General features: G+C 38.6%; 2 protein-coding genes, 1 non-coding gene and 1 pseudogene across 16 annotated transcripts; 3 read left to right on the top strand and 1 right to left on the bottom strand.

Moving 5' to 3' along the window:
• Nucleotides 1-81,463: 81,463 nt before the first annotated feature.
• Kiaa0586 (KIAA0586 ortholog) lies at nucleotides 81,464-240,347 on the bottom strand. Of its 14 annotated transcripts, XM_023566078.2 has the most exons (33): nucleotides 239,614-240,347; nucleotides 238,228-238,295; nucleotides 230,237-230,306; nucleotides 228,791-228,860; nucleotides 219,977-220,151; nucleotides 218,909-219,130; nucleotides 215,704-215,857; nucleotides 213,016-213,183; nucleotides 194,969-195,092; nucleotides 191,777-191,909; nucleotides 190,694-190,866; nucleotides 189,841-189,913; nucleotides 188,097-188,321; nucleotides 186,320-186,494; nucleotides 185,240-185,434; nucleotides 183,532-183,716; nucleotides 180,415-180,528; nucleotides 179,486-179,566; nucleotides 176,772-176,965; nucleotides 174,963-175,081; nucleotides 169,828-170,027; nucleotides 165,461-165,620; nucleotides 164,181-164,415; nucleotides 162,974-163,227; nucleotides 161,861-161,937; nucleotides 155,648-155,782; nucleotides 152,946-153,123; nucleotides 139,139-139,290; nucleotides 135,830-135,925; nucleotides 134,843-134,945; nucleotides 127,881-127,886; nucleotides 87,743-87,808; nucleotides 81,464-81,762 (listed from the first exon to the last, which is right to left on the bottom strand). In XM_023566078.2, the coding sequence occupies exons 1-33, from the start codon at nucleotides 239,810-239,812 to the stop codon at nucleotides 81,611-81,613; spliced, it is 4,731 nt and encodes a 1,576-aa protein (XP_023421846.1). In that variant the 5' UTR covers nucleotides 239,813-240,347; the 3' UTR covers nucleotides 81,464-81,610. The 14 variants fall into 14 exon arrangements, 10 of the variants coding, with proteins under 10 accessions (XP_023421846.1, XP_063097086.1, XP_063097088.1 ...); XR_010044838.1 differs by lacking the exons at nucleotides 87,743-87,808; nucleotides 127,881-127,886 and adding an exon at nucleotides 112,744-112,860 and having other exon boundaries at nucleotides 81,596-81,762; XR_010044841.1 differs by lacking the exons at nucleotides 87,743-87,808; nucleotides 127,881-127,886 and having other exon boundaries at nucleotides 135,830-135,896; nucleotides 139,148-139,290.
• Nucleotides 240,348-240,398: 51 nt separating this feature from the next.
• Timm9 (translocase of inner mitochondrial membrane 9) lies at nucleotides 240,399-252,385 on the top strand. Its single transcript, XM_003472403.5, has 6 exons — nucleotides 240,399-240,568; nucleotides 240,787-240,958; nucleotides 243,386-243,470; nucleotides 248,133-248,197; nucleotides 248,671-248,766; nucleotides 249,667-252,385. The coding sequence occupies exons 4-6, from the start codon at nucleotides 248,159-248,161 to the stop codon at nucleotides 249,799-249,801; spliced, it is 270 nt and encodes an 89-aa protein (XP_003472451.1). The 5' UTR covers nucleotides 240,399-240,568; nucleotides 240,787-240,958; nucleotides 243,386-243,470; nucleotides 248,133-248,158; the 3' UTR covers nucleotides 249,802-252,385.
• Nucleotides 252,386-258,349: 5,964 nt separating this feature from the next.
• LOC100729550 (RNA 3'-terminal phosphate cyclase-like protein) lies at nucleotides 258,350-269,881 on the top strand (annotated as a pseudogene).
• A 13,604-nt stretch (nucleotides 269,882-283,485) lies between these two features.
• On the top strand, nucleotides 283,486-283,589 carry LOC111757601 (U6 spliceosomal RNA). The gene has a single exon (XR_002791908.1). It is a non-coding gene; the product is annotated as a U6 spliceosomal RNA (small nuclear RNA).
• Nucleotides 283,590-288,358: the final 4,769 nt, after the last annotated feature.

The following is a 288,358-nucleotide window of genomic DNA, read 5'->3' as shown; positions in this document are numbered from 1 at the left end:
ACTCTTTAATGAAATTGAAAGGGAAGAGATTCTCCCTAACTTGAAAGACAAGTATTACTCTACTACCAAAACCAGAGAAAGACCCAATCAAAAAGGAAAACCACAGGCAAATCTCCATAATGAACACAGATGCAAAATTCTTCAATAAAATATGATCAATCAGAATGCAGCAAATCCTCAAGAAGATTATACACCATGACCAAGTGGGATTCATCCCAGGAATGCAGGGATGGCTCAACATATACATATCAATACACATAATACACTACATTAACAGAGCCAAAGACAAAAATCACATAATCATCTTAATTAATGCAGAAACACTTTTCATGAAGTCTAAACTCATTTATGATTAAAAAAAACCTAGAAAAAACTGGAATCTATGGTGGCTAACTCAATCTGATAAAAGCCATCTATAACAACCAACAGTCAACATCTTACTAAACAGACAACTGAAAGCTTTCACTCTAACATTAGGAACAAGACAATGTTGTCCACTATTACTACTCCTATTTAATATAGTTCTGGAAGTATTAGCCAGAGCAGTTAGGCAAGATAGAGAAATAAGTGGAATAAGAATAGGAAAGGAAGAGGTTAAATTATTATTATTTGCAGATGACATGATACTCTACAAAGAAGACCCCAAAGACTCCACCAAAAAACTACTAGAATTAATAAGAAAGTTCAGTAGCATAGCTGGATACAAAGTCAACACTCAAAATCAATAGCCTTCCTGTACACAAATAACGAACTCACTGTGAGACAAATTAGTGAAAACATACCTTTCACAATAACATTCAAAAAATGAAATATTTAGGAATCAATCTAACGAAGGATATAAAAGATCTATATATTGAAAATTACAGTACTCTGAAAAAGGAGATCAAAGAACATATTAGAAAATAGAAAGATATCCTTTGCTCATGGATAGGAAGGGCCAATTTTGTAAAAGTGGCCATACTCCAAAAACTGTTATACAGATTTAATGCAATCCTGATAAAAATACCATTAGCACACCCAAGAAGCTGAGGCAAAAGGATCGTGGCAAGTCCCAGACCAGCTGGGGCTACAAATGTCAGCCCGAACTGCATAGTGAGGAACTGTCTCAAAAAGACAAAAACATTTTTTAAATTATTACCATACTTCACAGATCTAGAGACAACATTCCTAAAATTCATTTGGAACCAGAAGAGACCTAGAATAGCAAAGACAATCCTGGGCAACAAAGGCAAGGCAGGAGGCATCATAATTCCTGACTGGAAGTTATACTACAAAGCTAGTGTGATAAAATCGGCACAGCACTGGCAAAAAAACCCAAATAAACAGACCCCCCCCCCAATAAAACAGTGGAACTGAGTATAAGATGCAGGCACAACTGGAAACACATTCTGCCACATTATCTTTGCCCTTTTTTTTGGCACTGGGGATTGAACTCACCTGCCTGCTTGCAAGGCAGGTGCTTATGCTGCTGCGCTAAATCCCAGCCCTTCTGCCACATTATCTTTGACAAAGGGGCCAACCATGTTCACTGGAAAAAAAGATAGTCTCTTTAATAAATAGTGCTGGGAAAATTGGCTGTCCACATTCCAAGGACTAAAACTAGACCCAGACTATTATCATGCACTAAAATAAAGTCAAAATGGATCAAAGATCTAAATTAAATTTACTGGAAGAAAAGATAAGTAGAAATCTTAAAAACATAGGGCTAGGCAGAGACATCATGAACAAAATCCAAACTGCACAGTAAGTACTTCAAAGAATCAACAATTGAGATTTCGTCTTATTAAAAAGTTTTCACACACCAAAAGAAATCACCAACAGAGTGAAAAGACAACCCACAGAGTGGGAAAAAGTTCTAGGCAACTGTCCCTCAGAAAAAAGACTTATCTAGAACATAAAAAGAATTGAAAAAAATCAGGAACCCCAAATTCAAAGATCCAGTCCAGAAATCGGAAACTGAGATGAACATGCATTTTGCAGATGAAGAAATACAAATGGCAAATAAATATATGAAAAAATGTTCAACATCACTGGCCATTTGAGAAATGCAAATTAAAACAACACTCAGAGTATATCTCACTCCGAAAAGAATGGCTATCATAAAGAAATCAACTAATTTAACAAATGCTGGTGGGGCTGTGGAGAAAAAGGAATCCTTTTCCACTGTTGGTGGGAGTGTAGACTGGTGCAACCACTGTGGAAATCAGTGCAGAAATTCCTCAAAAAAACTAGGTTTGGAGGTTTCATTCAAACCAACTAGTCCCATTCTGGGTATTTTCCTTGAAGAACTGAAAACATTAAATCAGAGTGATATATGTATACCCATATAAACCCATATAGTGTTTATAGCAGCACTATTTGTAATAGCTAAATCTTGGAAACACCCGAAACCCATTAACCACAAAATAGATGAAAAAGATGTGAAATTTTTATATAATAGAGTACTACCAGCTATAAAGAAGGATAAACTTGGGAGGTCCGGAAGAACATGGCAGATAGATAGCAGCAGCCTCTGAGGCTCTCAGAGAAACCACACTTGAAGTCTAGGAATGGTGCCGGACAGGAAGTCCCAGGCAAGGGGTGGATATTCTTTGCTGACCCAGGAACGAACTAAATTAAGAGAAACCATCTGGAAACGCAATCCTGGTGAGACAGCAGGCACACATAAGGTCTCAGCACGGAAGCTGGACCCCATGCCACTGGAAACTTCGATTTGAATTACCTGCAGCCACTGTTGCATCCCAGTGGGCACAGCAGAGAGAGAGGCACGAAAGCTCAGAGAGTGGGAAGCATTGAAAGGAGTTGGGAGCAGGACTGGCCAGATGCCCTGCATCGACCTGTGGTGAGTGAACGAATTGGGACCCTTACATAGAGAAGGAAGATTCAGCAGAGGACATACTTGGACCAGGCAGACTTCCTGGAACGAGAAGCTCACATATCCCCTTTTCAAATGGGATTGGTGGGGAGTGCTTGGCCTGTGAGACACCACTGGCTGAGACCCAATAGGCTAGCACAACTCAGGTCCCGGCACCTGAAGGTGCACCCTAGAGGTGTAGCCTTCAGTAGGTTGACCTAGAGGGGTGGGCCTAGCATAGACTGCCCAGGTCTGTGTCTCCCTAGTACACTGCAGTGGGCGGGAACACCTAGCCGGCGCAATTCAAACAGACTGTGGCTGACAGGGAAGAAAGCTGGGCCTCCTATACATGCTTAAATATAAGGAACAAAGAATATGGGAAGAGGGAGCAACGAGAAAGGGTCCTTGGCCCCCAATCCTGAGAAACACGCAATAGCAGACACGGCACCAATAGACGTAAAGCGCTATCTCCAGAGCCTCATAGATGAGTTCAGGAATGAAGTTATTAATGACCTGAAGCAGGACATAAGCAGAATAGTTAGAGAAATGCTAAGCACTGCCCAAGAAAAAACAGATGGTGGAATGGAAGAACAGAAAAAAAGGGGAGAATTGTTTGATGGAGAAGATAGAGAAAACATAGAATACATGAAGCAGGTTCAAAGAGATTACCAGGAAACTAAAAACTCTATCAAAAACTGGCATAACAGCTTGAAAAAAACTAAGGACAGATTATCTGAACTGGAGGGCAGATTTGTAATATGGGAGCATGAAATGAAAAACTTCTTTAAAATAAAAAAAAACAAACAACAATACAAAAACTAGAAGATGATAAGAGGATCTATAACTTAAGAATTAAGAACATAAGAAAAGAAGTGGGGACACAAACAAATGGACCACAAAAGCTAGTCACAGAAATAATCCAAGAGAATTTCCCTAATTTGACAAATGGTAAAGATACTCAGATATATGAGGCATACAGGACACCAGCCACCTACAACCCAAACAGAGCTACACCCAGGTATATAATAATCAAAATTCCAGAAATCCAATATAAGAACAGAATATTAAAAGCTGTCAGAGACAAGAAACAAATCACTTATAAGGGAACACCCATCCGAATTACAGCAGACTTCTCAACACAAACCATCAAATCACGAAGAGTGTGGGGGGAAATAATTCAAGCTTTGAAAGATAATAATCTCCAGCCAAGATTGATATATCCTGCACAACTGTCCCTAGAAACTGATGGAAAAACAAGGTGCTTCCAGGATAAAGAGAAACTAGGGGAATTTGCAACCACCAATTCAACTCTACAGAGAATACTGCAGGATAGTCTAAAAAAAGAAAATACCAAGATTCCAGAAATAGTGGCAGAGAGGCCACAATGAATGGAGCAGAGAACGAAATGAAGAAGACAAACTGACAACAAACGACAGAAAAAGAGCTCAACAGAAATGAGGCAGAGAAGATCAGAAGGTAGGAACAGCAATTTTGGAGAAAACAAAATGTGTATTCTTCAGTCTCCATTGGTCTGAAAAGGTTGTATCTTATTGGATTTTATTATATATGATAATATAAGCAAAAACTTTTATAGACAAGGAGTTTATATAGAAACCATTGTTCATTTTCTGTCAATTGGTTCTAAATACCCTGTAGTAATGTCATTCTCTTGAATAGTTTTATAGTGTCTTGATATGTTTGGTGCTACAGTATAAGAAGTTATACTCAAAGATTTCAAGGAAAGAGACACTATGGTAACTATTTTTATGTCAAGATATCTTGTGGTGAAACACTGTTTTGCTTAAATGCTTATGTTTTGACCTGCACTGTTCTGTTGTTATGCCCTCTTTTATCTCAATCCCCCTTTTTTAAAAATTATTTACTTTTTTTCTTTTTATTTTTTAATTAAGGGAAAAATAAATTAAAAATAGAAGGATACATTATAGCAACCTACTTTGATTTCCTATTAACTTGATTTGAAATCCCGTATTGCCCTCACCATCTTGTTTTGACTGATTTTCCTCTATTCTGCTTTGCTTGATAGTACCAAGATGGAAAATAGAGGCATAACTGTGAAGACAATAAGAATCATTATGACACCCATTCCAATTGACTATTATTTTCTTTTAAAATCCTGTAATGTCTCCAATGCTTTGGTTTTATTCTTTCCTGTTTTGTTCAATTTTATTATAACTGCTAATTCTTCTTAAAATAGCAAAAGGCAGTATGGTAACCATTGTTGATCACCTTATATTTTGTTTTTACATTATCTATTATGTCCATCCTTTTGATTTGACTGACTCTGTTCTGATATGTTGCATTTGGTTTTACTCTCTTCAAAAAAAGTAATAAGAACTGTGGGAGTAATAAAACCCAAAATGTGTAATTGTCATTGTACAAAAAAAAAAAGAAAAGAAAGTGCTCTAAAGGTTATAACTGCATATATGTTTAAATGTATAAGATAGATAACCATATTACTGAGTGTTTTTTGGATCATTGAACAAAACTGTTTGCATTCTCACTGTTTGAAAGTCCACTTTATGTGCTTCAATTTTGTAACTTGAACAACTATTTCTAAGATGAGAATATGTAATCTATTAACTAGTGATTTCTTTATTTTTTAAATTTTATATTACTTGTAGCCTTTTTCTGTTTTTTTCCTTTTTCTCCTTAAATTAAAAAAAAAGAAATTTAGTAATATGGACATCTATCTTACACACTATACATACCATTATATCCTTTAGAGCACTTTCCTTTCTCCTTTACAATATCTATTATACTTTTTGGATCCCATTACTTTGTCACTTTTTTGTATGTTTTACACCATAGACACAATGTGCTATTTACTACTGTGAGTGTTGCTTATTTCACTAATGAGGATATTCTCAAGTTGCCTCCATTTACCTATAAAGAACTTAAAATCAAAAAAAAAAAGGATAAACTCCAAGGCTTTTTATAGGTAAATGGATGCAACTTGAGCCATACTCATAAGTAAAACTAATCAGACTCACGTGTATAAACACCGTATTGTCTCCCTAGTGTAAAAATCTGGAAGAGTAGCTCCTGTGAGTCAATGCTATGCTGTGCATGGGCTGACTGAGAGAGAACTAGATGCCAGCCCTCTCCTGTGAGTCGACGCCATTCATGGTCTGTGAGGGAGGAGAACAAGAAATTGATGAGAAACTAAGACCTCCTGTGAGTCAGCACCATATGCAGGCCACTCCAGGAGACACCAGCCCCTTCCCTTGTGTGGGCAAGAAGACAAGAAAAGCCAGTGTTCTTCCCACTATCTCACCATAAATGACTGGCTGAACCAGAGAAACACAGGCTGTGATGGTAGCAAATGAGGTAAAATACAACTTAATGCTTGTAGTGTTTAGTGTTTCACTGACTCTATAGGCCTAGGGGCTGGAGGTTTAGCTCAGTGGCATAAGCACCTGCCTTGCAAGCAGGCGGTCGTGAGTTCGATCCCCAGTACCGATAAAAATGAAAAAGACCAAAAAAAAAAAAGACTTTATAGGCCTAAAGCTGTTTGTCTGATCATCTATTCAATAGATAACAATATACAATATAGCACCTATGGGAGATCTCCTTCTGAAAGTGGTAGCCATTGTTAATTCTCTATTGTCTTGTTTTGAAGTTCTGTATCATTTCCATTGTTTTGTTGGGTTGGGTTTATCTTGTTTGATTTTATTGTATCAGGCATGGCATGGGCAGCTATTTCAAAGATAACAAGATATATTATGGTAACACTTTGAATTTACTATTATTTTGTTTTGAAGTCCTATATTGCATTCACTGTTTTGTTTTTATTGGGTCTATTCTGTTCTGTTTTGTTCAATTTTACTATGTCTGAATTCTAGCCCTTGGGAGCCTAAGGCAGGAAGATCATTGCAAGTTCAAGGCCAGCCTGGGCTACAAAGTGAATTCAAGGCCAGCCTGAACTGCACAGGGAGACCCTGTCTCAAAAAGAAAAAAAATTTTTTCATGCCTATGTCTTATAATCTAAGCAACTACTGTGAAGAAAACAATTTGTAATATATTAACCATTGTTAATCTCCTATTATGTTGTTTTGAAATTCTGTATCGTCATTTTTATTATTTTATCATTTTAACATTAAAAAAAAAGTTCTGCAGTCATGGAGCAGAAGCATACTAGGAACTGGTGGGATGACCATATTACTTACAACCATATCCAAAAAACTATGGCTTAGTAAAAAGCTTTAATCGACAAAGTGGACAATGTGACTTAGTACACACAGTGCTGTTGAACTACTAAACTGACGCTGAGCACTCTGACCTACGGCAGTGTTGCATTGCATGCTTTCTCAGCTTCCTGTCTAATATGGGTTTTGTTTTGTTTGTTTTCTTTTTGAGACAGGATCTCACAATGGAGTCCATACCACCCTTGAACTCACAATCTTCCTGTGCCAGCCTCCTGAGTGCTGGGATTACAGGCCTGTGCCACCACATCTGGCTGGCCTGCCTCACATTTACAGGATTTTAGAAATGCTTAAGTGTTTGAAGAATTTATGTATTTTATGTATTAACCAAAGTGCTCAGCAAGGACACTGAACAGTGTTAAAAACACATCTAAATTTTGCTTGCATTTTATTCAAAATTAGTTGGAAATATATAAAGAATTACTGAATGGAATAACAGATACTTCATCGTATGAAGCTTCAGTGAAATTACAATGACTGGTAACAGAGTTTGCAGGTAAAACGATGTTGGAATGTATCACAACAAGAAAGGACATGCATAAATTAGAAAAGAGCTCAAAGGATTTCAGATATGACTTGAAATTGTACAATTCGGGAACATCTCAAGTTGTAAGGAGCCTCTTTTGATATTATTCCTGCTGTAACCATACTATCTCAGTTTATATTCTGTACCACAATGGAACAAAATCTGAGGTCTTCAGTTCGAGGGCATTTATATTTGACATAACATTCCAGACACTCACAGGGATGAGTTTTGCTTATAAAATCACTTGCTAAAGTACCTCAGAGACAAAAAATACAGCCCCAGAGAAAACAATGGACTGAATTTGGATACCAAAGATTTCATTTGTGAAAAAGCAAATAAAAACTAAATTGAAACACAGCATAATTTTAGCGCCTCAGCACCTAGGCAGTTATTTTCTGAGACAAGACTCAACTGGCAGAGGGATTTGTTTTGCAGTAGGAAGGGGACCAAGGAGAAGAGAGGTGAACAAATGAAGATGTGTTTTACACACACACACACACACACACACACACACACACATGTCAGCTCCCCGCAATGAATACAATCACTCTCTGGGCAAACATGGACTTGTAAAAATTAAAAGCTTTTTCCAAAGTCAACCAGCAGTGATATCAATGCAAAAACTTTTATCTTGAAAATGCAATTTTTTTTTTTTGTCTTTTTGACAGTGGAACTTGGAGCTGCGTATAATCAGTAGAATATGACAAAGGCCATCAAACTTCATGATGATGTGACATCAAGATCCCTAATCATTTGATTTTAAATTAAATCTAAGAAACTCTGATCAAATCCTATTGTAAGTCAAGGAACATCTCTTTAATGAAGAATGCTGGGGATACTTTGCCTCTTCCCACAGTCTGGGAGTCTCTCATTGTGGGGCAGAAGGATTTGGTCCCCATGCTAGCAGACACACAGGACTTTTGTCAACCGTGGGCATACAGGCGCCTTCCACCAGTGGTGCAGTGTCAGTCAGGCTGTTCAGGGCAGCTCTGAGAAGCTCCCCATGCAATGCATAGCAGCAAGAATGATGCTCTGATGACACTTTCACTGTCACAGAACAGTGCCAACTCCTGCAAATACTCAGCCTTTTTAAAAGCCTGCAAACTACAATAGCAGGAAGTGTGTCCCTTTAGAGCCCACTGTGGCAGTAAATCCTCTCTTGCAGAGCTGCAAGCCCACAAGCCCGCTCCCTCCTTTGTTAGAAATTCTGGTCACAAAAACCTCCAATAAAATGCTGCAGGCACATCAATAAAGAGTATAATGAAGTCAAATGAGTCTTGTTGCTTACATTTACATGCAAAGTATAGCAAAGGCACATCCAGTTTGTTGCTGAGGCCCACACAATGGATTCTTTTGTGTGAGGGGAGAGAAGATATATGAAGCTGAATTAGGAAGCAATTCCAATTAAAAGGGCTGTGTTTAAGGTTCCAAAGACAAAGCAGCCTTTGCCAGACAGCGAGCTATTGGAGGTGTCTGGCTGCTGAGGTGGTTTTATGGCCGTTGGACTGGAGCTGAGTGGAAGCGAGCACAGCAGCGTCATCCCTGGGTCCCAGGCACTGAAGTTACACTGCCTCTGGGCCAACTTAGTCCCAAGTGACCTTGGGGATAATAATAGTACCTACTGGCAGGCCGTTAAGATGACAAGAAATAAAGAACAGAGAGGCTCTAGGCAGTGCCAGGCACGTGCTAGCACTCTTGTTTGCCATGGTGGCAACTGCCTCCAACTGGCCCCCACCCAGTGCTGGCTCCTGCCCTGCGTGCCTGAGCTAGAAGCACGCAGATGACAAGTGAATGGGCCCGCAAGTGTGTCTGGCACGGGAGCCAGCAGCTTCATCATGAAGAAAAAGTTGTCCTTTGTCACAGAGGCCTCTAAATGTCAAGTCTAACATTCAGTGCTGGGGCAATGGAGTTCCTCTGCAGATATGGGTTAGTCGGGACCCATGTCATTGAACTAGCTCACCCACTTCCTCCTGCACAACCTTCCCATCTTGTAGTCTGAGACTCAGAAAGGCAGTAGACTACACCTCGTGATGCGTTATTCTCTGAAGCAGATACAATTTTCTCCAGCTTGGCTTCCTGATGCTGAGCACAAAGGCCATGTGCTGTCAGCTCAGGTCTTCTGCAGAAATAGCATAGTGCGTTAGTCTATGTGGGACTCAGACTTTTTAGATGAAGAGGAGATGAGGCCTTTGCCTGCCTCTCTCTTGCCTGGGCTTCCAGAGGGCCTGTAGAGCTTCAGTCAGCAAAGAGGTGCTAAGAATTCTTGGGTTTTTACTTTAGGGCTACTCTTTGTGCACCTTATTACAAGTGCAATAATTTGTAACTGGAAACATGGATTGTGGGGAATCTGAAGTACAAGCAGAACAGCTGGAATTATGGAATATGTGAAATACAGAACCAAAAGAAGCCAATGGAGGCTCTGACAGACTTGGGCCTCCAGGGGCTGCTGGGAGCAAAGGGCACCGCACAGGCCCCACTATCATAGAGAACTGGTAGGGAGCTGCAGGCACTGATGGCTCCACAGAGCACAGGCTCATGACCAGATGATTGCTCATTTCAAGTAGGAGCTTTCTTTCGTTGCAAAGCTGTAAATGGGCCTAAACTGTAGTATCTCCGATGTGAGGAAACCCTGAAGAATAACAGCATGAAGTCATGACATTTCAAGACTAGTCATGAGGAAAGAAAGGAGATTAGAAAAGGGAGGCTACAAAAATGACTGTCCCTCTTTGTAACACTGATTTCTTTAAGAAAAAGCACCTGTGAGCCAGGCGTGGTGGCGCTGACTGCAATCCCAGCTAAATTGGAATGCTGAGGCAAGAAGATCACTAGTTCAAGGCCAGCCTGAATGACATAGCAAGACTATCTCAAAAAAGAAGAGAAGAGAAGAGGAGAGAGGAGGGGATTGGGTGGGAGAAAGGGGAGGGGGAGGGAAAGGGAGAGGAGAGGAAAGAGGAGAGAAGAAAAAGGGAAAAGGAAAGTAAGGGAAAAGAAGAGGAGAGGGGAAGGGAGGGGAGAAAAGGAACCCAAAGCAAGAGAAAAGGTGACTGGTAAATATAGGCGATTGGTCACATGTTTGTTATTATTATGATACAGGTGTATGGTGCAAAATATTTTGTAGTATCTTTAAGTGGTTACGCAGAATTTGAAGGAAAAGCAACAGAGTTTTCACAACTAAAAAGGGAAAGTCTTGACTAAAAACAACATTAAAAAAGCAAATAAAATAAATGAAGAGGGCTGGGGGTTTAGCTCAGCGGCACAAGTGCTTGCTTTGCAAGTACGCGATCATGAGTTTGATCCCCAGTACCAAAAATAAATAAATAAATAAAATAAATGGGCTGGGGATTTAGCTCAGCGGCATAAGCACCTGCCTGGCAAGCGTGAGATCGCGAGTTCCGTCCGCAGTACCAAAAAGAAAAGAAAAGAGCGCTTCAAGCTTCCTTTGTGGTAAGTTTCCAGGCAGCCTGGGAACAGACTGTAGAAAGGAGAAACCGCACCCTCTGACGTGGCTCAAGCTATTTTTTTCCTAACTCAACTTGAATGCACTCACACGTATGAATTTCAAGTGCATATTCATTTACTAAGGATTACCGATGACCATAAAGGGCTATAACCTGGGCAGACACTTTCACAAACAAAACTCACACATTATCTTTCTCAGGGGTGTGAATACAGGGACATTCTCTACCCTTCATCCTCTGCGTACTACAGGTCCGTTTTTCACCTGCACAGTTACTGCTAAAAATCGAGTGATTTCTGGCTTTTAATTTGACTTGTACAAATGCATGCAGAATCCCGCTGAAGTCTACTGTCCCTCGGACTAAATAGAGGTGTATAACAGGAATGAAATAATAGCTTGGATACTAGCTTGGTCAGACCATATGGTGGTGAAATGAGAAGTTACTTTTTTTCCTAAAAACAAGCTGATGTCACCAAGAAAGTGCAGCAGAAGCCTGAGGAACCAGATGACGAGGCTTGCGAGGACCATGTGTCGTGTGGGACCATTAGTTCACCTGCTTGCAATGGAAACACCAAGCTAACTGGCGCATAAACACCTGACTTTGGAATCATTTTTGTTTTAAGTCCTTTGCCCAGAGTTTCTTTGACAGTGACAGAGCCATCTGGAAGTAGACTTTCCTGCCTCAGAAAGAGGCGCGTTGGTGACAGTCACCCATGGCTGCTTCAAGGCGCCTCCACTCTGGCCCTGAGGGTCCTCCCCACATGCTCCAAGCAGACTACAGGCAGCAGACAGCAAAGCTGTCACCTCAGAGCTGCAGCTGGATTTTAAGCTGAGACTCAAAGTGCCACCCTTTGAAGAGGAGAGGAGAAATGCAGGGTGCCAAGTCTGACTCCGAGTTTTCAGATTCTGTAGATCAAATATAACTTACTCTTCCTGACCTACTGGAGATATCCAGGAGAAATGCTTTGTGCTTGCTATATTCATTTTTAAGTTTTTACTTTTGCTAGCCCATGCTGGTAGCACATAATAAATACACTCCTGGGGAATTGGCTGTGTGGTTCACACATCTAAATTCTTTTCGCAACCATTCCCCCTCTCCCCTCCCTCAATCCTCTCACCTCCTCCCTCCACCTCTAGATAATTATTTTTCTGATGATAAGAGTAAAACTGTTGAAAACATACACTATTGTGTTCATGGAATACTGAGTTGGAAGCAGCCAAAGTTCCCTTAGTGAAGTTGTTAGTGTCAGTGATAATACATACAAGGGGGTGTATTATTAAGATACAGCATGTCTTACTTACTTTTCATTGCTGGGACCAAATACCTGACACACAGGAGTCAAAGGAGGAAAGGTTTATTCTGGTTCACAATTTGTTGTAGAAGTTTCAGGCCATAGTTAGATGGCTCTAAGGCAGGGCAACATGGCAGGGGAGAAGGGATATATCCAGACCACATCCCAGTGACCCACCCCTTCCTACCAGGCTTCACGTCCCAAAATCACATCCAGCTGTAAACCCATCAGTGGACTAATCCAATGTCACACACCCATGATCCAATGTCACATATCCATGATCCAATGTCACACACTCACGATCCAGGTACCCATGAGGCTTTGAGGGGACATCTAGACACAAATCATAACACGTGAAGTTTCACAGAACCAAAGACCAAGAATACATGGGACTTGGGGAGGGGTGAACACTAGGGAATCTTCTCCCTTTTCTTGTTTTCCTTCTCACTGTCTTAGAAGTGGCTTCATTCCTCTTGGAAGAAGAGCTTTTTTTTGACTACTTGGTCTTGTTGGGGAACTGGAAATGAATGCTAATGGTTCTAGGAGTTCGTTCTTTAGGGGCTAGTCACTCCCGCTGCTGACCGCTCTTGCTGTCTCCCTCTCATGCATGTGCACTTCTGGGAGTCTGTGGCCAGCAGAGCACAGTTACACAGCTGCTATGTCCAGGGAAGAGGGCTGTGGTGGGTGGCACTCGAGACTCATGCATGGATGCTATGAAGCAGGGTACCTTCACTCCAGGCTCAAAGCGGCACTGAGCCTGCCTCGACTCAAACAGCTGCCCTCTGGCTCTAGTGAGACAACAGTGAACAAGAAAGAGGAAGCTCCTTTTCTCAGATTTATATTCTATTGGGGGAGATGATAAACATACAACCAAAACACTTGTCAGGTGTCCACTGGTTCTAAGTGCAGCCGACAGTGACAGTGAAATGCTGGCACCTGATTAACAATCAGCTTTCTGGAAGGCAGGTGATAATTTCAGTGGCGTAACTATTTCTACCTGAGCAATTTCTAACTGCCAATGCAGTATCCCTAGGTGAGCAGCTGGGAAGAAATGTGCAGCAGTGGACTGCTGTGGAGAACCCACCAAACAGGCTCAGTTGATCCGGCCCGCGGATCGGTTCATAGGCCTCACCTGGAAAGGGGATGGGGATGGAGGGCTGGGCAAGAGAAAAGAGAGACAGAGACAGGATGAGATTCCAATCGAGTCTCATTTATTCAGAAAGTGTACATGGCTTATAGAGAGTCAAAGGGGACGTAGCCTTATAGGATGGGCCGGCTTGGATCTTCTCATATGCCGTGGGCCTATCAGACTAGCAGGAAGTCATACGTAGGCACATAGGTAAGCAGATGTGATGTCAACAAGAGGGGATTATGGGAGATGTAGGCTGAAGCGGGAAGTTGCTTACATCATGCGCATTGTAAGCAAGGGGAGGATCATGGGAAATGTAGGCTGACACACAAAATGCCCTCAGGTGGGAGGGGCAGGGCAGCGGCACCCATTCTGAGCTGCTCCCTACATCTCCTCCTTTATTATTATATTTTTTAGGAGTATGGCAGGCCCTGTGAGGACAGCGCCTGTCTTGGGTCAAGGACTCCTCATATGAACCCAATTGAGCCTTACCCGTTGTGGGCCTGCAGGATGGCCACTGATCCTGGGCCTGTCTTAGGTGGCCGATGGTGTAACGTATGTGTCCGTCTCTGGCTGCCTGTCCAGTGCCTCAGGGCATTTGGGCCACAGTATCATGTGGGCAATCAGTGGGTGTTTTTTTCTGATAAGTTTGTTGTTCTGCCATCTCCAACCGATGGTAATATACCTGAATGGGCTTTGCCATAAATGTGTCAATCCTGTTATTAAGCAGTGTCATGATCCTCTGAAAAATACAAGGTCCTACAGTAAAATAATAACAGCAAGGTGGCTAAGGGTCCCAAGAGGGGGGCAATGTAAGGGAAAAGACCCCCCCCCCCACATGGAGGAGAAGGTGGTTTGTCCGAGGCGCTCTTTTTCTCTCTGTTTGAGGTGTTCCCTTAGCTTAGTCATGAACTCTTTGACAACTCCTGAGTGGTCGGCATAAAAACAACACTCTTCCTTGAGGGCAGCACATAGGCCACCCTCCTTCATAAATAGGAGGTCTAGTCCTATTCTGTAGGACTACCTCAGATAGAGACATCAAGGATGCCTGTAGAGCCATCACAGATGTTTCTATTTCTTTTAAATCTTGATCTACTGCTACCTGTAATTGAGCTAGATGCTGATTTCCCAACACTAGGGCTATAGTCCCTGTTCCTATTCTTGTTGTGACTCCTAACCCTAGTAATACAGCTAAGGTGAGTGTCGTGGGTTCTCTCTTATATATATAGCCGGTCTGCGATGCCTGGAGGTAGTAGTCTCCTGGGTGGAATGTTATGCAAGGAAGAACCTGTACAAGAACACAAAAATCTGTAGACTTGTTAAAAACAGTGGTTGCTATACAGACAGAGAGGCCAAAATTGCAGGCCCAAGACATTCCTGGGGGTGGAATGAGGTAGTTATTTGGCTTGAACTCTGAATGAAGCTGGGCACAGAGTCGTGCTGCCAGTGTTGGTGGACGGCTGGAATCCCCAAGACAAGTCCCTCTACCTGAGACGTCAGGGAGAGTCAGCTTGTGGTGACTGCCCCAGTCACAGGCAGATGAGCTAGAAGAACTGTTAAAGGTTAAATTGAGGGCCTTTCCTTCATAATATGGGGGAGGAGCAGCCAAGCATAACCAACAGGATTGGGTGAGATCAGCTTGGGTTTGATTTAAAGCTGTGTATGCCCCTTTAATCAAACTGAATAGGTTAGAATGTGAATATTGAGGGGCAGGTAGGTGATCTGCCTGGTTGGGGGGGCTTGAGAAATGCTTATGGTTGGGTGACTTACTGTGGTTTTTTGAACAACAGTAACAGGATCTGTATTGGACTGATTGTATTTTGGATTTGGATTGTATTTTGGCTTTAGAGCAGGATTTGGGCCTATGGGCGTGGATGAAATCTATAGGGGAACCTTTTTTTTTTTTTGTCTTTTTCCTTTTTTATCAGTACCGGGGATCAAACTCATGACCGCCTGCTTGCAAGGCAGGCACTTATGCCACTGAGCTAAATCCCCAGCCCCAGGGGAAACTTCTTTATGAGAATAAGATTTCCCCTGTCTTTGCCTGGCCATAGACTCGAAGTCCTCAGGTGCATCCTGTCAGCCAGCCAGGGTCTTCAGGAGTGGTGACAGTGACGTTTAGAACCTGACAGGGTCTTTGATTAGCCGGTGGGTAGTCATCTAGACTGCACCCCGGTGGCCCCAATGTCAGTTTAAGGTGTTTATCGGGGAAGGCGGGTTGCCATCCTGTTGCAACTGTTTTGCAGCCCCAACGAGCACAAAAATATTCTCCTGGGGAATTACAATATGATCTGCACCCTGTTGCTGCGGGACAAAGGTAGAATTGACTTTGTCTGGGACATTGGAGCCCTGGAAAGAACCAACAGGGTGTGGGTGCAAACCATGGACTTCCTGATCCTACCCAAGTCCAAACCACCTCTTGGTCGTTCCAGCGACTAAGCTTCCATTTCCAGGGTAGATAGGGCGGTACGGAGGAGGGAGCGTGGCAGTGCCATTTTGAGTACTGGGGCAGTGCACGCCATTTTGAGTACCCTCGTGGCCTCCAGAAAAAGGAAGTGGTAGCAAGTCACTATCTTGAAAAAGCTCAGGGATATCAAGAACCACAGAGCCGGGAGGGCTGGGTGTTTTAGATAAGTCCAGTGGTTGCAGAGTACAATTGCGGGAGGCAGATAATGCAGCCTCACCCTGAGCAAGCATCTCCGCGATCTGGGGATCTGCGTGACATTGTGTCAGCAGCTCAGAGATTAAAGTCCAATATGAAAAGGTGGTTACCGGGACCTTTTCTGGGCCAAAAACCCCATAATAGTCTTTGAGAGCATCTCCTACTCTTTTCCACCTATTTGAATCAATGGTGCCCTCTAGAGGGAACCATGGACACACTGAATGTATAAACTGAAAGTACTATAGCAAGTCTTTTGTTTTAACCTTAATCCCTCTAATCTTGAGTGCCTCCCTGAGGCCATTCACGAACAATTCGTGTTCACTAAGTGCTTGCCCCATGCTAATCCCGTTCACCTACCATGATTCAGGCGAGATGTAAGGTGGCCGTCCACACAGATCACAGGAACGAAGTCCCAAAACAGTCACACTGGCCGGCGATTTACTCCTGTGAACGGTCCTGTGTCGATATCTCTCATGCCAGGTCGAGCCTCCACATTGGGCGCCACTTGATTCGGCCTGTGGATCGGTCCATAGGCCTTGCCTGGAGAGGGGATGGGGATGGAGGGCTGGGCAAGAGAAAAGAGAGACAGAGACAGGATGAGATTCCAATCAAGTCTCGTTTATTCAGGAAGTGTACATGGCTTATATAGAGTCAAAGGGGACGTGGCCTTACATGATGGGCCGGCTTGGATCTTCTCATATGCTATGGGCCTATCAGACTAGCAGGAAGTCATACGTAGGCACATAGGTAAGCAGATGTGATGTCAACAAGAGGGGATTATGGGAGATGTAGGCTGAAGCGGGAAGTTGCTTACATCATGCGCATTGTAGGCAAGGGGAGGATCATGGGAAATGTAGGCTGACACACAAAATGCCCTCAGGTGGGAGGGGCAGGGCAGCGGCACCCATTCTGAGCTGCTCCCTACACTCAGTGGGCATCAATACCCTTAAGGGCCCAGGCAGAGCACAATTAAAGTCCAATAGCAAGAATTAGCAAGATTAGCAAGATTTCTAGGAAGGGATATAATTAGTATATCCCTTATTAATATATATGTAATTAATTTAAAGTTAAATGATTTAGTTTTATTTATTTGTTTATTTATTTTTGGTCTTTTTCATTTTTATCGGTACCAGGGATCGAACTCATGACTGCCTGCTTGCAAGGCAGGTGCTTATGCTGCTGAGCTAAATCCCCAGCCCTAATGATTTAGTTTTTAATGATGGATTTGTTTCATAACTGGCTAAGTGTTCTGAAATTCTGACATCCTCTCTCATGAGCCAGTATGAGAACTTATCTGGTGATAAAGAAAAATAGAGCAGGTCAAGGATTAGTTTCCAGTTTACTACTGCTGTATAACAAACCACCTCAATATATATGAGGTGTGATCACAAAAAAATAAATGTATAATCACAAAATACAGTGATTTAAATTTTTAAAAGTATATTGCAATCACAAACACATTGCCATTAATCCCTCTCAGAATATTCCCCATGTGTTCAAACACATTTATCTTATCATTCTTGTCACTTTCGGATACAGTTCTGGAAGTTCTTTTTCATGAGTGTCTTTAGTTGCATTGTTGTGGGTACCTTGATGTGCTAAGTGAATTCAAAATGTTTACTTCTCATGGTCATTTTAACTGGGGAAAACCAGAAGTTACATGATGCCAGACCCAGTGAATAAGATGAAAATCCCCATAAAATGTTTGATTAGTAAGGGATGACCTAAAAATATGGTGAATGTTTAAATAAAAACTGTATTACAGTAAAAGACACACTCTCAAAATATTTCCCTTGCTTCAAACAATCTTATACTAGCATTCTTGGTAATCTAATAAGTTTTTTTGAAATGTAAATATTCGCTGTATTTTTAGATCACCATTTGTGGTTGAAAACAGGAATGTTATCACCACATTGTGGACCCAGCTTCCAGCAGGGCACAACAAGGTGGTTCTACTGTTCCATAACGTCCAGTGGCAGATGGACTCATTCTAAGAATCCAAGCTGATGCTGCTCATGTCTGGTGTGCTGCCGGGAATGATTAGAAGGCTGGGCTCGGCTGAACTGATGCCTGCAGAACTGACATGGCCATTTGGGAATGATGACCTCAAGTAATCAAGTAAAGGGCTCCTTGGGAACCTGTTCTGGGCAGGAGGTATCATCCCCTCACCATCTGGGACTGCACAGTGGCCCAGTACCACTTTCCTATATCCTGCTGCTTAAAGCGGCACTGAGCCTGCCTCGACTCAAATGGACATAGACCACCTCAGGCTGGGAGTCATGGCAAAGTATGTGGGGCCACCTTTAATCCACACCAATGGGGAATAGGGTGGGGTGGGGGCCCTATCATCCAGCAGTCTCTCTATCAAGGCAGTGAGAAATGAATCGCAGAAGCAAAGGAAATACTCATACGGCTTAAAGGCAGTTTCAACAAGCCCTGCAGGCTGAACATCAGATGCCCTGTGTTCTACCATAAGGCTGTCACAATGGAAAAGTGTGAAAAGTGCGGCTTGGACCAACCGTTCTCCCCAGCAGAAGGGCACCAGGCTTGAGACTTCAACCCCTGCACCAGGCAGGGCCATCCCAGCTGGCAGCAGAATATGTCCTCAACTCAGAAGCGGGTCCCAGTCTACTTCAGAGATCAGTGCTGTTTTCACAGCTCCATGTTTTCTCTCATTTTTATATAACTCTTCCTAATGGCATTGGCAACATTTCTATCTGAAACACACCTCATATCAGTGAAACTGTAGATTCCCTGGAGACAGAGGCTCTACTGTCCCATGTCTCCTGGCAGCTGTATGGACCATGCATGTGCACCCTATGTTGAGACAGGATCTTACTAAGTTGCTAAGTTGCCCAGGCTGGGCTGGAATTTGCAATCTTCCTGCCTCAGCCTTCCAGAGTGCTAGGATTACAAGTGCGTGCCTGTGTAACAATGCTAAACACACAGAAAAAGACCCTGGTTTGGGCAGGGGAATTAGGGAAAATGGGTCATTCTCATTAACAGTTAGCTTTTGGAGTCCTCCAGAAGTCCCTGCCGTGGATATGCGTTGCCTGTCTGCTGCCATATAACAGCTTCAAACTTCCACAGTACAACTGCCATTTACTGTGCTCACTCAACTTGCAGGTCAGGCTTTTGTTCAGGAGGTTGCAGAGATGAGTTCTCTCTACTGTATGATGTCTGAGACTCCTGGTGGAAAGGACTGAAATCATCTGGAGACTTTTTGCACACACATCTACTATCTAACATGAATGAGTTGAAGGCAAGTCCACTGGTGTGGACAGGAACCCCCACGTGCAGCCTTTCCAGGTGACCTCAGCTTCCCAACAGAGGTTCTGGCTGGTTCAGAGAGAGCATGGTCAGAATAGTGTGTGAATCCAAGTACTCCAGTGAGCCAGGAAAATGCCATGTGGTTTTCTGGGTCCAAACCTTTGTGTCACTTCTGCATTTTATGAGCTACAAGTAGGTCACTGGGCCAGCTTAGATTCAAAGCCATATTGTAGATAAACAAATGGGATCAGAGTTACTGTGGTGAGCATCTTTAAACATGTAACCTGCCATCTCTTTAATATCCTGCACCTAAAGAGAGAGCAAGCAGGAGCTGAAGGATTGAGGCCCCAGATGGCCCCCTGTGCTCAGAGCCAAGAGCCATCAGAGCCAGATTTTGCCACTGTCTTCTGAGGCCAGCACCTGAGAGAGGAGTGCCCCTGGGCCTCAAATCTGCAGTCAGGGAGGGAACTTGGGTGGTCAGTACAGCAGCTGCTGACTGCATCACATCCTTGGTCTCGCCATCAGGAAACGCCACACACAAGCCTGACCACACGCTGTCTCCTTCTCAATTTGTGGGCTACTAACTGGGTACCAAAATTATCAGGGCTCAGGCCAGCGTTAGACGTTCTCAACAGATGTGCAAAGACAAAAAAGGCAGTCTTTTATTGCATATTTTAAAGCTGTCCAATTCTTTAGGTGCCTTTTTTAGCCTGATGAGGGAAGAAAGTTGAACACCTCAACAATGCAAATGCGGCCATCTTCTGTATTTTTAGCATGCTTGAAATAACCAATCACAGTGTCAAAACACTTTTTCTTCTTAACTAATTGGGTGGCCTTCCACAGCTGGGATATGGAAGCCAAAGGAAGTCTCTCCAGTTAAAGACATCTATGTTATTTAAAGTTTTGAAATGTATACTTCTGTCCAACTATTTCTCTCTATATGATTTATTGAATAAGAAATCGAGTAAGAGAGAAGTACCATGTTTTATATTAATCTCATATTTTAATTTCTTTATATTCTTACCCCATCCACATGAGCCTCATCCTAACCCACTCTCCCTTCTTTCCTCCACACTGGTTTGTCCAGTTGTGCTTCCTGTGAAATGAGCTATATTCTGTCAGACCCAAGAGAGGTCAAAAGGAGCTGCACACTCCTAGTGAGAATATGGTTCTTTCCTCTGTAAACGGTGCTTTTGGCGTACCTATAAACAGATTGTCCTTGTTACTCAACTTACAATGCAGTTCCTCTATTTCAAGATATATTCAGCTACATTGCCCACTGGTGTCTGTTAAATTGAGAGTGCTCAAACATGTTCCCTTTTCTCCCCCTGCTACCCAAACCTCACCAAGTAACCACAGCCATTCAAGGTTACAAGGAGCTGAGAAGGAAAGTGGAGATGTTTAGCAGGAGAAAAATTTACAAAAGGACATGAGAGCTATGACCAATAGTTCTGAGGAACTGAACCTTCCCAAGTAGCCTTTTTGAGTGCCTGGCCTCTGCCATGCACATTACTGAGGGAATTCACCAAATCCACATCACTCTGCAGCAGGCCTCGAGAGTCTTGTGGCATTAAAACTATGTATAATCCTGAGAAATAGTCATTTCCTAAAGGTTCTAATTACTAGCTATAAAGCTACTCACCACAGGCAATTTAAAAGGATCAACCTAGGAATTAAAGGAAGAAAGAGAGAGGGGGGGAGAAAGAAAGAAAGAAAGAAAGAAAGAAAGAAAGAAAGAAAGAAAGAAAGAAAGAAAGAAAGAAAGAAAGAAAGAAAATGAGAAAACACTTAAACAAGATGCAACCCCAGACTTTCAGCTCACCAAAGCCAAACTCAGGGAGCAATGAAGTAGAACAATCCAAAAGACACCAACCCGGGTTCTCTGAAGTGGTAACAGTGGGAATAATAAAGCAGACAAATGAGTTTCTGGAAAAAAAATCAAATCAAAAACAATTACTCAGATAACTATGGAAATTGTTACCAAAATTAAAGATAAGTTTAATAAATGCAGAGCAGATACAGATAAAAAAAAAAAGAAAAAAAAGAGCTTAGGAAAATGATGGAAACTACAAATGCCCAAAATAATAAAGGAGTGGAATCCATGAAACAGATTCAAACAGATATCCTGCAGATTAAGAATTCCATTGGGAGTAACAGAAGAATGAGCCAAAGTGAGGACAGAATTTCAGATATAGAGGACAGGATTCCGATTAGGCATCATGACAAGAGAGATCTCAAGGGATTATGAGAAATCAGTCCAGTAACCTCTACATGATGTGAAAAAGAGTAACGTGAGACTGATCGGAATCAATGAAAAAGTAGCAGTACAAATGATAGAAAAACAGGTTCACAGACATCATAGCAGAAATTTTCCCTGGCAGGAAAAATGAATTTGACACACAGAAAAGTGAGACTAGAACTCCAAGTAGTCATGATTAAAACAAACAAAAAACTACAGCAAGGAATATAATAGCAAGATTCCAGAAAATTCAACACAAGATCAGAACCTTAAAAGCTGTTAAACAAAAGAAATATGATCTTATTTGAATTTGGTATGTTAGATTGCTATTTTGTCTTGACTGACTTTATTCAAATTTGGTATGCTTGATAGTATCAAGTCTAACAGTTGAGGCAACTACTCTGAAGATGACAAGATGCAATAGGATACCCATTCTGGTTTGATTATTAACTGCTTTTGAAGTTCTAAAATGTCTCCAATGTTGTGTTTTTATTAATATTGCTAAGTAGTGCTATATTCAATTATATTATGCCTGATTATGTAGACAATTCTATTGAAAATAACGAAACATCATAGTACTATGGTTTTACACTTTTTTTTTTTTTTTTTCTTTTTTCTTTTTATCGGTACCGGGGATCGAACTCACGACCGCCTGCTTGCAAGGCAGGTGCTTATGCCGCTGAGCTAAATCCCCAGCCCCTAGTACTATGGTTTTACATGTCTTTTTTGTTTCATGTTTTTCTAGGAATTTGTTTTATTTTTTTTTATCTGTTTTTCCCTATAATACAGAATGGACAGGCATAGATTTAGAGATTCACATGTGTAGAATTTCTAAACAGTTTACAAGAATAGATTATATAATGCACAACGTAATGAACAGATACTCTGAAGAAAAAGAAACACTAAGATACCCAGTGCTAATTCTGTAGCATTATGATATAAAATCTAGCAATACTATTATTCTCTGTCCAGAGTGACATTAATCTATTTTCTTTTGTTTAAATTTCAACATATGTAAAGATATGGACAGCTATTTCGAAAACGAGAGACATTATGACAGCCATTGTTGACTTCCCTATTGTCTGGTCTTGAAGACCTAAAATGCTTTTATCATCCTATTCTGATTAGCTTAGTACTCTTTTGTTCAGTATGAATTCATTGTGTGTGAAGATATGGACAACTACTTGGAAGAAAACAAGAGACACAATGATAGACAGTGAAGATCTCCAGAGGTCTTGTTTTGAAATCTGTGTTTCTTAAATTATTTTCTTATGATCCGTTTTGTTCTGTTTTCTATGTTTAATTTTACCCTCTTTAAAATAAAAAAAGAAACAAATCACCTATAAAGTAAAACCCATCTGAATCACAGATGGTTTCTTATAACAAACCCTCAATTCAAGGAGAGCTTGGAGTGAAGCATTTTAAATTCTAAAGGAAAGCAACTCCCAATCCAGACTGATGAACCCTTCAAAATTATCTTTCAAAATTCATGGAGAAATAAGATACTTCCATGACAAAGAACATCTGAGGAAATTCATGACCACCAAACCAGCACTCCAAAATGTTCTGAAAGACATTCTAGAAAGAGATAACAAGGACTACAACTCCATAAACCTCAAGAGAATTAACCTATTAGGCAAACAACTAAAGAGAGACAGAGACAGAGAGAGCCAATCAAAATTAATGGTCTCAATTTACCAGTTAAAAGACACAGATTGGCAGACTGGATCAAGAAGCAAGATCCAACAATATGCTGCATACGAGAAGTACATTTAATTAAAAAATAAATTCATAGGCTGAAAATCAAAGGATGGAAAACAATACTCCATGCAATAGGAACCAAGGAAAAAGCAGGGGTAGCTATTTGGAGACAAAGTGAATTTCAAGCCACAACTAATTAAGAGAGATAAAGAATGTCATTACATCCTCATAAAGGGAAACATTCATGAGAAAGAGATAATAATCATAAATGTATATGCAACAAATACCAGTACACACAACTACATAAAACAATTACTAACAGACATGAAAAATCAAATAAGCCCTAATACAATTGTATTGGGAGATATCAACACACTGCTGTAACAAAAAGATCAACTACACAAAAAAAATCAATAATGAAATATTAGAACTAAATCAAACTTTTTACCAAATGGACCTCGTAGATGTTTCTAGAGTTCCACCCCACAACATCAGAATACACATTCTTCTCAGCTGCACACAGGATGTTCTCCAAAATAGACCATATACCGGCTCACAGAACATGCATAAGTAAATGCAAAGGGGTTGAAATTATCCCATGCATACTATCAGACCACAGTGCAATGAAATTGGAAGTCCATGGCAAAAGAAACCATAAAAACTTCATAACACATGGAAATTAAATAGCACCCTACTGAACAACCAGTGGGTCACAGATGAAATTAAACAAGAAATTAGACAGTTTTTACAGTTTGACAATAATGACAATACAATGTAACAGAACTTGTGGGACACAGTGAAAGTAATCTTAAGAGAGAAATTATAGCAGTGAGTACCCATATCAGGAAAACAGCAAGTGCATGTAAAAAACTTAAGGTTGAACCTCAAACTTCTAGAAAAAAAGAGCGGGCTAAGCCAAAAGCTGGTACAAGGAAGTAAATTATAAAGACTGGAACAGAAGGGGGCTGGGGATCTAGCTCAGTGTTATAAGTACCTATCTGGCAAACATGAAGTCATGAGTTCAATCCCCAGTACAAGAAAAAAAAATTGGAACAGAAATTAATACACTGGAGACTACAAAAACAATACAAAGAATCAATGAATCAAAATGAATCTTTGAAAAATTAAATAGAATTGACAAGCCCTTAGCCAACCTTATTTAAAACAGGAAAAAAAAGACTCAAATCCAAGCAATTAGGAATGAAAAATGTGAAACCAGAAATCCAGAAAATCATCTACACCCACTTTGAAAACTTGTATTCCAACGAGATGGAAAATACAGAAGAAATGACAGATTCTTAGAGACATATGAACTACTGAAGCTGTATCAAGAAGATATAAAAATCCTAAATAATCCAATACTAATGAAATTGAAGATGTAATTAAAAACCTATCAACAAAGAAAAGCCCAGGGCCTAATGGATTCAGTGCTCAATTCTACAAGAAATTTAGAGAGGTGCTGGGGATTTAGCTCAGAGGCTCAAGTGTTTGCCTGGTAAGCAAAAGATCATGAGTTTTACCTCCAGTTCCAGGAAAAAAAAAATGGAAATTTAGAGAGAGCCTAACACCACTACTTCTCAAACTCTTTAATGAAATTGAATAGGAAGCAGTACTTCCCAGTTCATTCCTGGAAGCAATGATTATCATGATACCAAAACTAGAGAAGGGTCCAACTAAGAAAGAGAATCACAGGCCAATCTCCCTAACAAACTTAGATGCAAACATCCTCAATAAGATACTGGCAAACAGACCACAGTACATGGTTGGACATTAAAGAGGATTGTACACCATGATCAAGTGGGAATCATTCCAGGGATGCAGGGATGGTTCAACATATGTAAATCCATAAATATAATACACCATATTAATAGATCCAAGGACAAAAATCATATGATCATCTCAAAAGATGCAGAAAAATCTTTTGACAAAGTCTAGCACCCATTCATGATAAAACCCTACAGAAAACTGGAATAGATGATCTTTATCTCAATCTAATATAAGTCATCTATGACAAACCAACAGCCAACATCATACTAAATGGACAAAACTGCTAGCTTTCTCTATAAAATCAGGAACAAGACAAAGATGTCCACTGTCTCCACTCTTATTCAACATAGTCCTGGGAAATTTAGTTGGAGCAATTAGACAAGAGAAAGAAATAAAAGGAATAAAGACAGGAGAGAAAAAAGTCAAACTATCATTATTTGCAGATGACATGATACTCTACTTAGAAGGCCCCAAAAACTCCACCAAAAGACTATTAGACCTAATAAGCAATTCAGTATCATAGCTGGTTACAAAGTCAACACTCGAAAATCAATAGTCTTCCTGTACATAAATAACAAACTCACTGAGAGAGAAATCAGGAAAACAGTACCTTTTACAACACCATCCAAAAAATGAAATACCTAGGAATCAGTCTAACAAAGGATATAAAAGACCTCTACATTAAAAACTACAATACTCTGAAAAAGGAGATTGAAGAGGATATTAGAGAATGGAGAGATATTCTGTGCTCTTGGGTAGGAAGAACCAATATAGTGAAAATGGCCATATTTCCAAAACTGTTATATAGATTCAGTGCAATCCCAATCAAAATTCTAATAGCATATCTCACAGAATTAGAGAAAATAATCCTAAAATTCATCTGGACCCAAAGTAAACTAGACTAGCAAAGGCAGTCCTGGGCAACAAAGATAAGACAGGGGGCATCATGACCCCTGACTTGAAATTACACTATAAAGCTATTGTGATTTAAAAAAACAAACAGCGTGGTACTGGGAAAAAACAGATCCAAAGATCAATGGAATAAACTAGAAGATGCAGAAAGTAATCCTAGAGGCTGGGGATTTAGCTCAGCGGCATAAGCGCCTGCCTTGCAAGCAGGCAGTCGTGAGTTTGATCCCTGGTACCGATAAAAAGGAAAAAGACAAAAAAAAAAAAAAAAAAAAACCGTAAGAGTAAGTAAAACTCTTGAAGACACTGGTGTAGGCCAACAGTTTATGAACTAAACCCCTATAGCCCAGGAACTACCACAAAGGATCAACAACTGGGATCTCAGCCTACTGAAAAGCTTTTGCACAGCAAGAAAAACCACTAACAGAGTGAAGAGACAGCCCACAATGTGGGAGAAAATGTTTGCCATCTGTTCCTCAGATAAAAGATTTCTATTGAGAACATAAAAAGAACTAAAAAAAAAAAAATTAGTCCTCTAAAAATCCAAACCGAAAAAATGGGCATCTGAGATGAATACAGCAAATAAATATGTGAAAAAAGGTTCAGCATCACTGGCCATTCAAGGGATTTAAATTAAAACAACACTGAGATTCCATCTTACCCCAGAAAGCATGGCTATTATCAAGAATGCAAGCAGTAAGAAATGCTGCAAGGGCTGTGGGGAAAAGGAACCCTTCTCCACTTTTGGTGGGAATACAGACTGGTGCAACCACTGTGGAAATCAGTGTGGAGATTCCTGAAAAAACTAGGACTAGAGGTTCCATTTGACCCAGCTATTCTCTTTCTGGGTATCTTCCCAGAAGAATTAAACACATCACACCACAGTGACACATGTGCACCCATATTTATAGCAGCACAGTTTGTAATAGTCAGATCTTGGAAACAACTTAAATGCCCATTGACTGAGGAATAAATAAAATAAAAAAGATGTGGTATTTTTATACAATGGAGTACTGCTCAGCTATAAAGAAAGATTAACTGGAGACTTTTACAGGTAAATGGATCCAACTTGAGAACATACTCATTAGTGAAATACATAAGACACACATGTGTAATTATTGTATTTCATAAGTGTGAGAAGCTGAAAGAAAAACATGTACATGTGTGTGTATATATATATATAGTTAAGATAGTTATACTACTGATTTCTTTAAGTTCACGGAGGAGAATGATTTGCACTGGTATCGTTCCCACAATCGAATGCAGATGTCTTGTGCTCCAGGGCAATGCCTTGGGGATGACAATGGGCAATGTATGTACCAGTGTTGCCCCCACTGACGTGTTTTAAAGTTTTGTTGTAGTTTTGTTCTTCCTCCTCTTTTTCTTGTTTTTCTCTTCTTCTTTCCTTTGTTCTTCTTCATCTTTATCTTCTTTTTCTTTTTATCCTTGACATAAAATGGATTAAAAAAATAAACAAGGTGGTATACTCAGTAAAATCATGGGGGTTTTTTTTGGTTTGGTTTATTTATTGAGTTGTTATTTTTGAGGCTAGGTCTCACTATGCAGTCCAGCTCTGCCTTGACCGCAGTGTGTTGCCTGCTAGCCTCGGACTCACAGCAATCCTTGTGTGTCAGCTTCCGGAGTGCTGGCACTATGGTGTGCGCTACCAGGCCTACTTTACTACACAGTAAGATCTTGCAAGAATTAGATGCGCTGCGGTTAGAAAGCCTGCGAATGAATGAGTGCACTTAAAAGTGCATTCCTGTTTAATGTCATTTTAGAAAATTTTATTCACTGAGATACAAATGACACTCACTTTAAGAAAAGCAAGCTTCAGAGTAATGTGTGATCACATATTTTTACTGTGCACTTGTTAGTATATACGTGAAAAGATATCTGAAATGTTGTATGACTAGTAACTGCTATGTCCTAAGGATTTTGTACTGTTTGGAATATATGTTATTCTTGAAATAACGATCTTTTTAAAGAAGACTAAAACTTAGTTCTTTCACAAATACAGGATAATGAAAGGAATTTAAACATCATGAATTCTGCAGTCCTGAGTAGGATATACATATAAACAAGTAAAACTTTAAAAAGTGTCACTATTGACTCGTCTCCTAACAGAAATTACTGCAAAACTGTCTTTTCAGTCCTCAGCATTGGGAAATACGGTTTTCAACAACAAAAAATACAAAAACAGTCTTTGAGCCTAACATAATTTGCTTCCAGAAACTCATTGGTTTAGAATTGAAGAGACAGAAGCAATTTTCTCCAAATCAAGAAGTGATTGCTTTTCTGCAGGTTTCCAAAGGTTCATAGACAATCAAGGGAAAAGTGAACCAACTGGGACACATTCACATACATACACACATACCACTCAGAAGGAGGGCTTTCCAGATTGACACTGAACTAGCTAGAAATTCCAGGCCAGAAGGCGGTCCGCTACGCTCTGGACCAGCTGAAGCAGGACGCGCTCCGGTGGTGTCCGCTTTGCGAGCCACGCGGAGGCGGGCGGCTGGGCGCGCGGGAGTCCGGGTGTGCGAGTGAGCTGGACCGCGAGTGCGAGACTGGGCCGGCAGTGGAGGGCACCAGGGCAGACGTGGTAAGGCGGGAGTCGCGGGCACAGCAGTCGCGGCTGCGGGTGCGGGGCCCTCCGCGCACCGTCCTGCCGCCGCTTTCCGCGGTTTTGCCGCACACGCGGGAGGGCCGTGCGCCGGCGAGGTCGGGCGCGGGAACCGCAGAACTGGCACCCAGCCCCGCGCCGGGCTGCAGGAGCGGGAAGCACGCGCCGGCAAGGCGGGAGGCTGAGGTCGGGGGACGGCGCTCGGCTCTCGGGCGCCTCCCGGGGCGGGCGGTGGGCGGAGCGCGGGCGGTGGGCGGGGCGGGCGGTGGGCGGGGTGGGCGGGGCGGGCGGTGGGCGGAGCGCGGGCCTGCAGGCTGCGCCACCTCGGCGCGCGGGCTGACCCGGAGCAGATGCGGAGCGCGGGGCGGCGGGAGGCCAGGCCGGGGTCGAAGAAGTCCTAAGCGCGGGGAGGGCTCGGGCGGGCCCTGAGCCCTGTACACGGAGGGCGAGAAAGGAAAGAGGGGCGCGGCGGGCCAGCAGAGGGGGCCCGGGAGGCCAACGGGCGCGGGCCTGTCTCAGCGTGAAGGAGGAGCTGCGCTCACCGGCGGCAAAGCCCGCGCGGCGGCAGGCCGGGCGCACTGCGCCCCACTCCGCACCCCGGCCCCACTGCCTCTGTGACCTAGGGCAAAATTTCCAGGTTCCCTCTGCGCAGATGAAAATGATACTGTGTGTGCCCTCCGAGGCTGCCCCACCAGCTCTCGCGAGCCAAAGGTAAAAAGACGGAGAAACTCACATGGACAGTTTGGCCAAGGCGGAGCGTTTCCCCCGCAGGAACACGCAGAATTTACGGCGGGGTCTCCTCCCTCTTCCTGCTGCTCGCCACACTACTGCCTGCCCTCCCACAGCACTGTGGGCTGAGATGAGAGCGCTTGTGCAAATCTTTGTGAACAATGAAACCATAAATGCATAAACGTTAGGGGTGTTCTGGTTAAAAAGGATGTAAGATGAACCTTCTACATCCTGTATGTATTAAAGGTTGAACCCAGGGCCTCCAGCGTGTTAAGTAAGTTGTGCAGCCCTAAGCTATACCCCAAGCATTTTGTATTTTATTTTGGGACAGGGCCTTGCCTTGTTGCCCAGGTTAGACTCAAACTTGCAGTGTTCCTGTGTCAGCATCCCACGTAGCTGGGTTCAGAGGAGACCACTGTGCCCAGCAACGTCGGCTTACCTTAGAGCTTTACTTTTTGTTCCCATAGGTGATTTCAGTGTTTCCTCATGTTGACCGTGTCTACAGGGCAGGAAACAAAGATGTCAGAAAACAATGGTTTCTTTTGTTCTATAAAAAAAAAAATTCCATTGACCAAAACGATCTCCAGCACAGGAAAAAATTGAGGACATGACAAAGGCTTTAAGAAGGGGTTCCCTTCAGACTCAAGGGGAAGGCTTGTGGGTCCCCAGGAGGCAGAACTGGCTCCCTGACCACCACCTGCGGCTATCTCTTAGGAAGTGGCCACAGAGTAGACTGCAGAGCCCACCTGAGGGGTTTCTTGGACTCAGCAAAATATCCAGACACAAGATTACTACTCACCAAATGGGTTACATGGTAACCCAGGAAATAGAGTGTAACCCAGGGTGTAACCTAGGAAACAGAGTGTAACCCAGGAAATGGGGGTAATCCAGGGTGTAACAGGTAACCCGGTAATCAGGGTGTGACAGATAACAGGGTGTAACCCAGGGTCTAACGGGTAAAAGAGTGTAACCTAGGAAACAATGTAACTCGGGCTATTAACTAGGAAATGGGATAACGGGTTCCGGGGGAAAGCCAGGAAACAGTGTATGTAACCCAGGAAATAAGGGGTAACCCAAGGAGCAACAGGTAATAGGGTAACCCAGGAAATAGGGTGTAACTCAGGAAAGTAGGTAATCCAGGGCATAACAGCTAACAGGGTAACCCAGGGTGTGACAGGTAGCAGGGTAACCAGGAAACAGGATGCAACCCAGGGTGTAACAGGTACAACCCAAGTAACAGGCCATAACCCAGAGTGTAACAAGTAACAGGTGTGATCCAGGAAATCACATCTCATCTTGGCGAGGAAGCCTCTCCCATGGGACAGTCCATGCAGCAGGCCACAGAGCCACCCAGGCCTCTTCTCTTGGTATTCCCAGGGCTCTGGGGAAGAGGAGACTGTGAGGTGTCTTCTCTGGCCTGAGAGCCCCACCAGGTCCCCTCCGGATGGTAATCATATGAAGTCGCTCTTTTGTAGCCCAGTAGTGCCTTGGCTTCTTCTACAGCATTGCATTCTCCTAGTCCATTTGCAACAGATCAGCTCTGCTTATTTTGAAGTATGTGACTATACCCAGTAAGACAGTACACAGACTACTTTTGTCAGGTTGCCAAGGGAAACTAACTTTCAGGGAAAGTGACTGAAGGGACCATTCTCATGTAGGAAAGAAAGGGATTCTGTAAGTCATAAACACTCAGTGGGCATCAGTATACACACACGTGCACACGCACACACACTCAACCTCACACAAAGATATCTGCCCACCAAGCAAAGCCTACAAATGGCACTGGTTGTAAGTCAGAAAGGAATCCCATTGGCAGTTTCTAAAATTCTTCTCCTTCAGCCTCTCACTATTCCATTAACTGCTAAATCAACTCCCACAAAAATTACAGTGAAGAAAGACTCCCTTTAACTCAGGTGCCACCTGTGGCAAGAACACATTCATATATTCTGGAGGCAGAGTGCAAGCAGAAGAAAAAAGAAGTTAGGACAGTACCAGGCAGCGCTAGCTGCTGTCCTCACGGGCTGAGCAGTCACAAGCAGGCAGCCACTGTTTGCAGTGTTTCCTGTCCGTTACCTGTGCAAACAACCTCTACATTAGAAGGAGATTCTAATCCCAAACTATCTTGTCATTAAAATTTTTTTCAACATGTGACATTATGCTAGGTTGTTCTTCAATTTTAATTAGATTAGATTAGTTTAGATTGCTAGGTTGTTCTAATTTTAATTAGATTAGATTAATGAGAAACCTAATTAATTTGAAATAACCAAGTTCAAGAACCACTTTTAATGGTTATGTAAAGTTTTCTCTCTCCTTTTGGAAAACAAAAATTTAACGTAGAACTAAAAACCTAGCATGGACTCATTGTAAAGAAAAATGCTAGCAACACATTTAATGTAAAAATCTCCTCTGTCCTGCTTCCCTCCCTGGAGGGGATAAGAATATCAGTTTGTGGTCCTTCTTCCTCTTTTATTTATAATTAATATTTTAAAGTACTCTATTTGGCTTCCAGTAAAATCACTGTAGTACTGAGTGTATATTTCTTTAGAAATAGGTACACAGAGAACCCTGCAGAAAGCATGTCACTGGGAAATGTTCATCATTTCAATTGCAGGCATACACATGTTAAGGTTTGGTCTTCTGCAAATGAAGTGAAAACACTTGCATGCATGTTGGTTCCTTAGATCACTTCAGATTTGAGTAAGTCTAGGCTAACTGAGGTGTTTATAAGAATCAATTTGAGGGGGCTGGGGATTTAGCTCAGCGGCATAAGCACCTGCCTTGCAAGCAGGTGGTCGTGAGTTTGATCCCCAGTACCGATAAAAAGACAAAAAAAAAAAAAAAAAAAAGAATCAATTTGAACCTTGAGAGTTGACATCAATAAACATAGTCCTTAAGCTTTGGATGTGGTCCTTATTCTTAAGCTATGGCCCGTCTAGGGTTTCAGTGAAATGCTCAAATTTTTTATGAACCCTTTCTAAATTGGAGGGACAGTGCTCTGAGACTCTGTCTTTCTGCAGTATTAAGCAGCTGTTGACATCTTCCCTTGGCTCGTTCAGGCTTCCAGCTGTTGCTTTCCACTGAGTTTGTTGGAATTTTGCCCTACATGTGTGTAGGAGTCAACTAAAGATTTGAGAGTTTGTATATAGATATTAGAGTTTCCCATCTGTGATCCTTTCTGGAAGCCCCAGTCATTTATTCTAACTTTCAGGTCCAGCAAGTTGCTTTTGCTTGTGTGCATCCTTCATATCATGGACTTTGAGAAGTGGACTCTCTCCCTCTCAGAGTATGAATATTCTGCTTCTGCCCAACTGTGGTCATTCTTCAGTGCCTTCAAATTACCAGCTTTTAGATGTTATCCAAAGTTTATGATTGTTACTAGCACAAGTGCTACTGTGGCATAGAGTATAGTACTTCTTAATTAACATGGGTTCTGTGCAATAAACTCACTGTAAACTGGAAAACGCCATTAACCTGAATGCCTTTAACACACTTAACCTACTGAACATCATCGCTCAGCCTGCCCTGATCATGCCCAGAGCGTTCCACTGGCCTACCGCTGAGCAAAGTCATCTACAAGAAACTCTACCTTATACAGTGTTTAAAAATGCATGTCTTGATTGTATACGTGTTGAAAGTGGAAGGTGGAATGGTTACATGTGTCCACTTTCACAACTTCATGAAGTCAAAAAATACTAAGTGAAACCTTCATGAGTGTGTCTCACCACTACTGGAAGCTGGAGTGGAAGCAGCAGCAAATGGTGAGGGGAGGGCACACTTTCTTTTAACTTTTCTCTTATGCTTTCTCTTCTCTCATCTTCTCTTCCGTCTTTCTACCACTGACCCAGACTAAAAATGCAGAAACTTAGTAAGAAGAAAGGGACAGAGGATGCTGGGATAAAGAAGTAGCACAAGAATCTGGAGAAGAAATACGGTCTCCTACTGCATGCCAGCCTCCTCTCAACAATGAATTCATGTAACACTAGATAAATTCCAATCCCACTGTAGTCCATGTAAAACCCAACATGCAGACACCCACTCATGCTCACCAATGGGCAGCTGGGGGAGCTCAGTGATTCTGCGGGTGGTGTGATGAGACCAGAAGCCTCAGATGCGTCCTGTGAACACAAGAGTGAATGCCTCCGCCCTCTGAGCACCATGAGAGTCCGCACACAAGTTAAAGGCGGCCTTGTCACAGGCAGGTTCTCCCGTGACTGCAGCGCTGCAAGCCTGACAGAGCACGATGGAAAGTACCAGTGAGAGTGCACTTGACAGTGATATATGATGCTCCGCTTCGTGGGACGTAGTTCAGTAACAGCCAGGAAGTCTGAAGTTCATTGAGGATCTGCTAAATGCAAGGTGTCCTGTTAGCTTTCTCGACAGACTTGAAACTTGTTTGCCATGGTTCCAGTTTATATACTCCTGAAAAGAACCTTTTATTGTCCTGTGTCTGTCACTTAGAGATACTCTATACACAGGAAACAAGCTTCACTTGTCTTTAGAAATGTTTAACTTGGATTGAAAAGCAGCTGAATTCAAATGCTTCATGATGCTAAAAAATAACACCCGGAGGTGCAGTTCCAAAGTGACTTTGAAATTTCCCCCCTTTAATAAGAATCTTTCCACTTTGGAAGGATGACTTTTAAGATCTAATAATCTAGTTCTTGGCATTAATTTGAGACTTGTAAACAAAACTCTTGCCTGTAAGATGAGTATATGTCAAGTTTCAGGGCATATTTTATATTTTCAAATAAGAGAGGAACATGAGCTTCATGATGAACGAACGGTCTCCCCGGTGACCACATGGAGGGCCTTGGTTTCGGGGAGAGTGAGCTCCCACCGAAGGGCACACTGGGGGTAACAGGACAGAGTTCTCAGTCTCCACGTGCTAATGATGACAAGCTGTCCCCGGAGAGATTTCTGGAGAGCACGTCACTATGTCTTTGCTTCCACCACTTACCTGTCGTAGTCACTCTGCTCGACAATGAGAAAATGCGTGTGTGTGAGAGCTGCGATTTCCTCTTCTGAAGTGCAACCAATAAACTGTACTTTTTTTTGAACTGATTCTCCTTTCTTGCTACATATGCACATTTGAATTTTCTTTTTTAGAATACAACTTCCTGTGGTGGTTTTAAGAAAAAAATGAATAAAACACAGCATAAACTATAGTTCTTTAATACATAATAGTGTTTTGGTTCATATTCATGATAATTATATGCACCATAATGTAAGTGGGGCTACAACTTGCACGTTTGTGTAACCTATTTTTCCAACAGAAGAACAATTAGGTAAGAGAGAATATCTATTTGGAAAACTTTGTTAATAATATTTTCTTTTCCATGTTAGAATTTTCTAAAGTTTTTGCTCAACACTGTTGTTTTATTTAATCATCTACCTAACAGAATTAATTAAGAAATGGAGAGGCAAAGTGAGGTTGAAATGTGTTTAGGGCAACTGAAGAATTTAAAGTATGAACTTTCAGCTCACATTGCACAGTTCCATTTTACATCTATATGAACATAAAATGTCATGAAGCAGCCCATCAACTCCCTGTTTTTATGAGATTCTTCCTTAATATTTATTTTTTCCTTCTCCTTTGGAATGCTAAATATCCTCCATCTCTGCAGACTAAATTAGGTGCATCTTGAATTTATTTCTTAGAACATAAGAAATTTTCTCTCCCCTAGAAGATGTCAGTATCATTTATATTTTAAATGAAAGTCGACCTCTTCCTGAAGGAGGGACCCAACTTTCTTTGGTGATTATCTAAACAATGTCATGTGTCCCCTTTGGTCTGTTCCATCTTTACATGAGAAAGTATAAATCATGTAACCCAATAAATAAACACAACTGAGAAGTTTTTTCTCTTTCTACAGAGAGTCAGTTCTGTAATCTCCCATTTCTTGTAAGAAGGCCTGCTTTAGAGGACTGAAACCCTAGTGTCTACACACAGGGATATTCTATATGTAGAAAGAACTCCAGGGGAACTTTACATTAGAGACACATAATGCGACTTGACTACATGAGTACCTCCTGCTGTTCTTACCCCATTTGGCTGTAAAAGCCAGAAAGCGTTTCTACTGAGAGGAAAAAACGAGCTAAGAGGAAAAACCTGACTGTGAAGTGCTGGCTGCGCTCAGTGCCAAGAGCTGAGACCTCTTTCAGGCATGATGTTTTATTGTGAAGGTTTTATAAGAAGTTAGCTTCAACTATTAAGAAAAGAGCAATTTAGAAATACAAGAAAAGGGGCAATTTTGGCCCATGCATTCTTCTCTAGTATAAACACAGTATGAGACTAATGCTTTCTTGGCATGACATGAAGTTCTGAACTAACAAGAGAGGTGCCATGAAAGCTCCCCTGGCTTCAGGGGCCTCCTTTCTATGAAAGTTAAGTGGTCCTGGCTGGAGCTTCAAGGCCAAGATTGACCTGGGATTTGGTAGGAACTTCTAATTGGTGCAGAGCAGCTCGACATAAGTACAAGTCATAAGCCAGCTGGAGAAAGCCTGAGAGGGGCGGCGGGAGCCTCTCTGCGTGTCTGATCAGGAGGAGCCCTGAGGATGGGCCTGCGTGTTTGATTTGTGAGCCTCTCCGGGGGACATGCGGGTACGTTTTGGAACCTATTTGAGAAAGACAAGAAAGTGAATTTGTCCCCAAAGAAAATGGTTTTGTCATGATTTTACTTGTTTCCTTTGGCCCAAGTAAATTCCCAGCATTTGGCCCACAGGGTACAAGAGACAGAGCAGCAAGGCATCCTGGGACTCAAATTTGGTACTCAGCTGCGCTGATAGGATCTAATGGGCAGGTGCTCCCTGGGAATAGTGGAGGCTTTCTGCTCCGGGTAGATGCAATGAATTCTCTTCTCCTAGTTGGAGGCCCAGGCAATAAGTGTTAAGTACACTCACATTTATTTGTTGGTTATGTGTTACTGGGAATGGATAACAGGGCCTCCACACTGAGCTACAGCCCCAACTCTTCTTTTTATTTTGAGGTAAAGTCTCACTAAGTGGCTTAAACTGACTGGGCTGTGCTAAAACTTGTGCTACTTCTGCCTCAACCTCCAGCCTCAGCCTCCCGAAGTGTCGGGGTAACAGGCGTGCAGCATTGTGCTGGTCTGTGTACCTGCATTTCAAAGTGAGGGGGCAGACCACTGAAGAAGGCGGCCAAAGGGTGGTGGAGACCCGCAGCCCAGCACCACTGCAGACAGTACGAACAGTGTGGGGAGCACCAAAAGTCTCTCAGGAGAGGGACACAGCTTGGGGCAAAGAGCTAAGGGACTCCCACTTGGAGAGCTGAGTCCTGCAGCCCGGGTATTCATGGCACATAGCCTCAGTAATCTAAAAGACAGAAATGGAGGCCATTTCCTGGGGCCCAGCATAGAGCGTGAGAACAAGGAGGTGTGAATGTTCTTTGCCAAACTGGCAGTGGCAGCTGGGAATGAGCCCTGTGGCGATGTTTACCTTTGCCATGAGGACTGCCTGGAGGAGTGAGGCGACCCTGAGCAGAAGCCTACCATGCAGTTCCTGGAGCAGAGGGAAGAAGAAATAAAAATAGCCAGCCACAGTAAGAAATTATGGTCTAATGTTCACACGGTGATTTCCATAGGACCCAAAATGCACCCCAAGAAAAATGAGGAGCCTTATGCATTCACCCCATTTAGGGAGCATCAGCTTAAAGCACCTCTCTGGTCAGAAGGAATCAATTCCAGAGGTTCCAGAGGTACCGGGGTTCATGAAGGTTTTTCTGGCCTTTTCCTACCACTTTACAGAGAATCCCACGAGCTGTCAGGGCAGAAACAGGGAGCAGGAGAGAGAGAGAGAGAGAGAGAGAGAGAGAGAGAGAGAGAGAGAGAGAGAGAGAGAGAGACAGAGACAGAGAGAGACAGAGAGAGACAGAGAGAGAGTTCACTGCTTCAGGGCATCTTGCTGCAAAGTCTGAGTCTCTCAGGGGAAGGGACCCTTTCTTTTTTATCGGTACCAGGGATCGAACTCACAACTGCCTGCTTGCAAGGCAGGCGCTTATGCTGCTGAGCTAAATCCCCAGCCCCGGAAGGGACCCTTTCTAAATGCCATTCAGAACTTTCCCTTTTATGCGAGACTAGACATTTAATTGTGTGATGTTTCTGTGATTGTAACTGATTAGAAGACTTTTTGTTAAATGATTGCTTACTTTGATTTACTTATCTGAAAGTTAATAGTATGATCATATTGCATTGAAGAGTATGTAGATAGACTACCACTTGACATTTCACCCCAGAGCCACAGAGCAGTCACCGTGGACAGTGTGGACTGAGCATGAGTAAGGTGTTTTCTAATTGCCCAGCCCATGGGTCAGTCCTGCTCAGTCCATGTCCCAGGGAAAATTGAAATTTACATTGTAAAAGACAATATTTAACATCTCTCCTCCCATATCTGATATATTTTCTGCTTCTGAAATACATTTGGGTAGCTGACCAAATAAATGATTTCTAAAGTAAACATGAAAGCGAAGGAACCTACACAGTGTCTTCAAGATTTACAGGCTGCACATTAAATGTTGGTTTGGGCAGGGTGGAGGTATGCTTCCTAGTGATCATCCTAACCCTGGGTAGGACTCTGGGAGTAAAAATTACAATGAATCTTCTTTTTATGCAGTAGAAGAGATATTATATGTAAAGCTATTGATGGCAGGCATGTTGCTTTCTTTCTTTCTTTTTTTCTTGGTGCTACTTTAGTAGAGTCTCATTTTAAACAATCCCCAACACTCCATGAGATCATTTGTAATTTTTTAAATGGTGTGTGTTAGGGCTGGGGATATAGCTCAGCAACATAAGCATCTGCCTGGCAAGTGCAAGGTCTTGAGTTCAACTTCTGGTACAAAAAAAATGGTGTGTTAAGTTCTTAAGAATATCTGTGTAGTGACCTGCTCCTGAAGTAGGTTTCCTTAGAACAGGACAATGTAGTAACTCTGCCAAGCAAGCTCCCTGGGGTCAGATGGAACATCTGTTCTCCAGTATAAACTAAAACATACTGTAAACAATGATAAAGTTCTTTCTGCAGGAGGGGGAGAGAGACTAGCAAAACCCTGCTAAATTCTTGAAAAGCATTGTTTCCTAGCATAGCCTAGGGAGTCCCCAAAATATGTGGCACCAGTGGCTAGTTTTTGTGGAAGATACTTTTTGTGGAAAACATTTTTCCACTAACCAGAGCGTAGAGGGGATTTTTAAAAGTTTCTTTTTATGTGTATACATTTGTGTGGGATGCACAATAATTACACTCCCAGGTGCTAACATCAGTGCCTGTGTGCCCCACAGACCCGTTAGATTCTCAGGGTGCTCACGGCTGGGCTCCTGCAGTGCACAGTGGTGTTCATGCTCCTATGAAAAGCTGATGCAGATCCGCTGGGAGGTGGAGCTGAGGTGGTGACACAGCGACGGGGAGCTGCTGCAAATGCAGGCAAAGCGTTGCTTACTTAGCTACTGATCAGCTCCTGTTGGGCATCTGGGTGTCACAGGCCAGACCTTAGCAGTGTGCAGCCCCTGGGCTGGGAGCCTTTGCCCTTAAGGAAATAGTGATTAGTATAAAAGCTCTGTGTGTCTGATAATTTACACATTTTACTTGTATTTTTATTAACATCTGCTCATCCATTCTGCTTCATGAAAGCAGGGAGTCCTTGCCTAGCTTTTAAAATGCTGCTCAAGCCTAGAATCATTTCATCACTTTTTGTTTTCTTTCCTTATCAAAGGTATTTCCCTGAAAAAAAAAACACTGTCTGCTTGTCTCCCTTTCTGCCTCTGATCATATCTCATTTGGCCACCATCCTTGTGGCATCACCACCTCTGCCTCTGGCTGCAGAGTGTGGTGGTGACTGGCTGAGGCCACACAGGCATGACACAAAGTAGCTAAAGCTGTGTAGTGCTGGTACTTTTAAGGTTTGGGGGACCTGCATTTTCTCCAGCATGGGAAACCTCTAGACCTTCTGAGCATATCTAGAAGTGGTGACCAAGCGCTAGTGAACAGCTCTTTGATTTTAGTTGACACATTTTTATTGGTAAGAGCATACTTCAAGTATGCAAACAAATGTAAGTGTTCTTACAATATGCAAGGGCTGACTGGTAATTTGAGAAAATAGAAACAAGCGCTGATATTTGATTTTTTATCAGGAAGACTTCTCTCCTGGTAACACAGATCATTCTACTAGTCTTCCCTCCATTTCAAAAAAAAGTAAACAGGGCCAAGGGTGTAGTTCAGCAGCAGAGCACTTTTCTTACTTGAGTCAAACCCTGTGTTTGATCCCCAGAACCACAAAAAATTCACAGAATTTGGTGGTTTTTATTGGTTGGTTATTTTGTTTGAAAGCAAGAAATAATCAACAAAGAGACAGTATTCACAGAGAAGAAACAGCACACACTCCTTCATCCTGTTTGTTAGTTTGGTGGTTGGACCCCAGTTCTACAACTTAACAAAATTTACTTATCTCTCCAGTAAGTAAAATTAAAACTATTTCCCAAAGGGAGTAACTTCTGGCTATATATTTTGGCTTTTGTGGTTGAGAAACAGAACCAGTGGAGTGTTGCAGGATTCTGAAAGCGTCTTTATTAGATCGGCCTACACAGTCAGAGGTTGGACAGCCCTGCAGTGGCCTGGGGTGGACTGGGGAGCTGAGATCAGAAGGTGTGTAGTTCCAAAAGCCAGGAGCCAATGATGGAGGCCTCGTCTGAGGCTGAGGACCTGTAAGCTCCCTGCAAAGTTGCTCTCTGAGTCCATATCTGAAGGCAGAAGAAGCTGGAGTTTGATTTTTGTGGGTGATGGCAGCTCACCACAAATGCACTTGTTGCAGAAGGGTGAAGCCTTCATGGGCAAGACAGCATCTCCCTTTTCCCACTTTTGGTCCTATCGGGGCCCTAAAGGATGCATCTTTTCCCTGCAGTTCACTGACTGATGCACCAGTCTTCTCTGGAAACGCCCTCTCAGGCACACCAAAATTGTGCCTCATCAATCCCATCAAGTTGACATCTCTCCATCCAGTCAAGTTAACAACCAGGATTAACCATCACCACAAATGAATCATAAAACTAGGACAGACGTCCCTTCTTGGAATGCACGCTAAGGGACTGGCTCTTCTTTCATAAACACCCAGTGAAGAGGCCAGCATACACTTTTACATTTCAAGTAATTTGTGAGTACACACACACACACACACACACACACACACACACACACACAAACACACACAGAGAGAGAGACAGAGAGAGAGAGAGAGAGAGAGAGAGAGAGTTTTCACTAATAGGAAGCCTGCTTTAAAGCAAAAGCAATGAGCTCTTTTCATTCCTTCCAGACAGCTGACCAATGTGCATACATGTAGTTAGAGCTTGGCATTACCTAATGGTTTTCAGAAGCCAAATCCATAGTGACGACTGATGCTGCCTCCTAATGCCAATGAAGTATGTCCAGTAAATCAGGAGAACATTTTCCCCATGGTAATGTATTAAAGCCATACATTAAAGCTACTGTGGCTCTGGTGATATATTGCTTGGGGGAAAAACACACCAACTTCCCAAGGCTGTGCTGTTCACACTTGTAGACATAAGTTGGCCTCCTTTTCTGCAGAATCTTTTTGCAACATTGAGAGTATTCTGAGAATTTGTGTTTCCCCACCAAACATCAGTAAAATATTTCTCAGATTTGTATGATTTCTTTGTTCTAAAGGACCAAAATTCTGTTCAAGTACAAATTCTTGTGAAAATTTTTAAAGACAGGTTTGAAGAACAGATTTTAGAGTCACTTTGGGGTGAGCATCCAGCCATTTCACTTGATAGACAATGTGTTCCTCTACAAGGAAGTCATTCAGACTTTCAGTCAAAGGGGCAGTGGGGAATCCCCATTTCAGGGTCCCAGAAAAGATGGACTGAGATTGCACCTGTCAATGGATAGCCTAGAAACTGGCACCTCAATCAAGAGGTTGGTAGCTCAGATTTCCAGCAGGAATCCTCTGACCACCCATTCTGTGCTCAACTTGGAATCATCTCATGATGACCACTTTATCTGAGCTGCTTGAGTGACTAGACTTCCAGAGGGTCAAGGCTGATAAGCCAGATAATGTCCTTCCACTTGGAAATCAGGGTCCACGGCAGCTTGGTCCTCCCCAACCAGCTCCCTTCCCTGTCAGAAACAACAGCCCTGCATCGGTTCCAAGCATAGAACTCCTTGTGGGGCAGGGTACACAGGGAGCAAGGAAGCTCCAGTCTTCCTAGGTTGGGATCCTGTGTTGTTTTTTTTCCAAATAGAACAAAATGTCATAACAAAATAACAAGAGTAACACCAGTTAATACATTGTGTACCATAATCTTAAAAGCGTGGCCAGAATGTTACTCAGAATACAACCCATAAAAAAAAGACCCTCTCTTACAAAAAGGAAATGGACAGATAAAAACACAAAATTTTCTTTTCAATGAATTACAGGAAACTAGTAGTATAAATGAAACAACAGAGACATTGAAGTATTTTAGAAACAACACAATAGAGAATTTGAGTATTTCAACTTCTCCCTACTTCCTAATTATTTACCTTCTGTTTCGCTCTTTATTTATATCTGTATGTATTTTGACTTTCTTACATAAGCAAAACCATGTAACATAAGCTCGTGTGACTGCCTTATTTAACATTATGTTCTCAGGTTGCATCAATTTGTCTACAGATGCCTCGAGTTTATCTTTATGGCAGAGTAGTACTCCATTGTGTAAAAGTACCACATTTTCTTTATCTGTTGAACATGTAGGCTGTTTCGAAGAGTTACATATTATGAATTGTGCTTCTATAATCATAAGTATGTGTGTATCACTGTAATATGATATCTCTGACTCTTTTGGGAAGTACTGGGAAGGGGAGACCTGGGTCAAGTGAAATTTCTACTTTGTTTTTTGTTTTTTTTTTTTTTTTTTTTTTTGTCTTTTCCCTTTTTACCGGTACCGGGGATCGAACTCACAACTACCTGCTTGCAAGGCAGGCGCTTATCCGCTGAGCTAAATCCCCAGCCCCTCTATTTTCAGTTTTTTGAGGAATCTCCATGCTGATTTAAACAGTGCTTGTATCGGTTTACTGCCCCGTCAGTGTGGAAGAGTTCCTCTTTTCCCTACATCTTTGCAAGCTTTTCACCCTATGATTTTGGCTTTCAGTGCTGGAAGTGAAAACAAACAAACAAACAAACAAACAAAAAATCATGAGGTTGAAGAGACAGCCTTTCCACAAAGTGTAACTGAAATAACTTTGTTTTATGCATTGCAGATGATCTCTGTTAACTCAAGTCTCTGTGGAGGTGCCAGCAGTCAGCAAACCAGTGGCTACTGTCTTAGTCCAGTTCAGGCAGCTATGCTCTGTCATCTTGGGGGCCAAGCGGGGAGAGGGGAGTACAGTGTTAGAATGCTCTAGAGGAGCAACATCGTGATGACATGTACATGTCATGATACAGTGGGATTGTCAGACAGGCTTGCAGGAGCAGGGACATCCCAGGAGACTCTGATGGGCCAGCAGCAGGAGAGTCTGGAATGGCTGTTTGTGCTCCAGGAAGCCCAGGGTCCACGCACAGCTGCAGCCTGACAGCTGGAAGCTCTCTCTGGTGCCAGTCTGCTGGAAGACTGAGTCTGTACTGGAGGTGGAAGAGACTGCAGCCCAATCTCCACAGGCTCAGCCAAGACCCCACCCTCCTCCAGGTGAGGGGACTACTGCCTCCTTCTTCCCCAGTTTCTTCTGTCCTAGCCACAAGCCCATCCCCTGGAGCCACCAGCCTTTGGTACGGATCTTCCCTCCTTGGCTTTCAGGTCCAGGCCACGTCCACAGACACACTGAAACTTACCAGTCTGCTAAGTGGTTTTTACTCAAGTCAAGATGAGATATCGATCACACAGAGGCCAAATTAATACTTAGTTTTGTACATCCCACTCCTGTGATAACAAAGCCACTCCCATAGTCATACTGGAATCCATTCATGAAGGTAGGTTGAATTCTTTTTTTATTTTGAAGAGAATAAAAGCAAATGAGACAAAACAAATTAGAGTCAGTCAAAACAAAAGGATGGATGTAGTACATGACTTAAAAACAAAATAATGCCTCTTGTTATCTTCAAAAAAATTGCCCCTCATCAGGCATAATAAAATTTAACAAAGCAGTTCAGAACAAAACCAATAAAAACAAAACATTGCCAACAATATAGGACTTCAAAAGAGGGTAACAGTCAAATCAGAATGAGTATCGGAGTGTATCTTACTGTCTTCAAAGTAGTTGCCTATACCCTCAGACTTGATACTATCAAACAAAACAGAATAGAATAAAACGGAATAGAATAAAAGACAGTGTGAGCAATACAGGCTTCAAATAAAGCTAATAGGAAATAAAAAATGGTTACTATAGTATGTTATGCTATCTTTGGAATAGCTGTCCATGCCCTCAACTCTAGTAAAGTAGACAAACTGGAACAGAATATAACCAAACTAAACGGAGCAATAAAAACAATATGGGTTTCAAATCATACAAGATTAACAATGTCTACTGCCTTCCCTTTTTAGACAATTCCTCCCCTTTCACTTTCACAGGGTGCATTGTACATTTTGTATCCCATTAACTCCTTTAGTTTTTAAATTAGGGAGGCAACCCACTATTCACCTAAGTGATTCTGAAGCTTTTTACCCCTGAGCATGATGTCAAGTTACATCTATTTACCTACAAGAGGCTCAAGGTTTTCTTTCTTTATAGCTGAGTAGTTTTCCATTGTATAGAAGTGTCATGGCTTTCTAACCAATCTGCAGCTGATCAGCAAGATACCACCACTTTTTTCTGGTTCCCCATTACATAGAGTATTGTTTTCTCATCTTTGATGTTCAGTTTATAATCCCTCTCTCAGGTTAGTTATATTTCTTATATAGAGCATCTTTATGGACCCTATCTCCTGATCTGCTCTGCCTGTGCCTCTATTTATTAGTGTATCGAGGACATCCATGTTAGTGATTATGGCCAACTTTCTCTGTCTCATCTCTGCCATGGTATTTTTCTGCCACTGATTGTCTACTTTTCCCCTTCATTCCACTGTCTTCCCCATTCATTGAGGCCTCTCTGCCACTGTTCCCGAAACCATGGTCTTTTTTCTCTCTCTCGAGAATGTCCTTCAGTAATTTTTGTAGGGTTGGTTTGGTGGTCATGAACTCCCCCAGTTCCTCTTTATCATGGAAGCATCATGTTTCTCCATAAATTTTCAGAGATAGTTTTGCGGGGTACATCAATCTGGGTTGGAGGTTATTTTCTTTTAGGACTTGGAATACTTCACTCCTTGATTTGATGGTTTGTCAAGAAGTCTGTCGTGATTCTGATGGGTTTCTTTTATAGGTGATCTGTTTCTTTGACAGCTTCTAATATTCTGTTCTTGTGTTGAATTTCTTGGATCTTGATTATTGTATGTCTGGGTGTAGACTTATTTTGGTTATAGCTGACTGGAGTTCTGTATGCCTCATTTATCTGAATATCACTTCCTTTTCCTATGCTTGTGAAGTTTTCTTTATTTCTGTAAATAGCCTTTGTATTTTATTTGTGTTTACACCTGCTTCTTCACTCACATTTTTTATTCTTAAGATATAGATCCTCTTGTCATATTTTAGTCTTTGTATTGTTACCTCCTGGTTCCTTGTTTTTTTGTTTGTTTGTTTGTTTGTTTTTGTTTTTTTGTCTTTTTGAGACAGGGTCTCGCTATGTGGTTCAGGCTGGCCTTGCACTCAGTTTGTAGCCCAGGCTGTTCTCAAACTTGCCACAATCCACTTGCCTCAGCCTCCCAAGTGCTGGGATTACAGGAGTGCACCATCACAACCAGTGGTTCCTTGTTATTTTTAAGAGATCTTTCCTTTCTCGATTACACACTGAAAACCTGTCTTCAAGGTTTGATAGTCTATCTTTAGTTTCTTTCAAGCAGTTTTGCCAGCTTTCAATGGAGTTTTTAATTTCCTGGTAATCTTTTTGAATCTGTTTCATGTATTCTAAATTTTTTTATATTCTTCACACTCACTGCCAGCCAGTGCAGATCTCTGGTCTGCCGCTCCCCTCTACACTGCGTCTCCTCGCCGAGGCCTTCAGGCTTGCCAGTCACCAGCTTCACTGTGGCAGTGCACAGCACTTCTGGTACAGTGGGACTGGCTCCAGTGAAAGCGCCTTTGGCTACTGCCTTCTGTTAAAGTTTTTCTTTTTTAAAATTCTCTCTGTGGGCTTCAGTTCTCACTTTAGTTTCTTCCTGGGTCAAGGGTACCCACTTCCTTCTTGTCTCCTCCAGATGCTATATTCCAGCATCTGAGTGGTTTCTCTCAGAGAGGCTGTTTATTGCCTAATGTTCTCCATCTTCCCAGACTCCCCTCGTAGGTTGAATCTCTTAAAGGTCCCACTTTTTTTTTCCACCCAGGGCCTTCAGATTGAGGTATAGCCCAAATTCTTTTTACCATTTTTTTAAAATTTTAAGACTGGGTCTTATGAAGTCACTAAGTTGCCCAACATGGGCATGAACATTTGATTCTCCTGCCTCAGCCTCCCCGAGTTGCTGGGAGTATAGACATGTAGCTGTGTTTTACTTCTTAACTCAGTTACACTGAGAGCTAAGTTTCCAATACTTTGGGGGACACATTTATACCATAGTAGATACATTTTTAAAATTAGTCCACTTGGGTTGATTTAGAAACCTACCTGAGTCTGCAGTGAACAACTTGACAGAAAATTTATGACAAAAACACAAATTACAAAATTTTCTATAATTTACTAGCCTGATGCAGCCATTGTTTCAGTTTTCTAGACTTTTCTAGAATTCTCTCCAAACTTTATCTTTTGCATAAAAATGTAATTATTATTTAAGTATTAGTTATTATGCAATTTATACCTAATTGCATAGGTATATTAACTTAGATTGATTTTATTTACAAAGTGATATATGAGTATGTACCCATTATAAAATTCAAAGCAATACAGATCTACAAAGCTAAAAGTGAAAGTCTCCCATTATCTCATCCAAATACTTTTTTTACTTTTCTCAAAAATGAAACCCGCTGCAAGTGTTGTCTATGACTTCTTTTCACTTAAAATATCTAAGGACTTTGTCAGTCGCTAAACTGAATGCTACAATCTGCCTTTTTTCACCTAGTCATTTTATGATCATTTCTTCTAATTGCCAGTTATTTTTGTGATTGTCATTTAATGGGTCTGAGGAGCAGAATTAAGACCCAGTTGGCCTACTCCAACCACACAAGGTTCATTGTGATGCACAATGCTCACAGAGGCCAGTCTGGCGGATACACAAGAGGATTCTGGTTCTGGTTCTGAGGCCAAATGTGGGTACAAGCCCCTCCTACTTCTTTTTTTAAAAAAATTTTTTTAAAGAGGATAAAACAGAATAAAACCAATCAAAACAAGCCAGTGTAAGAGATACAGGACTTCGGTCTATGGCCATACCACCCTGAATGCACCCCCCGCCATCTCGTCTGATCTTGGAAGCTAAGCAGGGTCAGGTCTGGTTAGTACTTGGATGGGAGAGATACAGGACTTCAAAACATTGCAAAATCAACAATAGTTACCATAATGCCTTTTGATGTCTTCAAAGTAACTGCAGATAACTTCAGACATAGTAAAAATCTAACAGAACAGAAACAATAAAAATGAAACAAAAATCCAAAATGGCTACAATAATATATCTTGCTGTTTTTGAAATAGTTGCTCCTGCAGTTGGATTTAACATAAACAAACAAAATAAAATAATGGAAATAATATAGGATGTCAAAACAAGATCATAAAGAGTCAATAATGGGTACAATCCTCAGAAGGAAATCCCCCCTAGATGCCATATTGCATACTGCTATCCTCTGAACCTGTTATCAGACCACTGGCCCTAGACCTGTAATGTCAGTGAAACAGCACAGAGCCACATTTCACCTCCAAAGCTACCAGCACAGCCTGTGTTTCTCCAGACAAGCTGGCTGCTCACAGCGGGGTGGATGGGGATTGGTACCTCCTGTTGGCCAGCCTGTGCACTGGAAGGGGTAGGGGTCTGGCTGTTCTAGTCTAACAGCAGCCTGTGCTTGGCACTGGTTCCCAGACTGGGCTTGCTTCCTGGTGTGGCCTTGTCCTCTCTGCCCCAACTCCGAGGGGCATCCCTCCTGCTTCTTTCTGGGTGGCGGGAGGACCACAGCACCTTGCAGACCTGAGGCTGAGGACCACGTGTTCAGAGGCAGTTGCACCTGCTCTGGGTTGCCGGCCCCTGCACTTCTTCTTCTTCTTCTTCTTTTTTTTTTTTTTTTTTGTAGTAAAAATACAACAGGACAAGATAAAACAAAGCCAATCAAGACAATGTAGTGACATTGGTACAGGACTTCAAAGCAGGATACCGGGATAGTAGTAACAGGTACTACAATATATCTCATTATCTTCATAATAGTTGTCCAGTCAATTAGGTATAGTGAAATCAAACCAATAACAGACCATTGTAAAGCCACTTGAAGGAAAATACAGAATAGAGCATAACAATCATTACAAAACATAGCAGTGAAAATAACTTTTGCCTTTAAACAGAATAGAGAAGGGGCTGGGGATTTAGCTCAGCGGCACAAGCACCTGCCTTGCAAGTGTGTGGTTGTGAGTTCGATCCCTGGTACAAATAAAAAAGAAAAAGACAAAAGAACAAAACAAAACAAACAGAACGTAGAAGGAAATCTCCAGTATTTGCTATATTGCATATGATCACCCACATGAGAGATGCTCAGAACTCTGTCCCCAGTTGCTGATGGGGATGGGGAGATGTTTGATTCTCAGCCCACATGCCCACAGGCTCACAAGAGCAGCTGACTGGCTCTCCTCCTGGCCAACGCCGGGAGCACTTACCAAGAGGGCGGGCAGATTGCCTTCTTGTGCAGCTGCCTAATTCCCAACATGGCCGGATCTCCGGTCACTCCTGGTTCTCCTGGTGGCCGCAGGGCGCTTACCAAGAGGGCAGGCAAGTTGCTTTCTTGTGCGGCCACCTAAGTCCCACCATGACCAGGTCTTGGGTTGCCGTTTCTGGTTCTCCTGCTGGCCAGCGCCTCCTGCATGGGAGAAAAGTCACCTTGCCAGTCACCATTGGAGGGCCTCCTTGATGCAGTCTAACTACTCCCAGCTGCTGTGGTTTCTGCACTCCTCGGCTTACTCCCTCACCTGGCTGATTTAGCGCCAGTCCTCGGCTGCAATGTGCAGGCCAAATACTTTAGGTAGTGTTTATGGAACACTTACTACACACGTGCACGTGCCCTGAGCTTCCCACACCTTGTCATGGAGTATTCACAGCTTCCAGAGTAGATATTCTCCTCGTGTTATAGATGAAGACACTGAATGCAGGATGATGTGACCTGCCCAAGAGCAGCCACGCAGTGAATCCCAAAGCCTCTCTGCCACTCGCGCTGCTAAGGAAAGGGGGACTCAAGATGCTTTTCTTGGAGAAGCCAGAAAATGTGATCAAATAACACTCAGCCACACTGTATGTGTGTGGATGCATGCATGCAAGTGTTTGCACTTCATTTGCAGAAGACCAAACCTTAACATGTGTATGCCTGCAATTGAAATGATGAACATTTCCCAGTGACATGCTTTCTGCAGGGTTCTCTGTGTACCTATTTCTAAAGAAATATACACTCAGTACTACAGTGATTTTACTGGAAGCCAAATAGAGTACTTTAAAATATTAATTATAAATATAAAGAGGAAGAAGGACCACAAACTGATATTCTTATGTTCAGATTGAATAAACCCAAGCAGGTTACTATCACTCTGAACAAAGAATAATACTATTGCTGGGTTTCACATTATGACACTCCAGGATCAGCACTGGGTATTTTAGTGTCTCTTTTTCTTCAAAGTATCTGTTCATTTCATCATGTGTCATAAGATCAGTTCTTATAAACTGTGCATAGATTCTACACATGCATGAGTCTTAACATGTATTTCTATCCTTTCTATATTAGAGGGAGAAACAAAACAAAGCAAGGCAAAACAAAACATATTCCAATAAACACATGAAATGAAATAAACATAAGACCGTTGTACGAATCGTTCTACCAGTTCCTGTGTTGTCTCTTGTTATCGCCAATAGAATTGGCTATATCATCAGACATAGTATAATTGAATATATCAGTACATAACAGTATTAATAAAAACACAACTTTGTATATAGTATAAAACTTCAAAAGCAGGCAGTTATCAAACCAGAATGTGTATCATAGTCTTGTCATCTTCAGTGTAGTTGCCTAAACTCTCAGACTTGATACTATCAATCATATCCGTTTTGAATAAAATCTGTTGATACCAAACAGCAATCAAACAAACCAGATTTAACTAAGATCAGTCATGATAAAACAGTATAAGTCATACAGGGCTTCAGATTAAGATAATAGGAAATTAAAGATGACTATTGTCCTGATGTTTTTGCGATAGCTGTCTGTGTCCTCAGATCTAATGCAAGTAGACAAACTGGGACAGAAGAAAAATCTATCAAAAAAAGAATAAAATATAGGGACTGGGGATTTATCTCAGTGGTGTAAGTGCCTGTCTTGCAAACCTGTGGTCGTGAGTTCGATCCCTGGTACCGGTAAAAATACAAAAATTAAAAAATTGAAAAAAAAAGAATAGAATCTATCTAAGCAGAGTGGTGTGCGTAATGTGGATTTTAAATCTTGACATACTATTAACAATATCTTCTGCTATCTTTTTTAAGACTCACCCTCCCCTTTCACTTCCCTAGCGTACACTGTGCATTTTTGGGTCTGACCAAGGCCCTTGGCTTTAAATTGGGGCGGGGTGGGGGGGAACCTGCTAAGTGATTCTGAACCTTCTCTCTATTGAACTTGATCTCTAATTATATTCTTTTACCTATTAAAGCCTGCCTTTCCAACCTATCCATAAATACTGGTCTAGTTGCCCCTATTACTTTCTGGTTCTCTGTCACATAGAGCATTGTTTTCTCATATTTGATTTTCAGTCCATGTACTCTTTTTCATGTTAATTATTTTTCCAATAAATAGCATCTCAGTGGACCCTGCCTCCTGATCAATAGAATAGAATAGAACCAGGTGTGTTTTTTTTAATTTAGTGTCTCAAGGCAATCTATATTAGAGATTATAACCAACCATCTCAGCCATTTCTGTTATGCTCTTTTTTTCCCATCAGTTGTCTGCTTATCTTCTTCATTCTGTTTTCTGCTCCATTCATTGAGGCCTCTCTTCCACTGTTCCTGGAATACTAGTACTTTTCTCTCTCTCTAGAATGCCCCGCAGTATTCTCTGTAAAGTTGGATTGGTGGTTGCAAATTTCCCAAGTTCCTCTTTGTCTTGGAAGCATCTTGTTTCTCCATTAATTTCTAGAGACAGTTTAGCAGGGTATATCAATCTGGGTTGGAGGTTATTTTCTTTCAAGGCTTGGAATATTTAGCTCCAGGCTCTTCTTGACTTGATGGTTTGTGTCGAGAAGTCTGCCATTATTCTGATGGGCCTTCCTCTGTTGGTTATCTGTTTCTTGTCTCTAACAGCTTTTAATATTCTGTTCTTATATTGAATTTCTGGGCTCTTGATTATTATATGCCTGGGTGTAGCTCTGTTTTGGTTGTAGATGGCTGGAGTTCTGTATGCCTCATACATCAGAATATCATTTCCTTTTCCTATGTTTGGGAAGTTTTCCTTAATTATTTCTGTGAATAGCCTTCGTAGTTCCTTTGTTTGTACCCCTGCTTCTTCATTCACATTCTTTATTCTCAAGTTGTAGATCCTCTTGTTGTCTTCTAGCCTTTGTATTGTTACTGCTTGTTTCCTTGTTATTTTTAAAGTTTTTCCTTTCATACTCCCACATTGCAAAATTGTCCTCCAGTTTGGATAATCTATCCTTAGTCTCTTTTAAGCAGATTTGCCATCTTTCCATAGAGTTTTTAATTTCCTGGTAATTTCTTTGAATCTGCTTCATGTATTCTATATTTTCTTTATATTTTTCATCAAATGGTTCTCTCCTTTGAGTTCCTCCCTTCTTCTGTCTGTGTCTGCTTGAGGGGCTTTTAGCATCTCTTTTATTAATCTTATTATATCATGCTTTACTTGGCTAAATATTTCACCTTTGAACTCATCTATGAGGTCCTGAATATATCTCTTTATGTCCACTCGTGCTATGTCTGATATTGCATGTTTGTTGTTTTCATTCTCCTTTGTATTTACCTGTCCTGGGTCAGTGTTCTCAGGGTTGGGACCTGGGGACTTCTTGTTGTTGCTTCCTCTTCCCATCTTTTTTATTTCTTCCAGGATGCCCCAGTTTCTTTCTTTGTTGGTTACAATTCTTATGAAGCATGTTGGCTAGATGACCCTTCCCACTGCAGTGTGCTAGTGAGTTGCAGACAGAGGCAGCGTATGGTGGCCCCTCCCCTCTGGATCACTCAAGCTGCTGAGATCTGCACTGTATTACTATGGGCCACCTCTCCTCTGGGTCAGTCAAACTTCTGAGGCTTCACTGCATTAGTGTGCACTGCCGCCATAGGGAATTGATTTCAGATAACCTATTGGGTCTCAGCCTGGTCATGTGACCCAGGCCTAGCTCACTCTACCAATCCCATTCAGGAAGGGAACAACTGACTCATGTCACTGCTGGCCCTTGTACTTGCCAGTCCTGTCCAGTGCCAGAATGTCATCCATTGGAGCCCCCCTTTCTGTGGAATGGCTCCACTCCCATCACTCACCACAGGTCGATGCAGGTTCCCCACCAGCTCAGCTGTCCATTCAGCTGGCCAGCCCCCAACCTTAGTGTGACTGCACTTCTAGTGAGTCAAAGTGATATGACCACAGACAGCTCAGCAAGTTGCCTGCTGCGGTGGGAGCACCAAACTTTTAGCTGTTCCAATAATAGCACCAGGACTGTAGGTTTGATTTGTTCTTCTCACCTTAGTTTTTCTTGGGAGAAGGGAATTCCTCTCCCTCTGTTTTGGGCTCCCCACACTGTGTTATGTTGAATTCTAAGCTGTTATCTATCCACCATGTTTTCAAATTTATCCTTTTTTATAGCCAAGAAGTATTCCATTACACAAAGATAGCACATTTTCTTTGTCTATTCATCTATTAATAGACATATACACTGCTTCCAAGATTTAGCTATTAGGAATTATGCTACTATGAACATTGGTATGCATATATTATTCTAACATGATGAATAATCTTTATGGAAAGATGCATAGAAGGGGAATAACTGGGTCAAATGGAATTTTTATTTTTAGTTTTTTGAGGAATATTCATACTGATTTCCCTAGTGATTGTACAACTTTACATTCCCACCAGCAATGTAGAAGGGTTCCTTTTTCACTGCACCTTTGCCAGAATTTGTTGCTATTTGATTTTTTTAAAGATTGCCATTCTATTTGGAATAAGATGGAACCTCAGCATTGTTTTAACTTGCATTTGTGTAAAGGCAGCAATATCTAACATTTTTCCATATATTTATTGGCCATTTGTGTTTCTGCATCTGACACGTGTATTTATTTCAGGTACCAATATTTTTATGAGGTCTTTTATTATGAGGGGGTATAGAATTTTACTTCTTTATATAGTCTAGATATTAATCCTCTGAGATATGACTGGTAAAAATTGTTCCCAGTCTGCCAGTTGTCTCTTTATTCTTTGTTTATTATTACCATTGTTGTGTAGAAGGTTTTAAATTTAATATAGTCTCATTTATTGATTTTTGCTGCTATTTCTTGTCCAAGTAGAGTTCTCTTCAGAAAGCCCTTCCTACATTTTAAGGTTAAGCATTTATATTTTAATATTGGAATCTTCGATCTATTTTGATTTTAGTTTAGTACAGCATGAGAGACCTGGGTCTAGCTTCAAGCTTCTGCATGTGTATTGCCAGCTTTCTCAGCACCATACTAAAGAGGCTGTCTTTCCTCCAGTGTATGTTTTCAGTACCTTTGCCAAGCATCACATGGCTATGTTTATAGTTGTTTCTGCATCCTCTGTTTTATTTTTTGTCAGTACCATGTTATTTTTATCACTGTGAGTTTATAGTATAACTCCAGGATTGTGATGCCACTGTGAGTTTATAGTATAAGTCCAGGATTGTGATGCCTACTGCTTTGCTCTTGTTACCAAGAACTGCTTTTGCTATTCTGGTTCCATATGAATGTTAGGATTGCTTTCTTCAGTTCTGTGAGTAGTGTTATTGGTATTTCAAATGGATTACATTAAATCTGTAGAACAGTTTTGGAAGTGTTGTAGTCAGGGATTGTGCTGAGAACAATTAGAATCAGGACATGGAGTTTATAATATTATTTTGATGATGGTCACTGGGAGTTAACCCAAGAAAATGCAGGAAATCTATCGACCACACTAAAGATATAGAATATTTAGCCAAGGGCCTAAATCCCACAACAAAGTCCCATATGAGTCCAGATGAAGACCCAGAGCGCATGACAATGCCTTCCATTAGTCCAACTGGAGTCTAGAGCCCACAAAAAGGACTCATCCAGTCTCTTTTACAGATCTACACTGGGAAGGCCCAAAGGTCAGCAGTGGAAGCCAGAAAAGTCTATGCCAGCAGGGTGAAGGTAGATTGAGTCTATGCCAGCTGTGCTGGTAGATTGAGGATTCTACACTGGAGCCGAGAAGTCACACTCACAACAAAGACAAGGGCTGTCCTGAAAAGCACAACCGCCATCCTCAGCGACACAGAGGCCCCAGCTCCTCCAACAACAAGCACAGTTGAGTACATGCCAGGCAGCCAGCATGATGAGTTCATCCTGGAGACCAAGTGGCACACATCTTCCTCTCCAGAGCCAGGAAGCAATGCTTGATGTGAGGACCAGAGCTTCTCCAGGAGAACCAATGGCTCAAACAGCAACTCGCAGGAGAATCCACAATGTCTCAACACCTCAATGCAATAGCTTCTCCGTCTCCACATCTCTATGCTAGCAACTTTCCTCAGATGGAACATCCATACCACACTGATGTAATCAGCTGACATTAAGTTGGCCACCAGTTCTTAATCCGTAACAGGAAGCATGGTTATTTTGACAATATTGCTTTGCCTATCCAGGAACAAAGAATGGCTTCCCATTTTCTGATAATTTCTTTGACCTCCTTTTTTGAGGTTCTATAGTTTTTGCTGAAGAGTTCTTTCACTTCCTTAGGTTAATTCCTAAGTATTTTTTTCTTGATGCTATTGTAAATTATATTTTTTTCAACTCTCAAGTAGCACTGAATGTAAATTATATTTTCTAATTTCTTTCTCACTGACTTCGTTATTAGTCTACAGAATTGCTGTTGATTTTTGTGTGTAGATTTTGTATCCTGCTACATTGCAGAATTTATTATTTTAGAATTATTTTGGTGCAGTTTTTGAGTCTTCTATGCAAATCATTATGTCACTTACAAATAATGATTTGATTTTCCTCTCCTATAGTCATCCTTTTTAGCTCTTTCTCTTGCCTGATTTCCCTGGCTAATGTTTCAAGTACTACACTGACCAAGAGTGGTGATAGTGAACATCATTGTCTTGTTCCTGGTTTTAGAGAGCATGTTTTCAGGTTCTCTCCATTAGCAGTATGTTGGCCCTTGGTTTGTCATAAATAGTTTTTATCAGATTGAGGAATAGACCTTATACATCTATTTTTTTCATGTATTTTAACATGAATGGATGTTGGACTTTGTCAAATGCTTTTTTGCATCTATTAATATGTTCATGTGGTTTTTGTCCTTGCTTCTGTTTATGAAGAGAATTACATTTATTAATTTACATATGCTGAACCATCTTTGCACCCTTGAGATAAAATCTTAAGTGTAATGCTGAGGTATTTTCATCTACATTCATTAAGAAGACTGGGTTGGTTTTTTCTTAGTTGGGTCTTGATCTGGTTTGGGGATCAGATTGATGCTGGCCTCTAGGAATGAGTCTGGAAGTGTTCCATCCCTGTGCATTTCATTATAGTTTGAGGAGTATTTGTTCTTTGTTTGGTTTGTTATTTTAAAGAGAAAAAATATAAATAAAAATAAAAGAGTTTCAAAACAAACTAATAGTAGAGTAACAATTATTAATACACTGCACATTGTTATCTTCATAGTAGTTACTCAGAGTATAAGATATAGGCATGAAATAATGTTCAAACAATATCAGCACAAACCTTTCTTTTCAATGAACTAAGAGAAACTATAAGTATCTTTATTATTTATATGTCTAATATATATATATTCCCCCGCTCCCCGCCTTTCCTCTTTCTCTCATCACAGTTTGCCTTTCCTTATGAACAGTTTCTTCCCAATTCAGAATATCTATTGTAAATTTTGGATCTTATTTTCTCATTCAGCTTCTCTCAGTAGGGAGACAGTACAACATTTACACATATGGGTCTGATTTATTTCATTTATAAGTATGGTCTCAAGTTGCATCCATTTACCTATGAAAGTCTCCAGTTTATCCTTCTTTGTGGCTGAGTATGTTGCAGTGTATTTGTGTCATAACTTCCTTGAAGGTCTCGTAGTATTCAGGAATGAATAAGGTCCTGGGCTTTTGTTAGCTGTGTATTATTATTATTGCCTCAGTTTCACTGCTTGTTACTGGATTGTTCAAAACTTTTATGTATCCTTGGTTTAGTTTTGGCAATTGGTATATGTCTATGAATTTGTATGTGTCTTCAAAATTGGAGTACAGTTATTCATAGTAGTTACTAATGATTTCTGGAGTTTAGCAGTGTCTGTTATGATTTTATAATTTCATTCCTAATTGCATTAATGTGAGTCTCTTTCATCTTTCTTTTGGTAAGTTTGGCTAAGGGTTTATGTATTTTGTTTATTCTTTCAAAGACCCAGCTCACTGATTCATTGATACTTTTGGTCTCAATTTCATTAATGTCTACTCTTACCTTTATGATTTCCCTTCTTAAAGTAGGTTTGGGTTCGGGCTGCTGATGTATTTTGAGAATCTTGAGGTTCATTATTAGGATATTTATTTGAACTTGGTCTATTTTTCTAATGTGAATACTGAGTGGAATAAACTTCCCTGCTTTCACTGTGTTCCTAGGTTCTGGTGTGTTATATTGGCATTATTGTTTGATTTCAGAAATTGTTTAATTTCTTCCTTGATTTCCTCTGTAACACATTGAACGTTCAGAAGCATGTTATTAAGTTTTGAGGTGTTTATAAATTTTCTGTGGTTTCTTTTGTGATTGATTTCTAGTTTCAATATATAAGGAGTATACATGGGATGATTTTTCAATTCTCTTGTATTTATCAAGCAGACTGTGGACTCGTGTGTGATTTATTTTGGAGAAAGTATCATGGTTGGCTGAGAAGAATGTGTATTCTGTTGCAGTCAGATAGAACACCCTGTAGATACCTGTTAAGGCCATTTATTTGAGGGTGTGGTTCAGCTCTGATATTCCTTTGATTTATTGTTTAGTTGATCACTTTCTTTGTAAAAGCAGAGTGTTGCACTCACCCACCATGATCATGTTGGTCTTTATTTGACCTTTTATGTCCAGCAATATTAGCATTATCAAGTTAGGTGCACAAATACTCAGTTCATATACATTTACAATTGTTATATTTTTCCTGTTGGATGTTTCTTTAATCAATAGGCAGTGCCCTTCTTTGCCTCTTCTGATCAGTCTTGAAGTTAATCGGAGAATAAGACTGTTACTCCTGGGGCTGGGGATTTAGCTCAGCGGCATAAGCTTCTGCCTTGAAGCAGGCGGTCGTGAGTTCGATGATCCCTGGTACCGATAAAAACTGAAAAAGACAAAAAAACAAAAACAACAACAACAAAAAAACACTGTTACTCCTTGCTTTGGGGCCCTAATGGATGCAATATTGTTTTCTGGTTTTTAAAAGATTATTATTATTATTATTTTGACTATCAGTTTCTTCTTGGATTAGATGAGTTTTTTTTTTAATACAGAAGAGTGTTGGATTCTGATTTTTGCTCCAGCCTGCCATTCTGTGTCTTCTAGTTGGAGAGCTGAGTCCATTTACCTTGAGAATTATGACTGAAAGGTATTAATTTACTCCTGTCACTGCTTTCTGCTTGTATTGAAGACTCTTATTTTTCCTTTTTCATTTAACCACTTCCCTTACTTGATGTATTCATTCCATCTGAATTTTTGTCTTTGTTGGCTTGGTTGTCTCTGTCTAGGATATTCTTGAGTCTCTTTTGGAGTGTTACATTGGTGTTTATATATCTCTTATGATGTTCTTTATTGTGAAATTTCTCCACTGATTTTGAAAGGTAGTTTTGCAGGATATATTAGTCTGGGTAGGACGTTGTTTGCTTTTAGAACTTGAAACACCACGCTCCAAGCTCTCTTGGCCTTTAAAGTTTGTGTCTAGTGTAATTCCAATGGGTTTACATTTTTATGTAATTTTTGCTTTTTTCTGCCAGTTTTTAAGTTTTTGTTTTCTGACAGTTTTGTTGGACCTCTGGACAGATGTATCATGGGAAGCTTTTCTCATAGTAGTTAGCTGGTGCTCTGTAAGCCTCGCTTACCTGCATATTGAAGTCTTTCCTCATACTTGGGAAATTTTCTCTTATAATTTCTGTAAACATATATTTTATTCCACATGTGCTGTCTTCTAATTTCTAAGCCCATTTATCCATTATCTTCTTAGAGTCTTGTAAGTTTTTTTGTAAAATTTTTCTTATTTTCTCATCATTTTTAAGGCTTCTCTGAGTAATTTATCAAATTTTTCCTTTTGTATGTGTGGGATTAGAGCCTGGAGCAAAAAGGCAAAAAAACTGAGACCAAGGATCAGGAGGTTGGACCAGGAGAACCCTTTTAGAAATGGGAGATGATCAAGGAGAAATAAATATCAAGAAGCCCTGGGACAAGAATCAAGAAACCAGACAGAGCAAAGAAGAGTATGTCAGAATGTCAGAAAACTAACAGATCCCCGATCACCACAGTAACTAGCAGGTTCGCACCAGTGATGCCACTGATGATGATAAAGACAGCAAAGTAGATGGCTCCCCCAGTCTCCAGCTCCTCTCCATTTGGAGCACACTTACCCTTCATTCATCATTCTGGTCACCTTCTGAAGCAGCGCTGGAACTTTGCTTTTATGTCTTTACCAGGAATTGAACTCAGGACTTTATGCTTTCCAGGCAGGCACTGTGCTGCTGAGATATATCCACAGCCCAAGATAAGCATTTTTAAAAGATTCAGGACATTGAGGCAGCTATGATAGCACAACTAACGACCCTCATGAAAGAAGATTCTGAGGACTGCTTTAGAAAGTGTTATGGTGGTGCCCACCTGTAATCTCAACAGTCTGAGAGTCTAAGGCAGGAAAATTAGAAGTTTCAGCCAAGAGGAAAACCAGAAGCCAACAAGATGCCAAGCCCTCCCTGTGAGTCAGCACCATGTGTGGGCCACAGGGGGAAGAACCAGACACCATCCCTTCCTGGTGCATGGGCTGGGAGACAAGAAGAGCCAAACCCCCAACCCCCACCCTGTAAGAGACCAGATGCTCTGGAGAAACATAGGCTGAAATGATGGCTATTGAGGTAAAACACACCTTAATGCTTATAGTGTTTAGTGTTTTACTGACTTTACAGGCCTAAAGCCAGTTGTCTGGTCATCTATTCAGAGGATAACAATATGCAATATAGCATCTATGGGGAACTCCTTCTGAAGATGGTAGTCATTGTTAATTCCCTATTATCTTGTACTGAAGTCCTGTATCATTTTCATTGTTTTGTTTGCTTGGATTTTATTCTGTTTTGTCTCATTTGATTTTATTATATCCAATGGCATGGGCAGCTATTTCAAAGATAACAAGATATGTTATGGTAGCCATTTTGGATTTACTAGTATCTTGTTTTGAAGTCCGATATTGCATCCATTGTTTTGTTTTTATTGGTTCTACTCTGTATTCTGTTTTGTTTGATTTTTACTATGTCTGAAGGTATTGGAAGCTATTTTGAAGATAACAAGTGGTAAGCACTGTTTGTTTTGTTTGTTTGTTTTTGTTTTTGTTTTTTGGATTTTTTTTTGTACCAGTGATTGAACTCACGACCTCACGCTACCAGGCAAGTGCTTGAATCACTGAGCTAAATCTCTGGCTATGGTTACCATTGTTGATTTCCTATTATTTTGTTTTGAAGTCCTGTGTCACTTACACTGGTTTGTTTTGATTGGCTTTATTTTGCTTGGTTTTATTCTCTTTAAAATAAAAATTACAAAACAATTTGTTTCCTCTTTGTCCTTGATTTCAGAAACCTCATTTTCACATTGGTCAGTTTTACAGTTTACTAATTCTGCATTTTAGCTTTGGTATTTCTTTTTGACACCTTTTTGTGAATCTGTATTTTTTTTAATTTTTGTTTTAAAGAGACACCAAAATTAAAACTGTGCTAGTCCAAGGTTGACAAACTATGGACCTTGGGCCAAATCTGGGCTGTGGTACATTTTCATATGGACTAAAAAATGTTTCTCACATATTTTCATGGACTGTAGAAAAAATCAAGAATATGGATGACAGAGGCCACGTGTGACCTTTGAGCCAAGAATATTTTATTGAGAAAATTTGCTGGCTCCTGGTCTAAACTATAAAAAAAAATCCTTAACATGCCTTAATCTACTCCTTTGTCACCATCACCTCCTCAGAGCTCATATAGATTTTCTCCCTAGGACATCATTATCATTTGCAGAATGTGATTAGGAATTCTATGCAGCCAGGAACAACTACACCAACTCTATTTTATCATGTGCATATCCAGCTAACTACTGTCAGAAGCCAGTCTAGCACAGAGCTTTGACCCAACCTGTACAAGCCACCTTTTCAAAGGATACATCATCCAAGTTTCACATGACACTCCATGACAGGTCCATCATAAATCAGTATGTATTAAATTGCCAAAAGGGTCAGATACTCCTTATCATTTTTGCATGTTCCTACGCATGTGTCTTTACAGAACTTCTAGTTTAGATATGGTGTCTACTCTTTGAATGCAGTCTGGGGACATGTGACTTGTTTTGATCAGCAAAGGGTTAATAATATGCCACAGCAGAGGCTTGAAAACTGCTGTAGGCTGCAGCTTGCCTTCTCTTGCTGTTTAGGAGCTTCAGTGCAGTTGAGGTGAATAAACTTGGGGCAGCCTGTTGAATAATGGGACAAACATGGCTCAGTAACCTCCCTTGCCCTGCCAACATCCAGTAACCACCAAACCTGCAAGTGAGGCTGTCACTGTCAATCAACTGTAAACGCAGGCAGTTGCCAGGCAACAACACGTAGAGCAAAGCAAAAAGGTCCCAGCTTAGCTCAGCCCAAACTCAAAGACTGAGTAAATCAATGGTGGTTTTAAGCTACATAGTTTTGGGGTGGGCTCGGCTACTGAAAATGTTAATTTACTGAGATCCAAAATGCTTCAGATGTTTTTAGAAATCATTTCATGACCTCTTGACAACAGGAAAGATTAACCCACAAGTTTATGTGTCCTCAGGAAAATAAATTTGTAACTCAGACCAAAGCAGTTCCACTCTCAGGAATGACTGCAAGTTGATACTGACAAAAAGCCTCCATGAAGTTGAAAGTTTCAAGCTACAAACAGCTGACTGAGACCTTCTCATCAAACAACTCCAGAAGTACAAATTTAGAACTCCCAGGAAGATAGCAGAGGGGTAAGCAACAACAAAGCAGCCTCTCCAAGATTAGGAATCCAGGTACTGGAAAATAACAGTTTGGGGAAGAAAAAGCGGAAGGAGGTGGACTCCTAGAACCCAGGAAGGATCAGAACAAAAAATTGAAGCCCACAGAGAAAAGTGCAGAAAAAAGAACAAGCAACCTGTACTTTCTCCTTAGCTCCTGGTTTTGGACAAGAAAGGAAGATCAAATATACAGAGACACAGTGAAAGTGGTGATTCCAGATGACTCCAGAGAGAAACACAAAAGTGGAACAGAGCAGTGGATGCTGTGTTCTACAATGGCTGGTGAGAGATTCCTCCAATCACTGTAGGGTCCCTTGGTTGGACACCATTTTAGGTTGGGGCCAACTGAACACCAGACTCAGAGCACTGTCGATTGGCTCCATCCTAGGGCTCCCAGTACTGAAACCCCACAATGAGTGAGTGAAGGACAACCATGAGAGGCGTCCAGAGCTAGGGAGCCACTATCTGGCTGGCAACAGACAACCAGCATGTTAGAAGCTACATTCAGGCCCAAACCCCATTGTCAGAGAACAGGATCAGCCTAAACTTCTGTGGATGTGGCAGTACTAGAACCAGCACTCTACTCAAATTGTACTGCAGGTTTACTGAGATGATCCACACCTCACCCTACTCCTACTGCAGGCTTGCTGGGATTACCCAGCAAAGATCTGGACTCTGATCCTACTATCGCTGTCTACCAGTGAAAGTAGCATCACACCCTAATTGGACACTACCACAAAACCATAGTCCCCAGGATATCACCACTTATTTAAATCACAGAGGTTTTTTTGTTTTTTGGTTTTTGGCCATCACATGTGGGCTTTTTGTTGTTGGTGGTGGTGGTTTGGTATTTTTTCTCTTCATTTTCATTATTTCATGACTATGAACATTGTTTTCACCTTTTTAAAAAAATTTTATTTAAGGAGAAAAAGAAAAGAAAAAAAAGCAGAGAAAGGGTACAAGTTATACAGATTTACAGAAAAAAATAAACAGTAGGAAATCACTAGTTAATGGATTACATTTTGTCATCTCAGAAACAATTGTTCAAGTTACAAAATTAAAGCTTATAAAGTGGACATTCCAACAGTGAGACTGCAAACAGTTCTGTTCAATGATCCAACAAAACTCAGTAATATCATTATGTATCTTATACACTTAAATATACATGCAGTTATATCGTTTAGAGCACTTTCTTTTCCTCTCTTTTGTACAATGACAATTATACATTTTGGGTTTTGTTGCTCCCACAGTTCTTATTACTTTTTTGGAAGAGAGTAGAACCAAATGTGACATAACAGAACAGTCAGTCAAATCAAAAGGGTGGACGTAATAGATAATGTAAAAGCATAATACTAGGTGATCAACAATGGTTACCATAATGCCTCCTGCTATCTCTAATAGAATTGCCTATATCATTGAAAGGATATAGTATAATAATAAAACTGAACAAAACAGTAAAGAACAAAACCAACAAAACCAAAACATTGGAGACATTATAGGTCTTCAAAAGTAGATAAAAGTGACTTCCGGGAGAACATGGCGGACAGATAACAGCAACTACCGGAGGCTCTCTGAAAACTAGGCTCAGAAGCCAGGTATGGTGCGGACTAAAGAGACATAAGCAGGTGGAGTTATGCTCTGCTGACTCAGGAACGAACTCGGCTGAGAGAAACCAACTTGGAATGCAGTCCTGGTGCTAAAACAGGAACAGAAAAGCCTCGCTGCTGAGGCTGGACCCCACGCCATTTGGGTTTCCCGCCGTGCGGTGGCTGGCTGCCTCTACGTCGGCTCAGCAAGGAGAGAGACGCACGGAAACTCTGAGAACGGGAGTCTGTGAACGGAGTCGAAAACAGGACAGGCAGGGAGGCATGTTCTGACTTGTGGCGAGGTGAGTGAGAGAAACTGACACTCCACCACAGTTTGACTCCAGCGGACTTTCTGGGCCCGGGCAGTCCTGCGGGAGCAGGGCGCGCTGGCGACTCCAGCCACACATTCCCCTGTCGGGCGGGATTGGTGAAAAGTGCCTGGCCTGCGTGACGCTGCCGGCGGACCCCGTAGGCTGGCCCAACCCAGATCCCAGAGCCTGACGGAGGCCGGGAGGGGCGGGCCCCCGCGTAGGCTGCCTGGTGTGCAGCAGTGAGTGGAAACACCTAACCGGCGCAATTCGATCAGGCTGTGGCTGACAGAGAGAGAAGCTAGGCCTCTCATATAAGCTTGCATATATAAGGAACAGAGAATATGGGAAGAGGCAGCAACAAGAAAGGCTCCTCGGCCCCCAATTCTGAGAAACAGGCAATACCAGACACCGCACCATTACACATAAGGCGCCATATAGAGAGCCTCATAGACCAATTCAGGAATGAAGTTATCAACGACCTGAAGCTAGAAGTATGCAAAATAGTTAGAGAAATACTAAGCACCACCCAAGAAAAAACAGATGGTGGAATGGAAGAACAGAAAAAGAGGGGAGAAGTGTTTGATGGAGAAAACAGGGAAAGCATAGAATACGTGAAGCAGGTTCAAAGGGACTACCAAGAAACTAAGAAGTCTATAGAAGACTGGCATAACAGCTTGAAAGAAACTAAGGACAGACTATCTGAACTGGAGGGCAGAATTGTAATATGGGAGAATGAAATGAAAAACTTCTTAAAAATAACAAAGAAACAAACAGCAATAATACAAAGACTAGAAGATGATAAGAGGAGCCATAACTTAAGGATTAAGAACATAAAAGAAGAAGTAGGGACACAAACAAATGAACTACAAAAGCTACTCACAGAAATAATCCAGGAGAATTTTCCTAATTTAGCAAAAGGTAAAGATACTCAGATGTATGAGGCATACAGGACCCCAGCCACCTACAACCCTAACAGAGCAACACCCAGGCATATAATAATAAAAATTCCAGAAATTCAATACAAGAACAGAATATTAAAAGCTGTCAGAGACAAGAAGCAGACCACTTACAAGGGAGCACCCATCAGAATTACAGCAGCTTGGGGGGAAATAATTCAAAAGTAGATAAAAGTCAACCAGAATGGGCGTCATAATAAATCCTACTATCTTCACAGCTGTTGCCTAAACTTTCGAACCTGGTACTATCAAGCAAAACAGAATAGAGGAACTTCAGTCAAAACAAGATGGTGAGAGCAATACAGGGCTTTAAATCAAGATAATGGAAAGTCAAAGTGGGTTACTATAATATATCCTGCTATTTTTAAATTTATTTTTCCCTTAATTAAAAGGATAAAAAAAAGTAAATAATAAAATGGAGATTGAGATAAAGAGGGCATAACAGCAAATCAGCGCAGATCAAAACATAATCATTTAAGCAGAATAGTGTTTCACCGCAAGATTATCCTGACATAAAAGTAGTTACCATGTTGTCTCTTTCCTTGAAATCTTTGAGCATAACTTCGTATACTGTAGCATCAAATATATCAAAACAATGTAAAACCATTCAAGAGAATGACAGTATTACAGGGTATTTAGAATCAATTAACAGAAAATAAACAATGGTTTCTGTATAATCTCCTTCTCTATAAAAGGCTTTGCTTATAGTATCATATATAAGAAAATCCAATAAGATACCACCTGTTTAGACCAATGGAGACAGAAGAACAAAAGCTTGATGAGACTTCAAAACAAGATGATACTAAATCAGTATTACCTCGTAAGACATCATTTTCTCCAAAATGGCTGTTCCTATCATCCAATCTTCTCTGCCTCATTTCTGTTGAGATCTTTTTCTGTCATTAGTTGTCAGTTTGTCTTCTTCATTTTGTTTTCTGCTCCATTAATTGTGGCCTCTCTGCCGCTACTCTGGATTCTTTGTATTTTTCTTTTTTAGAATATCTTGCAGTATTCTCTGTAGAGTTGAATTAGTGGTGGCAAATTCCCCTAGTTCCTCTTTATCCTGGAAGCACCTTGTTTTTCCATCAATTTCCAGGGATAGTTGTGCAGGATATATTAATCTTGGCTGGATATTATTATCTTTCAAAGCTTGAATTATTTCCCCCCAAGCTCTTCGTGATTTGATGGTTTGTGCCGAGAAGTCTGCTGTAATTCTGATGGATGTTCCCTTGTAAGTGATCTGTTTCTTGTCTCTGACGGCTTTTAGTATTCTGTTCTTGTACTGGATTTCTGGAATTTTAATTATTATATGCCTGGGTGTTGCTCTGTTTGGGTTGTAGGTGGCTGGTGTCCTGTATGCTTCATACAACTGAGTATCTTTACCTTTTGCTAAATTAGGAAAATTCTCCTGGATTATTTCTGTGAGTAGCTTTTGTAGTTCATTTGTTTGTGTCCCTACTTCTTCTTTTATGTTCTTAATTCTTCAGTTATAGACCGTCTTATCATCTTCTAGTCTTTGTATTATTGCTGTTTGTTTCTTTGTTATTTTTAAGAAGTTTTTCATTTCATGCTCCCATATTACAAATCTGCCCTCCAGTTCAGATAGTCTGTCCTTAGTTTCTTTCAAGCTGTTATGCCAGTTTTCAATAGACTTTTTAGTTTCCTGGTATTCTCTTTGAACCTGCTTCACGTATTCTATGCTTTCTCTATTTTCTCCATCAAACAATTCTCCCCTCTTTTTCTGTTCTTCCATTCCACCATCTGTTTTTTCTTGGGTGGTGCTTAGCATTTCTCTAACTATTCTGCTTATGTCTAGCTTCAGGTCATTAATAACTTCATTCCTGAACTTGTCTATGAGGCTCTCGAGATAGCGCTTTATGTCTATTGGTGCTGGGTCTGCTGTTGCCTCTTTCTCAGGATTAGGGGCCGAGGACCCTTTCTTGTTGCTACCTCTTCCCATATTCTTTGTTCCTTATATATGCCAGCGTATATAGGAGGCCCAGCTTCCTTCCCTGTCAGCCACAGTCTGATTGAATTGCGCTGGCTAGGTGTTCCTGCCCACTGCAGCGCACCAGGGAGTTACAGACCAGACAGCCTATGCGGGGCCCACCCCTCCAGGTCACCTTCAGGAGCTGGGACCTGGGCTGTGCTAGCCTACTGGGTCTCAGCCAGCAGCGTCACATGGGCTAGGCACTGCTCACCAATCCCGCTTGAGAGGCGGATTGGTGACTGAAGTCACTGCAGCGCCCTGTTCCCGCAAGTCTGCCCGGTCCCAGAACGTTCTCTGTTGGAGTCTCCTAGACCATGGGGAAGAGATCCAGTTTTCCCTCACTCACCGGAGGTGGATGCATGGCTCCCCGCCCGTCCCCCTCTCAACTCCGTTCACCGATTCCCGTTCTCAGAGCTTTTGCTCGTCTTTCTCCCTGCCAAGCCGATGCAGACGCAGACGCAGCAGCGGGAAACCCAAATCGTGGCTTCCAATGGCGCGGGCTCCAGCTTCCACACGAAGGCTTTATCTGTTCCTGTTATAGCACCAGGATTGCATTCCCAGTTGGTTTCTCTCAGCCCAGTTCGTTCTTGGATCACCGGGGCATATCTCCTCTTGCTTATGATTCCTTACTCAGCACCATTCCTGAATTCTAAGCTGGGTGTTTCAGAGAGCCTCCATAGCTGCTGCTATCTGTCCACCATGTTCTCCTGGAAGTCTTTTTTCACCTTTTTTGTTCTCCTTTTTTTCCCTTTTGGCTTCTTCACCAATTTCCCAAGGCTTGGATCATCTTCCTTTGTCCTTCAACCTTGCTTTTAGTTTCTTTCTCTTATCTCTCTATTTTTTCCTCTTGTCAATTTTAGATTTTCTTGCCTTAAGTAAAACCATCCTATTGAAAGGATATTTACTGTGTATAATTTTTTCATGCATCTTAGATCTTATCTAACTATAAATGTTGTGAAAGGCAACAAACTAAGTATGATCAACTTAGTCATTCTCCACTCTGTACTTAATGCTATTTGTTATTTCTGATTGTGTTACTTTAGCCCAGGTAACATAGCTGTTGTGATCAATTTATCTTCTTTGTATACTAATACTGAGACTGTTTGGAGGTCATAAACCTCCATAGTCCAGGACCAAAGAACTAGGTGCCAGGGCAAATAGGTTGCAACATTTTACTCCTAATAAATTTAAAAAAGGAGGACCCTGGGACAGATTCAAAAGCCAAAAAGCAGCTATGTGTAGAAGACGTTTCCTACAGATATTATCATATTAATAACAAAGCTACCTACCATAGGCAGTTTACAAACATCAACACATAAAACAAATTTTAAAAATTAAAAATGAGAATGTGGAAGTAAGACAGAACTCAAGACTTTCATCTCGGGTTACAGTGGGCACTGAGAAGAAAGAAATCAAAAGCTGCCCAGCAGGACTTTCTGAAATGGCAGCAGCAGAAATAGCAAAGCAGATGAATGAAGGTCTAGAAAAAAAAATCAGAAATAATCACAGTTTACTAAAAGATGATGACCATAATGCAGGCCATGATTAGTGAATCTATAGTAGATACAGATAAAAACATAGAGCAACTTAGAAAAAAATAGAAACTATAAATGCCCAACATATTTATGAACTGAAGTCCATAAAACAGATTCAAGCAGATATTTAGGAGCTTAAAAACTTTATTGAAAGTATATACAACAGAACCAACCAATGTGAAGACACAGTGTCAGATACAAAAGGTGAGTTTGCAGTTAGCAACTACCAAATGAAATACTTAAAAATAGCAAATCATGAAAAATCAATCCAACAGCAACTAGATGAAAAGAATAACACAAGATTAATCAGAATCAATGAAAAATCAGAAGCACAAAAGGCATTTAAAAGGGTTCACAGAAGTAATGGCAGAAAATTTCCTTTAAGAAGGAGAAAAGAATTTGACTTATATAGTTCTGCAGAATGGAAAAAAAAGATATGGTATTTTCATGCAGTGGAAATCTACCCAGCTATAAAACAAAATAATCTTGAAGTTCTTATAGCTAAATGGATGCAACTGGAGATCATGTTTATGGGTGAAACAGTTTGAACTCACATGCATGAACCCTAGCATAAGAAACAAAAGGAATTAATGGAAACCAAAAGGTAATAGTTACTGTTAAAGTGATAGAGGAGGTCTTTGACTCACGTATTGTTTTCATAATTTTGTTAGGTTTGGCTTTTTTCCGTCTTGTTTTGTTAGATTTTACTTTGTCTAATGGTATGGGCAGCTATTTTGAACATAATGGGATGTATTATGGTAATCATGATTGATTTCCTATTGTTATATTGATATATTGTTTTGAAGTCTTATAATGCTTTCATCCATTTAATTGGTTTTATTCTGTTTTGTTTAATTATGTGTGATGGTATGAACAGCTATTTGAAAATAACAAGACATTATGGCAGCCATTGCTGATTTCTGATTATCTTGTTATGAAGTCCTATCATGGTTTTGTTCTTTTGTTTTGATTGGCTCAATTCTGTTGTGTTTTATTTGATTTTATTATGTGTTATGGTATGGACAACTTTATTAAGGAAAATGAGATATAGTAGCTATTGATCATTTCCTGTTATTTGGTTTTGAAGTTGTGTAATGCTTTCTTTTGATACTATACTATAGTATAGTTTTATACTATTTTATTATGTTTGACATTACTATGTTGGAAGTTGTGGTCAACTATTTTGAACAAAACAAGAGGCATTCTGGTTGCCACTGTTAATGTCCTGTTGTTCTTGTTGTGAAGTCCTGTGTTGCTTGCATTATTCTGTTTTGATTTGCTTTATTCTGTTTTGTTTTGTTTTCTTCTCTTTAATATAAAAAATTAAAAATGGGGAAAATAGCATGATACTAGTGTTAAAAAAACTCAGAGGGGGCTGGGGATTTAGCTCAGTGGCATAAGCGCCTGCCTTGCAAGCAGGCAGTCATGAGTTCGATCCCCAGTACTGATAAAAAGGAAAAGGACAAAAAAAAAAAAAAAAAAAAAAAAAAACTCAGACCTGAGGATTGATGGAACAGAACAGAAGATGCAGAAACAACTCCAAGTACATTCATCTACTGTATCTTTGACAAATGGGCCAAACTCATTCACTGGAAGAAAGCCTCTTTAATAAATGGTGCTAGAAAACTGGTGATCCCTCTGCTGAAAATAGACTCTTGAACTATCTCTCTCACCATGCATTAAACTAAAATCAAAACTGAGCAAAGATCTAAATATAAAAACAGAAAAAATGAATCTACTGGTAGATAAAATAGATAAAACCCTGGAAGACATAGGTGTAGACAAAGACAAATGAACAAAATGCTGATCCTACAAGAAATACTACAAAGAATCAACAACTGGAATCATATCAGATTGAAAAGCTTTCCCACAGGAAAACAAACTAACAAACACCACCAACAGAGTAAAGAGACAACTAACAGAATGCGAAAAAGTTTTTTCTACCAGCTAGTCCTCACAGGACTAGCATCTAAACTACATAAAGAACTAAAAACAAAAAAAGACCCCTGCCCCCATTTAAAGACCCAATCCAAAAATGGGCATCTAAAATAGACACTTCTCAGGTGGAAAAGTACAAGTAGAAAAATGCGGGAAAAAAAATGCTTAACATCACTGGTCACCGGAGAAATTTAACTTAACGCTGAGATTTCATCTCACTCCAGAAAGAATGATTATCATCAAGAATTAACCAATAAAAAATGCTGGCAGGGCTGAGGAGAAACAGGAATTCTTGTCTACTGTTGGTGGGAGTGTAGACTAGTACAACCACTGTGGAAATCAGTGTAGAGATTCCTCAAAAAATTAAAACTGGAGCTTCTAGTTGACCCATCTATTCCCCTTCTAGGTATCTTTCAGGAAGGTAAAAAGCATCACTACACTGTGTTTATAGCAGCATAGTTTATAATAGGTAAATGTGGGAAACAGCCCAGATGACCATCAACAGATGACTGGATAAAGAAAATGTGTTATTTATTAACAATGGAATACTACTATGATAAAAAGGATAAACTTGAGTGATTTGTATGAAAGTGGATAAACCTTGAAACCATAATTGAAGTGAAAAAAAAACAAGACACACATTTATGTATCACATTGTTTGAATGAGAAACCTACAGACTAAACAAGATGCATAATGGTGGATAGATACTCGTAGTTAGGAAGAACATGTTCAGATAGGAAGGGGAAGAAGGGAGGGAGAAGGGGGAAAGGAAGAAAGGGAAAAGCAAAAGAAGTAAATAGAAGAAAAATGGAAACAATCTTTTGTAAGTGGGGAGAGGAAGAATAGTTAAAAGGGGAGGAGAATGTGGAAAAAAAGAATTAAGATATAATATAAATTTATAGGCACAAATTCCCTATGATAAATGTAATCAAAATGTATGACAAGTATGTACTAATAAAGAATATAAAATTTTTTAAAAGGACAAATTTAGCCTGGCACGATGGCACCTGCCTATATTCCCTACACTCTGGGGTGCTGAGATAGGAGGATCTAAAGTTCAAGCCCAGCCTGGGTAACTGGCAATTTAGCCTCTGTCAAAATTTAAAAGGTGGGGAGCAGTGGGTTTAACTCTCCACACTGAAAGAAAAAAGAAAGGCATAAATTCCACACAAGCCATGAACAGAATCAGAACATTTTGTATTTTATTACATCCAAACTGACTTCCTTAAGAGACTATCAATGCATGCCTATGGATCATTGATTTCTTCTTTATACAGCTTTTTTCTTTATACAACTTATTCAGTCCTTTCCTTTATTGAAACAAAGTACATAAGACACATTTCCTCTACCTTGTTGTTTGTTTTTTCTGAAAGAGTCTTACTACATAGGCCAGGCTGGCTTTGAATTTGCCATTCTATTGCCTCAGTCTCTCCACTGCTGGGATTACAGGTACACACTGCCACAAACAGCTTTATATCTTGTTTTCACTGTTGCTATTTGTTTTTTTTTTTTTTTTGAGTATTGTTTTTAAGAATGAGTGAGACCACAGCTTCAAATATTATCTGGCCTCTTGCTGCATGTGTTAGCCATTTTCATTCCAGGTACCATTTAGATTGTGGAAGTGGGGAGGCAAGGGTGGGGGTATAATTTGGCAGTAGAGCACTTGTTTACCATGTGACAGGCCCTCGGTTCAATGTCCAGCACTAAAACTAAAATCATGAGACTACCTCTGCTTAATACTAGCAAACAACCCCAAGAATATGAGATCTCCTTTATACTTCTGGAGATCTCCTTTATACTTCTGAGCACACAACAAGGCTCTAGGCTCAGACATTCAGCCTGGCTGTCAAAACTACAGTGGGGCTGGGGATATAGCTCAGTGACACAGTGCCTGCCTGGCAAACAAGAGGTTGTATGTTTGATTCCTGGTACCAAAATGAATAAACAAACCCAAAAAACAAATGAAAAAAACTATACAGATATATACTATATCAATATCATACCCAAAGAGAAAAGTCAAGTCAGTCACCTCTGAAAATTATCCTGGGTGTCTTGGTGCTTTCATAACCCATCTAGTGCTGGGAAATGGGAAGTATACTCTCCAACTTATCAAGAAACCCTATATGAGCATCCTGGTAGTAGAAATACCTCTTAGATTACAGTTCCTATGCTTATCTTGCCACATCTTGTAAATAGAAAAAATGTCCATGTTCAGATAAAGCAGTACCCATCAACTGAAACAGCACTAATTTAGAGAAAAAAAATAAGCTTTCAAATCTTTACATATAAACACATCAGTTGAACACTATGCCCTGTTCCTTACCTGTGATCTCTGTGTATATATCAGGAACTATTCCTAAGAGTCCTTACTAATAATTCTGAAAAGCTGAAGTTCTATTCAGTTTCTTCTATGTGGATACCAGAGGAACCCAGATGGTGAGACTGGAAACCTATTGATCTGTTTGGGTTTTGGTTCTGAGTTTTGCAGTACTGGGGAATCGAATCTGAGGTTTTATGTATGCTACGTAAGTGGTCTACTCATGAGCTATGTTTCAGCCCCTGCCTCAGAGTTCTTAACCTTGGCTAGGGAACCCGAAAGAGAGACAGAGAGACAGAGAGAGAGAGAGACAGAGACAAAGAGAGAGAGAGAGAGACAGAGAGAGAGAGACAAAGAGAGAGGTAAATTATCATTCAGTATGGCTGAAATTATAAATGTAAACATTCACGCTTCTTAGAAAAAGCCAGAAAGCTTTGATTCACTTGCTATCTTCATAACTAAACAATTAGCACATAACTATACAATATGTATTGGCTTCAAAAGGAGGCACCAAATATTTCCTATTATTTCTAGGTAAGATGAAAAGAAAAATATCTTTAAAAAATACAAACATAGGGTAGGGGATTTAGCTCAGTGGTGTAAGTGCCTGTCTGGAAGTGCAAGATCATGAGTTTGATCCCTGGTACCAAAAATAAATAAATAATACAAACATAGAGCCCGGCCCCCATCACAGGAGCTGCCATTGGAATGTCTCCTGCCGGTAACCAGCTGCATGCACACCAGTTGCCATCAAGGAGACTTTCCAGCATGAGCTGGGAAAAGCAGCTGCCAGCTCTATACCAGCATACCCTATGGCCACTGGATACCAGTAGCTAGTGTTGGCCAGGAGAACCAGCCAGTCACACTTTGGAGAAATTGTAGCCAATGAAGGAAGTACCTGGGACCCCACTTGTCTAGAAGAACCAAGGAAAATGTCAAGACAAAGAAGCTAAGGGCAGGGCTGGAGATTTAGCTCAGCAGCATAAGCATCTGCCTGGGAAATGCGAGTTCAATCCCCGGTACCAAAAAAAAAAAAAAAAGAAGAAGAAGAAGCTAAAGGCAGTCTCTGGCCTCCAACTCATGTAGAGCAAGTCCAGGAGATGTAAACATGGAAGAGATCAGGAGTCATGCATCTGAAGCTTCTGAACTGATGGCAACTGAAGTAAAGAAATAACTTCATGAGGCTATAAAAGAAATTAGAGTGCCAGGGATTTAACTCAGCAGCATAAGCGCCTGACTGGCAAGGCGCAAAGTCATGAGTTCTATCTCTGATACAAAAAAAAAAAAAAGAACAGAAATACTATCTCAAGTAAAACAAGAAATGAAAAATATAACAAAAAATTGCTGAGCATATCTAAAGAAGACACATTTAAAAAATAGAGGAGCACAGGAAAATAAGGGAAACCTTGAATGAACACTGTAAGAAAGATTTAAAATGCATGAAACAGATTCAAATACATAACCAGGAAATTAAAAACTCCATTGAAAGCTGGAAAAACTACTTGAAAGAAACTGAAGATAAACTTTCAGACCTTGAAGACAGGTTTGCAGCTAGTGATCGTGAAAGGAAAGATCTCTTAAAAATAACAAAGAATTGGGAAATAACAATTCAATTGCTATAAGATGACACAAAAAAAATTTAAGAGTGATAGGTGTCAGCAAAAAAGCAGGGGTCAACACAAATGATATAAAACGTCTATTTACAGAAGTAATACCAGCAAACTTCCCAAGCATGGAAAAAGGATCTGGCATGCAGATAAGTGAAGCATACAGAACTCAAGCTAGCCATAACCAAAATAAATCTACACTCCAACATATAATAATCAAGATCCCAGAAATTCAGCACAAGAACAAAATACTAAAAGCTGTTAGAGAAAAGAAAAAGATCACCTATAAAGGAAAACCCATCAGAATCACAGCAGACTTCTCAACACAAACCATCAAATCAAGAAGAGGTTGAAGTATTTTAAGTCCTGAAAGAAAACAACTTCCTGCAAAACTATCTTTCAGAGTTAATGGAGAAACAAGATACTTTCATGACAAAGAACACCTGAAGGAATTCATGACTATCAAACCAACCCTACAAAGAATACTGAATGACACTCTAGATAGCAAGGCAGAGACAAGCCAGTGCATGTTGGCATAACCATTAAAGTAGATGGCCTCAATTCACCAATAAAAAGAAACACAGGTAGAGTGCATCAGGAGATAAGATCCATCAATATTCTTTATAACAAAAAACACATTTAACTTGAAATTCATAGACTGAAAGTCAAAGGAGAGAAAACAATGCTGTGACAGGGAACGAGAAAAAAGTCGGGGTAACTTGCCCATCAACTACAGAATGAATAAGACAGACATGGCATTTTTATACAATGGAAAGCTACTCAGCTATAAAGATAGATAACTTCAGGGCTCTTGTAGGTAAACGGATACAACTTGCGATCATGCTCATTAGTGAAATGGTTCAGTCACCAGGTGAATATCATGTAGTCTCCCTAGTGTAAAAATCTGAAGGAGTTAGTGGGATCCAAAATGCACAATAGGTATTGTGAAAGGAAATGTCTAAAAAGGGAAGGCAGTGGCCATTGTTAATCTCTTACTTGTTTAGAACCCTTGCCTGTATTGCTTTCATTGTTCTGTTTAGTTTGGTTTTATTGTTTTTTGTTTGATTCTATTACATTTTATGGCATGGGCAGCTATTTCAGAATAACAAAATATATTTTGGTAGCCATTACTGACTTCCTATTATCTTGTTTTGAGGTCCTGTATTGCTTTCATTGTTTTGTTTTGATTGGTTTTATTCTGTTCTGTTTTGTTTGATTTTATTATGTCTGATGGTATGGGAAGCTATTTTGAAGATAACAAGAGGCATTATATACCCATTGTTGATTTCTTTTATCTTGTTTTGAAGTCATGTATCATGGTCATTGTTTTGTTTTGATTGATTCTATTGTTTTACTTTGGATTTATTCTCTTCAAAATAAAAAAATTTAAAAATACAAATATAGGCTGATTACATTCAAGATTTGACAATCTGAGACTTGGAATCTATGGTCCTAGTGTCTTGGCTAAGTCAAATAAAAAACTAGCTTCCTGAAGTTTTCTAAACCATAATGAGGGTTTTTTATAATAAGTCTGTTTGCTTTTCTCTACTGCATTTTACACATGGTCTTAGTACTCCTTTTGTCATTGATGTTTAATGATCAAACGATGATTCTCTATTTAGGAAAGCACAGAATTCCAGTGACCAACCCATCCTGCACAGAGGCAGGTGACAAAATGTGGAGAATGTCAAATCCTGATACACAGAGCCTGGCTTCTGAGGATCCACACTGCACTGTACATCCAAGGTCTTCCACACTCAATCTGTATTAAACACACACACACACAGAGAGGGGGGGGATATATGGTAGAAAAGAACACTTGTGAGTTTCTTCTTACTAAAATCAGAGAACTACTGAGGGCTATACTCATTATTACCATTCTAGATGCTCTAGAAGGAAATGCCATTATGTCACAGCATATTTTAAAAGATAAAAATGTTTCAACTATAGAATATTTTTGGATTTGAGTAACAATCTATCATGAGATCAGAAATGCTTTTTAAGAAACATGTTTTGAGTTTTTAAATAGAAAAAATAACAAAAGATATGTTTATCATTTAAAAAGAAATATAAGATACCAGTAATATGCAAATGATAAGATAATCAAGATACTATGAAGTATACAAAGGACAAGGAAGTAAAAGAAACAAGTATGCATAATTACCAGTACTGCAATGATGAAAGTATTTATTATGTATTGTAAACATATACAAACAAAAAAATTAAAAATATGGTATAGAAAGAGCAAATTTATCTTGAAATTAAGCCAAAGAAACATTTAAAGAACATGTTACTCTGGGGTTGATGCATGTTAGTTCAGCACTATCAGCCTTGATATTGATAGAACTTACCTCAATAGCATTTCTCATAGTTTATTCTAGAAGTTAAAAATTATAATAATTAAAGTTTAAAACTCATAAAATCAAAAGTATATATATATATTTTAAATTTTTATTTAAAAAAGACTAAGCAAAACAGAAAATAGGTAAAAATAATACATACTTTCAGAGAAAAAAATAAACAGTAAGAAATCACTAGTTGATGTTTACATAATGTCACTTTACAAATAGTTGTTCAAAGTACAAGAGTGGAATATGTAAAGTGGGAATTCAAACAGTGAGACTGCAATCAGTTCTGTTCAACTATCCAACAAAAACTTAGTAATGTGGTTGTCAATCCTATACACTTAAACATACATGCAGTTATCCATATCTTCATTTATGTTTAGATTAAACAAACTAAAGCAGGTTAAAATCATTTTGAACAAAGAATAACAGTATTGCTGGATTTCACATCATGACATTCTGTGATCAGCACTGGGTACTGTAGTGTTTTTTTAAAAAATGTAATTTAAAGACTAAACAAAACAGAAAATGGGTAGAAATAATACATAATTTCAAAAAAAATAAACAGTAAGAAATCACTAGTTGATGATTACAGATTGTTTTCTTACAAACAGGTATTCAAGATAGTAAAGTGGAGTATATAAAGTAGGGATTCAAACAGTGAGAGTGCAACCAGTTCTGTTCAACTATCCAACAAAAACTTAGAAATATGGTTATCAATCCTATACACTTAAACATACATGTGGTTATTCATACGTTCAATTATGTTGACGTTGAACAAACCCACGCATGCTAATATCACTCTGAACAAAGAATAATACTGTTGCTGGGTATCACATTGTGACACTCCAGGATCAGCACTGGATATTTTAGTGTCTCTTTTTCTTCAAAATATCTGTTCATTTCATTATGTGTGTCATAAGATCTGTTCTCATAAACTGTTTACAGATTCTCACATGCATGAGTTGTAACATGTATTTCTATCCTTTCTATATTAGAGGGAGAAACAAAACAAAGCATGGCAAAACAAAACATATTCCTATAAACACATGAAACAAAAAAAACATGTAAGACCATTGCACAAAGAGTTCTACCATGGTTCCTGTGTTGTCTCTTGTTATCGTCAATAGAACTGGCTATATCATCAGATATAGTATAATAGAATATGTCAGTACATAAGAGTATTAATAAAAACACAACTTTGTATATAGTATAGAACTTCAAAAGCAGGCAGTTATCAAACCAGAATATGTATTGTTAGGTCTTGTCATCTTCAATATAGGTGCCTATACTCTGAGACTTGATACTATCAATAATCAGTTTTGAATAAAATCTTCTCTGCCTCATTTCTATTAGGCTCTTTTTTTTGCCATCAGTTGTCTGCTTATCTTCTTCATTTTGTTTTCTGCTCCATTCATTGAGGCCTCTTTGCAACTGTTCATGGAATCCTAGTACTTTTCTCTCTCTCTAGAATGCCCTGCAGTATGCTCTGTAGAGTTGGATTGGTGGTTGCAAATTTCCCAAGTTCTTCTTTGTCTTGGAAGCATCTTGTTTCTCCATTAATTTCTAGAAACAGCTTAGCATTAATTTCTAGAGACAGTAGCAGTTTAGTTATAGATCCTTTTGTCATATCAATCTGGGGTAGAGGTTATTTTCTTTCAGGGCTTGGAATATTTCACTCCAGCTCTTCTTGACTTGATGGTTTGTGTCGAGAAGTCTGCCATTATTCTGATGGGCCTTCCTCTGTTGGTTATCTGTTTCTTGTCTCTAACAGCTTTTAATATTGTTCTTATATTGAATTTCTGGGATCTTGATTATTATATGCCTGGGTGTAGCTCTGTTTTTGTTGTAGGTGGCTGGAGTTCTGTATGCCTCATATATCAGAATATCATTTCCTTTTCTTATGCTTTGGAAGTTTTCCTTAATTATTTCTGTGAATATCCTTTGTAGTTCCTTTGTTTGTACCCCTGCTTCTTCATTCACATTCTTTATTCTCAAGTTATAGATCCTTTTGTCATCTAGCCTTTGTATTGTTACTCCTTGTTTCCTTGTTATTTTAAAAAAGTTTTCCCTTTCATACTCCCACATTGCAAAATTGTCCTCCAGTTTGGATAATCTATCCTTAGTCTCTTTCAAGCTGATTTGCCATCTTTCCATAGAGTTTTTAATTTCCTGGTGACTCTTTGAATCTTCTTCATGTATTCTATTTTTTATATTCTTCATCAATCCTTGTTTGAGTTTCTCCCTTTTCCCATCTGTGTCTGCTTGAGGGGTGCTTAGTATCTCTTTAATTTTCTTATATCTTGCTTTATTTGGCTAAATATTTCACTTTTGAACTTGTCTATGAGGTCCTGAATATATCTCTTTATGTCCACTGGCGCTGTGTCTGATATTGCATGTTTGCTGTTCTCATTCTCCTTTGTATTTACCTGTCCTGAGTCAATGTTCTCAGGGTTGGACCTGGGGACTTTTTGTTGTTGCTTCCTCTTCCCATCTTTTTTGCTTCTTCCAGGAGGCCCCAGTTTCTTTCTTTGTTGGTTACAATTCTTCTGAAGCATGCTGGCTAGATGGCCCTTCCCACTGCAGTATGCTAGTTTGTTGCAGACAGGGGCAGCGTATGGTGGCCCCTCCCCTCTGGATCAGTCAAGTGCTGTGGCCTGCACTGCATTATTTTGCATTACCTCCCCTCTGGATGGCAGTGGCTGGAGCACAGTGGTGGTGGGCTTTGTGCCACCTTCCCACAGGGTAGGTGGCAATGGCGGGGTCAGGGGAGGTGGCAGCAGGTGGCACCCAGTCACTCCTGGTCCCATGGCGACAGGTCTCACTGGCGGCCTAGAGGCACTGCAGGCGGTGGCTGGAGTGCAGTGGTGTGGGGATCAGTCAAGTTGCTGTGACGTGCACAACATTTCTGTGCGCCACCTCCCCTCTGTGTCAGTCAAGCTGCTGTGGTTTGCACTGTCAGCCAAACTTCTGAGATTTCACTGGGTTAGCGTGCACTACCAATGTAGGGACTTGATTTCAGATAACCTATTGGGTCTCAGCCAGGTCTCGTGACCCAGGCCTAGCTCACTTCACTAATCCCATTCAGGAAGGGAGCAACTGACTGAAGTTGCTGCTGCCCCTTGCCAGTCCTGCCTGGTCCCAGAATGTCATCCACTGGAGCCCCCCAATTTATGAAATGGCTCCACTCCCATCACTCACCACAGGTTGATGTAGGCACCCTGCCAACTCAGCTCCCCCTTTGGCTCAATGGCCCCCGATTCAATGTCAAAGCAGTGGGACCTCAGATGGTTGGCAAGTTGCCTTAATTGCATCTTGGGACGAGAGAATTCATCTCCCTCTGTTTGGGGCTCCCCACTCTATATTATGTTGAATTCTAAGTTGCCTATCTCAGAGGGCCTCTGTAGCCAGTTGTTATCTATCTGCCATCTTGATCCTCCCCCAAGTATATGTATTTTTAAAAGTTGACTTATGTTCTTAGTTTAAAGGATCTGAGGTGGTTGGTAGAGAAGTACAGGTATAGCAGTAACTTTGAACAGGAATAATCCTGCAAAATACAATACTGGTGAACAGACACTGATTTTTTTTTTTTTAAAGAAGTGCTCCAATGCACAAGAAGATAAACCAAATACTATACTTTCATTCTAAGATTACAAAAGGCATCCTTTTCTACCAATAGGAAAGAAAAAACTACCAACAATTTTAAATAAAAGATGCCTTTGGGTAAAATAATATTTTACTAAAATGCTTCCTAATGAAAGCTTTGAAAACCAGACTGCTGGGGGATAATGTTTAAAATAAACCAGCATTTAGGCAGGATTCCCTAGCTTTCGCTCACCAGAGACTCCTCAGTGATCATCCAAAACCACTGGGATGCACAGAGCTGCATTTTTCTTCCACTTGCTAAAAAGAAATTGTTATAAACTGAAACTCTCTTAAGTATCATCCGAACAAAACACATTCTAAAATGAAATGGGTAGCATTTCAGTAACCGAAGAGCTACGTGAGACAAGCATGAGATACTATGACGGCAGAGATAAGGCAGGAGGCTGGTGTGTTTCTGAGTTCCCATAGGTTCCTAACAGTAGGTCATGGGCTCCATAAGTGTAAGGAACTCTACGGAGCTATTCAGTAATTCTTTTTTGTTTTTTAATGGTAGGAATCTGATTTTCTTAAAAATTAAATTTATTGGTACATTTTAGACACACAGAAACCTCATATTCATCATAGGGAATTTGTACCTGTACGTATTTTGATTCTCTTTTTTCCCAATCTACTCTCCATATTTACAAAGCTTTATTTGCATTTTATTTTTTTAATCATTTTTTCCTTTTCCCTTTCTTTTCCCCTTTCTTCCACTCTAGTTCTTTCAAGAATTTCTTCCAATTTCACGATATCTACTGTATATTTTGATCCTTATTTACTCTTTCAGAATCTTGTATTCACAGGGAAATCACCTGCAAAGGTATTTAATACCCTACCTGGACCTCAGGAAATCAGAGGTTGTTATGGATGATACACTGTGTTAACTTAAGAAGTTTAACTGACTCAGCAGAGAGACATATACCTTATCCCTGTGCAAGAGAAGGGCACAGAGATTTTGTGAGTGGTACACCCTTCCTGAGGCAGGGGAGTGGCCTATGATAATATACGGAGGAAAAGAGGCTTGCTCTACCTCTTCTGGCTCTGGCTGCTGCCTTGAGGTGCTGTCGCAGTGCCATGCCCCCCTGCCTGCCAGCCAGCTGATTATGGACTCAAATCTCCAAAAACTGTAAGCTAAATAAACCTTTCTTTCCTTAATTTTGGGTGTTGGGTATCTTGTCCCAGCAATGAGAGAAAAGTAACCAAGACAAAATCCATGGTATGTAGCACATGTATTAGGACTTGTCAAAGCTCCCAGCGGTTCCAATGTGCAGCGAAGACTGAGCCCCACTGAGTAACAGTCACAAGGCTAAGAAAAGTCAGGGATGACTGTAATTGCTGTGTGTCTGAACTTCTGCAGTGATAGAAAACAGTGTTTCAGGACGACACTTCTTCTTTTGCTAGTGCTAGCTGCCCTTCTGTACCGCACTGACCATTTCCCTTGGTTAGCACCGGGGTGCACAGCCTACACCTCACCTTCACCTCACTCCCTGCACGCCCTGTACACACTTTACCACTAGCTTCTGTCCCTCTGCAAGGACAAGCATTCCTCTCAACCTGCCCACCACAGAGCAAAGCAGTGTAGAAACCATTAGAATGGAGTTTCCATGCACCTGGCTTTGTTTGTTTTCTTTAAGGTATGCCTTTTATTTTCCCTTCACTTTACGTATTTGTTGTTTCACAGGTTTATAAAGAAAACAGAGGTTTATAAAGTAGAAAAGCATGTAAAAAGCATGCAAGAATTAACCTCATTCATGTTTTTCTGTCATGAATAAAGTTCAAATCCAGGAAGCTCAGGTATCTGTGGCTCCTGTCCCTTCACTATCCGCTCCTCTTCATGGAGACACAGCCAGCCTGCTTGCTTATCTTCCCACAGTTATTTAATGCAAATACAAGCAATGCACACATCTCAGTTTGAACAATACTAGCCGAGCTCACAGTTCTGCAAACAGATTTTTCAACTAGCAGCATACCTTGTTTTTAAGTCCTGTGTTGGTAGGCATTACTTTTGCTTATTTGCTACTGCTACAAATATTGGAAGGAATAACTTTGAACTGAGTAATTTCATGGGTGTAATCAGACAACTTTACCTGTACAATAATTCTTAGATGACAAACGCCATGCTTTTTCCACTGTGCTGTGCAACTTCGGACTCCTGAAAAACAACTCATAGCCAGTCTCATGACGGTTCATATTTATTTTATTCAAAAACTTTGCCTTCACACCCAAATCATGTTTTTCACTTTCAATAAAAAATTAGAAATGTTGTCCAGAATGTGCTCACAGCCATGGTTCCGAACACAGGGAAGTCCTGCTGGCTTACACCGGCTCAGAAGCTGTCTGTTCCTGAGGAGCCTGCGTCCCCCTGGATGGTGCTGGCACTCAGGGACGGGGAGCACGCCTCCAGGTTCACTGCAGGCAGCGTCACACACATTCTGGCAGGGGATGGCTGTGACGTGAAGCAGGGCACTGTCTCGCCACCTGTCCAAAGAAGAAACCTGTCAGCTCAGCCAGTGTCCCTGGCTGCTTTGGGACACAACTTTTCTCTCTCTGTCATACGAGACATCAAAAGCAAGGACTGCAGATGAAGAATTTCTTTTCTCAAGGTGTTCAGAATTTGTCAGACTTCCAACACACTTTCCTCCCTCCCCTTCCTCCCCCTTACCCTTAATCAGTTAAAGACAACATGTAAAAACATAAAAAAGTACTAAAAATTGTGGAACAGACTGATGATAAAATATGCTAGGTGAGATCTCATGGCGTTAAGAACCTAGTCTCTGAAATCCAGACTTAACCTTGTACTGGCTGTGTGACTTGGGGCAAGTTATTTCACCATTCAGAAGTCCAGCCTCCTCAGCTGAGAAGACGGCTAATAGTACCTGTCTTGCAGAATACATGACAAAACAGGGTTGGTGAGGAGCTCAACAGAGCTTAATCCGGGCCTCAAAACAAAGAGCTGTGATTATCACTAAAAGATTACCAGTTACCCTTTAATAAGTAGCCCAAAGTCCAATCCAAAACAACACAAAACAAAAAAACAGTAACAACACTGCAATGGCTCTAAAATAAGAGTTTGCTGTTATTTATAGAAAGAACATTATTTTTTTAAGGGGGTGAGATATGAGTCCCGTTAAAAGCACATGAAGTTACAGCACTTTGTTCTTCTACCTATTTCTTATAACATGGACTCTCAACTCAGGGCCATACCATCAATAAACATTCATTAAGTGCCCAAGCTACTAGTACCACACTGTAGGCAAGCAATGTCAAAGGGAAAAATATTAAACTGGTCATTCAAATACTGACATTTGACTTGGGAAGCAGTTTCTTCTGTAAAACAGATTTTTCTTCATTAGCTTTAAATTTAATCAAACATGGAAAAAATGTACTCTGGATTGAGAGCAATATTATATTGCTTAATATAGGAGTTGGCCAGTAGATCCAGAAGAAGTAGTTCCAGATGAATATGCTTACACTAAAAAAATGCAGAGTAGACTGCATATGTATAGCTCCTCTAAGTTTGTAGCATATTACCACCAAAGGATATAAAAATATCAATTTGGTATTATTTTAAATTACCAAAATGCTGATTTTTAAAAATTTTTCATATAAGCATACAACATATTTTGGTCACATCTATATCCATAATGCCCTTCCTCATACCTCCTCCCCCACTTATTTCATTTCTCTGGTCTAATAGTGGCATCTTTTCCACTAGTATGTCTTTTTGTTCTTGTTTTTAGGTTTCGTGTACTAAAGAAAACATGCAATATCTGTCTTTGTAAGTCTGGCATATTTTGTTTAACATAATGATCCCTAGTACTATCCATTTTCGTACAAATGACATAATTTTGTTCCCCTTTATACACCACCTTTTCATTATCAGTTCATCTGTTGACGGACATCGAGGCTGTTTTCATAGCTTGACTATTGTGAACTATGCCACAATAAACACGAGTGTGCAGATACCTGTGCAGCTTGCTCACGCTGGTTTGGGGATACACCAAAGAACTGTATACCTGGATCACATAGTAGTTCTATTTTTAGTGTTCTGAGGAACCTCTCTACTGATTTCCATAATGCCTATTCTAGTTTATATTTCCACTGACAGTATAGAAGGGCTTTGTTTTCTTGTATCCTCACCAATATTCACATGTATTGATTTGTATTCCTGAAGACAGTCATTATGACTGAAGTGAGGTGGAATCTCACTACAGTTTTTATTTGCACAAAAATCCTTATTTAAAATTTTATGGATTTACCATAGATGTAAAACAAGACATAACTTTAAAAGAAATGGTCTTTATCTTACAGACACTTCTGAGTCGAGAGTCATAGCAATTTTCTTAAAACTCCTTTATGTTTTTGGATAGTTTCCACAGTAATAAAGTGGAATTTTGTGTTAGGATTTTTATAGGGGTACAGCAAAAGTAGACAATCTTGTAGATTTCAATGATCACTCAATCACAGCTGTCTAAGATGACCAGAATATTTGGAAATGGCAAATTCCTTTAGTATTAGGAAGTCTATCAAGGATTATACTATACCATTGCTTTTTTTTTTAACCTGTAGAAATTTATGGTTTTATAAAAATAAGGAAAGGAGATAGGTTTGGCATATTTACAGTAACATCACAAACTATAGTACCATCAAATTTAAGAAGAAATCAATTTAAATAAATTAAATATTTTTAAAGGAAAAGACTTGAATTTAGCTATCAGGGTTTGATAAAAACTAAAGTTATGAAATTCTAAAGACATTAAAATACTTATAGTTCATAAATATTATTAAAATAGTCTTACAAAGTCATGATGCAGAGCACACAAAATAACTAAGGGAAGCATCCAAGAGCCCACCTCATTAATAAGAGAAATTAAGACAGGAGATAATTAAGGGCTACAGCAAATTAATATTCTGCCTATAGAATCAATTTACCCTGATTACACATTCCTTTTTTTTTTAATACCAGGAACTGGACTCAGGATCTTGCACTTGGCAGGCAGGCTCTTGTGCCACTGAGCTATATCTCCAGCTCCCAGTTAAATATTGTTAAAAAAAATTCCTTGAGTTACTTATCTGACAAAACTACATTGATGTCTAATATCTCATGCCTAATTTCATTAAATTACTTTATATGAACCATTTATGGATTTAATTTTAGAATTAATTTTATTGGTATATTTCAGATATACATAAAAATAACATCATATGGAATTTGTATTTGTACATGGAATATTGTGATTCTTCTTTCCCATTTCCTTCCCCTTCCTTCAACCCCAAATCCTTTTTTTTTTTTTTTTTTTTTTTTGAGACAGGGTCTCATTTTGTAACCCAGGCTAGTCTTGAACTTGCAGCAATCCACCTGCCTCAGCCTGCCAAGTACTGAGATTACAGGCGTGTGCCACCAGGCCCAGCTTCTTTCCCTCATTATTTACAAAAAACTTTGTTTCTATTTCTGCTCAATCATGTAACTTTTTTTGGATTTTGAAGAAATTTCCAAGTTGCAAGAAATATAATCATGAAAAGTTATTGCTTTATATCAACACATAAATGCCAACTAAAGCACAGAGCTGTTAAAGTACACTTTTAAAGGTACACACAGACTGGCTACACACCCACAAAAACATACTCATGGATGAAGCTAAGACTAGCCCAGGGGATACAAACATGAAAAAGGCAGCCCATCCTCAAGATGCTCCTGATTTCTTAGCAGAGCTAAGCAGGTACAGTATCCTTTACTTAAATCAGGTAGAAGCGGTTGAGCTAGAACCTGTAAGATGTTAGGAAGACAAGGAAGGAAAGAGCAAACTATAGTCCAGGTTCAGGTTAGTGTGGAATCCCTGAGGAGTCTGACATCACAGTACAGACCTGACAGAAGGGAAGGAAAGATGAAGCTCTGCAGAAGGCCAGGGCCACACCACACAAACAGTGGGGAATCACAGGTTCTGAACAGGTTTTGAATGTGCAAATGTATTTTAGAAAAGATAATTCTAATAGCTGTGGGAAAAATGAAGAGGAGAGGGATCAATGGCAAGAATCCATGGGTGAACTAATGATCCTTCATAATGGGCCTAGAGTCAAGGTCCTTTGGAGAAAGAGTCCTTACTAAGAATTGAGTTTGGCACAGAAATGACTGATATGGGTGGCTGAGCAGGCCATAATAACATAAGAACACAAGGAAATGTGAGGGCAACAGGTGCATAGAGATGACAAAAAATTTTTAGTGTCCATTTAAGATGTTATTCATTTATTTTACATATATTTAAAAACACAAATAACATAGCCTTCTAAAAACTTTTCAAGTTTAAATACTCCATTTCATCAATAGTTTTCAGATTCCAACTCTTAGCCTTTAAATACTGAGTAACCCATTATTATATCTCTATTATTTGCAAACTGAGAGCAATCAAACAAAGCATTATCTACTAAAACAACTCAAGACAAGCAGACAAAAGAAGGAAAAGAGTCATCAGCAGCTCTACAGAGAAGTATAGCTTCTCAAATAGTTTATCTGGACTGAACACACACACTACTACCCATACCCATATATGTGAATTTATCTTGTTCTATGAGCTACAGAGTGGGATGAATTTTAATTGTCTAGATTTCTGTTTTTCTACCTGCAGTTAAAGGCTGGTTTATTATAAATGGTGCATTTAAAAATAAAAGTGAAAAAGAAATAAATGTAGTAATTTTAGTCCAAGTACATGAAGGATGTTAACCCAGGGTACATGGATAGATAACAAGAGTTCTGTAAACACCCTGACTTTTGAGATAAATGAAATTTTTTTTTTTTGGTACAAAATGATTTTTTTTTTTTTTTATCAAACTCATGACCTCGTGCTTGCCAGGCAGACGCTTATGCTGATGAGCTAAATCCCTGGCCCTGACAAATGATTTTTTTATACAGGTAGAATTTATCCTAATCTCTTTAAAAAAAATTTTTTTTTAAACGAATTTGGGAAACAGACAATTGATGGAGGCTTTCGGTGAATTAAATAAGACCATGGTTCTCAAAATTTTAAGCATCATTAACTTAAAGGATACCACAGCCCCAGGGCATGTGAATCATTCTGAATTGTTTTTCCAGTAGCAGTAGCAGTGGTGAAATATTAGGAGCTCCTGTGTTGCTAATTATGGATGCCTTATTCTCCAAGGGCAACTTGATTTCAGCACTTAGCAAGGAAAACTGTAATTATTTTTTCAATGTCTGTTGATTTCCCTGGACAATGTATTCCTTAAAAGGAAGGACAGTGCATGTCTTCAAGTGAAGAGCCAGTAGTTATGCTAGTTTGAGTCTGCTAAGCCTGTGAGACACATTTCCCTAGGCCAATGACTATCCCATTTTCCTCTGTATTTTACAAAGGCATAGCATGATAGTACGCACATAGCTGGGTCTTGAAATGACTGTGGAACCAAACAGACTTTTTCCATCTAGAGAGTCTGTTCTTTTTGCTAAAGCTTGCTTAGATTCATGCTGATCACATCTTATCTTTCAAATTAGCTCTTTTGAGTTCCAGCAAAGGAGTTGCCTCTCAGCGGTCCACAGAAATGTTATAGTATTTCAGCTGTTTTATCAGGTTTTGAAGTATTTTCCTGTCCACCTTGGTTTCATCCAGTCTTACTTCAATTTCTTGTGTAAGTAACTTCTAAACTATTTTTCTGTGTTCAATTCTCCTAACATACTTAAACCAGCCCTACAGATTATGCAGCATCATGGCTTTGACACTAAACAATGATGAAGATGGCACCCAGTCATATAAGGGTAATATTTCATTTGCTTCCATTTTCCAGAATTATTCACTATTAAACATTTCTTTATTTACTTTTACATTTAAAAAATGTCTTAAAATGTTACAATAGGTTTATCCTAAAATATGTTTCACATATAAATCTGATTATACTTCCTTGAGTTTACTATCACTTCTGTTTTTCAAACAATTTGACAAATTCTTCCTTTAAAATGTACAATTTAAGAAAAAATAAAGTACTTACTATAGAAAGAATAAATGTACCAGCACCTGTAAAAACAACTCCAGTTCTTTTTCCTCTAAAAAAGCAAAAGTTAATGTGAAAGATTTGTTTCATCCTATGCCAGGTTCCAGCTGCTTCATTTTGTTTAAAACTGACTTCAAAGTTTAAACACTATCCTGTCCCAACAAATAACCGCCCCCAGATGGAAGGATCTGGGGTACCATCCCCAGCACTGTGGATACAATACCTGCAGCCTTTTATAAACTTTCCAAAGGGGAAACAGATTTTTTTTTTTTGTTTCCTAACTTACGTCTTTTGGAGAGTTGACTTTAGAGCATGAAGGAATTTCTATATCTCACGTACATTTATAAATATTTAGAGGAATTAAAAATTGTTATTTTCTACTATGCTGACTTATGAGGGAGAGACAGGGAAATGAAAAAATCCAAATGGCTCCAGGTTCACAATTTTGAAGTAAAAATCTTACCTGTAAATGCAGGGGCAAGATACAGACTGGGTTCAATTTTTATCTGATTTATATCACCTGGTGAAGCTACAATTTAAAAAATGGTGTTTGGGTTTTTTTTTTTCCCTCAAAAGGAAATCAGTTAAGCATAGAAATAATCATGATTTGTTCCTGTTCACTAAAAAGAACACACACCAAATACATTCCCACAGTTACTCTCATAAAACCAGGTAAACAGAAGCCTGATCTAGTGACCTGAATGTAAAGAAGGATGTTAAACAGCTCAATTTTAACGACTTTCAATAGGAAATACTTTAGCTAATGGACTGTTATCTTACATGACAAATGAGGGCAGGAGGAAACACTCAGGAGTAATTTTGCATCTAAAAATAAATTTTAAAAAATAAATATACTCATAAGCTATTTCATTCAAAGTTAAAATTTTTCAGATTTTCTTACCCAAAGTTTTACAAAAAGAAGTTTAAAATGTCCCTTCTGCCTATTCTCATGTGGGGATTACTGCTCAACACAATGCAAACAAAACAACCAGTAAAGCTGTCAGGAAGCAGAGAAGACCAATATCCTGTTAAAACCAAGGCAACATCTTAAGAGTAAATGAAATAGAGTGAGGAGGAAAAACTCATTTCATGCCTAAGGATTGGGAAGCAAAAATTAAATAATTGAAAAGAAAAAGCTATAGCACAGTTACAGGCTAAGTATCAATAATCCAAAAATCTAAAAGCTAAAATGCTCTAAAATCTGAAACTTTCTGATTGCCAAAAAGAAATTATATTGAAAAATTTCACACTTCACCTCATGGGATGAATCACAGTCAAAACACAAAATACTAAAAATACAGTATAATGTAACTTTCAGATTGTGTGAATAAGACATATAGGAAATAGAAATGAATTTTGTGTTTAGACTTAGGTTCTGTACCAAGACATCTCATTATGTATGTAAAAATACTCCAAAATTCAAAAAATTGAAAATCAAAAACACATCTGGTTCCAAGCATTTTGGAAAAGGAATATTCAACCTGTAGTTGTCAAGCCAACAAAATACTTGATACCGGCCTAGCCATCGGTGTGCAGAGGAGGGGCAGGGCGGATCTGAGGTGCCTGCATCGGCCTCCCTGTGTGTCTGGAGGACTGTGGATAGCTCGGCCCGGACTGTTTGGGTCCCTCCAGGCTTCCAGGTGCAGTGAAGTGGAGAGGTGGGCTTGAGGCACCTACATCTGCCTCCACATCCCGGCTGCAATTGGAGAGCTATGGAGCTTCCAAGGGGCAGGTGGGCGCCCAGTGTCCCTGAGGCCCAGCTTGTCTGGAACTGCAGAGTTCTGAGCAGGCAGAGGAGGGCCATTGGTTCTGCAGGCCCAGTGGCTTGGGGTAGCGTGGTGCCAGAGTCTCAGTAGCTGCAAACATAGAAGGGGATTTTCAATAGATCCTGAGGAAGCTTTCAAATAACACTTGAAACACAGAAATATGGGAAAATGACAAAACAAAAGACCAAATTACAACCTCAAACCTCCAGCCCATCTCAAGAAACTCTAGGAGCACTGTATATAGAAGAAAATATATGCCATTGAGCTCAAATATCGGACACAATAGCTACTGAAATTGACAAGCAACTCCAGGAAGCTTTAAAGAAATTCAAACTCGAAATAATCTCCCAGATAAAAGATGAAATGATAAAAGAAATGAAAGAGATTCTGAATATATCTAAAGAAAACACAGATAAAAAATTGGAGGAACTAAACAAAAAGATTGTTGGGCGCAGGCGCTCAACATACCATACCCCAGCCGGGACTAAGGACCACGCCAGCTTCCGCAATGCTCTACGTCCCTCTTTAAATTAGCCAACCTGTGCGCACCCCGCGCTCTACTCTGTACTCTGTGGCAACTCCTGATTGGCCACAGCTGGATATAATAGCCAGAGCCTACATCCCATTCCCGCCCTGCTTCCTTGTGGCAGCCTGTGATTGGTCACGGCCAAATATATAAACCAGAGCCCACGTAAATAAACTAGCAGTTAACTGTCGTCCACAAAAGCGTCTCCTGTCTCCTGTTTCATTGGAGCTGCGCCGGTCAACTGGTGGCCCGTACGGGGAGCCCGGAACGCTGAGACCCTCTCTTTGACAGTAAGGGGAACGAACCTCTCTCTCCCCCCGACGGAACAGAGACGTCAACAGGTAAAATCGTCAAGCGCCAATAGCGGGGGCTACTTGGCGGGCGAGGGCTGACAGGTTAAACTGCTCAACGTTGGTAGCGGGTGCTACGCAACAGGGCCGGATAACGGGGGCTATCGGGCAACCTTGGGCGGACGCGTCCCAAGGGTCAGGAACTCGTAAAGAGAGTTCCGGGGGCCGTAAAGAGGCCGGTTTTGGGGGCGCCGTAAAGGGGCGCGGGGACTAAGCTGTCCCTGTAAAAAAAAAAAAAAAAAAAAAAAAGGAAAAAAGAAAAGAAAAAAAAATAAAAAGAAACTCTTGAAATTCCGGTTAACATGGGTAACACCGCTACTCAGCCACTGTCAGTCGCCTTAAGCGACTTACTGAGAGAAAAGGGATTACAAATGAAACGAGAACAAATTCAAAACTTCCTTGATCAGGTCAATAAGGTAGCACCTTGGTTTGGTCCCACGGGGTCCGTTACCATCCCCAGCTGGGATAAATTAGGGAGAGATCTTGACTTTACAGCAGAAAATGGCCTCCTGGAGCCAGGAGTCAGACCCCTTTGGGCCATAGTGAGAAGCTGCCTCACAGACACCTCTTGTGACCATATAAGGGCTGGCGCCATGGCGCTTGATTACCATCAGGCAGAATCCTCCCGCGAGCAATCTCGCGAGTCCAGTGCCGAAGGCGAGGTGACCCCACCCAACCCAGACTCGTCAGATAATGAGGGGGAGGAAGGAGAAGTATACAAAATGGCGGATGCAGACACCACCGAAAGAGGGGAAGTCACACACACGCAGTCGAGAGGGCCCTACTCTGAGGCCATAAATGAGCTGCAACGCAGGATTTCTCAGAGTAAATGGGTCAATGAAAGCGAGTACGGGATCCCAGGGCCGCCCCGTATAAGACCTACGGCTCTACCTTCCGACCCGCATCTTGCAGGAGGCCCAAGTCGAGCCTGCTGTGATTAAGGGCGCGCCAGCTCGGAGGCCCCGGGGATCCTTCTACACCCCTATCTGGGCAAGGGTCCTCCAGTTTACCGCTTGTGACCCCCTGGATGGATACTCCCAGGAGATATTATGGAGATTCTCCCTGGTCACCATAAACACCACAAATATGACTTTTCTAAATTGCTCCACCGCAACCTGTTATGTGTTACAATGTTGGGATAACAGTGCACTTTCAGCTGTTGTTATGCAGGTACTCCAGTTCGCACCGATTCCAGTTATGGCGGTCTCAGACGAGTTTCCTGTGATCCAGCTCGGGCCAACTCTCCAATTGGCTTTCATAAAGGAATGGGCAGGAACAGGGGCTCTGGCTACCATAACTACACTTGCCGCATTCGGCAGTCTACTTCTGCTCTGTCGGATTCGCAGACAAAGGAATAGGGACAAAGTATCAAACAAGCATTGCTGATCATGGAATCTGGTCAAAGCCCGGCAGCATGGCTCGCCATGCTGTGACGCAGGTGTGCAGCAAAGCATCGCAGGGGGCGTCGTCCTTGGCCAGGAGACACGCCGGTCCCCATGTTGGTGAGCATGTGCGTTGGGCTCATAAAACAATACTCCCGCCCTCTCCAAAAGAGCACCAACGAGTAGTGAGGCACTGTCATGACTGCGCAGCATGACGCCTCACGAGGGGCACCGACCTCTGGAGACCCTGCGTCAGTTATAAAGAAAGGGGGAGATGTTGGGCGAAGGAGCTCAACATACCATACCCCAGCCGGGACTAAGGACCACGCCAGCTTCCGCAATGCTCTACGTCCCTCTTTAAATTAGCCAACCCGTGCGCACCCCGCGCTCTACTCTGTACTCTGTGGCAACTCCTGATTGGCCACAGCTGGATATAATAGCCAGAGCCTACATCCCATTCCCGCCCTGCTTCCTTGTGGCAGCCTGTGATTGGTCACGGCCAAATATATAAACCAGAGCCCACGTAAATAAACTAGCAGTTAACTGTCGTCCACAAAAGCGTCTCCTGTCTCCTGTTTCATTGGAGCTGCGCCGGTCAAAGATAGAATCCCTAGACGAGCAATGTAAGAAACAAACAGAATACATAATGCAGATGCACAGAGATATACAGGAAATAAAAAATTTCACTGAAAGTTGTAAAAACCGCCTTAATGAAAGTGAAGATAGAATTTCAGACCTTGAAGACAGGATTGCAGCTAGTGAACAGGAAAGGAAAGATCTTTTAAAAATAACAAGGAATCAAGAAACAACAATTCAACAACTGCAAGATGATGCAAAGAATAACAACATAAGAATGATAGGGATTAATGAAAAAGAAGGAGACAACATAAAGGATGTCAAGAGGATATTTAGAGAAGTAATAGCTGAAAATTTCCCAAGCATGAGATCAGAAACTGACATCAGGATCAGTGAAGCATATAGAACTCCAAATAGTCATAACCAAAATAAAACTACACCCAGACATATAATAATCACCATTCCAGAAATCCAACACAAGAATAGATTATTAAAAGCTGTCAGAGAGAAAAGACAGATCACTTATAAAGGAAAACCTATCAGAATCACAGCAGACTTCTCAGCACAAACAATAAAGTCAAGAAGAGCATGGAGTGAAGTATTCCAGATCCTAAAGCAAAATGATTTCCAACCTAGACTGATGTATCCAGCAAAACTATCATTCAAAATTGATGGTGAAATACGATACTTCCATGACAAAGAACAGCTGAAGAACTTCATGAACACCAAACCAACCCTGCAAAAAATATTGAAACACAGTTTAGATACACAAAGGAAAAAAGAATTAAACAAAGCAAATAATTAAACAGAACAGAAAAATAAAGATGCAACAGCAGAGAGATAACATTCCTACAATAAACCAGCATTTAACAGTAATAACCATTAATGTAAATGGTCTCAATGCACCAATCAAAAGAAACAGACTAGCAGAATGGATCAAGAAACAAAATCCAACCATATGCTGTTTACAGGAAACCCATCTAACCCAGAAGGATACTCACAGACTGAAAGTCAAAGGATGGAAAACAATACTTCATGCAGCAGGAATCCAAAAAAAGGCAAGCGTAGCCATTCTGTTTGCAGACAACGTGAACTTTAAACCAACAATGACCATAAAGGACAAAGAAGGTCACTACATACTCGTAAGGGGAAAACTCCAAGAGGAAGAGATAACTATCTTAAATATATACGCACCAAACTCCAGAGCACCCAGTTATATAAAACAACTATTAACAGAAATGAAAACTCAAATTATCAGTAACACAATTGTAACAGGAGACCTTAATACGCCATTGACACCAAGGGACAGATCAACCAAACAGAAAATGAGCAAAGAAATAACAGAACTGAATCACACCTGCGAACAAATGGATTTGATAGACATATACAGAATGTTCCACCCAACAACATCAGAATACACATTCTTCTCAGCAGTACATGGATCATTCTCTAAAACAGACCATATATTAGCTCACAGAACATATTTAAACAAATGCAAAAGAGTTGAAATCATCCCTTGCATGTTATCGGATCATAGCGCTCTGAAATTAGAAATTAATGATAAAAGATACTGCAAAAATCCCGCAAACACATGGAAACTGAATAACACACTCTTGAGTAATCAGTGGGTCACAGAAGAAATTAAAGAAGAAATTAAACAATACCTAAAAGAAAATGAAAATGCAGACACAACTTAACGGAATCTGTGGGATGCAATGAAAGCCGTCCTGAGAGGAAAACTTATTGCACTGAGTTCCCACATCAGGAAAACAGAACGAATACAAATAAATAACTTGATGCTACACCTCAAACAGCTAGAAAAAGAAGAGCAAGTCAAGCCCAAAGCAAAAAGAAGAGAGGAAATTATAAAAATCAGAGCAGAAATCAATGCAAAAGAGACTAAGAAAACCATCCAAAGAATCAATGAATCAAAGAGTTGGTTCTTTGAGAGAATAAATAAAATCGATAAGCCCCTAGCCAACCTGAATTAAAAAAGGAAAGAAAAAGCTCAAATTCATACAATAAGAAATGAAAAAGGTGAAATCACTACAGACCCAATAGAAATACAGAAGATCATCAACACCTATTTCGAAAACCTCTACTCTCAAAAGTTTGATAACACAGAAGAAATAGACAGATTCTTAGAAACATATGAAGTACCAAAGTTAGATCAAGAGGATGTAAAACTGTTGAATAACCCAATCTCTGTTAATGAAATTGAAAATGTAATTAAGTCCTTACCCACCAAGAAGAGCCCAGGCCCAGATGGATTCACTGCAGAATTCTACAAGAAATACAAACAAGACCTAATGCCGACACTCCTCAAACTATTCAATGAAATTGAAAGGGAAGCAATCCTTCCTAAGTCATTCCTGGAAGCAAATATTACTCTAGTACCAAAACCTGAGAAAGACCCAACTAAAAAAGAGAACTATAGACCGATATCCCTAATGAACACAGATGCAAAAATCCTCAATAAAATATTGGCAAATAGGATGCAGCAAATCATCAAGAAGATTATACACCATGACCAAGTGGGATTCATCCCAGGAATGCAAGGATGGTTCAACATACGCAAATCAATAAATGTAATCCACCATATCAATAAAGCCAAAAATAAGAATCACATGATCATTTCTATAGATGCAGAAAAAGCCTTCGATAAGGTCCAACATTTATTCATGATAAGAACTTTACAGAAAATTGGAATAGATGGTCTTTACCTCAATATAATAAAGGCCATTAATGACAAACCAACAGCCAGCATCACACTAAATGGCCAAAAATTGAAAGCCTTTACTTTAAAATCAGGCACAAGACAAGGATGCCTTTATCACCACTCCTATTTAATATAGTACTGGAAGTACTAGCCAGAGCAATTAGGCAAGAAAGAGAAATAAAAGGGGTAAAGATAGGAAAAGAAGAAGTTAAATTATCATTGTTTGCAGATGACATGATACTCTACATAGAAGACCCCCTAAACTCCATTGAAAGACTCTTAGATACAATAAATAAATTCAGTAATGTGGCTGGATACAAAATCAATACTCAGAAATCAATAGCATTCCTATACACGAACAACAAAATCACAGGGAAATAAGAGAAACTGCACTCTTCACATTAGCAAGCAAAAAAAATGAAATATTTAGGAATTACTCTTACAAAAGAAGTGAAAGACTTATACAGTGAAAATTATAATACAATAAAAAAGGAAATTGAGTATGATCTCAGAAAATGGAAAGACATCCCTTGCTCATGGATAGGAAGAACAAACATTGTGAAAATGGCCATTCTCCCAAAACTCTTATACAGATTCAATGCAATCCCAATAGAAATACCGTCAACATATCTTATAGATCTAGAGAAATCACTCCTAAATTTCATGTGGAACCAGAAGAGACCTAGAATAGCAAAGGCAATTCTAAGCAGCAAAGACAAAGCAGGAGGCTTCACAATACCTGACTTGAAGTTATACTACAAAGCAACAGTAGTAAAATCAACATGGTATTGGAATCAACACAGAGCTGAAGATCAATCGAATAGATTAGAAGATACAACCACAACTACAAACACACTCAACCACCTTATCTTTGATAAAGGAGCCAAGCAGGTTCACTGGAAGAACGACAGTCTCTTTAATAAATGGTGCTGGAAAAACTGGCTCTCCATATGCCGAAAACTAAAGCTAGACCCATGTCTATCACCATGTACTAAATTAAAATCTAAATGGGTCAAAGATCTGAATATTAAAATAGAAACACTAAATCTATTGGAAGACAAATTGGGTAGAAACCTTGAATACATAGGAGTAGGTAGAGAATTCATGAACAGGACTCAAACCGCATAGGAAATACTTCCCAGAATCAATAACTGGGACCACTTCTTATTTAAAAGTTTCTGCATGTCAAAAGAAATCTCCAGCATAGTGAAAAGAAAACCCACAAACTGGGAAAAGATTTTAGTGAACTCTCTCTCAGACAAGGGCCTCTTGTCTAAAACATATAAAGAATTAAAAAAACTCAGACCCCCAAAATTCAAAGATCCAATCCAAAAATGGGCATCTGAGATGAATATGCAATTCTCAGATGAAGAAATACAAATGGCAAATAAATACATGAAAAAATGTTCATCATCTTTGGTCATTAGAGAAATGCAAATTAAAACCACACTGAGATACCATCTCACTCCTGAAAGAATGGCCAGGATCAAGAAAACCAACAACAACAAATGCTGGAGAGGATGTGGGGAAAAAGGAACTCTCCTGCACTGTTGGTGGGAGTGTAGACTGGTACAGCCTTTGTGGAGGTCTGTCTGGAGATTTCTCAAAAAGTTGGGATTGCAAATCCCGTTTATTCCAGCTATTCCACTTCTAGGCATATTCCCAGAAGAAATGAAAGCATCATACCACGGTGATATATGTGCACCTATGTTTATAGCAGCACAATTTGTAATCGCCAGATCTTGGAAACAACCCAAGTGTCCATCAACTAAGGAATGGATAAAAACGTTGTGGTATTTCTATACAACGGAGTATTATTCAGCTACAAAGAAGGATCACGTTGAGATATTTATCAATAAATGGGTGCAGCTTGAGACCATACTCATAAGTGAAATAAATCAATCTCGCATGTATGAATACCGAATAGTTTCCCTAATGTAAGTAAATGATTCAAATATATAAAAATATGTGGTAATCATGATTCCCCATTATGTGGCCTCGAAGCCTTATAAAGTTTTCACTTATTAATTGGAAAGTCTTTATTCTGGGCTTCTTGATATGGAAATATTTGAAGCTATAGTATATGAAGTTTTATTCAAATATTTCAAGGAAAAAAGACAGACACTATGGTAACTACTATTAAGTTGCTGAAATAACACAGCATGGGGAGTCCTGGACAGAAGGAGATGGATACTTTCGACCCAGGAAGAAACTAAAGCAAAAAGAACCAGTCAAATATGCAGTCTTGGGGCTACTATTGAGCAGCTAAGATTCCGTACTATCATGTACTATCATGTACCCGAATTCCTGCCGCTTTAATTTGCTGGAACCGCAGTTGCACTAAAGTGCAGTTGCACTGAAGCTGGAAGTTGGCAAGCCCAACAGAGAATGGAGCCAGCAAGGGACCTGCATCGACCTGCAGTGAGTGCCAGGAATAAAACCCTTCTATGGGCAAGGGGCACCAACAGGACAACATTTTGGAATTGGTCAGGACTTGCAGGAACAAGGAACAGCAGTGACTTCACTGAGTTGTTCTCTTCCCAGAGTAGATTGGTAGGATATGCTTGGCCTGAGTCACGCCCCTGGCTGAGACCCAGTAAGTTGTCCCAAACCAATTCCCTATGCGCGGCGCACACTAACACAGTGAAGGCCTCAGCAGGTTGACTGACCCGGAGGACAGGAGCCAGCATACGCCACCCCTGTTTGAACTTCAATAACACACTGGAGTGGGCAGGATCACCTAGCCAGTGTGCTTCAGAAGAATCGTAACCAACAAGGAAAGGGACTGTGACCTCCTATATATGCCTGTATGGAAGAAACAAAAAATATGAGAAGAGGATGTAACAAGAGGAAGGTCCCCAGCCCCCAATCTCTGACAACAATGATCTAGGAGAGGTAAATACAAAAGAAATTGAGGAGAGCAAACATGCAATATCAAACACGGCATCAGTGGACATGAAAAGATATCTTTGGGACCTCATAGATGAGTTCAAAAGTGAAATATTTAAGCAAGTAAAGCAAGATATAAGTAGACTAATAAAAGAAATGCTAAGCACCTCTCAAGAAGACATGGATAGAGAGGAGGAGCTGGGCAGATCTGGGGTGCCCTCACCAGCCTCTCTGCGTGTCTGGAGGACTCTGGATATCTGCGCCCAGACTGCTGGAGTTCCATCAGGCTTCCAGGTGCAGTGAAGGAGAGAGGTGGGTTTGAGGCTTCCACATCAGCCTCCCCATTCCCGGCTTCACTTGGAGACCTGCTGAGCTCCCCATAGGTGGGCTGGCCCACACTACCAGCCTAGCCCAGCCTGTTTAGCTGCAGCGCCTGGCCATAGGCCTGCAGAGGAGGAGCTGGGCAGATCTGGGGTGCCCTCACCGGCCTCTCTGCGTGTCTGGAGGACTCTGGATATCTGCACCCAGACTGCTGGAGTTCCCTCAGGCTTCCAGGTGCAGTGAAGGGGAGAGGTGGGTTTGAGGCTTCCACATCAGCCTCCCCATTCCCGGCTTCACTTGGAGACCTGCTGAGCTCCCCATAGGTGGGCTGGCCCACACTACCAGCCTAGCCCAGCCTGTTTAGCTGCAGCGCCTGGCCATAGGCCTGCAGAGGAGGAGCTGGGCAGATCTGGGGTGCCCTCACCGGCCTCTCTGCGTGTCTGGAGGACTCTGGATATCTGCACCCAGACTGCTGGAGTTCCCTCAGGCTTCCAGGTGCAGTGAAGGGGAGAGGTGGGTTTGAGGCTTCCACATCAGCCTCCCCATTCCCGGCTTCACTTGGAGACCTGCTGAGCTCCCCATAGGTGGGCTGGCCCACACTACCAGCCTAGCCCAGCCTGTTTAGCTGCCGCGCCTGGCCATAGGCCTGCAGAGGAGGAGCTGGGCAGATCTGGGGTGCCCTCACCGGCCTCTCTGCGTGTCTGGAGGACTCTGGATATCTGCACCCAGACTGCTGGAGTTTCCTCAGGCTTCCAGGTGCAGTGAAGGGGAGAGGTGGGTTTGAGGCTTCCACATCAGCCTCCCCATTCCCGGCTTCACTTGGAGACCTGCTGAGCTCCCCATAGGTGGGCTGGCCCACACTACCAGCCTAGCCCAGCCTGTTTAGCTGCCGCGCCTGGCCATAGGTCTGCAGAGGAGGAGCTGGGCAGATCTGGGGTGCCCTCACCGGCCTCTCTGCGTGTCTGGAGGACTCTGGATATCTGCGCCCAGACTGCTGGAGTTCCCTCAGGCTTCCAGGTGCAGTGAAGGGGAGAGGTGGGTTTGAGGCTTCCACATCAGCCTCCCCATTCACTTGGAGACCTGCTCAGCTCCCGATAGGTGGGCTGGCCCACACTACCAGCCTAGCCCAGCCTGTTTAGCTGCCGCGCCTGGCCATTGGTCAGGAGAGGAGGAGCTGGGCAGATTTGGGGTGCCTGCATCGGCCTCTCCATGTGTCTGGAGGACTGTGGATATCTCTGCAACCAGGGAGGGTCCACAGGTTCCTGAAGCACTGCGGCCTGTGGTGAGTACCCTAACCCGGCTGCGATTGAAGAACTGTGGAGCTTCCAAGGGGCAGGTGGGCGCACAGTGTCCCTGAGGCCCAGCTTGTCTGGAACTGCGGAGTTCTGAGCAGGCAGAGGAGGGCCACTGGTTCTGTAGGCCTAATGGCTTGGGGTAGCGCGGCGCCAGAGTCTCAGTAGCTCCAAACATAGAAGGGGATTTTCAACAGATCCTGAGGAAGCTTTCAAATAACACTTGAAACACAGAAATATAGGAAAATGACAAAACGAAAGACCAAATTACAACCTCAAACCTCCAGCCCATCTCAAGAAACCCTAGGAGCGATGTATATAGAAGAAAATATATCCCATCCACCTCATATATCGGACACAATAGCCACTGAAATTGACAAGCAACTCCAGGAAGCTTTAAAGAAATTCAAACTCGAAATAATCTCCCAGATAAAAGAAGAAATGATAAAAGAAATGAAAGAGATTCTAAATATATCTAAAGAAAACACAGATAAAAAATTGGAGGAACTAAACAAAAAGATAGAATCCCTAGACGAGCAATATAAGAAACAAACAGAATACATAATGCAGATGCACAGAGATATACAGGAAATAAAAAACTCCACTGAAAGTTGTAAAAACTGCCTTAATGAAAGTGAAGATAGAATTTCAGACCTTGAAGACCGGATTGCAGCTAGTGAACAGGAAAGGAAAGATCTTTTGAAAATAACAAGGAACCAGGAAACAACAATTCAACAACTGCAAGATGATGCAAAGAAGAATAACATAAGAATGATAGGGATTAATGAAAGAGAGGGAGACAACATGAAGGATGTCAGGAGGATATTTAGAGAAGTAATAGCTGAAAATTTCCCAAGCATGAGATCAGAAACTGACATCAGGATCAGTGAAGCCTATAGAACTCCAAACAGTCATAACCAAAATAAAACTACACCCAGACATATAATAATCACCATCCCAGAAATCCAACACAAGAATAGATTATTAAAAGCTGTCAGAGAGAAAAGACAGATCACTTATAAAGGAAAACCTATCAGAATCACAGCAGACTTCTCAGCACAAACGATAAAGTCAAGAAGAGCATGGAGTGAAGTATTCCAATCCTAAAGCAAAATGATTTCCAACCAAGATTGATATATCCTGCAAAACTATCATTCAAAATAGATGGTGCAATACGATACTTCCATGACAAAGAACAGCTGAAGAACTTCATGAACACCAAACCAACCCTGCAAAAAATATTGAAAGACAGTTTAGATACACAAAGCAAAAAAGCACTAAGCAAAGCAAATAATTAAACAGAACAGAAAGATAAAGATGCAACAGCAGAGAGATAACATTCCTACAATTAACCAGCATTTAACAGTAATAACCATTAATGTAAATGGTCTCAATGCACCAATCAAAAGAAACAGACTAGCAGAATGGATCAAGAAACAAAATCCAACCATATGCTGTTTACAGGAAACCCATCTAACCCAGAAAGATACTCACAGACTGAAAGTCAAAGGATGGAAAACAATTCTTCATGCAGTAGGAATCCAAAAAAAGGCAGGAGTAGCCATTCTGTTTGCAGACAACGTGAACTTTAAACCAACAATGACCATAAAGGACAAAGAAGGTCACTACATACTCGTAAGGGGAAAACTCCAAGAGGAAGAGATAACTATCTTAAATATATACGCACCAAACTCCAGAGCACCCAGTTATATAAAACAACTATTAACAGAAATGAAAACTCAAATTATCAGTAACACAATTGTAACAGGAGACCTTAATACACCACTGACACCAAGGGACAGATCAACCAGACAGAAAATGAGCAAAGAAATATCAGAACTGAATCACACCTGTGAACAAATGGGTTTGATAGACATATACAGAATGTTCCACCCAACAACATCAGAATACACATTCTTCTCTGCAGTACATGGATCATTTTCTAAAATAGACCATATATTAGCTCACAGAACATATTTAAGCAAATGCAAAAGAGTTGAAATCATCCCTTGCATATTATCGGATCATAGCGCTCTGAAATTAGAAATTAATGACAAAGGATACTGCAAAAATTCCGCAAACACATGGAAACTAAATAACACACTCTTGAGTAATCAGTGGGTCACAGAAGAAATTAAAGAAGAAATTAAACAATACCTAAAAGAAAATGAAAATGCAGATACAACTTACCGGAATCTGTGGGATGCAATGAAAGCCGTTCTGAGAGGAAAATTTATTGCACTGAGTTCCCACATCAGGAAAGCAGAATGAATACAAATAAATAACTTGATGCTACACCTCAAACAGCTAGAAAAAGAAGAGCAAGTCAAGCCCAAAGCAAAAAGAAGAGAGGAAATTATAAAAAGCAGAGCAGAAATCAATGCAATAGAGACTAAGAAAACAATCCAAAGAATCAATGAATCAAAGAGTTGGTTCTTTGAAAGAATAAATAAAATCAATAAGCCCCTAGCCAACCTTATTAAAAAAAGGAAAGAAAAAGCTCAAATTCATGCAATAAGAAATGAAAAAGGAGAAATCACTACAGACCCAATAGAAATACAGAGGATCATCAACACCTATTTCGAAAACCTCTACTCTCAAAAGTTTGATAACACAGAAGAAATAGACAGATTCTTAGAAGCATATGAAGTACCAAAGCTAGATCAAGAGGATATAAAACTGTTGAATAACCCAATCTCTGCTAATGAAATTGAAAATGTAATTGGGTCCTTGCCCACCAAGAAGAGCCCAGGCCCAGATGGATTCACTGCAGAATTCTACAAGAAATATAAAGAAGACCTAATGCCGACACTCCTCAAACTATTCAATGAAATTGAAAGGGAAGCAATCCTTCCTAAGTCATTCCTGGAAGCAAATATTACTCTAGTACCAAAACCTGAGAAAGACCCAACTATAAAAGAGAACTATAGACCGATCTCCCTAATGAACACAGATGCAAAAATCCTCAATAAAATATTGGCAAATAGGATGCAGCAAATCATCAAGAAGATTATACACCATGACCAAGTGGGATTCATCCCAGGAATGCAAGGATGGTTCAACATACGCAAATCAATAAATGTAATCCACCATATCAATAAAGCCAAAAATAAGAATCACATGATCATCTCTATAGATGTAGAAAAAGCCTTCGATAAGGTCCAACACTTATTCATGATAAGAACTTTACAGAAAATTGGAATAAATGGTCTTTACCTCAATATAATAAAGGCCATTTATGACAAACCAACAGCCAGCATCATACTAAATGGCCAAAAATTGAAAGCCTTTACTTTAAAATCGGGTACAAGACAAGGATGTCCTTTATCACCACTCCTATTTAATATAGTACTGGAAGTACTAGCCAGAGCAATTAGGCAAGAAAGAGAAATAAAAGGGGTAAAGATAGGAAAAGAAGAAGTTAAATTATCATTGTTTGCAGATTACATGATACTCTACATAGAAGACCCCCTAAACTCCATTGAAATACTCTTATTTTTTTTTTTTTATTTAAGAGGAAAAAGAGAAAAACACAAAACAAACCAAAGCGGCGTAAGGGTACACGCAATACAGAACTACAAACAAAACAAAACAAAAGAAAAGAAAACAAAAAAACATAACAGTAAGAAATCACCTGCTAGTAGATTACACACTATCTTCTTGAAAATAGTTCCTCAAATCACAGTATCAAAGAACACAAGGTGGACATTCAAACAGGGAGACTGCAAACAGCTGTGTTCAATGTTACAAAAACATTGATAAAGTCAGCTATTTAACACCCCCAAACACACTTGCTGTTATATCCGTTAGAGCTCTTTTTTTTTTTTCCCTCTCTTTTTTACAACAAAATTTACACATCTTGGATTTTATTACTCCTTAGTGCTTATTACTTTCTTTGGGGGTGAAATACTCTTAGATACAATAAATAAATTTAGTAATGTGGCTGAATACAAAATCAATACTCAGAAATCAATAGCATTCCTATACACGAACAACAAAATTACAGAGAGGGAAATAAGAGAAACTGGACTATTCACATTAGCAAGCAAAAAAATGAAATATTTAGGAATTACTCTTACGAAAGAAGTGAAAGACTTATACAGTGAAAATTATAATACACTGAAAAAGGAAATTGAAGATGATCTCAGAAAATGGAAAGACATCCCTTGCTCATGGATAGGAAGAATAAACATTGTGAAAATGGCCATTCTCCCAAAACTGTTATACAGATTCAATGCAATCCCAATAGAAATACCATCAACATACCTTATAGATCTAGAGAAATCACTCCTAAATTTCATGTGGAACCAGAAGAGACCTAGAATCGCAAAGGCAATTCTAAGCAGCAAAGACAAAGCAGGAGGCATCACAATCCCTGACTTGAAGTTATACTACAAAGCAACAGTAGTAAAATCAACATGGTATTGGAATCAAAACAGAGCTGAAGATCAGTGGAATAGATTAGAAGATACAACCACAACTACGAACACACTCAACCACCTTATTTTTGATAAAGGAGCCAAGCAGGTTCACTGGAAGAACGACAGTCTCTTTAATAAATGGTGCTGGAAAAACTGGCTCTCCATTTGCCGAAAACTAAAGCTAGACCCATGTCTATCACCATGTACTAAATTAAAATCTAAATGGGTCAAAGATCTGAATATTAAAACAGAAACACTAAATCTATTGGAAGACAAAATAGGTAGAAACCTTGGAGACATAGGAGTAGGTAAAGAATTCATGAACAGGACTCAAACCGCACAGGAAATACTTCCCAGAATCAATAACTGGGACCACTTCTTATTAAAACGTTTCTGCATGTCAAAAGAAATCTCCAGCATAGTGAAAAGAAAACCCACAAACTGGGAAAAGATTTTAGTGAACTCTCTCTCAGACAAGGGCCTCTTGTCTAAAACATATAAAGAATTAAAAAAACTCAGACCTCCGAAATTCAAAGATCCAATCCAAAAATGGGCATCTGAGATGAATATGCAATTCTCAGATGAAGAAATGCAAATGGCAAATAAATACATGAAAAAATGCTCATCATCATTGGTCATTAGAGAAATGCAAATTAAAACCACACTGAGATACCATCTCACTCCTGAAAGAATGGCCAGGATCAAGAAAACCGACAACAAATGCTGGAGAGGCTGTGGGGAAAAAGGAACTCTCCTGCATTGCTAGTGGGAGTGTAGACTGGTACAGCCTTTGTGGAGGTCTGTCTGGAGATTTCTCAAAAAGTTGGGACTGGAAATCCCATTTATTCCAGCTATTCCACTTCTAGGCATATTCCCAGAAGAAATGAAAGCATCATACCACAGTGATATATGTGCACCTATGTTTATAGCAGCACAATTTGTAATCGCCAGATCTTGGAAACAACCCAAGTGTCCATCAACTGAGGAATGGATAAAAAAGTTGTGGTATTTCTATACAATGGAGTATTATTCAGCTATAAAGAAGGATCACATTGAGATATTTATCAATAAATGGGCGCAGCTTGAGACCATACTCATAAGTGAAATAAATCAATCTCGCATGTGTGAATACCGAATAGTTTCCCTAATGTAAATAATGATTCAAATATATAAAAATATGTGGTAATCATGATTCCCCATTAGGTGCCCTTGAAGCCTTATAAAGTTTTCACTCATTAATTAGAAAGGCTTTATTCTGGGCTTCTTGATATGAAAATATTTGAAGCTAGAGTATATGAAGTTTTATCCAAATATTTCAAGGAAAAAGACACTATGGTAACTACTATTAAGTCAGGTTATAAGGTGGTGAAGTACTAGGTTGTTGAAACAGTCATGCTGTGACCTCTATTGTTATATTGTTATGTCCTGTTTTATCTCAATCTCTCCCTTATTGTTTCAAAAAAAATTATTTAGTCATTTCTTATGTTTGTCTTAATTAAAGAAAAAATTCAAAAAAATTAGGATATATAAATAGTAACTCTTTTTGATTTCCTATTAACTTGTTTTGAAGTCCTGTAGTACTCCCACGATCTTGTTTTGACTGATTAGACTCTGTTCCATTCTATATGATAGTATCAAGTTTGAAGACATAGGCAACTACTTTGAAGACAATAAGATTCACTAAGATACCCATTCTGGTTTGACTATTGTCTTCTTTGGAAGTCCTGTAATGTTTACAATGCCTAAGTTTTATTGGTCTTGTTCTCTACTGTTTTGTCCAACTTTATAATATCTAATGAGATAGACAATTCTTTTTAAGGAAACAAGGGACAACGTTGATAACCATTGTTGATAAACTTGTACTCTGTTCTACACCATGTGCTATGTCTATCCTTGGTATTGACTGACAGCTTTGTTTTGCCATATTTGACTCTATTCTTCCCCCCCCCCCAAAGAAAGTAATAAGCACTAAGGAGTAATAAAATCCAAGATGTGTAAATTTTGTTGTAAAAAAGAGAGGGAAAAAAAAAAAAGAAAAAGAGCTCTAACGGATATAACAGCAAGTGTGTTTGGGGGTGTTAAATAGCTGACTTTATCAATGTTTTTGTAACATTGAACACAGCTGTTTGCAGTCTCCCTGTTTGAATGTCCACCTTGTGTTCTTTGATACTGTGATTTGAGGAACTATTTTCAAGAAGATAGTGTGTAATCTACTAGCAGGTGATTTCTTACTGTTATGTTTTTTTGTTTTCTTTTCTTTTGTTTTGTTTTGTTTGTAGTTCTGTATTGCGTGTACCCTTACGCCGCTTTGGTTTGTTTTGTGTTTTTCTCTTTTTCCTCTTAAATAAAAAAAAAAAAAAAAAAGAAGACATGGATAGAAGAATGGAGGAGCACAAAAAAAGCAGAGAAACGTTTGATGAAGAATACAAAGAAAACACAGAATACATGAAGCAGGTTCAAAGAGATTACCAGGAAATAAAAAACTCCATTGAAAGCTGGCAAAACTGCTTGAAAGAAACTAAGGATAGATTATCCAAACTGGAAGGCAGGTTTGCAATGTGGCATCATTAAAGGAAAAATTTCTTAAAAATAACAAGGAAACAGGCAGTAACAATACAAAGGCTAGAAGACAACAAGAGAATCTAAAACTTAAGAATAAAGAATGTGAATGAAGAAGCAGGGGTACAAGCAAAGGAACGACAAAGGCTATTCACAGAAATAATTAAGGAAAATTTCCCAAGCATAGGAAAAGGAAATGATAATCAGATTTATGAGGCACACAGAACCCCAGCCACCTACAACCAAAACAGAGCTACACCCAGGCATATAATAATCAAGATCCCAGAAATTCAATATAAGAACAGAATATTAAATGCTGTTAGAGATAAGAAACAGATAACCTACAGAGGAAGGCCCATCTGAGTAATGGCAGAATTCTTGACAAAAACCATCAAGTCAAGAAGAGCCTGGAGCTAAATATTCCAAGCCCTGAAAGAAAATAACCTCCAACCCAGATTGTTATACTCTGCTAAACCATCTCTAGAAATTAATGGAGAAACAAGATGCTTCCAAGAAAAGGGGAACCTGGGAAATTTGCAATCACCAATCCAACTCTACAGAGAATACTGCAGGGCATTCTAAAGAGAGAGAAAAGTACTAGAATTCCAGGAAGAGTGGCAGAGAGACCTCAATGAATGGAGCAGAAAGTGGAATGAAGAAGAAAAGCAGACAGAAATGGCACAAAAAGAGCAAAACAGAAATGAAGCAGAGAAGGTTAACTACAATCTCTGACATAAATGGCCTTGATACACTAAAAAAAAAAAAAAAGAAAGAAAAAAAAGAGAAAAAGAGAAACACAGAGATCAGGAGGTAGGGTCCACCGAGATGCTCTTTATAGGAAATATGAGAAAACAATGCTCTATGTGACAGGGAACCAGAGAGAAATAGGGCAGCTAGAACAGTATTTGTGCATAGGTTGGAAAGATAGGCTTTAATAGGTAAAGGAATACAACTAGAGATCAAGTCCAGGAGGGAGAAGGTTTGGAATCACTTAGGTAAATAGCAGGTTGCCCTCACAATCTAAAAACTGAGGGTGTTGGTGAGATCCAAAAATGCACAGTGCACCCTGGGGGAGTAAAAGGTGAAGAATAGTTTTTTAAAAAGACAGCGGAAGATACTGTTGATAGTGTATCAGGATTTAAAAATATTACTCGCACTGCTCTGCTTTAATAGACTTTATTCTGTCCCAGTTTGTCTACTTGCACTAGATCTGAGGGCACAGTTATCACAAAAATAATAGGATATAGTACAGTAATCATCTTTAATTTGCTACTAACAATCTGGAGCCCTGTATAACTTATACTGTTTTATCATGACTGATCTTAATTAAATCTGATTTGTTTGATGTTTGGTATCAACAGATTTTATTCAAAACTGTTATGACTGATACTATCAAGTCTGAGAGTATAGGCAACTACACTGAAGATGACAAGATGAATTACGATACACATTCTGGTTTGATTACTACCTGTTTTTGAAGTTTTACACTATCTATAAAGTTGTGTTTTTGTTAATATTGTTATGTACCACTATATTCAATTTTACTATGTCTGATGATATAGACAATTCTATTGAAGACAACAAGAGACAACACAGTAACCATGGTAGAACTCCTTGTACAGTGGTTTTATATGTCTTTTCATTTCATGTGTTTATCGGCATATGTTTTGTTTTGTCTTGCTTTGTTTTGTTTCTCCCTCTAATATAGAAAGGATAGAAATACATAGTAAGACTCATGCATGTGTATAACCTATAAACATTTACCAGAACTGATCTTATAATGCATGATGAAATGAACAAACACTTTGAAGAAAAAGACACTCTACAGTACCTAGTGCTGATCCTGTAGTGTCATGATGAGGAATCTAGCAATATTACTATTCTTTGTTCAGAGTGATTTTAGCCTGCTTTGGTTTGCTTAATCTCAACATAAATGAAGATATGGATAACTGCATGTATGTTTAAGAGTATAGGATTGATAACCATATTACTAAGTTTTTGTTGGATAGTTGAACAGAACTTTTTGAAGTCTCACTGTTTAAATCCCCACTTTGTATCTTTTTTTAATTAAAAAAAAGGTTAAGATAAAAGAGGACATAACAAAACAGATTAGAACAGAACAGTTTAAGCAACATAGTGTTTCACCACAAGATAATCCGACATAACAGTAGCTATCATAGTCTCTCTTTCCTTGAAATATTTGAGTATACCTTCATATACTATAGTATCCAACATAAAAAGACAGTGTAAAACCATTCAAGAGAATGAAAATAATACAGGGTATTGAGAATCAATGAACAGAAAATGAACAAAGGTTACTATGTTATCTCATCTATAAAATATTTTGTTTATACTATCACATATAATAAAATCCAATAAGATACATGATAGAACCAATGGAGACAGAAGAACAAAAGCTTGGTGGGACTTCAAAACAAGATGATATTAAATCATCACTAGCTATTATACTGTCTTGTTTTTTTCAAGATAGGTTTTCATATCTGTAGGGAGCAGTGTGACAGCCCCATTGCTGCTTCCTCGCCTCTCTCCCCTATGGGTACATAATGCGTCTGCCTACATTAACCATAATCCTCTCCTGCTTACGTCACATACCGGAGGTGATGATGACCCATCAGAAACCACCCCGTAGCCTCTTCCTGTCTCACCAGCCCGCCCTTGGCCTATAAAGGATGTGATCACTTCCTGAATAAACAAGGCTTGATCGGATTCTCTCAACTTGCTTCAATCTCTCTTTGTCTCTCCCGTTTTATTCATCCCCGTTCCTCCTGCAGGTATACCCCACGGATTTATCCGCGGGCTGGATCACATATCAACACAGACAATAAAATCAAACACCCCAGAATAAAACCATTCCAATTAATGAATGAAAACATTATAAGGCTTCAAAGCAATATAATGGGAATCGTGGTTACCTTATACTTTTATGTATTCTTACCATTTCTTACACTAGGGAAACTATTTGGTATTTATACATGTGATTTTGATTTATTTCACTTATGAGTATTTATTTATAAATATCTCAATGTGATAATTCTTTATAGCTGAGTAGTACTCCTTTGTATAAAAATACCACAACTTTTTTATCCATTCCTCAGTTGATGGACACTTAGGTTGTTTCCAATATCTGGTTATTACAAATTGTGCTGCTATAAACATGGGTGCACATATATCACTGTGGTATGATGTTTTCAGTTCTTCTGGGAATATGACTAGAAGTGGAATAGCTGGAACAAATGGGGACCTCCAATCCCAGCTTTCTGAGAAATTTCCAGACTGACCTCCACAATGGTTGCACCAGTCAACACTCCCACCAACAGAGCAGGAGAGTTCCTTTTTCCCCACAGCCTCTCCAGCATTTGTTGTTGGTAGATTTTTGTTAATATTGTTACATACTGCTATATTCAATTTTACTATGTCGGATGATATAGACAATTCTATTGAAGACAACAAGAGACAACACAGTAACCATGGTAGAACTCCTTGTACAGTGGTTTCTAATAACCAACAATGATGAACATTTTTTCATGTATTTATTTGCCATTTGTATTTCTTCATCTGAGAATTGTGTATTCATCTCAGATGCCCATTTTTGGATTGGATCCTTGAATTTTGGGGGTCTGATTTTTAAAAATTCTTTACATGTTTTAGACAGAAAACCTTGTCTGAGGGACAGTTCGTAAGATTGCTTCCCAGTTTGTAGGTTTTCTTTTCACTATGCTAGAGACTTCTTTTCACATGCAAAAACTTTTTAATAAGACATTGTCCCAGTCATTGATCTGGGAAGTATTTCCCATGCAGTTTGATTCCTGTTCATGAACTCTCCACCTATTCCTATATCCCCAAGGGTTTTACCCAACTTGTCTTACAATAGATTTAGTGTTTCTGTTTTAATATTCAGATCTTTGATCCATTTAGATTTTAATTTAGTATATGGTGATAGGTATGGGTCTAGTCTTAGTTTTTGGCATATGGAGATCCAGTTTTTCCAATATCATTTATTAAAGAGACTGTCATTCTTCTAGTGAACATGTTTGGCCCCTTTATCAAAGATAAGGTCGTTAAGTGTGTTTGTAGTTGTGGTTGTATCTTCTAATCTATTCGATTGATCTTTGGCTCTGTTTTTATTCCAGTACCATGTTGATTTTACTACAGCTGCTTTGTAGTATAACTTCAAGTCAGGGACTGTGATACCTCCTGCCTTGCCTTTGCTGCTTAGAATTGCCTTTGCTATTCTAGGTCCCTTCTGGTTCCAGATGAATTTTAGGAGTGATTTCTCTAGATCTATAAGGTATGTTGATGGTATTTTTTATTGAGATTGCATTGAATCTGTATAACAGTTTTGGGAGAATGGTCATTTTCACAATATTTATTCTTCCTATCCATGAGCAAGGGATGTCTTTCCACCTTCTGAGATCCTCTTCAATTTCTTTTTTCAGTGTATCATAATTTTCCCTATATAGATCTTTCACTTGTTTCATGAGGCTAATTCCTAAATATTTCAGTTTTTTGGTTGCTAGTGTGAAGGGTATGGTTTCTCTTATTTCTCTGTGATCTTGTTGTTAATGTATAGAAATGCTATTGATTTTCGAGTATTGATTTTGTATCCAGCTACATTGCTGAATTTATTTATTATATCTTGGAGTCTTTCAATGGAGTTTTGGGGGTCTTCTATGTAGAGTATTATGTCATCCGCAAATGATAATTTAACTTTTTCTTTTGCTATCTTTACCCCTTTTATTTCTCTCTCTTGTCTAACTGCTCTGGCTAGTATTTCCAGTACTATATTAAACAGGAGTCACTTTTGTATCTTGGACAACTATTTGTAAGAGGACAATATGTAATCATCAACTAGTGATTCTTACTGTTTATTTTTCTTTGAAAGTATGTATTATTTTACCCATTTCCTGTTTTGTTTAGTCTTTAAATAAAATTTTTTAAAAATCTAAAAAAAAAAAGAAGACATACTTAAAAAATTAGAGAAACACTGCAAAAAGATGGAAACCTTGAATGAACAATGTAAGAAACAAACAATGCACGAAACAGATTCAAAGAGATATCTAGGAAATAAGAAATTCCATCAAGTGTTCGCAAAACTGCCTCAGTGAAAGTGAAGATAGAATTTTGGACTCAAAGACAGTTGCAGGTAGTGAACAGGGAAGGAATATTCTCTTAAAATAACAAGGAATCATGAAATAACAGTTCATCAGCTGCAAGATGATATAAAGAAAAACATAAGATTGACAGGTATAAATGAAAAAGAACGTGACAACACAAATGATGTCAAGAGACTATTTACAGACATAATACCCGAGAATTTCCCAAACATGAGAATGGAAACTGACATACAGATGAGTGAAGCATACAGAACTCCAAATAATCATAACCAAAATAAAACTACACCAAGGCAGATAATACAACGTCCCAGAAATCTAACATGAGAACAGAATATTAAACACTGCTAGAGAGAAGAGACACATCACATATAAAGGAAAGTCCATAAGAATCACAGCAGAGTCCTCAACACAAACAATGAGTCCAGAAGAGCATGGAGTGAAGTACTTCAAATTCTAAAGGAAAATGACTCCCAACCCAGACTGATGTACCCTGAAAGACTGTCCTTTAAAACTGAAGGAGAAACAAGATACTTCCATGATAAAGAACAGCTCAAGAACTTCATGACCACCAAACCAACACTGAAAAGAATACTGAAAGATGTTCTAGACAGACATAGGAAAGAACCACTAAGCAAGGCAAATAATTAAAGAAAGGGTAAAGGTAAAAAACCAACAGCAGAAAGATAACATGACAAAAATAAACCAATATATATCAGCTATAACCATTAATATAAATGGTCTCAATTCACCCATTAAAAGAAACAGACTGGCAGAATGGATCAAGAAACAACATTCAACCATATGCTCTATACAAGAAACCCATCGAACCCAAAAGCAAACTCAGACTGAAAGTCAAAGGATGGAAAACCATACTTCATGCGATAGGAACCTCCAATAAAAGCAGGGGTAGCTATTCTGTTTGCATACAATGTGAACTTCAAACCAAGAATGATCAGAAAAGACAAAGAAGGTCACTACATACTAGTTAAGGGAAAATTCAAGAGAAAGAGATAACAATCATATATGCATCAAATTTGGGAGCACCTAGCTATACAAAGCAAATATTAACAGAAATGAAAAATCAAATAAACAATAACACAATTATAATGGCAGACATTAACACCCCATTAACCCAAAGAGAGCTCGACTAGACAGAAAATCAGCAAAGAAATAACAGAACTGAATCACACCTGTGAACAAATAGACTTAGTGGATGTGTACAGTGTTCTACCCAACATCAGAATATACATTCTTCTCAGCTGCACATGGGACATTCTCTAAAATAGACCATATACTAGTCACAGAACATGCTTAAGGAAATGCAAAAGAATTGAAATTAACACAAGAGTGTTATCGGATCAGAGTGCCATGAAACTAGAAATTAATGACAAAAGAAGCTGCAAAAACTCCACAAACACATGCAAATTGAATAATACACTCCTGAGCAATCAGTGGGTCACAGAGGAAATTAAAGAAGAAATTAAGCAATATCTACAACTAAATGAAAATACAAATATATACAACTTACCGGAACCTGTGGGACACAATGAAGGCATTCCTCAGAGGGAAATTTATTGCAGTGAATTCTCACATCAGGAAAACAGAACAAGCACAAATAAACAACCCGATGCTACATGTCAAACATCTAGAAAAAGAAGAGCAAGTCAAGCCCAAAGCCAAATGAAGGGAGAAAATTATAAAGATCAGATTGGAAATCAACACAATAGTGACTAAGAAAACAATACAAAGAATCAATGAAGAAAAAATTCAAATTCATGCAATAAGGAAAAAAAGGGCTGAAATCATTACAGACCCTGTGGAAATACAGAAAACCATCAATACCTATTTCGAAAACCCCTAGTCTCATAGACTTGATAACACAGAAGAAATGGACGCATTCCTAGAAATATATGAACTGCCAAAGCTGGATCAAGATGTAAAACTGCTGAATAAACCAATTTCAATTCATGAAATTGAAAATGTAATTAAAGAAAAGAAACAGGTCCTGAAGGATTACCAACAAAGAAAAGCCCAGGTCCTGAAGGATTCACTGCAGAATTATACAACAAATTCAAAGAAGATTTAATGCTGGCACTCCTCAAACTCTTCAATGAAATTGAAAGGCAAGCAATTGTCCCTATCTCATTCCTGGAAGCAAGTAATACTCTGATACCAAAACCAGAGAAAGACCCAACCAAAAAAGAAAACTACAGGCCAATCTCCCAAATGAACATAGATGCAAAAATTCTCAATAAAATACTGGCAAACAGAATGCAGCAAATCATCCAGAGGATTGTACAACAAAATCAAGTGGGATTCATCCCAGAAATACAGGGATGGTTCAATATACACAAATCAATAACTGTAATCATATCATCATATCACCACATCAACAGAGCCAAAAATAAGAATCAAAGAATCACATGATCATTTCTATAGATGTAGAAAAAGCTTTTGATAAGGCCCAACACTCATTCATGATAAAATCCTACAGAAAATTGGAATAGATGGTCGATCTGATAAAAGCCATCTATGACAAACCAATAGCCAGCATCATTTTTATTTTTTGTACCAGGGATCAAACTCACTACTTCGCACTTGCCAGACAGGTGCCTATGCTGCTGAGCTAAATCCCCGGCCCCACATTGAGATTTTTTCTAAGTAAATGGATGCAACTTGAGACCATACTCACAAGTGAAATAAATCAAACGTGTAATTATCATATTGTCTCCCTAGTATAAGAAATGGTAAGAGTACATAAGGTACAAAATCCTTAAATACTGCAAAAGGGCAAGAATCTGCTCAAAGGAGAAAAAAATAATATCTCAGGGAAAAGGAGAAAAAAAGGAAGGGAAAAGAAAAAATATCTAAATCTGTATAAACACACTTAAGATAGCTAAGATGATTGCACTACAAATTCTATTAGTTCTTGGGACAAAATAGTTAACATTCATAGGATTGGAACAATTTTACATGTTTGTGTATGGTGATCTGAGGAACTCTTTTGAAAATCACTATGTAAAATAACAACCTTAGTTATGTTCCTACCACCTTGTTTGGAAGGCCTATATCATCATTGTTTTGGGCCCTTTGTTATTGTTATTTGCCTTTTTTGTTTCTTGTTTTTCTAGTAATGTGTCTTTTTCCCCTCTAATGCAGAAATGATAGGTATACATATATAGGCTTATACATGCCTAGAACTTCTAAACAGTTTGCAAGATTCGACTATATTATGCATGAGGAAATGAACAGCTACTTTAAAGAAAAAGAGACATGGGGCTGGGGATTTAGCTCAGCAGCATAAGCGCCTGCCTTGCAAGCAGACAGTTGTAAGTTTGATTCCCGGTACCGATAAAAAAGAAAAAGACAAAAAAAAAAAAAAAAAAAGAGAGAGACATTATGTTATCCATTGCTGATTTCCTATCGTCAAGCTGTGAAATCCTGTAATGCATTTTCATTCTTTGTTCAGAGTTTTAGTCTGTTTTGTATTATTTAATTTCAACATACATGAAGGTATGGACAGCTATTTTGAAGAGAACAAGAGACATTACAATAGCTATTGTTGCTTTTCCTATTGTCTGGTTTTGAAGGCCTGTAATGCCTTCATTATTCTGTTTTGAGAAGTTTTATACTATTTTGTGTTGTATGAATTCATTGTGTGTGAAGATATAGACAACTATTTAGAAGAAAACAAGAGATGTTATGGTAGCCACTGTTGATCTCCTGTTGTCTTGCTTTCAAATCTATGTCATTTACATTGTTTTCTTCTGATATGCTTTGTTCTGTTTTATTGTTTTGTTTTACCCTCTTTAAAATAAAAAAGAAATTAAAAATAAGACAGAATAAAACCAAAAATGAATAAAAGAAAATAATAAAGATCAGAAAACACAACCTCTTATCAAAATACCAACATCATTTTTCATAAAGATTAACATTTTGATTCTTACATTTCTGTAGTAATACAGTAGACTCCGAATAGTCTAAATAACTTTAATAAAGGAACAAAATTAATAGTTTCAACTCTCAATCCTACAACTTATCACAAAGTTACACCAATCATGACAAAATGGCATTGATATCAAGATAGACAAACCACCAAAGTACCAATAACAAAGTCCCAAAATAGATATACCCATATAACAGACATTTGATTTCTGGTAAAGATGCAAAAGCAATTAAATGGAAAAGGATTGTACCTTCAATAAACATACTGGAACAACTGGATATCCATATGCAAAAAACCCAAACCTTATAGCACATTAAAAATTTCTTAAGACATTCAAAAGTCAACTGAAAATGGTTCATAGTGAGTTAGTTAAAATAAAGGCAGGTGTGGCCTGAGTTGTTGCTTTGACTGAAGTCATTCTCTCTGGGACAAAACACAGGTTTTCTTTTTTTTTTCCCAGCTTGTCACACTAATGAAACAATACGATATTTATACTTGCATGACATATTTATTTCACTGATAAGTATGTTCTCAAGTTGCATCCATTTATCTATAAAAATGTCCAGTTTATCACTCAAGAAGGCAAGATATTTAAATGAACAAGATAATAAACATTACGTGTTTCTTTACAGTTGGGCAATATATTCTTAGTGGGGACATTGATGTTAAGCAGGTTATACTGTAGAAAGCTTTTAAAATTAAGTGCATTCAATTATAAACCATACAATATAAATCAATTAAAAGTTTAAAAAAACAGTTTTAGGCTACACGTGGTGGTGCACACCTATAATCTCAGCACTCAGGAGACTGAGGCAGGAGATGAGTCACAAGTTCAAGGCCAGCCTGGGCTACACAATTTTCTAAAGATAAGAATGTGGCAAATATAACTGACTCAAATATATGTAAAATCTGAAAACAGACCAAAATTCAGCATCTAACTTTGATAAGTTTTTAAAAAATCTTTAAATACATTAACAATGGTTACTGTAATATGTAGTGTGATTAAAAAACTACAGTGACTATTTAAACATATTTATTACAGTAAAAGATACACTGCAATTAACTCCCCTCAGAGTACTCCCCATCACTTCAAACACACTTATTTCCACCATTCTTGCCACTTTCTGAAGTAGTTCTGCAAGTCTTCTTTTGTGTCTTTCTGTAGCTGCCTAGATATCTTGAATTGCCTCAAAATATTTACAGTAATTTCTGTCAAATAAAATTCTATATGTCCTCATCTATCTCATTTACTGGATCAGGCATCATGCAATTTCTAGCTCTTCCTAAAGCCAAAATAACCACAAAAGCCAAACATTTTTAATGGATTCAGGATAGTGAGGCAGTCACCATGGAGCAACTAAAGACATTCATAGAAGATTTCCAGAAGTGCTTCAGAAAGTACAATTGGATAAATGTACTCAAAGTGAGATTGAGTACTGTATTTTGAGATGGCTGGATGGCAGTATGTTTTTTAGTGTAATAAAGTAAAAAGGTTGGTTTGATGTTCATTGTATTTTTGATCAGGTCTCATATCAACTATTATATTCTATATCTGTTTACCTTTCATATCAACTATTAGATTCTATATTTGTTTACCTGGCATTCTGGCTCTGAGATTCCAGAAGTCAGAGAGGGAGGGAAGTTACTGCTTGGTCCCTTTGGCCTAGAAAAGCAAGCTTTCAGACTGTGCACAGCACATGCAGTACAAATACAGGCATAAAAGTACTTTGGTACATTGAGGTCTCATCCTTTAAAGAACCATTTGTTTGTAGAAAATAAAGTGTCAGTCTTTTCTGAGTCTCATCGGATTCCTCAGATATAAAATAAGAATACCACCTACCTACCTAAGTTGATTTAGCATCTTAGTAGAGAATATCACATATATGAAGTGTATACAAATGGTAACTACTACAACTGTTATTATCCTTATAAATAAAACCTCTTCATCCACTATGGGGAGAGATTTCTACTTTATGGGATAAATACTAACAGTGAAAAAAACTCCCTACCTCAATATCTGAATTGACTTTTTGTAACTTCCTAATGCTCACGTGCAATAGGGTGGGTGTACTGGAAGAGTGAATATTGAGATCTGCAGTTCAGGGTTAAAGCAAGAAACAACCAATAACCACGTCAACACAATTCGAAAACTGCCTTTCAGGTCTGGATTTTTATACTTCCTCAATTGCTGTTAAAAACTAAAAAAATAGTATTCACTGAGATTTAAGTCAAAGGACGAGAAAAGAATTACTCAATCTATAAATTTCTATTAGTTTTCTATAAAAATTTTGCATAGGTACACTGAATAGAAATTGAGTCTTAAATTATGTACATAACCTATCCTTTTTACCTTACCACAAGAGCAGACTTGTTAACCTTTACTTAACGGTTTGAAGATACCATAAAATAAAGAACCAGTGATCTCACCTTTGAAAATGAAATCTCAGGCTGGGAAAACAAGGACACTACTGAAAAAGCTTTAAATGAAGGCATATGGTGGGCACTGGGGTTGGAGCAGTTGAACACATTGTGCTTTTTCCAAAGGTTCATCTTATCTCAATACTTTAGCAATTCACTTCGAATAATCACCCAACATCTCATAGCTCTGGGTGCAAATTAAAAGTAATCTACGGCCTGTGCATGTAACTCAGTGGCAGAGTTCTTGCCTAGCTCTCCAATACAAAGAGAGAGGAAAGGAGAGGAGGAGGGAGGGAAGGAGGAGACAGACAGAGAAGGAGGGAGGAAGAGGGAACAAAGGAGAGGGGAGGGGAAAGAAGAAAGTAAGCTACGCACAAGTCAGTGCACAAGCTTTTAAACTACTGGTATTTAAAATGATAGGCATCTGAGCTTTATAGTATCTGTACTAGTATTTCTAACTTAAATGTTTGATCTCTTTTAAATATATATTTAGTAGGATTCACTGATAGCAATACTTAAATCCGTAATTCTTTAGACTGTTTTAAGCAAACTTTATAGACTATCATCTATTAACATAAAGCAAGGATATAAAAATGAAGTCCCTCAAAACAGATTTTTAACCTATAAACAAAAATTAATTTTTGAAATGGACTTCCAGAATCTGAAACAAAATGTAATAAAGCGACATCTAAAATTAGCAACATTCAAGATACCTGCATTTTTAAATTGTAGTTTGAGTTCACTGAAAAAATACTAGGAATATTCAGATATTTAAAAATATACATAGCACCAGCACCTGCCTGGTAAGTGCAAGGTCCTGAGTTCAAGTCCCAACACCAAAAAGTAAAATAAAAATATACAAAGTTGGCTATCTACTTTTGAAACAATCTCCAAAATTAAGTTACTCACTGGCTGTATATCTAGTACATCAATTCTCTCAAATGATAATATTTTCAGAAAAAAGCTCTCACTGCATAAAAGCTTATATCCAGTTCCCAAGAAGTCAACTGCTGACTCATAGATGACCTGCCCCTCATGCAAACATGACTTATCTGAATAATGCACATTTAATTATTAAAACTCACTGAACAGCATGTAAGGACTTGAGTGTACTGTATACATTGCTGTAACACAAAGTGCCTGCCTTTTAGGGGCAAGAATGTCTAGCAGGACATTCCAACATTAAAATTTGATTGAGAACAGAGAGACCATGTTTTAGTAGACAGCTTTATCTACAACACACTTCCTGTTAATTCAATGGCCTGTGAAATAGCTACTAAAACAAGTTCCTCTTAGATAACTCTTTATAAAAGCATATAATGGTCAAAAACTAAATGAATCTTAAAAATTACAATAGGTTTGCCTTGAGAAAGGAGCCATACTAACAGTATGAGTTCATGTACATAAAGCACAAAAAACAAGAGCACTAATTTTTGCCCCCAGAAGTCAGAATAATGGTGTCATCCCGGTGGGATGGAGCCTATCACTGAGGGGATCACAGGAGGCGAAAGTGACACTGGTTCTGTTGCTTTTGCTCTGGTCCTGCTTGTATGAGGGTGTCTTACTGTGACAGTTCGTTGAGCTGTGGGTCTATGCTATGTGTATTATTCCTCCACAAAAGAGTAAAATTGAAAAATAAAAACCCAAAAGATTAGTTTTAGTAATTAAAGGTAATCTTTGGTAATTTTGATTTCTAATGATGAAATTGCCAAGTTACTGACCTTACTAAGTAATATTTCACAGCAAGTAAACAATTTCAGCTAAGCTACCATGACTGCTACTGACTACAAACATGAGTTCCCTTAAATCCTGAAATACAGTGAGCTGCACCAATTGAGAAGCAACGTGAGTTTCTGATTGCTGTCGCTCTAGACTGACTCATAGCTGACCACCTAGGGTAGATGATGCTCTATGGCAGTTACCTACTGGGTTTACCTGACAACACAAACGATCATCTAATTTTATCACCTAATTCAGAAAGAATTTCTGAAATACTCAAATGTTCTGAAAATTTACATTAATTCCTTTTTAGGCATGAAAAAATTTATAAAGCAACAACATTAACTTACTTAAATGCAACTATAACTCTTATTCAACAGTGATTTTAATTTTACTATGTTATACCATGCCAGAGTATGAATGTCACTATTATAATGTTCTTATAAATGATACTTGAAAGCTTCAAAGGACGAAGGCACAGTACCTCCCTAGCATTTACTAAGGCTAAGTTCCTCTATAATGTATACACAGAAAATTTATTTTCTTAGAGAGCCTTCCTAAATATAAAAATCACTTTCAAATTACAGCTTGTGATTATCACTAAAAATACTCTGCATTACCTGTGCAATCTTTACAATGGGTTTTACCATATATAGACATTCCTAACTAAATTTGGAAACAATAATTAAATCTGACATTGTGACCTGTTCACTTCCTCAAGGCCAGACCTGCTAACTTTTTAAAAAGTGAAAGAATGAAAAATGAGCTTTCAAATACAGGAAGTCACTAGAAAACAAGAGCACTATTCCATATCCTAAAACAAGAACTTGAGAGACTCTGTGTTGAATAGTTAAGTTTCAGGGTGAGGGAAGGGAAAGGGAGGGTGAGCGCCTGCTCACTGTACACATGACACCAATGGGACTCAGGGCCAGAGCGAGTTCTGTGTTACTACTGCTCTGGGGAATAGCTCCAAGCTACGAGGCACAGCTGTACTGGCCCAGCTAGCAAGGCCATCACAGCAATGCTTTGATAGCACGAGGCCCTGAAGTGTGAGGATATCGAGAAGGCAGCAGTTGCTGGCTGTGAAAACAATCTGATACAAACCAGATGGGAACTCACTGGATGGGTAACACAAAGGAAAACAACTGGCTCATTGAACAAAGTCTGGAGCCTGCCAGAGAATTTGCAAAGGACAATAACAGTCCCCCAGAGCTGATGCAAGCAAGAAGCATCCTTGTTGTTACAGTCTGAGAAACTATTTTTCATCAGACTAAACAAAGTTTTGATTTCTAATTCTTATATTCATTAATTGTAGTTTGGTATACTGGCTTTTTTGCTGAAGACAGATATTTCATTTATATAATACACTATGTAAGTGACACTGAGAGAAATAGATGGGTAACAGAAACTAATTCTGTGCTGCTTCTTATAAAGTGCTATGAACATAACTACCTCATGAAACTGCTAAATTTAGAAAATGATGGAGCATGGTGACATAGTAATTAGAAAATCCAACATAATATTTCTAGAACATCCTAATTCTGAGTGTTGTTGATGTAGGCAGAATGACACAAAAAGCAATAATCACAAGGCTCTCAGGACATTTCTATCTAATGATTTTTCTGACTTCATTAGCTGGCATAATATTGCAATTACTTATATTCGCAGGCAAAAGTGCCCAAGTTCTCTGTCTGACTTGACAAATATAATACTAACAAGTAGGTTTCAATATACGTTTTGGCAACTGCATTTCACTGAAAGACTTTTGTAGGTACATACTATATATACAAGAGTGTATGAATATATTTATGTAAACATATATGTGTACAAATTACTTGTTTTTACTATTTTAACAGAGCATAAAACAATTCACAAGTAATTATATTTCTTCTACTGGAAATGCCAACACAACCTAGGCCTCTACATTACTGCCAATCAGAAAATGCATCTAGGGCTGGGGATGAAGCTCAGTGGTAAAGTGTATATTTAGCATGTGCAAGGACTTAGGCTCAATGCCCAGCATTACCAAAAACTTAAAGATGAAAACCAATACTACAAGTAAGATCACCTTAAATTTATAATTACCATTCTTAGGTGATGGCTAAGGAGCCCATAAAAGAAACTGTTAAAATAATGACAGGTATCACACAGCATTTCTCGTGCACATATTTTAATATATTTTATAATTAAGTTACACTGCTTTGTTTTGTGCTTTTGTGATAATAGAAATGATTATGTTTCTTAGCATTTATCTGTGGAAACAGGAATACTGATTGCTTCAGTACATAAAACATATCATGTTTCCCAATTTAGAGACAATCCACTGACCAGATTATTGCACTGACTCTTTGCACCCTAAAACCTGAAGCTGAACCCTTAAAAACACCTTTCCTTTTCCACTGGACCTTTCATCTTGTATTAGTAAGCATTTTCATTGCTGGGTCAAAATTCCTGAGATGCAGAACTTAACAGACAAGGTTAACTTGGCTCAGTGTTTCAGAGTCTGGTCCGTGGTTGGCTGGCTCCAAGACAGAAACATCATGACAAGAGGGTATGATGAAGAAAAGTTGCTTAATGCATAGTGGCTGGGATGCAAAGCAAGGAACCAGTGCCAGAGGGGAAGGAACTAGGGACCAGGGACTAGATACAATACCTAAGTCACACTTCCACGACCCACCAGACACATTCAGAAGTATGCTTCACTAATTCCCTAGGCAGCTGGCTCATAAGCCTTGCTAACTGTCGTATATCTCATGCTAGGTAATTCTGAGGGAAACCGAAGTACAGCAACATTTCGGGGTACAGATGGATACTATCTTTAGTATTTCCTGCCAAAAGTATTTTCCCCTCAGGTGTGTGTGTATGATCCTGAAGACTGCCATGGTACATTCCTCAGCCCTTTTTTATTTTTTTATTTTGAGACAAAGTACCAGTAAGTTACCAGCGCTGGCCTTGAACTTCTGATCTTCCTGCTTCAGTCTTCCAAGAAGCTGCAGTTACAGGCCTGTGCCATCAGGCCTGGTAAATAGAGATGACATGTTTTTAAAGTCAAAATTGGTTTGTGCAACCCTTTAGTCAAAATGGACCATTTTGACTAAATTTAGTGATTGAATCCAAGAAAATGTTAGTATTTAGATAACCATAAACTGAATTTCCATGTAAAAAGTGGGAAAAAGAAAAACTAAGACAAGATGTTGAGTCTTATATAGAAGTCATCAAGAATCAATACATCACTCATCAATGAACCAATTAATTCTGGTAACTGTGTTCAAAGCTTTTCTTAATGTATGAAATAACACTCTTGCCTTGGATTATTAAATTTACTTCTTAGACCTTGGGTTAAGTTATAAAAAGAATTGGTTTCACTTCTGTTCATAGGCACATTGATAATTTTCTACATACTTCTTTAGAAATTGTCCATTTCTACTTTTATGAGGTACTTATACTATAAAAATACAAACCCGATGGAATTGCATAAGCTTAACAGAAAAAGTTCTATCAAATGACTTTTTAATATCTCAAATACATATTAATGGTGAGAAGGAGAAGGGAATATAAAAATGTAAGATGTATTATGTACCAACTTCTCACAATGAATGTAACCATTATGCACTGCAAATGTACTAATAAAAATCAAAATTTAAATAAATAAATACATCTAAATTATTTCAGGGAAGACAAAAGGCAGATCATATGGGCCTTTTAAGTTATATGAGTTTATATTTTATTTGGTGTGGAAACAAGTCCTAAAAGGTTTTTGAACAGGAAGTTATATGATCTAATATATATTTTTAAAAAACAATTCTGAGTTAGGTAGATAATCTACAACAGGGGAGCACAAAGAAAAGTAGAGACCAGTACGTGTATTATGTACATGTACCAAATCCCCATGATGAATGTAATTGTTATATACTACCCCAGAAACATGTACTAATAAAAGTAAAAAATGTTTTGAATAAATAAATAGAAACTAGGAAAGACCAACTGAGAAACTTATCAATATAATATTAGTAATGAAAAATTTATGCTTAAAACATCAACTGCAAATCTGTGGAAGGTAACTAGAAGTATTCATGGACATAGAAGAGAATGTAAGCCATACTCCTGAAATTTCTGAAGTGATAGCAACTAAAGTAAAGAAGCAATTCCAGGAAGCTATAAAGGATCTTAGATCAGAAATAATCTCCCAGGCCAGAGGTTTAGCTCAATGACACAGCATCTGCCTGGCAAGTGTGAGGTACTGAATTCGATTTCCTGTACCCACAAAAAAATTTAAAAAAAGAAATAATCTCCCAGGTAAAAGAAGAAATGATAAACGTAATAAAAGAAATGCTGAACACATCTAAAGACCTAGTTTAAAAAATCAAGGAGCACTACAAAAAGATGGAAGGCTTGCATGAACAACATAAGCAAACAATAGAATACATAAAACAGATTCAAGGAGACATCCAGGAAATCAAACAAACCATATGAATGAATGTGAAGACAGACTTTCAGACCTAGAAGACAAGACTGCAGCCAGGGAACATGAAAGGAAAGATCTGTTAAAAATAATGAGGAACTAGGAAATAGCAATTCAACAGTTGCAAGATGATGCAAAGAAAAATAATGTAAGATAGGTGTAAATGAAAGAGAAGGTGACAACAAAAATATCAAAAGACTATTTACAGAAATAATAGCTGAAAATTTCCAAAACATGGGAAAAGAAACTGACATATAGGTAAGTAAAATATATAGAACTTCAATTAGCCATAACCAAAAAAATATACACCCAGACATACAATAATCACCACCTTAGAAATTCTACATAAGAACAGAATATTAAAAGCTATTAGAGGGGCTGGGGATTTAGCTCAGCGGCATCAGCGCCTGCCTTGAAAGCAGGCAGTCGTGAGTTCGATCCCTGGTACCGATAAAAACAAAAAAAAAAAAGACCAAAAAAAAAAAAAAAGCTATTAGAGAAAAGAGACAGATCACCTATAAAGGAAAGTCCATTAGAATCATAGCGGATTTCCCAACACAAACAATGAACTCAAGAGAAGCATGGAGTGAAGTATTTCAAATCCTGAAGGAAAATGATTTCCAACTCAGATTTATGTCCCCAGAAAAACTGTCCTTTAAAGTTTAAGGAGAAACAAGATACTTCCATGATAAAGAACAGCTCAAGAACTTCATGACCACCAAACTAACCATGAAAAGAATACTAAAAGATATTCTAGATAGACATCGGAAAGAACCACTAAGCAAGGCAAATAATTAAACAGAGGGGAAAGGGAACCAACAGCAAAAAGATAACATGACAAAAATAAACCAATATATATCAGTTATAACCATTAATGTAAATGGCCTCAATTCACCCATTAAAAGAAACAGACTGGCAAAATGGAACAAGAAACAACATCCAACAATATGCTACATACAAGAAACCTATCGAACCCAAAAGGAAACTCATACACTGAAAGTCAAAGGATGGAAAACAATACTTCACACAACAGGAACCCCCTAAGAAGCATGGGTAGCTATTCTGTTTGCAGACAATGTGAATTTCAAATCAAAAATAATCAGAAGAGATAAAGAAGGTCACTACATAACCAGGTAGGAAAAAACTTCAAGAGGAAGAGATAACAATTCTAAATATACATGTACCACATAAGGGAGCATCTAGCTATATAAAATAAATATTAATAGAAATGAAAAATCAAATAAGCAATAACACAATTATAATGGGAGACATTAACACCCCATTAATGCAAAAGAGAAGTCAACTAGACAGAAAATCAGAAAAGAAATAACAGAACTGAATCACACCTGTGAACAAATGGACTCAGTGGATGTGTACAAAGGGTTCCACCCAACAACATCAGAATACATATTCTTCTAAGCTGCACATGGGACAGTCTGTAAAACAGACCATATACTAGCCACAGAACATGCTTAAGGAGATGCAAAACAATCGAAATTATCTCATGCCTTAAGGAAATGCACAACAATCAAAATTATCTCATGCATTATTATCTGGCCATAGTGCTATAAAACTGGAACTTAATGACAAAAGCAATTGCAAAAACTCCATAGACACACGGAAATTAAATAACACTCCTGAACAATCAATGGGCCATAGAAGAAACTACAAGAAATTAAACAGTATCTACAACTAAATGAAAATACAAATACATATTACTGGAACCTGCGGGATGCAACGAAAGCAGTTCTCAGAGGAAAATTTATTGCGGTGAACTCTCACATCAAGAAAACTGAACAAACACAAACAGCCAGATGCTATACCTCAAGCATCTACAAAAAGAAGACCAAGTCAAGCCCAAAGCCAAAAGAAGGGAGGAAATTATAAAGATCAGTGTGGAAGTCAATGCAATAGAGACTAAGAAAACAATACAAAGAATTAATGAATCAGAGTCGGTTCTTTGAAATAATAAATAACATCAAAAAGCCCCTGCCAACCTTATTTTTAAAAGGAAAGAAAAAACTCAAAGTCATGCAATAAGGAATGAAAAGGTGAAATCACTACAGATCCTGTGGAAATACAGAAGATCAGAAGATCATCAATACCTATTTTGAAAACCTCTCATGGGTTTGATAACACAGAAGAAATGGACAGATTCCTAGAAACATATGAATTACCAAAGCTGAATCAAGAAGATGGTAAAACTGTTGAATAGTTATTAGAACCTTACCAATGAAGAAAAGCACAGGTCCTTATGGATTCACTGTGGAATTTTACAAGAAATTCAAGGAAGACTTAATGCCAACAATCCTCAAACTCTTCAATAAAATTGAAAGGGAAGCAATTGTCCCTAACTCATTCCTGGAAGCACGTATGACCCTAATACCAAAACCAGAGAAAGACCCAACCAAAAAGAGAACTCCAGGCCAATCTCCCTAATGAACACAGATGTAAGAATCTTCAATAAAATACTGGTAAACAGCATGCAGCAAGTCATCATGAAGATCATATATTACAATCAAGTGGGATTCGTCCCAGGAATACAGGGATGGCTTAACATATGCAAATCAATAAATGTAATTCATCGTATCAATAGAACCAAAAATAACTACATAATCATCTCAATAGATGCAGAAAAAGCTTTTGATAAAGTCCAACAGTCATTCATTATAAAAACCCTACGGAAAATTGGAATAGATGATCTTTTCCTCAATCTGATAAAAGCCATCTATGACAAACTAATAGCCAGCATCATATTAAATGGTCAAAAACTGAAAGCTTTCATTCTAAATTCAGGACAAGACAAGACTGTCCACTATTACCAATCCTACTCAGTATAGTGCTAGAAATATTAGCCAGAGCAATTGGAGGAGAGAGAAATAAAACAAAGATAGAAAGGAAGAAGTTAAACTATCATTATTTGCAGATGACCTGATACTTTATATAGAAGACCCCCAAAACTCCATTGAAAGACTTCTAGGTAAAATAATCAAATTCAGTAATGTAACTGTATACAAAGTCAGCACTCAAAAATCAACACATGTTTATAGCAGCACAATTTGTAATAGCTAAATCTTGAAAACAACCCAAATGCCCATAAACTGAGGAATGGATAAAAAAAAGATGTGGTATTTTTATACAATGGAATAGTAATCAGCTATAAAGAAAGACCACATTGAGTATTTTATAAGTAAACAGATGTGACTTGAGACCATACTTGTAAGTGAAATAAATCAAATTCACATGTGTAAATACCATATTGTCTCCCTAGTGTAAGAAACTGAAAGAGTAAATAAGATACAAAATCTTCAATAAATATTGTGAAAGAGTAAGAAACTGCTCAAAGAGGAAAAAAACCACAGGGAAAAAGAAAAGAAGCAAGAGAAATGAGTAAGATATAAATTCATATATATACACTTAAGATTACTAAGATGTTTGTACTACTATTAGTTCTTGGAACAAAACAAATAACATCCCTAGGAGCAGATCAATTTTGCATGACTATATCTGGTAATTCAAATAAGATTTATAGAGATAACTATGCAAAACAACAAAAATTGTTTTTTGTTTCTACCACCTTGTTTTGAAAGCCTACATTGTTATTGTTTCGGCTCTTAGATAGTTATTTATTTGTTGTTTTGGTTTTTCCTCTAATACACATAGATGTACATGTATATACTTACATATGCCTAGAACTTCACCTAAAGAGTTTACAAGAATTGATTTTAGTATTGTGACAGTATGGACTAAATTGAAGAAAAGAAGACATCATGGTAGCCATTGATAATTTCCTATCATTTTGATTCAAAAGCCAATAATGCTTTTATTCTTGGTTTGGGTCTGTTTTCAATTATTTGATATGTATGAAGATATGGACAGCTATTTTGAAAAAAATAAGAGAAATTATGGTAGCCATTATTGATTTCCTAATGTCTAGTCTTGACAGCACTTAAAGCTTTCATTCTTGTGTTTTGATTGCTTTTATACTATGTGTATTAACTTACTAGGTATAAAGGTATGGACAACTATTTTGAAGACGAGACATTATATTATGGTAGCCAATGTTGATTTCCTGCTTTTTCTGAAATCCTGCGTTAATTGCTGTTTTACTTTGCACTACTTTGTTCTGCTTTGTTTTGTTTTGTTTTATTCTTTTTAAAATAAAAAAGTGGGCATCTGAAACGAATAGACACTTCTCAGATGAAGAAGTACAAACAGCAAATAAATATATGACAGAATGTCCAACATCACTGGTCATTCAAGAAAAGCAAATTAAAACAACACTGAGATTCCATCTCACCCCAGAAAGAATGGCTGTTATCAAGAAATCAATGAATAACAAATACTGGACAGGCTGTGGGGGAAAAGGAACTCTTTTCTGCTCTTGGTGGGGGTGTAGACTGGTGCAGCCACTGTGAAAATCAGGGTAGAGATTCTTCAAGAGACCATACTCTTAGGTGAAATACATTGGACATACATATTTAAATATCTCATTGTTTCTCTGATGTGAGAAACCCAAAGAGAAAAAAAGAAGCAAAATAGAAAACAGATATTAGGAAGCAGGAAAAAAATGTTCAAATGTGAAGAACAAGGGAGGGGGAAGGGGGAAGGGAAGGGAGGGAAAAGAAAAAAATAGAAACAAAGCTTTTGTAAATAAGGAGTGCAAGAGGGGTGTTAGAGGGAAGGGAAATGGGGAAAAAAGAAGACACAGACTTATTTTGTATAGGTACAAATTCCCTATAATAATATGATCATTATGTATACCAAAAGTATACTAATAAAATTAATTTGAAAAAAACAGTCTACTGCAGCATGGGCTAGTGGGTCAATGGGTCTGTGGCATGGGTTTACGGCCTTTAGCAACCCACTGTAAGTTTAGACAAATGTTTCTTTTTTATTATAATCATTGAAACATTAGGTGTGCAAATAAATAGGCTTCACGGTGACACTCACATACATGTGTATATCTTGTCTCCTTCCTTCATCTTTTTCCCCTTTATTAAAAGTCCCTCCTTTACTTTTCTATTTTCCACATATTAGAGAAAATGTGTGATATCTATCTTTCTGTGTCTGGTTTAACACGATTTTCTCTAGTTTCATCCACTTTCCTGCAAATGACATAGTTTCACTCTACTACGTGGCTGAGTAGTACTATGTTGTCTATATGTATCATCATACCTCAGCAATGCTAATAGTGCCACAATAAATACGGGCATGCAAGTGACTTCAACTCCTTTGGAATAGCGGGGTCATAAGGTAGATCTAGTTTTAGTTTTGAGGAACCACCATACCATTTCTTACTGTGGCTGTACTAATTTGCTCTCCCATCAATACTGCCTATGAGTTCTTTTCCTTCCACATCTTCCTTTGGAGAAGTATCTTTTCAGGTCACTCTTCCATTCTGATAGGATTACTTATTCTTCAATTGTTGTAGTTTTGAATTCATTATGGACACTGAGTATGAACCTTTGACATGGTCTTCCTGGCCAGTGCTTGGCTTCTCCTCTAGTGACTGTGTTCTGCCCATGGGAGACAGGGCCTGTGTCTGTCTCTTTTTGGAGGCATCTGACCTTCCGGAGACTTAGGCTACTTAGTTGTTTTCTACCATACACTGTCTGATGAGTGAAAGAAATGTTATCATTTTGTAGTTTGTCTAACATTTTATTATAGTTCGGGTGGAAATAAATAATGTTCTTTTTCCTTTCTTCATTCAGAAACAAAACTCCAAAATTTAGCAACATTTCAAAGTAAATTTCTCTTTTTACTAACCAATAAAGTCTTCTTTGTGGAAGACTTCTCCAGACAATGCTTTTTACACATTTAAATCTATGGACTCTGAGCAAACTTGTTGGTCTGTGTCCTGGTCACTATCACAGATTTACACATTTTGTTTTTGCATTGTTCTTTGTGCTGGAAACTGAACCCAGGGCCTCACTCATGCTAGGCAAGCATTCCACCACTGAATTACACCCTCAACCCCTGTCCCCACACATATGTTTTTGAAATCACTAGCATACTCTAAGATGACAAAAAATAATAACTTATAAAACTATTACCTATGGCTTAAAATTACTAAGATCAACTATAGTTCTAACAGCTATAGTAATTTAGTTATACGCAAACGCAAACAAAATTTAAAACCAAAAACATCACTATACTAAGGTACAAAAATGATTTTACTTGCACAAGTGGCCAAAAATAGCTTCTAAATATATGCAAGTTTTGAATTTCCTAATTCCTATGTGTCATAAAGCGTGTGAGACAAGAAAGGCACTGAGGTGGCTAGGTGCTATCCTCAGGACATGAAGCCAAGAGGCAGGCCATGAGATCCTGTGAGAACACTTCCCACAAAAATGTAAACTGACTCTGGCAAATTACTGCAATTACATCTATTAATTTAAGCAATTTGATATATATTTTCTGAGCAACATGAAAAAATCTACAAAACTGAAGAATGCTGTGACTTCCAAGCAACTCTGACAACTCAATCTGCCTTACCATTTAATCATAACGCATAACAACTAATTTTTCTCCATTGATTGTAGTATATAATTAGTATGTTTGACTCTCCAATTTTTTGTTTATTTGTTCTGAGACAGGGTCTTGTTATGTAGTGCAGGCTGGCCCTGAACTCACTATGTAGTCTGGGCTGGCATGGAACTCATAGTCAACCTCCTGCCTCAGTCTCCCAAGTGTAGTACTATGCCCAGCTATCCTTAGTATTTTCTTTAAAAAAACACTAAACAAGAAAAACAGTTTTAAAAAGTAAACTATTTTAGCACATTACTTTTTAGAACTTGTTTCTGGGTCCAGAGCTGAGTTTAACATTAATTTCTTATTTGTATAAAGAAATTTAACTTCTATAGCAAAAGATGTCATGAAAGTTAACTTGCACAGTAGATTTTCATAAAAATGAAAATAACTTTTCAGTTACTTTTTTGTTTGTTTGTTTTTTAGTACCAGGAATTGAACTCAGGACCTTGCGCTTGTCAGGTAGGCACATATGCCATATCCAGCCCCAAAAATCACTTTTTAAAGTAACTTTCACTATAAAATTGCTAGACACATTAATCAGGACATACAGTCAGACAAGTGGTATCATGTGGTCAAACATATGCCCAATGAATTAATTACCAAGGGTATTGTAGGGTATCATTTAACCATCTTTCAGAACAATCAAATTAATTTCCCTCTTTTACATTAAAATTTAAAAGTAATCATAAAGGAAGAAAGGAAAATGTAAGAATTTTATAGATTTCTCAGCATCACAGTGCTGGAACCCATGTCCTGCCATATCTGCAGTTTGGGCAGAGTTGGTATTGCTAATAAACTGCTTGATGTCTTTATATGTACATATTAAACCACAGAACACTATAAAATGAAATATATGGTACTTCCTCCTGAAATAGCCATTAGTTGAAGTTCAAGTATTTTTAGAACCATTTAGCTCCCAGGAAAGATATGAGTTTGAGTCCCCTGTGGAAAGTGAATTTCCTTATCTTCAAGGCCTCTGTGTAAGACACAGATTGAATTGCTTCAGGGTCACTCAAAGTCTCGAGTGCCCTAGAGATTATTTTGGCACTTTGACTCTCATGTTGTCTGAAATGTTTGGCAATGCCTCAGAATTTCATAAAAGAAGAAGAAGAAAAAAAACTGAAACCCACAAAATTTATGGGAAAAAAGTCATAATTAGGTGCATTTGCCAAGGCAATCATATTCATTCAGGAAATACTCATGAAGATGTGTCTCAGTTATGGCTTCAGTTTAAACAGCTTTTAACAACTCACTGGGTAGTTACAATTCAATATGTCTTACTCAAGGCAGAAACAGGTCAGCTCTACTTTTTGTGATAGATGTAAAATTAAATGCACAAAATTTCAAACATGTTCTAAACCTTTCCTAAGTAAAACTTTCTCCCACTGGCTAACACCTTCGATTTCTTACAATTTTTACTGACTTACTAAATGTCAACTGGACATTACTTAACAGCATTGTCATATGTGAATGAAAATGCATCTATTGCCATCCTGTGGCCATTTCTGTGTATATAAAAATGAAAACAATGTGACTTCTAAAGAGATTTTAGTCTCAAAATCTAACCACAGATATTTTCATATGAATTAATGCACTTCTAATTTTAAGAAAAAAATTTTAAAAACCAAACTAAATGAACTATAACTGACCAACAGTGGTAACAGTGAGTATCAAGAGATGTTTTCTTAGGAACATTTATTTTCTCATACTACACAACTATCATGATTAATTTTTAAATCACCAAGAGAACACTTTAATAGGCAACTTTGCAAAGGATTCTAAAATATAATTCAACATTAATGTACTGTGCTTAGGTTTTTAAAAAGCCAGAGCCAAGGTTCTGAAAAGTCAGAGTAAAAGAAGAGGTGAAAAAAATGGAAAAGCTAAACCACATGGCATAATCTTGGTATGTATGAGATGCACAGGCTCAAAGGCCCATGCTAAGCAACGCTCCTCCACTTAGCCCTGTTTCAGCCCTGGCGTAATCTAAGTAAACCGCCATAAGCACTTTTCCTTCATTTATGTCCATAGTAATATTTGCAATTACAATAGCATTTAACAACATGTACTCAACTATTACTTGAAAGTTAAATAAAAATCAGCTCTTATTTTTTCAAATCCATTTATTTCAAGAGAAAAAAATCAGCTCTTAAAGCAAAAAATAACCAAAAACAAAAAAAACTCTACTACTCAAAATATTCTTAATATTTCTTTCTGGTTTGTATAAAGTTTTTAAACAAAAGAGATCTTAATTTCCACTGCCAAATTTTCAAAACTTGGGTTATATGAGATGTAAAGAACTGAAAAGCAAGAAGGCAAACAAAGCACAAAGCCAACAGCCTTGCAGAAGTATAAAGACAGCATCAAAATAACTTAATGCTGACTGTGAGATTCTACAACTTTGATAACACAGAAGTATAGAAAATTTCATGCCTATAATAATATGTAATATGAGAATTATTTGTTTTTATATTATAATTGTTGGTCGGTGTCACTCCACACCACTAAACAGTTGTTACAAAATTGTTAACAGTCATAAATCTTGCCTGAAGCATAGTATAACTTAAGACAGATAGCAATGACATACAGATAGATCTAGGTACAGAAAAAAGGACTGATATTTAATTTATACAAGAATCAAAAAAGTAGCCAGGCTTGGTGGTACATGCCTATAATCCTAACACTCAGAAGGCTGAGGCAGGAGAATCATTGCAAGTTTGAGACCAGCCTGCACTACAAAGTGAGCTCAAGGCTAGCCTGAACTGCATAGACTCAAAGAGACCCCTCCCAAAGAATCAAAAGGTAACGTTAAGAAAAAACACTAAAGATTTAAAAAATCAATTATGAATAATGCTTATTGGTAAAATACAAGATTCTTCATCCAAATCAACAAAAATGTGAGAGAAAAAGAAACTAGAGACAAGACAACAACGTACATAAAAGCAAAGAATTATCATTATAGAGAGGTGCAAGGGGCAGGTTAACAAGGGCATCTCTTATCATGTACTAAACTAAAATCAAAATGGTTCAAGGATCTAAATGTTAAAGCAGAAACAATCAGCTGGAAGATAAAATAGTTCTCTGGAAGACATAGGCATAGTAGCCAAGGACTTTCTGAACAGATCCCCAATTGCACAAGAAATAATATCAAGAATCAACAAATGGGATTATATTAAATTAAAAAGCTTCTACACAGCAAATGAAACAACCAGCATAGTGAAAAGACAACCTACCAATTTGCCAGCTGTTTCTGAGACAGAGGACTAGAATATCTAGGATATACAAAGAACTCAAAAAAATCAAAGCCACCAAAATAAAAAACACTCAAAAAATGGGTAACTGGAATGAACAGACACTTCCCCAAGAAATATAAATAGCCAACAATACATGAAAAAATGTTCAACATCTTTGGTCTCACAGAAGTATACATACAAAACTGAGATTCCATTTTGCTCCAGAAAAAATAGCTCTCATCAAGAAATCAAACAATAATAAATGCTGGAGAGGCTGCAGGGGGAAAAAAAAAAAGAATCCTTCTGCCTTGTTGGTACGAATGTAAACTAGTATAACCACTATGGAAATCAGTATAAATATTACTCAAAACTTAAAACTAGAAATTCCATTCAATCTAGCTATTTTTCTCCTACGTATCTTTCTGAAAGAATTAAAGACATCATTTATAGTGATACATGCCTACCCATATTTACAGCACCACAACTCATGATAGCTAAGTCTTGGAAGCAGCCTATATGTTCATCAATACATGAAAAAAGAAAATATGGTATTTATACCTCGTAGAGTATAACTATGCCATAAAGAAGGATAAACTTGAGTTATTTGTAGAAAATGAGAGCATAATATTAAAATAAGTCAGACGTACAAGCTTAAATAAAATGATTTCTCTTGTATAGAACCCAAAATATAAACCAGGTATAATGGCAAACACCTGTAATCCCAGTGCTCTGCAGTCTGAAGCAGGAGGATTGCTGTGAGCTCAAGGCCAGCCTGAACTACATAGTGAGACCCTGTCTCAAAAAAGACCCCCCCAAAAAAGAAACCCAAAATATAAACAAATTAAAGAGCAAAATAAAAGACAGATCATAGAAAACAGGGAGATAGATCTTTTGCAAAAAGAAAAATCAACCAAAAGATGAAGGGGCCATGGAGGGGAAGGGGATATAAAAAGAGAATTATAATGTATTATGTACATATACCAACTCCACACAAGAAATGTAGTCATTATGTACTGCAAACACAATACCAGCAGAAAATTTTTAAATGGTGGGATACAGGTAAAAGGGGAGATGGATATGACTGGAATACATTATAAGCACTGATCCCCAAACACGAAACTAGGGGAAAAAGTGAGTGAAGGAGGGGTGATGGAGGGTAAAATGATTCAAGTTTATTACGTACATGCAGATGTCTTTCAAAATAAAACCTATTAATTAAGCAATATGCACTAAAAAATGTGAAAAAAATTTCTCATCATATTTGTTTAATACTAGGACAAGTATCAAACTATTGTATTATTATGAAAAGCCTTACCTTGCAAAAGAGAAATATCAGATATATTTTGTACACACATTAAACGACTTTGTACTGGCATGTGTTCAACCTGCTTAACATCCTGATCTTGCTTTTGTTGATTCTGAAGAACATAAGACATGAAGTCATATTACATTTTTTAACCTTAAAAATTAAATAAAATTATTCAAGTATTTATTATTATATAAAACTTTAACAATATAGTTGTTTTCAAATTACCTTGTCATTTGATTATTTATTAGCAGTTCTATGGTAGTAGAATATAAGTTTTAAAAAATGACTGCAAGACAATTTTTAAAATGATTTAAAATTTTTTTAAATGATTACAAGGAAATTTAAAATATTTTTATAATGTACACAAGTTTCAAATACTTCAGTCATTTCTTATTTTGTTAGAGAATTCAGAACTACTTATAAAACTATTCTAGATTTATATACACATCGTAGACTTAGACAACAAACAATTCTGCTGTAAGTTCCTCTATATAACATTTTTGTATAAAATGAAAATTTACATAATACAGTGGAATTTTCAGAGTTTATATATATAGTAACATAATTTAATTTTCCCACATGTGAGAAGGTATTGTTATCCTCCATTTGCTATTCAAGAAATGCATGTTCCCCATGTATGGTGGTGCACGCCTATCACTTCAGCCCTTGGGAAGCTGAGGAAGGAGGATCACTATGAGTTCGAGACCAGTCTAGGCTACAAGACGAGTTCATGGCCAGCCTGCACTACACGAGAATCTTGTCTCAAAAAAAAAAAAAAAGAAAGAAACACATGCTCCACCATAAGCCCTATCATCTTTCTTCCTTGCCTATAACTAACTGTATCCAAAATTTACAAGTCAACAATTTCTTAACAACCAAATCACAAACTGCAATGACCATAGCCATTTTCTTTTTTTATTTGATGTACTTTGTTATGAATGACTTCTAAAAACAGCGAGCAGGTACACATTCACAGGAACTTTTAGTCCTCACCAGTGAGCGTAGGCAGGACACCTGAGGCTTCTGTCCATGTGCTCCAGCTCTCAAAAGTGCAGCACCTCTTGGAGAGGCAGATGTGAGTGGCTTTAGCTACAGTGGTAACAAACAACAAGCCTCAACTCTGACTTTTCAAATGCAGTTATCAGTTACAGTAAGTTTCTCTCTCGAAGGGAATACAATTTCAGTGTATATTCGAAGACAGGAGTTACAGGTTGAACATCTCTACTTCAAAACTGCAAACTCTGAAATGCTCCAAAATCCCAAACTCTTTGTGTACTGGTATATTAATGCCTCAAGTAGAAAATTTTCCACTTGACCTCAAGTGATAAGTGGCAACTAAGAATACAAACACACTAAATATATAAAATTATCTTTAGACTATGTGTCTAAGGTGTACAGGAAACAAATTTTGTGTTTGGACTTGGGCCCTAGCGCCAAGGCATCTCATTAAGTGTATGTAAATCACTTTTTAAAGGCCTGAAATCCAAGCATTTCAGAGATGGGCCATTCAGCTCAAACTGCTTGCCATCCCTGGCTCTGACTGCTGACTCAGAGCCTCTGTACTGCTTCTATCCTTGCTCCAGAGAACAGGAGCCCTGGATAGTCGAGGCCTGAGTCCAAGTTGGCCAGGCTGCTCTCTGGCTTTGACCATGAGCAAGTTACTGAACACTGATTTCGTCATTCATAAAATGAGGATAATAAGAACAAATACTTCATTAGCTTGTCATAAAGATTAAATGAGTTAAAACATAAGGAATTTAGGATCTAGCAAAGTAAGCTCTGTAAGTAAGTGTGTTATCATTACTAAAGAAATTAACAGCCAGGCATGATGGTGCATGCCTGTAATCCCAGTACTCTGAAGGCTGAGACAGGAAAACTGTTGAGAGTTCAAGACCAGCCTGTGGGGGCTGGGGATTTAGCTCAATGGCATAACTGCCTGCCTGGCAAGCATGAGGTCGTGAGTTCAATGCCTGGTACCAAAAGAAAAGACCAGCCTGTGCTACTAAATGAGTTCACAGCCAGCCTGAACGGTATAATGAGATCCTGTCTCAAAAAGCCAAAAAAAAAAAAAAAAAAAAAAAAAAAAAAGGGAGGAGCAGAAAAAAAGAAATTAACAAGAAATTTTAAAGAAATCTAACAAAATTTATTTCTTGAGGTTCACTCTTCTGCAAACACTTTGTAATTTTATTTAACAACAGGCCAACAATTAAAAGCCAGCAATCTTTTAAATTTTAACAGCTTTACTGAGGTGTGACAAGGTAATGAACTATGTATATTTAAAATGTACGGCTGCTAAGTTCTGACATACGTACATGGAACAATCATCATCCTCGGGGTAATACAATGTACGCATTCATCCATCTCGAGTTTTCTCATGCCACTCTGGATTTGCTTCCTATTCCCCTCTCCACTTCATCTCTCACCATCCCCAATAAAGATAGAAAATGCTTTTTGTCAATGCATTTTCTAGAAATTTATATAAATGGAATCATAAAGTATGTATTTTGGGAAAGGGGAGCCAATTTCTTTGATTCGACCTTTTTGCAAGAAAAATCATGTTCTATGTATCAGTAGTTCATGCATTTTTATCATTGATCAGTATTCCATTGTATAGGATATAAAATGATCTGTCCATTCAGTTGAACATTTGTGCTGTTCATTTTTGGCTAGTACAAATACAAAGTTGTGATGAATATTTATATACATGACTGTATAGACAGGTTTTTGGTTTCTCTTGGGAAATTAGGAGTAAAATGCAGGAATAAATGTATCAGGTGTGTGTTTTATTTTTAAGAAATAGCCAGGCTGTTTCCAAAGTAGCTGGATCACTTTACATTTCCAATGGCACCCTCTCAGATTTAATTGTTCTACATCCTTGCTAACACAGGTACTTGCTATGAGTCTTTTGAATTTTACGAATGCACAGTGGCATCTGACTGTGATTTCATTTTCATTTTCCTAGTGACTAACAATGCTGAGAACCTTCTTTCGGTGTTTCATTTTGTTTTTTAAGATAAGGTCTTGAACTCATAGCAACCCTCCTGTCTCAGTCTCTGAGCACTGAGATTACTTAGCCTGACCAGCTAAGAATCCTATGCTTATTTGGCACTCACCTATCTTCCTTGAAATGTTTGTTCAAATCTTTTGCTTCTCTTCCAATTGGACTGTCTTCCCAGTATACAGTTCTGAGAGGTTTTCTTCCCCCTCATTTTTCTTTTTTTGAGACACAGTCTTGAGGTGCAGTTCAGACTAGCCTCAAACTTGCGGCAATCCCCTTGCCTTAGGTCTGCCAGCGCTGGGATTACAGGCATGTGCCACAGGCCTGGCACTGAGAGTCCTTTACACAGTATATTCAGGATGCAAGTCTTCACTGTACTGTAGATAATTTGCAGATACTTTCTCCCAGTGTGTATCCTGTCTTTTTATTCTTTTAATGTTATGTGTTTTGAGGAGTTACTTTTGATAACCAGTTGTTAAATTCTTTTTCATAGATAATGCAATTGGCATGACATCCAGAAACTTTTGCCTAACTCATGGTCACAAAAATGTTTCTTTTACGTACAAGTTATTAACAGATACTTATTCATTATTAAATAGCTTTTCCTAATTTCTGCTTGGTCACGTATTAGTAATAGTGAGTTCTCCTAATGATATGCACCAGAAGTAATTTTTATCTTATACATTTTTTGTTTTCCTCAACACTACAAAGTATTACGTGATACCATCCAATGCTTATTTACTGAATTAGTCCACAATAAGTGATTTGCCAATACATGAACATAAAACTGTTCTTAATAACATAAGCATTTTTAAAATTAATGTCTTAGAAAATAATTATCCTACTTTTTCAGTATACAAGATTTCATGGGCCATGATCTTCACTCATTATGATATTTGTAATGTTTTCAGTGAACACATTATATAAATTTTAATATGATAAATATTTATCTAATATCTACTATATACAAATCATCCAGCTAAGTACAGATATAAATGACAATAGCTACCAAACTAGATGTCAGACATCTTATATATTCTAATTTTAATCTTTAACTTGAAGATTTTCATCTTCAAATCTTTTTATCATCTTTAAATTCAGGCTTAGAAGAGTTTATTAAAGAATGTGTTCAAGGGTGTGGCTAGATACTGGCTAAGCTTTGTATTCAGGATTGAGTCAGTAAACAAAGGAGGCATGATTTGAGGCTGACTCCAAAGACTATGTTTTAAGATAGTGTATCAGTGAAAAGACAATACTGTTAAAATTCTTATTTTAGTAAAGTGAAGATGCTCTGAATTTGGTACCTGACAGACCTCAGCTGCTTCCGGTAAATGTACAACACTTCCTTGTGCTCTCAGCGGTGCTATGGAAAGACCAGCACTGGAATCTGGCTGCAACTCCAACTCTCCCAAACTCATTGGGCCACGACTAGCACAGGAATCTTCACAAATACCACCTGTTAGCAAATATGTGAGCAAAAACTAAAATAAACTGGTTACCTTAGAGAAGAACAAGTAATTAACTAAAGCTACCAATACTTCTTTGCCATACTACAAACAGCAGTGTACTTTAACCAAAAACATCTGGTATCAAGCCTTTGATGAAATTAAAATCAAAGCTCATAGAGAATGCCCTGGAGATTCTACGTCAAGCTCCATCAAGTTCCCCCTGCATCCCTCCCAAGCCTTTCCTACATGCCAAACCATGTTCTCCTGCTTATCTTTTTTTTTTTTTATTTAAAGAAAGATAAAAACAGAATAGAAAACGGGCAGAAATAGTACATACTTTCAAAGAAAAGAAATAAACAATAATAAATCACTAGTTGATGTATACATATTGTCCCCCCACAAATAATTGTTCAAGATACAAAAGTGGAACATATAAATGGGAATTCAACCAGGGAGACTGCAAACCATTCTGTTCCACTATCCAACAACAACTAAGTAGTATGAGTATCAATCCTATACACTTAGACATGTACACATTTACCCATATCTTCATTTATGTTGAGACCTAACAAAATTCTTCTGAACAAAGATTAATAATATTGCTGGATTTCACATCATAACACTCCGGAATCAACACTGGGTACTGCAGTGCCCCTTTCTTTCCTTCAGAGTATTTGTTCGTTTCATCATGTGTCATAAGATCAGTTCTCATAAACTGTTTATAGGTTTTACACAAGCATGAGTCTTAACATGTATTTCTATCCTTTCTATATTAGACGGAGAAACAGAACAAAGCAGGACAGAACTAAACATATTCCTATAGACTAAAAGACATATAAAACTGCTGTATAAGGAATTCTACCATGGTTACTGTGCTGTTTTGTTATCAGCAACCAAATTGGCTGATAAGGTATAACTGAACATATCAGTACATAACAGAATTAACAGAAATACAACTTTGTAAATAGTGTAGAGCTACAAAAACAGGTAGTAATCAAATCAGAATGGATATCATGGTGAATCATTGTCATTTTCAGTATAGTTGTCTATACTCCTCAACTTGATACCAGTAACCTAACGTCTTGAATAAAATCTGTCAATAATAAGCAGTATTCAAACAAGTCAGATTTAACTAAGATCAGTCATGATACAACAGTGTAAGTCATACAGGGATCCTGATTGAGTTAATAGGAAATTAAAGATGACCACTGTGCTATGTCCTGATATTTTTGGGACAACTCTCTGTGCCCTCAGATCCAGTGCTTGTATACAAACTAGGATGGAACAAGTTCCAACCAACCAGAGTGGTGCGAGTAATAAGGGTTTTAATTCCTGATACACTATTAGGTATATCTTCTGCTGTTTTTTTTTTGAAGACTATTCCCCTCCCCACTTTGATCCCCCAGAATGAACTGTGTATTTTCGGGTCTCCCCTTCACTCACGCTATTTACCTAAGTATTTCTGAACTTTCTCACTCCTGGGTTGAATTTCTAGTTATATTTCTTCATTTATTAAAGCCTGTCTGTTCAACCTATCCATAAATACTGGCCCGGTTACCCCTATTACTCTCTGGTTCCCTATCACATTGAATTCCATTTTCTCATATTTGATTTTGGTCTATAAAACCTTCTTCAGGCTAATTATATTTCCTATAAAGAGTCTCTTAGTGGACCCTACGTCTTGATCCACTCTGCCTGCGATTCTCTCTTTTTTCCCTTAAGTTAGTGTATTTAGGCCATCTATATTAGAAATTATATTCAATCTTCTTTGCCTCATTTCTGTTATGCTCTTTTTCTGCCATTAGTTGTCTGTCTGTCTTCTTCATTTCACTTTCTGTTCCATTCATTGTGGCCTCTCTGCCATTGTTTCTGGAATTTTGGTAATTTTCCCTCTCTTCAGAATGTCCTGCAGTATTCTCTGTAGAGTTGGATTGGTGGTTGTGAATTCCCCCAGTTCCTCTTTATCTTGGAAGCACCTTGTTTCTCCATTAATTTCTAGGGACAACTGTGCAGGATATATCAATCTTGGCTGGAGATTATTGTCTTTCAAGGCTTGGATTATTTTGCCCCACAATCTTTGAGATTTGATGGTTTGTGCCGAGAAGTCTGCTGTAATTCTGATTGGTGTTCCCTTGTAAGTGATCTATTTCTTGTCTCTGACAGCTTTTAATATTCTGTTCGTATATTGGATTTCTGGAATCTTGATTATTAATTATAGGCCTGGGTGTAGTTCTGTTTTGATTGTAGGTGGCTGGAGTTATGTATGCCTCATACATCTGAGCATCTTTCCCTATTCCTATGTTTGGGAAGTTTTCCTTTATTATTTCTGTGAATACCCTTTGCAGTTCCTTTGTTTGTACCCCTGCTTCTCTCACATTCTTTACTCTTAAAGAGTAAATTCTCTTGTCATCTTCAAGCCTTTGTATTGTTACTGCTTATTTCCTTGTTATTTTTAAGACGTTTTTTCCTTTCATGTTCCCACATTACAAATCTGTCCTCCAGTTCAGATAATCTATCCTTAGTTTCTTTCTAGCTGTTATGCCAGCTTTCAATAGTTTTTAGTTTCCTGGTAATTTCTTTGAACCTGCTTCATGTATTCTATGTTTTCTCTATTTTCTCCATCATAAATTTGCCCCCTTTTTTTTTGTTCTTCCATTCTACCATCTGTTTTTTCTTGGGAGTGCCTAGCATTTCTTTAACTATTCTACTTATATCTTGCTTTACTTGGTTAAATACTTCACTTTTGAACTCGTCTATGAGATCCCGAAGATATCACTTTATGTCTATTGGTGCCATGCCTGATATTGCATGTTTTCTGTCCTCATTCTCCTTTGCATTTACCTTTCCTGGATCAGGTTCTCAGGATTGGGGACCGAGGACCCTTTCCTGTTGCCTCTGCTTCTCATATTTTTTGTTCCTTCCATACAAGCATATATTGGAGGCCCAGTTTCTTTCTTTGTTGGTTTCAGTTTGTCTGAAGCATGCTGATGAGGTGGTCCCACCCACTGCAGTGTACTAGGAGGTACAGATCCGGGTAGCCTATGATGGGCCCGCCCCTCCAGGTCAACCTACTGAAGGCTTCACTGTGAGGGTGCACTGCCAGGCGCAGGGACCTGGTTTGGACTAGCCTACTGGGCCTCAGTCATGGCATCACCCAGGTCAAGTGCTCCCCACCAATCCCACTTGAAAGGGAAACGTGACTGAAGTCACTGCAGCACCCTGTTCCAGTCAGTCTGCCCAGTCCCAGAACGTCCTCTGTTGGAGCCTCCTTGTCTATGGAAGGGTCCCTGTTCCTCTCACTCACCACAGGTCGATGTAGGGTTCCCCGCCAGTTCTGCTCTCATTTTGGTTCGACAATTCCCGCTCTCAGAGCGTTCGTGTCTCTATCCAGGCTGTGCCGATTCAGGCGCAGCAGCAGCAGGGTATTCAAGCTGCGGGTTTCAGCGGCAGCACTGAGACTTTAGCTGTTCCAATTGTAGCACTGGGATTGCATTTCCAATTGTTTTCTCTCAGCTTAGTTCATTCCTGGGTCGGTAGGGTATATCTCCCTCTGCTTAGGAGTCCCCCCACTGCACCATTCCTGGAATCTAAGCTGGCTATTCAGAGAGCTTCTATAGCTGCTGTTATCTATCTGCCATCTTCTCTGCACCCCTTCGTGCTTGTCTTTCTCTCACAAGAGTTAAGAAAATATATTCTGTTGGAAATGCAGTCTTAGGAAAAAAAAAAACATCTCCTGCCTAAAAAGTGTTTGCTATTACTTAGCTCTGTTCTGTGGGTATTTTTCTTCAGGTTCTTCCTTTCCTCAACTAAATGACATCACAGTCAATTTCATAAGAAAAGAAGTAGAGATTTCTACTTCTAAAAATAATACTGTGTCTAAAAATAATACTGCTATATATGTTTATTGTATTTTACACTTTGAGTATTTTCATATACATATATTATCTCATTTAGTTTGAACTTCACAATTGCTCTTTAAGATAGGTCAGGCAGTGTTATAAAGTGCCCTCCACTGAAAAAACTTAACCTCAATGAAGTTAAGTGACTACTACATTTAAAAATCAGAAAGTGTGCTACAGAGTTCTATATTTCCCAATTATATGGCCACCTTTTAAACACAATAGAATAGAATATATCTCATTTTAACTAACAGAAATAGAATTGAGGAGTTGCTTGTAAACTGAACTGTTTTAATAAAATATTTTAGAGACACCACAGATATTTTACATTTAAAGGCAAACACCTTAACTGAAATCGCACAATTGACAATTTATAGATATAGCAAATAATCACACTCCTACCTTTTATATTAATCTAGCTTTACAGGATGGTTGTATGGAGTTTCAAAAATGGCAGCTTGCTAGGGGATTGGGTGGAGAGTCTCTCCAGAGAAATCATATTAGATGCTAGAATATGACAACATGGAGAGGGCCAGACGAATGGATAATGATTCTTATTAACCAAGACAGCACAGCTGGAGGATTTAAGGTCATGCTGAGACTGCGATGGCTGAAAACAGGAGTCTGCAAATCCCACATCTTTAACGCGGCACACTGACCAGTGGATCCAAGAGGAAAAGCTGTATTGGCTTTTGGTGACTGCTGGAAATTGAGACCCAGGACCCCGCAAAGCAGCCAGGGCAGCCCGCTGCACTAGAGGAGACTGTGAGAAGCTCCAGAGTTCCGAAGCCGGCACTGTGCAGTTTTCTGACTGTTCCGCGCTAAGTCGGGAACACAGTGAAGACAAGTGGCGTAGTGTGCAGTAGACTGAAGAGGAAGACCTGCACTGAGTCATGGGGATTGGGTCCCGCGGCTGCTGTGGCTAGCTGGAAGACAGCTTGGAATTGGGCAGAGCCCACCACTACGGCGACATCAATAACACGGGAGAGTCTGGTGAAAGACATCTTTGAGTTTGGCAGAGCCCGCGGCTCAATGAAATCAGACAGTCACCCCTGGCATAGAGAGGTCTGGTGGAGGACATCTTGAAAGTGGGCAGAACCCAGCGCCGTATCGGCGTCAGCGACATAGAGAGAACTAGTGGAGGACATCTTGGAATTGGGCAGACCCGCAGCCGCGGTGACGATAGATAGTCGCTCCTGACACAAGAGAGGTCTGGAAGAGGACAGCTGGGATTTGGGCAGAGCCCTATGCCACAGTGACATTAGCCAGCTGCTTCTGGCACAGAGAGAACTGGCAGGATCTGCTGAGGCTGAACCAAGCCTCTGGTTGGACCCAATAAGCAGATACAAAATAGTCACAACTCTGTAATATTCACAAAGTACAGCCTAATTTGCAGATTGACTGGCACAGAGGCTGGAGGCTAGCCTGCACTGTCCCTGCATCCCTGCCTACCCCAGATAACAGCAAATTTGGGAGGACGGCAAAAACTCAAGTCAACACACTTCGGAAAGGCCCTAAGCAATACGGAGAGGGTCAGAGACCCCCCAGAACACTCCAGTCTGAAGGAAACCAGAAACATGAGAAGAGATAGAAATTTAAAAAAATCTCCAGCTGCCAAACCTGGGAAAATAAGCCCAGAAGAAGTAAATACAGAAGAGAACCAGCACAGTAACCATCCAATACTAGACACAGCATCAGCGGATATAAAGAAATACCTTCATGACCTCATAGACAAATTTAAAACTATACTTCTGATCCAAGTGAGGCAAGATATAAAGAGATTAAAGAAATGATAAGCCCCTCCCAAGAGAACACAGATGGAAGAATGGAGGAACTCAGAAAAGGAAGAGAAACCTTTGATGAAGAATATAAACAAAATCTAGAACACATGAAACAGATCCAAAGAGATTACCAGGAAACTAAAAACTCCATTGAAAACTGGCAAAATGCCTTGACAGAAACTAACCTTAGCCTTTTGAAACATGAAGCGAGATTTATGATATATGATCGTGAAAGAAAAGACCTCTTAAAAATAACAAGGAACCAGAAAAAAACAATTCAAAGGCTAGAAGAGGACAAAAGGATACATAACTTAAGAATAGAGCACATGAGCGAGGAAGCAGGTGTAACCAAAAACTACAAAGAATATTCACAGATATATTAAAGGAAAACTTACCAAGCATAGGAAAAAGAAATGATGTCCAGATAAATGAGGCATACAGAACTCCAGCTACCTACACCCAAAACAGATCTACACCCAGACATATAATAATCAAGATTCCAGAAATCCACCAAAAGAACAGAATACTAAAAGCAGCCAGGGAAAAGAAGCAAATTACCTACAACAGGAAAATAATCAAAATAACAACAGACTTATCAACACAAACAAATTGAGAAGCACCTGGGGGAAATTATCCAAGCCCTGAAAGAAAATAATTTGCAACCAAGACTGATATACCCAGAAAAACTCTCTCGAATTTAATGGAGAAATAAGATGTTTCCAAGACAAGGAGGAACTGTGGCAGTTCATGGCCACCAACCCAACCCTACAGAGAGTGCTGAAGGATATTCCAGAGAGAGAGAGAGACGAAGGGATACCAGGATTCCAGCAACAATGGCAGAGAGGTCTCAATAAACAGGGCAGACAGTGGAATCAGGGAGTAAGGTGGACAAATTATAGCAGTTAAGTGGAGTAACAGACATGAGGCAGAGACGGTAAGCTATTATCTTTAATATAGATAGCCTTGATACACTAAAATTAAAATAAAACAGGCATAGTAGATTTAGGAGACAGGCTCCATCGAGATGCTCTGAATGGGAAATATACTCAACCTGAAGGAGGGTTAATAAACTGAAGGTCAAAGATGAGAAAGCAAAGCTATATGTGACAGGAAACCAGAGAGAAATAGGGACAACTCATCCAGCAGCCGCAGATAGATTGGAAAGCTATGACACTTTTGGGCAGTGTAGAACCACACAGCTGGAAGGAAGGAAAACCCTATGACTTTAGTGAGTAAAGGAGTACAGCTCAAGATCAAGCTCAGGGGTAGAAAAGTTCAGCAACACTCAGATAGACAACGGGCTGGCCCCCTAATCTAAAAACTAAAGGGGCTAGTGAGACCCAAAACATGCAAAGCATCCTGAAAAAGGGAAAGGTGAAAAATAGCCTAAAAAGGGAAGGCAGAGGTCATTGTGAACAGTATATCAGGATTTAAAAGTCACAGTAGTCTTATTGCTCGTTAAGTTTGAGTTTATTTTGTTCCGGTCTGTCCACTCATATCAGATTTAAGGGCACAGACATCTATTCCAACAATAGCAGGTTATACCATGGTAAATATCCTTAATTTCCTATTAACTTATATTGTCTTCCCCAATGTCAGATCTTGAAGACCTAAAAAGCCTTTATCATCCTGTAATGATTTGATTAGTTCTATAATATGCAGTATGTATTCAATGTGTGTGTAAATGGGGACAACTATTTGGAAGAAAACTATAGACAATATGATAAAGAGTGAAGATCTTCTCCGTGTTTTTTTGTTGTTGTTGTTGTTGTTGTTTCTTTCTCTCTCTCTTTTTTTTTTAAAGCCAGTCAAATTTAGCAGTGGGGGGATGGTATACCAACTTTAGTGACACGTTTCTCTTTAAATAAAAAAAAAAGAAATATAAACCACAACAATATATTAGGTATATGTGCAGATACTTACTTGTTTATTCTAGCAGCTTTAATGGTGAGGAGTAAAGGTAACAAAGTAAATATTCATCATTAAAGAAGCAAATAGATAAATTAGTGGAACTCCACACCATATATATAAATCATTTTTGTTGTTGCTGTAGTCATTTTGTTTTGTTTTGTCTTTTTGAGACAGAGTCTCACTATACAGTTAAGGCTGGCCTTGAGCTCACTTTGTAGTCCAGGCTGCTCTCAAACTTGCAACAATCCTCCTGCCTCAGCCTCTTCAGTGTGTTTTGTTTTGTTTTAGATAGGGTTTTGTTATGCAGTTCAGGCTGTCCTTGCAACCCAGGCTAGTCTCAAACTCACAACAATCCTCCTGCACTGGGCTCCTGAATGCTGAGATTACAAGCATGTATCACCATACCCCACTATAAAATAATTTCAAAAGAATGAATTTAAATAATACTAATTGGCCTGGAGTAATCTATAATGTTTACTGGGTAAAAACAAAATATAGCCAAGTGAAACAATCCCAAGTTATAAAATAATGGCAATCATATGCACCACACATATTGTGTGTATGTGTCCACATAAATAATTATAGATGTTAGGAAAAATAACAGTAAAGTCACATGAGATTTTTAACCTGGGTTACTTGGGATAAAGGAAGATATGCAACAGGCATGATGGGGAGGGATGTGCATAGCAGCTTTCCAATCATATAACGCCTTATCATTTATCAGGTAGCTACTGTGTGCTGCACACTACACACCTTGCTAGATGACAGGGGTACAACTGTAAACAAGATTAAAGCCTTGCAAAACACTAAGAGCAACTTACACAGGTGAGAAGAGAAAATGGCAGAGTGCGCATGAGAAGTATTAGGGGTCAGTAAAAGATCCTAGGGACTGGGGATTTAGCTCAGCAGCATAAGCACCTGCCTTGCAAGCAGGCAGTCGTGAGTTCGATCCCTGGTACCGATAAAAACGAAAAAGACCAAAAAAGAAAAAAAAGATCCTATGACAGCAATCACCTCAATGCTGGATTTGTTGTATCACTGCTAAAGGTGTGCTAAGTGTGGGTATCTTGTCTATATAATGCAAGCTACTACTACCTTGCCATTCAGTCATTCTACTCAGAAACCTGACCATTTCTTTCCCTTTCGTTGGCACGTCTCATATCCAACCATCTCCCGTCATTTTTCCCTGTCTCTCAAATCTCACCTTTCATACATCGTCATTGCTGAATAATGACGATGGCCTACTGACCAGGCCTACTGGAATAGTTGCCTAATCAGGCAGTCTTAAACTCTCCAATGCATCCTTCAAATGATCTTGTAAATAAAAAGTTGTATGATTGTGCTACTCATTTATTCATAATCCTTACTGGATTCACAAATGTCGTATAACATTCAGAAATGAAAGAAACTCCACACTGAATTTTTCAAGGGAATAAAAATAAAGTAAGATTGGTGTTATGTCCTATTTTTGCACAGACAGAGCCTATCATCTTAGAATAAATCAAAGACTGACTCTTTCCTTGAAGATCATGCAGGGTTTTTCAATACCTGGTATCCACCTTCTCCTGCAACCAGTGCTTAAGAACACTGTGTTAGGAGCACTAAATGACAAGTACTTACACCTTGCTATTTCTTGGCTTTCTCACTTGTTATTTTTTGGGTCTAGATGTGTCTCCAAAGCCTCATGCAGTGATGGGATGTGTAGGCTTTTCAGAGGGGGCTGAATCTAGAGTGTGCGGTGCTGGAATCAAGGGTGTGTGATTAGTAAATCAATCCACTGATTGCACAGGCACAGTTCTGGGTAAGATTAAAGATGTGAGTACTACACCTACTGCAGGGTGAGTAGCCTGCATAAACTATAAGGGATAGAAAGAGGCTTGTTCCTTTCACCCTTGTTGCTTCTGCTATCTTGTGGGTACCATGAACTGTTCTGTGATGCCCTCTGCCATGCCACCTTGCCTTGGAGCCAGCCAACTGTGGACCAAACACTCCACAAACTGTGGGCCAAAAGAATCTTTTCCTATTTAACTTTGGGTGGATCTTTTATCTCAGCAATGAGAAAGGTAACTAAGACATCTGTCTCACTGTATATTCTGCATATTTTCCTCAATTTCCACACATCAGACATTAACTGGTCTTTCAGGACTGACCCCAAGTAAGAGTCCTCTCATCTATGAAGCACTTCCTGAATGTAAGGAAGGACTAGCTACACTGACCTGTAACCCCTCTCTATATGGACTTCTTTACAAGGACACTGTTAATTATTTGCATATTTTCACCTTTTCTTCTACTACCTTTACTCACTGTGGACAGGGTCTCACTGTGTTTTACATTCCTAGCACTGAACACATACTGACAACATAGGAGGCACTCAAAAAAAAAAAAAAATCTTCTAAATGAATAAGCAAATAAAAAAACTAGAATGTTCTCATAATTCACATCTGGTTAATTCCTTTAAGATTCAGGTTTTTACAGCTTGCATAGGGAATCCATTCTGAGCTCCACGCCCTCACGTTGGCTGAATTCTTCCTCGGCACAATCTTGGCAGTGTGTATTGTACTACTCACATTTTACTGTAACTTCCATCCATCTTCCAGCTCACCCACAGTCATCTCCTTTGAGAGCAGATGTCTATTCACTCTGAATCTCCAGTAGCTAACTTAGTATTAATGCCACCATACACAGTAGACCTTCAATGTAGTCTTCTAAGTAAATGAAGAGCTATTTTGGGTAGTAGGTCTAGGGTCCCCACAATTCAAAATACCACCTTACATTTTTTGGAGTCTCCAAAATACCTGCTCAAAGTTGATTTTTGCATCTTTTTGTTATTCAACCAAACCTGAAAGCCTCAGGAATAGAGAGAGGCTATTGCTGTGTAACAAATTACCTTCAAATTTAGCAGATAAGGTGACAAACCTTTCTTATCTCACGTGACTCTAAGAGTGATGTATCCCTCATTGCTGGCCTGGCTGGGTATTTCCCAGGACTCCTGGCTGTTGAGGCAGAGGTAAGGAGCAGAGAATGTAAATAGGACATAGCCCTGAAAACAGTCAGGGCTGGGGTGGCAAAGTGGAAATGGTTGAAAAGATCCTTGTGCTGTAGGGGTGAGGCCGCCACCCACAGCCCATGTCTCAGATCAAAAAGAGAATCAGTGACGCATTCAGAGGACCTCTGCCTCAACAACCAGGAGTCCTGGGAAATACCCAGCCAGGCCAGCAATGAGGGATACATCACTCTTAGAGTCACGTGAGATAAGGAAGGTTTGTCACCTTATCTGCTAAATTTGAAGGTAATTTGTTACACAGCAATAGACAACCAATAACTAACATCCCTAAAAAGTTTCTTATCAAAGATACAAGAATTAGGATTCAAGGGCTGAGGATTTAGCTCAGCGGCATAAGCTTCTGCCTTGCAAGCAGGCAGTCTTGAGTTCGATCCCTGGTACCAATAAAAATGAAAAAGACAAAAAAAAAAAAAGAATTAGGATTCAAATCCATTTGTGAAATTCTGCAAACCCAAATTTTAGCCACTCTGCCATACTGTCTTTTTTTTTTTCTTTAATGCAAGATCTCAATTGGTAGTGCAAGCTGCCCTTAAACTCACTATGGAGCCCAGGCTGACCTAGAACTGTGGAGATCTCCCTACATCAATCTCCCAGGTGCTGGGATTACAGGTATGTACCACCACACCTTGCTGCTACATTGTTTTATTTGTTCAATCTTATGTTAAGCTATGTTACTTATTACTTATTTTCACCAATTAAATTAAATATAATGTACCTACTATTAAAAATGCACTCCTCTTGAGGATGAGGAGATCTAGACATGGTGGGAGAAGTTAGGAGAGTAAAAGAGGAAATAAGGACTAAGATACTGTACGTATATGTAATGACTCCCCACAATGTATGTATTCACTGTTTACTGCAAATATGCATGGTACTAACAACAACAACAAAAAGATTTAAAAGAGAAAAATGTAAAATCCAAAATTAGACTGTACAACCAGACATGGTGGCTCATACCTATAATCCCAGCACTCAGGAGGCTGAGGCGAGAGGATTGCTGCCAAGTTCGAGACCAGCCTGGGCTACAAAGTGAGCTCAGAGCCAGCCTAAACTGCACAGCAAGACTCTGCCTCAAAAAGATTCCCCTAAAAAACCAAAAAACAAAAAATTTCACTGTACTATAAGTAATATGCTAGGTGCTACAGGATATAAGAAAGGATTGGATAGGCTACATCCAGATTTTATTCTGTAATAATTTAATAAGTATACACCTAGCTCTTCCCACATATCAAGTGAGCTGTGAGAGCCACCTAGTGTAAATTCTGTTTAACTGCAATGTACACAGTTAGCTGGATATAAATCACGATTTATGCCATTAATATCTATTAATTTGAATTTGAAATATTTAATACTCTTTCCATATGCATAAAACAAGAAGTAATTTATTCCCATGGAAACTAAGCCTTGAATCTCTCTAGATTCTGAATGATATAAAGTATTCACTCAATCTAAAAACCTTTTAAATCCTCCAGTGTTTTCTAACCCCAGGTAATTCCTTTGCTAATTTCTAGCAAAACAACGCATATCCCTGGAAGCTTCTTTTCACTCAAGAGAATGCAGCAACACAGAAAAACTAGTAATAAGAACATAGTCAAAATGCCAGGCATGGTGGTATATGCCTATAATCCCAGCACTCCGGAGATTAAGGCAAGAGGTTGGCGGTGAACTTAAGGCCAGCCTGATTACACAGCACGTTCAGGGCCAGGGCCAGCATGAATTAAAAAGCAAGACTCTATCTAAAATATATATATATCCATATATATGCCATTAATATCTACTATATATATATGCCTGATTAATTTGCAAAATGTTTGCAGGTACAAATTTATCTACTCACTAAAATGTATTTGTAGGCCCAAGACTAACATGCACAGAACCTTTGTGGCCATGTGTAGACGTGAACGTGGCAGAAAAGAACTGGAACTGCCTGCCGTGCACTTCTCCAGCTGTGACAGATGCTCTGCTTTCTTATTGCAGTTCTCACACCATAAACAAGGAACCTGCACAGATTATCAAAGGCCAGATTTCTGTGGAGGTTCGTGTGTGTGTGTGTGTTAAAAGCACTGAGTACCCTGTACCACTCCTAAGTATAAGAAGGAAAAGACAGGTGTGTTAGAGAAACTGTATTTAGTCATGGGTTATAGCGCTGATGACTGCACGTTCAAAAGTGAATCAACAATCAACACTTTATCAAATAAGACATCTTTAAACAGAAACATAAATGAAAACAGGTCATTTACTGACAAACTAATGACAGTGCTATGCCAGAAACTGGAAGAACCAAACTCACTAGCTCTCTTAGGAGCAATGGTTCAGTATTTGCTAATATGTTGGTGATAACTTTACCAACTGTACCTAACACAAACAGTAAGAATTAAGTATATATATTAGGGACACGTGTTTTATTATCACTTTGTCCAAAGTGTTACAGAAGAAAGTTAAGTTCTACAACCATCCTGAGTGCACTGAACATAGCAATCTGAAAACCACACAATATAAAGTGTTTTTCTACAGTATTATCTAAGTGAACCTTGTTCTTAACAAAATATTAGCTCAGTTTTGAGGGGCTAATTATATTTTCTACTATATACTAAGATAAATGCTTCTATATACTATGTACATGCCTGCAGTCTCAGCACTTGGGAGGCTGAGACAGGAGGATTATCAAATCAAGACCAGCCTGAGACTCTGTCTCAAAAAACAAAAAAGCATCTGCATTAAAATTTTTCAATGTATGTACATATATTACCAAAATTATCTCATGTATCACAACAAGGCAAGTAGCCTCACAGATGCATGAATCACACTTGGGAAAATACAGTTATGTGACCATTGAAAAATGCATTACTATATAACAAAGAAATTTTTCACAATTCCATCTAAAAATAGTTACACTTTTCTCAAGTCAGATCAGGAACCCTACACAGATTATAATACAAAATACATAGCTGTCAGCACGGGAAGAGTTCCAAGACAGGGTGATGGGATACAAAGAGGCTGGTACATACCTGAAACAGCATCAAACTGCTGCAACAATGGTTTATGAGTGCACTGCTGACTCACAGACTCTGCACTGGTGATGCGCTGCTGCATACAGAGAGCCTGTCCCAGAAATACATGCTTTGCTGCTGCTGTCAGCCTGGGCCTCTGTCCTTCACTAAGTTCACCAACACTATTTTCCAAGTCCTTCAAAAAGTTGAAACAATGATTAAAACCATTATATTAAAATCAAGTCAAGTCAGTGTAATGCTTGGGATGCTGAGGCAGGAGGACTGCAAGTTGAAGGCCAGTTTGGACAACTAAGCAACACTTTGTCTCAAAAATGTGAAAAGGTGCTAGGGATTTAACTCAGTGGCGTAAGCACCTGTGTGGCAAGCGTGAGGTCATGAGTTCAATCCCCGGTACAAAAAAAAAAAAAATTTGAAAAGGGAGCCAGATATGGTGGTACATATCTGTAATCCCTGAACTTGGGAGACTGATGCAGAAGGATCATCATGAGCTTGAGCTACATAGTGAGTTCAAAGCCAGCCTGCACTCATAGTGAGAACCTGTCTAAAAAACTGGAAAAACAAAACAAAATTTTTTTAAAGGGAAAGTGGGTTGGTATGTAGCTCAATGGGAGAGTGACTGCCTACTATGTGCAGGCTCTGGGGTTCAAATGCCAGTACCACAGGAAAAAAAGAAAAAAAGAATCAAATCAAAACAGGACATACTTATTTAATATCATGGTCCAAACTGCTCCACTGCAGTTGCTTAGAGCAGTAAAATTAGTTGAAAAATATTTTAGAAAGCGCTATATGCCACATATACCATCATAAAAGGTAAGTTTAAAAAACTAGTTAGTAAGGCATCTAGTGCTAGGCTTTATTTTTAATATTGTATTTTTATGATGTTAATATAACCTCCAACTAATCAACAATATATAAGAAAAATTCCAGGGGATGGGGATACAGCTCAGTGGCATAGTGCCAGCCTGGCAAGCAAAAGGTCCGGAATTCAATTTCTGAGACAAAAAAAAAAGAGAAAAATTCTAAAAAAGGAAAATATTTAAATTTAAAGTAACTTAAAATGCTGGTATGCATTACATATTGTTCATATAGCTTAAAATCAGAAAAACAGAAAATAGATTTTTCATGAATTCAAATTGCCTAAAGTTATCAGTGTGAGTTTTATAACCAATGAGAATATACTTCAAATAGTATAAAAATTACCCCATGTGAATAATTATTTTTTTCTAAGTACACAGATTGAAGACTATTTTAGTCATATTTCATAGTTCTTTTTCATAAAAAAGTACAAAGTACAAAAATGTTTATCATATATATTAAACTAAAAACTAAAAAAAATTAAGAGCTATTTTCTTAATATATTAAAAATTGTAAAAAAAATTGTATGCCATAATCATTAGTATACTTTGTGATTTGGAAATATTATAATTAATGTTTCCTAATCAAGAACTGAATTAAAATTCTGATATCTGAAAGGTCCTTGTGTACTATTCCCCTCTTTTTCTCCAGTGCTAGAGACTGAAGCAGAGCCTTACGCTACATGAGCACTCTACCACCAAACTAATCCCCAGGCCCTATGCTTCTCATTTAAAGGGAGGTTTGGTTTCAACCAATATGAGTTTATCAAATATAAAACAGAATCAAAACATCTTGGTTCAACATTCAAAATTTTCCCTAATTCTCATCTATGCATCTCTATTTTACCCTGGCTCCCCCAACCCACCTCTTCTTTTAGAATACCAACCCCTTCAACATGCTTTAAGCTGACAATTTAATACCTTCCTTGCAGACTCTAGGGAGTATAGAATGATGGCAAATGTGTTTCCACCAGATATGAGAAATATTTTAGTGCCTATAATACTGCTTAAAGGTAGGGGCTGTGTCTCATTCATATTTGTGTATTTTTGAAGACTGTGTGTATCATATAATAGATACTCAATAATAAAAGGTTGTGGATGAATGAATGAATGAATAAAGACCCTCACAAATTATTTGAATGTTTCAGTGTCTTCAACTGTAGAACAAGATGTCTGGAATGGACGGTCTAATTTATTTTTAATTATACAACTCAATAGGGTAGGAAAGGGAGGGAAAGGAGTTGAAAAAAGAAATTAAGATATATTAGGTACATATACCAATTCCCAAAAAGGAATCTAAATGTTGTACACTACAAATATGTACTAATAAAAACAAATGAATAAATGGACACTTGGTCCAAAAAAAGAAGAAAGAAAACTATAGCTCTACGATTCCAGGATAAAACTGTTTGCTGTAACATTGACTTTTGAATAATTGAAGTATCACCATGCCTTAATTAAAAGTAGGATATTGTGCCAGGCATGGTGGCATATGGCTGGCTATAAACTCAGCACTTGGGAAGACGAGCAGGAGGATTACTGCAAGTTTGAGGCCAGCCTGGGCTACAAAGTGAATTCAAGGCCAGCCTGAACTGTATAGTGAAACCCCATCTCAAAGCACCAAAACAACAACAAAAATAGGATATTGGATATACAAAGAATTAAAATATGTCACATACATGTACCATTTACCCACAACGAATGTAAAAATAAAATTTTTAAAAATTTAAGAGTAAGACTTTTTGTCCTCTTATTACACACACACACACACACACACACACATATATACACAGATATATATATATATATATATATATATATATAATTATTAAGGTTAAAAAGTACCTCTGAATGATAGACTGCTTGCTGTGAACCTTGTAATTCCTGGTTCTGTTTAGCAAGAAGAGGAAGAATTTCATTTGTATGAAAATTTTTATGGGGTATCCTAATCACCTGTCCTTCACTTGGAGAATCATCTTCCTAAAAGAATCATAAAGATAATTAATGCACAAAAATGTTTATTAAATGATACTTTTCTCAATTATGATTAATAAAAATCTAGTATAAAAACCTAGTAGTAAGTGATATTATCAGTAGTTTATGGAAGGAAGAGGAACATGTGTGAGTTGTGTGTGTGTGATACTAGAGACTGAAACCAACGCTCTTGCACTAAGCTACAACCCCTGCCCTTTTTTATTTATTTATTTATTTTGAGACATAATGTTTAAAAACTAGAAACAATAATTCTGGCATTGCTTAGAGTTCAAGACACTAAATGGCCCAGGCTGAGCTTCACTTTACAATCCTCCTGCATCACCCTCCCAGAAGGCTGGGATTATAGGCACACGCCATATAACCAGTTAAAAGTGAAGTCTCCATTTTCGATTAGTTCTTACAAACATTTGACTATAATAAAAACTTTAAATTTGCTCATATATAAACAACACTTGCGAGTAACTTGGTAAAATTAAAACTGGAGATTCAAGCTGGGAATGGAAGTGAACGCCTGTAATTCTAGCACTGCAATTCACGACAGCTTGGAATACAAGGGTGAGCTCAAGGCCAGCCTGAACTGCATACTGCAACCTTGTATCAAAACAAAAAACAAAACAAACACAACCTGGAGCTTCACTGCTTTTGTCTCATGCAACTGAGTGACTCATAAGTGTTTTATACATGGCATTGGTTTGGGCTCACATGGTCTCCTGTTTCATGTTTAAGCAGTGCACAAGGTAATACGTCAGCATGTCAATGACGTGAATCCATAAATAACAGTGCCTGGGTCATAAGTAAAACTGAAAACTACAGAAGTAAATAACAGCAAGCACAGCCCTCCATGTCCCTTTGCCTTTGCTAACACCTGCCTTGGCTGGGAGCAGGGGAGAGCCTTTCCCGGCACAGCTTCGTTGTGCCTCCAAAGAGAACTATCCCAAACAACAGGGACCATGTGGCCTTCACAGTCAGAGATTGAATTCCCTTGTGAAAGCAAGTATGAGTGTGACCTTAAATTCATTAACAGTATTTACTTTGTTTTTAATAAAGTTACTAGCTAGATTACATATCTCTGGCTATATTCATAAATAAATAATGGTACATTTCTTCAAATTATTCTGGATTTTTTTCTGGATTATACCTTTCTATTTGTTTCTATTATAAACTGTAGCATATCTGAAATAAGACAATAAAAAATCAAAATTATAAAGCTTCACATCTAAACAAGGAAATGTTATAGCTTAGTCCTTATTCAGTTTAGCTATTTCAAGAAATTTAAATATGTACTACCACCACATGAAGTTCTAAGAATAGATAAAAAATACTATAATAGCACACTAAGCCAAGTGTTGATATAATGCTCCAGCTCCACTGAAAAGAAAAACATCACATTTCTACTTTCCCCCATATTATTTCACACAAATGAATGCACTCTCTTCATAATGAACTCAATAAATTATTACTGTTTTTGGCCATTTGGGGGCCACAGGAAGAACAACAGGCCAGGCCCTTCCTATGAGTTAGCTGCTAGTCACAGGTCATAGGGAGAATCAGACACCAACCCCTTCCTGTGAGTCAGCACCATTCATAGGCCATGGAGAGAAAAAGAAGTAAGCCCCTTCCAGTGAGTGGGTGACAATCACAGGCTGTGGGAAGGAGTACCAGATGCCAGCCCCTTCTGGCACATGGGCAGGGAGACAAGAAATATCAAGGTCATCCCACCTCTACCCTGTAAGCAATCAGCTGACCCAGAGCAACACAGGCTGAGATGATATCTACTGAAGTAAAATACAAGTTAATGCTTGTAGTGTTTACTGTTTCGTTGATTTTGCAGGCCTAAAGCTGGTAGTCTGAGCACCTACTTAGAGAATAACAATATGCAATATAGCATATGGGGGATCTTCTGAAAGTGGCAGCCATTGTTAATTCCCTATTGTCTTGTTTTAAATCCTGCACCATTTTTGTTGTTTTGTTTGGTTTGGTTCTATTCTATATCTGATGGGACAGGTATCTATTTCAAAGGTAGTCATTTTGGATTTACTATCTTGAAGTCCTGTATTGCATTCATTGTTTTGTTTTTATTGGTTCTATACTTTTCTGTCTTGTTTGAGTTTTACTACCTCTGAAGGTAGGAGAAGGTATTTTTTATTTTTTGAAGAGAATAAAACCAAATGAGACAAAAAAAAAAAAAAAACAGAGTCAATCAAAACAAAAGGATGAACACAGTACATGACTTAAGAACAAAATACAAGGAGATCAACGATGGCTACCATAATGCCTCGTTATCTTCAAAAGAATTGCCCCTCATCAGGCATAATAAAATTGAACAAAACACTACAGAACAAAACTAATAAAAACAAAACATTGGAGACATTATAGGATTTCAAAAGAAGATAATAGTCAAACCAGAATGGGTATCGGAGCATATCTTATTATCTTCAAAGTAGTTGCCTATACCATCAGACTTGATACTATCAAACAAAACAGAATAGAATAAAATCAGTCAAAACAACAGTCAAAGCAATACAGGGCTTCAAATCAAGTTAATAGGAAATCAAAAATGGTTACCATAATATATTCTGCTATATTTGGAATAGTTTTCCATGCCATAACATCTAACACAAATACATAAACTGAAACAGAATAAAACCAAACAGGATGAAAACAGAATGGTTTTCAAATCATGATAATAAATTAACAATGGCCCCTGCCTTTCCTTTTTAGACAATTTCTCCTCTTTCACTTTCACAGGATATATTGTACATTTTAGATCCCACTAACTCTTTTAGTTTTTATATTAAGGAGGCAACCCACTGTTCACCTAAGTGATTCTGAAGCTTTTCACCGCTGAGCATGATCTGAAGTTATATCCATTTACCTACAAGAGGCTCAAAGTTTTCTTTCTTTATAGCTGAATAATTTTCCATTGTATAAAAGGGTCATGGCTTTCTAACCAATCTGCAGCTGATCAGCAGATACCCCCATTTTTTTCTGGTTCCCTGTCACATACAGCATTGTTTTCTAATCTTTGACTTTCCATCTATAAACCCCCTTTTGGGTTAAATGTATTTCTTATATAAAGCATATTGATGATCCACTCTGCCTGTGTTTTATTGGTGAATCGATATTAGTTATTATGGCCAACCTTCTCTGCCTCATCTCTGCCATGCTATTTTTCTGCCATTGGTTCTCTACTTTCCCCCTTCATTCCAATGTCTGCCCATTCTCTGCCTCCTCTGTCGCTGTTCTTGAAATCATGGTCTTTTTTCTCTCTCTAGAATGTCCTTCAGTATGTTTTGTAGGGTTGGTTTGGTGGTCATGAACTCCCCAAATCCCTCTTTGTTGTGGAAGCATCTTGTTTCTCCATTAATTTTGAGATATAATTTTGCAGGGTACATTTGGGTTGGAGGTTATTTTCTTTCAGGACTTAGAATACTTCACTCCAAGTTCTTCTTGATTTGATAGTTTGTGTCAAGTTATTTCTGGTGATTTTAATGGGTTTTCTTTTATAGGTGATCTGTTTCTTTCCTCTGACAGCTTCTAATATTTTGTTCTTGTGTTGAATTTCTGAAATCTTATTATATGTCTGAGTGTAGATCTATTTTGGTTATAGCTGGCTGGAGTTCTGTATGCCTCACTTATCTGAGTATCACTTCCTTTTCCTATGCTTGGGAAGTTTTCTTTTTAACTATTTCTGTAAATAGCTTTTGTATTTTTTGTTGACCCGATTCTTCATTCACATTTTTTATTCTTAAGTTATAGATCCTCTTGTCGTCTTGCAGCCTTTGTATTGTTACTTCTTGGTTCCTTGTTATTTTAAAGAGATCTTTCCTTTCACAATCGCCAGCTGCAAACCTGTCTCCAAGGTTTGATAGTCTATCTTTGGTTTCTTTCAAGTGGTTTTGCCAGCTTTCAATAGAGTGTTTTTTTAATTTCCCAGTAATGTATTTCAATCTGTTTCATATATCCTAAATTTTTTCTGTATTCTTCATTGAAGGTTTCCCTCATTATTCTATGCTCCTCTATTCTTCTATCTGTGTCTTCTTTAGAGGTGCTTAGCAATTCTTTTATTATGTTTCTCATTTCTTGTTTTACTTGGAGAAGTATTTCTCTTCTAAGTTCTTTAATAGCCTCTTGTTTATTTCAGTTGCTGTTGCTTCAGAAACTGCAGGTGTGCATCTCCCATCTCTTCTGTGTTTACATCTCCTGGCCCAGTACTGCTTGGGATGGAGGCCAGAGACTGCCTTTAGCCTCTTTCTTTCACACTACTGGTTCCTTCTGGCATTTCCCATGTTGGCTACAATTTCTCTGAAGCAAGATGTTTGCTTTTTCTAGCCCATGCTGGCTAGGGCTATCTGATGGTGACCTTCTTCTGTTTAATTTTTTCTTTTTTTAATTCTCTCTGTGGGCTTCAATTCTCACTTTAGTTTCTTCCTGGGTTGAGGGGACCTGCTTCCTTCCTTCTTGCCTTCTCCAGAATGCTATATTCCAGCATCTGAACTGTTTGTCTCAGAGAGGCTGTTTACTCTGCTGCTTACTGTTCTGCCATCTTCCTAGAGGTCTCCAATCTGGGCAGCTATTTGAAGACAAAGGCATTATGGTAGCCATTGTTGATATCCTATTATCTTGTTTTGAAATCCTGTATTATTTACATTGTTTTGTTTTGACTGGCTTTCTTCTGTTTTATTCTGCTTGGTTTTATTCCCCTTAAAATAAAAAAAAATTACTATTTTTTAAAAAATTGATTCTGCAGTCAAGGTATGGTGGTGCACACTTGTTAACTCCAGTGCTCTGTAAGGCTGAGGGGCAAGTGGGGGGATTGCAAGTCAAGCAAACCTGGTAAGTGATGTAACAAGACCTGGCTCAAAATAAAAAAGAGCTGGAGAACAGCTCAATGCAAAGGCTCTGTGCTTAATACCTAGAGCTGCAAAGAGAAAAGAAAAAAAAAGAGAAAGAATCCTTCTCAAATAATATCTTAACTAAAAACTTCATGAAATATCTTCTTAACCCTTTGTGAAATAACATTTTTAAAAACAGCAATGATAACTAAGCACTTGTTGACAATAATTAAACATAACTGCCTTTCTTCACTTAGGCTTTTGAGAGCACATAAAAAGTAAAGATTTGTATTTCCACCAGGTGTAGTGGCACATGCCTGTAATCCCAGCACTTGGGAAGCTGAGGCAGGAGGCTTGCTGTGTGTTCGAGACCAGCTTGAGCTACAACATGAGCTCAAAGCCAGTCTGAACTCCATAGTGAGTCAAAAAAAAAAAAAAATCTATTTCCCTATCTTTCAAAATATAACCCTAGTGTTATTTCTATAGGATATTTACATTATATATGCCTATATAAAAATATGACATTTTAAAATGTCTTTTTCTTCTATGGTGTTAGATAATAACTAGGAAAAAGAATTAGCATCTCTGTATCCTATTTGAATTTTTCTTTTTAAAGCTATTAAATTTACATGTCTATTAGCACAAAGAATTATAATCATAGTTAGAAAAAAACCAAAGAAATTATAAAAGTTAAAACTGCTAAGATTCTGTACCAAATAGTACAGAAACAGGACTGGGGATGTGATCTCATATGTGCAAGACCTCAGTTCAATCTGAAAACAGAAAAAAAACGCAAAAATTAACAAAAATGAAAATAACTAAGTACAACTTATAAAGACAGCCTACCAAGGCAGCAATTTACACTTAGATGAAGTTCAAATAATTACATTAAGTATTTTTAATAACTAGATTTTAAGAGATTAATAACAATTTCATTTTCACTACCATGATGAGACTACATAAGAAAACGTGCAAAAAACTCTAAATTTTTAATTATTTATTTATTTTTGGTACCAGGAATTTAACTCATGACCTCACACTTGCCTGGCAGACACTTATGCCACTGAGCTAAATCCCCAGCCCAAAAAACTATAAATTCTTTCATTAATATTTCAGTAAATTTTTTGCCTATAACTCAGATAAGTAAGAAAGAACATGGACAGTAGCTATAAATTCATGAAGACACCCTTCCTGTGAGAATTCAATGCTGGAATCAATCATTCCTTACCATTTCAAGGGCATCATGCAGAGTGCTGGAGAAGCTATCATTTAGGTTTGTCAGATAAAGCTCTCCACCTTCTAAAACTAGAAATGAAAAAGTAAAAATTTAGATAAAAATAAAAGCAAACCTAGTAAGCAACCTGACCAGAAAGCCACATTTAATATTCTGCAATAGAAATATAGGCATAGTTCATACACAATTTACAAACTACCCATTCTTATGTTTTTTTTAAATTCAGTTTAAAACAGATAAGATTTTTCTTTCATCTAGTAATCTATCAAAAAAAATGTTTTTTGAGACAAGATCTCACTATTGTAATTCAGGCTGACCTTGGACTATGTAGCCCAGGCTAGCCTCAAATTTATGGCAATCCTCCTGCCTCAGTCTCCCATGTTCTGGGATTATAAAACATGCGCCACCATGTGTGGCACTGTCAGAAACACCTAAAAACTATACAAATAGCAATGCAGCTATTCAATTGAGAAGTTGGCATTCTTATATATTGTTAATGTAATTAAAACTGATTGAAAGCTGATTAGTATTTCTAAAAGCATGTTGGCAGAGTAATGGTATTTTACAGGAGCGTAGTCTGACTCAGCAATCTCACATGTAGGCAGGTATTCTACAGATGAGTCAGGCAAGTGCCCAAAGATACACACATGTGCAAGAATGGTCACTGATGTTGTGTGTAGTCTGGAAACCCTAAAAACTATCTAAATGCTTCCTTCCAGTAAGGCACTGCTTATAGAGATTATACAGCCACTTTTAAAATGACAATAGACCACATGTGGTGATAAGCTTCCTAACAGTATGGGCAGTAAGGTCCTGTTTTTAAAGCTGAACATGCCTCCTTGTATTTAGATATCCAAACACACACACTTTAAGAAGACAGAAGAGTGCACCTCAAACTATGAATAATATCAACCCTTAAGGGTAGGGCTACGAGGTGCAATCTCCTTCCTAAACTAAGCCCAGCAAAGCTAACTAGTGTGCACAGAGTCCCTATTTTTTTTACTATACCATATTAGACCTTGGAAAGTAAGTGAAAACACTTTAAATAGGAAAATATCACCATGGGAATGATCATAATCTGAAACCAAGTCACACTGGGTAACTCACTCCCGGGAGCCAATCTTTGACCACAGCTGAATACAATCTCCCCTTCCGAGATGGGCCTGTCCAGAGTCTCCATGCCAGTAATGGTAAGGCTCAGAGTGCTTTCCAGGGTGGATGAGCTGGAGCTCAGCACCTGCAAGGAGGCAGGGACCTCGGCACACACAGGTAACTGCGTGAGGGGAGGTGGTTCTGCAGGAGTAAGTGGAGCCGGCGAGTCCATACTCCTAGGTTCTTCATCCTTAGCCACAGACATGACGCTGAGGAGAACAAGAAGCTAATTTGAATTTACTAGTTTACTGAAGGACTCTACGTTTAGATAAAAAACAGACCCAAAGGTACTATATCTCCTTTAGCAAAATATTTCTTTGATCTACGTTATTGTAATTACCAAGATTCACTTTTCTAGAATTTTTTTTGCATTAACCACAAACCACCTTGAAAGCTCTTCTAGTCAAAAACTAAATCTACATAGGATATACAGTAATTTAAAAGTTAACTGAGCATAGTAAATGATGATCCACCTAGGAAAAATCATCTTCTATTTTATTAACAATCTGATAAATGCCTTTGTTATATATTTCAATCCTTTTTAAAAAGGGGAAGATATAAATAAATTTGATTAAATATTTTTAAATCTTAAAATTTATAAAACTTCTTTCTAAAGTATAGTTACAGCTTACAAAACATTGTTTGTCATTTCTTTTTGTTTTGTCTTTGTCTTTTTGAGACAGGATGTATGTAGTCCAGGTTGGCCTTGAACTCCTTTATAGCAACAATCCTGCTGCCTTAGCTTCCCAAGTGCTGGGATTACAGATGTAGCCACCACACCCAACTTTGTTTGTCATTTCTACTTTAATGCGTCACACAAATTGGAATGTACAGTTACTAAAAGTTAATGCAGCTGGCCCTCCATATTCATAGGTTCCATGTCCAGAATTCAGCCAACTAGAGATAGAAAATATTTGGAGGAAAAAAATCCTGTCATTATCAATACAATACAACCACTCTTTACAGAGCATTTATATTAAATTAGGTATTGGAAGTAATTGAGAAGTGACCTAAAATATATGGGAGGATTACGCAGATTACACATAAACATTATATCCCTGTATCCGCACTTCAGTAAGTGTGGATTTTGGTGGTGGTAGAGGTGGGAGGAATCCCAGATCTAAAGCCCCCAGATGCAGAGGACAACTGTGTTTTCACTTACAGTGCTCCTGGGTGAAGAAGTTCTTCTTGAAAAGAGTTAGGGTTCTCTTCATCCAGTGGTAGGTCTCTATCCCCCCATGGCTTGGGAAGCTCTGGGCTTGATATCTTCAATTTATCAATGGAAGTCTCTGACAAAGTTGGGGTAAGAGCTGCTGCTAGAGGAGGCGTAGCAGTTGGAGTAACTGAAGGAGTATTAACAAGTGTGACGGCAGGTATATCCTGTCCTACAGATCTCTCTTTTTTAAAAGAAAGAAAGAAAAAGACAAAAGTCAGTAACCAACTCTACAGAAAGGCAAAATATAGTGCTTCAGAAACTACTTGATATTTTGACATAAAGTAGTGGCAATAATAGTAATAATCATGATGATGACAGTGATGGCCATTAATGAGAGAATTCTTAATTCAGTAAAGTATAAAAAAATAACCTTGAAAAGTCAGGACTATTGGCACTACCACATATGTAAAGTGACTTACACATCCATTAAATTATATACTTTAAGAAGGGGCATTGGTTTGACTATGTCCTCTAAAAGTTCACACACTGCACACTTAGTACCCCCCAATATGGTGACACTATTTGGAGGAAGACCCTTGCAAGCTAATGGGGATCAGATGAAGACATGAGTCTAAGGCCCCAGGAAAGAATCAGCGGCTCTATAAGATCCTCCAGCTTGTCTTCCTGTCACTGATGACAGACCAAGACTTTCCCCAGATGCAGGCTCTCAATCCTGGACTTCCAGACTCTAGAGCTATAATATACAAATTCTTTTCTATATATAAATTACCCACTCAGTGGTATTTTGTTATAGCAGTACAAAATAGACAGTGGAAACAAATTTCTTACTTTCCTTGCAAGAAAAATGATTTCTTTGAACCAGCGATGGCAAACCTTTAGAGTTCCCAGTGATAAAAAACAGATGTGGCACACATATTGTAAGTTTGCTACTACTAACTTATACCTAGTAAGCAACAAGTATGTAGAATATATAAAGCATCCTCCTGGCATAGTGAAGTAATCCCAGCATTCTGGAGGCTGAGGCAAGAGGATTGCAAGTAGAGAGTTCCAGACCTGCCAGGAATCTACAAAGTGAGTTCAAGATCAGCCTGAACTGCATAGCGAGACCCAGTCTCAAAAAACCAAAGCAAACAAACAAACAAACACACCCTATATATATATATATATATATATATATATATATATAGAGAGAGAGAGAGAGAGAGAGAGAGAGAACATCTTACAAAACAAATCATGAAATTTTATTTAATAAATAAGGTCTCTACCTTTTTCAGCAGAGATTTCTTTCACTGGAAAAGTGACATCATGATATGAACCACAGGGAGAAGAATCAGGAGTCTTTAGTAACACACACTCCTTAGGAGGTGATGAAGGTGAGCAAGGAGGAGTAGGCCGTGGGGTAGCCACTGGAGTACATATTCTTGTCTAAAACAAGTTAGCAAAACAAGACAAGTGGTATTTATGATCACTCAAGTAAAGATAATTTGAAACAAACATGAGCTCATTCACATGCTATATAGAAATTAACAGCATGGGCAAAATAACAACAAAAAAGGAGTCTTAAGGACCCTGGTTCTAAAGTATCCAGCTGCTGGGATAAGACTGGCAGGAAGCACTGGGCCTCAGAAGGCCCCAAAGAGTAAGGCATACTTGTCCAATGCAGATTCAGCAGACACAGCTGAAAGGGCAGAGCCAGCCACAAACCTGGCTGGATCAGCCAGCCATGTAACAGAAAGAAGCCGCTTCAACTGTCATCAAAAACTAGCCCTTGAGCACTAAGCAGCAGCTTATAGAGAGCAAGAGAAGGATGAAAAAGTCAGGGTGGGGAACACCACAATGGGACAGAAAATTCTAGGACAGGAAAATGGGAACATTTTAATGGTAATTGGTTGAATTGGTAACCATGGGATGGTTCAAAATTTACAAGGTAAAAAATGATAATAGTAAAAATTAAGTCCTCTGCTTTGTTTTTTCTACCTACTTAGTTACCAAATTCTTTTAAGTCATTGCACCTGCATATATATTTATCAATGGAATAAATTCCTGTGAAAATTCTTATTATCAGTATTAAAAGTTGTCATTCTCGGGCCAGGGATTTAGCTCAGCGGCATAAGTGCCTGCCTGGCAAGCCTGAGATTGTGAGTTTGATCCCTGGTACCACACACACACACAAAAAAGTAGTCATTCTCACTAATAATAAAAATTTTCACTAAAGTTCTATTTTATTTTCTATATATTCTATATATAAATATAAATATGTATATATGAACAATTTGTATTTTGTGTATGTGTGTCCTTTGTCGATTTATAGAATACATCATTGGACTTTTTCTTCTCATTCTAAAAAATCTTTAGGATGATTAGCCTTTTTCTGTATTATGAGTTGCAAATTAATATATAATTTAAGACACGAAACATTAAAATTCTTTAACATTGCCTGATATTTAGAAAATTTTTCATTTTAAAATTAAATACAATACATTTTTTTCCCCATTTATAAACATTTGACTATTCATCATAAGACAATCTGAAGCTATTCCAGTATTGGGAATAGGTGATGATGATAAGCTGTAAGTTTCAGAGTATTCTCTGAATTCCAGACACTAGATTAAGCTTTTACATCTCTCATCAATCTTTCACAAAACTTCACGTGATCACCTCAAGAAGACGCAATATTATAAAGATATCAATTGTTTCCAAACTAAGCCAACCAAAATTAGATCAGCTTCCATTAAATATAATTACAAAATGATGTTTAATGGAATTTAAAATCAATTTTCAAAGATTTGGGAATGGTGGCACATGTCTTAATCTCAGCTACTTAAGAGGCTGACACCGGGCATAGTGACCCACACTTGTAATTCTAGCACTCAAGAGGCTGAGGCAAAAGATCATTGTGAGTTCAAGACTAGCCTGGGCTCAAAGCCAGCCTGAACTGCACAGCAAGACTTTCTCAAAAAGACAAAAAGACAAAAAAAAAAAAAAAAAAAACAGGCTGACAAAGAAGGATCACTTGAGTCTAGAACTTACGAGTTCCAGGCAAGCCTAGGAAATACAGCAAAGCTCTATTTTAAAAGTCAAAAGCCCATAAATTAATTTTAAGATATATTCGGCCAAATACATTAAGTATTACCAAAAAGAAAAAAAATCAAGAAAAGTCATGACAATTTTGAAGATAAAAAATAAGAAATCAATGGAGGAAGTCTTGCCCTACAAGATATTCAGTAAGCAGACTTTAGCAAAGCCAAGTCTTATAAACTGTTACATATTCTATCTCTAAATATACAGATAAAATTAGACAGCTAAGGAAGCAAATTCAGGTCTTAACAATTCCAGAGCCTATACTCTTAACAAATATATTAATGGTTTACTTATACTGATTTTCCAAATTTTATCACTCAGTCATCCTCATGAAAGTATAATCAACCACCCATGTTTATAGTGGCACAGTTTGCAATAGCCAAATCTTAGAAACAGCTTAAATGCCCATCAACTGGTAAATGGATAAAGATGTGATTTTTTTAATACTACTCAGTCATAAAGAAGAATCAACTTGAAACATTTCTAGCTAAATGGATGTACTGAGACCATACTCTTAAGTGAAATAAATCAGACACACATGTAAATACTGCATTGTTTCTCTGATGTGAGAAACTGAAAGTATAAATGGGGACCAAAATGTATACTATCGGGAAATGGGAAGAAAGTGTTCAAATAAAGGAAAGAGGAGGGTGAAAGGAAAGGAACAGAGAAAAAAGAATAGAAAGAAAAAATGGAAACAAAGGTTTGTAAATAGGTGATGAAGCGAGGGAAAAGGAATGGGAAAAAAGGAGAATCAATATATATCATGTACAGTCAAAAAAAAGTGTATGTAGCATATGGGCCAAAAACAGACTCAGTGAACTGGCATTAAGCCATGACCTGACACTGTTGCGCACGTCACCAAGAAGCTGAAAAGGCACAGGGATGGCACATTCACCATGCCAACCTCTATGAAGGTCAAAGATGCAGCTCTATGTTTAAACAACAAGCAGATTAGTTCACATGTTTCACCCAAATAAAATGAGGTTTTCATGATCTGTAAAATCTATAGTAACTACAGAATTTAAACAGCTGGCAATAGAGTAAAGTTTAGATTTCTATAATTTCATCTTGCTATAACTGGTTAGAAATATTTAACATAGTAAGGATGGTCGAACAATAATGCACTTAAAATATAGTTTTGTTTTGTTTTGTTTTTTTCACATATGTCACTGTGGTGTGATGTTTTTCAATCCTTCTGGGAAGATACACAGAAGGGGAATACCTGGGTTGAACGAGACCTCTAATCCCAATTTTTTGAGGAATCTCCACACTGATTTCCACAGTGTTTGTACTAGTCTATATTTCTTTAAAAGAAATATAGTTTCTTTTAAAGATTAAAAGTTATCGTTTTATATAATAATCTAAAGCAACATAAAGCCCTTGGCTATATCTTGAACTTTAAAAATACTTTGGGACAACTGACAAAATTTGAATACAGTTTCCAATTCTACTTTAGTAACACATCAACATTAAATTTAGGAAGTATTAAAATGAGATTTTTGGGGCTAGGGATTTAGCTCAGCGGTGTAGTGTCTGCCAGCCAAGCACTTGGTTGTGAGTTTAATCCCTGGTTTAAAAAAAAAAAATGAGATTCTGAGTGAGTCAGCTGGAGAATGGACTGGAGAGAACCAGGAAGGAAGCTAAGCCCCTGCCTGTGAGCCAGCTAGAACAAGGAATGGGGAGAACCAGGAAGGAGGCAGCTAAGGCCCTGCATGTGAGCCAGCCTGAGTGCAGACTGGGGAGAACCAGGAAGGAAGCTAAGCCCCTGCCTGTGAGCCAGCTGGCATGTAGGCTGCAGAGAGAATAGATCTCTCCCAAGGAACTATACTGTTTCATTGACTTTGTAAAACTAAAGCCAGTAGTCTGAGCAACTATTTAGAGAAAACAACATGTAATATAGTAGTTATTGTAGATTTCTTACCGTCTTATCACTGTTTTGATTCATTTTATTGCTGTTTTATTTCCTTTAAATTAAAAATAAATAAATAAATAAAATGAGATTTATATAAGAAAGTACCTCATTCTTAGTTGGTACCACCAATGATTGTGAAGTAAACTATCACAAGATTTGAAACTCCCAAATGTTTTAAAAGGGTATATAACTTATAACAGATAAAATGACAGGGCTTATTTTGTTTTGAGACAGGGTCTCACTACATAATTCAGGTTGGCCTTAAACTCACTATATGGCCCAGGCTGGCCTTGAACTCACACAATCCTGCCTCAGCCTCCCAAGTGCTGGAATTACATGCATGCATCAACATGCCCAGCCAAAAGGGGTTTTTAAATGTGTCAAAATGCTACCAATTGTGAAATACAGGTAAAGGATATGCAGATGTTCATTGTATCATACTTTTGTTACTTTTAATTTTTTTTATACTTTTCTGTAGACTTGAATATTTTAGGGAAAATGTTACTTTAATTATAGTCACAAAGAATACAATTATACCATAAACTATGACCCAATGACATGCAGTATACAATGTATTTATTTTATTATTCTTTAATAACTATGTCAACAATTCCCAGAAGTGTAAGTCACTCCTACCAGTAAGAGGGTTTCACTTGTCGAGACATCACCAGGAACACCTGCAGCGACAGGACTTTCCTTCTTTGATTCCCTGTCGCCTAGCATGCCAGCAATGGTCTCAGCAAGAGCATCATTCACCAAACGTCTGATAGTGCCTGAACTCACAGGAACCCCCGCATCAACAAAAAGTTGGAGGGCACCACCACAGGTTCCTTCCACTACAAACAAAAGATTTTCAGAATAAGTCGGAGAGAAACACACTTGTCGTCTAAACCTTAGTGTTCACATTTTTACAGATGGCAACGTAAGTGTATATGGAAACTAAAAACAGAGTCAAAATAAAAATACAAATATACCTACTTACAATCAGACACTAAAATAATACAAATAATGAATATCTTCTCTTAACAAACCAAAGGGGGGGGCACATAGACGGAAATTTATTTATATGGCCTCTTCCCCAGCACTGCAGCATTTAATAATACAATGGATTTGCACCCATATTCAATATTATATCTGAAAACAGTTCACATTTCCAGTCTTGATCAAAAATACAAGCAAGCCACAATAAGTATGAGACAAACTGTCCTTTCCTCTAGTCGCAGATATACCACTTATCAATATTAAAGGCTAAACCTCTCCAAACATCTGCTGCAATTTTGATGCCTGTTACTAGTATGTACTTCCTAAGGATATTAATCTGCCACAGGGTTGCAATTTTTATTTACATGAATTATACAACATTAAGTAAAAATTCCTTTAGAGATTTTACTGAATTTAAATATTTCTGAAGCTGAGTGGAAATGTGTGAGCAACAATCTGTATAAGCCAATAGATACTTCTAGCAGCACAAGGATGGCAGCAACATGGAGAATTCTCTAACGGATGTATGGATTGCTGGGATTGATCATTCAGATGATATCAATTTACTCTGCAGTCACCATAGCCGAGAGTTCCAAAACTCCAAATTTAATAATAGAAAAATATGCCTATATATCCCTTTTTTAGTTTCCATAATAAACTGTTTTGGCATGTCCAAAAAACTCAGTCCTAAAGCCCAAAACTCCTCCCAAGACACTGTCAAGACAAAATCAGACAAAAATAAAACAGGATCTAAATAATCAATCTGAAAACTTTTTAAGATTTTAATCCAGAAAAACATCAACTTTCTTGTAACTTTGTTCATCAATCTTTTCTTTTCTTGAAAAGATAAGATGACAAAAGAAAACCTGAGGTAGTAGCAGCGGGAGGACAGATGAGCACTATATTATATAGGAGTACTTAACCAAATGCAAGAGTAAAATATATGAAGCTGAGATGCAATTTGTGAAGAATAGGGACTGAAGAGAAGCATAACAGTAGTAATATAGTTGTTGTTGTTGCTGTTGTTATTATTGTGATTTATTTAAATGTCCCCCCCAAAGCCTCAATCAGTCATGAAGGTGACTGAATCTAGCATTTGTGATTGGTTCACGGTCTATGGCTCAGATTGGTGGCTGAGTGTTTCACCTGTCCAGGGGTGGAGCCAGTGTAATGGCGGGCCAAGCAGGCGGGTCTTTCGCTTTTGCTTTTGCTGTGTTGCAGCGAATGGCTGCCCCACCACCTCACACTGCCCTGGAGCCCACTGAGCAGGGACTGAAACCTCCAAGAACTACAAGAAATAAACTTTTCCTTCCCTAACTTGGGTATCAGGTATTCTGTCTCAACAAGTAAAAAGTAAGTAACACAATTATAAAAACAGTAACTCCACAGCTTTACAGATTGAGTGCTGGGGAAATTGTGCTATCATTAACAGAAATAGCAGAGGAAGAGCAGGCATGGGTAGATAAGTGAAACACTTTTTGGACATGTCAAATGTGGTGTGCCAGGAGACTATCACATAGAATATTTGTCAACAGGGAGAACTATAAGTTTGTAACTCAGGATTGGCCTAGCAGTCATCAACTGACACAAGATAACTAATAGGAAGAAACTGGAAAAACAAAAAAGAAAGCAGAACACAGAAACTTGGGAAATAATTCTCTTTAGCTACCAGAAAATAAAATGAAAAACTGAAAGCCTTTGAACTAAAAAAAGATAGCAAGTAGAACAGAATGAAGCATAACAGAAGTCAATGACCTATAGGACCGTAAGATTTAGAGATGCTCAATGACAGATTCTGCCATCCTGAGGTTTAACTGTCTCTAACATGATACTTGCCCAACTTGGTTCTGGGCCCAGAGAATCAACTTATCTCTCCAAAAGTAACTTCTATGTTCTCCTAGTTCCACAAAGAAACCTCCTGCTCACTTTTTGCACATGCACCGAGCCCTTTCCAATCCCAAGACTCCACAGCCACCCAAGTGCTCCCCCCCAACCCCCAGTAAGTCTGTGTTCTGTTTTGCACATGCAGATGCTCCTTTAAATCAGCTGTTAATGGCATTTTGCCCACGTCCCACACTCCTCTCCCAGCCAGACCTGATAAAAGTACTTCTACTCCTTTGTTCTTACCAGAGAGTGCTTGCCTCTCTTCTGAGCCCTCCCATGCAGCAATAATGGCCTCTTTTGTCCTTTGTCTCTCTTATTGCACAAAATCTTATCACTCAACAGTACCCATCCTAGTAGAGTAAGGGTTTGAAAAATGCTACAAGGAAGAAGTTTCTTGAAGCAGAGTAAAAAACTAATATGCACAGAACAAAGAGAAAATGGGCAATACAAAAGTAAAAGCAGTGGATATAAATTCCAAAGGAAAGGAGGAAGAGGAAGTTATTCTTAGACTAGTAAGAAGGAAAAAGTAGAGATAATGATTTATACAAATGTTACCCCCAAAAATGGAGAACTTATACTAGTCAATTTCCTTATTATTAAATTATATAATTAAGAAGCATGCCATCAGCATAAAGAAAAACTCATAGATAAACAGGGAAGAACAGAAAGTCCAGAAACACGCCTTTACCAACTGACTTTCTTTCTTTCTTTCTTTTTTTGCTATCAACACTCGAACTCAGGACCTTACACTTGCTAGACAGGCGCTTGTGCCAATGAGCTATGTCCCCAGCCTGACAATTGATTTTCAACAAAGAAGTCAAAGTAGTTCAACAGAGAAAAAATAATTTTTTTCAAAAAATAATATAATTAGTAATTTATATCCAAAAAAAAGAAAGAAAAGGAATCTTATAAGGAAACGAAGAGGAGAAAATCTTAATGATTTAAAGTTAGGCAAGGGGCCGGGGAGATAGCCTCAATGGCACAGTACCTGCCTGGCAAACATGAGGTCCTGCGTTCAATTCCTGGTACCCACAAAAAATAAAAATAAAGTTATGTAAAGATTTAACTACTATGCTCCAAAAGACTCACAGTCTATAAGAAAAAATTGGTAAGTCAGATTTCATCAAAATCAATCTTTTGGGAGACAGACATGAGAGTGAGTGCCAGTCTGGGCTACAGTGAGCTCCAGCCCACCCTGACCTACACAGTGAGAGCCTGTCTCAGAAAAATAATCTTTTGCCCTTCAAAAGGTAATAGTGAGAAAGCAACAAGGCAAGACACAAACCAGAACATATTTCTGAGATACATATCCAATAAAGGACTTGCATCAATAATAAAGAACATATCTCAAGTTAAAAAGTGAACTCAAGATTTAAAATATTTCTGCAAAGTAAATATACAGATGGTAGATAAATCCACAGAAATTTCTACAGTGCCCCCAGTCATCATTAATTATTACTCTCACTACTATACCTAAGAAAATGCAAAGGAAAACCACAATGAGCTGTCTCCATCCACGGCAGAGTGGCTAGAATAAAACCACTAACACCACTAGTGTTGGTGGAGACAGAAAATTTGGCATTCTTACACAGTGCATCTTAGAATATAAAACTGTATACTCCCTTTGAAAAATTTACTATTTCCTTTAGATATCTCACATAACTAAAAGAAACTGTTTCTATACAAAAATTTGTTGACAAATATTCCTAGCAAATTTATAATAGACAACAACTAGATTACTACAAATGTCCATCAACTTGCAAATTATGGTAACGTACATCCATAGAATGTGCAATACAATGACTGTCAAAACACTATGTTAAATAAAATAAGTCAGAACAAAAAACTATACACTGTAGAATTACACATATTTAAAACATAGGGAAGGCCAAACACAGTGACAGAAAGCAGAGCAGTAGTTGTGAAGGGCCAGCAATATATCACAACTATGCAACTAATACATGGCTATGTGTATTTGTCAAAATTTCCCACACTACAGAGATAGTGAATTTTAAGGCAAGTAAACTATAATCTCAAAAAGCTAATAGAGCCTCAGGAGGCTGAGGCAAGAGGATTGCTGTGAGTATGAGTCCAGCGTGGGCTACCCAGTGAGTTCAAGGTCAGCCTGGACTGCATAGCAAGAACCTGTCTCAAAAAAAAAAAAAAGCTAAAGGAGGGTGAAAAGATAATTGGAGAAAAAGAATGCAAAGGAGGCAATGGCAAGAAGCACGAGAAGGACAAGAAAAAGGCCATGGCCTCTTTAAAAAGAAGTCTCACTTTTATTCGTTTATTTATTTTATTTATTTACTTATTTATTGGTACCGGGGATTGGAGAAGTCTCGCTTAACCACTCACTGGATATTGAAGAATCTTAAATGGTGTCAATTAAAGACTAGAGAGGAAAGGAAAAATAGTGTCAATTCTGAGAACTGTGGGGCTAGTGAAAGACTGAGGAGGTAGGGAGACCGAGCTCCTGCTACAGGGAAGTAATGGGCAGCCAGAGACGTGGCTTCCACACAGGGCAACACCAAACTGCCAGACTGGATGGCAGCAATGCAGGCCTTATCCTGTGTCAGCCAAGAATCTACTGGACCTCTGAGCTATAGAACTCTCCAATAAACTAAAAATATTTTTTTTGTTTTGGTGTTTTGTTTTCCGGTTTTGGTTTGTTCTTGCCCTACTGAGGATGGAACTCAGGTCCTCACACAGGCTAGACACTGAGCTACACCTCTAGTCCTTTCTAAATATTTTCACTGAAGCAGGGTCTCACTCAAGTTGCCCAGGCTAGCCTCAAACCTGAGAACCTCTTATCTCCTGAGTAGCTGGGTTTATAGACATACTTAAGGGCAGGCTAAAATGTTACCCTTTAACAACACCAACAACAACAGACACTCCATTCCACTTACCAATGTCCGGAGTAGATGGCTCACTGGCCTCACTGACTGAGATGCTGGCAGGAAGTTTAGTCTGCGAGGGGACTGGAAAGTGTCCAGAGATAATTCTTGACATTATTTCTTGTTCTACCCTGCAGGGATACAAATTAAAGATCTTAAATTTTGCTGAAATTTATAAAATGCTAGACATATCACCCTTAAGAAGAAAAGGACAAATATTGTAAGAGGATAAGCCCCAAACAATAATCTCCTTGTAGGAAATACTTCATGAAGTCAAATTAAAATCTTTTCTATTAGTCTAATGAGAAGCTTAACATGATCTTTAAATTCAAGGAGTTAGGCCAAAAACTTACTGGCACATTATGCCTAAAAGGTATGAATCCAACTCTATGAATCCAACTCCTCACATACATAAGGGACAATAAAAAATACAGTGAACGTTTAAATTTAAGTATTTATTATAATAGAAGACATATTGCCATTAATCCCCACTTAAAAGCTCACACTTGCTTAGATCATGCCCCATTATTCTTACCACCTTCTGAAGCAGCTCTGAAAGTCTTCTTTCATGAGTGTCCTTACAAGGTGTGATCAAAAATTCAAGGAATGCTGCTGCCAGTGTCACCCATAAGAAGGGCAGGATCATAAAAACATTACAGTGTGTCTTCATCCACCTCATTCACCAGATCTGGCACTGTGAGCCTTTTGACTGTTCTCCAAAATCAAAATGACCATGGAAGGTAAATACCTGGAATTAACACTTGGATGTAAAGGCAGGCATGCATCCCAGAGCAACTAAAGACACTCACAAAAAAGAACTTCCAGAACTGCTTCAAGAGTGGCAAGAACAACGGGACATGCCAAGTGAGAGAAAGTATTTGAGAGGGCTTAATGGCAAGTTATCTTTTACTGTAATAATGTTTTTTATTTAAAAATGCTGTACTTTCCATCACACCTCATATTAAACCCTAAATGACAGATATCATTGTAGAAAATTCACAAAATATATGCCAGGCATGGTGATGTACTATAATCCCAGCACTTGAGAGCTGAGGTAGGAGGACTGCCATGGCTACATAGTGAGTTCAAGTCAAACCTGAATTATATAGTGAGACATTGTCTCCTTGCTGTCCCCAAAAAAGAAAAAAAAAAAAATTAGAAATTATATAAAAGTCTCTTTATATTGTTAAGGTTAACCCATAATCTTAGATTCAGGGATATATGCAGTTGACAATTTAGTGTACATGTTTCCAAATTTTCACTCTGTGCACAGTTATTTTTGAGTAAGGCCTTAGAAACCAGATTGTTAGATACAGTGTTAGCACCCTACTTCACTTGTCCATAAGTGAATTATCTTTCAGCATCATTAAATATTCTTCTAGATCTAAATTTAATAGCAATTTATATTTAGTTGTTTGATTTCTTCCACAGCTTCTTTAAGATTTCTCAATAGAAAAAGCAAGTATAAAGAGATTTGTCTCCTACTCACATGCATATAAATAAAAGACTAAACACTTCCAGATGTAGACGTGTAACAAACTTAGATCAGTGTCTTATTTTTATGGCAGAATCGTAAGCATTCCCATAGGATAAATTTCTGAAAGTGAACCTAGACTAATGAATACCACACTGCTGAGACTCAATAGTAGCCTCTGCCACAGCAGCGAGCCTAAGTACAAATATTCAAGGACAAAAAACAATACTTCCGACAGTTTCTAATGACTACAGCAAAGCTTATATTAAAATTTTCACCTCACATCAAGCTTTCCATTCATGTTTGTTACTATGATTCTATTCATACCTACACTGCTGTAAACTCACCACTGAATTAAGTTATTTTCTAATGTGTTTTTTCTCTCAATCACTTTATCCAGAATATCAGTAGTGGGCTGAGCAGTAGAAAGAACTGGTGGAAAGGGAGGACCGTTATATTTTGTAGAAACAACTTTAACACTTCTGTTAAACTCCAGTATTGGTTCAGAGTACTCTGGAATTTCATCGCATTTCTCCTCGTCCTGGTAATAACAAAAAAAATCAAACTATTACATTCATGTATCTATTCAACATTTACCAAGCACCACATTTAACAGGAAACTTAGCTAGGTGAGTGAACTAACCAACACTTCTAAGTTACTCAAAAACATCTCTAATTAGATGGCATCACATTAATTACAATATACAATACACATCAATTTTATATATATATATTTCGGTCCCCGGTACCGATAAAAAGGAAAAAGACAAAAAAAATTTATATATATATATGTATATATATAATCACATCTAAGAAATCTTAATTACACAGTCAGTTTATCCTTTAAAAACCCAATCCTGGGGCAGTGGAACAGCTCAGTGGTAGAGCACTTGATTAGTACACAGAAGGACCTGGGTTTAATCCTCAGCACTTATGCACACTCTCACACACAGAAAGTAAACAAACAAAAAACCCAATATCCATTGTATAAAGTCATAAAACAAATTAGAAAACTTGATTATTCCTCTATAATACATTATTAACATAAAACATTAAATTTAACAGATGCTTCCAAATATCACTGTTTGCTCTTGCAAAACACTCAACTTCAATTAAAAATGCAGTTAGGACACTTTATTCATTCTTTGCATCATGACAAAAAAGTTATATTTGGAATTTTTAAAACATTACAGGGCCAAGGATGTAGCTCAGTGGCATAGCACTTGCCTGGCAAGTCCTGAGGTCCTGAATTCAATTCCTGATACCCACTCCCCTAAAAATTACAAAAAGTGACACAGTCTTTAAAAGTAAACAAAACAGTTTCCATGTACTATATGTTGGACATAAATAACATGAATTGCTTTTGTCTGCTCTTTAATTTCAACAGTTACGAACTTATGGGCAGCTCACTGTCACCTAGACTAAACAAATCACAGAGACATCATCCTGCCTATTATTCAATACCCATTGTTAAAAAAAGTTCAGTCTCTTTAAATATAAGTCATGAATGTTGTCCCATCAACACTATGAAGCGCACAGCTATCTCGTGTAGAGTTTGAGTCAGAGTCCTTGTCCTTGAACTCCAAATCCACTGTGAGTTCTACAAACAATTCTGTCACTTGCACATGAAATACACAGGTTCACAAGGAGCTTCGTGAGGCTTTAGCGATGTAACAATAAATAAACCTCCAGCTTTGAAACACTCACGTGGCTGGGGTTATAGCTCAACGACTTAAGTGCCTTCCTGGCAATGCTAGGTCGTGAGTTCAATCCCCGGCACCACACCCACATACATTCAAAAAACCACTCACATGGCACCCATGTGGTGCTCACATAACAAGACATACAGGTGAACAAACAGCATTAATATACTGCATACTTCTGCAAATTCTTTTTTTTTTTTCCATTGTCATGGGCTCTAAGTACTTCTGCAAATTCTAAAAGCAGATTTAATTTCTAATGAAGAAAACTAGTCTTAACTTTGAAACTCAAACAATATGAAAATATATCTTCCTTGAAGACTACTGACATATTAAAATAGTCGTTTCTATGTTGTACTTTTTTTTTTTTTTTTTTTTTTTTTTTTTTTGGTCTTTTTGAGTCAGGATCTCACTATGCAATTCAGGTTGGCCTTGAGCTCACTTTGTAGCCCAGGCTGGTCTTGAACTTGCAACAATCCTCAGCCTCCTGAGTGCTAGGATGACAGATGTGTGCCCCCCACCCTGGCTTTACAATCATTTCTTACAGTTTTTGTATTTTATTTCCTCCTCCTTTCCTTCCATTTTATTTTTATTTCTATTATTTCCATAACTCTAACTTCCATATGAGATCTTGGATTTTAGCCCATCACAACTTTTTTCTCAATTATAAACTGCCACCACTGCAGAAATCAAAAGATAAATGTTATCAGAGTGAAAAAATGACTGATGAGATAGAAAACAAAAGAAAGAAGAAAGCAGGGAAAATGAAAGACAAGATCTAGGTGGGAAAGATTAATTATTTGAAGAATGATATAGATGAAGACAACAATGTACTACAGACTAACAATGTCATGTTTTAACATAAAAGTACACTTTAACTTAAAAGCAACTTTCTCAAAGTGCTGTAACAGGATATGGACAATCAAAAGATAATCACAGAGAAAAGTCCTGGAAGAAAATTGTTATGGTTGATACACTGTGTCAACTTGACAAGTTTAGAAGTTTAACTGAGAGACTCAGCAGGGAGACAGGGTTCTTACTTTGTCAATATCCTCATCCTGTGCAAAGGAGGGCAGGGAGGTTTTGTGCTACACCTGCCCTGAATGGTGGGGGGTGGGGAACCTGGATACAATATAAGGAAGGAAAAGAGGCTTGAGCTTTCCCCTCTTTTGCTCTGGCTGCTGCCTTCAAGTGCTACCCCAGTGCCATGCCTTAGAGCCAGCTGATTATGGACCGAAACCTCCAAAAACTGAGCTAAATAAACCTTCCCTTTCTTCATTTTGGGTGTCGAGTGTTTTGTCCTAGCAACCAGAGAAAAGAAACCAAGACAAAAATTTTTCATGGATTCAAAGCTTTGTTACCTGAATGACATCGATGACTTCATCAAAGTTAGATCCTGGAAACTTCACCTCTTCTTCATTTGCCTTCATAAATTCTGGAGACTAAGAAAACATTTTATACACCATAAACTTGTAATTATATGTGCCTTTGTATTTTAATATCCTATTCAGAATTGATTTAATCAGTAAATGAAATAAAAGTTAGTACTTAAGCCATTAGTTTATCATTTCAATAGCTATAAGAAATTAAGTATCAGTCTTCATATTTAAAAGACTCCTTCAACAAATGCAATATAAACCAATGAGTCAACAGATTGATATAATTATGACTTCTCTTATATATTTAAAATAAAGAATAGCCAGATATGACAGCACATGCCTGCAATCCCAACACTTGAGAGACTGATATTTTTCCTCTCTTTAAAACTATTCTCCATGATCAAATTTGCTTACAATAACTAAAATTTGGAATGTACTAAATTTTACTAAATTTGTACTAAAACCATACCTTTATTATTCAGAAGGGTATAAGTATCAGAGGATAAGTATCATAGTTTTGCATCATGGTAATAGTCTGATGATCACAGAGTAACAAAGCAAGTATGAACTCTAATTGTCACTAAAAAACTCACATTCAGGAGAGTTGTAATTCCCATGTAAATCGAACACTCCTTACAAAAGAAAATTTCTTTCTTCACATATTATAATCTCACAATTTACCTTACCAAAAAGTTACACTAAGGATTATCACTTTCTGAACACTTATGCATTGCAGGATCTGAAACAGACTTTCTTTTTCAAGTTCATAAACAATCTGAGCTTGACTGTGAACCTTCTCCTCAAAACCTAAATCACACGTTTCCATTACAGTGGAAAGCTTTACACAGATTAACATTAAATTCTGCAGTCAGCCTTTCCTGAAAGCAAGGTGACAGAACTCTATACCGGACCTGTGTGCACATCCGCATCAGAGGGAAAGGTGCTCCTTCTGGACTGGACAGAAAAGGCAAGCTGCTGGGGGCGCTGCTATTTGAAACACTGTCGATGTCCACACTGGGTAATACCTGCAAAGAACACAGCATCCAGCCTTTTCTTTATTATTCCTTCTCAAGTATCTGTCAAAATACAGACACAGCACGCCTTTTGACTTTTTACTGTGAAGCCAATGACTAACAAATTCTCTAAATTATCAAAGTATGTTTTACAACATATGAAAATCAATGGGCAAACACACAACCCTCTCTTAAGGAGCCAGGTGTAGTACTGCACTTCTGTAATCTCAGTGCTCGGAAGGCTGAGACAGGAGGATCACTGTGAGTTCGAGGCCAGTCTAGGCTATATGATGAGTTCAAGGGCAGCCTCTGCTACACAGAGAGAACTTGTCCACAGAATCAAAACAAAAAACAAAGAAATTTTTAAAATTCTATCTTAACATAACTTCTTTTTCACTACTATAGTCTTAATCTTTTTACTATCCACTTAGGCATAAATAAATCTAAAGTAGTTTTCATTTTCAATTTTTGACTATTTTTAGAACAGAAACACCTTATGAAGGTCTGTACAGACGTCATATCTTTAAACAATTATATAATATTTCAACAGCCTGGGCAATTTAAAAATTAGTGACAATCTGTCTTAAACTTTTACTAAAAGGGGAGGGAGATCGGGGATATAGCTCAGTGATACTGTACTCCTGGATCAATCCCCAGTACCATTAAAAAAACACAAAAATATTCATATCTTAATTAATTATGCTTCTCTTGCTAAACAGGGTATATTTTTATGCAAAGATCACCCAAAAAAATTCTCCATACTTTTCTTCTTAAACTTTGAACTATTTCATTATGTTAGTAATTTCTTTAGCCATGAAGCATGTATATTTACGATCCCTGTCATTACTAGCAAAATGCAATCCAAACAATCTCTATTTCCATCATCAAAATATAACTAATTCTACACTTTATTAAATTAGATAATTAAGATAATTTCTGCAATAACTGCTATTTTGGGTCAGAATTATTAAAATGGCTTTTAAAATGGAGGTATATTACTGTTATTTTAATTTACATTATCTTGGCTACTAGCAAAATTTAATTTGCTTGATGGTAATCTGCATTCTACTTTGGTGATTCTTATTTATGTCCTTTGACTATTTCGGGAGTTAGATCTATGTTTTTTTCAGTATGTTGTTTCCCTTTTATTTAGGAATTTTTAGCACATGAAGCTTCAGATTTTACAGGTTCAAGTCTGTCTGCTTTCTTATCATATCTGAATTTTTTTCTTTCATTTCCAGACTAAATTTCAATTTAAAAATTTCATATAATTTTCCATTTTTATATTGTATAGTTACATCAACTATTTGTAACTTATTTGCTATTCAATAGGAATTTAAGAGTTTAAAACTCTTATTTATTTTATATTGTCTAATTATGACATACAGTACTTCATTTACAAAAACTCTATTTCCCATTGATTAACAAAGATTTTATATACATTCTTTTTAAATTACAAGACTAATTCTGAAATTCTGTTATATTAGGTCAGTAGGCAAACCCTTAAATTTCCCAAGCTCTTTATTTTTTCAAACATCAAAATGATCCTAAAGTTCTAGTATTGTATTAAGCCAAAGATTTTTTTCTTCAAAAACTTCTGGTCATGAAAGATAGTCTCTTTAATAAATGGTGCTGGGAAAATTGGTTATCCCCATGCAGAAGATTAAGTTTAGATTCATACCTCTAAATGACAAAATGGAAACAATATACTAGAAGATAAAATATGTAAAATTCTTAAAGATACAGGGGTAACAGATAAGGTCTTTCTGAGGAGAACCTTAATTACACAAACAATAACGTCAAGAATCAAAAAATGGGTGAGAATGGTGGCACCTGCCCGTAATGCCAGCACTCAGGAGGCTGAGACAGGAAGATCATCATGAGTTTAAGGTGAGCCTGGGGTACGGAGCTTAAGGTAAGCCTGAAGTGCATAGTAACACCCTGTCTCAAACACAGACACACACACACACACACACACACACACACACACACACACCTTCTATATAGCAAAGGAAACAATCAAAAGAGTGAAGAGACAACTTACAGAATGAGAAAAAAAAAACTGTCGCTATTCCTGGGACAGACGATCAGTATCTAGAATATACAAAAAACTCAAAAGCACCAGACCCTCCCCTGCCACAAGAATAAATAATCCAATCAAAAACTGGTAAAAACATGAAAAAATAACATCTATAGCCTTAGAGAAATACAAATTAAAACACTTGAGATTCCTTACTCCAGAAAAAATGTCTATCATCAAGAAAGCAAATAATAACAAATGCTGGAGAGCGACACAGAATAAAGAATGCTTCTACATTGTTGACGTGAATGTAAAGTAATATAGCCAATACAGAAATCAATGGTGGAGATTACTCAAAAAACTAAAAATAGAAATTTAAAAAAAAAAAAAGAAATTCCATTTGAGCCAGCTATTCTTTCTAGAAATCTTCCCAAAAGTTAAAAACATCCTATCTATTACAATGATAAACACACACCCAAGTTTTTAGCAGCAGAATTCATGATAGCTACATCTTCAGAATAGCCTGTATATCTAGCAAAAGCTAGATGGGTAAAGGGAATGTGGTATTTATACACAACAGAACATTACTCTGCCATAAAGAAGGATAAACATGAGTCACTTATATGAAAATGGATGCATCTTGAGACCATGTTAATGGCAATAAACCAGATACTCTAGTTCAAATATCACTTTGTATCTATAATGTAAGAAACTTAAACAACAGAAGAGCAACATAAAAGACAGATAATAAGAAATGCAGAGATGGATCTTTCGTCAAACGGAAGGGGACCAAGAGAGTGAAGGGAGGGAGAGGAGGAGATGGAAAAAGATTGAAGATGTGTTGGGTACATGTACCAACACCCCATGTGGTACAGAATCATTATGTACTGCAAACGGTACTACTAATAAAAAAAAGTTGAAAAAAGAGTATATTGAAAAAATAAAGCTGTTCAAATTTTAAAAACCTGTTTTTCTGCTCATGCAACCCGGCTTACCTGTACAGTGAGCTGAGGAGGATCCTTTTTTTCCGACTTCATTTCTACAACGGCTATGTTTGGTTTCTTGACTCCAGTTTCTACTTTTCGAGATGATGGAGGAATAGAAGTGGTCACAGTGACGGGGTGTAGCTTGTGTACCACTCCAGCAGGGGGTAAGGAATCACTATTACTCTGGGTTTGTCCTAAGAAGTTTAGGGCAGAAAAATGAGTCCAGTATTTCCACTAGTTCAGAAATAGAGCAAAAAGTCCAGCCTCGGTCTGGAGCTCTGGGGCTGCTTCCCAGTATGAAAGGAGAGCAGCTTCTACAGTCACCTCTGCTCCATCACACTGCCAACGCACTCCCACCTCACCATCTCCGTCCTCTTGGTGGCACTAGGACTTATTGGACCTGGTCATTTCACACAGACCATCGAACTTACCCTCAGGATAAAGGCTCTGAAGCACTAATATTCTCCACATTATTCTATTCTATTCTATTCTATTCCATTCGTGTGTGTGTGTGTGTGTGTGTGTGTGTGCCAGGTGTCCAATATAGCTTCACACTTGCCAGGTAACTGCTTGTGCTGCGGAGCTAAATCCCAAGCCCCTAGTCTATTGTATGCTATGCCATGCTATGCTATTTTTGATAGAGGGTCTTGCTATGTAGCCCAAGATCACCTTGAACTCAGCAATCCTCCTGCCTCAGTCTCCCAAGTGCTGGGATTATAAGCGTGCACCACCATGCCCAGCTTCCATATTTTTGAAAGCCCCAAAACCTTGTTGGCTTTTTCCAAGTCCCCACTTGTTTTCTACATTTCAGAGAGAGACAATATAATATACTTTTTTTTTTTTTTTTTGGTACCGGGATTGAACTCACGACCACATACTTGCAAGGTGGGTGCTTATGCTGCTGAGCTAAATCCCCGGCCCTAATATAATATACTTTTAAAACCACAATCTCTAAAGTGAGACTGTTTAGGTTTAAATCCCAGCTTCACTCTAGCTAGGCAGTTCTCCAACAAATTTCTACTTAGTTTCTTTGCAACTAAGGTTTTTTAAAATATAAAATTGATATATTACCAAATGCTTTATATATAGGTTAAATCAGAGAACTTATACATAAAGTGTTTACTAGAATGTCTGAACACACATGAGCCATCTAGTTGGCATGTCATTAACCCACAATATCCAACCTAAAAAATACTTTGCTTAAAAATTCATATTTAAATCATGTATCAAAAGTAAAAGAAAATAGCAATGACAGTGAAAAAGTTAATTAGATCTGAACTGCTGGTGTGAGGGCAAAAATGATTTATTCAGTTTTCAACACTGTGAGTCAGACAAATCTCAAGTAAAAATAAATATTGACTTGAAATATAACTAAAATTTACCTATCATAGGACAGCTCAAAAGTACATAAACGTGACTTAAGGTACTTCCTCTAAGACAGGACAATCTTAACAGGTCAATAAAACTTCTTAAACTGTTATAAACATTGATGATACGTCTTTAGTTTCATTTAATCTATAGCAATGCTCTATCAAATACCAAAGAACATTTCCTGTGGGTAAAACTATAGCAAAAACCCATCATTTCAGAGAAGGAGTCAGCAGAGGCTCTCCCTGCACAACTAAAGTAGGTGACTGGTGTGTCAGTAATGTTCTGTAAGTTTTACTACTGCTGGTAAGAAATTAAAATTCACACAACGTATTTTACTAGTTCTTACCTAGAAGAATTGCCATAGGAATTAGATGACCTTCCAGAGTACCTGAAAATGTCGGCATTTCTCTGCTAGGGCTAAACACATACTGCTGCTCACCATGAGGTAAGGCAGGAATGCTATGTTGCATTTTAGAGTCTGTCTTCATAGGTTTTGTTGCATGCAAGTCAGTTTGTGTTCGTATTGACTTGACTTTAGTACCTATGATAATCACAGAAATACTGGGATCAATATTATCCACAAGGGCAAATATCACCAATAAACTACTTGTTTTATTAAATAATAATAACATTTATAGATAACCTGATACCCTAACTTTATTACCTTCTATGATCACCTAAGTCTTAGAAAAGAAAAAAACAAAAACAACTGCCATAGCTCCAAGCTCCGGAAAGGATGAGAGGAAACTGGGTAGTAGTAGCTAATATACTGTCAGAGCAGCTTACTGACTGCTAATGTATAAGCTGAGAAATGTTAAAATGTAACCAAAATAAAGGGGCTCAATATTCAACTAAATTATAGTAAATATACCATTGAAATGGCAGATGTGAGCCAAAACATGAGGTGATACATGAGGACCTCTTAAACTGGCTACAAAAGTAACAACAACAAAAAAAGTTCACCTTTGCTACCTAAAGCTCACTGGGAAAACAAAAATACACAAGTGCCCATAAACCCTTCAGTAATAAACAGCATGGGGCTGACCTTCGTGTTTGAAGGGACATAATGGACTAAGGTCTTCAAGAAAATGCCTAGTTTCCCTCGATTCTAATTTAGATCATGCAAGACTCATCACCTAAATAAAAATTTATCATGCTTTATCTCAAGATATCATCTAATCCTGAAATTCTTCCTACTTATTTTTACCCTGTGCCTTAGTTTTAAGTTTTAGTCTATTTTTTGTTAGTTCTCCTGGAAAAAAATTATTTTTCCGACCTTAAGCATTATAGTCTCAATTGTATTTATACATTGTAAGTAAATACAGACATACATCACCAAATAAAAGGAAACTACTTAGTTTTACTTAATGCATTAAACTGATAGTATTTTAAAATGAGGCAAAACACAAAAAGTTACGTTCCTCACCTTTAACTTGCTCTATTACTTTTGGTCTCTGTGGTTTGGACTTAAGAGATGTAGAATTAAACCTGAGGTACGGGCCTCTTTTAAGAGTGCTGCGATGGCCCTGATACACTGCTTTTCCATAGACTTGGGACATGTAATCCTCATCTCGTATCATCGTGGGAGACTTCAAAGGCCCCTAGATATATAGCATTATTAAACACACAATAAAAAGAATCAACCCCTTATCTCATTTTTCAAAAGCCTCCTTTGCTAGTTTAAGTAGTAGAGTACTTAACTTAAATGATCAAGTCAGAAAAATCCTCTGTCTTAAAGAGTCCTTAAATTTTGGATACAGCTTTCAAACATCAGTTTTATTCTTCTATTTATTTATTGACTTTGGTTTTCTGAGATAGGGTCTCACTATGTAGTTCAGGCTGGCCACGAACTCCCTTTGTAGCCCAGGCTGGCCTCAAACTAGTGGTGATCCTTCTGCCTCAGCCTCCCAAACACTAAGATTATAGGCATGCAACACCACGTCTGGCTCCCAAACATAGGTTTTTAAAATACAGAAAATGTAAATATAAAAGTCATTCACGTATAAAACATGAAAATTTTCACACTACTAATTATATATTTAATAACAAAAAAGTAATGTTTAAACATATTTCATATTTAGCATGTATTATATTCAAGAACAATAAAAAACACAATAAGCCTAGTCCTTAAATGACTTTATACTGTACTTTCCTGACCCTACTTTCAATCCTAACCTACATGCCTCACAAAGCAGATTAGGATGTGTTACTAATCTGTTCAACAATCTATGTTTAGCATTAAAAATACTACAGCCTAATTGAACAGTCGAAAAATTCCCTGTGTGGCAGGTGTGGTGGCACACGCCTGTAATCCCAGCACTCAGGAGGCTGAGGTAGGAGGATAGCTGTGGGTTCAAGACCAGCCTAGGCTACAAAGTGAGCTCAAGACCAGCCTGAACTGCACAGGGAGGCTTTGTCTCAAAAGACAAAAAACAAAACAACAACAACAACAAAACAATTCCCTGCACAGTATCTAGAACTGTATTGTACTCAACTAGACACCAAACATAGATTTGTTAAACTTAAAAATTAGCCCAAAATACACACACACACACACAGACACACACACATACACACACAAACACAGAGATGTAACATGTTTTTGAGTACCACAAAATAGACACTCTAGTTTTGGGGTTAGATAATCCCAAATTATACCTGCAATAACTGGAGTATTATGCTTCTAAGTATGTGATTTAAATCTGGTCATGGTGGCATGCACCTGCAATTCCAGCTATTTGAAGGGCAGGAGGATAACTTGAACCCAGAAGTTTGGAGCCAGCCTTGGCAATCCTGTCTTTTTGTTTTTGTTTTTGCTTTTTAAGACAGATTTCACTATATAGCCCAGGCTGGCCTTGAACTTGAGCAACTGTGTTGCTTCAGTCCCCTCTATGCTGGGATTACAGGCATGCTCCACCACGTGTGCCTTTTTGTTGTTGTTGTTATTAACACCCTGTCTCTTAAAAAACAAAAAATAAAACAACACAAAAAACAAAGTATGAGATCTCAGGAAGGAACAACAGGCTTCATGCAATGGTTTCCACAGTATGGATCCAAAACCTTAAGTATCAATAATGTAAAGATAGTTTTCATTTGTATACAGCTTTAAAAATATCTTCATATTAATTTCATTATGTTTAAATTACAGGAAATGATCAATTATAATGCAACATTTATGTCATAAAACCAGAGTAGGATCTTACTGCTTTTCTTTCTTTCTGTAAACTGGAAACAGCCATGCTCCTTGCAGGTGGACTTCTAAAATAATCCTCTACTTGTTTTTGAGGTTTTTTTAGAATTACAGATTTATTTACAGTTTTGTCTTGTGTGTTGGCTTTAATATCTTTACTCATAATCTGTGCTTTCTGGGTCCTTTGATTCTTCTGAGCAAATCTCCTTTGTTCAAAATCTTTTCTTGCCAGTTCATCCTTAAGTTAATAAAAATTAAAATTATTTCAAACCTATTCAAACAGTAATGCTTTCACTCCAGAAAAATAGTTGAATACATTTTTTCTGGTATAAAAATGCCTTAAATGCTTTAAAATATATTGTTTTAAATGCTTTAAAATAAAAGATATTGGCTCATATATGAATAAAATCTCCTTGAAAATAAAAAACTAAAGGCATTAGTATTTTATGCAGTAGGGTAAATAGGAAATACCAGATGAAACACAGGGGTAGGAAAACAACTTTTCATTACAAGTTTTTTAAAACACTTTTTGATATTTGAACTACATGAGTTTAATAACATTAAAATTAAATTTAAAAATAAATTTTGTAAAAAGGAAACAGCCAAGAGTACTGGTGCACACCTGTACTACCAGCTACTTTAGAGACTAAGGCATATTCTTACTTTAAAGTGAGCCTGGGTAACTTAATGAGACACTGTCTAAAAATAAAATTTAAAAAGTATTTGGCACACAGTGCCTGCATGACAAATTCTATTTCCAGTACTAAAAAGTATCTGGGATATAGCTCAGTGGGAGAGTATTGTCTAGCATGTACAAGGCCCAGAGATCAAATCAAGTCCCAAATAAATAATAACAGTAACCACAATAGTGGTAATGTTTTAATATGCTGAAATAAATATTTAGAAATTAAAATTACTTGAAGGTTTAAAAAAACATACTTTATGTTGAATTCATAGTAATAAAGAGACCCACCTGGGTAACTGGCTACAAGGTTAGAATTAGACTCCCATCTTTAGACTGTTAGCTTTTTTTCTGATTCATCTTATAGTAACTAGTATAAATGCTTTACAACTGAATTATAGATTCAGATTCCTAAGAGACAAAATTTTAAAGATATTTCCATATGTATTGTACCTCACCTTACTGCCGTAGTGGTAAGCACATAAGCACCTCTCACAGTCAACAAAATACTTTCCTGCTTTTTAGAACAAAACAGCAGGCTACCCCTGACTAAGTTCCATTCCTTCAAATGAGGCAACTTTGAAGGATTTCCTGTAAATTATGAACTTCTAATAAAAACTCCAGAGATCTGCAATGCTGATGTCCAAAGATGTAGTACTATGTCCTTCACAGATATGAAAAAAGGAATCCTGACATCCAGAATGGATATCTATACCTTCAACAACCTTGGAAGTGAACTTTTTTTCCTTTTAACTAACGTCGGTGTTTTTACTTTAGCAAACCAGTGCTTCTAAATGTGTTGTACTGAAACATCTTTTCAAGTATAAATCTTTTCAAAACAGTCAAATTAACCACATTATCATTACTGTCCAATAATTTGCCATGTAAGAACCACAATATGAAACAAAGTGCTTGTTCAATAAAACTATACTTACAATTTTGTAAAAAGACAGAATGAAATTAAAAATATTAAGTGTACTTATATGTAACAAGTATTTTGAGAACAAATATAAATTGAAACCAAAATTATATTCCCAGAATGCATTTAACTTTTTAGTTTTTTCCTATGACATACCTGAATTTCTGCAGAAATAGCTTTAATCCACTCATCTACTGTCTTTCTGATCCTAATTTTCTCTGTTATCTCTCTACAAAAGAGAAAAAAGAATTTTCTTTTCCGTTTTTCTTATGACAAGGTCTCACTACGCAGTGCAAGCTGGCCACAAACTCATGGCAACTCTCCTACCTTAGCCTCCAGAGAGGTGGGATTATAGACATGTGCAATGCAGTAACTTTAATTTCCATTTCATGTCCTTAGAATAGAACCTGGATCAGATATCATTCTTATCTAGTTTTAAACCTATTCTTTAGTTCAATATCCTTCTGAACAGGAAAAAACCAACAGTATTAATTTTCATCAAATGTTTAAAAGATAAATGTTTGGAAAAAATCACAGACATATACAAGATCTCCAAAAGGCATGTAATCATTATGTAATACAAACATAATTCAAATAAGTAAAAACTGAAAAAAAATCTCTTGCTTGTTTTTGCTGCCTCCTGCCATGCCAGGCACATTTTTCTCTGCCATGCCTCTCTGCCATCCACCCTGCCTTGGAGCTATCCAATTACAGACTGAAAGCTCTACAAACTGTGAGCTACATAAACTTTTTCTTCTTTAGAAAACCTGAGAGAGAGTGTGTGAGTTCCAGTAAGGACAAAAAAAAAAAATTTTAAAGCAAATGTCCACAGGGAAAAGCATTACCATATAATTGCAACTTTATATCAAGTGCTATAGTTTCAAAGCCAATGAAAAACCTTTTCTGAATATTAACATATACTAATGAAAGAGAAGTGGTTCACAACGTGACAAAAGTAGAACTGGCAGCTTTATATAAATAACCTCGGGAAACCAGCATCATCTCTTACCTATTAGTAGACAAAGCATTGATAAATGAATACATAGCAGCTCCATCCTTTGCTCGAATAATAGCTTCCAGGTTTTCCTCAAGCATTTTTTTGTTGTTTTGTACTGCTCTCAAAATTTTCTCAGCATCTTTCAGTACAGATCTCGTATTGGTTGTTTGAAGTTTACAAGAACTCTGGGGAAGATCAGCAAGTTCAACATTATCAGAGATTCTTTTGGCTTAAAATGCAAAACAGGCCAAGGATTTAGCTCAGCGGCATAAGCACCTGTCTTGCATGTGCGCAGTCGTGAGTTCGATCCCCAGTACCAAAACAAAAGAAAAAAACCGTAAAAAGCAAAACAGTTACCATGTTAAACCTATATTGATTATGTTAACCCAAACGAGACCTATTATTCTTGTTGGACCCATACCTTTTAATTTTAAGTACTCGCTTTGTCAAACTGACAAATTGTAAACAAATATTTGGTAATTAATGTTTTGCCATTTAGAAGTAACAAGAACCAGGTGTGGTGGCACATACCTGTCTATAACCCCAGCACCCTGGGAGGCTAAGGTAGGAAGACTCCAAGTTCAAGCACAACACAGGCAATGTGGTAACGGACTAAGATTGTCTCAAGATTTAAAAAAAAAAAAAAAAAAAGGGATGCAACTGAGTGCCACTGGGCAGGGGGTGCACATACTACCTTGGATGTTGAGTAAACAGAAATAGGGAATTCACAGTAGTGTTCCGTAGCCCAGTGCTAATGAGTACGCTACTGCTGGAGAAAGAAGTTAAACAAAGTGCCAGTTAGTTCTGAAAGAGTATGGCACACTGGGCCGTGAGGCCCTTATTACCTCTCTTTCTCCCTTTCTTTCACCCCAGCAGAAGCTGGAAAGCCAGAGGTGACTGCATGACTCAGTACTGGCCAGTGAGGAATAAGGAGAAATTAGTTGAAGGTTTTTGACGAACTTTAATAAAATGAACAGACTTAGTCCTTTTTGTGTTTGATTTCCATGTTCCCCCTGATTTCTGTCCCAGTAAGTTTACACTGCCTCTTCATTTTTACTGTACTAATTATCAATGTTGGCACTACTCTTGCTTTACCTGGAGCACACTGTTGGTTTCTTTCCTCTTTTGGCCAAGATCTTGGAGAACATCATTAGGTTTCTGCACAGTCACTATAGCTGTTCCTGGTTCTCCAGAAGAAGGAAATCTTTGAGAAGACAGGGCTTCAAAGCTGCAGATTAGAAAAAAGCTTCCAAAATTTTTATGAATTCAGTAGGGTTTTGGGGGCTGTTTATTGTTTTGAAACTGTCTCACTATGTATTAAGGCTGTCTTTGAACTCATTACGTAGCCGAATTGGGCTGCAACTTGCAATAATGTTTCTGCCTTAACCTCTGAGTGATGGGATTACAGGCATGCAAAATTCAGTAACCACGTTATTATTTACCTCTTCAATTCATTCTTAGGTATATCTTACTAAATGTTATTTCTATTATAATTATACCATGGAATTAGTTATGTGATAAATACATGACATAGAAATGACAAAGAGACAAAACTAGTTTGGTCAGACATGTTACATATAGCAGGAAAGGAGCAAAAAAGCTGTTGCTTTCAAGAAGTAGCATTCAACTAGGCATGGTGTTGCATGTACAGGAGGCTGAGGCAGGAGAATCACTGCAAGTTTGAAACCAGCATGACTTCAAGGCCAGTCTGAACTGCAACTGAGACCCTATCACCAAATACATAAATAACTAACTCAGATAATAGACTTACTAGACAAAGACTATAAAACGGTTAATTAAGAAAACAGTTCAGGCAAAGTAAAAAAAATTAAAGGAAAGTGTAAGAATACAGTCTTTAGCTGGATGTGGTAGCAAATGCCTATGATCATAGCACTTAAGAGGCTGAGGTAGAAGGAGTCCAGAAATTCAAGGCCAGCCTGGGCTACACAGTGAGTTCAAGACCACCCTGAACTACACAGCAGACTCTGTTCTAAAAAACAAAAACAAACAAAAAGAATAGCCTTGTCAAGTAAGAAAAAAATAGAAATGTAAAACGGAGCTGACCATGATAGTTAACACCTGCATTCTAGAGGCTTGGGAGGCTAAGGCAGGAAGACTACAAATTTGAGCCAAGCCTAGGCAATTTAACAAGATTCTGTCTGACAATAAAAAAGGGTTGGTAATGTAGCTCACTGGGAAGGCCCTGGGTTCAATCTCCAGTATCACAAAAACACAAAAATTACTATAAGGCCTCAACAGAATACTTGAGTTGGCAGAAGAATCAGTAAACTTGAAGACAGATTAAATGCTATTATCCAGTCTGAGGAATAGAAAGAGAGCAATGAAATGAAGACAATCGCAAGAAAACTACGGAACATCATTGAGCACTCCAACATAAAATATAGTCCTAGACAGAGAGAAGGAAAGGTTATCCACAGTATCTCATACAAAGAAATAAATGAAGTAAGATGATTCATAACTATAATTTCAGCTACTAGGGAGACTGAGGTAGAAGAAACATAATGTCAAAGCCAGGCTTGGCAACATGGATAGCTCCCCTCCATCCCAAAAATGAAAAACAAATCACCCAAAATTTCCCAAGTTTAGTAAAAATCAATCTATTCATGTAAGCAGTTCAACAAACTACAAGCAAGATAATTTAAAGATATCCACACTTAAACACATCATCATCAAACAGTCAAAAACCCAAGACAAAGAGAGAATCTTAAAAGCAGTAAAGAAAAATGACTCATACATAAAAGGTCCTAAACAAGATTAATGTTTGGCTTCTCATTGGTAACTATATAGAGTTCAGGGCTGGGGATTTAGCTCAGTGGTGTAAGCGCCTGCCTGGCAAGCGCAAGGTCCTGAGTTTCATCCCCAGTACCACAAAAATTTAAAAAAAAAAAAAAAAACTGGCAACCTATATAGTCCAAAAAGTAGTGACATGACACAAAGTGTTGAAAAAAAAAAACAATCAAATTCTTTGTCTGGGGCTGAAGATTTACATGAGTGGTTCAAGCACTTACCCTGGTAAGTGTAAGGCCATGAGTTTGATCCCTGGTACCAAAAAAAAGAAAGAATAAAGAAATTGTAGATCTAACAAAACTGTCCTTCAAAAGTGAAGGATTTTTTTTCCTCTTTATTTAGAGGAAGAGAGGGGTTGAAGGGAAAGTAGGTGAATAGGGAAAAAAAAGAATCAAGTTATATCATGTACAAATTCCCTATGATGAATGTGATCATTATGCATACCTAACATGTACCAATAAACTTTATTAATTTTTTAAAAATTTTTTAATTAAATTTTACAAAAAGGTGAAGGAGAGGACCCTAGAGGTATGTATGCCCAGAGATAATCACGAGATGAGACCAAAGAGGGAATCCAATTGAAGGCAAAGAGAGAGGCTTTAGAAGAAATCACACTTGTTAACTCCTTAACCTTGGACTTCAGAAAATAAATTTCTGTTTAAAGGAAACAAAAGCAGAAATTAAACACAATCCCATATAAACAAAAGCTTGAGAAAATTTGCTGCTAGCAGACTGATCCATAAGAAATTCAAAAGACGGAGATTGTCTGGACCTAAGGCTCAGAGTACTAGGTCCCAAATAACCACCAGAAATGTACACTACTTGGTGAAGAAAAGCTACAATTAAATGGATGACAGGCAATGGAAAATGAACATAAGCAGTATATAGGGGGAGATGCAAGGGGTCTCCAAACATCTGCCCAGGCCTTTTCACATCAGGAAGAATGCAAATTAAACTTTCACTGAGATGTTTTGCCAATATCTCTGATCCACCCGATTGGCAAAGTACAGAAGCTTGACAAGAACTCAAGTAAAGATGGTACAGAAACTGGTTCTCAGATAAACAGGGAGAGACCACAGATTTATCTTTGACCTCACTAGTACTTCTAGGAATCTGCTCTGCAAATGTACTTCCACAAATATGAAACAATATATACACAAAGCTTTATAGTGATACTATTTAAATTACCAAAAGACTGAAAATAATGAAGATGTCCCTGGCTATTCTTCATTCTTCTAAACTCTCACCCTCCTTTTCTTCCCCATCATTGGACAGCAAATCCCAGATATCATTTCATGAGAATCTACATTTATTAAAAATCAATAATTGACAATTTGAGAAAATAGAATATTAATTTCATTATTATACTACTGAAAAAAGATCACAAGAGTAATAATTTATTTAAATCACTAAAGAAATTTCACAAGTGTGAACAAAGCTCTTGGCAGTCTTGCTTTTATTCTATTCTCCTGTTCTTACCTGTGTCTTCTCTCAGGATTCCATCCCAGTTTTGACCTACTTAGTGAGGTTATGTCTGATGATTCACTTTTTCTTGTGGAAGAATCATTATTATTCAAAATTTGTCCTAATAGTCTTGTATTTCCTACAACAGAAGAAATACAGTATCACTTTCCAATATTAACTCACTTTTCTTTTATATAACTTCTCAGCTATACTTGTATTGAGACCTAAATCATCATCTTTTGATAAATATCTACTCTATTCACTCTAAAATTGTTATGGCATACATGTGTTTACCGAATTTCATGTGTTGAAAACATGATCCCCAAAGTCATATGTTGATGATACTTGAGTGGCTGGACCTCCAAGAGGCAATTGGCCCCCAAGGATTAATGCACTCACAAATCACTTTCCCATTACTGCATGAAGAAATACCCAGCACACACAATCTAAAGGAGAAGAGGTTTACTGTGCTCATGGTTTCAGTCCATGGTCCCCTACTCCAAGATAGACACAAAATGGCTAAGGGGCCTAGCAGAGGAAAAGGTGCTATGCTGGGGCAGCAAGGAAGCAAAGAAAGTAAAGGTAAGAGCCAGGAACAAGTCACTTTCCAGCCCCCAGTAATCTGAGTCAGCCGGGCCCCAAGCTCCTAAGAGTCAGTCAGCTAGAGCCCTTCCCTGAAACAGTCACCTCCCTGTAGGGAGCCGAGTGACAGGCATTGTTGCCTAGATGTCTCTCTCTCTCTCCTATGGGCACTGCGTCTGCCTACATTAACCATAATCCTCTTCTGCTTACGTCACTTATCCAGATGTGATGGTAACCCTGTTGTATTCATCTGTTTAACCTCTTCCTGTCCCAGCTCCCGCCCTTAGCCTATAAAAGGTGTGATTATTTTCTCAATAAACCGGAGGCTTGATTGGGTTACATCAACTTGCCTTCGTCTCTTTTTGTCTCCCCCATATCTTTTATTTAATCCCCGTTTCCCCTCCAGGAGTTCTAAACTTGTTGATCTGCAGGCCAGATCAAGTGGCGCCCAACGTGGGGCTCCTGGCACGGAGAAGTTAACGAGGGAGCCGTTCGAGAGACAGCCGGCTTAAACCGAAAGTGAAAGCAAATTGAACCAGAGACCTCGGCCGAGGAATGAGTAAACTAAATCAAGGATTAAAGCTTAAAGCAACAGGACATTAAATCAAGTGCCGAGACCTGCGCAGACGACTACCCGACGTCCTGCCCGAGTCACGGTGAGTGAACAGCAACCCCATTTCCCTTCCCCGACATGGGTCAAGTATTGAGCGAACACGAAATGTTCGTCGGAGGCCTTATAAAGGCATGAAAGACAAGAGAGATAAGGGTTGGAAAAAAATTATTACAGTATTTTCAATTTATTCATAAGGTTTGCCCTTGGTTCCCCCTAGAGGGTTCTATAGATACCAAGAGGTGGAATACAGTAAGAGATGCTTTAAAAGATTATTATAGAGTTTTCGGTCCAAAAAAGGTTCCTGTGACCACCTTTACATATTAGAATTTAATTTCTGAGCTGCTTGCCCAGAGGCATGCAGACCCTCAGGTTGAGGAGACAGTTACACTAGGTGAGGCTGCCTTGCGCGACTCCATTAAATCTACCTCAAAACCGTCCTCAAAAAAATCTGAAGCCTCTGATTTCTCAGATGCAGAGAATGATGGCCTGTTAGAGGTCCTCATACATGGTGATCTGCCACCACTTCCACCTGTTGACATGATCAGCAGGTCCCAAGATGGCAGCCCGCTACTCCCTGTGCCTCCATGGCAAATTGGGGATTCATATAAGCCTTTAAAAACAACCTTAACTCTGAAAAGCTTGCAGCCGCACAGCAGCTGATACAAGACCAGTTAGATGCAGGCCACATTGTTCCTAATAATTCCCCTTAGAACACACCTATCTTTGTTATCCAGAAAAGGTCAGGGAAGTAGAGGCTGCTACAAGACCTTAGGGCAATAAATAAGACAATGGTCTTGATGGGGCCTCTACAGCCTGGCCTCCCCTCACCCAGTGCCATTCCTTTGGGATTTTTTTAAATTGTCATAGATCTTAAAGATTGCTTATTCTCTATTCCTTTACACTTCATGACTTCCAAAAACTATTGGGAGACATTAATTGGCTCATACCATTTTTAAAATTAACTAAACATGATTTACAGCCCCTTTATGCGCTGCTTCGGGGAGACATAGATCCAACTTCCCCCCGAGAGCTTACACCTGATGCCAGGAGAGCGCTCAGTAAAGTAGAAGAGGCTATTGCTCAACAAACCAACAAACCGTTTCCTTTATGGACTACAATGAGCCTTTACAGTTTCTCATTTTTAATACAAAGCTTTGCCCTACAGCAATGTTCTGACAACAAGCTCCCCTCATGTGGGTCCATTTACCAGTCTCTCCAAAAAAAACACTTTTGCCTTATTTCCAAGCTGTCTCAGACCTAATAATCCAGGGTAGAAAGCAGGGAAAATGTTACTTTGGCAAAAAACCAGATATTATCATTCAACCTTTTACAAAAGACCAAATAGATTGGCTACTTCAGAGTACTGAAGTGTGGCCTATTGCCTTAGCTTCCTATTCAGGGACTATTGACAATCATTACCCTCCAAATAAGCTAGTTGACTTTGCTAATCGTCACTCATTTATATTCCCTAAAGTCACAGCTTCACAACCCCTTCCAGGTGCCCTGGTTTTATTCACTGATGGCTCACCCTCCGGAAGGGCTGCTTATGTATCTCAAGACAATGTTTCTACCCTCCAGGCAGATACTTCCTCTGCACAATTAGCAGAGTTCGAAGCTATTCTTGCAGCTTTTGCTGCTTACTCTGACCAACCATTTAATTTGTATACTGACAGTGCTTATCTTGCCCAGTCTGTTCCATTATTAGAGACTGTTGCTACTATATGTCATGCTTCCCCAGCTGCAAATCTGTTCAAACAATTACAATGCTTCATACGGCTTCGCCGTCATAAGTTCTTTATTGGTCATCTGCGAGCTCATTCCAACCTCCCAGGGCCTCTTGCCCAAGGAAATCATTTGGCTGATGTTGCTGTACGAGCACAGGTTTTTATGGCTCAGGACTCCAAGGTGTCTGAGGCCCAACAAGCCCACCAGTTACACCACCTTAATGCTCACACCCTCCGCCTTCTCTACAAAATTACCCGTGAGCAAGCCAGACAAATTATAAAAAATTGCCCATCTTGTGCTATCCACTTACCTGTTCAACACCTAGGAGTCAACCCTAGAGGTTTAATTCCTAACACCTTATGGCAAATGGATGTTACCCATTTCAATGAGTTTGGCAATCTAAAATATGTACATGTCATTATTGACTCTTATAGTGGCTTCATTTTTGCCACTCTCCAGACTGGAGAAGCTGCTAAACACATTATAGCCCATATGCTGTCAGCCTTCTCAGTTCTGGGATGTCCTCAACAGCTCAAGACCGATAATGGCCCTGGCTATACCAGTACCTCCTTTGCTCAATTTTGTAAAAGCCTTAATATCCTCCACACTACAGGTATACCTTATAATCCTCAGGGACAAGGCATTGTTAAACGTGCGCATCGTTCTCTTAAACTCACCATAGATAAAATAAAAAGGGAGACATGGTACCCCACCCAGGGGTCCCCTAAAAATGTCCTTTCACATGCTCTTTTTATTTTAAATTTTCTGACCCTGGATGCTTCAGGCTGCTCTGCAGCATCTCGGTTTTGACATACTCAGACTCAAACACGGTTTGCATCTGTTTTATGGAGAGACCCACTAACCAATGTGTAGAATGGCCCTGATCCAGTCCTTATCTGGGGACGAGGTTCAGTGTGTGTTTACTCTCAACAAGATAGAAAAGCTAGATGGCTACCTAAACGCCTCATAAAACAAGTAGACAGTTCTTCAAAGACCCCATATAACGCCCAAAAATAATGTTATTTCCTGAGGCACAATCCCCTGTGTTCTCTTACAGGTGACACATCTCCCTAGAGCCTTATGCTGCTTAACCAGCCTTCTTGAGCCACACCACACCCATGGTGGATTTTGACCCCTGCCAAACAGACTACAACTGCTAACAGCCATACACAAAACCCCATGACTGCAAAAGAGGCTCTTCTTGGTCTAGAAAAACATACACCAGCCAAATAAACTACATCCAGTGTTATACAAGACATGCTCCAAGACACAAAAAAATAACTTCATACAGAGACACCAACAAATGGCTGTCAACCCCTTCTCCTTGATTTTGGGGGGGGGGGGAGTTTTTCCCTTACCTAGTCCCCCTTTTGGGTCCCCTAGCTGACCTATTGTTTCTCATTTCTGTGAGTCTTGTATTTTTCAGAGGATTATGATGTTCATTAATAACCGGATAGACACATTTATGGCAAAGCCCATTCAGGTACACCATCATCAGCTGGAGATGGCAGATCAACAAACCTACAGGGAAAGAATTCCCACGAGTGGCCCATATGATGATGCGGCCTAACTGCCCTGGGGCAATGGACAGGCAGTCAGAGACGGGCAACTAGGACATGCATGTTAAGCTCTCTCTGGCTTACTTTTTCTCCATGCAATGCCCTCCATCAAGTGATGAAGCAGGTAAGAAGATGCACTTCCAAAATCAGAAGCTAAATGAATGTTTTTCTTTTTAACTACCCAACCTATGATATTCCATTACAGCAACAGAAAAAAGATCAAGACAACAAAGTAAGCCATTCGCAGACTAGGGGTAGAGAGAACAAGGCCACACCAGGAAACAAGCCCAGTTCCCAGTCTGGGGACCAGCGTCATGCGCAGGCCATCTCTAGACTGGGAACAGACAGACCCCACCCTCTCCCTGTGAGTCAGGGACATTCATGGACCAGGGGTAGAGAGAACAAGACCACATTAGAAAACAAGCCCAGTCCCAGAACCAGCACCATGAGCAGGCCACCACCAGAATGGGAACAAACAGACCCCAGGCTCTTCCAGTGAATGGACTGTCAAACAAGCAGTATAAATTCCCCATCTCACCCCACCTCATAAGCAACCGGCTTATCCAGAGGAACACAGGGCGTGATGATAGCCATGGAGATGAAATGCAATTGGATGCCTCTGTTGCTTTGGTGTTTCACTAACACTGCAGGTGTAAGGTCAGCTGTCTGATCATAGATTCAAAGGATAGCAGTACACAGTGTGACATCTGGCGGGTAATCTCCTGAAGGTTGTAGCCATTGCTGATTCCTTATGGTCTTGTTTTGAAGTCCGATATCATTTCCATTATTTTGTTGGCTTTGGTTTTATTTTATTTTGTTTATGTTAAATCCACTGGTAAGAACAGCTATTTTAAAGACTGCAAGATATTTTATGGTAGCAATTTGGATTTACTACGTTTGTTTTGAAGTCCTTTACTGCATGCATTGTTTTGTTTTTCCCAGTGCACAGGCTGAGAATCAAACACTATCCATATACCACCACTCCCACCAGCAACTTGATAATTCTGAGGTCAGCCTGAGTCAATAGCAACTAAGGTATATAAAGCAACTAAATGCTTGTATTGTTCGGTTGGTTATGCAGGCTTGGGACGAGCAGTGTGAGCATCTCTTGGGAAGATGACAGTATACAATATAGAAAATATGGAGGATTTCCTTCTATCTTGTCTTTGAAGTCCAATATTGATTTCACTGTTTTGCTTTGTTCTAATTTTTTTTTTTGCTTTATTCAATATTTTCTGTTTTGATTTGTTTTATGGTGTTTAATCTTTGGTTGGATTTTGCTATACCTGATGGAATGGACAACTATTGTGAAGATAACAAGACATAGGATAGTAGTTATTATTATTTTCCCAGTATCCTGCTCTGAAATTCTGTACTAATTCTGCTACATTGATTTAATTGGCTTTGTTCTGTCTTGTTTTGTTGGATTTTACTATCTTTAAAATAAAGAAAAAAAGAGAGCACTTAAAGTACTCAAAATTTAAAGAAAAACAACTTTCAACCCAGATTATAGAACTCCACAAAACTATCTTTCAAAAGATGGAGAAATAAGATATTTCCATGGAATTCAAGCAAAGATGGCAGACACATAACAGCTGGCTACAGAGGCTCCCTAAGATAGTCAACTTAGAATTCAACATAATACAGCACGTGGAGTCCCGAAAAGAGGGAGATGAATTCTCTCATCCCAAGAAGAAACTAAGGTGAGAAGAACCAGCAAACATACAGTCCCGGAAGTATTATTAGAACAGCTAAAGGTTCAGTGCCCCCACAGCACCAGGCGAATTGCTGAGCCGTCCGAGGTCCCGCCACTTCAATTCACTGGAGGCATAGTCACACTGAAGTTGGGGGTCAGACAGCCAAATGGACAGCTGAGATGGCGAGGAGCCTGCATAGTCCTGTGGTGAGTGATGGGAGTGGAGCCATTCCACAAAAAGTGGGGCTCCAACGGATGACATTCTAGGACCAGGCAGGAATGGCAAGCACAAGGGCTAGCAGTGACATGAGTCAGTTGTTCCTTCCTGAATGGGACTGGTAGAGTGAGCTAGGCCTGGGTCACGCGACCTGGCTGAGACCCAATAGGTTATCTGAAATCAATTCCCTGTGGCAGCAGCACACAATAACACAGTGAAGCCTCAGAAGTTTGACTGACCCAGAGGGGAGGCGGCCCATAGTAATACAGTGCAGGCCTCAGCAGCTTGAGTGATCCAGAGGGGAGGGGCCACCATACGCTGCCCCTGTCTGCAACTCACTAACACACTTCAGTGGGAAGGGTCACCTAGTCAGTGTACTTCAGAAGAATTGTAACCAACAAGAAAGAAATTGGGGCCTCCTGGAAGAAACAAAAAGATGGAAAGAAGAAGCAACAACAAAAGTCCTGAGGTCCCAACCCTGAGAACACTGACCCAGGACAGGTAAATACAAAGGAGAATGAGAACAGCAAACATGCAATATCAGACACAGTGACAGTGGACATAAAGAGAGATCTTCGGGACTTCATAGACAAGTTCAAAAGTGAAATATTTGATGTTGGAACTTAGGACACTGGGAAGCCAAAAAATCACCTCCCCTCCCTGGTAAGCGGAGGCAGTGTGGCCGACTGCAGCCCTTCCAGGGGGAGAACCAGCAGTGTCTCCTGAGATCCACGCCATGTTGGAACTTAGGACTCTGGGAAGCCAAGCTAGCACCTCCCCTCCCTGGTAAGTGGAGGCAGTGTGGCCGACTGCAGCCCTTCCAGGGGGAGAACCAGCAGTGTCTCCTGAGATCCACGCCATGTTGGAACTGAGGATGCTGTGAAAAAAATGACCATCCTGCCTCCCTGCTAAGCAATAGTGTACCTACTGTTACATAGCCTAGAGTCAAATATCCCACCTCCCCTATCCTCCTTCTCTCCCCCCCCCCACCTCTGCCCATTAGCAAATGGGAACCAGAAATCTGAGCATCTCCTGGGAGGTTGACTATAGCAAGTAAGGGGGACTTCCTTCTACATTTCTTTGAAGGCAAATATTTTTATCACTGTTTTGCTCTTTTCTGATTAATGCTACTGCTCCATTCAATATTCTGTTTTGATAAGTTCTATAGTGTTCTATATTTCATCTCAATTTGATATAGGTGATTGAAAGAACAAATATTATAAAGATAACAAAATATACTGTGATACCTATTACTGTTATCCCAGTAATCTGCTGTGAAGTTCTGTACCAATATCACTGTACGATCTTAGTTGGCTTTATTCTGACTTGTTCTGTTGTATACTTTCAAAATAAAATTTTAAAAAAAGTGAAATATTTAGCCAAGTAAAGCAAGATATATAAGAAGATTAATAAAAGAGATGTTAAAAGCCCCTCAAGCAGACACAGACAGAAGAAGGGAGGAACTCAAACAAAGGAGAGGACCATTTGATGAAAAATATAAAGAAAATATAGAATACATGAAGCAAATTCAAAGAAATAACCAGGAAATTAAAAACTCTATGGAAAGATGGCAAATCTGCTTGAAAGAAACTAAGGATAGATTATCCAAACTGGACAACAGTTTTGCAATGTGGGATTATGAAAGGAAAAACTTTATAAAGAACAAGGAAACAAGCACTAACAATACAAAGGTAGAAGAGGATCTACAACTTGAAAATAAAGAATGTAAATGAAGAAGCAGGGGTACAAACAAAGGAAGTACGAAGGGTATTCACAGAAATAATTAAGGAAAACTTCTCAAACATAGGAAAAGGAAATGATATTCAGATGTATGAGGCACACAGAACCCCAGCCACCTACAACCAAAACAGAGCTACACCCAGGCATATAATAATCAAGATCCCAGAAATTCAATATAAGAACAGAATATTAAAAGCTGTTAGAGACAAGAAACAGATAACCTATAAAGGAAGGCCCATCAGAATAATGGCAGACTTCTCGACACAAACCATCAAGTCAAGAAGAGCCTGGAGCTAAATATTCCAAGCCTTAAAAGAAAATAACCTCCAACCCAGATTGATATACCCTGCTAAACTGTCTCTAGAAATTAATGGAGAAACAAGATACTTCCAAGACAAAGAGGAACTTGGGAAATTCATAACCACCAATCCAACTCTACAGAGAATACTGCAGGCATTCAAGAGAGAGAGAAAAGTACTAGGATTCCAAGAACAGTGACATATAAGCTTCAATAAATGGAGCAGAAAACAGAATGAAGAAGATAAACAGACAACTGATGGTAAAAAAAAAAAGAGCATAACAGAAATGGCAGAGAAGGTTGGTTATAATCTCTAATATAGACTGCCTTGGTACACTAAATTAAAAAAAAAGAACCATACGTGGAATAGATCAGAAGGCAGGGTCCACTGAGATGCTATTTATTGGAAATATAATTAGCATGAAAAAGAGTACATGGACTGAAAATCAAATATGAGAAAACAATGCTCTATGTGACAGGGAACCAGAGAGTAATAGGGGCAACTAGACCAGTATTTGTGGATAGGTTGGAAAGACAGGCTTTAATAGGTAAAAGAATACAATTAGAAATCAAGTCCAGGAGAGAGAAGGTTCAGAACCACTTAGGTAAATAGCAGGTTGCCCCCCAATTTAAAATCAAGGGTCTTGGTGAGACCCAAAAATGCACAAAAATGAAAGGAGAGGGAGAGTCTTTAAAAAGATGGCAGAAGATATTGTTAATAGTGTATCAGGATTTAAAACCCACATTACTCGCACCACTCCGCTTAAATTTTATTCTCTTTTTTTTTGATAGATTTTATTCTGTCCCAGTTTGTCTACTTGCTTTAGATCTGAGGACACAGACAGCTATCCCAAAAACATCAGGATATAGCACAGTAAGCATCTTTAATTTCCTATTATCTTAATCAGGAGGCCTGTATGACTTATACTATTTTGTCGTGACTGATCTTAGTTAAATCTGGTTTGTTTGATTGTTTGGTATCAACAAATTTTATTCAAAACTGATATGATTGATAGTATCAAGTCTGAGAGTATAGGCAACTACACTGAAGATGACAAGACTATGATATACATTCTGGTTTGATAACTGCCTGCTTTTGAAGTTTTATACTATATACAAAGTTGTGTTTTTATTAATACTGTTATGTACTGACATATTCAATTATATTATGTCTCACGATATAGCCAATTCTATGGAAGATAACAAGAGACAACACAGGAACTATGGTAGAACTCCTTGTAAAAAGGTCTTATATGTCTTTTTCATTTCATGTGTTTATAGGAATATGTTTTGTTTTGTCTTGCTTTGTTTTGTTTCTCCCTCATATAGAAAGCTTAGAAATACATGTTAAGACTCATGTATGTGTAGAATCTATAAACAGTTTATGAGAACTGATCTTATGACACATGATGAAATGAACAGACACTTAAAGAAAAATGCAAACTAAAATACCCAGTGCTGATCCTGGAGTGTCATAATGTGACACCCAGCAACAGTATTACTCTTTGTTCAGAGTGATATTAGCCTGCTTGGGTTTGTTCAATCTCAACATAATTGAAGATATGGATAACTGCATGTATGTTTAAGTGTATAGGAGTAATAACCATATTTCTAAGTTTTTGTTGGATAGTTGAACAGAACTGTTTGAATCCCTACTTTATATGCTCCATTTTAGTATCTATTTGTAAGAGGACAATCTGTAATCATCAACTAGTGATTTCTTACTGTTTATTTTTTTCTTTCAAAGTATGTATTATTTCTACCCGTTTTCTGTTGTTTAGTCTTTCTTTAAATAAAATTTTTTAAAAAATGTTTTAAAAAGATACTTCCATGACAAAAAAAAAAAAAAAAAAATCTGAAGAAATTTATAACCGCAAACCAGCACTCCAAAATGTTCTTTCTGAAGAACAGAACAGAGATAATAAGGACTACAGTTCCAGGAACCCCAACAAAAGGAATCCTTCAGGGAAGGCAAACAGTTACAGGGAGCAGGAAGAAAGGGGGATCCAATTAACAGGAAAATAATATCACAAGGGTAAGTCAATACTTAACAGTTATAACCTTCAATGTTCATGATCTCAGTTCACCAATCAGAAGACACAGACTGAAAGAATGGATCAAGAAGATCCAATGATATGATGCATACCAAACACACATACAATTCAAAAAGAAATTCACAGAAGTCAAAGGATAGAAAAACAATACTCCATGAGATACAACCCAGAAAAAAGCAAGGGTGGCTGTTTTAGTTTATAAAGTGAATTTCAAGCCAAGGCTTGAGAAATACAGAAGCTCAGTACATTCTCATAAAGGGAACAATCCAAGAGGAAGAGATAATAGTCATGAATCTATGTCCAACAAATACCAGTGCAACCAACTATATAAAACAATTACTAATGGACATAAAAATTCAAATAAGCCCTAATACACTTGTACTGGGAGACCTCAATACCCTATTGTCACAAAAACACACAGCAACTAGACTGAAAATCAATAATAAGGAAATATTGGAGCTAAATCAAATTTTTGAACAAATGGGCCAAGTAGATATCTATATCTATATCTGTGGGGTGTTCTACCCCACAACATCAGAATATACATCCTTCTCAGCTGCACACAGCATGTTCTCAAAAATAGACCATGTACTGGCTTATAGAACATGCTTAAGTAGACTTCCGGGAGAACATGGCGGACAGATAACAGCAACTACCGGAGGCTCTCTGAAAGACTCGGCTCAGAAGCCAGGAATGGTGCGGACTAAGGAGACATAAGTCGGTGGAGATATGCTCTGCTGACTCAGGAACGAACTGGGCTGAGAGAAGCCAACTTGGAATGCAGTCCTGGTGCTAAAACAGGAACAGAAAAGACTCGGTGTGGAGGCTGGAACCGCGCCACTGTAAGCCGCGATTTGGGTTTCCCGCCGCGCGGCGGCTGGCTGCCTCTACAGCAGCTCGGCAAGGAGAGAGACACGCGGAAGCTCTGAGAACAGCAATCTGCGAACGGCAGGGAGGCGTGCACTGACTTGTGGTGAGGTGAGTGAGAGAAACTGACACTCTACCACAGTTTGACTCCAGCAGAGGACTTTCTGGGCCCGAGCAGTCCTGCGGGAGCAGGGCGCGGTGGCGACTCCAGTCACACATCCCCCTCTCGGGCGGGATTGGTGAAAAGTCCCTGGCCTGCGTGAAGCTGCCGGCGGACCTGGTAGGATGTCCCAACCCAGATCCCAGAGCCTGACGGTGGCCGGGAGGGGAGACGCGTAGGCTGCCTGGTCCGTAACTCCCTGGTGCGCAGCGGTGAGTGGGAACAACTAACTGGCGCAATTCGATCAGGCTGTGGCTGACTGGGAGAGAAGCTGGGCCTCTTATATAAGCTTGCATATATAAGGAACAGAGAAGAAGAGGCAGCATGGGAAGAGGCAGCAACAAGAAAGGCTCCTCGGCCCCCAATTCTGAGAAACAGGCAATAGCAGACACCGCACCAATACACATAAGGCACCATATAGAGAGCCTCATAGACCAATTCAGGAATGAAGTTATCAATGACCTGAAGCTAGAAGTATGCAGAATAGTTAGAGAAATGCTAAGTACCACCCAAGAAAAAACAGGCGGTGGAATGGAAGAACAGAAAAAAAGGGGAGAATTGTTTGATGGAGAAAACAGAGAAAGCATAGAATACGTGAAGCAGGTTCAAAGGGACTACCAAGATACTAAGAAGTCTATAGAAGACTGGCATAACAGCTTGAAAGAAACTAAGGACAGACTATCTGAACTGGAGGGCAGACTTGTAATATGGGAGAATGAAATGAAAAACTTCTTAAAAATAACAAAGAAACAAACAGCAATAATACAAAGACAAGAAGATGATAAGAGGATCCATAACTTAAGGATTAAGAACATAAAAGAAGAAGTAGGGACACAAACAAGTGAACTACAAAAGCTACTCACAGAAATAATCCAGGAGAATTTTCCTAATTTAGCAAAAGGTAAAGATACTCAGATGTATGAGGCATACAGGACCCCAGCTACCTACAACCCAAACAGAGCAACACCCAGGCATATAATAATAAAAATTCCAGAAATTCAATACAAGAACAGAATATTAAAAGCTGTAAGAGACAAGAAACAGACCACTTACAAGGGAACACCCATCAGAATTACAGCAGATTTCTCTGCACAAACCATCAAATCACGAAGAGCGTGGGGGGAAATAATTCAAGCATTGAAAGATAATAATCTCCAGCCAAGATTGAGATATCCTGCACAACTGTCCCTGGAAATTGATGGAAAAACAAGGTGCTTCCAGGATAAAGAAGAACTGGGGGAATTTGCAACCACCAATTCAACTCTACAGAGAGTATTGCAGGATATTCTAAAAAAAGAAAAATACAAAGAATGCAGAAATAATGGCAGAGAGGCCACAACGAATGGAGCAGAGAACAAAATGAAGAAGACAAACTGACAGCTACGGACAGAAAAAGAGCTTAACAGAAATGAGGCAGAGAAGATTGGATGATAGGAACAGCTATTTTGGAGAAAATGACATCTTAATAGGTAATACAGATTTAGTACCATCTTGTTTTGAAGTCTCATCTAGCTTTTGTCCTTCTGTCTCCAATGGTCTAAATAGGCTGTATCTTATTGGATTTTATTATGTACGATAGTATAAGCAAAAACCTTTTAAAGACAAGGAGATTATACCGAAACCATTGTTCATTTTGTTAGTTGATTCTAAATACTCTGTAATACTGTCATTCTCTTGAATGGTTTTACATTGTTTTGATATACTTAATGCTACAGTATACGAAGTTGTACTCAAGGATTTCAAAGAAAGAAACAACATGGTAACTACTTTTAGGTTAGGATTATCTGGTGGTGAAACCCTATTCTGCTTAAATGGTTATGTTTTGATCTGCGCTGTTTCGTTGTTATGCCCTCTTTTATCTCAATCTCCACTCCATTATTTACTTTTTTATCTTTATCCTTTTAATTAAAGGAAAAAAAATAGCAGGATATATTATAGTAACCCACTTTGACTTTTCATTACCTTGATTTAAAGCCCTGTATTACTCTCACCATCTGGTTTTTAACTGATGTTCCCCTATTCTGTTTTGCTGGATAGTATCAGGTTCGAAAGTTTAGGCATCAGCTGTGAAGATAATGAGATTCATTATGACGCCCATTCTTGTTGACTTTTATCTACTTTTGAAGACCTACAATGTCTCCAATGTTTTGGTTTTGTCGGTTTTATTCTTTACTGTTTTGTTCAATTGTATTATAACTAATGATATAGGCAATTCTATTAGAGATAGCGGGAGGCATTATGGTAACCATTGTTGATCACCTTGTATTATGTTTTTACATTATCTATTATGTCCACCCTTTTGACTTGACCGATTCTGTTCTGTTATGTCACATTTGGTTTTACTCTCTTCCAAAAAAGTAATAAGAACCGTGGGAGCAATGAAACCCAAAATGTGTAATAGTCATGGTACAAAAGAGAGGAAAAGAAAGTGCTCCAAACTATATAACTGCATGTATATTTAAGTGTATAAGATAGAAAATGATATCACAGAGTTTTATTGGATCAATGAACAGAACTGTTAGCAGTATCATTGATGGAATGTCCACTTTACAAGCTTTAATTTTGTGACTTGAACAATTATTTCTAAGATGACAATATGTAATCCAAAAAAAAAATAAATAAAAAAAAAAAAATAAAATAAAAAAAATAAAAAAAAGAACATGCTTAAGTAAATGTAAAGGAGCTGAAATTATCCTATGCATATCAGACCACAGTGCAATGCAACTGGAAATCCATGCCAAAGGAAACCACGAGAACTTCATAAACACACGAAAATTAAATACCACCCTACTCAACAACTGATGGGTCATAGATGACATTAAAGAAGAAATTAGACAGTTTTTATATTTGAATAATAACACCACACAAAGCAGAACTTGTGGGACACAATGAAAGCAGTGTTAAGAGGGAAACTTATAGCAGTAAATACCCATCTCAGGAAAACAGAGCAAATGCACATAAACAACTTAATGCTGAACCTCAAACTTCTAGAGAAAGAAGAGTAGGCTAAGCCAAAAGCTTGTACGAGGGAAAAAATTATAAAGGTCAGACCACAAATTAACACACTGCACACTAAAAAAAAAAAAAAATACAAAGAATCAAAGCCTTGGCTCTTTGAAAGATTAAATAAAATTGCCAAACCCTTAGCCAACCTTATCAAAAAAAAAAAAAAAAAGACTCAAATCCATGCAATTAGGAACAAAAAGAGTGAAATCACAACAGTCCCAGCAGAAATCCAAAAAATCACCTATACCTACTTTGAAAACTTGTATTCTAACAAGATGGAAAATACAGAAGAAATGGACAGATTCCTCAATACATATAAATTACCAAAGCTGAATAAAAATGATATAAAAATCCTAAATAATCCAATATCAATAAATGAAATTAAACATGTAATTAAAAACCTACAAACAAAGAAAAGCCCAGACCCTGACAGATCCACCGCTGAATTCTCAAGAAATTTAGAGAGGGGGGCTGGGGATTTAGCTCAGCGGCATAAGCGCCTGCCTTGCAAGCAGGCAGTCGTGAGTTCGATCCCTGGTACCGATAAAAACGAAAAAGACAAAAAAAAAAAAAAAAAAAAGAAAAGAAATTTAGAGAAGACTTAACACTATGGCTTCTGAAACTCCTTAATGAAACTGAACAGGAAGCAGTACTTCCAAATTCATTCCTGGAAGTATTACCCTGATACCAAAACCAGTGAAGGATGCAAATAAGAAAGAGAATTACAGTCCAGTCCCCCTAATGAACTTTGGCAAAAATCCTCAGTAAGATTCTGGCAAACAGACTGCGGCAAACCATCAAGAAGATTATACACCATGATCAAGTGGGATTCATTCCAGGGATGCAGCGATGGTTCAACATACATGACTCCATAAATATAATATGCCATATTAACAGACCCAAGAACAAAAATCATATGATCATCTCACTAGATGCAGAAAAAGCTTCTGACAAAGTCCAGCATCCATTCATGATAAAAAAAAAAAAAACTTACAGAAAATTGGAATAGATGGTCTTTAGCTCAACCTGATAAAAGCCATCTATGACAAACAACAGCTAATATATTAAATGGACAAAAACTGAAAGCTTTCTCTATAAAATCAGGAACAAGACAAGGATGTCCTCTGTCTCCTCTCTTACTCAACATAGTCCTGGGTACTTTAGCTGGAAGAATTAGTTAAGAAAAAGAAATAAAGATAGGAAACAAAGAAGTTAAACTCTCATTATTTGAAGATGACATGATACTCTACTTAGACGACTCCAAAAGCTCTACCAAAAGACTAAGAGATTTAATAAGCAAATTCATAACATAGCAAGTTACAAAGTCAACACTCAACAACCAATAGCCTTCCTGTACACGAATAACAAATTCAGTGAGAGAGAATCAGGGATATAACACCTTTTACAATAGCATTCAAAAAAATAAAATACCTAGGAATCAATCTAACAGAGGAGGTAAAAGACCTCTACATTGAAAACTATAGTACTTGGAGAACTACCCCAGTGCTCTTGGGAAGGAAGAACCAATATAGTAAAAATTGCCATACTTACAAAATTGTTATACAGATTCAATGCAATCCCAATCAAAATTCTAATAGCATATCTCACAGAATTAGAGAAAACAATCCTAAAATTCATCTGGAACCACAAGAGACCTCAAATAATCAAGGCAATTCTGGGCAACGAAGACAAGACAGGAGGTATCACAATCCCTGATTTGAAATTGTACTATAAAACTACTGTGATAAAAAGTACGATGCTGGGGAAAAAAACAGACCCAAAGATCAATGGAACAGATTAGAAGATGCAAAAACAACTCCAGACACACTAAGCCATCTTATCTTTGATCAATGTGCCAAACACATTCACTGGTAGAAAGATACCCTCTTTAATGAAAATTTTAAAAGTAGCTTTCCACATGCTGAACATCAAAACTGGACCCATGTATTCTACCATGTACTAAGCTAAAATCAGGATGGATCAAAGATCTTAATATTAAAATAGAAACATTAAATCTATATTTTTAATATTTTTCTTTTTTATTTTATTTTGTTTTAAAGAGAATGAAACAAAACAAAACAGAATAAAGCCAATCAGAACAAACCATTGAAAGTGAGACAGTATTTCAAAACAGGATAATAGGTAATCAACAATGGTTACCATAAAGCCTCTTATCTTCAAATTTGCTGTCCATGCCATCAGAAAATAAAATGAAACAATACAGAACAGAACAAAACTAATGAAAGTAGAACATTGAAGAAAACAAAGCAATACAATGGAACAAAACAAAACAGTAAGGACAATAATGGATTTCAAAGAAAGACAGATGGAAACCCCATAGTTGCTATATTACCTATTGTTATCTTCTAAATAGATGCTCAGACTACCAGCTTTAGACCTGCAAAGTCAATCAAACAGTACAAGAATTGTTTTCATACATCAGTTGCTATCAACTCAGCCCCTATGCCTCTGAATCAGCTGGTTTCTTACAGAGGAGTGAAGGGGACCCTCTCCTTGTCTTGTAGCCTGCATGCCAGCTGATTCACAGGAAGGGCAAACTGTGTTTCTTGTTTTTCTTCCTGGCCCCAACTGGGCCACTTCGTGCTCATGGGAAAGGTGAATTGGCTTCTTGTTTCTCTCAATATTTTTCTTTAAACTATACTTAACTAGGCAAAGCAAGGTTCTTTAGAGACTCTGTAGGAGTTAAGAGTATACAGCTTTAATTGATCTATCCCCTTAAGTTATTCTAAACCTTTAATGAACAAGTTTTGTTGTTAATAAATAGCCATTTCTTTGCTAAAAGTAAGGCTGAACATTTTTAGAGCAGATTTCCTTACATTGTTTTTAGGTGTGAATTTCAAAGGTTAATTTCCCTGAGAGGGAAATTTAATCTTTATTACTGTGTTCAGCTGGAGAAAACACTGATATATAAACTTTTTTTAAAAAATACATTTTATTTCAAGGAAAAAAAGTCTAAAACAAAATTTCAAAGCACATCAACTAGGGGCAAAATTGGTGCATACATACATTGCACATTGTTACCCCAAGGTCATTCCCATGGAGCACGAGACATCTGCTTACAATTTATGAACAGTACCAGCACAAATCTTTCTCTTTATTGAACTCAGAGAAATCAGTAGTATAACTATCTGAACTACTTTTTTGTATACATATATATATACATATGTTGTTGTTTTCAGCTTCTCACGCTAGTGAGACAATGATTACAAATGTGTGTCTTATTTATTTCACTCATGAGTATGGTCTCATATTGTATCCATTTAGCTATACAGGTCTCTAGTTTAGCCTCCTTTGTGGCTGAGTAGTACTCCATTGCATAAAAACACAAGATCTTTTTTATCCATTCCTTAGTTGATGGGCCTTTAGGTTGTTTTCAAGATCTGAAAATTGTGCTGCTATAAACATGAGTGCACATATATCATTGTGGTATGATTTTTATAAATTGTGAATGAGAAAAATCTCAGGACAATTTTCTAACTTGAAATAGTACTAAAAAATGGGTATAGATACAATTACTTTCTTACCTTTATAATCTGATTTTTCCATATTTTCTTTTTCTTCCATAGGATTTTCCCTCTTTGGCATTTCACCATCCCTAGAAACAGGTACAGGAGCAAACCTGCGAGGTGCTGGTGTCTCCAAAGGAGATTCCTGCTCATCAAAATAAGTATCTTCAACTTTTCTTAAAGTTGCTTTAGTAGAGAATAATAAATGTAAATTACTTAAAATGCTTAAATCATAGAGTATTATTCTTCCCTCTACTTTAAAAATAAAACAAAAACTCACAGGATACACAAATTATTAACAAATGTATGGAAATAGCATCATCTTTACTAAAAACCAAAAGAAATGAACATTATAACCATTCTACACATAAACCTGGTAAACAAGAATCAATACAATATGTAGCCAGGCATGGTGGCACATGCCTGTCATCCCAGCACTGGGAAGGCTGAGACAGGAGAATCATCGCAAGTTTGAGATCAGACTGGGACATCTAGCCTGAACTACATAGCGAGATCCTGCCTCAAAAAGATAAAAAAGAGAAGAAAAAAAAATCACTATACTAATATTCAGTATTTTACACTGTGGTGAAAATGCACAGCAACACATTTCTACAACAATGGAAACTGATAAACCATCTGGTAGTATACTTTGATCTATTAATCTTGCTCTTGAGAATTTATCTTAAGGAAATAAAATAAAAAAAGAAAATGTTTAATGTATGACATATTTAGCAGAGTATCACTTATAAAAAGCAAAACTTAAAAACTGCCTACCTGTCCCATAAGAAAACGATCAAATATATTGTGGAATAGTTATTCAATAGACTATCCTTTAATTACTAAATCATAGTTATTAAAGTTTTAAATTGAGAGGCATAGCTCAGTGGCAAAGAACTTGCCTAGCATGCAAGAGGCCCTAGGTGTAATTCTCAGGACCACAAAAATACAAGTTAAAATTGTGAAGATGAATTGTATTTAAGTAGAAAATGATTTAATAAAAAGTACAAAATGTATCTATGTTACAACTACAACTACATAAAAAAATGATGTTATGTCCAAGAAGCAGAGAAAAATAAGTTTGTTGGATTTTTAATTTACTCATTTTTATTTCTTATTATAATGCACATACACACAGAAACTAACTGAGTAAACATAGACCATCAATAAAAGACATTTTTCCTTTAAACTCAAGTCAAAAAATCAAAATCATGAACAAATAATTTTCTGGACTTGAGTAAGCAGACTAGAAACAAAGCGTCCACTTCTATAGACAGTGATCTAGGACTAGGTCAGCAGACACCTCGAGTCCTAGCCTGGCTATGGTATCTTCTTTCAATGTTGGGAACCTGCAGCAGACAGGTCACGTGCTTCCTGCTTCACATTCCTCTCACCTCAATTTGAAAATTCACTGAGTACTTCACAACTGTTTCATAAGGACTATTCATTTTTACTAAGTATATACCACCTTATAAGGATTCTTTAATAATTGTAATTCAATGACTTCCTAACAAGTCATCAAATTATAATACATGGATCTATATATCATGAAAAGGCCAGTTCTTTGATTTTCCTTAATTCATTAATCATATGTCAACAATTTGGAAATGTATTTATTAATTTACTCTGAATTCTAAAGTTTTAACAAATAAGATACATATTCCTGTTATATTATATTCCATTAAAAAAAACAGATTTGCATCAGTAACTCCAGAACTACTTAGAAATAGGGTAGCCCCTGACCTCTCCATTATCCATGGGAGATATGTTCCAAGACTCCAAGGGCATGCTACAGCTTCTGACAGTGCTAAGCCATATATATACATACATATATACCTATATGCTATATCACTGGATATATATGTGTGTGTGTGTGTGTGTGTGTGTGTGTGTGTATACTCAGTTTGTCCTGTTCACACATAAGGAACACTGCGGATACCTGGAAAAAGAGACACTTCTTATCCTGGACAGGACCAAATACAACAAGAGGGAATTTCATGTTACTTGGAACAACATCCAACTTACAATAGTTTATTTCTGGACTTTCCATTTAATATTCAGAGACTAAAAGGGCTAGATAACTGAAACACTAGCAAGGAAAACTGCAGATAATGGGGGACAGTAGTAGTTTATAATTGTAGTTAGGTGGGGTTTTCACTGGCAAAATCAAGAAAAAGGTAAATATGAACTTCATCACAAAATTAAAGAAATATTACAAGTATTTCTAATACCATACAAATAAATGTTTCTTAGATGTGTCAATGTTCTGACCACTTAATGAAAGTTATTAATTAAAACCATAAATTAGGACATGATCCATAATTTTAACAAGTTGCATAATAACCTAAGATGCACTTGACCCAAGAAAAGGACTAATTTTATAAAATGAAGACTGCTACAAATGAAATATGATGGTGCATACTCATAGTCCCACCAGGTTGGGCAGCTTAGGCAGAAAAATCACAAATTTGAATCCTGCTTAAGTAGCATAATGATTTAGGGAGTTCCTGTGCCAAAAAAGGGCCGGGGAGGTGGCTCAGTGCAAGGTCCCTGGGTTCAAATTCAAGCACCACCAAAATAAAGGAAAAAAGACTTCAAATAAATTTTATAAAGAACTCCTACCACTACTTAAATATGATCTTAGCTTGTACGGAATGAGGGAAACACATGGCTGACATTTTTTATTCATAAGGAACTAACTATGTTCACCTTGTTTGGAAGCAAATGGCTCATGTGAGGACAGCATGCTGCCGCCGACAAAAGGACATCCTGGTTCTCTGGAATGCTTCTCCATGGCTCTGGGGGCAAGCGTGCTAGCAGGTGGAAAAGTATTGGTCTTCAGTGCAGCACTAATAAAATGGGTCTACAGGAAATAAGATCATGTTGTTAATCTGAAATATCATCTGAAAGGGTCAGATGACAAAATGTACTGAGAAGTATTAGCAGATTTGAAGCCAATTCTTGACGTTTAATCAACCATGACAAAGCAGACAAAGCAGACCTTTCTGCAGCAACTCTGGAGTCCTGCAGAGATGCCCTGGGGAATGAAGGACACAAGATGCCTAGCCTGTCACCTGTGACACCAGTCACACTCTAACTGTTTCAGACTTCAGTAACTCCCTGCCCATCTCACCAACCAAGTTTAGAGGCCACTCAACAGGCCAAGAGAAGGCCAAGAAGGAAAGGCTCAATCCTCAATTTCCACTTCAACCAAAAATTCAGAAAGAAAACATCCCACCTTTAAGTTCTGAATGGTAAATGTTATTTTATTCCATTTTTGTTATATTGTATTTTTGAGACAGGGTCTTGATATGTAGTGCAGGCTGACCTCAAACTTGCAGCAATCCTCCTGCCTCAGCTTTCCAAGTGCTGGAATTACAAATGTGAGCCACCACTTCAAAATAAAAACTTTTAAAAAGCCACAGTGTAGCTGAGTGGTATATCACTGGCATAGGGTGAGCAAGGCCATGGATACAATTCCAAGCACAATATAACAACAACAATGAAAGAATCTCCAAATACCAACAATACATTTTAGCTAAAGAAACCAAGTCAGGGCTGGGGATTTAGCTCAGCTGCGTAAGTGGCTGCCTGGCAAGCATAAGGTTGTAAGTTCAATCTCTGGTATCAAGAAAAAAAAAATCAAGCTCAGAGAAGTTATTTATGGACTGGCAAATGACAATAAGACCAATTTACACTGGCCTCCATGAAATAATATGCTGCACATTTAATTTTATCATTCATTCATTCACTATAATGGATCAAACCCAGAGCCTTTACAGCGAGCTATAGTCCCGGCCCTTTCCAGATTTTTGAGAGAGGGTCTCTGAAAGCTGCTAAGTTTCCCAGGCTGAACTCTAACTTCCCAGAGTGATGGAATTATTTTAGTTATGTTTCAAGTACTTATTAAAACTTTATTATATGTATAAAATCATTCAATATGCTCTTTGGTCTCATGAAAAGCTTAAAATACACCCTTATCAAGAAATTCCAGGTAGCCAGGTATGGTGGTACACTCCTGTAAATCCCAGCACTCAGGAGGCTGAGAGGGAAGGACTGCTGCTGAGTTTGAGGCCAGCCTGGGCTACATAGTCAATTTAAGGTATCCTGAACTATCAAATAAAACCCTATCTCAAAAACAGAGAAACAACAACAAAAGAAATCATGAAAATTGCATGACTTTACTGTTCATTTCATGATAACATATTAACATCTAATAAACTCACTTTTGTACATTCTTCTGAATGCTACATATTATAATTTTTTAAGTTTTAAAACATTAAAACTACATTGCCAAGCACGGTGGTGCATGCCTGTAATTCTAGCACTCAGAAGGCTGAGGATCACCACCAGTCTGAGGCCAGCCTCAGCTACATAGTGAGTTCAAAGTCAGTCTAAATTGCACAGAGACTGCCTCAAAATAAATAATAAACCAATAAATAAAACTGCACATTAATTAGAAAAAAACAAATTTACAATGGTCATTTACTCATTTATTAAAAAAAGGTTGAGGGGGCTGGGGATTTAGCTCAACGGCATAAGCACCTGCCTTGCAAGCAGACAGTTGTGAGTTTAATCCCTGGTACCAATAAAAAGGAAAAAGACAAAAAAAAAGGTTGAGGACTGCATAATGTTCTAAGACTTGGCAGTTCCAAAATAAAAACTATCAACTCTTCCTGAGGATGACTCTTCTTTTTGTGACAGGCCAAAGTCTCGTACCCAAAAGGCATTAAAAATATTCATTATTAGCCAGAGGTGGAGGTGCACACTTGTGATCCCAGCCCTCTGAGAGGCTGAGGCAGGAAGACTGCAAGTTCTAGCCTGGACTAGGTAGTTAGTAGTTTAGGGAGATCCTCTCTCAAGATAAAATGAGCTGTGGATACAGCCAGTCAGAAGGCTCGGAGTTCAGCGCCCAGTACAAGGCCAGCCTGAACTGTAGAGTGAAGCCTTGTCTCAAAAATTCAAAAAGAGAAGAAAGCAACAAGCCCTCCTTCAAGGTAAGCAGCTGCGACGCAAGCAAGCAGCGGGCGCGCCAGGGAGAGAACAAGTCAGCATCTACCAAGATCCAGCCATGTTGGAACTTGGGGGGCTGAGCAAGAAAGCAATCAGCCCTCCTTCCTGGTAAGCAGTGCAAGCAGAGGTCAGCAGTGGGTGAGCCAGGAAAAGAACACGTCAGCGTCTCCCATGAGCCTACCAGCAAGGGCTGAGAATCAAACATTCCATCCCCTCCTCCCAGCACTGGATGGTGTCCACTCCTGGAGTTGATCGCAACTAAGGTACATTAAACAACTAAATGCTTGTATTGTTTGTTGATTATGTAGGCCTGGGGCCAGCAGTCTAAGCATTTCTTGGGAGGATGACAATATGCAATATAGCAAATATGGGGGATTTCCTTCTAACTTGTCTTTGAAGTCCATTATTGTTTTCACTGTTCTGCTTCGTTCTGATTAGTTTACTTTATTCAATATTCTGTTTTGATTTGTTTTATAGTGTTTTGGTTTTGGTTTGATTTTGCTATACCTGATGGAAGGGACAACTACTGTGAAGATAACAAGATATATATGGTAGCTATTATTGTTTTCCTGGTATCCTGCTCTGAAGTTCTGTAGCAATTTTGCTGCATTGTCTTGACTGGCTTTGTTCTGTCTTATTTTGTTGAATTTTACTATCTTTAAAATAAAAAATAAATAAAAGAAAAGAAAAAGGAAAAAACCAACTATAAGGAAAGATCTTATAGGATTAGTGATATTTGAGCTAGAATACTCAGAGTCTCCAATGAGATGAAGAACGATAAAGAAGTAAATCACAATTCAAGAAGCAAAGCTATTATAATCTAATGAGCTACTGCAATTTATCTAACTTGAGGGGCAATGAAAAAAGATGCCAGGATGCATACTGGCTTTGTTACAGCTACCTGGATATCTATTTGCTGCTGCTGTAATTTTTCCAGGTGCTTTAAGTGCTGCTCCATGAATACGTTCATTTGCTTCTCATGGTCATGACAGTACAATTTCTCTTGTTTATTCTGAATGCTTGTCTGCTGCTCTGTAACACGTTTTAAGTGTTTATCAGTCTCCTGTAATTTATTAAGTAATTCCGTAACAGAATTAACTTTTGCTTCCAAATCACTCTGCACCTGAAACAATAAAAATATCAGAATAGTATTTCATATTGTAGAAAGATACCAAAACTATCTTCAATCACTAGACAGTTATTTATGGCAACTGATATTGAAAATTATCACATTGGAGCTTTTACAACTACTTTTTGATGATCTGATGCCTTTTAGTCATAGAGGTAAAATGCAGAAGATACCAATCGTTAGGTGTGCTTCCTCTCATTTAAAAACATATACACACCAAATTTGCTACACAGAAATGTATAATGCAAAAATAAGACATTTAAATGGAAATTAAAAGAGAACAAATAAGCGGCACAAGTGCCTGCCTGGCAAGCACAAGGTCATGAGCTCAGGCCTCAGTACCAAAAAAAAAAAAGAGAGAGAGTGAGACTAAAATTAGCAGAACGGAGTAGTTTTTGATATTTCATCCATTTAAGGATGAATCAGGACAGCAACCATGAACTCTAGTTTTAGTCCTACTATCTATAAAGCCTGGTCCTTCCATGACCTGTGGCTATTTCCTCACCACAGACTTAAGTAGCTGCAGCGACGTCAGGCTCCTTCTAGCTCTCAAATGAGGATAACCTGTCATTCCTACTGCAGGGACTGAGACATTCACCAGGATGCAGACCCACCCTCAGTGCTACAGGGAGGAAAGCCCTGGACTCACTAGCACCGCTGCAGTGAGGAGGGTCGTTTCACAACTCCAGTACACAGCCACAAGCAGAAAGTCCTTTCAAACTGCGAATATAGTGGCCTTGGTGTACATCTGGACATGATCATTTGCAGAATCCGTTCTCGGTAGATGTTTTCACATTTCATGATTTTGATATAACAGGCGTGTTTGCTGCGAGCAAGTACCTTGATCAGGGGAGCTGCAGTGGCAATGGCAGCTGCAGTTGCCGCAGCCACAGCAGTAGCAGAATCAATTCCACTGGGTGAACCTCTGGCCTCTGGAGGGGCAGCAACCTTCTCCACACCTGCGTCGTCTAAAAGATGTACCTTCACTTCCTTAAAAATGGGTATGCTTTGAGCCCTAGAAATAACAAATGAATCAAAATATAGTAACTTTGTTCATGACCTCTATTAAGGCTTAGTTCACTAAGAACTAAAGAAGATGACTGCCTAAAGGTAGTGATAGTCTCAGAGAAGATTTACAAATAAGCAATTGGGGTGAGCTGGGCATGATGGCGCATGTCTGTGATCTCATCATTGGGGAGGCTGAGGCAGTGTTGAAGGAAAATTGAATCAACAGTATCTAAGAGTTCAGGAAAAGAAAGGAAATTGTATTTAACACCAGTGGATCCCAGAGAAGTAGTCACCAAAGTTTTTCAAATTACATCGAGTTTGTCTTTTTTACAGGGTGGCAAGCAGAAGTTACAAAAAACTAGATAAGCTTGGTTAAAGACTATGTCATGTGAGCATAGCTGTATGTAGCAAAATTGTTTTTAGCACAATCACAGAAGTTCCAGATTGATGACAAGCCATATGATTTCGCTGAATTCAGTGGCAGAGAACAGAATGGTTGCAGTTTTATTGAATACAATGACTGCAATTAGGTCACAATTACTGTTTTAGCAGGAGGATTGTTGTGTGTTTAAGGCCAGCCTACACTATATAAGAACAACCTGTCTCAAAAAAAATAAATGAACAGCCAAGTCATAAAGATATAGAATAAAAATGTATAAATGTAAAACATGCAGGAAAAGTTCAAAAATGCAAATTCCTAGTTTAACACTCTAACAGAAATTCCTTTGTTCATAAAGCATTGGTAATTTTATCCTCCAGGTCCAGGGATATAGCTCAGTGGCACAGTGCCTACCTGGCAAGCACTGTGTCCTGAGTTTGATCCCCAGTACCAAAAGAAAAATTTTTTATTCTCTACTTTTAGAATTGTAACATTAGGATTAGCATAAAATGGGTGTTCGGCACACACAAGGGATTAGGTTTGACACATAGCACCAAAGAGAAGAAAAAAATTAAGTAGCATAATGGTGCATATTTGATCCCAGTACCTTGGGAAACTGAGGCCAAAAGACTACAAATTAAAGCCCTGTCTGGGAAACTCAGTAAGAATCTGTCCAAAGCAAACAAAAAGGGTAAGGGATATGGCTCAGTGACACAGTGCCTGCCTGGCAAGCATGTGAGGTCCTGAATTTAATTCACAGTATCAAAGAAAAAAAAACAGAAAAAGGGGTGATGGATACAGTTTAGTGTGAAAGCCCAGTACAACACACACAAAAAATTATAACACTGTTAATGAATGTTTTGACTATAATTTTTTGAGATAATGAAATTAATATACATATATTTATAGTATACAACATGATGTTTTGGTATATGTTGTGTAATGACAGCCAAAATCAGTATCACTGTCATACCCACCACTTTGCAAACTTAGCTTTTTTGTGTATGTGGTAAGAACATTTAAGATTCACTCTTAGCAACTGATTTTTTTTTCAGTCTTTTTTGATCAGGGTTTCACTCTGCAGTTTAGTCTGGCCTTGAATTCACCGTGCAGCCCAGGCTGACCTCAACTCACAGCAATTCTCCTGCCTCAGTCTCCCAAGAGCTGGTTTTACACCATACCTGGCCCTGATACTGTTATTAACTACAGTCAACACACTGTGTAACAGATCTCTAGAATTTATTCATACTAACTGAAATTGTCTCCTTTGCCCAACATCTTCCTCTTTACTCCCAACCCCAACAAACACCAACCTACCCTGTTTCCAAGAACTTCATGTTTTATGTATTCCATATATAAGTGAGATTAAGTAGGAATCATCTTTTAGTGTCTGGCTTGTCTTACTGAGCCAAAGTCCCCAAGAGGAATTATTAAAACTCCTGACTTAATTCATAAATGTCACCCAGAGTTCTTTAAATGGCACCAAAGACACCATTCAATAGGCTGGATTAAATGAGTCTGGCAAATAGACTCATTATTGCATTTGCAATAAGGCATTTAACCCAGTACTGGTCATTTGCTGGGGCAGTGAAGAACCCTCAGGCAAGAAAGCAAAACCAGCACGAATACAGCTACTGGATCCCCTCAAACGACTTTTAAAGACAGCGCAGAACCCACACTTACACCTCTTCAATGCTTCCCCATTTTTACTGGGAGCCTGAGCCCTGTCGCACCTTCTCTATCTGCTTGCCTTCTAGTACCCACGTGAGCTAGTTTCCCCAGTCATTGCATCACAATTGCAGAAGTGTCACAGAGTTGTGCAGCCTGGGAACCATAGTCCATGCTAATTCTCCAACTTTACATGGAGACCTGGAGCTGCAGAGGCAACAGGGTTTCCTCAGGCAGTCACGGAGGGCAGCCTGATTCCCATGTCTTGCAGCTCCCGCTCCAAGGCAGTGCCTCTCCTTCCTCATATCATCTCTTTACAAGAAATCCACAAAGTATACGTACTTTACCCCTGGGGTTTCATCTGATTCTTCCATACATGTACATATCTCTTCCCAACTAAGCTGTCCACAACCCAGGGAGGACGAGAGAGTTCTTTTATACCAAACAGCAAGTAATAAAGTACTAGGTTGTATTAACCAACTGAAGAATGTACTAAGAAAATATAATTCAGCTATTCCTTCCCTTCCCTTATCCGAAGTTTGAAAATGACTTACCCTTTACCAATAAGAAAAATAACATTATAAAGCTAGACAGCAACTTCTTTACTGGCTTTTCTTTCCTTTTTGAGATGAAGTCATGGTACATTGCCCAGATTGGCCTCAAAGTCATAATCCTCCTGCATCAGCCTCCTACACAGCTGGGACTACAGAAGCACAATTAGGAGGTTTATTTATGTGTGTGTGGTAGGTCAATAAAAAATAGGTGTACAACATTATTATATGTGACCTGCAGTACCTGTCCTATGTGTTTTGTTTGATCAAATGATATAAATGCATTAACAGCACGTGAATTACTAGTGCAAATAGTATGACAGGTTTCACATGAGAATTTTCTATTACTGGGCTGGGGATTTAGCTCAGCAGCATAAGCGCTTGCCTTCCAAGCCCATGGTTGTGAGTTCGATCCCCGGTACCAAAAAAAAAGAATTTTCTATTACTGTATTGTTTTTAAAACAATGAAACATTCCTGGACTAAGTTCTATTTAACCACTGTATACTGATCTTTTTTAAATTTTTATTGGTACATGTTTATAATACATAATGATTGGTACGTGTATATAACACATCTTAATTCTTTACCTCCTTCTCCTCCCCTTCTTGATCTTTTAACATATGATAACCAGGTACGCTAGAGTTCCCCTATTCAAGAGGCTGAGGCAGGAAGATCTCAAGTTTGAGGCCAGTCTAGGTAATTTAGCAAGACCTCGTCTTGAAATTAAAAGGAGAGCTAGAGATGTAGATCAGAGGTAAGGTGTTTACCTAGAAGGTGTAAGTCCCTGGGTTCAATCTCCAGTAGCAAAAAAGGGGGGAGGGATAGGAAAAGAGGGGACAGGAATGGTAAGCACTAAGATTTATAATGTACATGTACCAGTTTCCCATATGAATGTAATCATTGTGTACTGCAAATGTACTAATATTTTTCTTTTCCTATTGAGACAGTGTCTCACTATGCAGTTCAGGCTGTCCTCAAACTTGCAGTAATCCTCCTGCCTCTTCTTCCTCAGTGTTGGGATTACCCGTGTGTGCCACCACGTCCAGCTCTAATAAAATTATTTTAAAAAGTAAAATATAATTTTCAAAACTTACTTACAATAACAACACATCAATATTAATATATCTCTTGCTTTAACTATTATAAGAATATTACTTATTTTATTCTAAGAACTCTTTTTTTTTTTTGGTACCGGGGATCAAACTCTCAACCTCATGCTTGCTAGGCAGGCACTTATGCCGCTGAACTAAACCCCTGGCTCTCCAAGAGCTTTTTAAAACTAAAATTACTTTTGTTTAACAACAGCATAAACAAAATACCTCTGATTAAACTAATTTTTAACTTTTGGTTCTCAGGCTAGATTAGCACAATAAAATAATGTGGTAGCGTTCCTTGCTTTTTCTTGTGTTAGAGCAGAATACAGCATGTGCACAATTCTTTTCTTAGAATTTTTCAAGAACTCAAACAAAATCATCACTGTTTTGAATAGTTATTTTTTGAAAGTGTTTTTAATTCCTTTCCAGTAACTGTTCTATTAAGATCTATGATATTTCCATGATATTTTTGGTGCATCATTTAATTTCAGCCAGATTTTTAAGTGTGTAACATGTAACAGGGTTATATTCTTGTTTGTTTTCGTCTAAACCTATCACTGTGTACCTTTTTATTTCTAATTTACATGTTCTCTCATTTTTCTGACCTACATGTGTCAAGAGTTTGCCTATTACACTGATATAGTTCCAAGAACAATCTGAAAGCATTTTACTGTTTCTGTTTGCTACTTTTGGTTTTTGTTTTTGTAAAGTTTTTTTTTCTTAAGTTTCAAGTTTTAAAAAAATACATTTTGTTGCTCATTTTCTTGAAATGATTGGCACATCTGCCCTCAACTTCCTAAATACTACAATGTATAAAAGATGATACAGTGTTTCACATATAGATCCTCATTTCACAAAAAGAGATACAATCAGACCTTGAGCCTCCCCATCCACAGGAAGTGTAACATTCCCTATCAGATACTTTTGTTACTGGACAAAATTCAGAATTCAGAAAAACAAAGAATGACTAAAGGAAATTCCTCTCAGCAAATAATCAGGGAGTAATCTTTTTTTCTTTTTTGCTTTTCTTGTAAGAAAAATAGGAGGACAAAACTACTGATTAAAAACATACTTATATGCCGGAGTGTAGCTCACTGGTAGACTGCCTGCCTAACATATGAAGTCCTAAGTCCAAACCCCAGAATCACAAAGAGGAAAGACAGAAAGACAGACAGACAGAGAGTGATTATGAGACAATCAAGAAAACTCAGGCTGGGGGCTGGGGATTTAGCTCAGCGGCATAAGCGCCTGCCTTGCAAGCAGGCAGTCGTGAGTTCGATCCCTGGTACTGATAAAAAGGAAAAAGACAAAAAAAAAAAAAAGAAAACTCAGGCTAACTCAGTATTTGATAATATTAAGGAATATTAAGAAATGGTATAATAGGGGCTGGGGATTTAGCTCAGTGGCATAAGCACCTGCCTTGCAAGCAGGCAGTCGTGAGTTCAATCCCTGGTATTGATAAAAAAAAAAAAAAAAGATTAAAACAAAAGAAATGGTATAATAATACCATTACGGCAATACCTTTGTAAATACTCATCTTTCAGAGACACATGCACAAATACTTAAAATACTTAAAATGGAATTACTTCTGGGACACATTTAAATGTAATTCTTGGGTAGAGAACAAGGGTTCATCCAAATTGATTTTCAGTACTGAAAATTTTATAATAAAATTATTTTTGTAAGTCTGTACTTATGCAACTTATGAGTAAAATTCATATATTTAGTGGTTGATTTCACTGAAATCATTGGAGTAACTATAATGTAAAGATGGTAAGAAATAATGTGAAACTAAATTCTATCACAGTACAAGAAGAACAATCTAAACTCCAGCACACAGGAGGTTGAGGTAAGAGAACCAGCTTGAACTGCAAAGCAAGACTCTGTCTCAGAAAACAAAAATAATATTAATAACAATAAAAGGCAAAGGAACTTTGCATATAACTTTGATTTACAGAATTATCTTTCACAAGAAAGGTGAAAGAAAAAGTGGCTGCCTTTTGGGGCAGAAAAAGCTGTTAGGGAATAGTGGGTGACAACATGGTGGCTTTCTTCCCTCACATGCTCTTTTTAAAGACACTATGTACTTTTATTGTTTTCATTAAAGATTTTCATGACTAAAACATAAATGTATATACCCTGCTACAGTAAATAAAAATGGTTCTACTTACTCCATTTAACACATATAAGGGCTAAGTGTGGTGGCACACTTCTATAATCTCAGTGCTCAGGAGCTGACACAGGAGAAGCACTGTAAGTTTGCGGCCAGCCTGCGCTACATAGTGAGTTCAACACCTACTTGAACTATGTGATGAGATCCATGTAGTCACCTCAAAAAACAAAATAACAAATCATACTTTACTGATACTTTGAATTTCTACTTCAACTTACAGTAATGTTGCTATTCCTACTTCTTACTTGCTTTCTCTTCTAAACCTGTTTGTTGCAAGGGGGCAGGTAGCACTCTGGAGAGGTGAGGCAAGAGGGTGGAAAGCCTACTCATATTCCAGGTAACTTAGCACAACCATGTCTCAAAATAAGTAATTTCATTTTTCTTTTTGGTACCAGGGATCGAACTCACAACCTTGAGCTTGCCAGCAGGCACTTGTACCACTGAATTACATTCATAGCCCCTTCAAAATAAGTAATTTTTAAAGGTTCTGGGGATATAGCTCATTGGGAAGGCTGGAAACAATCCCTAAAGTGGAAAACAAATGTGTGTGCATGCATCGTATTTTTTATTTTTCAGTCTTTTTATTTTAAAGTGTATCTCTGGAAACACAACTACTGTCTTTCAACCAAAAACAAGAGTCATTTTTATAGTTCCGTGACTCTGAGCTGAAGGAGACAATATGACAGACTACACTGCCCCTCTGCCCTAACCCTACTACTTCCCAGACATGTACAAACCCAGGAAAAATTCATACATTCCTCTCTTCCACTGCGTGTCACACATCATAAGTTGTGCGCTGAACAAATGTAAAAAGGGAAAACCTGATGGGACCAAAGAACCAGCCATGCAACCTGGCTGGCTTAGGCCACACCTCCACGATTTAGGGCAGTGTTTATTTTTCCCACTTTCTCAGGGGGCTTTTTCATGCTGTTTTGTTAATATTTTAGGATGTTAGCAAAACATCCTAAGCCTAAAAATATAATCTCATTCTATCACATTGATGATAAAGATAACAGAAACTGCCTACAACTAGTGGGTGTGTCTTGCTTCACACTGTGGATTCATGGTTTAGATGCTTCGTAGGTATTTCAGACAAAGCTGGGAGGAGTATTGGGTGGATAATTAAAGCCTTCCTTCACTCCATCAAGCCTGCCCTTTCCAGATCTTCACAGGAAAAGTTTAAACATTCTTTCATAGTAATTTATTTAAGGAACCACTTGACCATTGCTGTAAGTAGCACAATGACACAGTTAAGAAAATAAATTCTAAAAGTAGACTGAGTTTAAATCCCAGCCCAGCACCAATCTGCCAAATGACTTTGGGAAAAGCTCAATGTCTCAGTTTCCTCATCTATAAAAGGAGAATTCTGTAAACATACATGGAGGGTGCACTTGTAAACCCAGCATTTAGCAAGCTGAGGCCAGAGGATCACCACAAATTCAAAACCAGCTTGGGTGTGGTGGATTAAAAACTGATGGTCAACTTAAACACCAGCTGAACTGAATAAGCATGGTGATGAGTGTAGATGGCCCACCTGAGGATTGTTGCCAGCATAAAAAGGAGACCTGGAGAGGAAGAATAGTGTTGTTTTTTTTGGTGCTTTTGGTTCTCCTGGAGGAGCTTGTCTTTCCTGATATGAACTTGGCTGTTCTCTTTTTTTGGTACCAGGGATTGAACTCATGACCTCATGCTTGCCAGGCAGGCACTTGTGCCACTGAGCTAAACCCCCACCCCTGTTCTCATCTTCAAAGGAGCTCAGGACCTAGTTGCTGAGAATGGCTGTGGTTCATGTTGGGGGAACTCTGGTCCTTACTTTGAGCATTGCTTCCTGGCTCCAGAAGAGAAGATTGTATGCCATTCAGTCTCCAGGACAAGCTTGTCATGCTGGCTTCCTGATATGAACACAGCTGTTCTCATCATCAGAGAAGCTTGGGACCTCACTGTCACTAAAGATGGCTATGGTACAACTATGGTATGGAGGAGCCCTAGTCCTTATTTTGAGTGTCGCTTCTTGGTTCCAGTGTAGCACCCTCAATCTACTGATACAGATCCTTCATCCCTCTGGCACAGATTTTCTGGCTTCCATCGGTGACCTCTGGGCCTTCCCAGTGCAGATCCATTATATAGACTTGCATCAGTCATTGCCATAAGCTCTAGTAATGCGAGTACTCGGGCTAGTACTGGCTAGTAATGCCAGTACTCAGGAGGCTGAGGCACAAAGATCACAAGTTCAAGGTCAGCTTGGGCTACATAAGAAAGTTCAAGTTAAGCCTGCACTACATAGCAAGACCCTATCTCAAAAAAACCAAAAAATATAAAATTAAGATGGTCCTGGAAGCACATAGGATTTTGTACTAAGTGAGAGGAGGTATTTTGTAAACTGGGGTAGTAATGGAATCTATTTCATAGGATTTGGGGAGTGTTAAATGAGCTGATGCAGTATAGTGCTTAGAATAGAGCCTTTTCTGTAATAATAATAGCTAACACCTACTGAGTACTTTAAAGGTAACCAGTACCATGAGAAAGGCTTTCTATATATTATCATACACTACAGCATGTACGGCAAAGAAAGTATTTTCTATGTTCAAAATATAAATGAAGCCCAGGATGTATAGCTCAGTGGCACAAACACCTGCCTGGAAAGCATGAGGTTGTGAGTCTGATCCGTGGTACCAAAAAATTAAATTAAAAAATTTAAATACAATAAAATAAATAAATAAATATATAAATGAAGCTGACATGAAGACACAGTCCAAATAGTTTCTATAAATAACACTTACTTTTGCTTTAAAATTGTTCTCAGAGCATCTTTCTGTCCCACAGAGTACTGAGAAATAAAGATGTCATCTACTGCAAAATTAAAACACAAAATTATATTTCAGATTCTTGAAAATTGACTAAATTTTAGTAAGGTACTAAAAAAATCCAACTGTTTTTACTAAAAGAACATTCACAAAATTACTAAAAGAACAATAATAGGATTTCTCAACTTTAAAAAAGGAAAGGAAAGCTGAGCATAGTAGCACATGCCTGTAATCCCCACACTCAAGAAGCTAAGGCAAGAGGATCGCTGTGAGTTCAAGGCCGTCCGAACTACACAGAAAGATCCTGTCTCAAAACAACTAAAAGGAAAAGTAAATTTAAAAAATATTTAAAGGGGGCTGGGGATTTAGCTCAGCGGCATAAGCACCTGTCTTGCAAGTAGGCGGTCGTGAGTTCGATCCCCGGTACCGATAAAAAAAAGAATGAGAGCCCTTAAAAATATTTAAAGGAAAAGAACAAATTAAATGATTAAGTAAAATGGTCAGTAATAACCATAATCTAGACACTGCAAAAAAAAACTGCATCAAAAAAAAACCCTGAGACCAAATTGGAGAAACTATTCAAACTCTAAACTGTTTAGAATACAGGAAAACAAATTACCTTAAAATCTGTCAATAGGGGCTGGGGATTTAGCTCAGTGGCATAAGTGCCTGCCTTGCAAGCAGGCAGTCGTGAGTTCGATCCCCAGTACCGATGAAAAGGAAAAAGACAAAAAAAAAAAAAAAATCTGTCAATAAATAAAATTTTTCAAAGAATAATTTTAATCTATTAGCAAAGATCATTAAAACCTGAAATCAGAATTTATGAACACATTCGTAATACTAAATATATAATAGATTAGGACCAATAGATAAATATAATCTATTATATATTTCAGTTTACTACTGAAAACTTCTTTTAGGATCTTAAGGAGTCTATTAGTAACTTAGTTTGGAAATAAAAACTAATTAAAAATTAAAATAATAGGAGCTCAAGTTATAGCTCAATTATCAGCTCTGCTCTTGCCTAGCATGCATTAGGCCCTGGGATTGATCCCCAGCCCTAAAAATGAAAATAAATGGAATGGATGTCTAAAACTCAGTTCTGCCCATACAAAGAAAATCCTAGCACATGCTATTATATGGAAGAACTTTGAAGACACTGGAAAGAAATGAGCCAGACACAAAAGGTCAAATAATTATACTGTGTGATCGTACTTACAGAGAAAACTCATAGGGGGAGGAATGAGGATAAACAGGAATACAGTTCAACTGGATGAGACAAAGATTAGGAGACTGACAGTGATAACAACCGTACAACATTTGAAAGTACCTAGAGTCATAGACCTGTATATTTTTAAAGGAGTGAAACAAAACTTTACATACATTTTACTGCAATTTCAAGATATCAACTCTACTCTTTACCTTCTCTTCTGCTTCTATCTTCTGTTTTATCCAAAGGTAACTCCTTCACTGCAACATCTTTAGAAAAATCCTTTGGGATATGAAAAGAGAAAGAGACTAAATAAGCTTTAAGTTTATTACTTAACAAACACCATTTACTAGAAGCGAAATGCTATGCAGTACAGAGCCCACTGCCTACCTCAGAGCCATGGAGATAGGCGCCAGAGCTTATGCTAATGAAGAACTTGTTGAACTATGGTGGCAGTAACTAACAAGAAAAATTAAGACCAAATGATTTGTCCTTGTTTCTAGAGACTAAAATTCAATTCACCATATGGACTCATGGTGTATAACATAAACTTCACTCTATTACAACTGAGCCCTCTAGGGCTGGGAATGTAGTTCAGTGGTACAATGCTTGCCTAGCATGCACAAAACTGAGTTCAATACCCAGTACCACCACCACCAAAAAAAAGATAATACTCAACTGAGCCTTCTAGTCTGACATCTTTGATACTACCCCCTTTGATAATGTGCCTTTGCAAAAGAGCATTTTCAGTCAGGAAGAGAAGGGAAGGCATGAAGGGACAATGTCTTTCCTTATATTTCTATCACTAAGACCTGAAAAGAGACTCTCCAGGGTTTCTACAGATTCACCAGAACAGAAAAGCAATAACGTCAGTAGACAGACTCACGATGACAGAGCCACAACCCCACAAATGGCAACAGTGAAACCTGTGAGGGTGCCAGCACCCTCTGAAGATTGACTGATATTAAGCCACAACCATATGATCTCACTGAATTTTGTGCAAGAAAATCCTTTATCTCAGGAAAAACCTATAGTGACAGTTCTTCATGTTCTTCTATTGAAATCTACTGACCATCTGCAGGTCAAAATGCAGATAGTCAGGATAAACAGGATAGTCAGATAAACAGGATGCAATTTTAGCAGGAGCAGCAAAAGTGTTTGCACTGATAAGCAACTAGATACGCAGAACAGTTGGGATCTGAAACAGAAAACTTGTGTGAACCAGAAGCGTTTAACAGCTTAGAGAGACTTACAGTCCCCTCTTCAGAAACAACTCAGAAAAAAGAGCATTGCAGAAAAAAATGTTTGAAAAGAAAGCCATCTTGGTAAATACAGTTGTTAAAAGTAAAAAAAAAAATTCAATCATGGGCCGGAAATTTAGCTCAGTGGCATAAGTCCCTGCCTGGCAAGTGTAAGGTCATGAGTTCAATCCCCGGTACCACAAAAAAAAAAAAAAAAAATTCAATCATGATGGGGAAAGAAGAGGAGAAAGATGATGATGATTATGGCTCCCAAACAGGAAGCATGTCCAGCAGTGTGTTGGTCAGTGCCAGCAAAGCCCACCAGGATAACTTCTCTCGCACCTTCTCAGCAAGCTAACAAAAATCTAGTTTTAAAGGCTGCCTCTGAAGATCATGAATCTGTAACAAAAACAACCACGCATTCTGCAGTGCCAAAGAACGGGTACTTTCAGTTGCTTTCAGAACTCAAACATTTCCAGAAAGATTGCTAGCAGAGGTGATCCAGGGGCAAAGCAGGACCCCTAGAATTAGTGCCCCTATTAAAGAGGAGGGAAGAAAAGGAGACAATACCAAAAAAAAAAAAAGAAAGAAAGAAAGAAAATCAAGGAGCGGCTGTTATCCCGACTGCAGACTGAGCCAGTAAGGGCAGAAGCAATACTGATCAGTCAGGCGGGAATACTCAAATCAACTGTGACACAGAAACCAGAAACCAGAAGTGGCCTGCTTATGAAAACAGAGATGGGGGCTGGGGATTTAGCTCAGCGGCATAAGCGCCTGCCTTGCAAGCAGGCAGTCATGAGTTCGATCCCTGATAAAAACGAAAAAGACAAAAAAAAAAAAAAAAAGAAAACAGAGATGAATGCATGCCACCATTCCATGCACGTGCAAAGCCTTCCCTAATTGTAAACTGCTGAAAGGTCTGTTTGTTCATCCAAACTGTAAATATGAAGCAAAGTGTACTAAACTAGATTATACCAATAGCAGAAATCCAGTACTGCACCTCAAACCAGTCTTAACATGACTGGCCTTCTCCCAGGCAGTGCCGCTGTTACATCCCAGCCTATAAGAACATGACAGAAGGGAAGTTCCCTTCTGTCACAAATGCTACAGAGTTAATGCTCAGTGTGCAGGGCCAGTCTGCACATTTCATTACCCTACCATATCGCCACACTAAAACACACCTTGATACACACTTGACTGCACGTTAGTTTGTAAGTCTATTAAGTGGTTTTAATATTGGATGTTTTGTTTTGTTTTGAGTATGTGTTATGGCTTGTGTCTACATGTCTCCCCAAAACCTCACGGGGTCATTGGTGGGGTGGCTGGATCTAGGGTATGTGATACTGGGATTAAGGGAGTGTTATTACTAAATTAATCCATTGATGAGGTGTGGATAAGAGGAAGGCCTACCTTGAGTGTGAGTGCTACATGCCCAAAGGGTACAAAGCCTGGATAGAACATAAGAAAAGGGCACACAGCTGGATAGAATGTAAGAAAGAGGGCTGCTGCCATTCTTGCTGCTGCTGCTGCTGCTTTGCTGCCTTCTGCTTGGCATGAACTATTTCTTTGTGATACCTGTCTGCCATGCCATCCTACACTGGAGCCAGCCAGCTAAGGACTGAAACCTCCACAGACTGTGAGCGAGGTACATCATTCCTCCTTTAACTTTGAGCACTGGGTATTTTGTCTCCACAATGAGAAAAGTAATTAAGATAAAATTAAAAGACAGTTTAAGGAATAACTAAATTATCCTAAAGCCTCTGTGGCATGTCTGGACCCTGCTGGGTGAGTATCAGCATTCACACAGGATGACACGGTGCAGGATGGGGCTGCAGCTCAGGACTGCCCAACTATAGTGAGGCAGAATCATTCTCAAGGTTGGTGCTGCTTTCATTTTTCCCAAAGACAGTACCATTTTTAATCCTCCATGAAAACAGAGGAGTGGACAAAAGTATTGAAGCAGCTTAAAACAGTCAGTCAAATTCTGCTTTTTAATTTTTAGATGAATTTAGGTTGAAAAGATTGACAGTGCTGCCTTTCTGCTTTAGGAACCCCTCTTTGGTAAATTGACCTTCAGCCCTGTGCCTTCTGCAAAAGGAGTGCAAGCAGGCAGGCATGTGCCAGGTTAAGACAGCCAGAACAACATTTAGAAAGAATAGAAATAATTCCTTAAAACACTGTCCTTTACTATTATCACATACTTTTTAAATCTGGAAAAGAACTATATTATCACAAGATTGTACACAATTTTGCTGGGTGTTATGCTGCATATCTGTAACCCTACTATTTGGGAGGCTGAGGCAGGAGGATTGCTGTGAGATAGATGCCAGCATGGGATACACAGTGAATTCAAAGTCAGCTTAAGCTAAAGCAAGATCCTATCTCAAAACACCAAAAGGAAAAAAAGAAAAAAATTTTTCTAAATATAATGAAATACCAAATTCACAAGATTATAAATATACACAAACATATATTCTCACATTCTGAAAAATAACATTCTCAGAAATAACTTCATAGAAAATATATTTAGTTACAACTGGATAATTTTTAGAATGTAAACGTTAGATTTCATTAGTGTAGTATAAATAGCAGAACTATACTATTATAGATCAGATGAGCAAACTTCAAAATAGGATGAAACTTGCCAGGTGTGGTGGTAAGGCCTGTAATCCTAGCACTCAGGAGACTGAGGCAGTTGGAGGCCAGCCTGCATAGTAAAACCCTGTCTCAAAAAGACAAAAAAAAAAAAAAAGTATGAAACTTTTGGCCTATTGTATGAATTATGGAGTTTTCTGTATGGTTTTTTAAACTGTTAAGGCAAGAACTGTCAAATGTTCTAGAATTAAGTAAGAACTAATTTTTTAAAAAATACCATTTCCAGTAATGTGATGACTGTGCTCTGGGAAGACAGGATTACATATTTTATTTACCTCAGCCCCAGCACTATACCACATGTAGGTACCTTAAAGTTACTCAAAGACACGTTCAGTGAGATATAAGCTGTCAGACAAGTGAGTAAACGAGCAAGCAAGCCAATATGGTACTGTGATTCAAACTCAAATCCTGATTTACCACTTGCAGCAAAACAAATCACTTAACATGTCAGCTATTTCAGTTACATGTGAAAACCCAGCTCTTTCTGCATGACAGTGGATAAGGATGGTCAATGCATAGTACAGTGTTGTAAATGAATCACAGCACTCTCAATCATTAAGCACACATGGTCTGAGAAAGCCAACAAAAGGGTCACTGATAGGCATATAGCTTTCTGCTAAAAGTGTGCAACCCTAGGCTTCATTTGAGACATTAAAAGTCAGTGTGAACTGTAAAGTACTAGATACATTCAGTGTTCTTTGCCTTTTCTTTTCTTTCTGCTCAATCAGAAAAGGAAAAGAAAAAAATCCTAAAAGGAAACTGCTCAGTTATCTGCTGATGATAGATGATAACTTTCTAAAACATACTCAATGGAACTAATAATATAGTAGCTATATTTGATGTCTCAAATACTACTCGAGTCACAATCATATCATTTAAAAATTTTGTATTTAATATCTGAATAAAAACAGGACACTGCTAATCAAATATAATTTAATACACTCAATACTGACAGTTTTAATATAACACTTAAGAATTCTTTTGCTGGACTTCCGGGAGAACATGGCGGACAGATAACAGATGCTACGGAGGCTCTCTGAAAGGCTTGGTTCAGAAGTCAGGAAGGGTGCGGAGTAAGGGGACATAAGCCGGTAGAGATATGCTCTGCTGACTCAGGAACAAACTGGGCTGAGAGAAACCAACTTGGAATGCAGTCCTGGTGCTAAAGCAGGAACAGAAAAGCCTCAGTGTGGAGGCTGGACTCTGCGCCATTGGAAGCCGCGATTTGGGTTTCCCGCTGCGCCGCAGCTGGCTGCCTCTACATCAGCTCGGCAAGGAGAGAGACGCGCAGAAACTCTGAGAATGGGAGTCTGCGAACGGAGTCGAAAACAGGATGGCCAGGGAGGCGTACACTGACTTGTGGTGAGGTGAGTGAGAGAAACTGACACTATCACAGTTTGACTCCAGCGGAGGACTTTCTGGGCTCGGGCAGTCCTGCGGAAGCAGGACGCAGTGGCGACTCCAGCCACACATTCCCCTCTCGGACGGGATTGGTGAAAAGTGCCTGGCCTGCATGACGCTGCTGGCGGACTCAGTAGGCTGTCCCAACCCAGATCCCAGAGCCTGACGGTGGCCCAGAGGGGCGACTCCCGCGTAGGCTGCCTAGGCCGTAACTCCCTGGTGCGCTGCGGTGGGCGGGAACACCTAGCCAGTGCAATTCGATCAGGCTGTGGCTGACAGGGAGGGAAGCTGGGCCTCCTATGTAAGCTTGCATACATAAGGAACAGAGAATATGGGAAAAGGCAGCAACAAGAAAGGCTCCTCGGCTCCCAATTCTGAGAAAAAGGCAATCGCGGACACCACACCAATAGACATAAAGCACCATATAGAGAGCCTCATAGACCAATTCAGGAATGAAGTTATCAATGACCTGAAGCTAGAAGTATGCAGAATAGTTAGAGAAATGCTAAGCACCACCCAAGAAAAAACAGATGGTGGAATGGAAGAACAGAAAAAGAGGGGAGAATTGTTTGATGGAGAAAACAGAGAAAGCATAGAATACGTGAAGCAGGTTCAAAGGGACTACCAAGATACTAAGAAGTCTATAGAAGACTGGCATAACAGCTTGAAAGAAACTAAGGACAGACTATCTGAACTGGAGGGCAGACTTGTAATATGGGAGAATGAAATGAAAAACTTCTTAAAAATAACAAAGAAACAAACAGCAATAATACAAAGAATAGAAGATGATAAGAGGATCCATAACTTAAGGATTAAGAACATAAAAGAAGAAGTAGGGACACAAACAAGTGAAATACAAAAGCTACTCACAGAAATAATCCAGGAGAATTTTCCTAATTTAGCAAAAGGTAAAGACACTCAGATGTACGAGGCATACAGGACCCCAGCTACCTACAACCCAAACAGAGCAACACCCAGGCATATAATAATAAAAATTCCAGAAATTCAATACAAGAACAGAATATTGAAAGCTGTCAGAGACAAGAAACAGACCACTTACAAGGGAAGACCCATCAGAATTACAGCAGATTTCTCTGCACAAACCATCAAATCACGAAGAGCGTGGGGGGAAATAATTCAAGCTTTGAAAGATAATAATCTCCAGCCAAGATTGAGATATCCTGCACAACTGTCCCTGGAAATTGATGGAAAAACAAGGTGCTTCCAGGATAAAGAAGAACTGGGGGAATTTGCAACCACCAATTCAACTCTACAGAGAGTTTTGCAGGATATTCTAAAAAAAGAAAAATACAAAGAATCCAGAAATAGTGGCGGGAGGCCACAATGAATGGAGCAGAGAACAAAATGAAGAAGATAAACTGATAGCTACTGACAGAAAAAGAGCTCAACAGAAATGAGGCAGAGAAGATTGGATGATAGGAATAGCTAACTTGGAGAAAATGACATCTTAATAGGTAATACTGATTTAGTATCATCTTGTTTTGAAGTCTCATCTAGCTTTTGTTCTTCTGTCTCCAATGGTCTAAATAGGTTGTATCTTATTGGTTTTTATTATGGACAATAGTATAAGCAAAAACCCTTTAAAGACAAGGAGATTATACAGAAACCATTGTTCATTTTCTGTTAGTCGATTCTAAATACTCTGTAATGCTGTCATGCTCTTAAATGGTTTTACATTGTTTTGATATACTTAATGCTACAGTATATGAATTTGTACTCAAGGATTTCAAGGAAAGAGACAATATGGTAACTACTTTTAGGTCAGGATTACCTGGTGGTGAAACACTATTCTGCTTAAATGGTTATGTTTTGATCTGCACTGTTTTGCTGTTATGCCCTCTTTTATCTCAATCTCCACTCCATTATTTACTTTTTTATTTTTATCCTTTTAATTAAAGGAAAAAAATAGCAGGATATATTATAGTAACCCACTTTGACTTTCCATTATCTCAATTTAAAGCCCTGTATTACTCTCACCATCTTGTTTTTGACTGATGTTCCCCTATTCTGTTTTGCTGGATAGTATCAGGTTCGAAAGTTTAGGCATCAGCTGTGAAGATAATGAGATTCATTATAACGCCCATTCTCGTTGACTTTTATCTACTTTTGAAGACCTACAATGTCTCCAATGCTTTGGTTTTGTCGGTTTTATTCTTTACTGTTTTGTTCAATCGTATTATAACTAATGATATAGGCAATTCTATTAGAGATAGCGGGAGGCATTATGGTAACCATTGTTGATCACCTTGTATTATGTTTTTACATTATCTATTATGTCCACCCTTTTGACTTGACCGATTCTGTTCTGTTACGTCACATTTGGCTCTACTCTCTTCCAAAAAAGTAATAAGAACCGTGGGAGCAATGAGACCCAAAATGTGTAATAGTCATTGTACAAAAGAGAGGAAAAGAAAGTGCTCTAAACTATATAACTGCATGTATATTTAAGTGTATAAGATAGGAAATAATTACACAGAGTTTTATTGGATCATTGAACAGAACTGTTTGCAGTATCATTGTTGGAATGTCCACTTTACAAGCTTTAATTTTGTGACTTGAACAATTATTTCTAAGATGACAATATGTAATCCATTAACTAGTGATTTCCTACTGTTTATTTTTTTTCTGTAAATCTGTATAACTTGTACCCTTTCTCTGCTTTTTTTTTCTATTCTCCTTAAATAAAATTAAAAAAATAAATAAATAAAATCAAAAGTATCCCCATCCACCCAACAATCTGTTCTTCTAGTCTCCCTCTGAGGCTTCTCAGAATAAACGTGAATCTTTAATACGACAATCTTTCACTCTTTAAAGATAAAATCCAGCCCATCCAAGTTTCTCTTTCCATTTTATACAGTAAAAAAAAAAAGAATTCTTTTGCTTACACTTTCAGATGCAGTGGGATTTTCTAACAGAGGCTGATAATTTCCAGCAGAAGGTAAATCTGATGAACCTAGCAAAGAAATCAATATGAGTTTTTTAAAACAGAACCTTAACCTTTAGAAAATACATGAACATGACTCAAGAACTACACATCTGCATTAATTTGAAACCTAACACACTTTAGATGCAAATAATTTAAGAAAATGTATTTAAATATATGCCAATGAAGTTTTGCAATTAATATTTTGAAAAAATAATCAGTATTGAGCAAAGGAAGCAAAGCATAAAATGTTTTAAAATATACCAGTTCACAAGTTGAAGGTGGTGGTAATGCCTGTAATCAAGAGGATAACTCCGAGGTCCAGGCCAGTCTGTGCTATACAGTGAGTTCAAGGCCAACCTGAACTAGAGTGAGATTTGTCTCAAAAAACGATCAAAATAAAATACATACATATATATAGTCAGCTCACTATATATATATATATATATATATATATATATATACATATATACATATAGTCAGCTCACTATTAGACGTGGACAAACTACAGAATTTATAAGGAAAAAATATGTATATGACATAAACACCTAATTTAACCACAGGCATATTATAGTGTCACTTTTGTACCTCCAAAAAAAAAAAACAAACCTAAATAAAAGCATTTGGCTGTTTTTATATCACTATTCGTTAATTTGATCCTTCAAATTAGGAAAGGCAGTAATAGGTATGTTATCTTCATTTTCATTGTGCTCCAGTGGGGATAAGTGAACTGGAATATAGAAACCACCAAATGACTTAAAATTTGTGCTTTTCTGCTATCCAAAATGGATAGGCCTATCCAAAAATGCAGAGCACTTGGTTAAAAAAAAAAAAAGAAACACGACCATAAACCACATTATAACTAACCATATTATACAAGGTAAGTGTGCCATCATAAGTGTGAACAAGCACAAAGTGCAAAATACACAGAGAAAGCACAAAGGAAAAATGAAAGTTTCAATCGATCCATTCCAACATTTTGCAGCCTGTGCAGGGCGATTTCCCCAGGGAACAGGTCCCGTTTCAAACATCGATATAAATCGGACTCATATCTTACACTTATTTGGGAATTTACACATTAAGAATCTTCTAATTTGGCCGGGGATTTAGCTCAGCGGCATAATGCAGGCGCGCGGTCGTTAGTTCGATGCCCGGTACAAAAAAATAAAAATAAAAAAGAATCAAAGATTTACAAAAATAAAAACTGAGGGGGCTGGGGATTTAACTCAGCGGCATAAGTAACTGCCTTTCAAGCAGGCGGTCGTGAGTTCGATCCCCGGTACTGATAAAAAAGGAAAAAATAAAAATAAAAACTGGCTGGAAAGCGGCAATGCATAGAATCACATACCAGGTAATGTTCCACTGATGCTCGTCCCCATTCGAACGGGAAGACGTTTATTTGCAGGCAGCGCTGGAGGAACACAGGGCAACTCACCCTTCAGCAAAGCTATATTATTTCCCTGATTTGGAGAAACGACCTCACGAAGTCTCCTCGCTGGCATTTTAAGCCTGTTTTGCTTTTTCAGGCTCACTTCCGAGCCTTTCATACTGTGAGTAACAAATAGTCCCAAGGTTCTGAATGGAAGAATTTCTTCTGGGTCCCTAAGACTTCAGAATGAAATAGTCATCTCTTCGAGGGCCAAGGGAGTAGAAAAGCAAAACAGTAGAACCCGATAAAAGAATATGAGAAATGGGAATGAAAATTCCACAAAGCTGGAAGTTTAAATTTTGGTATTTGACCCAGGAGTAAAGATGTTCAGCTCAATTTCGCCATTAATCCTACTGAGTCGAAATCTGCAAAGGACAGCAGAAAAACGGCCACTGAAGCAACAATAGCGACGCGCTCCTGCAACCGAGGGCCGGCAGCGCTGAACCAGCAGAAGTGGAGGCGGGGTGAAATTCTCTTGAGAAGACGCAGTCAAGCAGGTAAAATCGAAAGGCTGTTTTTAAAACATCACCTAAATCACAACAGTTTTCTTCACCCACAGAGTCTCAAACACGGCTCAAGAGCCTCCTCAAACTACAGCTTTCGCAGCCCGCGGCTAAGACCTGCTTCCCTAAAGCCCGCCCCTGAGGCACAACACGCATGCGTGCGCAGAAAGGCACCCGAAACATCCAACTAAAAAGCAAGTACGCTGAGGCGCTCTCCCATCCTTCTCCGGGTGGAAACAAACGCCCGAAGCAAAAGGCTTTCGACAAATGCGGATTTTTTACTTTAAAGGCAGCACATCGCTCTACAATACTGAAACACTGGATAAAACACGAGGGAGTCATTGAGAACTGCAGAGCGCCCACTCTGGCTGGTAATACTACTTGTGTTTATTAGGGACTAAACAGTAGCTCCAGAAGACCGTTAGGGACATGGGATTAAGTAAAGTAGGCTTCCAAAAAACTTTGACAGATTCGCCTCTTTCGAAGAGGAAGTTGTGTAGAGAGTATTGTCTAAACAGAAAATGAAAGGTGTTAATTCTTAGGAAATTTTTTAATTCACCCATGGTACAGTACTGGCCTTTCTTCCTAGATTTGCCCGCGTTATAACGAATCGGCGTCACAGGTTTAAGTACTGGTTGACATTGCCGCTCCCACGTGTTCTCTGCAGTCCTTCGGCTCCGGCGTCCGCCTTAATCCCGACCTCTCGCCCGCTGGCGTCCCCGACAGTGGCGCTGCCCCCAGCCGCGAAAGCCGGTGACTGGGTATGGTCCCCTTTTCTGTCCTCGCACCTGGGTTCCCGGGCGGAGGGCAGCGGGGTCTGAGCCTCGCGTCCCGGGTGTGGGGGCCGCGGCACCAGAGACCCGGAGCGGCGCGAGGGTAGGGGTCGGACCGGGGAATCGGGGTCGTCTTTGGGGCGCGTGGCCTCGGGCTGTAACGAAAAGAGCCCTCCTGGACTCGGAGGCTTGCTCACTCCCGGAGCACACGCCGGCCCGGATCGGTTCGGGTTCAGGGTCAGTCCTCCCTTAACGCCTTGTGGAGACTGGAAAATTAATCAGAGCTAAAATGTTTTCTTTTACATCTCATTGTCTGCTTTCATAGAAGTCTCAAAAAGAGATCTAGAGGGCCCTTCTTTGGAGAACTTTGTAATTTTTTGTGTGGGGGTAAATAGGACTTGACGAATTTCTATAATTAATAATCATTACTTTTCAGTGTCGCTTATATTTTCATCTTCGTTATTGGTCTGTTAGGGTATAGTATCTTTATAATTTCTGTAAATATTACCAGAGAGATTAACAACGGCAGAGGTGCAAGAGATCTCAGAGATGACGTCTATAATTTCTAGGTGAAGCTTGATGTGAAAGAAAAAAAGTGACCTTTCTTCTTTAAGGTCTGAGTGTAAGCACTCTGAAATGGCTTGAATGAATAACCTTACAATACCTCTAATACCAAAGCTGAAGTAAAAACTCTAGTAATCTTTTCCCCAGCCTATGGGCTAATAGGCTCATTTTTTATACCTTGAAGCCAGCCTTTCATCATGAAAGCAAACTGAAGTAACTGGTTGACAGTAACAGTTGTCACTGAGTCAGACAACCCTAATCCTAATTTTCTACACCTTCTGTAAATAGTCTACATGTGATCGAGTCCTTTATTGTAATATTAAGCAAATTAGTAAAGATGGATTTAGACATTTACCTCTAAAATAAAAGGCATTAGCTGTGAAACAAAAAACGTGGCTGAAGGTGTTTTTCCTTTCATGTGTGTTTGTTTTCTCTTTCCTTTTGTCCCACTCTTTACATAACACATCTATAGATACTTCTTTTGGCTGAACTATTTACAAGTAAGTTGCAGACACAATAAACTTTAACCCTAGTTTTTTGGCATGTGTGTCCTTAAGGACATTCTGTTACACAACCTCGATAAGATCATCATACTAAAGACAACATACTTAAATGTATTCCATTCCCCAGTGTTTTTTTTTTTTTTTAATCTTAATCTATCTTGATTCAGGATCCAGTCAAGTTTACGTTGCGTTTCTTGTCATTACTCTTTAGTCTCAATCTATCTCAATCCTCTTTCTTTATGAGATTTTTTTTTTAAAGACCAGCCAAGTTGTCTTTAAAATATCTAACACTGAATTTTCTGAGTTATTCCATCTTGATCGGAGCCAGTCCCACCATGAAATATCTAATGGTGGGACTTGTTATGAGATGCTTGTAGTGACTGTCCCATGTTTCCAGTGTAATGGGATAGTTTACTTTCTACAATAAGTGACCTGCTGAGATAGTACTTAAGGTAATGAATATGCACTGCCCCATAACAGTGCATCGCTAGTTTTATAGTTGATTCATGTATGATTTTTGCCTAAATCACAAGATTGCCATTTGTCTATACTGAGCTTACAAAAGACTTTGCTAGCTCTTTTGTTCTTCTTCAGTAAAAGAATTTTCTTCATGAAAAGGAAGTTGAAGTGTAGGGAAGGAACTAGATGCATTCCAGAAGACAGTACATTTGGAAAAAGTAACAAAAATCAGCGTTTTAGAATTGCTGGGAAAAAAAAAGAGCTTGTAACTTTTTGACATATGAGGAATTTTTATATAGATGGTATTCAAAATAATATTTCCACCTATAAAATACTTCAGGAAGCTATGGGTATGATGGAGAAAAGGATTTTGAAGTATGACACGTTAGGCTCCAGCTGTTTAGTGACTATCTGTATAAAATTTCTTAATATTTCTGAACTATCCGTAATTATTAGAAGAATAATATATGGCATTATATAAGTATTTTTTCAAGAATAATACATACACTAAAGAACTGTAACTTTAGAATGGAGGAAAGTAATCTTGTTAACAAGGTGGTGGGGACTGGAGCTCAGTGTAGAGGACTTGCCTGGCGTGCACATTGCACTGGGTTTCATCCCAAGCACCTCCACAGGGAAGAAACCTGACTGGTCTTCAATTGAATGATAAAAAAGAAGATGTTTTTTAAAACCTAATTTAGCCAGGTCAGGCATGGTAGCACATGCTAATCCTAGTGCTGGGGACGTTGAGGCAGGAGGATTGACATGAGTTTCGGGCCTGTCTGGGATACATAACAAGACCCTGTCTCAAAAAAGAATACAGCAGAAGTTTAGGTATCAAAAAGAGCTTGAAGGCATGCAATCATATTCTGACACCCTCGTTTTTCAGGTGAGAAATCAGGCCTCACTGGAAACCCTGAGCAGAGGTTGGAGAACTACTTCTCAAGAACCAGGAAACTCATGCTTCAGAAAAGGTTTGTGCATCACAACTGATAAAATCCCCTCGTACTCAAAATCCCCTCGTACTCTTAGGTTCTGTCACATACTATTTACTGTTTGGCACAAAAATCACTTAGCTCTGTTGTGATTTTTCCCAAGAACTAAGCCAGGGCTTCTAGAATTCTCTCTCCTCTTTCCAGGTTTCAGGTATTTAACCAGAAGGTGGCACCTGATTGGATATTTGCTTCTATAATACATTTGTTGCAATGTCTGGAAACTAGGTTTACGTGAAAGGACAACTACCTGGCTGTTCTCACCATCAGGCGTTTTATGTGGTTGTTGAACTTTGCATAATTTTTGATTAAATAACTGCAAATTGCCAAGCATAGTAGCACACACCCATAATCCCAGTTCTTGGCTGAAGCAAAAAGATCACTTCAAGTTTGAGGCCAGTCTGGGCTACATAGCAAGACCCTGTCTCAAAAATAAATGAATAACTGCAAAATGAATGATGAAATATTTAGAAGACCTAAAACCTATCAAATCTGAAAATCACTCACTTATCTCCAGTATTTTCTGTCTATAATTATGTATGCCATAATCTTAATAGTGTTGACTAGGGAATAATGAGATTTAGGCAAATTAGAGAGAAGCACTAGAGCTGGGTGATCTGAGCACACAAGATGCCGAGACAAGAGAACTGCAAGTTCTAGGCCTGGCTACATAGTAAGTTTAAGACCAGCATGAACTATACAGTGAGACCCTGTCTCAAATATTTAAAACAAGTGCTGCTATTAGCTATTAAGTTCAAGTATACATCTAGGAAATATCTGAATGAATATATAAATGATTCCAGAGAAAAAATAAAGTTAACAATGGCCTTTAGTAGAAATATTTATCTTTTATTTTCCAAGTTCTCCATAGATAGAATTCTTAGAAGACTGTTTAAGGAATGTAATACCAAGGGAATAATTTTAAATAAAAAAATTCATACCAGTACCACTGGGGCAGTCCTCATGTCCTATGTCTTCCCAGTAACTACACTCATTTGTCACCATGATTTGTGTCAAAGTGTAAAGAAAGGATTGAAACAGTGCAGTTCCCCAGTAAAAAATTTACAGAACATCTAAAGATTTCATACTTTCTGCCTCTTTAATCTCTGGCTCAAAAAATCATATATTAATTTTTACCTGAAGAGAGACAAGGATGAGAATGGGAAAAAGGGAACCAGATTTGGGCATTACAATTGGTCACTGTCTAAATTTCTAAGATATGTTGGTTTGTTTTGGTTATTTTCCTTTATTTCCTCCTTTCTTTTCTTGATACTAGGAGTCAGGACCTTGCACTTCCCAGGCAGGCACTGTGACACTAATCTATATCTCCACCCATTTATAAGGTTTTCAGTAAGGAAATCAGATGTTTTCTTTTAGGATATGAATTGTAGAAAGCCTAGTTTGTTGGTATCCCTGAGGTTACAGGGAGTACACTGTCCTAGTTCAGCAATTCAAAGGGCTCAGTTCTAGTGAATGACCTTTTTACACTTTGAGGTAAGAAGCCTGCTGGCAAACCACATTGCTTAGTACATGTTTCTGCTTTGTTGTTTGTTTGTTTTGTTTTTTGTCTTTTTGAGATAGGGTCTCACTTAGTTCAGATTGGCCTTGAACTCACTTTATAGCCCGGGCTAGTGTTGATCTTGCAACGATCCTCCTGTCTCAACCTCCCACATGGTGGGATTACAGGTGTGCACCACCATGCCTAAGTCGTAGTGCATGTGTGTTTTTGTTTTTGTTTTTGGTTTTGTTTTGTTTTGTTTTGGTTTGGTTTTTTTCATTTTTCTCGGTACCAGGGATGGAACTCAGGACTGCCTGCTTGCAAGGCAGGCGCTTATGCCGCTGAGCTAAATCCCCAGCCCCTTTAGTGCATGTTTTATTGATTGCTTTGCTCTTGTTTTTGTCTTTTGTTTTCTTTTGGTAGGGTATTGCTGTGTATTTCTAGCTGCCCTCAGTTGGAGAGCCTCCTACCTTAGCCTTCCGAGTATTAGGGTTATAGGCCTGAGCTGCTGTGCCCAGCTTGGCCTTGTATTTCTGAAGTTCCAACAAAATGATGATTTCATTCAATACTTAATATCTAGTAACTGATAAGATACTGTACATGGAATTATCAGACTACTAGATATTATCAGACAAAATAATTATACTATGGAATTCTTGCTAACAGCACTTAACATGCTGCCCCTTGTTTTCCAGGACAATTAGAATGTTGAGTGACCTCATTTTTCTCATTCATTAAACTTTTTATTATGCTGGGCATGGTGATGCATGCCTGTAATGCCAGCATTTGGGAGGCAGAGGCAGAAGGATCATTTGCAGATCATTTGGTCTGCAAAGTAAGCTTGAGACCAGCCAGAACTGCATGGCAAGACCCTGTCTCAAAAGATCAAAAAAAATTTATTTTGAAATTATTATGGATTCATGTTTAGTTGTAAAATAGTAGAGATCTTGTGCCCTTTACGTAGTTTTCCACAGTGGTAACATCTTATAAAACTAGAGTACAGTATCACATTCAGGCTATGGAAATTGATGCAGTCACCATATAGGACATTTCCATTACAAAGGCCCTCATGTTGCCTTTATAGGGACACCTACTTCCCTCCTACTCCTACCCCTCCTTTATCACTGACAACTACCAATATGTCCTCTATCTCTTTAAGTCTTTTACTATTTCAAGAATGTTACATAAATAGAATCATACAGTGTGTAACCTTTTAGCATACATACTAAGCACAATTCTCCAGGCTGTTTCTGTATTGGTATCTTGGTATTTTTATTCCTCAGTAGTACTCCATGGAATAGATAGAGCGGCTGGTTTAGCCATATTTGCACAAAGAACATTGAGTTGTTTCTAGTTTTTTGTACCATTATGAATAAATATAAACGTAGTTTATATAAACTAGTTCCTATAAACTGTAACTTTTATGAACATCAGTTTTCATTTTTCTAGGGAAAATACCTAGAAGTGGAATTGTTGGATCACATGATAGATGTCTATTTTCATTCGTTTTACTCAGGACTTTGCGCTTGCGAGGCAGGTGCTTGCCACTGAGCCACTTTCCTGGCTATATCTACATTCTTAAGAAACTAAGAATGACTTTAACTGTTTTACAGAGTAACTGTATTATCCTCAAGAGATAACAGTTTTTCCTCTGTGATAGTCCACAATTCTATTTATATTTTCTTTTTAAACACCTTAACCATTATTTTAGGTAGATCTGTGGGCATCAAATTTTCTTAAGTTTTCCTTTATTTGAGAATGTCACAATTTCCCCATCACTCCCGAAGGGTCTTTTTCACTAACACAATATTTCTGTATTGACCATTCCTAGCACTTAAAAATTTTAGACCACTTCCTTCTGGCCTCGCTAGAAGGATGATGAGAAATCTTGTTTTTCCTCTATATAGTATGATGTTTTCATTTACTGCTTCCAAAGTTTTTCTTCAGTAATGTATATTGACTTGAATTTCATTGGATTTATGCTATTTGGGCCTCACTCAGCTTCCTGAATTTGTAGGTTTACGTCTTATGCCAGATTTGGGGAACTTTCAGCTATGATTACTTCCCTGGCGGGAACCAGTTCCTGCTCCCTGCAGGGCCTCCACTGCGCTGTTTAGCCTCGTCACTGGCCGAATCTCAGCGAGGCCTACTTTGCTATCTTGCCAGAAAGGAAACTCAAAATTAAATATGAAACATAGCATTTATATTACTCTGTAGTGTATATGACTGGTGTTTGCATATCCTTCCTTTTACATACTGTTCAATTTCTATTTTAATCAGCTTTATTTTATATAAACCTTTTGTATGAGATATTCAGCGTTTTTAAAACTAGTCAAGATAGACTAAGTAAGAAATGTGGTACCCTTATGTCTGGATTAACTTGAGTCCTACATTTAGAGTATGTGTAAATCTCAGTAATTTAGAAAAGATTTTTTTCACTATCTTGTCTTCCTTCTCTGTGGCCCCCAAGTTAGATCACTAGGCTCATATGTTCAGAAGTTTCTGGTAAGTCTCTGTGATTGCCCTTTTGAACTGTAGAATTTGTAACTCCTGTGACTTTCTTTTAGAATCTTCTAGAATTCTGAATATATTTCATAAATACTGTTGACTTAAATAGTGTTTCATTAATGGCAGAAATGTTGCCTTTATATAGATAGTAAAAAGATTAGCACCACAGATCAACAAAAAGCACAAATCAGTGTTAAATCAGCAACCAGTGAAATCGTTAACTCAAGAAATTTATAGTTTGCTTTAACAAGTGATGTTTTTAACAAACAGTAAAGCAACTTATCTTTTTAAAAAACTCTGGTGTAGGGGTTGGGGATTTAGCTCAGCGGCATAAGCACCTGCCTTGCAAGCAGGCGGTCGTGAGTTCAATCCCCAGTACCGATAAAAATGAAAAAGACAAAAAAAAAAAAAAAAAAAACTCTGGTGTTTCAAATACGACAAGGCCTCTCAAGCCCATATCTAATATTAGACTATTTTACATAAATCATAAGATTCTGTTGCTATTGATCATCTTGGAGATACAATGTTATATAATTATATACAGTTACAAATTTATAAAATATAAACAATGACTAATTGTTCAACTAGCCTAATAATTTTGTTTATCTATTGACAATTTTTTAAAATTTTTTAATCAGGTGACTCATAAATATACCAAAAGAATATGGCTGCACAGATATCAGAATCTGATCAGATAAAACAGGTAAGGTATTGTAATTAAGATAAAAGGATTTTGCAAAAAGTAGAAGACACTATGGGCTGCATCCTTGTCAGCTGGTGATCTCACAAAATAAATGTTTACATTTCACTTCCAAAAGTGGATATTAAGTGATACGAAGCATATTTTTTGTTATTTTTGAGGTGGAGTCTTGTTATGCTGCCCAGGCTATTTTCAGACTCCTGGGCTCAATTGATTTCCCTCCTCAGCCTCTTACGTAGCTAAGATGACAGGCACATTCCATCACACCTCACCTCTGATATATTTCTAATTTGACTAATAATGGAATAAACAAACAGAAAGTAAGACTGTATTTTATAGTTCATATTATGTCTATTTAAGTTAAACAAGAATCTGATTTCAAGTGCCGTAATAATACAAAGAATCACTAGTTTCAAAATACCCTTCATTGTCAAAACTTGAATATTAAATGAACTTTGATTTATTTGTTTATTTAGTTTAGGGAATTCCTGGGAACCTACAATAAACTTACAGAAACCTGCTTTTTGGACTGCGTTAAAGACTTCACAACAAGAGAAGTAAAGCCTGAAGAGGTATGAAAAGTGTTGCTCACTAAAACTTCTCCAAGCTTATCATAAACCACAGGCTCCACTAAGTGCTTCATTGTTCCTACTTGCTACAGGATTTTTGGCTGCCTTTTGTGCATTTTTGCTTGGGGGACCCGAGTCAGCCAGTGATCATGGCATTGAGTTTAATGATGCCAAGCTTACTTCTCCCAAGCCAGACTTTTCTAGGAAAGATGCCTAGGACTGCTGAGTTGCTGTTTCACAGCAAAGATTCTTAGTAATTACCATTAAGTCAAGATAATCTAGATAGAAAAACTTGACGCAGCCTTTCTGTGTCCCTGAGAATTGAGGTTGACTATGGAGAAAGTAAAGCTTGTATGTGATGTTTATATTGCATAGATGGGCTCTGAAACAATCCTTTCAGCAGTCTTCACTTTCAGCAGTCTTATCAGAATTTGCCCAAAATGACATCAGTGTCCTCCAGTGGCAGAAGCTGGTCATGCTGAGCATATAAGCAGCAGTTACTATGTACATACCTGTTGAGCGCCTCTCGAAGTCTAGAATAGATGCTAAGTGTAGTACTCTCATTGAAAAGTAAAAGGGAATCCACCTGCTACTGCGTGTACATTTTAACAGTTCAAGTAGAGGATAAGGTTGTGGGCTCTCAGTTCATGTTGAAACACACCTGCAGAAAGTATAGTTCATAAGGTTCATGAAGTCAGGCTACCATTGCTCCCAGTGCCTGAGGATAGTAGGCATTTGATATATATTAATTCCTGTGGTCGTTTGTTACCTGTTAATGCCATGTAGCTTGAAGAGGTGGTCGAAGAATAGCAAAGTTCTTACTGGTGGTTCTTTTGAAATACATTCATTTTTAAAAGTTGGTATTTTTGTGTTGCCTCTTGGACTTCTCCTTTTTATTTCCAGATCACCTGTTCAGAACATTGCTTACAGAAATATTTAAAAATGACACAAAGAATATCCATGAGATTTCAGGAATACCATATTCAGCAGAATGAAGCCCTGGCAGCTAAAGCTGGACTTCTTGGGCAGCCGCGATAGAAGTCCTGGCAGATGGGACTTTGAGTGGTGGCTGCTGTAGCTGTTGCAGGGGAATAAGGACCCATCTGTGGAATGTCTGGAAGCACTGGGGAACCGTGTGAATCCATCTGTCATACCTATTTGGCAGTGGAAACCACTGGAAAGAAAAAATTGCTGCTCACCAGGAATAATCACAATGAAAGGTCTTATTGTTCAGTGAAAATAATAAGATGTACATTTGTTGAGGCCTTAAGATTCAGCAGCTTGGTCACTTCATTAGAATGATAAGCCACTGTTTCTTCAATTGTGACTGTTAATTTTAAAGCAAACTGTTAATCATGTAAGAAAAAAGTTTTATTATTGAAAGTGAAATAAATGGAAATATCAATGAGCAGTTGTTCATAATATATAGAACTATGTATTCTGACTGCACTGTGGATACATTGAAATGTTTCTGAATAAGCATCATTCTCCATGTTTTCTTCTTTATGTCTGCCTCAAATTGCTGATAAATACATAAAAGAGTTGCTTGCTAGTCACTGAAATGCACAACACTTTTCTTGCATTACATGTTCTTATCCTGTCTGCATTTTCATGTATGTTCTGGAAACTTCCCACCTGAGACTGTCTTGGGAATGCTTCATTACAGATTGACTTTTATGGTCTGGTAGAGTCTGTATTGTTTTGTATTTTGTTCAAAAGCTGAACGTCCAACATGAATTGTTATAAGTCTGACAAACATTTTTCAGTTTATTGTCAGCTGTGACACAATGGAAAAACATGACCAGAGTTCAGGTAGGCCAGTGAATCCTGAAGCAAAACCAAGCATTTTCAGGAAATTCCAGTTTATGGCTAAGTACACAGAGCAATTTAGTAAACGTGAGAGAAGTAATATAGATTAAATACCTGGCTTATGAATGAATTTTATTACTAGACTAAACTTGTGTTTATGGGACCATTAATTAGCCATTATGTTTAAACTTACCAACTGATTTCTGTTTTATGTTTTAGGGAAATGAAAGTTTTATTTTACTTTTAAAAAATTAAAATGGGCCAGGGATATAGCTCAGTGGTACAAGTGCCTGCCTGGCAAGCACAAGGTCCTGAGGTTGATTTCTGGACCAAAATAAATAAAAAAGTTAAAATGTTAAAACATATAATAGTAAAATATATAATTTGTTGTAGGGGATACATGAAAAATAGGTTGGCTTCATCTTTTTTTTTTTTTAATTGGTACTGGGGATCAAACTCACGACTGCGCACTTGCAAGGCAGGCGCTTATGCCACTGAGCTAAATCCCCAGCCCAGTTGGCTTCATCTTAAAACAACCAAAAATTAATTTACTAAATGTGGAAAACAGAAATTCAGATATTTTATTCATTTAAAACTTTGGGTAATTCCTGAATAAACTTTGCTATTTTTGTTTTGTGTTTTTGTTTTCAGGGGGGTTGTTGCTGTTTTTGTGTAAGCCAGCCTATACATTATTTATTATGTATATTTCACAAAAATAATTAAACGTGCAAATAAGGGGAATTTTGCACAGCAGTACCTCAGATACATTGGTGGAGTATATGTTTGAAAGCCTTCAGGATTTTGCAGCTGCCCGTGTACTAAAGTGGTACTGCCGAGATGTTCAACCTCTGTTTTTTCCTCTCCTGAAATAGATCGGTCAGTCTCAAGCATAACTTTAATGTTCTTTTTGGATTTTATTTTGTTTTTATTTTTTGAGAGAGGATCTTGCCATGTAGTTCAGTCTGGCTTTGAAATCATGTAGCTGAAGCTGGCTGAAAACTTTCCTCAGCCCCAAGTGCTGGAATTACAGATGTGTGCCACCATGCCTGGCTAGCGTAAGTTTAATACTCTTCAAAGTATGCGTGGTACAAATACCAAGAGAGCAATAAGTGTTAAAAATCAAAACATATCTGTGAGGAGCAGAGTACACATGGATGGGGAAATCTTAAGCTTTACTAGAGTAGAGACATAGGATGAACAGTTCATTACTGCATTGGAAGTGTCTGTGTTCTCATTTAGGTATGTAGGCAACAGGGTATGAGGTGTTTCTTTTTTTAATGTAGCTTGCTCTTGTTACTGTAAGATAGGTTATCTTTATATGTGTGACAAAATTAATCAGAGATAGCCAGGCATGCTGGTGTGCACCTGTAATCCCAGCACTCAGGTGGCTGAAGCAGGAGGACCCACACACAAGGCCAGCCTGGGCTACATAGCAGGAGCCTATTTCAAAAAAAGAATTAGAAATGAAATAACTGATGCTCTGAGTAAAGTGAACTTTTTGAAAGTAGATTCCATTATCAGAGAGTTGAAATAATTTAGTATAATTAATAACAAAAAAGATTTATGAAGTTTGATTTCTATAAAAAGGTTTTTTGGGGTTTTTGTTTGTTTTTGGTACTGAGGATCGAACTCACCACCTTGAGTTTGCCAAGCAGGCACTTACACCACTGAGCAAAATCCCCAGCCTCTTAAGTAAAGTTTTGTGTTTTTATCTTTTGGAGATCAAACTCATGACCTTGTGCTTACCTGGCAGGTGCTTGAACTGTTCAGCTAAACTCCTAGTCCTTAAATAAAGTTTTAAAATGAGTTTGAAGATGATTGAAGTAATAATGAATGAATATCTGAGGATGGGAAATTAATCAGATTCCCAGGTGAACTTGAACATAGAATGCCTTACTTTCACTACTTGTTTTACTTTTAGGAAGTGGAATGATTTACTGTTCCAAATCTAATTGATGCTACAGTAGGGAAAACAACTTAATTTTTGACCCTTGAGACTGGAATATAATGCATCTCTTAGGTACATAACCATTGGGGGTGAAATTTTGACACATATAAGTAGATGAGAAAAAAATATATCTCCCTGCAGTTAAATATGGTAAGAGATTGTTATTAATGGAAGTATTTTTCCATTTATTGTTTGAAATAAATGATCGTATGAAAAGTAAATGATGGAGCTGAGGATTTAGCTCAGTGACATAAGCACCTGACTTGGCAAGCAAGTATACCTGGTACCAAAAAAAAGCTAAATAATGGAAAAAGTGCTTCCCAAAGATGAGTACTGAACTGTAACTGAAAAATCATAAGGATGGGACTGACTGAAGATATGTATGCAATATTATGTGTCAACATCTGACAGTTTTTTGCCAAATTATACCATATTTTCCACATAAATTTTCATTACTGTTTAGAAATATTACAGCTCTACAGGGGTGACACATTAAATCAAAATAATTGAATTGTATTGACTTTAAAGAAAGAAAACTGTCTGCTCTCAAGATGACAGTGTTAATGCAATGCAAAATCAATTTAGTCAACTAAGGCCAAGATCCAATAAATCCATTCAACCAGCTCTTCAAAAATTCAATCAAAACAACTGATGCATTGGTCCCTTTAGACACAACCACACTGGAGGCAGAACTATAGGTTGAAGCTGGTTTCGGTAAACCTCTGGTCTTCGGGACCTTCGGACACTGGCTCCAGTTTCTGCAGCCCTTCAGCAGAGGCTCACTTGCAACTCAGTGCCTCCCAAGGCCTTAATATGGGACCAAGGCTGCATTCTCACCCTCTGGCTCTGCAGCTCCATCTGTGGCATAGCAGCTGCTGGCTCCTCACCAGCGTGAGGATGGTCATTGTGCACTCTCCTGTCTCCAATCCTGTAAACCCACCTAAAAATATCCCTTTGTGTAATTATAAAAAATATAAGTTCAGGATCCCTAATCTAAAATTCTGAAGTGCTCCGGAGTCTGACACTTTGAAGTGTTAACAACACCACTATGGGAAATTCTATACCTAATCCATGTGACAGATTACAGTACAGTCTTTCATATACAATTACCTTGGCCTGAAATCATACCTACTCTGGAGGTTGAATTGAGAGGATCCCAATTCAAGGCTAGCCTGGGCAACTTAGTGAGACCTTGTCTCAAAAAGCAAAGGGCTGGTGATGCAGCTCAGTGGTAAAGCGTTTGCCTAATGTGTGAGTCCCTGAGTTTAATCCCTGGCAGTGAAAAAAAAAATTTTTTTTTTACTTTTTGATTCTTCATATTTAATAGTTTGGAAAATTGGCATACTGAGTGAGATTTGGCTTTGCTTCCCTGTCTGCCCGTCTGTAAGGCTACAGCATGCACCCGACACCCACTATTAGTGGAGGGATTAGTGTGATGAAGAGAAAGTGCTGGGAAGCAAGTTGGGTAGCACATCTAGCTAGTTAGTTTACATATTGGTACTAATCTTTTTTTTTTTTTTTTTTTTTGTCTTTTTCATTTTTTACCGGTACCAGGGATCGAACTCACGACCTCCTGCTTACAAGGCAGGTGCTTATGCCGCTGAGCTAAATCCCCAGCTCTACATATTGGTACTAATCAATAAATGTTTCCTGAGTTTAAACTGCAAGTAACTTATAAAACAATGTTTACATCCTTACTGCTAGCTAGCCAAGGTTCCCATCTTGCAAAAAGAAAAGTTTTTTTTTGTTTTTTTTTTTTTCTTGAAGTCCATTTTATTTCAAAGAGAAAAACGATTTTTAAAAATTTAAATTTTGGAACTGAGCTGCTGGAGGTGAGCTCCAGCACACCAGTGCAGGCCCTGGGAGACTTTAAGATCATGGCTCCGAATGGTTAAGGACCTGCCCAGCTTCCAGCCACACTAGACTGTGCTCTGCAGGTTTCTCGGACTGGCTGGGCCATGCCCAGTGGCCTTCTTTCAATCCAGGGAACTGAGGCTACACAAGGTGAGTTTCAACACACCAGTGCAGGCCCAAGGAGACTTTAACATCATCCTCCTAGCAGTTAAGTGCCCACCCAGGTTCCAGGACACTAGACTAGGCTTCAGAGGTTTTGTAGACCCAACTAGACCATGCCCAGTGACCTTCAATCAGGGGAGTTAAGGGCAGGTGAAGTAAGTTCCATGGCATTGGTGCTAGCCCAGGGAGGGCCTTGGACCATCACCCACAGTAGTTAGGAGCCCACCCAGCTTCCTGGAACACCAGAGGTGGCATGTGAGGTCCTGTGGGCCTGACTGGACTATGCTTAGCAACCTTCATTCAGTCCCAGGAGCCGAGAACATACGAGGCAATTTCGAATGTGCCCAGGGGAAGCTTTGGAACATCACTTGAAACACAGAAATATAGGAAAATGATAAGATGAAAGACCAAAATACAATCTCAAACCTCCAGCCCATCCCAAGATAGCCTAGGAGCCATGTACATAGAAGAAAAGATATGCTGTACACCTGAAATACCTGAAATAATAGCAACTGAAATAAAGAAGCAACTCTGGGAAGCTTTAAAGGAATTCAAATTAGAAATAATCTCCCAGGTAAAAGAAGAAATGATAAAAGAAATGAAAGAAATGCTGAGAACATCTAAAGAAGACACATTAAAAAATTAGAGGAACAAAGCAAAAAGATAGAATCCGTGGATGAACAATATAACAAATGGAATACATGAAGCAGATTCAAAAAGATATACAGGAAGTCGAAAATTCCATTGAAAGTTGTCAAAACTGCCTCAACAAAAATGAAGATACAATTTCAGACCTTGAAGACGATTTCAGCTAGTGAACAGGAAAGGGAAGATCGTTCAAAAATAACAAGAAATCAGGAAATAATAATTCAACAGCTGCAAGATGATTCAAAGAACAACAACATAAGATTGATAGGGATAAATGAAAAGGGGACAACATAAATGATATCAAGAGGCTATTTACAGAAGTAATAGCTGAAAATTTCCCAAACATGAGAATGGAAACTAACATTCAGATTAGTGAAGCATATAGAACTCCAAATAGCAATAACCAAAATAAAACTACACCCAGACATATAATAATCACCATCCCAGAAATCCAACATAAAAATAAAATATTAAAAGCTATCAGAGAGAAAAGACAGATTGCCTATAAAGGAAAACCTATCAGAATCACAGCAGACTTCTCAACACAAGCAATGAAGTCAAGAAGTGCATGGAGCAAAGTATTTCAGATCCTAAAGTGAAATGATTTCCAACCTACATTGATGTACCCTACAAAACTGTCCTTCAAAATGGATGGAGAAATAAGATACTTCCATGACAAAGAACAGCTGAAGAACTTCATGATCACCAAACCAACCCTGCAAAGAATACTGAAAAGCAGTTTAGATATACATAGGGAAAAAACTAGTAAGCAAGGCAGACAAATAGATAAAGATGCAACAGCAGAAAGATAACATTTCAACAATAAACAAATATAAGACAGTTATAACCATTAATGTAAATGGTCTCAATTCACCAATTAAAAGAAACACACTGGGAGAATGGATCAAGAAACATCCAACCATATGCTGTCTACAAGAAACCCATATAACCCAAAAGGAAACTCATAGACTGAAAGTCAAAGGATGGAAAATCATACTTCCTGCAACAGAAACCAAAAAAAAAGCAAGGCTAGCTGTTCTGTTTGCAGACAATGTGAACTTCAAATCAAGAATGATCCAAAGAGATAAAGAAGATCACTACATACTAGTTAGAGGAAAACTTCAAGAAGAAAAGATAACAATCTTAAATATATATGCACCAAATTCCAGAGCACCCAGCTATACAAAGCAAGTATTAATAGGAGTGAAAAATCAAGTAAACAATAACACAATTATAACAGGAGACCTTAACACACTATTGACACGAAGGGGCAGATCAACCAGATAGAAAATCAGCAAAGAAATAACAGAGCTGAATTACACCTGTGAACAATTGAACTTGATAGATGTATACAGAGTATTCCATTCAACAACATCAGAATATACATTCTCAGCAGTACATGGAACATTCTCTAAAATAGATCATATACTAGTCCACAGAACATAAGGATTTAAGTAAATGCAAAAGTTGAAATTATCACATGCATGTTATCAGATCATAGCGCCATGCAACTAGAAATTAGTGATAAAAGAAACTGCAGAAACCCCACAAACACATGGAAAGTGGATAATACACTTTGTTATTTAAAGAGAAAGAAAAAAACAAAAAAAGGTAGAAACAATACAGAATTTCAGAAAAATGAACAGTAAGAAATCAGTCAAGAAGTTACATACCATCATCTTAGAAATAGTTATTCGAGTTACAAAATTAAAGCATACAAAGTGATATTCAAATAGTGACATTGACAAGGGAGAGAATAAGAAGAGTAAAGATAGGAAAAGAGGAAGTTCAATTATCATTATTTGCAGATGACATAATACTCTACATAAAATACCCCCCAAAACTCCATTGAAAGACTCCTAGATATAATAAGTAAATTCAGCAATGTAGCTGGATACAAAGTCAATACTCAGAAATCAATAGCATTCCTATAAACTAACAACAAAATCACTGAGAGAGAAATAAGAGAAGCCATACCCTTCACACTAGCATCCAAAAAAATGAAATACTTAGGAATTAATCTCACAAAAGAAGTAAAAGATCTATACAGGGAAAAATTATAGGACCTTGAAAAAAGAAATCAAAAAGGATCTCAGAAAATGGAAAGACATCCTTGTTCATGGATAGGAGGAATAAATATTGTGAAAATGGCCGTTGTCCCAAAACTGTTATATAGATTCAAAGCAATCCCAATGAAAATACCATCAACATACCTCATAGATCTAGAGAAATCACTCCTAAAAATTTATCTGGAGCCAGAAGACACATAGAATAGCAAAGGCAATTCTAAGCAGCAAAGGCAAGGCAGGAGGCATCACAATCCCTGACTTGAAGTTATACTACAAAGCTACTGTAATAAAGTCAACATGGTACTGGAATAAAAACAGATCTGAAGATCAATGGAATGGGTTAGAAAATACAAACACACTCAACCACCTTATCTTTGATAAAGGGGCCAAACACGTTCTCTGGAAGAACAACAGTCTCTTTAATAAATGGTGCTGGAAAAACTGGCTCTCCATATGCCGAAAAAAACTAGATCCATGCCTATCACCCTGTACTAAAGTAAAATCTAAATGGATCAAATATCTGAATATTAAAAAAGAAACACTAAATCTGTTGGAAGACAAATTAGATAAAAATCTTGAAGACATAGGGATAGGTAAAGAATTCATGAACAGGAATCAAACTGCACAGGAAATACTTCCCAGAATCAATAACTGGGATCACGTCTTATTAAAAAGTTCCTGCATAAAAAAAAGTTTCTGCATGTCAAAAGAAATCTCCAGCATAGTGAAAAGAAAACCCACAAACTGGGAAAAAAAATTTTAGTGAACTATCCCTCAGACAAAAGACGTTGTCTAAAACAAATAAGGAATTTTAAAAATCAGACCCCCAAAATTCAAAGACCTAGTCCAAAAATGGGCACTGAGATGAATACACAGTTCTCAGATAAAGAAACACAAATGGAAATAAATACATGAAAAAATGTTCATCATCATTAGTAATTAGAGAAATGCTAATTAAAACAACGCTGAGATTCCATCTCACTCCAGAAAGAATGGCCTGGATCAAGAAAACTACCGACAACAAATGCTGGAGAGGCTGTGGGGAAAAAGGAACACTCCTGCGCTGTTGGTGGGAATGTAGACTGGTGCAACCGCCATGGAGGTCAGTGTAGACATTCTTCTAAAAGTTGGGATTGGAAGTCCCATTTGACCCAGCTATTCCACTTCTAGGCATATTCCCAGAACTTAAAACATCATACTCCAGTGATATGTGTGCACCCATGTTTATAGCAGCACAATTTGTAATAGCCAGATCTTGGAAACAACATAAGTGTCCATCAACTGAGGAATAAAAAAGCTGTGGTATTTTTATACAATGGAGTACTACTCAGCTATAAAGAATTATCACATTGAGATATTTATAAATAAATGGATGTAACGAGACCATATTCATAAGCGAAACAAATCAAACTCACATGTATAAATACCATATAGTCTCCCTAGTGTAAGAAATGGTGAGTACATAAGATTTTATGGTAATCATGATTCCCCATTACATTGCTTTGAAGCCTTATAATGTTTTCATTCATTAGTTGGAATGATTTTATTCTGTTTTGTTTGATCTTATTATGTATGATGATATTTTGAAGAAAATTTTGAAGAAACGACATTATGGTAGACATTGCTGATTTAATATCATCTTGCTTTGAAGTCCTGCCATGCTTTTGTTCTTCTGTTTCCATTGGTCTATCATGTTGTATCTTACTGGATTTTAATATGTATGATAGTATAAACAAATTTTTTATGGAAAATGAGATGATATAGTAGCCATTGTTCATTTTTAGTTATTTGGTTCTGAATGCCCTGTAATACTTTCATTCTCTTGAATGATTTTATACTATTTTGTTATGTTTGATATGTATGTGAAGGTATGCTCAACTATTTCAAAGAAAGAGACATTATGGTAGCTATTGTTAATATCAGGTTGTGTTGTGAAGTACTGTGTTGCTTACATTGTTCTGTTTTGATCTGCTTTGTTCTGTCATCTTTTGTGTTAATCTCTTTAAAATAAAAGAAATTTTAAAAATTTAAATTTTGGCCGGGGATTTAGTTTAGTGGTATAAGTGCCTGGTTGGCAAGCACTAGGATGTGAGTTCAATCCCCGCTATGCCAAAAAAAATTAAATTAAATTAAATTTTAAAATAATGAAAACAAAGGAATTTATATTTAAAAGTGAGAAATCTACACCAGGAAAAAGTAGCTAGTAAATAGAAGTTGTCAAATTAAATATTTTCATTTACCTTCTTTACCTGGTATAATTTTCATGTGAAGATGGCCAAGTTTCAGAAGAGGCTAAGGCACACTAACCTTTTACTGAATAAAATCTTTTTTAAGGCAAACTAAACAGATTCTGGGGGAAAAAAAACTCTTGCAGTTTTTCACACTTTGCTGGATCCCACAACTAAAAAATTCATAAATGAATAATAAATATAAGATATATGATTACTGATCAAAACTTTTACTTTTGTTTTTTGAGGTAGGGTCTTGCTGTGTAGTTCAGGCTGGCCTTAAACTTACTATGTAGCCCAGGCTGGCCTCACACGCAGGGCAATCCTCCTGCTTCAGCCTCCTGAATATAGGAATTCTAGATATATACCACCATACACAGCTAAAATTTTTATTTAAAAAGCCCATGTTGAACCCACTCTCTAAAATCCAATGTGTGACAAAGCAGTTGTTAGTTACAAAATTTAAACCAACTTCCTAAAATGTAGTCACAATTATGAGTGATAAGAAAAATGATATTACAGTCAGGCATGATGGCACACACCTACAGTCCCAGTACTTCAGAAGCTGAGGCAAGAGGATTGCTAAATTCAAGGCCAGTCAAAAAAAAAAAATTCAAGGCCAGTTCAGTGTTTCTGAGGCTTAGAGTACAGACCTCTATAGTGAAAACCTATCTCAATCTCTGTCCCCAAACTTGTATGGCAATTTAAGCTATGCTGAGATGCTTGTAATTTCTTACCAAAACTTACCCAGCATACTAAATACATATAGCAGGAAGCCTGTAATTACTGTAACAAAAGTAGTATATATATTGCAGTACTGTTTTCTTGCCTAGGTTATTAACAGTGTGTGTTCACTTGGTTACAATGATTTCTCTGTTCAGGCAGCCATAGCTAACATAGGAAGCAAGAAGTTAAGAGGCTTTTCTCCTCATCCTGTCCAAGGAAAGGGTCACAGGACATGGTGGGGGCTGTCAGGGCTGTTGATGACAACACAGAAGGATGCTGTGACTTGCTGATTGAGGAAAGCAACCATTGTCACAAGATGGCATTGTCACTGGTACCATGCCTATGGTGTGCCTCTTAGGACAAAAGCCCAATTCTAGAACATCAACTCCACTGCCAGTCGCTTCAGCTCCAATCTTCTCTACCCAGGACTGGAAGATTTGTTTTCCACAATAATATTCTTTTTTAAATGGGTTAAGCCTGAAGAGGAGTCACCTTTTAGGCTTTTATCAGCAGTCATGCAAGTAGTCAGTGATAAGATTGTGGCGCATCCAAAAGATGAGAACTATGAAATAAAAGAGGCCTTTATTCTGAGAACATGGAGAGAGAAAAACAAAATCCCCCCTACCACTGAAGTCTGGCTTTCTCTCTGGCAGACATGTGGTATAGGGGCATACATGTAGCTTAGGTTTGGGGTGGTGCCTAAGGGGCATTAGGTGATGTACAGATAGCCCATTGGTATTCATTTTGTGCCACAGGCAAATTCCTAGGGATGGGGAAGATAGAGCTCCTTGGTTCCGCCTCCAAGGCTTTTCACCAGCTACAGTGTCCCAAATGGGCCAATATCCTTTCAGTCCCATCTTTTGATTATTAAAAAAAAAAAAAAAAAAGTATGGAGATTTTCTTTCTTTTATTGCTTCCTGCTGGAAGAGGGCGCTTTCCTGGGGTTTAGGGGAGTCAACGGGATGACGGCTGATGCCCATGTAGAAGCTGGTGTCAGGTGTTTTAGCCAGGACAACTTCACTGGTGAATGCACATATGTTAGACTAGAAAAACAAAAAGACAAGGTGTTATAAGGAGGCATGGTACTGTCATATTTAAGGACCCAGGTGAGGTAGAAGGAAAGGTGCCTTTGCTTTAGACATGTCATTATATCAAGACCACGTTGAGATAGAATCATTGTCACGGTGAGGTAGAATTCTGAAAAATAAATGTGGGGTTAGGAGGAGTGACGTTATGAGAGGTGATTACTCCCCCATCTGAAAGGGTAAAATTTAAGAGAGTAGGTGGGTAAGAGTTATCTCTGGTCCAGGAGTTGAACTGGAAAAAATAGGGGGAGTGGGCAAGGCCATGGCTGTACCGGTATAGGGAAGGTAAGAGCCTAGGCCTTCAGGGATGTCACGGTTAACCAGACAGCTGAGGGTAGAAAGAGCTAAGACAGTTGTCAGGTAGAACATTATGAAGATGATCTTACACATGATGTGGGAGTCTTTAGGAAAGACTGGTAAGAGTCCTGCTGTAAAAATGATCATTAATAGAACGTAAGAGATTAGGAACCAAATTGGATAACCAAATATGACTTAGCCTGTGAACTGTGGCTGTGAGGCCTTTGTGAAACGGAGACAGGTGGGCGACAGAAGATGAGATGATCACTCAGAATGATCAGATTTAGGGCTGGGAGGGCACCGGTTAGCCGGAGTGACATGAAACCAGGATGGGAGTCCAGCAACTTTGACTGCTGTAGGGGTCGTCAAGGAGACCAGATAGGGGCCACTCCACCTTGGGTGTAGTCTTGAGACCTCCAGTGAGACTCAGGGCCCCAACAAGGATACTGTAGTGGGGGCTGTGAACCCTGAGCCCCATCAATCTTCAGCAGCAAGTCTGAGCAGATGAGTCAGTGACAAATCTGGTATTGATGGAATCTCCTGTGAGGAGTTAGAGGATGGCTTACCCGCTCGCTGGCAGTTAGGACAGTCACTCTTCCAGTGGCCTTTAACATTGCAGTAGGGGCACGGCCCTAAAGGAATGCCAGGGTTGGGGCAGTCTTTTGCCCAGTGTCCTTGTTTGCTGCATTTAAAGCACGGTCTAGGTGGGGCTCGGGCAGCAGCACCTTGTTTAGAATTTCCTATCTTGGGAGCCCCAAGTGCCACTGCTAAGAGATCAAACTGATATTTAGCAAATTTCATTTTTTGAGCTTCTTTTTCCTCTTTTTGAATTTTATCTCTGTTGTTGAAGACATGGAAAGCTAATTTAAGGAGATCTCCCTGTGGAGTTTGAGGGCCATGTTCAACCTTTTGTAACTTTGCACGAATATCAGGAGCAGACTGGGAAATAAAATAAGAGTTAACAACAATTATCCCTTCATGAGAGTCTGGGTTCACATTAGTAAACTTAATTAAGGTTTCCCTAAGCCAATTTAGGAACACAGCTGGGTTTTCATTAGCCTCCTGGACCTGTTCTAAAAGTTTGTTATAGTTAGTGTGTTTGTGACCAATTTTATTAAGGCCCACAATTAGACATTCAATCATCTGATGTAATGTTTTGAACCTTCTCCATTTTGGTAGCTCCACTTAGGATCTTGGTCTGGCACTGCAGTAGCAGTCAGTGACAAACATAGGTCTCATTTGGTGGGTAACTAAAGAGCACTAGCAACATAAGGTAGAACACCTTAGGAAGGGCTGAAAGGAACAGATGACCCCAGGCCATCCCCAAGGAGCCCATGGATAAGAAAGGGAATGGAAGCCAGGTGTGGTGGTGCACATGTGTAATCCCAGCACTTGGGAGGCTGAGTCAGGAAGATTGTCACAAGTTCAAGATTAGCTTGGGCTACAAATTAAGCTCAAGGCCAGCCTGAACTGCATACGAGACCCTGTCTCAGAAAGACCAAAAAAAAAAAAAAGCAATGGATCAGTAACACAGGAGGTAGGACACAAATCTAAGCTTTCTGAAGCTTCGAGTACAGAGACATTGCATCTAGCTGCAGAACCAGGGAGAGTTTCTCAGTAAAGATAGCATTTGAAATGTGAAGAGGTTCAGTAAAGTTTGGTTAAGAAAGCATAAGCAATAAAAAATGGCCAGGGACCTTTCAAGTCAAACTAAATGCTAACTTATGATAAGGCAAATGCTGTAGCAGTATATTATCAATTACCCAAGGCCAGCTATGAACTAGGAACTTTACATGTATTATTTCCAATCTTTAGGAAAGTGAGGCAGTTAAGATAGAAGGCACCCACGGAAGGTAGTGTCCTTACCATGCATGCTGAGGTTTGTTTTTAATTACAGAGTCAGGAACTTCTACAGAGAAAGCCAGAAGCACATAGAAGCAGAGGAAACAGATAATGGGTCATAAGCTAGCACACAAAACTAAGAATTAGACACTGATTATAGAGGATGAGGCTGATAATTAAACAAGAGGAGTTGGGGTCACAGCAGCAAGACCAGTGATTCCAACAGCATCATGGAAAACGAGGCACAGTGACAATATGAGAGAACACATTTACCTGTGACCACACTAGTTGAGTGCCAAGCAGAAGCATCCCAGATAACAGAACCTAGAACGCAGATGAATGTGAACGCTGGGTCTAATGCCTCAGCTGAGTTGACTTTTGGAGTGTCATGCCTGACCCAGATGAGACCCTGTCAGCAAACAACAGGAATCCACTAATGGGCCATGCTGTCCTCAGTACATGGAGCAGAAGACCATAACGATGAGATTGTGATGGGAGAGGGAAGCAGCAGTGAAGAGTCCAACGTTATCTACACATCTGCCCAACCCTTCTGACCCTTGTGTGAACCTCAACCACTGGCTTCCACCCCCTAGATTCCTCCAAAGAACAGCTCCCTCCCTCCGCCCCATATAACTCTGCCTCTCCACTGGCCAGAGGCTGACATGTTTTGTGATCTCAGCCTGTCTCCACAAAATAAAACTATACACAAAAGCCTGTTCAGTGGTCTCCCCCATGCCATTCTCCACAGGGAGAAGGGAAGGTTCTTCCAGGGAGAAGCAGGGAAGGGTGCAGAACCTGAAGCACACTTTATAAAGTCACTACCAGAAGGACCTGGAAAACTGCACTTGCTTGACTGGGAGCAGGACCCAGGAATTTGTCTCTTTTGGTGGTGGTGGTGGGCTACTGTTACTGTTGCAGGAAAAAGTCAAACCAAAAGGAAGACTTCATACTGAACAGATAAGAAAGCAGCATTTAATCTTTACGCCTGCAGACTGTTGCATCTTCACACCAGGGAACTGTTGCAGGATGGTTCCCAAAGGCAACAGCACTGCTTACAGAGAGTTTATATAGCATTTAGAAGTGGGAAGTACAAAGTAAGTGATAAAACGTCACATAATTGGTTACATACATTGAGTCATATATAGACAGGCAGGCTAGTCTTGAACAGATTTGTTGAAACAAAGGGATTATTTATCATAATACAGAAATAATCTGGGAACAAGAGGGGGTCCTTACAGGGTGAGCCTAGTAAAGGGGTCCTTGACTAGTCCATGGTGCCTTAAAGTATAGACAATTACTCTGACTCAGTGCTTATCAGAAGTATGAGCTCAGTCAACGCCATACCACCCTGACTGTGCCTCATCTCGTCTGATTTTGGAAGCTAATCAGGGTCGGCCCTGGTTAGTACTTGGATGGGAGAAGTATGAGCTGGGCTTTAGATACTGTCGAGGTCAATTGAATCCAGCAGCAGAAACTAGGTCAGAGACCTCTAATTTGTATCATGAAATACTTACAAGTCTGTTATTTTTTTTTCTTTTTTTTTTTTTGGTCTTTTTCGTTTTTATCAGTACCAGGAATCGAACTCACGACTGCCTGCTTGCAAGGCAGGCGCTTATGCCGCTGAGCTAAATCCCCAGCCCCAAGTTTGTTATTTTATAAACGTGTTCTTACATTATAATTGTGCCCCCACATTACCACAGAGTGGATCCAGCAGAAGGTTTCAGGCTGTCATGTAAGACAAGCAAAGAATTGCAAGTGCATAGTCAAATGGCAAGTGAAAAGAAACTATATTTACTAATGATCGTGGAGTGGTGTATTCAGCGAAAGTCCCTGCTACAGGAAATATGCCATGAACAGAACAGTGGTTCGGGGATAACAATAAACTAAAAAGCACTACACACAGGTGAATGACTTTTGGAATTTTAAGGATGTGCAAACCTTCACCAGGGTGTCTATCAATTGTGCTCTCATCACCTAGGTCTTCAAAGATGTCTTGGTTTTTGTTATTTTACACTTCTCTTAGGACAATGGGAGAAGGCTTGATCCTAGAGTACTGCCTAAATTCAGATGGGGCAGGCAGGGGGATTTCTTCAGCATTGTTTTACCTGTACTCTACCAGTACCAGAGGTTGAACCCAAGGCCTCCAGCATGCGAGGCAAGCTACTACTGAGCTATATCCTAGTCCTTTTTATTGTTTTATCTTGAGGCAAAAGCTTAGTAAATTGCCCAGGCTGGCTTCAGATTTGGGATCCTCCTGACTCAGTCTCCTGAATAGCTGGGATTAGAGACATACATCAGGAAGCAACATCTGCACTTGTAACAAGCTCTTCAGCTGATTCTTTTGAATCTTAAAGTCTAAAGTCTCAGAGTTAGGGAAGTTGATGGAGCTCAGTGGTAGGGCACTGGCCTGCCATGTACAAGGCCTGGAATTGAACCTCAGCAGCAAAAGGAAAACAAAAATCTGAGTCGGTATTGTTAATTAGAATTCCCAGCCTTAACCTACTGCAACAAAGCTGTTAATATTGCTGCAGACAAGTTAAATGCCAGTGATCATGGACCATGCTTCAGGAAACAGACATTCTTAGAGTAAAAAGGATGAAAAACCCTAGAAGAGATGGGAAAAGATCTCTCCTGTTATGGCTTATTCATCTATAAAATGAGAAAAGAGTTGTTGCAAGGATGTGAACATGTGAAAAATCTTGCTTTTACAACTTACTTGAAATAATTAATTGTTTCTCATCAGAACAACTACCAACTGGTTTTCCTATATTCAGTTTTCCTCTTCCACTCCATCTTCTATACCATACCAGGGTGATGTTCCTGAAAGGGAAAGCAATAGCCAAGTGAGCTGGCACACTCTGAAGGCTGAGGCAGGAGAATCACCGAGAGTTGAAGGCCAGCCTCAGCTATATAGCGATCTCAAGGCCAGCAGAAACTGCTGCAGAATTGAAATGGGAGAGAACAATGAGAAATAGGAGAAGTGTATTTTTAGGTGTACACTGGCCCAGCCAGGCTTGTATCTAACATGACTGAGTGCTGAACAAAGGAGAAGTTCCCATTTGATACATTTGGATGAAGAGTCTGGCACCAAACTGGAAAGAGGTGCAGAATTTACTCAGCAATGGTTTAACAATGTGACAGCTTAACAACTTACCTTTGAAAAAAAGACAAATTCCAGGATGTCCTGGGACTCTATTTTCAGGAGCACAGTTGGCAACCTTACCAGCATCAGAACAGAAGTCAGCCTTGAAGGAAAGCAGAGTCCTTCATAGGGCTCTGCCTATAGGAGTGTAACTTTAACCTCATCTGTAGTGAGGAACTGGTCAGCAATTGGGACATGGGGTGAGCCCAATGCTGGGAGGACATTAAAAATCACTTTTCTGCAAGTCCCATTTTAGGGCTGCATAGCAAAACCGTGTTTCAAATGAATGAGTAAATGAATGAAAAGTAACACCAACTTAGCAATTGCATTCGTTCTGTGAAATAAGGTCATTATTACTGGTTATCCATTCTAAGAGAATAATATTCAGGCTTCTTGGTTTGTCATTCAAAGACCTCCAGGGTAAGACAAGCTAAGTCAGACATCTCTCTCTGTGCTTACAATACCTAACTAACATGTGCCAGACACATGCAATGTGCAAGGAACTTCTGAAGACGAGTCAGTGGAAAGTAGAAAATACAAGAACCGGATGTGGTGGCACACATTGGTAATCCCAGCATTTAGGAGACTAAGGCAGATGGATTACTGCAAGTTGTAGGCTAGCCTGGGCTACATAATGACACCCCCCCAAAAAACAAACAGAACAAAACAAAACAAAAAAGAAAACACACCAGATCTTCCCTCAGAGTCTGCACTCTGATAAAGTGAAAACAGTAAATAAGTACATAAAAAATCCAAGGTGAGCCATGGAATGGGGCAGTGAGGGGAACATGGAACAGTACCAGATTCTGCCCCACACAAACAGATGAGGAAGGCTCTACTCCCAGGTCCAATCCCTGGACACTCCCTGGGCAGCTTCCTTGACTGTGCTTATTCTCTAACCACTATATTTCCTTCAGTGACTCCAGATTGCAGTCTTAGAAATCTGTGACTCTCACAACCTCTGGCCCATCTGAAGTCTCGGTGCACTGCCTAAGGCATATACACGGCAACCCAGGTGCTCCCTCCGCTACGAGGGTGCAACTCCTGCCATTGTCCGGTCCTGTCCACTCTGGGTGCCCCATCAAAATTCAAAACATTTGGCAACAAATGACAACCCCAACTCCAAGATCTTGAAGGCAGCTTCATAAGGCAATCAGACAAAATTAATGTATAGTTCTCAAATTGAAAAAAAAAACAAATAGGAATGACCTGACATCAGGCTGGCCTTCTGTATGGTGGGTCAGTGCAACAGGACTGTAGTGTCCTTGGCAGGATTGGCTATTACATGGAGGGTCTCCTTTGCCTGGCTCCATTTATGAAACACCTGTTAAAAATAGTTCTTAGTGGCAGTGGTGGGCCAGGTCAACCTCTTTCTGTGAGCTGGCGGTAGCCATGCAGCCCAGGAAGAGAAACAAGAAGACACTAACCTCTTCTTGTGAGCTAGTGGCTATCATGGACTAGGCCAGCACCTCCCTGTGAGCCAGTGGCAGCCATGCATTCCAGGAAGAGATCCAACACGAAGCTAACCCTGTCCTATGAGCTGGTAGCATCTGTGGGCTGTGCCAACACCTTCCTGTGAGCCAGCAGTAGCTGGGCATCCCGGGAAGAGAACCAAGAAGAATCTAACTCCTTCCTGTGGGTCAGCTGGCACACAGGCTGGGAGATAAGCAGGGCCACGTCCTCCCTCCCTGTTAGCAACTGACTGATTTGGAGGAACACAGGCTGAGATGATAGCCACTGAAATAAAAAGAAAAAAAAAGCAAAACGCCTGCCTAAAGCCAGTAGTCTGAGTATCTATTTCAAGGATAACAATACACAATATAGCAACAATACACAATATAGGGGATCTCCTTCTGAAAGTGATAGACATTATTAATTTCAAGGATAACAATACACAATATAGCAACAATACACAATATAGGGGATCTCCTTCTGAAAGTGATAGACATTATTAATTCCCTATTATCTTGTTTTAAAGTCATGTATCATTTTCATTGCTTGTTTGATTTTATTCTGTTCTATTTTGTTTGATTTTATTATATCTGATGGCATGGGCAGTAATTTTGAAGTTAAGATATAAACCCATTATTGATTTCTTTTACTTTTTTTGAAGTCATGTATTGCTGTCATTGTTTTGTTTTGATTGATTTTTATTCTGTTCTGTTTTGTTTGATTTCATTATGTCTGATGGTATAGGCAGCTATTTTGAAGATAACAAGCATTATGGTAGCCATTGTTAATTTCATATATTTGGTTATGAAGTCCTGTATCATTTTGACTGTTTTGCTTTAATTGGCTTTATTCTGTTTTATTTTGTTTGGTTTTATTCTCTTTAAAATAAAGAAAAAGAAATTTAAAAAGAAAATAATTCTTTGAGTAGTAACCAGTAACCAGTTGACCCTTTTGTTGATGTTCTCAAGGTAACAGCCCTCCTGCTATTGAAACAGTCTGAGATTGATGGTGAATCCTTTGAGCAAGGAGGAATGCCTACTGGAAGAAGAGGTAAAGTGTTTTTCTCACGTCCTATCAGAAAGCTCCTAGAGCCCATTCAGCTCACAGATCCAGAAAAACTCAAAGGTATCAGAGAGATGGCTTAGTCCATACATGTGTCACGTCAGATGGCAAACAGGCTTATGGATTCTGCAAGGAGCATCCTCACAAATTCATACTAGATATCTGTATTTCCACAGACCACATGAAAAGAGTGATCTGGAAGTGGCTCTGGGAAGTCTCCAGGCTTTGGATTATCATTGTTTGCTGAGACCACTGGCACATTCTTGTTTGTTTGTTTAAACTCAGGACCTCAAACTTGATAGTCAGGTACTGATGCAGCTGAGCTAGATCCCGGGCCCCCACTGGCACATTCCTCAGTGCTGTACCAGCCTCTGATCCCCAGGGCCAGGGAGCAGCTGTGCTTCCAGGGAGCTCAGCAGGAACCCAGCCAGGCCACTGCTGTGGAGAGCCACAGGGGTGGATGTGAACACTTAACTAACCAGAGTCTGGCTGTGCTGCTCACAACCCTTGACAGCAGGACATTTCCAAAGTCCTGCTAGGACCAGTCTCTATACCATAGAATGTTTACAGCATTTAAAGAGATTTTTCCAGATTATGTTTAAAATGAAAACCAAGCCATGTGGTGAAGAGCTCAAGGTGGGGATAAAGTCCTGATGACCTGTGTCATCACTGGCTTCTCTAACCTTAGCAAGACCCTCATGTGATACTGTCACAAAATAAGTCCCTCCATAAAAAACGGAAGCTGCCAAAGGGACCAGAACAGATGTATTCATCCAATTCAGACTAACGAGTATATAAAGCACTTTAATTTTCCATTAACAATATCAAATTAAAAAGAAAAAGAAATCTGTGGCTCCTGGCTTTAAGAATTTCATTGTTTTTCATCTATATGCTACAGCAGCCAGTTCTTTCAGTCCATCAAGCACATTCCTGCCTAATCAAAGTATTTTTTCTCCTCATTTTTAAAAAATTCCTGTCCAGCTAGATGTAACCATACATGCATGTGATCCCGGTGGCTCTGGATGATATAGCAGGACAAGTCTGCAGCCAGTCTGGGATGGTGGGGGTGAGATTTTGCTCAGAAATCATCAGGAATTCCTCCTCCTAATCTGAGTTCCTTAACCTGGCCTTCAAAGCAAACATTGCTTAATTCTATCGCTATTGAGCTCTCCATCCTCACCTTCCACTACTCTGTGACTCCTTTGCTAAATAAACCAGGGTGGCAGAATCCTCCCTTTGCATCTTTGTACACAAATTGTTCCCTCCGTGCTGAAAGTTGGTTCCCCTGAAACCAGGCCCCCAGCTTAGCATCCACCCGACTGGTTCAATGCCATCTGACCTCCAATCTTTTGCAGAAAAACAGCATTTTCTAAAAATAACCATAGCAGTGTTCCTAGTCCTGCAAAGGCATCCACAGCTCTGTCTTCCCATCCAGAGGTGGAGTTGTCTCTTTGCTGATTGGAACTGAGCAGCCGTCACTGCTTAAGACGTTGTGGTTGCCTGCCTTTGGGCCGCACCCTAGCCTTCAACAGGGCAGCTCAGCCGCATCAAGGGTACATGTGCAGGCGGTAAAAGCACAGCCCAGCCGAGTGCACAGACACCCCAGACGTCAGGGCGCCTTCAGCTACCCGGAAACACAGCCCTGGAGCCGGCTTAGCCAAAGCGGAGTGGAGCAAAAAGGTGTTCATCCCACCAAACCCGGCTCAAAACTGCAGAATGAGGGGCAAGGTAAATATTATTTAAGCTACTTTCTTGGATACAAGGTCTTGTTATGTAGCCCAATCCTTCTGACTCAGCCTCCCAAATGCTAGGATTACAGGCTAGTGCCATATCCAAGTTTAAACTACCACGTTTAACAGAACAGTAAGTACACTGAAGACTTTTCTTGACAATCATTTCCTGGAAATGATCTGGCTCCTCTGAGTGCCCATTCATATCCCCTGAGTTAACCTCGTCCTGGCTTTGGGGACTATCCTTGCTTCCCTGCTGCAGACCGGCCCCGTCTAGGGCCACGCCTGGTCCAGAGGCGTCCCCAGGCGGCCCAGGACCCAAGTGCACACAGCAGCGCACACCGCAGCGCTGCCCGAGCTGCCTCAGTTCACTTAGGCAATCAGCAGGGCCGCAGGACGTCGGCGACGACACGCCCGCCACACGCCCCGCGTTCTATCATCGCACCGCCCCACCCACTCAGGAGGCCCCACTCCGGCTTCGCGCCCGCCCCGGCGCGCAGGTATGAGCCTGTGGTGGGAAGAAGATGCGGCGGCGGGCTGGGCGCTTCCGGCGTGGCGAGGGAGGGAGCGGCGTCCCACGCGACACACGTGGGTGCCCATGTGCCAGCGCGGAGGCGCAGCCCTGGGCGGGAACTCTGGGGACGGAGCCGCCGCACCTGCCTCCCCCCTGGCCCCCACCTTGCATCCGGCCCTGAAGGACCCGGCGTCCCTAACGCTGCAGGGGGAGGAAGGAGGAGTTTTAAACTTCAGCTTTAGACATTTAGCTTAGAAAAAAAGGCAGATTTTCTGGGGTGGTGAGCACGCTGACAAAGGTGCCCACAGCAGAAACGACTGAGACCCCTCAATCATCCTAGCAGAGATCGCCACCACACTCGCACGCATGCACGCAACTGAGGATTGAGCCCAGAGCAGTCCCCAGCCTTTTTACATTTTATTTATTTATCTGTTTATTTAGTCTTTTTGAGACAGGGTCTCACTATGCAGTTCACGTTGGTCTTGAACTAGCAACTAACCCTCCTGCCTCGGCCTCCGAGTGCTGGGATTCCAGGCATGAGCCATCACGCCCGGCTCCTTTTTACATTTTGAAATTTGAGACAGGGTCACTGGTCACTCAGTTGCCCAAACTGGGCTTGAACTTGCAATCTTTCACCTCCCAGAGTGTGGAGATCACAAGTGTACACTACCATACCTTGCAGCCTCTTTTTAAAATGTGTAATAAAAATATTTAAAAATAAAGGAAGCTTTATTGTTTATATACATTAACTATATATTTTTAAGTATGGACCAGAACACTTGCTTTTAACTCTCACTTGACCCAAGTATGCCAAAAGGTTGGACACCAGTGTTGAGGAGTATTATTTAAATGAAGTTACATGTCTGACTTCTTTCACTCAGTATATGTGAGATTCATCATGTTGAGTAGAGAGCTGATTTTCATTGGTAGTGTTCGCTGGGGGATATACTGAAATTTGTTTATGTGAAGGAACACTATTCCCATTTTTGACCTTTATGAGCACAGCTGCTGTAAATCTCATATACATTCCCTTCATATGGCTTTTTGGTTAATCTTTTTTTTTTTAATTGGTACTAGGGATTGAACTCACAGCCATGCATTTGCAAGGCAGGTGCTTACGCCACTGAGCTAAATCCCCAGCCCTGTGATGGTTAATCTTAACTTCAGCTTGACTGAATTGAGATATTCACGGAGGAGATTAATGAAACACATTTCTGGGTGTGTCTGGGGTGGTTCTAGAGATGACTGGGTGTAAGCCAGCAAATGGAAGGGGAGACCCACCTGACTGTGGGTGATGCTGTAACAGAAGATTATCCCCCCCACCCCAAGCCAGTATACTTCAGTCTGTTAGTTGCACAGGTAAATAGTTCCACTTACAGTTTACAGTTCTGGTTACTTTTGTGATCACTGTGATGCATATTGTAAGAACCAATTCCCAACCTATGAGTCGTTCTGCCTCTCTACTTCTGTTAACCCCATATATAAGTCCTAGACTACCAGAGATCAGGGCCTGGTGTTCTGGGAATGATCCCAATCAATGCCCATCAATGTAAATAAATCTGCCTCCAAATTCCGGGTGTTGCTTCAGTGTTTCTGTGCACTGCTGCAGTACAATCCAGTAGCCTTACAGCCATGTGGAGAGGAAAGGGGAAAGCTCCACGTTGCTTGAGGGAACACATCTTTTACAGTTGCTGTCACCTCTGGACACCAGACTGCAGCTTCAACCGAGATTAGTACCAGTACCCTTCAGGGAGTCTTCAGGTCTTCTGTCTTAGACTGGCGTTGCAGATATCTTTTACTCTTTTCATGGGTAATACCTAAGTGAAATAGCTAGATCATAGGGGAAAAGTATACAACTTTTTAAAGAAATTTTTTTCCAAACCGGTTATACCATTTCCATTCCCACCAACAAGGTGTATGAGTTCCAGTCCCTCCATATTGCTAACAGCATTTGGTATGTTCAGCCTTTTTAATTCTAGCCATTTGAGTGTGCAGTGGATTCTCACCATGATTTTATCTTGTATTTTTCTAATGCCTGATGTTGAACAGCTATTTTGTTTTATTTTATTTATTTATTTATTTATTTGTTGTTTGTTTAAATCAGGGTCTCTCTGTGTAGTCCAGGATGACCTTGAACTTGCTTAGGTAGCCTAGGCTGGCCTTAAACTCATGGTGATCCTCTTACTTTAGCCTCTTGAGTGCTGGAATTATAGGCCTGCACTACTACACCCAGCTGTGAACAATTATCTTTTTTTTTTTTGTACCAAGGATAGAACTCACGACCCCAAACTTGTCGGACAGGCACTTAAACCACTGAGCTACATCCCTGGATGAATAATTATCTTAATATACTGTTTTAGACCTGTTTTAGGTTCATAGCAGAATTAATTGGAAAGTACAGAGATCCTATATGTACCCATGCACATGCACAGTCTGTCTATCAATCTCTCATACCAGTGTTACATCATTATAGTTAATGAACCTACGTTAACATCATTATCAGCCAGAGTCCATAGTTTACATTGACTTTCACTCATGGTGTAGAAATTGACAGTGATTTAGAAAAGTGTGTAATTATCAAACCCTCCACAGAGAGTTCAATCTCCCACCTGGCAATGTGGCACATGGCTGAAGAAAGACAGAGGTCTGCATTTTCAAGGGGCCCTGGGATAAACAATTGCTCTCAGTGAAACAAGGTCAAAGAATCAGAGTGACCAAGGCTTTTATTTTTTTATTTTTTTGTCTTTTTCCTTTTTATCGGTACCGGGGATCGAACTCACGACTGCCTGCTTGCAAGGCAGGTGCTTATGCCGCTGAGCTAAATCCCCAGCCCCGACCAAGGCTTTTATTGATGCTGAGCAGGGAGGTAAGTGAGGGATGCAATAGAGTGCATGGAAAGAATAGCTTTGCAGGCATGGCTTGTAAAGGAGAGACAAAGAACTGTTGTACCAGGCTCCCCAATTAGTGGCTCAACAGATAACTTGATGTTTGGAAAACCAGCACCTTCATGGCTGGGAAGGTATATTTCTTTTTGAGTATCATGGTCTCAGTAGAGATGTTATCTCAGGACTTAGTCCTGAAATGTCACAGGCTTTTGCTCCAGCCTCCATTCCAGCTGTCAGTGTGTAGGGAGGTGCAGTTCTTACCTGCACACTGCTGCTTCGCCATGATGAGACATATTGATGCCTTGACCAGACTCAGTCACATCCTTTTAGCTAGATAAGGGAGTATTCACCTCTGTGTAGCTAGCTCTGCACATCTCAGCAAATAGAGCTGAGATAACTGTCAGGTAAAAATGGAGGCAAGGCATTCCCCTCAATTATCAGGGGAATGTTGCTTGGTGGTCCCCCACACATAATGACATCTACCCATTATTATAACAGAAAATAATGTCATTGCTCTAAAAATCCTGGATTCACCTATTTAGACCTCCCTCTTCCCCAACTTGGAAAACACTGATATTTTAACTGTCTCGGTTATGCCTTTTCCAAAATGCCATATAATTGCAATCAGGCAGCATTTTTTCAGATTGCCTTCCAGCACTTTTTCTTTTAGAGACAGGATCTTGCTATGTAGTTCAGGCTGAACTTGAACTCACTATGTAGCTGAGGCTGGCCTTGAACTCAGGGTAATTCTCTTGCCTCAGCCTTCCTGATGTTGGAATTACAGGTGTGTATTCCAGGCTTTTGCTCCATACCTGGCTGATAATTCATTTCTTTGGGTGGCAGATAGTATTCCATTATCTGCATATTCCACAGTTTATCCATTCACCTCCTTGAATATCTTAGCTGCCTCCCCGTTTTGGCAGTTGTGAATAAAGCTGCTGTGTGTGCTGTACCCCAAAATACAAGGCCCCAAGATGTTATTCAAGAAAAAGAAAAAAACCGGAGCAAGACGTCTTTTTTAAAAGAAGAGTGCTTTTATTTAAGCTGGCACCAGCGGCACAGTGCAGATGGAGTTTGCAAAGCTGTGCAACTGGGTGAGAATTTTCATATATTTTTATAGCTCATTAACCCACAAGGTGAAGAGTGACATGACAGAGCAGGAATGGGGAAGGCCTTTGTTTCCCTTTGCTTGGGGTCAGAGACCTTTCGCAGTTGGTGGTTAGCCCTTTCTTTCCTTGGTCTGCTAATGCCAGGAACATTTGTCTCTCACAAAGGGAACCAAAGTTGACACAGCAAACAGGTTACTAAGGTGATGATGCATACAGAACAGTATAGCGACACGTCAGTTAATCTATAACTGTGTGGTCGGTGCTCCAGGTAGGTGGTTACTAGGGCGATGAGCATAGCACAGAATGACAAAGCTCTTGGTGCTAATAACAATCTTTTTAACTTTGCATTTTAGTTTTTTTTTTAGCACAACATTGTGTGGCCACAGCTTTTCAATTCATTTCAATTCATAAGGAAGGTAATAAAATTATTTTTACATTTTCAGGAAATTAAAGACAGCCAAAGTGACCATTTTAGGAAACTAAAGACAGACTTATCTTCCAAAATGACATTATCATTTTATGTTCACACAAGCAGTGAAAGAGAATTCTCATCTTTGCTATCATTTGGTATTATCGTATGGAATTTTTGTATTCTAGTAGATGTATAGATTGTTTTAATTTGAGATTTCCAAATTAAAATGATGTTGAATTTTTAAAATATACTCATTTGCCACCTATATAGCTCAGAACACACGTCTGTTCAAATCTTTTGCCCACTTTTAGTTAAGTTGTTTTCTTAGTGTCTTAAGAGTTGATTGCATATTTTGGATAACAGTCTGACAGTCTGGGTGCAATTTGGCCTCACCAAAATTCATGCTACAATTTTTTTCCAATATAATTGTATTGGAAGTGGAGTCTTTAGACTAAGTAAGTGATGAAGTGGGATTAATGACCCTCACAGGACTGAATTAGGTTTACCAGCAGTGAGTTCATTCTTGCTCCTTTATATTTTTTTAATTTTTAATTTTATTTTTTGTTGTTGGCATGTATTTGTCAGCATAATATTTACATTCATTTTAGGGAATTGATACAACTTCTGGGGTTTTATTGTTTGTTTATTTGAGACACTGTCTCACTATGTAGTTCAAGCTGGCCTCGAGCTCACATGCCTCAGCCTCTTGGGGGCTGGGACTACGATGTGTGCCACCACACCCAGCTGATACGTGATTCTTAAGAGATTAGATTAGTCCCTGTGAAAACAGGTTGCTGCAAAGTGAGACCCCCTTGGGTTTTGTCTATCTACTTGCCCTTCCACTCTCCTCTGGGAGTTGAAGCAGTTTGAGGTCCTTGCTAATGCCATGCCCTTGGACTTCTTAACCTCTAGAACACGAGCCAAAATAAACCTCTTTTGTTTCTAAATTACCAGTCTCAAGGATCTCATTATAGCATTTTCTGCTATAACAGAAAATGGGTAAAAATAAAGTACTTTATCAGGCATGTCTCTTGCAAACACCTTCTCCCAGGCTGGTTTCATTTGAATTCTCACTTTCTTCACTTTCATGAACAATACACACACACACACACACACACACACACACACACACACACATTCTGTTTTTAACTGCCATCTGCATATCTTTTTTTTTTTCTTTTTCTTTTTCTTTTTTCTTTGAGACAGAGTCTCACTATGTAGGTCAGGCTGGCCTCAACTTAGTAACTTAGTATGTTGCACAGGCTGGACTTGAACTTGTGGGGATCCTGCTGCCTCAGCTTTCCAAGTTTTGACATTACAGGCATGCACTACTACATCCTGCTCTGCTTATTTTCTTAGCTGAAGATAGATTGTATTATTTTTGAAGCAGAGCCTTGCTATGAATACAGGCTGGCTTTGGTTTTTGTTTTGTTTTGTTGCTATTTGTTTTGTTTTTTGGGTTTTTTGTGACAAGGTCTCACTGTTCAGTGCAGGTTGACCTCACTATGGAGCTCAGGTTGTGGCCTCAAACTCAAAGCGGTCCTCCTGCCTTTGCCTTTACCTCCCAAGTGCTGGGATTACACAATGCACTACTATGCTTGGTTTATAGTCTGTTTCTTGTCTTTTCTTTTTAACAGCATTTTTAAAGAGCCAAAGTTTTGTGTGTGTTTTTGTTTGTTTGTTTGCTTTGGTACTGGGGTCTAACTCATGATTTGCGATTACAAGTGCTTGAGCCACTGAGCTAAGTCCCCAACCCCAAGAGCCAAAGTTTTCACTTTTGATGAACTCCAATTTATCACTTTGCTCTTTATGTATTCCACTTTTGGTTTGTATCTAAGAAATATATGTCTCATTCACTTAGGCATGGAGTCACAAAGGCATTTTCTTATGTTTTTGAAGTTTTATGGTTTTGAGTTTTGGATCCTTTTTGTGTTCTATTTAAAGTTGTGATCCATTTTAAGTTGTTGCATTTGCTATAAGGTATGGATCCATATTCTTTTTGTGTGTGTGTGTGTGCCAGGGATCGAACTCATGATCTCGCGCTTGCCAGGCAGGTTCTTATGCCGCTGAGCTAAATCCCCAGCCAGATTCATTTTTTTAAACATATGAACATCCAGTTACTTTAGCTTTATTTCTTTAAAAAGCTGTCCTATCTTCACTAGATTGCCTTACATCTTTGTCAAAAATTGTTTTGCGTATCTATGTAAGCTTGTTTCTAGGTTCTACTTAGTTCTACTGATCTGTTGTTCATCTTATTCCAATTCAACCTGTTTGTTTTGTTTTTGTTTTGAAACAGGGTTTCACTATATAGTTAAAGCTTCCATTGAATTTAGAATATAGTTCAGGCTGGCTTCAAACTCATGATGATTCTCCTGCCTCAGTCTCCCAGTGCTGGCATTATAGGTGTGCACCACCAGGATTGGCTAATACCACTTTGTTCTAATTACTGTAGCATTATAATAATTCCTGAAATTAGGTAGTGTTAGGTCTCACAATTTTTATTCAGAATGGTTTAGGCTATTATAGGTCCTTTGTATATAAATCTGATCTTTAGCTTGTCAGCTTCAAAAAAAGTCAGATAAGATTTTATTGGAATTGCACTGAACTTGGAGAGTGTCTTACCCCATTTTCCTTTGCTATTACAAAGTATCTGAGATGAGGTCCTTTGTAAAGAATAGAATTCATGGTTAGGCTCATGAGTGTGCAGGAAGGAAACCCTAAAGGCATGGGGCTGACATGTGCTCCCATCTGAAAACAGCTTTGTAGACATTCATACCATGGCGATGCTCTCATACAGCAAGCATGGCGGCCCCAGCCTCTCCTCTTCAACAGAGCCACCACCGCAGTCATGGGGGTCTGGTCCTCCTAACCTTGTCTCGTCCTAATTCTACCTCAAGGCCTTGTCTCCAGATACCATTCGTCTGTGAAGTTAAAGGTGACATTTCTAACACATGAACTTTTGAGGGACACATTTAAGCCATAGCATGAAGTAAACACATTCTCAACATTTTTTGATCCATGCCTACATGGATCTGGCCTACATGGGTTGTTTCCACTATACTGTGTAGTTTGCAGTGCAAAGATTGTTCACAATGTCAGATTCGTCCCACATATTTCATATTTTTATGCCGCTGTAAATGGTATTTTAAATTTTTCAATTGCCAACTATTGGTGCACAGAAAACAATTTTTTCTATTAACCTCTAATCTGCAGTATTGCTAAATTCACCACTCTGAATACCTGAGATTTCCTTTTTTTTTTTACCACACTAGAGCAACTCAGAAGAGATTTTCTTTTCTTATTTGAATGCGCAGGCTAGAATTTCTAATTCAAGGTCAAATACCAGTATGAAAGTAGTTTCTTGCCTCATTCTGAATCCTGGGAGAAAGGATTCAGTCTTCAGTCACTGAGTGTGATGTTAGCTGTAGGCTTTGCATAGCATCCCTTTAATAGCCTGAGGAACTGTAGTTCTGTTTGTGCTCACTTTAAAAGAGAGTTTGTATCAGAAACAGATGTTGGATTTTGTCAACTCACAAGAATTTTTTTATTAACATAGTGAGCTGCACTGATTACTCATTTTAATATTAAACCAGTTGTGTCTGTGTCTTTTGAGGAATTTTTTTTTTCTGCAAGCAGTGGCATAAAGATGTTTGTGATACTCCTTGAGTCTCTTTTTATAAGCAATAATCTGTACTGTGTTACCTCCTTCGTTGCTGATATTGGTAATTTGTGTCTTCCTCATTTCCTGATCAAGCTGACTAGAAACTTTATCAATTTGACTGAACTTCTTGAGGAACTAGGTAGCCCTTTAATTTGACGTGTGTTGGCACATCGATTCCCCTGTGCTAAAACCCTACTCTCCCTGAGCAGTACATGACATTCAGAAAGCACTCCATTGGTATTTGTTTTTGTTTTGTTTGTTTTGTTTTGGTTGTATTGGGGATTGAACTCACAACCAGGCAGGCACTTAAGCCACTGAGCTAAATCCCCAGTCCTCCACTGGTATTTGTTGAATGAGTCAGTGATTGTAAAAAATAAAGCGAAACAAAACAGATTAAAAAACAGAACTAATTTCTCCATGGAAAGTCCTTTTATTATTAGCCGATCTGTTTTAGACACCAGAGATGTTCTTAGCTCTTATGGCTGTAGCTTAGTAGTAATAAGATACTCAGAATCTGTAGAGGAAAAGGTAAACGAAAGACCTGAGAAGTCTCAAGGACAAGCTAGAGGGAGCAAAAGCAAGAGGAGAGGGGATTGAACATACTGAATCAGAGAGAGTATTAAGACTCTGAAGCAGGAATTCTGGATACTAAACTAATCACATAAATACAGGAGGGTATGCACTGCAGTAACAAGAAACAAAAGCCATACCCAAGCGTGACTATCTTAAGCTTTACAGTAAAGCTTTCTAATTGCATCCATGTTACAAATAGACACTGAAGGAGAAGGGAATACACAAATAAGCTGAGGTAATTAATGAAGAATAGGTGTTTTATCTATATTCAACACTGAAAAATATTATTTGGGTCCTATCATCCTCCCTGCTTTCCAATGTTAGGAACAATCTTAACTTTTTTTTGGTTGGATAAAGGAAACATAAAAAAGATCTTAATATCCCTAAATAGGGAAAAACAGAATTCTTTTAAAAATTTTTTTTTTACTATTTTGAAGGTAGTAAAACACAACAAAACAAGATGGAACAAAGCCAATTGAGACAGCGCAGTGAAACTGGTACAGAACTTCACAGCAAGGGGCTGGGGATTTAGCTCAGCGGCATAAGCACCTGCCTTGCAAGCAGGCGGTCGTGAGTTCGATCCCCGGTACCAAAAAAAAAAAAGGAAAAAAAAAAAAAAAAAAGAACTTCACAGCAGGTTACAGGGATAATAGTAATATGTGCTGTAGTATATTCATTATCTTTACAATAATTGTTCTTTCAACCACGTATAGCAAGATCAAACAAAAAACAGAACATTATAAAACTTATCAAAACTGAATATTGAATAGAGCAGTACCATTAATCAGAACAAAGCAAAACTGATAAAAATATTTGCCTTCAAAGAGACGGTAGAAGGAAATCCCCCTTATTTGCTATTTTGCATATGGTCAGTCTCCCAAGAGATGCTCAGATCTCTGGCTCCCATTTACTAATGGTGGGGAGGGGGGCCGGTAGGCTCAAGGCTGCTTACCAGGGAGGCAGGCTGGTTGCTTGGTTTCCCAGTGCCCTAACGGATCTCGGGAGATGCAGGGTGGTTCTTGCCCTCAGGCAGCTGTGGCTTGCCTGAGCCACAGCCACTTACCAGGGCGGCAGGCCGGTTGAGAATTCTTTCATTACATCCAAAAAATTTTAAAAAAATCACTAATTTGCCGGGTGTGGTGGTACACACCTGTGATCCCACCACTCTGGGAGACTGAGGTAGGATCACAAGTTTCAGTTCTACCTGGGCAACTCAGCAACATTCTGCCTCAAAATTTTAAAATAGGGTTGAGATGGTGCACTAAATTCATTTCCTAATATTATAAACATAATTTGTTTTTAAAAAAAGGTTTCTTTCAGGTCACAGTTTTAGAGGTTTTAGTCAACGGCTTAGCCTGTCACCTCTGGCCTGTGGTACCACAGTATGTGGTGGCAGAGGCCTGTCGACTGCACAGTTCCTAGGAAGCAAAAGATGTAGGAAGGGACCGCATCACAGACCCCTAGAGGGCATGTCCTCCTGTGAGTAGCCTCCACCTCCAAAGTTTCCTCCATCTCCCCATGGATCCAGGCCGCAAGCCACGGCTCTTTCTACATTCTGGTCCACGCTGCAGCACTGATGAATACATCCACCCACCAAGGTTCCTCAGGCTCCTCGCGCATTTCTTCCCCAACTCACCCTGCACCCCATGCCCCTCCCCTAGTTTCCAGGGAACCATGGATTTGTTTTCTATGACTATAGTTTCTAGAATTGAATATATTTTCTAGAATTGTACATAAGAACCATAAAGTCTGTATTCTCTTCTTGGTCTGGCCTCTTTCACCCAGCATCACTATTTTGAGATTCATCTAGATTGTTAAATGCATTATTACTTTTACTTTTTATTATGGAGCTGTATTCCTTTGTGTAGATATGCAAAAATGAATTTATCCATTCACTGGTTAATAGAAGTGTGGATAATAAAACTGCATTTGTGGGTCAGCACTGAGAGATGAGTGGCTGGGTCATATGTTTGAGTTTCTTAAAAAGTACAAGGGCTGGAGTGTACCTCGTGGTAGATTACAGAGTGCTTGCATAGCGTGCACAAGGCTCTGGGTTTAATACTCAGTGCACAAAACAAAACAAAACATTTTCAGAAGTTTTGCACAGCGGTTATGTCAGCTTGCATTCCTGCCCACAGTGTATCTTCCTCCACTTGTGCAGTGGTCCAGGAACACTCATGGGGTCTGGGATTTTCCACAGTAGTCAGAAGCACAGTCACGGAGAACTTAGCCATTTGAACATGGGCAAATCACTTGATCTCTGTAAATATGTTTTCTTACTTGTAAAATCTAAAATTCAGTTTTTAGTAGTTTTCATTTTAATGCTTTTGGTTTCAGATGTTTAAAAAATTTTAAATCCATTTTCAGAGTCGGTAATACATTTATATGGTCTGAAACACAAAGTCACACTTTCTCTAATTCTCTCACCACTCTCCCTCAGTTACCTCTTCCTAAAGGTAATCAATGTCATCAGTTACCCTTCCACAAATACTTACACTGTGTGCTTTCTCATGCTTTTCTTCAGCTACATACTATTTTGTCAATGTACCACATTTTACTTAAACTCACAGCATTTTGGTTAGGTCTAATTTTGATTACAGATAGTGCTGCAACTAATAGCTTTGAACATATGTGAGAACACCTATAAGATACAGTCCTAGAATTGGAATACTCAAAGTATATGTGTATCCTTAATCTTACTAGGCAGTGCCAAAATACCCCACTGGAAAGGCACTTCATAGTCTCACCAGCATTAAAGGATTTTTAGAAAATAACATGTAGGCCAGTCCTGGTGTCACACGCATATAATCCTAGCATTCAGGAGACTGAGGCAGAGGATCGCTGCAAATTCAAGGATAGCCTGGGCTACATTATGAGTTAAAAACCAAGCTGAGCTACATAGTGAGGCCCCGTCAAAACAAAACAAAACAACAACAAAAACATTTAGGATTTTGCACACCCCATAACATAGTAATTCAGTTCTAGGAATTTATGTTACAAAATGCTAAAAAATAGATGGTTTAAAGAAACAGCTAAGACTGGGTATGGTGTAATACTTCTGTAATCTCAGCTAATCTGGAAGTGGAGGCAAGAGAATCATATGCTAGGCAACTTAGACTTTGTCTCAAAAAATTAATTTTTAAAAATGAAGGGCTAGGAATGCTTCTCCTGTGTGAGACCTAGAGTTAAATCTTCAGTGCTTAAAACAATACAACTAAAACCTGGAAACCCAGGTATCGAAAAAATAGATTAAGCAATGGAGTACAGTGGAATACAAAGTAGTCAATGTGAAACCATTACTCATGTATGTGAAGTAAACATAGCATACTGTCAAGTGAAAAAAGCTGGCTTTAAAACTAGTGTAGAGATCTGGGATTTAGCTCAGAGGCATAAGTGCCTGCCTAGCAAGCGTGAGATCATGAGTTCTATTGCCAGTACAAAAACAAACAAACAAAAAACCCAAAACAAACTAGTGTAGAGTATAGCCCACTCATATCTTTAAAAGTGTATCCATGTGCTCGCTTTAGCAGTACATATACTAAAATAGGAACGATACAGAGATTAGCAAGATCTCTGTGCAAGGAAGACACCCAAATTCATGAAACATTTTGTATTTTTTCATTGTGTCTCTAGTGTAAAAAGTAATAAGAACTGTAGGAGTAATAAAACCAGCCCCAAAATGTGGGGCTGGGGATTTAGCTCAGCGGCATAAGCGCCTGCCTTGCAAGCAGGCAGTCGTGAGTTCAATCCCCAGTACCGATAAAAATAAATAAATAAATAAAATAAAACCCAAAATGTGTAATTGCTATTGTAAAAAAGAGAGGAAAAGAAAGTGCTCTAAAGAATATAACTGCATGTATGTTTAAGTGTGTAGGATTGATAAGCATATTACTAAGTCTTTGTTGGAAACAATTGAATAGAACTGTTTGCAGTCTCACTGTTTGAATGTCCACTTTGTATGCTTTAATTTTGTGACTTAAACAACTATTTCTAAGAGGACACTGTGATTTATTAACTAGTTATTTCTTACTGTTTTTTTTTGAAATTTTGTATTTTTCTACTTTTGTTTTGCTTTTTTTATCTTTAAATAAAAATTTTTAAAAAACTGTATTCATATTTGAAGTTTGGTATTTTTGTACACATAGCCAAAGACATGGAATTAAATACAACAAAATGTTAACTGTGGCTGTTTCTGGCCAATTATAATTTTTAATTGTAACTCACTTCTGTATCCTAAAATTTCTGTAATTAAGAAGTGTTAACTGAGAAATGTTCAAAGTTATTTAAAATGCCAGATGGTCTACAGTTTAAAGTAAAAGGTAGTGTTCAGACCAGAAAAAAAAATCTAGTTCAATAAGTCAGTGTGTAATATGGATTATGAGAAAAATCAATACAAAATTTCACCTATGTCAATAAACAGTTTTAGTGTAACTAAAATTTCATCTTACAGCAGATTGTGAAAGGGGAATAAACAGGAAGTTAGAAGGCTGAAAAATGAAATCTGTGACTCCTTCACTCTCAGAGGTGGCTGCAGCTCCCTGTCCTGGCACCTGGCCACCACTTAGGGCAGTGTCATGTGAGGCACAAATGCTGGCTGCAACCAGAACCGAGGGCTGAGGCCCAACTGCACCACTCCCTGCTCTTGACCAGTGGGAACTTGCTTTCTGGTGTGCACACAAAATAGCAAAGCAGGAAAAACAGATGGACTCACTGACAGGGCACTGGGTCCTGGTTATTCTCTTCCTCCTATGCAACAGTTACACTGAGTATCATTTAAATTATTAGCTGTAACATAGTCATCTTAGTCCACTGTCTGTTGCTGTTACTGAATACCACAGTTGCTTTACTAACTGTGCCTAATTCATGAAGTGTAGCCAAGTATGGTGGTGCACACCTGTAATGCCTAAACTTGGGAGGCTGAGGCAGCACAATCACTGCAAATTTGGATGGCTACCTGGCCTATACAGCAAGACTCTGTCTCAGAAAAAAACAAATCTGAAGAATAAAGGGTTACTCAGCACAAGTTCCACAGGGCCAAGGAGGGTTGAGACGGAGGGGCTGCCTCTGGTGAGGGCCTTGCTGCTGGTAGAGTTTGCAGAGCATCACCTGGCAGGAGGGACAGATTTGAGACACAGCTGGACTGGCTTTTGTAACAGTCACTGTGGGTCTTGTCAGCCATTGAGGGCAGATGCAGTCACTTTTACAGGCTCTGCCTGGTCCCACCTTAGCTCCCGCTATGGGGGCTGGATTTCAATATGAGCTTTGTGGGGACTGTTACGGTTTGTGTCTAGATGCACCCCCAAAGCCTCATGTGGTCACGGGAGCTGGCTTGTAGAGCTTGTGATTGATTCAACTGGGCCAATGGTAGGAGTATGGGTGAGTGCTGTGAGTGTGGCCTACTTACAATATAAGGGACAGGAAGAGTCTTCTCTGACCCTCCTTCATTTTGTTCTTGTTGCTTTTGCTATCTTCTGGCTGCTAACTGTTGCCCTCTGTCATGAAACAGCCTGCCTTGGACCCAGCAGATTATGGACTGAAAACCTTCACAAACTGAGCTAAATAAACCTTTTTTCTTCTAACTTTGGATGCCAGGTATTTTGCCCCAGCAATGAGAGAAAAGTAACCAATAGAGACAGTCAGAACAATGGTAAAAGACACACAACAATGCAGTCAGCCCTGGGAATGTGGATGCCTGTGCCTATCCTGCCCTGGCCTTCCCCATCCTATGAAGGTGACCATCGTCCTTCTCACTTCACTCTTGTGACCCTATTTACAAAAGCATATGTTATATTATTTTGAATATTCAAATTTTGTAGCAAAATTGCTATATTTTATGCATCACTTGGCAATTTGCTTAGGATAACTTCATGTTGATATATTTCATTCTATTCCATTTTTAAAGGAATTAAAAGCAAACAACAATAAAAACAATGTAGGATTTCAAGACAAGATGATAGAAAGTTAACAGTGGTCACTGTATTGCATATTATTATTGCATTCATTTTTAACTGCTCTATAATTAATGCATTTAACTACTGTCACAATTTCTTTTCCATTCTCTTGTTGATGAGTATTTAAAATGGTTCTCTCTGATCATACATATCATGCTGTAAAGTCATCTTATGAAAGTCTCTTTGAACATATCTAGGTCATATAGAATTGCCAGGTGTCATGGTTTATGTTGGTGGCCCCCAGGCCTCATGCATTTGCATTATGCATTTGTGACTGGTTCATTGTCTAGGACTTGGATTGGGGTTGTGAGCGCTACACTGGCCTAGAGGTGGAGCCAGGATGTAATGTAACGGCAGGAAGAATGCATGTCTTACTCTCTTGCTAGTTTCTGCCTTGCTGTTTGCAGCTACCATGAACTGCGGCCCAGTCATGCCACCCTGCCTTGGAGCCAACTGAGTACGGACTGAAACCTCCAAAAACTGTAAGAAATAAACCTTTCCTTTTTGAACTTTGGTCATCAGGTATTTTGTCTCAGCAAGGAGTAAAAAGTAACTAAGACACCAGGTCAAAGGGGATCTTTACTTTTTCTTTACTAAATTCAAAATAGACATTGTCTTGGTTACTTTTCTCTCATTGTTGAGACAAAATATCTGATGTTCAAAATTAGGGAAGGAAAAGTTTATTTAACTTACAGATTTTGGAGGTTTCAGTCCATACTCAGCTGGCTCCAAGGCATGGTGGTGTGGCTGAGGGGCAGCCGTTCATGGAGGCCACAAGGGACAAGAGCAAAAGAGCCAAAAAGGGGCCAAGCACACCTTCTTCCCTTCCTTCCCTCCCTTATGTATGCTGGCTCCTCACCCTAGGATGGGTGCAGCGCTTACACTACCAATCCCAGCACTGGACAACAAACCAATCACAAATGGTAGACTCAGCTGCCTCCATGATTGCATGAGGCTTGGGGGGCCATCAAAACATAAACCATAACAGACATATTAATAATTTATACTTGCGCCAGCCATGCTTAGTAGTTCTATGTCTTTAAATGTTTTCCAAAACTTGAGGGTGCTGACATTAATAAGGAATCTTACATGTGGCATTATTGCATCACAGACATGCACAGTGGAGTGAGTGCTACTGCATCTTTTTTTTTGGAAGGTGAAATAAATTTTATTTAAAAATGTGATTTTTCAATTAACAGCTGATATTTTGATAAAAATGTAATGTCAACAACATTTTAAGTTTCCAGTAGATACTGTATATGTATTTGCATATATATGTATATAGTACATTTATATATATATATTATGGATATATTTGTGTTTTAAAAGTGTACTTGTCTTAATGAGTTACAGATTTAAGAAATCAATAGAAAGTTTAAAATATATATCCACAAGCACCCAGAGCTTATTCAATATTATGAAATTGTTTGGTAAATGTATTTTTAAATATAGACAGCTATCAAAATGCAATAAAAATATTCATGCTATTAATTTTTTTAAAAAATCACTTCCTTGTTGGTTCCTAGTGTATTTTACTATCAACAAAAACTCATTTGCAAGTTCAAATTTTCTTTGTGTACCAAAATGATATTCCTTAAAGAGCATAAACTTAATGTCATCCTCAAAGCATTTACATGAAAAGTGATGTCACTTTCAGATAGTTATAGGCACTTTCTCCATGATAAAATATTAATAATATGATGTTATTATAAAAAACCTAATTCACTTCAGAAACACAAACCTAAAGAAAACAATTTTTAAAAACCTTTTTAAATGCTAAATGTGAAACGGTTATCTAAAATTTCTTACTTTGATAGAAAGTTACAATTTGAAGTGCAAACTATTAAAAAAAAGAACAAGAAGAAAAACACTTTTAGTGGATATTTTAAGTCACTTTGTCTCGCCTTTGTCACTGGTCCAAAATTTTGTGTCTCTGAAATAAACACAAAGCAGTGTCAATACATGGTTTTGAGACTGAAGCGAATGTGACTAACACCTCATTATTTGGTCATGCTTTTCTTCATTCTAGTTGACCTTTTCGTTTCCAAGGTTCTTTAATGCTTGCAGTTTAAGAATCTGGTCCATTTTTGAGGAAGAGCAAAAGGAATAAAACATGAGTTATAAAGCATCATGTGCTTTTCACATTTTGTCCCCAGAAATTTATTTGATTCTTCTCATTGTATTCCATTGTTCAGTAAATTCTGAAATGTTCATTTTAGTGTGCATACATATTCAATAAAGTAAATATAACGTATGAACAGCATAGATATATTCACATACAGTTACCAAATGAAACAGCCATATGTTTCAGGTTAATTTAAATGAAGTATTCCTTTAAGTTACTCATAAATACTATCCAAAGTCATTTCCTAACTTTTTAAATAAGAACAAGAGCAACGATGAATCTCACATGAAGATGACCAAAATGTTTCTCAC

This window comes from Cavia porcellus, unplaced genomic scaffold (genome assembly GCF_034190915.1).
Source record: "Cavia porcellus strain 051 isolate PalLab524CR breed Dunkin Hartley unplaced genomic scaffold, mCavPor4.1 scaffold_31, whole genome shotgun sequence".
NCBI lineage: Eukaryota > Metazoa > Chordata > Mammalia > Rodentia > Caviidae > Cavia > Cavia porcellus.
This window is presented reverse-complemented; position numbering and strand designations above follow the sequence as displayed.

Bases quoted from the DNA above. Each gene is read 5' to 3' on its own strand.
- Timm9 (XM_003472403.5), top strand. From the start codon at position 248,159: ATGGCTGCACAGATATCAGAATCTGATCAGATAAAACAG. The intron at 248,198-248,670 runs GTAAGGTATTGT...TTGTTTATTTAG, and splicing joins AATCTGATCAGATAAAACAG to TTTAGGGAATTCCTGGGAAC. The intron at 248,767-249,666 runs GTATGAAAAGTG...TTTTATTTCCAG, and splicing joins GAGAAGTAAAGCCTGAAGAG to ATCACCTGTTCAGAACATTG.
- Kiaa0586 (XM_023566078.2), bottom strand. From the start codon at position 239,812: ATGAAAGGCTCGGAAGTGAGCCTGAAAAAGCAAAACAGGCTTAAAATG. The intron at 215,858-218,908 runs GTAGCTGTAACA...TATTTCCTGTAG, and splicing joins AGCAGCAAATAGATATCCAG to ACCCATTTTATTAGTGCTGC. The intron at 213,184-215,703 runs GTGAACATAGTT...TCTCTACTAAAG, and splicing joins GCCATTTGCTTCCAAACAAG to CAACTTTAAGAAAAGTTGAA.